The following is a 288,358-nucleotide window of genomic DNA, read 5'->3' as shown; positions in this document are numbered from 1 at the left end:
TGTGGATGAAAGGGGTGAAAGCAAATGTGCCGAATACTGAAGCGCCTACAAAAATCCTGGAAGGTCTGTGAAATAAACTGAGGTCCATTGTCTGAGACTAGGGTGACTGGTGGACCTTCCACAGATAAGATTTTTGCCAGTGCCTGGATTGCAACTTCTGAAGTGGTTGAGGAGCAGCGAACCACATATGGGAATCGGGAATAAGCATCAATGACAATGAGCCAAAAGCCATTGAGAAACGGGCCACAAAATCGATGTGAACACGTTCCCATGCCTGGGTTACAGGTGGCCATGAAGGGAACGCTGACCAGGGAGATGCCGGTTGGCTTGCCCACGGGGAACAGGTGGCCACCAAGTGCTCGATTTCTCTGTCAATACTGGGCCAGTACACATGACCGCAAGTCAAAGTTTTTGTACGGGAAACACCCCAGTGCCCCTCATGTAATAACGTGAAGACTTCCCTTTGCAAACTTGTAGGAAAAACCACGCAACGAGCTGTATCATTGGTAGCCAGAAGGAGAACTCCTTCCAAGACAGAGAGGCAGTCTTGCTGAACAAAATAATTACAAAGAGGGTCCGAGGCCCGGCCTGGAGGTGGGGATGACCACCTCTGCTGAATGAGGTGAACTACTTGCCAGAGAACTGGGTCAGCTGCCGTTACCCCGGCGACTCTAGAACTAGTGATCGGGAAGCCATCAACCGCTTGGCGGGACGCCACATCCAAATGAAAACACATAATCTCCTCTCGATTGAACTTAGGATCCAGGCCCACCGGAAGATGGGGAAGTTCGTCTGCATTGGCGTGCTGTCCAGTAGGGCAAAAATGAATGTCATCATTGTACTTCAAGAGGAACTAGGCCCAGAGCTGTAGTCTGTGGGCTGCCCTATCCAGAATCTGAGAGGCGGGGACAAATAACGATACTAGTGGCTTATGGTCAGTGATTAACTGAAACTTCGTGCCTTGCAAAAAAGGGTGAAACTTGGTAACAGCATAGACAATGGCCAAAGCCTCTTTTTCCACCTGGGAGTAATGGGCCTGCACAGGACTAAGAGTTTTAGACGCACACGCCAGTGGCTGCTCGGAACCATCCGCATTGCGATGGGCCAGGACCACCCCCACACCATATTGCAAAGCATCTGTAGTGAGGACCAATGGCTTATGTGGGTAAGAAGTATCCAAACACGCCACTGACATGAGGAGGCCCTTCAACAAGGTGAACGCTCACTTGCATGCAGGTGACCAACCAAAAGGAACACCCTAGCACAGAATGCAGTACAGGGGGCGGGCTATGGTGGAAGCCCTGGAAATAAACTGGTGCTAATAGGCAATCTTGCCTAAAAAAGCTTGTAACTCCTTCAGCGAAGCGGGCTGCGGAAGGTTGACAATACCTTGGACTAAACTTCCTAGCGGCTGGAAGCTGTGCCAAGAGATGTAGCCCACATACTCAATGGAGAGTTGGAGGAAGTTTGACTTGCGCAAGCCCACGGACCTGAATTTGAGAAATAGGGTGTGAAGGTTGTGCAAGTGTTCTGATGGTTTCCTGACAATAACGAGGGGCAAAGCCCACTCACAAGAAGAAACGGGAAGAACAACCGCGAGGGCTGTCAGCCGTTTGAGCTTTTTTTTAACCTGAGTGCGGAGAGCCAAGGGGATCTGCCTCGTGCGTAGAAAATTCAGGCGAGCCTACGCCTTCAATGTTATGTGAGCTTCAAAGTCTGAAACACAACCCAGGCCCTCCTCAAAGATATCCGGAAAGTCCGAGATCAAAGATTCCAATGATTGATAGGGAACATCTTCGGAGACCAACTGTATGGTGTCAGCGATAGAAAAACCGAAAGCTTGAAAGGCATCCAAGCCAAAATTTTAGCGGAGCTCGCAACACTGACAAAATAAAAGTAACTGAATTGTAAGTCGGTAGTGAATTGACCCAGTAGGGGAATGAGCTGTTTACCATAACCGCGTGGACGCCGGTAAACTGGCGCCAATGGGGGTGACCCAAGGTCGGAGTAAGTCTGTGCATTCAACAAAGAAACTGCCGCCCCCGTATCTACATGCAGTTACAGTCGGCGAGACAGAACCGACACCTCAATAAAGAGTTTGTGTGCCGATGTGACGAGAGCCTGTCCCAATGAAACTTCCTGAATGTCAACGTCCGTGTCCGCTGTACCCGCTTCCTTCGATTCTTTTGCAGCTGAGCGGCAAACTTTAGCAATGTGTCCTTTTTTATTACATCTGCGACAAACGGCCCAACGCTGGGGGCACTCTGACCGATCATGATGTATATAGCACAACGCACAGGACGGTAATGGGCCGGCGGCCGGTTCTTGTGGTTGTTGCTGGTGGTGGTGGTGGTGGTGGTGGTGGTGGTGGTGGTGGTGGTGGTGGCTGTAAAGGAGAAAAATGAAGACTTGGTGTGATGGTGGAATGGAGGCTGAGCAGTGCTGGAATAAGAAGGTATGGATGTGTGAGAAAAGTGAATAACTGAGGTGCAGGCTGGGAGGGTCTTAGGAACATAGAATATGTTGCAGGGAGGGTACCCACCGTCACATTTAGAAAAAGCTGGTGTTTGTGGGCATGATCTGTATGTCTCAGGCAGTGAAGCAGTCATTGGAATGAAGGATGTCCTGTTGGGCAGCCTGCCCAGCAGCAGGGTATAAAATTTTTTTCTTGCCCTGTTTGTAGGATGCCGATTATGTGGACAGAGAGCTTGTTTGTTGTCATGCCAACATAGAATGCAGCACAATGGTTGCATCTTAGCTTATATATCACATGACTGGTATCGCAGGTAGCCATGCCTTTGATGGGATAGCTGGTGAATGGGACCGGACTGGAGCCGTAGGTGGTGGTGGTGGTGGTGGTGGTGGTGGTGGTGGTGGTGGGATGTATGGGACAGGTCTTGCCTCTAGGTCTGTTACATGGATATGAGTGATGGGGTAATGGGTTGAGAATCCTTCCTAAACACTCATCTCGTTCAGGTTCACTGAAGACATCGTTGTGATCCGTATTGAGATTGAAGACACCCTATTCACATCCCACCCAACCTCAACAGCTTCTCCCCCTTTGCTTCACCTGGACCTTCTCAAGCCAACAAGCCATCTTCATAGAAGTTGACATCCACTTCAAAGATGGCTTCTTCACTGCTTCTGTCCATATCAACCTACTAACCACAAGTGATGCCTCCATTTTGACTACTGCCATCATTTCCATTCCAAGAAGTTCCTTCCATACAGCCTATCCACCCACAGTTCTCACATCTACAGTGATTAGCATTACGCCACGAAATATACTGGGGGTCTCAATAAAGCTTACAAAAACAAATCTCCTGTGCCTTATATTTGCAGTTTCCCACAACCCCCAAGTCTCTCTGTCTGGCCACAGGGGAGCATTCCCCTCGTAACTCAGTACCACCCAGAACTGGAACAACTGAATTAGTCGCCACCAAGGTTTTGGCTACCCGTCATTGTGTTCTGAAATTTGACATGCCATGCCTGCTATCCTTCCCACCCCTCCCACAGTGGTTTTGCTCCATCCACCAAACCTACACTATATAATTGTCCATCTGAACACAACTCCTTCTCTCAACACCTTACATCATGGTTCATATCCCTATAGCAGAACTAAATGCAAGACCTGTCCCATACATTCTTCCACCATCACCTACTCCAATCAGGTCACATACATCACCTACCCACCAAAGACAGGGGTTCCTGTGAAACCAGTCATGTGATTTACAAAGTAAACTGCAACCACTGTCCAGCTTTCAGCATGGGACTGACAAATAAGAAGCTGACTGTCTGCAGGATTGACTACTGAAAAACTGTGGCCAGTAAACAATTGGACCACCCTGTTGCTGAGCATGCTGCCCAGCATGACATCATTCATTTCAATGACTGCTTGACAGCCTGTGCCATTATGGATTCTTCTCACCAATACCAGATTTTCTGAACTGCACAAGTGGGAACCCGGCCTGCAGTATATCCTTTGTTCCCATAACCCTCCCGGCCTCAACCTTGCTTAGTCAGTTTCCTCACGCATTCTGAAACTTCCCTGTCTCCATAGAAGAAATGTTTTCACACATGTGGAGATAATGGTTGGTAATAAGTATCAATGATAATGTATGTACATTATCACTGTCCCTTTGTTCATAAAATATTTCCCATTAAGATTTTTGCTACAGTTTGTTCCCAGACCAAGCTGTTTTTGTTTTATTTATTTATTCATTCAGTGTGATCTGATGGTACGCAGTGTGTTGCAGGTGTCAGAAAATGTCAGTTAACATTGTTAAAATATATTATCATGGGCCCATAGTATCCTAATGTATTATATTGCTCAATGTTTTCAATTTAATAGAAATGGCAAGATTACTGTTCTAAGTATTCATTTACAGAGTAAAAACAGTGACAAAATAAATATGACTTCACAGCTTTGCTAAATTTTATTTTGTCCCCGATGGACTTAATATTTGTGGGAAGATTGTTGAACAGTTGGAGGCCCATGTGGAAGGCTCCCTTTTTACACAGTTGGGTGTTTGTACGTATAACATGCAGATTTGCTTTTTTCCCGATGTTGTGTTCATGAACTTCTTTATTTTTTTATGACTCTGGGGTCAGTTGGCACTATGTGGTTTCTGAAAAAGTTTAGAGGCTCGAGAATGTAGAGGCAAGGCAGTGTAAGGATGTCCACCTTTCTGAAGATGGGTCTGCTGGAGTCTCTGGGTTTTGCTCCCAGTAATAATCCTCATTGCTCTCTTCGGGATTCTGAATGTGCTCAGAGCAGTTGGAGATATTCCCCAGAATATTACACCATATTTTAGGGGGGCTTGTATGTAATCGTAGTACACGCTGGTTAATGTTTTCAGGCTCGCACGTTTTCAGTACACTCAATGCATAACAGCCAGTACTAATCCTGACATTTACCTCTCATGTATGTGTATTCCATTTCAGGTTATCTTGAACCCACAGACCCAGGAATTTGAAAACAGTGTTGGTATCTTTTGGCTGATTATTTACAGTGACAAATGACTGAGAGGAATTTGCATTTTGTGTTGTGTGAAATTTCATGGAATCTGTCTTTTTGGTGTTAATAGTTAATATGTTGATTTTAGCCCATATGGTGAGGTGTTTAGTGGCCAAGTTCACAGCTTTTTGCACAGCCTCTGTGTTCTCCCCTTTGAGAAGTACGGTTGTGTCCTCAGCAAATATTATTATTTTGTGTGCATCAACATTCAGGCTCAAGTCATTAATACACATGAGGAAAAGTAAAGGTCCCTATACTGAGCCCTGTGGAACACCTTGCTTTACAGTTTTATTACTTGATAGTATTTCGGTTATTAAGTTGCTTTGTCTGTTAGTGTATTTCATGCTGACTCTCTGCATCCGATTGGTTAGGAATGTAGCAGTCGAGTTGTTTGCAATTCCTCTGATACCACAGTGTTCTATTTTTTCCAGTAATATTTTGTGGTCAACAGTGTCAAAAGCCTTTGACAGATCCAGAAATATGCCTGTTATGGGTTGTTTTCTATCTAACAGTTCTAATAGCGTATTTATGTGATCATATACTGCAGTGTAAGTAGACTTGTTGCTTCAGAACCCTTGTTGAGCCAAACGTAATGAATATACACTCCTGGAAATGGAAAAAAGAACACATTGACACCGGTGCGTCAGACCCACCATACTTGCTCAGGACACTGTGAGAGGGCTGTACAAGCAATGATCACACGCACGGCACAGCGGACACACCAGGAACCGCGGTGTTGGCCGTCGAATGGCGCTAGCTGCGCAGCATTTGTGCACGGCCGCCGTCAGTGTCAGCCAGTTTGCCATGGCATACGGAGCTCCATCGCAGTCTTTAACACTGGTAGCATGCCGCGACAGTGTGGACGTGAACCGTATGTGCAGTTGACGGACTTTGAGCGAGGGCGTATAGTGGGCATGCGGGAGGCCGGGTGGACGTACCGCCGAATTGCTCAACACGTGGGGCGTGAGGTCTCCACAGTACATCGATGTTGTCGCCAGTGGTCGGCGGAAGGTGCACGTGCCCGTCGACCTGGGACCGGACCGCAGCGATGCACGGATGCACGCCAAGACCGTAGGACCCTACGCAGTGCCGTAGGGGACCGCACCGCCACTTCCCAGCAAATTAGGGACACTGTTGCTCCTGGGGTATCGGCGAGGACCATTCGCAACCGTCTCCATGAAGCTGGGCTACGGTCCTGCACACCGTTAGGCCGTCTTCCGCTCACGCCCCAACATCGTGCAGCCCGCCTCCAGTGGTGTCGTGACAGGCGTGAATGGAGGGACGAATGGAGACGTGTCGTCTTCAGCGATGAGAGTCGCTTCTGCCTTGGTGCCAATGATGGTCGTATGTGTGTTTGGCGCCGTGCAGGTGAGCGCCACAATCAGGACTGCATATGACCGAGGCACACAGGGCCAACACCCGGCATCATGGTGTGGGGAGCGATCTCCTACACTGGCCGTACACCACTGGTGATCGTCGAGGGGACACTGAATAGTGCACGGTACATCCAAACCGTCATTGAACCCATCGTTCTACCATTCCTAGACCGGTAAGGGAACTTGCTGTTCCAACAGGACAATGCACGTCCGCATGTATCCCATGCCTCCCAACGTGCTCTAGAAGGTGTAAGTCAACTACCCTGGCCAGCAAGATCTCCGGATCTGTCCCCCATTGAGCATGTTTGGGACTGGATGAAGCGTCGTCTCACGCGGTCTGCACGTCCAGCACGAACGCTGGTCCAACTAAGGCGCCAGGTGGAAATGGCATGGCAAGCCGTTCCACAGGACTACATCCAGCATCTCTACGATCGTCTCCATGGGAGAATAGCAGCCTGCATTGCTGCGAAAGGTGGATATACACTGTACTAGTGCCGACATTGTGCATGCTCTGTTGCCTGTGTCTATGTGCCTGTGGTTCTGTCAGTGTGATCATGTGATGTATCTGACCCCAGGAATGAGTCAATAAAGTTTCCCCTTCCTGGGACAATGAATTCACGGTGTTCTTATTTCAATTTCCAGGAGTGTAGATATTTTTTCAATGAAGTTCGTTTTTTTGCACATTATTTTTTCAAAAACTTTAGAAAAGCAGGATGAGATTGAGATAGGCCTGCAGTTATTCATATCTTTATCATCACCTTTTTTGAAGACAGGAATTACTTTAGAAAGTTTCAGAGCTTCAGGGAAGATACGTGCCTGTAAAGAGCAGTCACAGAGGCGAGTTAATGGTTCAGCAATTGTGTGTTCACAATTTGTGATTACAGCTGCTGGGATACCATCAATTCCAGCCGAATATGAAGATTTTAACTCTCTGAGGGCTTTTGCAACATCATTTTCAGTGACTTTGGTAATGAAAGTTGACTCTGCACATGTGTGATATTTTTGGTTTGCTGGTTGGTAATTTGTGTTAGGATTATTTTCGACCAATTTTTCAGCTATGCTCGTAAAGAAATGGTCGAAAGAGTTCACCACAACTTCGGGATTAGATATAGATTCATTGTTGAGTTTGATTTCTATGTTTGTGTGTGAAGCTTTCATTTCCCCTCTTTCCCTTTTTATGATATTCCACATTGCTTTTACTTTATTGCTGGATTTGACAATGTACTCATCATTTTGCATCTTTTTAGCTTGTCTTATCACTCTATTTAGGATACATGTGTAGTTTTTATAATATTCTGTTAGTTGGGGGAGTCGCTACTTCGTTTACATAACATATGGAGTATTCTTTTATGTTTGCAAGAGAGTTTTATAGCTGGTGTAATCCAACTCTTGTTTCTATTATTATTATTATTATTATTATTATTATTATTATTATTTATTCTTACTGGTTTTTGTGGAAAGGCCTCTTCAAAGTGGTGGATCATTTTGTCAAGAAACATGTTGAAATTCATGTTGACATCATTGGCTGTGTACATATCTGTCCACTTTTCTTTACTAAGGAGGGCATTTAGCTTGTTAAAGTTCTCTTGGGTGAAAAACCTTAAAGTTTTAGGTGCGATTGGGTTTGAGGTATCTTTGCTAACATCGACCTTTAGAATGACAGCTTGGTGGTTGCTGAATCATGCATTGTATACTCGTAGAGTTGGGTTAAGTTTATTTCTATTAGCAAAAATTTAATCTAGAGCTGTCTTGGATGTGGGTGTTATTCTAGTGGGCTCATTTACAAGGTCATGCAGATTAAAAGTTTTTGCACAATTAATCAATGTTTCCGTGTGTCTGTTGTGGGTGAGAAAGTCTATATCAAAGTCACCACACATAATCACAACTTGTTTCCACTGACATATTTTGGATAGAAACAAATCCATTTGTAACAGAAAATCATTAATACTACTGGAAGGGGGATGGTAAATAGTAGCTACAATTAGATTTAGATCTGTTAGCTTTATGGCTGCACATTCAAAGATCTTGTCTGTTCCTATTTCCTTTAGGGTAGAAAGTGGGCTACATTCAATGTGTTGTTTGATGAAGATGGCAAACCCACCATGTCCATCATTTGATCTGGAGTGGTGTTAACCCAATTTGAGTTTGGTAGTGAGATTAACTTAACTACATCAGTGCAGAGCCAGTGCTCTGCTAGGCATACTACTGAGATATCACTGAGTTCACTGGTCAGCAAAATGCTTATGTCATCAGTTTTGTTGCTCAAGGATTAGACATTGTCATAACAGATTTTCAGGTCTGAGTGGGTTTTACTCAGGGGGGCTTGAAGTCGTATTTACTGTGTCACTGACCTTTAGTTTAAATTGTGCTGTATTCTAGGTATGTTGACTTCCGAGCAGCTGTGCTGGTTCTGTTGTTTGTCCTTGGCAGCCGACTCATCTTCCAGGTGGGCCTGAAAAGTGTCCACATGCACTTCACACTGCTGAGGCATCACATTGACATTTTGGAGGGATGTCTTCATAATGTTCACCATCACATTATTGATCCTTTCCAGTTCCTGACCTTTTTGAGGAGTCAAGGGGCTTGTGTTTCATCTCTGTGACTTTATGACCCATTTATCTAGTGTAGTTTGCACAGTATGACCACTATTACTCTTTTTATTTCCCATCTTGTTTGTCTTTATCCAATTGCTTATTAGCATCTGTTTATGGTTTCTGACTTTTGGTTTCTTATTGTCACCCATAGTTGTCAGGAAGGCCAGTCTATTGCAGATAATCTCCTTGCCACATTTGTTTAGGTGTAAACCATGTGTTGTGAAGTGGTTTCTGGCTAGACTCTCTATTTCAAAGTTCATAGCAATTCTTTTTTTGAATGCATGTTTTACTAAATTCCGTGCCTGTATCAGGTGGAGGTTTGCAGTATTAATTTTACTATTTAAATTTTGAACATCATATCTCCAGGGTATAGGCTGGATAATGATATTCATTTTGTGACCTACAGCGAGTTTTAGTGCCAGTGGTTCTACCACATGCTTCAACATTAGATTGAGAAGTTTGTGTATGTCGTTAGAACCTGTAACGTGCGCATGGGGCACACAATACTCATTAAAGCCTGTACTATGGTAAGTGAGCGGGGTTCACCTTACGAGACAGGATTTTCGTGTAGATATTGACCGTGTGTGCCTGAATGGTGGCAAATCAGACTTACACCCACTCTGTAATATCAATGATCCGTCAAGTAAGTTCAAAATGGAATTACACGTCAGTATGGAACAAAAGTAATACTGAAGATGCTACCAATTTGATGATAATACGGTCGCCAGGCTAATTAGGCATTAACTGAGCTTCTTCCCTGTACAAGTTAATGTATATTCATGAAAGCAACACATAGTAACACTGCATAATACAGTAAAATTTTAGAACAAGAAAATCTATTGAACTGATAGGTTCACGTTCTGTACGGACATGGAAAGACCATAAATACATAACACCACACTATAATGTATACTACAAGACTTTATACTGTATATTAATCTGATTAAAATCGGGCATAGGTTACCCTAGAAATAGCACTTTCGAGCCACACACAAAATGTCAATTTTAATAAATAAAAAACACTGATAAATTTAGGCTTTTATATTGACTTTAACTTTTGCTGGTCAAACCAATTTAGAACACTTCAAAATTCAAATGAATAAATTGGAGGTGCGGAAGGGGGGAGTGGGGGGGGGGGGGGGGGGGCATGAAACTGTTTTGATCACTATATTAAAATATTGATTACTGAAATTATAATGCGTTCAAGATTTCCAATATATGAGTTACTACTCTTCTTATCTTATTTGCTTTTCTTTTAAATACCTTTATATCTGTCTCGAAATAATTAAACTTCATTACTATTTCAATATTAAAGTTACCTTTCAACTTCGTTAGACCTTTGTTATTCTTTTACTGGTTCATTAACAAAACAGTTCTTTAAAAACCATTCAGACATAACTAGGTCTGTAAGTAATTATTATTAACACAAAATTTAATTTTTCATTTCGGGACACTCAGATTCCACATTTGGAAAGGACCCTGTCTAGGTTAGTTGTGAGGATAATTACATGAGGAGAAAGTTGTGGTAAAATTTAGGTTATTATTGAATAGTTAACTCTCTGGTCCATACAAATAGAGTACTAAAAGTTTCAGCCTGCTTGTATCAATGAGTCGGTTGGCGGGCGGTGAGATGGCGATGCACAGAGCACACATACAACCACAGCTATGGCTCTTGACGTATTGGCACTTTAATTCTTCTTAGCGTCACAATACTTTTCCATTTAGTGCCTATGGAATTTTTCCATGCTGTGTGGGCATTGGAACAGCATACCCGAGGCTCAGTGAAACTACATCTTCCAGGAGAGCCCCTCACTCCAGAAGGTGTTGCTCAGACCAATGCCAAACTCCAACTACTACTGAGCCCATTGTGCCGTGCAGTGCTCGCGTGCATTTTCCCGCGCTTGACTGCCAACCATCTTTTACCGCTCCCTTACAGACATAGTATTCACCCGAGGATTTGCATTCTACATATCCTAACCCATTGCCTACGTATGGACCAGACACACAGTTACCATTTTAAACATCTTACAACAGTCTCAACATTTGTTACACTTCAATTCTGTCACAATATTGCTTCACATTTGACATAAACATTAATATTCACATTGAAACTCGTTTACAGTTTTCCTAACACAATGACATGAAACAAAAAAGAAATGAAATCAGAACATCAATTACACTAGTTTATTGAAAAATCAGAAGAAAAAAATTACTTATGTACAATAGTACAGCGTTGTTGTTGTTACAATCCCCCTATTACAATCAAAGTATCACGTGTACTGAAGTTTCTTATCAAATTTTCTGTGTTTTTTATCACCTCTTTTAGTGGGGTGCCAGGTTTTACTATGCCTTTCACCTTATATGAGGGCCCTCGTTTGTCTTGCAGTATTTGAGCACAGGCCCATCCATCACTGTCACTTAATATTAGTACTTTCATTTTTTCCGAGATTTTCTTGCTATGTAACGTTCTGGAATTTCTTTCGTTTTTGTCCAGCACATATATTGGTACTTGAGAAATTCTGTTCGTCGGTGGATTACTCATACACTTTGTGGCAGATTGTTCACTTTGGGTTAATTTCTGTGTAAGATAGAGTGTAATATAAATTGACATTGCTAGCATCTGGCACCAGGTGGTTATCAGAAGTTACACTTTTAAAATCACTTTCTGGATCCATTTCACATAGGTCTACCCCCACGTTAGCTTTGTTTTCCGTTGCAGTTTGTTTACATGCAGATTTTATAGAGCTATGATCACACGTGGTGCTAGACGACACACGATTTTTGAGCATTGCATTCTGAGCATGATTTACAGCTTGATTATTTCTTGTAGTATGCTGTCCTGTCAAACGCCAGTTTTTCTTACCGATATGTACATTTGGGGTGCGGATAACGAGTTAATTGTTTGTGGTTTTATTGGTTACTGCCACTTCAAGTTCATTACACTTCACTAATAGTTCATGATACTTCACAAGTAAACTTTTATCCTTGAGGTTGAGGTCCATTGTTTCTTGTTTCAATGACGTAATTATGTGATCCTGCATTTTTAGACTATTGTTTACTTTGGATTCAGTTGCTAGTATGATGCACTGGTGGCATGTCCACTGTTTTTCTCTGTTAAAGTATTTCAGATTAACTTTGACACATTTTTTGTGGTACCAGTAATTACTGCCGAAATATGTTGGAACAGTTTGTATTCCTGCTTCACGCCCCTACAAGAAGTCTGGCAGGTAACCGCCATCAGCCACCTACACTCATGGTCATATGTCCCACCTCTTGTGAATGATCCATGCACAAGGAGAGAAATGTTGCTCAGGTAGCCATAACATTGGTACTTTGTTGCAACACAGAAGGCACATGATAATGTTGTGCAAGTGATGCAGCTTCCTAGTGCAAGCAACATAAAAATAGTTCTTATATGTTCTAAGGTTGTTACTAATATGAGAATCATTCTTTAAGGTGCCAGGTGAGCACTGCCAGTTGGACTGGTGAAGTCCTCGATTCCAATGTTGATGTTGTGCTCAGAGGAAAAGTTGTCTATACAGAAGCAAAAAATATGACAACTGTCATCGTCATGGAGGTGATGGCAGTGCCATCCAGGAGGCACAGACCTGGAAGAATAATACAGGAATCAGGCCACATCATCATTCAAGGAGGATGGTGAGATGGAATGACTCAGAGATAAAGGCTACCCAATGGAACACAAGACACTGGTAATACGTTTCCAGAGACAAAGAAGTAATGAAAATAGCACAAGAAGAGAGATGTTCCTGAGTAGCCAAGGGGAATAGAGTCATTGCAACACATTTTGTGTGTAACAACATGAAACAGGTTTCTAGTGAAGACAAGGTAGAGAATGCCCTGATCCAGTGAAAGATATTTGCTACTATGATAACTATTCTTGAATCTCCAGTTCAGCCCTCAGTCTGTAACAACTGAGAAGCACTGCTGTAGGCACCTTAAGTGTAGGTTCCACTGGCGACACAAATATTCAGGGCTGCTTTCTTATTAAAATAGCCATGGCACTCCGAAGTAGATAGTTAATGTAGAGTTTGTGACTTGGGTTGGCTGGTAAGCCACTGTGCTGTGATCAATGAATTCTGTGCAGTGCAGGAGTACTGGAAAATTGCAGCGTCTGTCATGGGCAAGATGAGCTGCACTGAGTTTGTTCCAAGCCTCTTAACATGACAGCAACAGAGAGCCCTCTGTTGAATTTCACAAGACGGCATTGTAAGGTACCATCCAGATGGTACACCACCCACTTCCACCTCATTCCTATTATGTCTACTGCTCCATCCTGTTGCCATACCCATCAAAGTTCTTCCTGCCTCACCTCTACGAAGGAAGCACCTGAGAAATACCCCACATCATCCGCCATGCATGTACCCATCTCTAAGTGAAGAAAGGAGGGTTGCATTGTATTTGTTTGATGTAGCACTTTGACTGCATGAAAAGCAAAAATGTGGTAAGTGACAACCATTTGTGCTATTACTCTGTGTGGGGTATCCCTGAGAAAAATTGATGATAATTTGAAATTGGGGACGAAGTTTTCTGCATGTAACTAAGTGCTCTCATTGTAAAATACTGGACGAATATAATGTTTGCATATGCCTGGAGTGAGTGAGGCTTCGTATACAGTCATACACATAGTTCCTAACTGTTACACTTGCCACAGTGAGTTAATCCTGTAACATAAAGTTGTATGTTTCAATAAGCACGTTACTACAGGATTGTAAAATTTGTTCAATAATTATGTGAAATGTTGACAGTAAAAATTTATTTGTCCCTGGCAGTCTTCAGATAGCAGCTACCAACTGGAATAAAGTTTTGGCTTTCTGGAACTCGGTTAGTAATTTTCCTTGTTGTACATAATTGAGTAGATAAGATACTCAGTTATTCACTGATCAATAGGCACTCTAAAAGATTGAAATAATTCTGTTCTTTATCATTTCATATTGTAACATTCTTAGTTAATCACATGTTTGTTTTACCTTTGCAGATAAAGTAGTTTTTATATTAACACGCAATTTCTTTTCTTGTCAATCAGGCCTCGTTGAGGAGCAAGGCCCGCCTCCTATTGCTCAGGTGAGTGAAAGTAGAGGGTAGCACCCGTGAGAATGGCAGAGTTCAGGTGAGTTTCACCAGTAGCAAAACAAGTATGGTTTTGTGGCATGTAATAAACCCCACACTGTTTCCTGGCCCTCCTCATCAGCCCAGGGTTTTCAGCCCTTCTGTGGGCTTCCCTTCACAACCCCATTTTAATTAATCAACTTCTTTCTGTGTATCCTATTCATCTCCACTTCATTCTCATTGTTCTTTGCACTGCACTCCACTCCTTCCTGGCCCCCACAACCTTTGCAACTTCATTTACACTGTTAACCGAAATGTTATCTCAAGTCCATTATGACAATATAATTGTCTACTGAACAATCCAGAAAATTTCTCAAACAATATTTACATACTAATGACAGCTCAACTTCATGTTTGTGTCCTGATGTAATGGCAGTTGTCACTGTGCTCGCAGATGTAGAGGCTAGGTACATCAATGAACCAGAATGAGGTAGCATGGAATAAACAACTCAAATCAGCAGGTACGGTGAAGCCTCATAAAGCAACTATTGTTGTCCCAGTCTGTGGAAATTCTTCATACATCTGCAACAGAGTTCATCCACAAGAGAAAAAATTCCTGAAGTGAATAAAAGTGTAAACCCATTATATGAACTATAAGATGTCATTATTGCTGCAGCCATCGTTCATCGGTACTATAGACATTGCGAAATATGTAACTGTAACCAAGTGATAGGTTACACCACAGTAGGTATGATATCTACAGTTGTCTAAAATATTTAGATATTGCAATTACACACCAAGTACCTTTCTGAAATGATAGCAGAGTCACTCTTCCTGCTGTTATCATAGCCAGACAAAGTTAAAAAAATCTTCATAGCATATTTTTGTGGCTGTTAAATGGATATCTTGTGCACTTCATAGAGAGGTCTTCTTGTCTCTGGGTGTCAAGACTTTAACACATGTAGCTTATTAATTCAATAAAACTAACTTCATGTTTGGTATCTCATGTACCACTGATTGTGCTGAGTGAAGTAAAAGTAAGTGTGTAGCTACTTTTGCTTTTTGGGATTTGCTTCCAGTAATATTCAGATAGGTCTCTGATACATGACATGGAGTCAAATGATAAATCTTTGGATGATCATCCAGATCTTGTACTGGCTTCTGTATGCTGATAGGTGTCCCTCGTGCAATGACTATACAATCAACGTGCATGCTGTCTGTCATAAGAATTTGACTGTACAGTGTCTGCCACAAGGAGTGCAACTCTGGGGACAATGGCTCATTCCACATTAACTTATGCTGGTATAGAAATTGCAAAAATATATCAACTGTGATCACAATGGGACTAAGTAATCCAAAAGGGCCAAAAATATTTGACCTATCATACAGTACAGTGTATTTTGTGAAGCTGTAGATATTAGGTGCTGGTTTGAGATTTTTTACAATTTTAAAATGATCATCAGCTGATTGCTAGAATGAACCTGAAGTTCTAATATCCTCATCATTATCAAGCAGTGAAAGTAGTTGTGTTTCTTGCACCACTGAGGGGATATTTTTGAATAGTTTGGCACTGTTGTTGTACCATTCCCATAGTGAAGATCCACTTCTGATCAATATCTTCACAAGATGTTGCTGGAGCTCAATTTCTGCCCTTACTGTATCAAAACCTGAGATACAGTGGTCCATATTGAAATGATTAGTGAGAATGTTTGCTGCCTCGCTCCTGAGGTGGTGCAGACCTATCACTCCTCCTCAATATTCATCAAAAAGTGTGATCTTCACCTACTGCCAGAACTTGTCAATACATATTCTCTGTGTCTATTGTGAATGCAAACCTACCTGTACTCTGGGTTCATGGAACAGGAACACATCATTTCCTGCCAAAGCTACCCTTCTGATACTAATCAATGGGAACAGTAATCTGCACAAATAAGGCTTCACACAGGAATGGCAAAAAAGTAGAAAATGTAAACAAATGGCACCAGTTATTCGCAAAATGAATAAACATTCCTATAAATTTCTGTCATTCAGAATCGAAAACGTCAGCACTTGCTGATACAATAACTCAAGCATACTCATTTACCAAGATTGCTTTTCTTCCCACAGATGTCATCTTACAATTGATCCCCTTCACAGTACTTGCAACAGGGAATACTCTTACAGTTGCATGACATTATGACCTGGAACACAAATTGCAGTTAATAACAATGACTGATGGTCATGCACTCAATCACTCGTAGGAGTGTTAATATAACAGGTTCAGTTCCATATAACACAGATATGACCTTTCTCAAAACAACAAGATAACACTTAACTCCACTCAGTTGTGACGGACCATGTCTTGCAGTATTTCAGCCATGGTATTATTGCGCCCTATCCACAAAGGTGATTATCGAGAAGCCATAAAATTTAAGCTTTTAGAGTAAGTTGGTAACTTGGTAAGCAGGTTGCACAGAACTTCTGTAGGTCTTTGCACAGTTCAATGTTAGAAGTCCTTATGCCAGCTGGCCAAGCTTGACCCGAGTGATTCCACCTTAAGCGGCGTCTCGGAACGTGCACTGGGCAGCCGGAGTACCCCAAAAGGAGGGGACTGCTCTCCAGGCCCCACCACACACACACACACACACACACACACACACACACACACACACACACACACACACACACACAGAGAGAATTAGTTTCACAAATTGCAATGACTACCTTGTAAGGAAACTGGACATTAGGATAATTTGTAGTTTCTAAATGGTGTTTAAATATTGGAACTGGTCTGTGTGCTGAATTTTTATGATGGAGCACACATGTTTTCTCATAGTGGAAGTACACTCCTGGAAATGGAAAAAAGAACACATTGACACCGGTGTGTCAGACCCACCATACTTGCTCCGGACACTGCGAGAGGGCTGTACAAGCAATGATCACACACACGGCACAGCGGACACACCAGGAACCGTGGTGTTGGCCGTCGAATGGCGCTAGCTGCGCAGCATTTGTGCACCGCCGCCGTCAGTGTCAGCCAGTTTGCCGTGGCATACGGAGCTCCATTGCAGTCTTTAACACTGGTAGCATGCCGCGACAGCGTGGACGTGAACCGTATGTGCAGTTGACGGACTTTGAGCGAGGGTGTATAGTGGGCATGCGGGAGGCCGGGTGGACGTACCGCCGAATTGCTCAACACGTGGGGCGTGAGGTCTTCACAGTACATCGATGTTGTCGCCAGTGGTCGGAGGAAGGTGCACATGCCCGTCGACCTGGGACCGGACTGCAGCGACGCACGGATGCACGCCAAGACCGTAGGATCCTACGCAGTGCCGTAGGGGACTGCACCGCCACTTCCCAGCAAATTAGGGACACTGTTGCTCTTAGGGTATCGGCGAGGACCATTGCAACCGTCTCCATGAAGCTGGGCTACGGTCCCGCACGCTGTTAGGCCGTCTTCCGCTCACGCCCCAACATCGTGCAGCCCGCCTCCAGTGGTGTCACGACAGGCGTGAATGGAGGGACGAATGGAGACGTGTCGTCTTCAGCGATGAGAGTCGCTTCTGCCTTGGTGCCAATGATGGTCGTATGCGTGTTTGGCGCCGTGCAGGTGAGCGCCACAACCAGGTGAGGCACACAGGGCCAACACCCGGCATCATGATGTGGGGAGCGATCTCCTACACTGGCCGTACACCACTGGTGATCATCGAGGGGACACTGAATAGTGCACGGTACATCCAAACCGTCATCGAACCCATCGTTCTACCGTTCCTAGACCGGCAAGGGAACTTGCTGTTCCAACAGGACAATGCACGTCCGCATGTATCCCGTGCCACCCAACGTACCCTGGCCAGCAAGATCTCCGGATCTGTCCCTCATTGAGCATGTTTGGGACTGGATGAAGTGTCGTCTCACGCGGTCTGCACGTCCAGCACGAACGCTGGTCCAACTGAGGCACCAGGTGGAAATGGCATGGCAAGCCATTCCACAGGACTACATCCAGCATCTCTATGATTGTCTCCATGGGAGAATAGCAGCCTGCATTGCTGCGAAAGGTGGATATACACTGTACTAGTGCCGACATTGTGCATGCTCTGTTGCCTGTGTCTATGTGCCTGTGGTTCTGTCAGTGTGATCATGTGATGTATCTGACCCCAGGAATGTGTCAATAAAGTTTCCCCTTCGTGGGACAATGAATTCACGGTGTTCTTATTTCAATTTCCAGGAGTGTAGAATAAGGAACAATATGACATCTCATTTGTGTTCGACAAAATGTGTTTTTTGCATGTCTGAAGGCTGGACTACAGTGTTGAACTGTTTCCAGACATCGTTCTTCTCATAATGGAGGAAAAATGCAAGTGTGGACACTGCATCATGTAATATCCACCTTCCATCCTCCACACCCTGACAAAACACAGCTTTGTTAGAGGCCATCTGATCTCAACAATTTGTCATTTGGCAAAGTCAGAGTTACATAACAGTAACAAGACCATGCAATAAGTTCACTTAATGAGTTACAAACATCCTAACATCCCTTTACCCTTCAGTAAGAGCAAATGATTCGATGAGTGGGAAGTAACCATACTGCCACTGGTCACACAGTGAATAAAGTACATGTTTTCCAGGTGGTAGTGCTGGAAGTTGAGCCCCATCCTGTTAGCTACTGATAAGGGCTGACTATACCAAAATCCATTTAGTTCACATTCAGAGCACTAATTCCAGACCACTGCTGTAGCCCCCCAACAAGCTATGGATATTTGTGGACGTACTTGTTAGACGTTTGTACCTATTTCTCCAGTTTTTTTTTCCAATTAAATTTCTTATTTTCTTTGTTGTCAGTGTCATTGTGACCCTAGTCGTAGAGCTGCCCCAATGCAGTTATGCCCCTGCTCATATCACTATTCCCCAAGCATTTCTAATTTGCAATTGCCTCTTTATTGAATATGTTCACATCAGTCGCATTGTGTTGCTGCTATCATAATGTCAGCTTCTATCTCAGTCAGCAATGACCAGAGATGCACCTGGCCAAATTACAAAGAAGCTTAAAAATTGTCCACAGCCACTGCTCTGACAGCTTCCCAATTAAATGCTTGACTGCGCCAAAAATGGGGTACAGATGCATTGTCTATAGTTGTATCAAACTGTACCCTTACTGATTATTTTAAAGCCTTCAGTTTCAACATTTCCTTTCCCCTCCATGTGATGTAAGACTTGCCATTTGCATGTCACAGAATCCAAATTTACATTGCAGTTGGATTTTGTATAAAAGTTTTAATAGTTTCTTGCAAAAGTTATAACAGCAGTACCTGTAAGGATTACCACACTTATTCATGATAGTTTTGCTGGTTACGCTGCATATCCACATTGAAATATGGTTCCTTTAGTTGCTGGATGTAAAATTTTGGATGTGTTGGAACTCCCATGCGAGTATATTGTTTCTTCACACAGTCACTGTTCCTCTCTGAAGTGTTGCTATGAATATGTGTTAAGCTGTCATAGTATTTTTGCTGTATGATGCCATATATCATTGATACCAATGTTATGCAGTCCACTCAAAGACAGCTAACAACCTTCTTTGTAAATTAGATATACATTTCTGCATAGCACCTTAACACCGTCCACAGTGTGAAGTGGCTTCGCCGATTTGTTCGCTATGAAACACACCAGTCTCACTTGTTCTGTGTGTACAGCTACAATTCAGTGAGGCTGAAACACAGTTGCCAGTAGTGACAGACATATTTTTACAGGAGAATGCCATTGATAGCTATTTGGATGCCTACAGTGCTATATTTCAATCATGTTGCAGTCTGATGTAGCCTTGTGAACTGCAGTAGTTATTGACTGTAGTTTTGGGGCTAACTGACTGTATGCTAATCAACACAAAATACATAGATTCAAATAGAGATAAAATGACTATCCAAGCCCTAACCAATAGTGTACCTTGAACAAACTGCCTGCACAGTAAGAAGCTGCCCAACAGGATTGTGTGACTCAGTAAAATTGAAAACTTACATGCTGGCTCTGCATCTTACGTAACTGTCGGCACATGCTCAACATGTTAAATTTCCTTGACTTAACCTCTGGGGCAGCTATTACTGTGTTGGAATCCAAGATATGAACTCTGATGATAAATTATTCTAACACAGCAGTGCTGTGGAACAGGTTAGTACACCCGTAAATCGACAAATCTCGTAAAATCATAGTGTGTGGTTGAGGCCAGTGTCCTCCAGTTTTGTAGGTATGCAGTCATTAAAACAGTTGCAAGAAGTTCAAAGTGCTTCAATCAGCATTCCCACTGATTGTGTGACGTCTACAGCATCCTATCAACATCACAATGCCAATACAGAAGAATGTGAGTGGCAAATGAACTTAAAGTTGTATTCTGCCACAACTTTGCTACACTACATGGCATAGGATTCCTGATTTCTGCCACATGGATCTGTGAACTGCCATGGCTCATTATTTTGGGATCTGTTGGTGATCAGTAACCTGAAAACTTATGGAACACTGTCAGTGTTATACACGACATACTTTCTCCTATCTCCTAACTGTGACAGTCTGTAATTTTATAATGGGCTGTTATTATTTTCCACTTTCATGAGGGGTGTTCATTTCAGAAAATGACGCTGTACTTCTATTTTGGTCACTGGCAGTATCTTTACACCAGTCATCAAACATCTAGCAGCTATGATCCGCATTCTCACCCTGCTAACTTGCATTTTGTGGGTACCTTTGTATTGCTCTGTGACAGTGGTTGTACGTGGCAGCTGGCAGCTCTAGTGAATTCAGACCATTAAGTTCAATTAAAATTCAAATATTTGGTGTTTCTTCACTTGGATCATTATTCAGTTTTTGTCAATCTCACTTTAATATAATTTCACATCTACCTACTTGTCACGCACCTGATTCCTATCTCCATCATTTCAGTTTACCAACTTATTAAAACTGAGATGAACATGTGCAGTGAGATGACATAGCACTGCCATGTTTTAAGGTGTTTGACTTAGATTAAAATTCAGTTGATGTAAAGTTATTCATCTTTTTAAATGTTTTGCAGGGTCCACAGAAGTTACCAATGGAACAGCTACTGGCAGGTGAGTTTTCAGCTTACTTCAGTAGCATAATTACATGTTAAATTTGCAACTTCTCTATTTTCTTATGTGGTAAATAATTTTTCATCTTTCATTTGAGATTAATTCTTCGTTGATGGTGTGATAAAGTATTTCAGTAAAACAGTTTTTTTAAAATTGTTTACTTTAACTTAACACTGGATGTTAATTATCTAGTACTTACATCATACTGAAAATTGGCAATGTTATCATAACTACAAACGATTGGTTACAAATGTGTAGATGCATTTAAAATGTGTAATGTGGTAAATTGTGAATGAAATGTGATCAAAGAGAAAAAGACAAATTTTTAAGAAACAAATTGACATTTCAAAATACGTCACTATAAAGGTAAGCAAACGTTACAAATTTGCTCACTATGGTAAGTAGTAATATTTAACTTAAAATTCCTTTATTCCATAGGCATGGCACAAATTGAAATTGTCATCTTGAGATAAATATATTTAAGTATGCAACGATCACTCTTCATAGTTGAGCCTCTTAGTAAAACTTCCCAATGTTATTGGGAACTGGAACAAGTTAACCACATTCATAGCCAGTGATCTGAAACTTCATGATCATGCCTTGAAATGGGGAATAGTGTCTGTGTAATCCTTCCTCTCTCCCAAGCAGTATTTTGCCGCTTGACTGACATATGAATTAGCCTGGGCCAACTGGGTGCCACAGTTACTCTCAATCCATCACCTGCTACCCAATGACAACATGCTACTGAGTACAAGGTGCCTTACTTGTTGGTAGCTCCACAACCTGTGTACTGCCCTCTCGAGACACACCTCCACTCCTCTCACCCGCTCCACTTCCATACCAGCTTCCCTAATTTAAACATATGGGAGCTCCCCTTACCTCATACTAAAGTTCCACAATCCTCCTTCCCTCAGTACTCAGATCATTCAATAGAGAGCAGGAAAAATGGAAACCTGAGTGCAGAATGTCAGGTGAAATACGTGGGCACAGAATGGCTTCCCAACTCATGCATAGTGCTTCTCGCCAGTCTGGCAGAATGCTGGTTGCTGTTACTGTGGAATAGCATCACTTCACACAGTCTTCCTGGTTGATGTTCTTGGGACTGCATCTGCAAGATGTCTGTTGTTGACAAGAAGTGGCAACAGTGAATGTTACACGTCATGCAAGTAAACTTCCCAATGTTATTGGGAACTGGAACAGGTTAACCACATTCATAGCCAGTGATCTGAAACTTCATGATCATGCCTTGAAATGGGGAATAGTGTCTGTGTAATCCTTCCTCTCTCCCAAAGCAGTATTTTGCCGCTTGACTGACATATGAATTAGCCTGGGCCAACTGGGTGCCACAGTTACTCTCAATCCATCACCTGCTACCCAATGACAACATGCTACTGAGTACAAGGTGCCTTACTTGTTGGTAGCTCCACAACCTGTGTACTGCCCTCTCGAGACACACCTCCACTCCTCTCACCCGCTCCACTTCCATACCAGCTTCCCTAATTTAAACATATGGGAGCTCCCCTTACCTCATACTAAAGTTCCACAATCCTCCTTCCCTCAGTACTCAGATCATTCAATAGAGAGCAGGAAAAATGGAAACCTGAGTGCAGAATGTCAGGTGAAATACGTGGGCACAGAATGGCTTCCCAACTCATGCATAGTGCTTCTCGCCAGTCTGGCAGAATGCTGGTTGCTGTTACTGTGGAATAGCATCACTTCACACAGTCTTCCTGGTTGATGTTCTTGGGACTGCATCTGCAAGATGTCTGTTGTTGACAAGAAGTGGCAACAGTGAATGTTACACGTCATGCAAGTAACTTGTAGTAGACCACATGGCTACTGTTCCATCAGATGCGTAACATTACCTTCTGTGGATGCACACAAGTCTTTCTGTGGGGAGTTGCTGCTTTGTTTGGACGAAAGCATTACTTTCCATTATTCTCCTTACATTAGCATAAAATCAAAATTTCTAGTCACTGGTAATGATACAGGATAGGAATGGTGAGTGGTGTTCACACACTAATCGATGAGAAGCAAATGGGTAATGCACATACAGCCAACCACTGATTTTTCTGATTTGGCTTGTTTTACCCATATGCTTTATTGTAGAACTTTCTCTTTTGTATTTAAATGTTGCACACTGATGGAATGATCACACTTCATCACATTTTCTGGTTCACAAGTGCACTGATTTGGGTCAGAATGGATTAATGCATTTATTTGATCTTCATCCAATGCTGAAAGTCTTCCTGAAAATGGAAGGTCACTAATGTCAAAAAAATCATTGTTTGAGTGAGAAAACCATTTTTTGCCATGCTCTATCCAATGGCATTATCCCCATACATGGTTTCTGGATTCATCTGCCACTGTCTCCCCTCCACTGTACTGAAACTAAAGAATGTGTTGGAAGCGTTCAGATTTCTTGAATTAACACTGCATTTTCTAGTGTCCACAGCTTCACTCATTATTGCCAAATGTCAGAATGACAATATGAAAATCAAATAGCTACTGTGAACTAAAATACAAAATGACAGTTTATAAATAAACCCATAGCAACCAGAATACCAACATGCAGAAAAGCTACTTGAGCTCCAACCTAATATTTTTAATTTTTTTGTGGCTGGGTTTCATAGGGAAAATAAACTTACTTTTAAAGGAATTTTTGCCACTTGCCATTGAAACCACTTATTGTAAGCACCACGGTTCTCATTTTACCCATTTAGCCATTTTAAATTAAAATCTAGCAATGCTTTGTGTCAACATAATATTCATAGATTGACTATTTACCTAAAAGAATGTGTCCACATTAGGTGAGAATGAGGTAATGTACTTCATAAAAATTGTGACAAAGCAGACTGTATTCTTTGTTTCTAGGCATATCAACTTGTCCCAGATCACATGTAATGTCACTAACAACACAAAGCACAAAGATGGCAATGGCTGACTAAAAGCATGCATTGTGCGATCACTGTTACCATTATTGGTATCAGCTGAATAAAGATGTCTCTCTTTTGTGCTCCCAACAATTAATGTACCAACATCATAAAGTATTGATGGGTTCTTTCACTAAGATATGTACAAAACAAATGAAATTTGTGACAAGGCTGAGGATATATCTGTTGGTAGGACATTGCATAGAATTACATAGAACATTGTAGAAGTAACTTTAGATGTGCCCCAAGGAAGTGTATGGGGCCCTTGCTGTTGATGTTGTGTATTAATAACGTTGCAGACATAATTCATCTTCTTTTTTTTTTTGTTTTTGCATTTGGGACATCTAATGATCACATGGTAATTTCAGTGCTTCCTCCTTTGTTCCTCTTTCTTCTTCTTCCTCTTCCTCCAGGTTTCTTTCATCTTCTCACTATCTATCCTTTTTCTCTTCTCAGACCATTATGACCCTGTCCTCTTCATCCTCCTGCCTTGGAATCCTTCCATTCGCAAAACTTTCTTCTTGAAAATCTGTCTTTCTACTGCATATTTTTCTTGTACTTCTTTTGAAATCTTTCCTAACTTCTTGTATCTATGATATTGTTGACACCTTGACCCAAAGATGCTTAACAATCTGTTTGGTTAACCTGTTGCTGTTCATTCTGCATAAGTGTCCAAAAAATAGCAGTCAACTCTCCTGTAGCTATTCAGCTGTGTTTCCTATGTTGCAGTATACTACTTCATTACTTCTTAATATCTATACCTCTGGGTTTCTAAGCAAACTGAGTATTTTTCAAGTGATTCATCATTGTAGGACTTAAAGTTTGTATAATTAGTAGTTCAACATAAAACATTCACCTTCATAGAGACTTTTTTCTCCATTTTTGTTAATCCGAATGCATTCTTCACTGCTCTATTCATTTCTTTGGATAATTCTTCCATTTTCCTGATCTAGCTGTTTTAATTTCTTCTGAAAAATCTTTTACTGTCTCCTTTGTGATGTTAAGCCTGTCTGTGTTACATTCAATGAATTTTTTCTGTGTCTTTTGGTTTTTATTAGGGAGAAGTTTCAGGTTGATTTTCATTACATAATGATCAGCACCAATTTCCCATTTTCTTGTTACTTTCACATTTTTTGATAGAAGTTGACATTAACTGCAACTGAATTGTTCTACTAAGATTAATTATTCTTGACCTACTTCTGGTTTGTTCCTTTATGTACTAGATATTCTCTTAAAATCCTCCAGCATTATTACATTACTTGCTTTTGGAATTTTTTATATTTTGTTTTCCAAAAGTTCCGAGACTGCTTTTGCTTCACTCATAGCTTTCTTATTGTCATCATTAATTGGAACTTGGCAATTAACAATGGTATACTGTTTATTTTTCATGTCACTGTGTGAATCAGTTTGTATTGTCACACACTCTTCTAAATTTTTCTGAATATAGAAAGCAGTACCAGGTAGTCCCATTTTTTCATAATTTTTAATCCTTTTTTTACCCATAAAATGTCTGTGGCTTGTCATTTCTGTAACATTTTTGTCTAAAATTCATATTTCTTGTATTGCAAAAAAAAAAAAATTGTATGTTATGCTTATGTAGTTCCATTGTCTGAGGTGCCTTGCCCCTTGCCACTGTTGGCATGGGTCTCTTAGTGAGCTCCGCTATCTGTAGTTCTTTATATCATTGTTCACATAGAACTAATAGGGATGCAAAAGCAAAGCTGAGACAGAACTGAGCAGTACTGAATGCAAGTTTGAAAGAGAAGAGTAAGATTAGCATTATGTTGCTAACAGCATGCTCTGTTAATGAATGGAACATCTTTGTTTCGAAGCAAGACATTGCAGATTTCATTTATATATTTATAGTTATATTTGCAGTGTTGTGCTGATGTATTCATTACATCTGAAATACTGAATTCTGAGTGATTTTCACCTAGAACTATCAATTATTTGACTAGTACTTTGAAACCTTCACCAGAAACAGCATCAAGAGAACTCATGTCTTTATCTCACATTACAGCACACTTCCATGTTATAGTGTTGTTTATTATTTCCAGTATCCCTGAAAGAGCTGTGACAGTGTGGGTTTCCTTACAGATGGGTTGCTTTAAAGGAGAGTTTCCTGAAACACCATAAAGCAAAGCATTATATGTGCAATACGTACCGACTAGACTTGATGTTTCCATCCACAACCAGTCTAAATTAATTCTACACTTCACTGATTAAACCCCCCCCTTCCCTATTTACTTCCTCAATGTGTATGCACTGGTTTGTACCTTGCTCCTCACTGCACTGGCTGTCTCGAGTTGCAAGATTACTAACACATAAATGAGAAGACATTGATAGATGTAGCCATGCACTATAGACAAGTTGAATGCCTTTGGAGTGAAACATTATCTAGAGCTGATGAATGAAATTTCTGGCTTCTACTTGAATAGGGCAATGAACAATTGAATAGTGGCACATGAAAATTTCTTCAGTATTGAAATTCAAACAGTGTGTTCTCATTTTACACATTTCTTCCCTTCATCTCTCTCTCTCTCTCTCTCTCTCTCTCTCTCTCTCTCTCTCTCTCTCTCTCTCTCTCTCTCTCTCTCTCTCTCTCTCTCTAAATGCCCATTTTCATTCATTTAGTATATGAGAGACAGTCACAATGTTCCCAAGGCTCCTCTTCTGTGTCTCTCAAAATGTATCAGTTATTAAAATAACTGCCCTTTGGGAACCTATAAGATTGCAGGACAGTGTGGTGACCCCCAGAACACCTATTTCCACAGCTGAGCATATAGTTTCTCAACCAACGCTGCTGTGACAGCTGTCCCATGATGTAAGTCACCATACACAAAATGGAAATAAATCTAATGAATGATATTTGTATGTATGCATGCCAGGTTGTTTTGTGTTACTTTTTTCATACTGTATTAGAGACATATTTTTTGAAAATGTCAGTCTTTGTTAAGAGATATCAGTATGTTCATCACTCCTTCAAAGTGGTTCATATAATCACAGTCCATGAAAGTTGTGTCCCAGAGGACACTGTCAAAAATTTTCTTTTTACACGCACCATGTATGTGGCTTGTGTTTCTTAGTAATTCCTTTTGAGATTAGTAGTAGGCTCAGTATGGCACTGTGTATGTTAAAAGATGCATATATGCCAGTTATTGCAGCTATTTCAGAATGGTAGAAGGAGCATTTCACTAAAGCAGTAAATAAGGTTATTAAAAGATGCTTTCCTCTCTGTGTGTACAGCTGCAGCTGCTGAAAGACGGCGGCAGCTCGAGCAAGAGGACAGTGCTGGGGATGCAAAGCGCTTAGTGGGTGAGTAGCAGTGAGAGCCCCCAAGGGGAGGCTTGTGAATCAAATGTATCAGGTCACCTATTAGTGACCATTAAGATGGTGTGTGCGTACATTCTTCTCCTCTATAGTGGCTTGAACTCTTCTGTTAGCACCCAAACCTCTATGAAGGAGTGGCAGCCCATTCTTCATCGAGAGTCGAATCCAAAGAAGGTAGAGATGTTGGACATTGGGTTTGGAGTGAAGTCACCATTATAACTCGTCCCTAAGATGATCCATTGCTTTCTGGTTGGAGCATTGGCAGGCAAGCTCAATGCAGGAATATAACTGTCCATAAAATTTTGCCTCATGATGCTAGTTCATGACAGGTGGCATTGTTGAGCTGATTCAGTCAGTCATTGTGTTTGAACTCTTCCTCTGCTGTAGACAGTACACTGCTGTCAAATACACACTTATCCTTCTGAATTTAGCATTTTCTAAAGTGCAATAAGGAGAGAACAAGTTAAGAGGAAAAATTGCATACTATAACACTGCCTCCTCTGCATGTCATTGTTGGTGCTAATGATGATGGCACGTGAAGTTCAGTGTTCAGCTAACACAAATCCTTCCACCACATTGCCATGGAGTACAGAATGATTTGTCACTTTGTTCCAAATCCCTTGTTTCCAAGCCATGGAGTACAGAATGATTTGTCACTTTGCTCCAAATCCCTTGTTTCCAATTGTCCACTGTCTAGTGGATATTGCTTATTACATGAACTTTAGCATTGCTTAATGTTGAGACCAGGAGTGTGTGGCTTTCAGAATCAGCTCAGCTATTGTAACCAGGACTGCTGAGAGTGAGGTCTGGCCATGGGGCCAGATGTATGACTTGGCCCCACCTACATATGTAGCAACCCAATTTTATTACCAATGTAGTGTATCTGAACTGGCTCTGAAAGTTAGCTTAAGTTAAACCTGTGTGTTGTGCTTGTGTGTGTGTTTGTGTGTTTGTGTGTGTGTTTGTGTGTTTACCACTTGGTGAGTAGATTTTTTCATCGAATTGTATTATATTGTAATAAACTGATTATTTTCATAGTATAATAATACAATTTTATTGTTATTTTACAGAAGGTTTGATATGAAACATAACATAGTCTGGGGAGTATTGATGATATAGGAAAAATACACATTGAGATAAAATCTAAAGTAAATGTAATTTCTTATTAAACACAAAACTTACCTGTACTTTTGCAATTGATGAAGTACATGCAGTGTCACTTCTTGGTCTCTTGATTTATCTCTGGTGCCAGTCCCTTTGCTCATAAATTATTCCCCATTAAGACTTTCACTACAGTCTGTTCATGGACCACTCTGTTTGTCTTCCCGCCTCACCTCCCTACAGGGAGCCCAGCACGGAACTGCCTTGCCCCATCTGACATCCACACTCATGGTAACACATCCAACCTATTGTGGATGATCCCTGCACAAGGAGAGAAATGTGCCCAGGTAGCCAAAACGTTAGAACTTCATTGCAATACAGAAGTCACATGATAGTGTTGGGTAAGTGAACCACCTTCCAATTGCAAGCAACATAAAAATAGTCCTGATATGATGTAAGGTTGAAATTAGTATGAGAATCATTCTTCAAGGTGCAAGTTGAGCACTGCAAGTTGTACTGGTGATGTCCTAGATTCCAATGTTGTTGTTGTTGTGCCCAGAGGAAATGTTGTGACTGTAACAGCAGCCAAAAATATGACAACTGTCATCCCCCAGGAGGCACAGTCATATAGTGGTGGTGGTGGGGGGAGGGGGGTGGTTGGTGGGGTGAGGGAGGGGGGAATACAGGAATCGGGCCAGGACATTGTTAAGGAGGAATGGGGTGGTGGGGTGGTGCAGGCAGAATTACACCAGAGTGAAAGAATGAAGTGGTACAAGACAGAGACAAGATAAAGCAAGTAATAATAAGGCAACGAATCAAAGAACATGCAAGAACAAAAATGTAGAGTCATCTGCAACTCAGAGGAAATGGATACAGTGTTTTTGGTCATGGAGAAAAACCATTCAAAAAGTGTGCAGAAGCACTAGAACACAGAGGTGAAGGCTACCCAGTGGAACAGAAGACCCTGGAAGTAAGTTCCCAGGGACAAAGAAGTAATGAAAAAAAGCACAAGAAGAGAGATGTTTCCGAGTAGCCAAGGGAAATAGAGCTTCATTGCAGCACAGATTGTATGTGACAACACACAGCAAATGAAATGGCTTTCTCGTGAAGGCAAGGTAGAGATTATCCTGATCCACTTAAAGATTGTCCTTAATATGAGTACTATTCTTGAAGCTTCCAGTTCAGCACGCTGTAACAACTGACAAATGTTGCTGTAGGCACTTTTGGTGTATGTTGCACTGGAAATGACAATATTGGGGGCTGCATTCTTAGTAATATAATCACGGCACTCGGAAGTAGATAATTGATGTCAAGTTTAGGACTTCAGTTGGCTGGAAAGTTATCCACTATCATGTGGCCCCTGTACAGAAGCTGTGCAGTGGCTGTCTGGGCAAGATGAACTGCACTCAGTTTTTCAGTTTCAGGCCTCTTAACATGCCAGCAACAGACAGCCCTGCATTGTGTATCAATTGGAACATCACTTACAAAACCAGATTCAGCATCAAAACTGGCAGCATCTCCAACATCCACTGAATCATCAGCTTCAGAAACACCTCCAGCATCCACTGAAACAGCAGCTACAACTAGAGATACAACAAGTATGGTGACACGTCCAGGGGTAAGAAATACAAGGAGCAGGAAACGTGTCATTCTTAAGGATTTTTGGTACCCAGCCTCAGCAAGGAACAGCCGGTAACATTGGGAAACATGAGTACAAACTCCTCTCAATCTAATGTCAATAATTTAAAAATAATGAGCCTTAACATACAATGCATTAAAAATAAAATATTAGAATTTGAGATTGCAGCCAGTGAAGCTAGTATAGATTGAATTTGCATTCAAGAACATTGGTGCATGAGTTATGAACTAGAAAATATTTGCATTTCTCCACACAAATTAGTAAGCCATTTCTGCAGGAAGGAAACAAGACATGGTGGTGTTTGCATTTATGTAAAACCTGGAGTAAAGGTTAAAAATATGACTGTAGCTGAATCCTTGAATGAAGAAAAACATTTTGAGGCTGCAGCAATACAGTTGAATATGCAAAAGAGTAAATTAATAATAATGTCAGTGTACAGATCACCATGTGGTGATCCTGAAATTTTTAGAAATAAGTTAGAGGCATTGCTCAAAATATTACATCATAAAAAATCAACAATAATTATAAGTGCAGATTTTAATGTCAACTTATTGACTGAAGGTGCATCCAAAGATCAGTTCCTGAATGTTTTACATAGCTTCAATTTGTATCCACATATAACTAACCCTACAAGAATAACAAACTCTTCAAAAAGTCTCATAGATAATATCTTCACACATATAGATGCCACAGATATAGATGTAATAAATGTTGACCTAGGAATATCTGATCACAATGCACTTATCCTTAAATTTTCCATAGCCCCTGTGACCAAAAATAGTTCATACCAAATGTACAAAAGAACCTTCTCCACAAATAGTTGCAGTCACTTCATAAATACACTGACTAACCAATCATGGGCAGAAGTACTGTTACAAACTAGCACAAACACTGCATATAATGTTTTTCTTCCCTGTTTATGTTGAATTTTGAAATGTGTTTTCCTAAGAAACTTGTCAAAACAAACACATTTGGGCATACACATGCTAACTCCTGGATCACAACAGGTATTAGAAATTCCTCCAGGACCATGAAAATGCTTAACTATAGACTGAAAAGTTGGACTGACCCCAAGTTTAAAGAATATGTAACAAATTACAAAAAATATATATAGAAAAGTAATTACAAAAGCAAAATTACTAAGCAATGATAAATTAATAAGAAAATCAGGCAATAAATCAAAAAGTATTTGGGAAATTGTGAAAAGGGAAACAGGTAAGGGCCTCAAGGATCAGGAAATAGTACTAAAAAATAGTGAAAATATTGAATTAAAAGATGAAACTCTGGCAAATTACATTAATAATTACTTTTTAAGTGTACCAGTGTCATTAAGTAAAAACTTTACCAAACATGAGAAATTAACAGCCCCAAAAGTAGACAGTAGTATGTTCTTAACTCCCACAAATGATAATGAAATATTAAAGGTGATAAAGAGTCTAAAATCAAAAATGTCTGCAGGTGTGGATGAAGTGCCTGTGTCAATAATAAAAAAAGTTGCCAAACAAATTATAAAGCCCTTGTACATATTGCCAATTTGTCTTTCAGTGAAGGTGTTTTTCCTGAGAGGTTGAAAATCTCTAAGGTTAGACCTCTGTTTAAAAAAGGAGATCCATACAAGGTAGAAAATTATAGACCAATATCCCTTCTCCAATCATTTTCAAAAATTCTAGAGAAATTAATGAAAACCAGACTCATAAATTACTTAGATGCTCACAAACTTCTAAACTGCAATCAACATGGCTTTCGCTCGGGCCACAGCACAGTATCAGCTATCCATGCCTATACCAAAGAGATTGTCAGGAGTCTCGACACTAAAAAAATGTGTAGTAGGAATTAACTTAGATTTATCTAAAGCTTTTGATGCAGTAAATCACAAAATGCTGTTAAACAAGATGGAGGCAATAGGTGTAAGGGGAGTTGTGAAGCAGTGGTTTGAATCTTACCTTCAAGATAGAATCCAGGTAGTAGAAATCATCGCAGAACATAAAAATCAGAAAATCAAGTGGGTCTCAGATGCAAAGAAATTGGAAATAGGTGTCCCACAGGGCAGTGTTCTTGGTCCATTATTATTCTTGCTTTATGTAAATGACATAAAAAATTCTAATATTTCTACCAAAATAATGTTGTTCGCAGATGACACTAGCATAATTATAAGTGATGATAAAAAATCATTAACTACCACAACTGATATAGTCCTGAAACATATTCAACATTGGTTTAATGCTAATGAGTTAACACTTAATCTAAGTAAAACAAATTATATACAGTATGGCAAAGCAACCCAAGATATGGACCTCCAGTTAAAACTAATGGATAAGAAGATAGAGAGTGTACAATCCACAAAGTTTTTGGGAATGCACATTGATCAAAACTTAAGCTGGAAAGACCATCTCAAGTACTTATCCCAAAGGCTCAATTCGGCATGTTTTGCATTGAGGATATTATCTAGAGTATGCAGCACAGACTGTACTAGACTAGTGTATTTTGCTTACTTTCAGTCCATCGTGTCTTACGGCATAGTGTTCTGGGGTAAAACTAAATCAAGCTTAACAGATATCTTCAAATTTCAGAAAAGAGCTATACGAATCATAACACATAACTCTCCAAGAACTCGTTGTAGGCCCCTTTTCAAAGAACTGCAAATACTCACAATACCATCACTGTATATTTTTAAAAGCATTCTGTGTACAAGAGCACATATGAAAAATCTACGTACAAATGAGGACTGCCATAATTATAATACTAGAACTTGTAAGAATTTGTATGTAGAAAGGGTAAGGACAACACAAACCCAAAAGCATGTAAGTTATTTTGGAATAAAAGTCTACAATGCTCTGCCAGTGTACATGAAGGCAATAATAGATGAAGTAAAATTTAAGACCGAGCTTAAAAATTACCTTTTAAGCAAAACTTTCTATGACATAGATGAGTACTTTGATTGTGTGTAAATTTATTGCCAAAAATTTTAATTTATATGTCTAAATTTGTACTTTTAAAAAATGCCATGAAAGTGATATTCCATTATTATGTCTGTAGTACTTGTACTAGTATGATAACTTTGTTGTGACAATTCCTACATCATGTAAATGATATACAGGAAGATCATAAAATGAAATGAAATGAAATGAAATTGTGTGGCATAAGGCAGGATCATGAGGCACCAGTGAGATGCTACACAACCCACTTACACATCATTCTTATTATGTCTCCTACTCCAGCCTGTCACCGTACCCATCAGTTTTTCATCCTACCTCACTGCTACGAAGATAGTACCTTAGAAATATCACAACTCATCTACCATTCATTCTCCTGACTACGTGTACCCAGCTGTAAGTAAAGAAAAGAGGGTTGCATTGTATGTGTTATGATTGACAATTTTACAGCATGAACAGCAAAAAGGTAGTATGTTATAAACAATTTTGCTATTACTTTGTGTTGGGTAACTCTGAGAGAAATTTATGATAATTTGAATGATGGGTGAAGTTTTCTGCAAGTCACTAACTGCTCTCAATGTCAAATACTGGCTGAATATAATTTTTGCATAGGCCTGCAGTTAGTGAGGCTGCATATACAGTCATACACACAGTTCCTAACTTTTACACATGCCACAGTGAGTTAATCCTGTAACATAAAGTTGTATGTTTTAATAAGCAGCTTACTAAAGGATTTTACATATTAAAATTTGGTCAATAATTATGTAAAATGTTGACAGTAAAATTTTATTTGTCCCTGGTAGTCTTCAGATTGACAACCTGCAACTGAAGTAAAGTTCTGGCTTTCTGGAACTAGGTTAGTGATTTTCACTGTTGTACATAATTCAGTAGATTAGATGCTCAGTAATTCACTGATCAATAGGCACTCTAAAAAATTGAAATAATTGATTCTGTTTTTTATCATGTAATGTTGAAACAATCTCTGTGTATCACTGGTTTGTTTTTACTTTTGCATTTAAAGTATTTTTTATATTAACTCAACTTTTTTTTCTGTCAATCACTTTCAGGTGTTCTCTCTCCTATTGCTGAGGAGAGCGAAATTGAAGAGGGGACTCCAGAGAGCAGTGGAACAAGGGTAAGTTTCACCACTAGCAGAAAGTTAATTTTGTGGCATGTAATTAACACCATCCTCATTCCTGGACTCATTCCAGGGCGCTCAAAACTTTCATCAGTTCAGGGCTTTGAGCCATTACAATACTTCCCGCATTTTCATGCTGCCCCACGTGTTACTGACTTAATTAATCAAGTAAACTCCTTTCTACATAGCCTAGTCATCTCCATTCCATTCTCATTACATTACCCATGCTGGTTTGTTTCCTGACCCCACAAACTTTTTAACCTCTTTTGCACTGGTTACTGAAATGTTATCTCAAGTCTAAATTATCTGCTAAATGATCCAAAACATTCCTCAACGACCAGTCACATGCTAGCTCTTAATTTACAATAAGCAACTCTCCTTAATAATTAATGCTGTGTTGTGTGTGACTGGTTAGTAACCAGAATCTTAATGACAGTTCAACTTCATCTTCACTTTCCTGATGTAATTGCAGATTTCACGGTGATCACAGATGTAGGGGGAAGGCATATCACTGAACCAGAAAGAGACAACATGGAATAAAAAGTGGCAGGACTGGACCATGTAAAAATTGGGACTTTGAATGGATGCTGATAACCATGCAATTGAGTGCCCCCCCCTAACCAGATATCTTTATCTTTATCACGGAATAAATCACTCAAACCATCACGTGCTATGAAGAACAATAAAGCAACTATCATTATGATGAATGCTGCATCAATCTGTAAAAGATTTCATGCACAAGATGGAAAGCTTCTAAAGTGAATAAAAGTTTAAATGCACCATTTCATCTAAAAAATGACTTTCTGGTGGTGACCATTGTTCATCGGTACTGTGGACATTACACTGAGAGATCCATAATTTTACCAAAGCGATAGGTTACATCATAGTTGATACTCATTAAACACGACAATTGATCTTCTTAAAAAATGACACATACTGCTTACTGTTGTCTAAAATTTTCTAGAATGATAGGACTCATTCTCGTCAATACGATCATAGCCTGACAAATTTCCTAAAGTCTTCTGAAAATACTTTCTGAGTTGCGAAATAAGTACCATGTGCCCTTCTTCAAGACATCTTCTTGTCTTAGGGGTTATTGTGTTTGACATGTGTTGATTAGTAGTAATTCAATAAAACTACCTCAGTGTACTTCAACAAGTGTATCAGAAATTGTGCAGTTTGATGTAAAAGTAACTGTTTAGCTAACATCATTCTTTGGGGTTTGCTTTTCATAATATTAAGATAGGTGTCTGGTACAGGAAACAGAATCAAATGATAACTCTTCTGATGGTCTTTCAGATCTTGCATTGACTTCTTTGCCAGCTGTCATCACCATGACAAACAGTCCATTATCTAGTAAGTGGTTTCTTTTTTTTTTTATACATCTTGTCCCACAAGACCAATTTCAGGAGAAAATCTCTGAGGTCGTGGAATGTGTAAGAAAAAATAAAATGTTTATGAAACCAAAAGAAAGCCACAAGTTTATGTAAACACAATCAAGAATAGGAGACCCATTCTTGTGGTAGCTGATTGGAAATGGATGCCACAGTATACTGTGCACCTTTCTACAGAAAAGTCCAGGAGGTGCCATCCAAATGCAGATTGCATTCGTGCATAGTGTTAACTGAGTAAATGCTGCTAATTCTTGGGAATAAGCTGATATTGTTCACAAGAAATGACAGCAGAGAATATATATTTATTAACAGGCTAATGTCAGCTTACTCAGACTAATTAACAGTTGTCAGTGAGATGTTCACAAACTTACACCACTTACTGCCTGAACCCCCCATTTCTGAGCCAAAAAAATCCTTTGCAGAATGGAAGAGTTATCCCAAAATATAATACTATATGTCATAAGCAAATGAAAATGAAAAAAGTAGATTACTTTTTTGTGTCAAACTATCATTTACTTCAGATACTGTTCAAATAGTGAAAACACCAGAATTAAGTCTTTGAACAAGATTCTGAATACCCAGAAATTGGAAATGGCTAAATTTCACTAATTGTTAAAATGTCAGCTTCTGTTGGAATTGTGTGTTAGAAATTGTAAAAACTGATTCTTACCGTGATTTTGCATTAGTGTATTCTCTACAAGCCATGAACTTATCTTGAACTGCACTACTTGAAACAGTGCGAGTGTTGAATGCAACATTGTTCACTACCAAGCTAGTCTCATCAGCAAACAGATGGCATTTGTATAAATAAGGAACAGGAGTGGACCCAACAATTTCAAGAACAGATTTATTACAGAATACCCACACCACTCTGTCGAGGTATGTAGGCCTCAGGGAATGTGTACTGTGAAAGCTGAATTTACTGCTAAAGGTACCATGTAAATATATAAACCACAGCCTAAGCTCTGTTCATTAAACATTATACTAGTACAGACAAGATTTTTGCATTGATGATTTATCAGCAGGAGGAGGATATGTGAGAATTTGAGAAGTGCCTCGAGTCTCATCTGCTTATATATTCCTTTCAGTGAATGGAAGCCCAATGGTGCACTGCATTTTCTGACAACACATTGAGAGTACCTGAAACTTCCCAGCAATTACAATAAAATACACACTTTTGAGGTCTTTAATAATGTGTGTTGAGTAGTAGTTGTCTCCCAGGAGTTGAATAAGGTTAGGCTTGAAATCTATTAAGGATCCTCATCTTCAGGACAAGGGGGGGGGGGGGGGTTGTGAACTGATGACTCCTTAATGATACTAGTATCAGTGTAGCTTTAGACTATCTATGGATGCAGACAAAGCAAGCTCCTGGAAACTACTGAAATGCCTCAAGGTTGGCGGCTGAAAAAATGGATCCAGTTTGTCTTCAGAAAAGTGTATTTCATGACCTTCTGTGGAATCTATAAAGAAGGCATCTATAAAGAAGACAGTTTTTCCAAGGTCCTATTTTTATTACAGGGAAAAGTTAGATAAGTTCTAAGAAACCTTGGAAAAAATTTTCTCTTTGTCTCATTAGACTATTGTAGAGGGAGCTGTGTGGGTCAAATACAGGTAAGGCTAAAAGTCTTAAATTTTATGGTCATTGTAATGTGTTAAATAACTTTCTGAAATCAGCAATTTCTCTTGATTTTTTTAATCTTATGAGCCTAAATATCATGCCCCTCTTTTCCTAAGTTCATATTTGCTACTATTCACATACGCTGCAAAGGCTTTCCTATTACTGTCCCCCCCCCCCCCCCCCCCCCCCCCCCCCAATCACACCCATCCAACCCAACTCCCTCCAAGAACCATGGACCTTGCTGTTGCCTCAGCGATACAGATAGCTGTACCCTAGGTGCAACCACAACGGAGGGGTGTCTGTTGAGAGGCCAGACAAATGTGTGGTTCCTGAAGAGGGGCAGCAGCCTTTTCAGTAGTTTCAGGGGCAACAGTCTGGATGATTGACTGATCTGGCCTTGTAACACTAACCAAAACGGCCTTGTTGTGCGGGTACTGCAAATGGATGAAAGCAAGGGGAAACTACAGCCGTAATTTTTACCGAAGGCACGCAGCTTTTCTGTATGGTGAAATGATGATGGCGTCCTCTTGGGTAAAATATTCCGGAGGTAAAATAATCCCCCATTCAGATATCTGGGCGGGGACTACTCAGGAGTGCGTCGTTTCAGGAAAAAGAAAACTGGCATTCTATGGATTGGAGCATCGGATGTCTGATCCCTTAATCGAGCAGATAGGTTAGAAAATTTAAAAAGGGAAATGGATAGGTTAAAGTTAGATATAGTAGGAATTAGTGAAGTCGGTGGCAGGAGGAACAAGACTTTTGGTCAGGCGAATACAGGGTAATAACTACAAAATCAAATAGGGGTAATGCAGGAGTCGGTTTAATAATGTATAATAAATAGGAGTACGGGTAAGCTACTACAAACAGCATAGTGAATGCATTATTGTGACCAAGATAGACACGAAGCCCATGCCTACTACAGTAGTACAAGTTTATGTGCCAACTAGCTCTGCAGATGACGAAAAAATTGAAGAAATGTATGATGAAATAACAGAAATTATTCACATAGTGAAGGGAGACGAAAATTTAATAGTCATGGGCGAATGGAATTCGGTAGTAGGAAAAGGAAGAGAAGGAAACGTAGTAGGTGAATATGGATTGGGGCTAAGAAATGCAAGAGGAAGCCACCTGGTAGAATTTTGCACAGAGCACAACTTAATCATAGCTAACACTTTGTTCAAGAATCACAAAAGAAGGTTGTATACATGGAAGAAGCCTGGAGATACTGACAGGTTTCAGATAGATTATTCCCCCTGCGGGACCGCAGATTAGAATAGGCCTGAGGTATTCCTGCCTGTCGTAAGAGGCAAATAAAAGGAGTCCCTCCCCCTCAAGGGGGTAGTTAGCACCTGCGTTTGGAGACGGACGATTCCATGACCTATATTTGTGGTCATTTTCGTTTTTCACTTCTTCTCGTTTCTTCCTTCCTTTGGTTGGTTTCTTACTTTGTTCTTCCCCATCTCACTGTCTTCCTTACTCTTTCCCTTCCATTCTTCTCCTTGCCTTCTCTGGTCTCCGCCTCGGCATTAGAGACAGTCTGTCCTCTCTCTCCCTCTCTCTCTTCTTTTTCCTCTTCCTCCTTCCTCCCTGTGTGCGCCTGAAGGCCGACCCATGCGTTCGCACACGCAGTTGGTGACGGGGTATTGCGTAATTCCCCACCCTGGGTAGACAAATAAAGCACGAACGTACCCCCTGATAAAGGCCTGGCCCAGGGAGGGGTGATTGCCTGAGCTGATACCTTCTGACCATGCCGATAGGTCCCTCCATCTGTTTCTCGGGAGGTGTGACCTGAGGTGTAAACATTCACCTAAGGCGGGAGCGAACTCTGAGAGGGTTCCCACAAGGAAGGAGCACGCCATCGGAGACGCTGGCAATCATGGGGAATTCCTCCACAATGGATTTCTCTTCTTCTTCTCTCTCGACTTCTGCCCATAAACGAAAACTTGACCAGCCACCAATGACAAAAGTACTACCGCCTGCCCCACAGTTCCTCGTAGTTTCTCAATCTGAGGAAGGCAAGGATTTTTCCTCTGTCAACACTTTCGTTATCTGGAAGGGCATAGATGCCATAGCCGATCTGTCAAGTCATTTACCAGGTTGCGTTATGGTACCTTGTTAGTATAAACTGAGAGCGCCTTTCAGGCACAAAAACTGCTTCGGGCCACACACCTGTACACGTTCCCTGTCCAAGTGGAGGCTCACCGCACTTTGAATTCGTCTCGTGGTGTGGTATATACTCGATCCTTCGACAGATAGACTGACGAGGAGATTCAGTCTTTCCACGCTGAGCAGGGTGTGACGGCTGTCCATAGGGTCATGAAAAAGGTCAACAATGAAGTTGTACTGACCCGGACACTTTTCTTGACCTTTGATAGTGTTCAGCTGCCGTCGCATATCAAAGCAGGCTACGAGGTTATTTCTGTTCGTCCCTATGTCCCGACACCTACGCGCTGCTACCAGTGTCAGCATTTTAATTACACTCGCCAGTCTTGTTCCAATGCAGCTAAATGTGTCACTTGTGGCAGGGATGCCCATGAGGGTGACTGTCCAACTCCGTCTCCTCGTTGTGTGAACTGTTAGGGTGACCATGTAGCGTCCTCCCGCGACTGTCCCATCTACAAGGAAGAACGCTGTATCCAAGAAATTCGGGTCAAAGAGAAAGTGTCCACCTCGGCTGCTCGCAAGCTATTTGCTAGTAGGAAGCCCACGCTGCTCCCAGTGGGAAAATACAGTACTGTCCTCACGTCTCCTCGGACTACCAAGGAGGTGTCGACGCAGACATGCGATCTGACCTTCAGCACCACGGTCGTCCGTTCGGCCAGTGCTAAGATCGCGCTGTCGACGTCTCCTCTTCCTCCCGTCACCCCTCAGACACAAGCACCTTCATCAGCTTCTGCCAAGACGAAGACCCAGAAGTCAGATGCACGGTCCCTTCAAGAAGGAACTGTCCCGTGCAGGCTTCTAACGTATCTCGAACTCCCAGCCATCAACCACTACTTCCACTAAACGACCTTCCAAGAAGGCTCATAGGAAGCACAGTTCTCCTTCTCCGCCACGGCGCATTTCTTCTCCTGCGCCACCCAACGGTTGCCACCCCAGGCCGTCATCAGTTTCGCCTGGCCGCACCACTGGCAGCCGAATATCTGGCCATCCACCAGCGGAGTAAGCTCCTCCTCCCAACCATCTTAACGAGATGGCCGATGAACCTACAGAACCAATGGACGATGACTGTCCGCCTACTTATAGCGGCGGCAGTGCTTGCTCGAAGCCAGGCCCTCAACGGCCTTTGAAGTCACCCCTTCTTTCATCTTCCTTTTCTTCTCCCGATGGCACTTATTCACTGGAATATTTGCAGCATTAACTCCAACCAAGAGGACTTGAAGTTGCTGCTCCGCTTGCACCGTCCGCTCTTCGTAGCCCTCCAGGAAACAAAGCTACGCCCATGCGATCACATTGCCTTGGCACACTACACCTCTGTGCGTTTTGACCTACCCCCTGTGGTAGGTATTCCGGCTCATGGAGAGGTTATGTTGCTGGTCCGGGACGATATTTACTACGATACCATCACATTGCACACTGGCCTGTAGGCAGTTGCCATCCGAATTACTCTCCCCACTTTTCCATTTTCCATTTGTACCGTTTACACTCCATCGTCGTCTGCCGTTACCAGGGCAGACATGATGCAAATTATTGCTCAGCTACCTGCACCATTTTTGTTAACTGGAGACTTCAATGCCCACCATCCCCTTTGGGGCTCTCCAGCATCCTGCCCGAGGGGCTCCCTGTTAGCAGACCTTTTCAACCAGCTCAATCTTGTCGGCCTCAATACTGGCGCCTCTACTTTACTTTCGGACACATCTCACACCTATTCCCATTTAGACCTCTCTATATGTACTCCCCAACTTGCACGCCGGTTTGAGTGGTATGCACTTTTTACAACATAATCGAGCGACCACTTCCCGTGTGTTATCCATCTCCTGCAGCAAACCCCCTCTCCGTGCTCAACTAGTTGGAACATCTCCAAAGCAGACTGGGGGCTTTTCTCTTCCAGGGTGACCTTTCAGGATCCAACTTTCACACGCTACGATAGTCAGGTCGCACACGTCATGGAATTCATTCTCACTGCTGCTGAATATTCCATCCCTCACACTACTACTTCTCCACATCGCATACCGGTCCCCTGGTGGACCGCAGCATGTAGAGATGCTTTACGTGCTCGCCGACGTGCTTTACGCACCTTTAACCGCCACCCTACAGTGGCGAATTGTATCAATTATAAACGATTACGTGCGCAGTGCAGTCGTATTATTAAAGAAAGCAAGAAAGCCAGCTGAGCTGCTTTCACAAGCACCTTCAACAGATTTACTCCTTCTTCTGTTATCTGGGGTATCCTGCGCCGGCTATCTGGCACTAAGGTTCATTCACCAGTTTCTGGCTTGACAGTCGCAGATGACGTCCTTGTGGCCCCTGAGGATGTCTCCAATGCCTTCGGCCGCTTTTTCACAGATGTTTCGAGCTCCGCTCATTACCACCCTGCCTTCCTCCCCCGCAAACAGGCAGATGAGGCTAGGCCACCTAACTTCCGCTCCTAGAATCGTGAAAGTTATAATGCCCCTTTCACCATGCGGGAACTCGAAAATTCACTTGCCCGGTCACGGTCCTCCGCTCCAGGGCCTGATTCTATTCATATTCAGATGCTGAAGAACCTTTCTCCTGCGCGTAGTTTCCTTCTTCATACTTATAATCGCATGTGGATTGAGGAACATGTTCCCGCATGCTGGCGCGAGTCTGTTGTTGTACCGATTCCTAAGCCTGGGAAGGACAAACACTTGCCTTCCAGTTATAGACCCATCTTGCTTACCAGCTGTGTCTGTAAGGTGATGGAGGGAATGGTTAACTCTCGTTTGGTTTGGCTGCTCGAATCTCGACGCCTACTTACCAATGTACAATGTGGATTTCGTAGGCGCCGCTCTGCTGTTGATTATCTGGTTACCTTGTCGACCTTCATTATGAATAACTTCTTGCGGAAGCGCCTGACCGTGGCTGTGTTCTTTGATTTGGAGAAGGCTTAAGACACCTGTCGGAGGGTGGGCATTCTCCACACCATGCATACATGAGGCCTTCGCGGTCGCCTCCCTCTTTCTATTCGTTCCTTTTTAATGGATCAACAGTTCAGGGTAAGTGTGGGTTCTGTCCTATCAGACACCTTTCGCCAGGAGAATGGGGTGCCACAGGGCTCAGTTTTGAGTGTCGCCCTCTTCGCCATAGCGTTCAATCCAATAGTGGATTGCCTCCCAGCTGATGTATCATGCTCCCTTTTTGTGAACGATTTTACCATCTATTGCAGCGTGCAGCGTACATGTTTCCTGGAGCACTGTCTTTAGCGTTCTCTTGACTATCTTAACTCCTGGAGTGTCGCCAATGGCTTCGGTTTTTCTGCCGAGAAGATGGTCTGTATTAACTTCTGGCGCTACAAAGAGTTTCTCCCACCGTCCGTACGACTCGGTCCCGTTGCTCTTCCATTCGTGGAGACAACAAAATTTTTAGGTCTTACATTTGACGGGCAACTTAGCTGGTCTCTTCATGTGTCTTATTTGGCTGCCTGTTGGACCCGTTCTCTAAATGTCCTCCGTGTTCTCAGTGGTATGTTGTGGGGAGCAGATCGAACCGTCCTTCTTCGTCTATATCGATCGATCGTCCGCTCAAAGCTGGGTTATGGGAGCTTCGTATACTCCTCTGCACGGCCGTCCATCTTACGCTGCCTCAACTCCATACAACATCGGGGTTTAAGTCTTGCGATCGGAGCGTTCTATACTAGTCCCGTCGAGAGTCTTCATGCAGAAGCCGGTGAATTGCCACTGACCTCCCAGCGCGATATACGGCTTTGTCGGTATACCTGTCGGATACTGTGAATGCCTGACCACCCATCTTATCATTCCTTTTTTGACAGCTCTCTCGATCATCAATACGGGTTGTATGTCTCTGCCCTGCTACCCCCTGGAGTTCGATTTCGTCGCCTCCTTCAACACCTTGATTTTTCACTCCCTGCAACCTTTAGAGTCAGCGAGAGCCACACGCAACCTTGGCTCCAGGCTCAGGTTCGTGTTCACCTTGACCTCAGCTCGCTCCCAAAGGAGGTTACCCCTGGTTCGGTATACCATTCCCGTTTTGTCGAACTTTGTTCGAAGTTCATTAATATGACCTTCATTTATACAGATGGCTCTAAGACCAATGACGGGGTCGGGTGTTCTTTTATTGTCGGGGCACAAAGTTTCAAATACCGGCTTCATGGCCATTGTTCGGTCTTCACAGCTGAGCTCTTTGCACTCTACCAGGCTGTTCTTTGTATCTGCCACCACCAAAATTCTGCTTATGTCATCTGCTCCGATTCCCTGAGCGCCATCCAGAGCCTCAGTGATCCATATCTGGTTCACCCTTTTGTGCACTGGATCCAACGCTCTCTTCAGCAGCTGATGGACGATGGTTCTCCAATTAGCTTTATGTGGGTTCCTGGCCATGTCGATATCCCTGGGAACGAAGCTGCATATGGCGCGGCCAAGGCTGCGGTCCTCCGGCCTCGGACAGCTTCTTGTTGTGTCCCTTCATCAGATTGTAGCATGGTCATTGCCCTTCTCAGCGGGAGGAGGTGGTTTTGGCCTAGTTACAAATTGGACACTGCCGGTTCAGCCATCGCCATCTGCTGATGGCTGCGCCGGCGCTGTTCTGCCCATGTGGGCAATTGCTGATGGTCCGCCACATTTTAACGTCCTGTCTGGATTTTACTACACTGCGTCTTGATCTTAGCCTGCCATGTACTCTAAATGCCATTTTACCAGCTGACCCAGGAGCAGTTGCTCGCGGTCTTCGTTTTATCAACTTGACAAACCTGTCTAAGGACATTTGTTTGTGCTCTTTTTTTAATGCTATGCCTGTCAATCTTTTCTTGTGTTTTCCCATTTAGTTGCTGTTTTCAACTTGTGCCTCGCGGTGCATTCCTAACGTAGTATGGGCACTAATGACCGTTGAAGTTGTGCGCCCTATAACCACAAAAAAAAAAAAAAAAAAAAAAAAAAAAAAAAAAAAAAGAGAGAGAGATTGATATATATATATATATATATATATATATATATATATATATATATATATATATATATATATATATATATATATATATAATGGTAAGACTGGTAGAAGCCAACCTCGGGGAAGATCAGTTTGGATTCCTTAGAAATGTTGGAACATATGAGGCAATACTGACCCTAAAACTTATCTTAGAAGAAAGATTAAGGAAAGGCAAACCTATGTTTCTCGCATTTGTAGACTTGGAGAAAGCTTTTGACAATATTGACTGGACTCCTCTCTTTCAAATTCTGAAGGTGGCAGGGGTAAAATACAGGAAGTGAAAGGCTATTTACAATTTGTACAGAAACCAGATGGCAGTTATAAGAGTAGAGGGGCACGAAAGGGAAGCAGTGGTTGGGAAGGGAGTGAGACAGGGTTGTAGTCTCTTCCCGATGTTATTCAATCTGTATATTGAGCAAGCAGTAAAGGAAACAAAAGAAAAATTCAGAATAGGTATTAAAATTCATGGAGAAGAAATAAAAACTTTGAGGTTCGTCGATGACATTGTAATTCTGTCAGAGACAGCAAAGGACTTGGAAGAGCAGTTGAACAGAATGGATAATGTTTTGAAAGGAGGATATAAGAGAAACATCATCAAAAGCAAAATGAGGATAATGGAATGTAGTCGAATTAAGTCGGGTGATTTTGAGGGAATTAGATTAGGAAATGAGATTCTTAAAGGGTTAAAGGAGTTTTGCTATTTGGGGAGCAAAATGACTGATGATGGTCGTAGTAGTGAGGATATAAAATGTAGACTGGCAATGACAAGGAATGTGTTTCTGAAGAAGAGAAATTTGTTATGAACGAGTGTAGATTTAAGTGCCAGGAAGTCGTATCTGAAAGTATTTGTATGGAGCATAGCCATGTATGGAAGTGAAACATGGACGATAAGTAGTTTGGACATAAAGAGAATAGATGCTTCCAAAATGTTACGCTGCAGAAGAATGCTGAAGATTAGAAGGCTAGATCATATAAATAATCAGGAGGTATTGAATAGGATTGGGGAGAAGAGAAGTTTGTGGCACAACTTGACTAGAAGAAGGGATCAGTTTGTAGGACATGTTCTGAGGCATCAAGGGATCACCAATTTAGTATTGGAGGGAAGTGGGGAGAGTAAAAATCATAGAGGTAGATCAAGAGATGAATACATTAAACAGATTCAGAAGGATGTAGGTTGCAGTAGATACTGGGAGATGAAGCAGCTTGCACAGGATAGAGTAGCATGGAGAGCTTCATCAAACCAGTTTCAGGACTGAAGACCACAGCAACAACATACTGTGCCCACAATGTTCCTCCTACATAATTCCAAAATAGCACCCTCTCTGGCTTAAAGAATGTTTCTTCCTTCTTGGTGTGCAGGTTTTGGCTGAATCTGCATGCTGCTTCATTCCAGTATGGCACAGGACAGTCCTGGGAAAAATTTGGCACATATTAAAGTGCAAAATTTCTTCTCAACTATAATCTTCTTACATTTCTCACTATTTGACTTTCTCAAATATGCGTATAACTTCTTGGACCTGAAACAGGTTTTTTGAAATACAAAGAAAACAATATAGCAGAGGTGCTGAATCGTGATAGTCACAATAGAAAGATACACACACTCATAGCTTTTGGCCAGTAAGGCCTTAGTCATAATTTGTTACATTCCACCTGGATTTTCCATTGTTTGAAAAAGAAAACAATGCTTGACAAACAAAAACAAGAACATTTGTATAAAGATCATGGATAACTTTTTTCACCTTTGAATAGACCATTTTGGGACCATGATTCAATTTCAGCTACATTTGAAATATTAACTGTATTACAGTGTATTTCAGCATTAATTTGTAATTTCCAACCTTCAGCTGTATTTTGTGCTCTTAATATTTTCGTTGTAACTCTCCTTTCTAATACTACTAATTTATCTAAATTATAGTGTAATGCTAGCCATTCACTTGAATATAAGCATTCTGACTTCATTGCTGTTGTTGTAATGCCTTATCTTTGCCATTTTGGAGAGGCACTTTTTATTCCACAGGTCTTTAGTGATAATCTATGCTCTCCCCAATGTAGTCAAACTTTTTTGTATGGCAGAATTTTGCAAATCACTTTCTTGCGTTATCTCCCCTAGATATTTTAATTTTTCTTACCCTCTCTATTTGGACATCATCTCTTTTCATGGATTTATAGAGTTCTTAACATTTGTTAAATTATTTTTTGCCCTATATAAATCCTTAAGCCAGTTCTACTGGCTATTTCTCACAGGAAATTTGTGTTGTAGTAGATGCCACATTATTTTATGTATAGTTATTTTGTCAACATAATGAAAAGCCTTCATGTTATCCACAAGATAACTACAGTGTCCTTTGAATTAAGTAACTGATGATGAATTACTGACTTTGGATTAAATATTTGTTATGACCATCCCTTCCTAAAACAACCTTGATATTCACCTAAATGGCCATCTAGTGTTATTGTTATTCTGCTTAATACAATTTTGGAAAATACTTAGATGCTATTGACAGTAAAGAGATTACTATGTAGTTGTTTACATCCTGTTTATTATCTTCCCTGTGCAGTGGATGTATCACGGCAAATCTCCATTCTCTGGAATTTTTTTCTGTTTTCCAGATTTCATCAAAGAGTAAATCTAGCCCATTTGCTTTATCTGGCAAAGACCACTTCAAAAGGTCAGCTGTAATAGAATCTTCTCCACAAGCTTTGATATTTTTGAGGGTGTTAATTAATTCTCCAATTTCTTATACAGCTGGTGGTAAAACTTCAGAATCTTCATTAATGTCTCATAATTCAGATGTATGACTTTGTTCAGAACAGTTCAGAAGCTGATGAAAATATTTTGCCAGTATATCATAATTTCCAGTATTGCTCAACCCAGTTTGGCTGTTTCCATTTTAGAAACACATTTGCAATTTGGTATCCATCTCATTTGTTCTTCAAAGTTTGTTAAAAATCACGGGAACTTTTTTTTACAAAGTTTTGTCTATGTGCAAAAGTTTCTCATTTTCAAAGGCTCATTGGTATTTCAGATTAATCTGGCTGTTTTCTTTCTTTGTTGTTTAAATTGATCATAATCTTGAATTTTCTTTGAGTATTTCCATGTTTCTCATCTTTTAGGCCTCTCTGCTATGCTTTGTTTGCATATTTCATTCCACCATATTTTCCTTTAATTTTTTATAGATTGAAATGTTTTTTGTGCAGCATTATTGATCACTGTGGATATCTTTTTGCCACCTGCCATGTTTAGTCAGTTTAATTTCATGCTAATAGCTTTTAACAGATTATTTTGGTATAGTGAGTCTGTCTGCATTGTATTTTAGTGACCTTTGTGTCTCTCTTCGTTCTTTATTAGGTAGGAGTTGGACTTAAAATTCACCATTCCTTACTACTTTCAAATTCATAATTTCCATTGTACTTCTTTGTGATATAAGCACAAGATCTACAGTTTTCTCCTGACATTGTGTTTTGAGATACCCATTTTGAGCTTCCCTTGGGAACTTCGTAAGGTAGGATGACATTAGTTTCAAATGATTGGCCCCAATTGTGTTGGTTCTTCTGTAAGATGAGTGATGCCCTACTTCATTTATAAATTTTTCTTCGTTTTCTTTATTTTCATTACTGTCATGATTTTGGCTTCAAGCCCTTACCAAGTACTTAAAAATATGTGTCAGACAGGTAACAAACTTAATTTCATTGAGACACAGAATAGACAATACAAACATTACATGTGCTGTTTCTCTGAACATATTAACAAATCACTGTGAAGTTTGAGGTCAGTTTGGTTACAACATTACAGTAATCACAAGAAAAGTATCATGGCTCTGATCACTATGCGACTTAACTTCTGAGGTCATCAGTTGCCTAGAACTCAGAACTAATGAAACCTAACTAACCTAAGGAAATCACACACATCCATGCCCGAGGCAGGATTCGAACCTGTGACCATAGCGGTTGCTCGGTTCCAGACTGTAGCACCTAGAACCGCACAGCCACTCCGGCCGGCCGAAAAGTATCTTCCTTTGTCTTTTGGAAAATGCTCATTTGGCTGAGGAGGACCACTAGCAGCTAGTACTCTTTTCTAATTACTTTGTTACATTTTCTGGAAATTCTAAAAGGTCTTGAATTTGTTTGTGTGGTTCATCATTTACAGACCTGCATCAAGGTAGTGTGGCACCCTTGGCAGAAGTGCCAAAGCTTAATCCCCTCCTCTTGTCCAGACCAAGTACTTAAAGTTTTGATACGGTCTATTGCAGTGTCACAAATATAGTATGAAACATTGTGAATTTTAGATAAGCATCTTGTAGCACCTACTTGAAAATATCTAACGGAGAAGCCTTGTCAGTGTTTAATTCTGTGCTTCCAGGGGTCCTGCCAAGTTTTTAACATTTTATGCATAATATTTCGATGACATATTGAGCAAGCCCTTTCAGGTGCTGCATGTCTGGAGTTACATGAACTCATTGCTAGGTATCCAACCTGACAAAGCAGCCTTTTTTGTTGGTCATGTACCAATATCAATAACATAGTTTGATTACTCGTATCCACTATGCCCTTTCATGTAGTTCTGTTGTTTGGAGCCCTCTCCGATATTCTATGGCATGCAAGTATTGTGTGTTTATCTCAGCACTGGTGAATTTGGTTGGCAGTGATAGCTTAATAAATTCAGCACTGCACTCCAGGCCTTGTTAAATCGAAATGCCTGTTTATGTTTATTACATTTCCTGACATATTTATTTCAACACTCCTTAACCCTTGGCGGTTGTGCTGATTTTTGTAATGCAAGCAAGCGTGTGGCGTACTTTATACACATGTAAAGGGTGGCTGTCTTGTTACCAAGGTAAACACTTATGAGCAAAATGACAGTTTAATCTTAATTTAACCAAGCAATGATAAAATAAACCCCTGCTATATCAGCTGAGTCACTGTTTAACTAAACAATAACCAAATAAACTTCATTGTATAACTCTGTTGCCACATAAGAGTGTTTTTGCACTATTATGACCTACTCAGAGTATTAAACAGCACAGTTGCATCAGATCCCTGCCAGACATATAGTTGAGTACTGATTACCTCATAGGCAATTGCCTCATTCAGGGGTTGTGCTGCTAGCTCAGACTCTGTGTCTTTTCTTTGACAGGTTGTAAATTTTTCTCACCTGGTTCACTGCATATTTTATGATATTGCTGCCCACTTGGACATGTAACAACACAGCTTTCCAATGTGTTAGCTAAAGCAATAATGAAGGAAGAGAAGTGGACTCCCAAATGTAAAATAACAATGGAATGATAAAAAAGAATGTTATTTGCAGTTGGTGCACTTTATACACAGGTGCACCCACTAGAGCTTTAATTACTTTGTTTGAGCTATCTGAAGTGTCCAACGTGAAACTGGTCTCACCACATTTCATTTCATGATTATTTTTGGAGCAGACCTCAGTGACATCTGATTTGCTTCTTTGGTTCACTTGGATGTGTTGCTGGTGGTCTATCTAGTTCATCTTTGACATTACAAAGGAGACTTCTTATCCTAGCTGAAAAGAACAAAATAGACAGGATGCTGTGTATCCATAGGAGTCTCCCAATCTTACCATATATTGGGTCAACATAAGTTAAGAAAGCAATTTTTGGATTCTCTTACGCTCTCATTCTCAATTTCTTACTCAGCTGTTGTTGAATTTGTCTGCAACACCCATTCAATTTGATCATGTGGCTACTCATCCTTTGTAACACATTTCTTATGTGATGTAATTCTTTGGCGAGGTTCTCTTTGTCTGAAAGTGTTAGACATCTGTGGACTAGACTGAAATACTAAATTTGTTTGCAACAATATTGTGAAAAGGATAGTTGCTACTCACCATGTAGCCAAGATTCCGAGTCACAGATAGACACAAGAAAGTTAGTCTCGGGAATAGAGCTTTCACATAACAAGGCCTCTGTTAAAACAAGCTATGGGCACCCCATGGCACCATCCTATGCTAACCTATTCATGGGGCATCTAGAGGAATCCTTCCTAAACACCGAGACCCTCAAACTGCTCACCTGGTTCAGATTCCATAATCCCCCCTGCGGGTCCGGGGATTAGAATAGGCCCACGGTATTCCTGCCTGTCGTAAGAGGCGACTAAAAGGAGTCCATCCCCCTCACGGGGGTAGTTAGCGCCTGCGTCCGGAGACGGACGGTTCCACGACCTATCATCGTGGTCCTTTTGGTTTTTTCACTTCTCGTTTCTTCCTTCCTTTTGTTGGTTCCTTTCTTTGCTCTTCTCCACCTCACTGTCTTCCTTACTCTTTCCCTTGCCTTCTCCTTGCCTTCTCATTGCCTTTTTCTCCTTGCCTTCTCATTGCCTTTTTCTCCTTGCCTTCTCATTGCCTTTTTCTCCTTGCCTTCTCATTGCCTTTTTCTCCTTGCCTTCTCATTGCCTTCTTCTCCTTGCCTTCTCATTGCCTTCTTCTCCTTGCCTTCTCATTGCCTTCTTCCCCTTGCTTTCTCATTGCCTTCTTCCCCTTGCTTTCTCATTGCATTCTTCTCCTTGCCTTCTCTGGTCTCCGCCTCGGCGTTTGAGACAGTCTGTCCTCTTTCTCCCTCTCTCTCTTCTTTTTCCTCTTCTTCCTTCCTCCCTGTGCGTGCCTGAAGGCCGACCCACGCGTTCGCACGCGTAGCCGGTGACGGGGTAACGCGTAAGTCCCCGCCCTGGGTAGACATGTAAGGCACGCGCGTACCCCCTGGTAAAGGCCAGGCCCGGGGAGGGGTGATTGCCTGAGCTGATACCTTCTGACCATGCCGATTGGTCCCTCCGTCTGTTTCTCGGGAGGTGTGACCTGAGGTGTAAACATTCACCTAAGGCGGGAGTGCCCTCTGAGAGGGTCCCCACAAGGAAGGAGCGCGCCATCGGAGACGCTGGCAATCATGGGGGATTCCTCCGCAATGGATTCTACTCCATCTCTTTCGACTTCGACCCAAAAACGGAAACGTGACCAGCTAACAGTGACAAAAGTACTACCGCCTGCCCCACAGTTCCTCGTAGTTTCTCGATCTGAGGACGGAAAGGATTTTTCCTCTGTCAACCCTTTCGTTATTCAGAAGGGCGTAGATGCCATAGCCGGATCTGTCAAATCCTGTACCAGGTTGCGTAACGGCACCTTATTACTAGAAACTGAGAGTGCCTTTCAGGCACAAAAACTGCTTCGGGCCACCCTCCTGTACACGTTCCCTGTCCGGGTGGAGGCCCACCGAACTTTGAATTCGTCTCGTGGTGTGGTCTATACTGGCTCCCTCGACGGATTGACTGACGAGGAGCTTCAATCATTCCTCGCTGAGCAGGGCATGACGGCTGTCCATAGGGTCATGAAAAAGGTCAACAATGACCTTGTACCGACCCGGACAATTTTCTTGACCTTCGATAGTGTTAAGCTGCCATCGCGCATCAAGGCGGGCTATGAGGTTATTTCTGTTCGCCCCTATATCCCGACACCTACGCGCTGCTACCAGTGTCAGCGTTTCAATCACACTCGACAGTCTTGTTCCAATGCGGCTAAATGTGTCACCTGTGGCAGGGATGCCCATGAGGGTGACTGTCCACCTCCGTCTCCTCGTTGTGTGAACTGTCAGGGTGACCATGCCGCATCCTCTCGTGACTGTCCTGTCTATAAGGAAGAGCGCTGTATCCAGGAAATTCGGATCAAAGAGAAAGTGTCCACCTCGGCTGCTCGCAAGTTATTGGCTAGTAGGGAGCCCACGCTGCTCCCAGCGGGGAAATACAGTACTGTCCTCGCCTCTCATCAGACTACGCGGGAGGTAGCAACCCAGACATGCGATCTGACCTTCAGCACCACGGTCGTCCGTTCGGCCAGTGCTAAGATCGCGCGGTCGACGTCTCCTCTTCCTCCCATCACCCCACAGACACGAGCACCTTCCTCAACTTCTGCTAAGATGAAGACACCGAAGTCAGATGCACGGGCCTTCAAGAAGGAACCATCCCGTGCAGACTTCCTCCGTACCGCGACCTCCCAGCCTTCGACCGGTACTTCCACTACACGTCCTTCCAAAAAGGCGCATAGGAAGCACAGTTCTCCTTCCCCGCCACGGCGCATTTCTTCTCTTGCGCCACCCAGCGGCTGCGGCCCCAGGCCGTCATCCGTTTCGCATGGCCGCACCGCTGGTCGCCGTACATCTGGCCGTTCACTGGCGGAGGAAGCTCCCCCTCCCGGCCACCTCCCGAGATGGCCGATGACCCTATAGACCCAATGGACGATGACTGTCCGCCTACTGATAGCGGCGGCAGTGCTCGCTCGAAGCCAGGCCCTAAGCGGCCTTCGAGGTGACCACTTCTCTCATCTTTCTTTTCTTACGATGGCACTTATTCACTGGAATATTCGCAGCATTCGCTCCAACCGAGAGGACTTGAAGTTGCTGCTCCGCTTGCACCGTCCGCTTGTCGTAGCCCTCGAGGAAACGAAGATACGCCCATGCGATCAAATTGCCTTGGCACACTACACCTCTGTGCGTTTTGACCTACCCCCTGTGGTAGGTATCCCAGCTCATGGAGGGGTTATGTTGCTGGTCCGGGATGATATTTACTACGATCCCATCACGTTGCACACCGGCCTGCAGGCAGTTGCCATCCGCATTACTCTCCCCACTTTTACGTTTTCCTTTTGTACCGTTTACACTACATCGTCATCTGCCGTTACCAGGGCAGATGTGATGCAAGTTATTGCTCAGCTACCTTCACCATTTTTGTTAACTGGAGACTTCAATGCCCACCATCCCCTTTGGGGCTCTCCAGCATCCTGCCCGAGGGGCTCCTTGTTAACAGACCTTTTCAACCAGCTCGATCTTGTCTGCCTCAATACTGGCGCCCCTACTTTTCTTTCGGACACATCTCACACCTATTCCCATTTAGACCTCTCTATATGTACTCCCCAACTTGCACGCCGGTTTGAGTGGTATGCACTTTCTGATACATATTCGAGCGACCACTTCCCGTGTGTTATCCATCTCCTGCAGCATACCCCCTCTCCGTGCTTCTCTAATTGGACCATCTCCAAGGCAGACTGGGGGCTCTTCTCTTCCAGGGCGACCTTTCAGGATCAAACCTTTACAAGCTGCGATCGTCAGGTCGCACACCTCACGGAAGTCATTCTCGCTGCTGCTGAATATTCCATCCCTCACCCTCCTTCTACTCCACGTCGCGTACCGGTCCCCTGGTGGACCGCAGCATGTAGAGACGCTTTACGTGCTCGTCGACGTGCTTTACGCACCTAAAACGCCACCCTACAGTGGTGAATTGTATCAATTATAAACGATTACGTGCTCAGTGTCGTCGTATTATCAAAGAAAGCAAGAAAGCCAGCTGGGCTGCTTTCACAAGCACCTTCAACAGTTTTACTCCTTCTTCTGTTGTCTGGGGTAGCCTGCGCCAGCTATCTGGCACTAAGGTCCACTCACCAGTTTCTGGCTTGAAGGTCGCGAATGACGTCCTTGTGGCTCCTGAGGCTGTCTCCAATGCCTTCGGCCGCTTTTTCGCAGAGGTTTCGAGCTCCGCTCATTACCACCCTGCCTTCCTCCCCCGCAAACAGGCAGAGGAGGCTAGGCCACCTAACTTCCGCTCCTCGAATTGTGAAAGTTATAATGCCCCATTCACCATGCGGGAACTCGAAAACGCACTTGGCCGATCACGGTCCTCTGCTCCAGGGCCAGATTCTATTCATATTCAGATGCTGAAGAACCTTTCTCCTGCGGGTAAAGGTTTTCTTCTTCGTACATACAATCGCATCTGGATTGAGGGACATGTTCCCGCATGCTGGCGCGAGTCTATTGTTGTCCCGATTCCTAAGCCGGGGAAGGACAAGCACTTGCCTTCCAGTTATCGACCTATCTCGCTTACCAGCTGTGTCTGTAAAGTGATGGAGCGAATGGTTAACTCTCGATTGGTTTGGCTGCTCGAGTCCCGACGCCTACTTACCAATGTACAATGTGGATTTCGTAGGCGCCGCTCTGCTGTTGACCATCTGGTTACCTTGTCGACCTTCATTATGAATAACTTCTTGCGGAAGCGCCCGACCTCGGCTGTGTTCTTTGATTTGGAGAAGGCTTACGACACCTGTTGGAAGGCGGGCATTCTCCGCACCATGCATACATGGGGCCTTCGCGGTCGCCTCCCTCTTTTTATTCGTTCCTTTTTAATGGATCGACAGTTCAGGGTACGTGTGGGTTCTGTCCTGTCCGACACCTTTCGCCAGGAGAATGGGGTGCCACAGGGCTCAGTTTTGAGCGTCGCTCTCTTCGCCATCGCGATCAATCCAATAATGGATTGCCTCCCAGCTGATGTATCAGGCTCCCTTTTCGTGGACGATTTTACCATCTATTGCAGCGCGCAGTGTACACGTGTCCTGGAGCACTGTCTTCAGCGTTCACTTGACCGTCTTTACTCCTGGAGTGTCGCCAATGGCTTCCGTTTTTCTGCCGAGAAGACGGTCTGTATTAACTTCTGGCGATACAAAGAGTTTCTCCCACCGTCCTTAAGACTCGGTCCCGTTGCTCTCCCAATCGTGGAGACAACCAAATTTTTAGGCCTTACATTTGACAGGAAACTTAGCTGGTCTCCACATGTGTCATATTTGGCCGCCCGTTGTACCCGTTCTTTAAATGTCCTCCGTGTTCTCAGTGGTCTGTCGTGGGGAGCGGATCGAACCGTCCTACTTCGTCTATATCGGTCGATCGTCCGCTCCAAGCTGGATTATGGGAGCTTCGTATACTCCTCTGCACGGCCATCCATCTTACGCCGCCTCAACTCCATACAACATCGGGGTTTACGACTTGCTATCGGAGCATTTTATACCAGTCCCGTAGAGAGTATTCATGCTGATGCTGGCGAATTGCCACTCACCTACCGGCGCGATATACTGCTTTGTCGGTATGCCTGTCGGCTACTGTCAATGCCCGACCATCCGTCTTATCGTTCCTTTTTTGACGACTCTCTTGACCGTCAATACGGGTTGTATGTCTCTGCCCTGCTACCCCCTGGAGTTTGCTTTCGTCGCCTCCTTCAACACCTTACTTTTTCCGTCCCTGCAACCTTTCGAGTGGGCGAGAGCCGCACGCCACCTTGGCTCCAGGCTCAGGTCCGCGTTCACCTTGACCTCAGCTCGCTCCCAAAAGAGGTCACCCCCGGTTCGGTCTACCACTCCCGTTTTTTGGAACTTCGTTCGAAGTTCATCGACATGACTTTCATTTATACAGATGGCTCTAAGACCAATGACGGGGTCGGGTGTTCCTTTATTGTCGAGGCACAAAGTTTCAAATACCGGCTCCATGGCCATTGTTCGGTCTTCACAGCTGAGCTCTTTGCCCTCTACCAGGCTGTTCTTTACATCTGCCGCCACCGACATTCTGCTTATGCCATCTGCTCAGATTCCCTGAGCGCCATCCAGAGCCTCAGTGATCCGTACCCGGTTCACCCTTTCGTACACCGGATCCAACGCTCTCTTCAGCAGCTGGTGGACGTCGGTTCTCCAGTTAGCTTTATGTGGGTTCCGGGCCATGTCGGTATCCCTGGGAATGAAGCTGCAGGTGCCGCGGCCAAGGCTGCGGTCCTCCAGCCTCGAACAGCTTCTTGTTGCGTCCCTTCGTCCGATTTTAGCAGGGTGATTTGTCGGCGCATCTTATCTCTGTGGCATGCCGATTGGGCTGCACTTACCGACAACAAGCTTCGGGCCTTAAAACCTCTTCCCGTGGCTTGGACGTCCTCCTCACGCCCTTCTCGGCGGGAGGAGGTCGTTTTAGCCCGGTTAAGAATTGGACACTGCCGGTTCAGCCATCGCCATCTGCTGACGGCTGCGCCGGCGCCGTTCTGCCCATGTGGGCACTTGCTGACGGTTAGACACATTTTAATGTCCTGTCCAGATCTTAACACACTGCGCCTCGATCTTAACCTGCCAAATACTTTCGATGCCATTTTAGCAGATGTCCCACGAGCAGCTGCTCGTGTTCTTCGTTTTATCAATTTGACACACCTCGCTAAGGACATTTGATGATGCTGTTTTTTGATCCTATGCCTGTCAGTCTGTCTTTTATCGTGTTTTCCCTTTTAGTTGTTGTGGTCAACTTGTGCCTCGCGGTGCATTCTTAGAGTAGTCAGGGCGCTAATGACCATTGAAGTTGTGCGCCCTAAAACCAAAAAAAAAAAAAAAAAAAAAGATTCCTTAATGACATCTTTGTGCTCTGGATTGAGGGTGAAGACACCCTATCCACATTCTTCCAGCACCGCAGCACCTTCTCTCTCATTTGCTTCATGTGGTCCTACTCTACCCAACTAGCCCCCTTCCTCAATGTGACCTCCGCCTGAGATATGACTTAATCAGTATGTCTGTCCATATCAAACCTACCAACCACTAGGAATACCTCCTCATAGACACCTGTCACCCATTCCATACCAAGAAACCCCTTCCACACAGCCTTAAAATATAGAATGTGTCATTCATGCCTTTACAGACAGTAATTACCCTCCCAACCTTGTGCCATTTCTTTCCAGTCATCACCAACCTCACAAAGTCCCACTGTTCAGCCACAGAGGAGCATTCACTTGTGACTCAATACCACCCAGAACTGAAGAAAGTGAACTACATTCTCCACCAGAGTTTTGACTACCTTTCATTGTGTCCTGAAATGTAAAATTTCCTACCCACTATGCTTCCCACAACCCCCACAGTGCTATTACAGAGCCCTCATCCATCCCTACTCAATATCTGCTTCCAACTCCCTTTCCTCATGTCTCATACCCTTGTAATAGATCTAGAGGCAGGGCTTGGCCACACATCCTCCCACCATCACCCCCACCTACTGAAGTCCATTCACGAACATCACCTATCCCATTAATGGTGGGCAACCTGGGAAACCAGGCATGTGACCTACAAGCTAGGCTGTAACCACTGTACTGCATTCTACAAGGATGTGACAAACAAGAAATTGCCTGTCTGCATGAATGGCCACTAATAAACTGTGGCCAGGAAATGATTGGACCACCCTGTTACTGAGCACGCCACCAAACACAATGTTATGACCCATATCCCAGCCCCAGGTCAACAGGTAAGGTTTGCACGTAACTTCTGGGACAGGCAAGGCCCAAGGAGTGGTCATTGCCTCAGCTGCTACCTTCCCAAATTACAGATTGGTCCCTCTGTCAGGTGTTCAGGAGGTTTGACTTGAGTTGTGAACAATCACACAAGGCAGATGCACTCCTCGCTGAGAGGGGCCCATGTTGAAGACGTATGCCATTGGAGATGCTGGCGATCACGGGGGATATTCTTAAGATGAGTCAATCATCTTCTTCACAGTAAGCATCTACTAAACATAAACGGAACGGGGCTTAATGATTGGAAACCCTCCCAGCTGCAGCAGGGTGCTTTGTGGATTCTCGAACTGAAGATGATAAGTCCTTTGCTACGGTAAAACCATTCATTATTCAGAATGGTGTTGATGCCATTGCCATCCCTGTGAAATCCTACTCTTATTAACACAATGGCTCTTAACATTTGGAGACTACTTACGATTCTCGGGCACAACAATAATTTGCAGCTTCAGTCCTCCACACCTATCCTTTTCTTGTCGAGCCCCATCGCATGTAGAATTCTTCATGTCGTGTTATTTACACTGGGCTGCTCTATGGTCTGAATGAAGCAGAAATCCAAATGTAGCTCTCTGATCAAGGTGTCGTCACAGTCGATTTCTTGATGAAAAAGTAAATGCATTCCTATTGGGACTGGGTGTTTGTGTTGTCCTCATCATATCATCATCATCATCATCATTCATGACAGTGACCAGATTGTACTGTGTAAAAAAATTGGACTGTGTAAAATTTGGGACTTTATATGGACACTGATGACATTGTAGTTCAGTGCCCCACAAACAAGTCATCATTGTCAGAGGCATTCTTAGAGACCACACACACTCTTTATCTCACTTTTAATAGAGTAGTGCTTCTATCAAAGACCATGGCCTTTTCTCTATCACAAGACATAATAATTTTCATGACTTAAGCTACAGGTACTTTAAGAAAATAATCTAAGAATGAAGCCCATATGCAAAAAGGCCAGAAATTTCGTTTCTCTCTCACTCAATTCCATAACTTGCATAAATGTTGCCCGAAATATCTTAGGCAGACAATACATTCTGAACCCAATGCACTGCTATGAGTGTCATCATTGCAACCACGCTTGTAGGTCTTGTCGACACCCAGCCAACTGTGTAGCCTGTCTGCCTCCTCCTCTCTGCTGCATCCCCCCAGGGGATCCACAACTATTTTGTGAATACGTGCGTAGCGAGCACAGGACCCCGAGCTAATGTGGCCTTCCTTCCTTTCCGGGCTGCATACCTACCCTTTCCGCATCCTTCCACATCCCCCACCTTCCCCCCCCCCCCCCCCCCCCCTGGCTCTTTCCTTCCCTTTCTCCCCCTCTGGGAGTATGGTTTGTGCCTACGTCCAGAGACAGACGCTTGTAAATGTACCGCATCCTTCACCTTCCCCCCTGCGGGTTCGGGGGTTAGAATAGGCCCGCGGTATTCCTGCCTGTCGTAAGAGGCGACTAAAAGGAGTCTCAAACTTTTCGGCCTTATGTGATGGTCCCCTCTCGGGTTTGACCTCCATCTATCTAAATTATTCCGAAGAGCGAGCCAATTGGGGAAGGGCACCTTACATGGTGCACTGTATCCTTCGTGCAATTAGACCTATAGCCGTCTTTCTCGTCGTTTTCGATCTCTTGGGCGATTACCACGCTGCCCTCTGCAGTGTTTCTTTTAACTGTGACGACGACCTTGGCCATTTTTGCACCTAAGATCCAGCACGGTAGCCAGTCCGTTGTGGTGGGGTCGCCATGTACCCTCTTGGTTGTAGCCCCCTGACAACACAGGGATCGCTCTACTGATGCCTGCGCCGTTCACTCCCCACGTATGCCAAGGAGTAGATGCCCATCTCCCTGGGGCATCAGGACTCCCGGCAATGGCCATCCTGCCAGGTGGCCTTTGCTGTGGCTGGGTGGCGCCCGTGGGGAGGGCCCTTGGTCGGAGTAGGTGGCATCAGGGCGGATGACCCGCAATGAAGCGTGGTACATCATCTATCGCTGGTGGGCCTCCACCAGCAGTCTCTAAGTGATCGAGGTCTAACCTCAACGGGAAGAAATTGGATCAGAGATCGTTTCCCTCCCTAGCTACTCCATGGGAGGAACGTCTTGCTAAAGAAGGCAGTGGCGAATATTCACCCCGGTACCTTGTGTGTACGCGGGTTGATGGAGAATCGTTCGTGTCGACCAAGCCCCAGTTTTTTGTGGAGCATTTAGAGGACAAGTTCGGGGAGGTGGAGGGCTTGTCCAAGATGCGCTCTGGCTCTGTGCTCATCAAAACGGCATCCTCTGCCCAGTCACGGAGGTTGCTCAGTTGTGACAAGTTGGGGAATGTTTCAGTTACCACCACGCCGCATAAGAGTCTCAACATGGTCCAGGGTATTATATTCCACAGGGATCTTCTTCTGCAGTCCGACGATGAATTACGCGCCAACCTCGAACGACGAGGTGTTCACTTCGTCCGGCGCGTCCATCGGGGTCCGAGGGATAATCAGGTAGCCACCGGTGCCTTCATCTTGGCCTTTGAGGGTGATGTCTTACCCGAAAGGGTTAAGGTGATGGTTTACCGTTGTGATGTGAAACCATATATCCCTCCTCCGATGCGGTGTTTTAAATGCTGGAAGTTCGGGCACATGTCATCTCGCTGTACTTCCAGCATCACGTGTCGGGATTGCGGACATCCTTCGCATCCTGATACTCCATGTGCTCCGCCTCCCGTCTGTGTTAACTGTGGAGAACACCATTCCCCCTGCTCACCGGACTGTCGGATCTTCCAGAAGGAAAGGAAGATAATGGAATATAAGACCCTGGACCGCCTGACCTACACAGAGGCAAGGCGGAAATATGAGCGGCTACATCCTGTGCTCATGACATCCACCTATGCCGCTGCTGCAACAGCGGTCCGATCCTCTCCCGTGTCGTCACGTACTGTTGCCTCTCAGCTATGTCGAAATGACCCGGCCCCCTTGGTTGTGGGGAGCACTTCGCCCTCTGTTGCTCCATCTACTCCAGGAGCGACACCACCCCAACCATCGGGGACATTCGTCCCCCCTTCCCAGCCGGAGAAGCGTAGGGCTTCTTCGGCTACTCTAGCCAGGAAGGGGTCCCTTGGGGCCCTCCCTTCCCAGGCTTTGCCCAGTGTCAAAGCGGATACCCGCAAAGTTTTGAAGCAACAACCGGTCACTGGTCATAGGGCTTCACGGTCGTCGTCCGTCCCTGAGACTGACCCAGTGGGGCCCTCCCAGCCAGACCCTCCCAAGGCACAGCGTGCGAAGCCGTTGAAGAAAAAGGCTCCCAAGCATCCTGACATTGCGGTGGCACCTGTCCCACCGCAACCTTCAACCTCTGCGTCTGAGGACAAGGTGGAGATCCTGGCGTCCGCTGAGGACCTCGATCTCGCCAGTCCCTCCGACGCCATGGAAAGCACTGGCACAGGTGCTCACTTGGAGGCAGAAGGTGACCCAGTGGCGTAATCTGCCTTCCCCGTCCCGTCACGCCTTTCCCAGCAATGGCCAGTACCATCCTCCAGTGGAACTGCAGCGGTTTCTTCCACCATCTAGCTGAGCTCCGCCACCTTATCAGCCGTCATCCTTTCCTTTGCATTGCTCTGCAGGAAACTTGGTTTCCAGCAATGCGAACCCCCGCCCTCCGTGGCTATCGGGGTTTTTTTAAGAACCGGGCAGCTTATGCAAGGGTGTCTGGTGGCGTCTGCATATATGTCCTGAACTCTCTTCACAGCGAGTTTGTGCCTCTACAAACAGCTTTAGAGGCTGTCGCTGTTCGGGTGTGGACGCCCCAGGCCATTACCGTCTGCAGTATTTACCTTCCACCTGATGGTACTGTCGCGCAGCATGTCCTGGCTGCTCTGATAGCACAACTGCCGCCACCTTTTTTGCTGCTGGGCGATTTCAATGCCCACAACCCTCTATGGGGTGGGACTGTCTCCGATGATCGTGGTCGGGCCGTGGAGCATGTGTTGGCTCAGCTCGACCTTAGCCTCTTGAACACTGGTGCTCCCACGCATTTCAGTGTGGCCCACGGCTCGTTCTCGGCCATCGATCTCTCTATTTGCAGCCCTGGACTTGTCCCATCCCTCCACTGGAGGGTGCATCCTGACCTGTGTGGTAGTGACCATTTTCCCATCTATTTGTCACTGCCACAGGGTCATTCTTCTGGGCGCTTGCCCCGCTGGGCTCTCCACAGGGCTGACTGGCCAGCTTTTACTTCCGCTGTAACCATTGCGTCTCCCCCACAGGGTGACATTGACGAGGTGGTCTGTGTTTTAACCACGTCCATCATTTCAGAGGCCGAGGCTACCATCCCCCGTTCCTCTGGCCTCCCTCGGCGGAAGGCTGTCCCCTGGTGGTCGCCGGAGATTGCTGAGGCTATTCGCGACCGTAGGCGGGCTCTCCAGCGTCATAGGCGGCACCCGTCTCTGGAGACCCTCATCGCCTTTAAGAGGCTCCGTGCCTTCGCCCGTCGACTTATTGCATGGCGTAAGCAGGAGTGCTGGGAGAGGTACGTCTCCTCCCTGGGCTCCCATGTCTCGTCCTCGCACGTGTGGTCCCGGATCCGGCGGATTTATGGCTCCCAGACCCCTGTGGGTGTCCCTGGGCTCTCCTTCGATGGCGCTGTCTGCACGGTCGCTGCCGCCATTGCTGAACGGCTAGCCGCGCACTTTGTTCAGAGCTCTGCGACTGCATCCTATCCACCCGCCTTTCGCTCTCTCAAGGAGCGAGGGAGCGGACGCCGTTCTCATTCCACACGCGTCATTATGAAACATACAATGCTCCTTTCAGCGAGAGGGAACTCCTCGCTGCCCTCGCCGATTGCCCTGATACAGCACCAGGACCGGACTGCATCCACGCGCAGATGCTGAAGCATCTCTCCAGGGACTGCCAGAGACACATCCTCACCATCTTTAACCGCATTTGGAGCGAGGGCGTGTTCCCGTCGCAATGGCGAGAGGGTCTTATTGTCCCCATTGTGAAGCCCGGTGCGGACCCACTGGCGGTGGACAGCTATCGTCCCATTACCCTCACCAACGTTTTGTGCAAATTGCTCGAACGTATGGTGGGGCGGCGTTTGTGTTGGGTCCTTGAGTCGCGCGGTCTCCTCGCTCCATCCCAGGGTGGCTTCCGTCGGGGCCGGTCTGCAGTGGACAATTTGGTGCGGCTGGAATCTGCTGTCCGTATGGCTTTTGCCCGACGTCAGCACCTTGTTGCTGTATTTTTCGATCTGCGGAAGGCGTATGACACCACATGGAGGCATCACATCCTCGCCACGTTGCATGGGTGGGGTCTTCGTGGTCGGCTCCCGGCTTTTCTTCAAAGCTTTTTATTGCGCCGCTCTTTCCGGGTGCAAGTCGGTGCCACCTCTAGTTCCTCTTATATACAGGAAAATGGGGTCCCGCAGGGCTCAGTGTTGAGCGTCTCGTTATTTCTAGTGGCCATTAATGGTCTGGCTGCAGCAGTGGGGTCGTCGGTGTCTCCTTCTTTGTATGCCGACGACTTCTGCATCTCATTTAGCTCCACGACTACGGGAGTCGCCGAACGCAGGTTGCAAGTCGCCGTTCGTAAGGCAGCATCATGGGCTCTGGCTCATGGTTTTCAGTTCTCTGCTGCCAAGACTCGGGTTATGCACTTCTGCAGGCGTCGGACGGTCCACCCTCATCCTGACCTTTACCTCGACGGCCACCTGCTTGAAGTGGTGGACACTTGCCGCTTCTTGGGACTCGTGTTTGATGCCCGGCTCACATGGGTTCCTCATGTTACTCAGCTGAAGCAAAAATGCTGGCGGCACCTCAACGCCCTCCGCTGCCTTAGCCACACGTCTTGGGGTGCAGATCGCTGCACACTACTGCAATTGTACAGAGCCCTTGTGCAGTCCTGGCTTGATTATGGGAGCCTGGCCTATGGGTCTGCGTCACCCTCAGTGTTGACGTTGTTAGACCCCATACATCACTGTGGGGTTCGGCTTGCAACTGGCGCTTTTCGCACCAGCCCCGTGGATAGTCTACTGGTGGAGGCCGGGGTTCCCCCGCTGCGGATTCGCCGCCATCGTCTGCTCGCCGACTATGCTGTCCACGTACATTGCTCGCCAGGCCATCCCAATCGTCGCCTGCTTTTCCCTGCCGTGGTCCACCACCTGCCCGAACGGCGACCTCGGTCTGGGCTTTCCGTAGCTGTCCGTGTCCAGTCCCTGCTGTCAGAACTGGGGTCATTCCCTCTTTTGCCTTCCTTCCGGGTCCGTACACCTACGCCTCCCTGGTGTTTGTCCCGGCCGTCCGTCCATCTGGATTTGGCACAGGGACCTAAGGACTCGGTTCCGCCTGTGGCCCTCCGTCGCCGTTTTCTTGCGCTCCTCGACTCATTTCCGGGCTGTGAGCCTGTCTACACTGATGGTTCCCTGGTTGATGGTCGCACTGCCTACGCCTTTGCTCACTCTGACCATGTTGAGCAACGCTCCTTGCCGGCTGGCTGCAGTATTTTTACTGCAGAGCTGGTGGCCATCTTGCGCGCTCTTGAGCATATGCGTTCCTGCTCAGATGCATCCATCGTCATCTGCAGTGACTCCCTGAGCAGCCTCCAGGCCATCGACCGCTGCTATCCCTCCTCTCCTCTGGTGTCCTCCATTCAGGAGGCTGTTTCCGCCATTGCCCGTTCTGGTGGTTCAGTGGTCCTGGTTTGGACGCCCGGTCATGTTGGCATCCCAGGGAACGAACGTGTAGACAGGCTGGCCAAAGGGGCGATCGACGCCCCGGCTTTGGAGATCGGCCTTACGGCTCGCGACCAGCAGCTGGTGTTGCGCCGTAAGCTGATTGGGATGTGGGCTGCTGAGTGGCGTGGCATGACAGCCCCGAATAAACTGCGGGCTGTCAAGGAGACGACCGATGTGTGGCGTTCCTCCCTGTGGGCTTCTCGCAGGGACTCGGTAGTCCTGTGTCGGCTGCGCATCGGCCATACATACCTGACGCACGGCCATCTGTTGCGTCAGGAGGATCCCCCCTTGTGTCAGTGTGGGTCCCGGCTGACGGTCGGCCACATTTTGCTGGAGTGTCCTCGACTGCGCACACTCCGGCAATCTTTTAATCTCCCGGGCACTTTGGCTTTGGTTTTATCCGACGATGCCTCCATGGCTGATACCGTTTTAAATTTTATCCGTGGTAGTCCGTTTTATGGTTCGATTTAGGGAGGTCCTGCGCCTTTCCCTTTCTGTGTCTATTGTCCTTGTGTCTGTTGCTGCTCTGGTGTGCCGTGAGATGGTTGACTATTTCCCATTTTTGATCTCGTGGTCAGTCGACCAGTCTCCGGCCATCTTCCTTTCTTCTGTTTCTTTCTGTCTGGTGTTCCTCTGTCCTGTTCTTGTCTGTAGTGTTTGTTGCTGCATTTGTGTGCTTTTAGCGCCTGGGGGGACGTCTCCTCCCCCTTTGGTTTTTATCTGCTTCGTAGATTTTCGGCTCGCCTGATTCTGGAATGGGGGACTGATGACCTTCGCTGTTTAGTCCCCCTTAAACATCCAACAACCACCTCCTTCACCTTCCTTGCTTGTATGTCTTCATCCTTCCTTTGTCCTTCTCTTTTCCTTACCTCTTCTCTTTACCCTTTTCTCCGCTGCGGCGTTTGAGACCTCTCTTCTTTCCTTTCCCTTTCTCTTTCCCTTTCTCTTTCTTCCTCCCTGTGCGTGTCTGAAGGCCGACCCAAGCACTTCCATGCGTAGCCGGTGATGGGGTAACGCGTAATTCCCCGCCCCGGGTAGACAGGTAGGACATGTACGTACCCCCTGGTAACGGCCAGGCCCAGGGAGGGGTGATTATCCGAGCTGATACCTTCCGAAAGTGCCGATTGGTCCCTCCATCCGTTTGTCGGGAGGTGTGACCTGAGGTGTGAACAATCACCTAAGGTGGGAGTGCCCTCAGAGAGGGCCCCCACAAGGGAGGAGCGCGTTATCTGAGACGCCGGTAATCATGGGGGATTCTTCTGCAATGGTTTCCTCACCTTCCACTATGTCTGCTCACAAACGTAAGTTCACTGAGTCTCAGCCACAGCCAGTTCTTAAATCATTGCCACAGTTCCTTGTTGTTTCTCGGTCTGACGAAGGTCACGACTTCTCCACGGTCAACCCTTTCATTATTCAGAAAGGTGTCAACGCAATTGCAGGTCCTGTAAAGTCTTGTTCCATATTACGGATTGGCACCCTGTTATTAGAAACAGTCAGTGCCCTCCAGCCACAAAAATTGCTGCGTACCTCACTACTACACACCTTCCCTGTCCGGGTGGAACCGCACCGTTCTTTAAATTCCTTGCGTGGAGTCATTTATACACGCTCCCTCGACGGATTGTCTGACGAAGAAATTCAGCACTACCTGTCTGACCAGGGCGTAACGGCTGTTCATAGAGCTATGAAAAGGGTTGACATGAACATCATTCCAACCCGCACTGTCTTCTTGACATTTGGCAAAGTTCAACTCCCATCGAAAATCAAAGCAGGCTATGAGATAATTTCCTTTCGCCCTTACATCCCAAACCCTACGCGTTGCTATCGGTGTCAGCGGTTCAATCACACCAGCCAGTCCTGTTCCAATCCAGCCAAATGTGTTACGTGTGGCAAGGATGCCCATGAGGGTGCTCGTCCACCTCCATCCCCTCGCTGCATCAACTGTATGGGTGACCACGCTGCTTCCTCTCGAGATTGTCCCGTTTTTAAGGACGAAAAGCTCATCCAGGAAATTAGAGTAAAGGAAAAGGTGTCGACCTTTGCTGCTCGAAAATTATTCGCCAGTCGACAGCCCACCGTGCCTCGGAAAGGAAACTACAGCACTGTCCTTGCTTCTCTTTGGCCAACAAAGGAGGCGGCTACGCAGACTTGCGACCTCACCTTTAGTGCCACGGTCGTCAGATCGGCCAGTGCAAAGATCGCCCGTTCAACCTCACCACTTTCGCCTGCCCACTCTCTGGCTCACCCTTCGTCGAGTTCTGCTAAATCTCGAGCCCACAAGTCAGACACCAAGACTTCGAAAAAAGAGCATACTCGTGAAGAGTTTTTACGTACGACAACTTCCCAACCATTGGTTACTCCTTCCTCTAAACATCATACTTCCAAGAAGGCTACAAAGAAACCCAGTTCCTCTCCTTCTCAGCCAAGGCGTGTCCCATCTACAGCACCACCTGGCGGAAATCGCCCTCGGCCGTCTTCTGTGTCGCCGAGGCGCACTGCTGGTGGCCGATCAACTGGCCGATCGCTGGTGGCAGGAGCTGCTCCTGACCAACCTATGGATCAGGATCTTCTGCCTTCGGCTGACTGCAATTCCATGCTGTCGGTCGCAAGCTCAGAGCAGTCGTTGAATTGACAGCGACCTTGGTCACATTCCTCCATTTTCTGTTCACCCTATGTCCATTATCCACTGGAATGTCCGCGGTATTCGAGCCAATCGGGATGAATTGTCGATCCTCTTACGATCCTACTCGCCGGTCATCTTCTGTCTTCAGGAAACATAGCTGCGTCCCCATGACCGCTTTGTTCTCCCGCATTTTCAGTCTGTCTGATATGATCTCCCCTCTGTTGAAGGCACTCCAGCACATGGAGGACTCATGATTCTTCTCCATGAAACTCTCCATTATCACCCAATCCATTTAAACACTTCCTTACAAGCTGTCGCCATCCGTATTTCCCTTTCCGGATACACGTTCTCTCTTTGTACTGTATACATTCCATCGTCCACACCAATGGCACGAGCTGATCTCCTTCATCTTCTTGATCAGCTTCCACCCCCATATTTGCTGGTTGGGGACTTCAATGCCCACCACCCGCTTTGGGGATCTCCACATCCTTGTCCACGTGGCTCACTATTGCTAGACGTCTTCCACCAAGCAGATCTAGTTTGCCTCAACACTGGGGTCCCTACATTTTTGTCTGCCTCCACGACAAATTTATCTCATTTGGACCTTGCGGTCGGTACTGTTCTGCTAGCTCGGTGCCTCGAATGGTCCGACCTTGATGATACACACTCGAGTGACCACTTTCCACGTGTCCTTAGACTGCAGCCTCAACTGCCCTATATGCGCCCGCGACGCTGGAAGTTTGCCCAAGCCGATTGGACACTTTTTTCGTCTCTAGCAACATTCGATGACCGTCACTTTCCCAGCGTCGACGATGAGGTCACACATATTACCGACGTTATTCTTACAGCTGCGGGACATTCAATACCACGCACCTCCGAATTGCCCCGGCGCCCAACAGTTCCTTGGTGGAACGAGGCATGCCGTGATGCAACACGTGAGCCGCGACGTGCTCTCCGCGTTTTCCGCCACCATCCTACTTTGGCCAACTGTATCCGCTATAAGCAGTTCCGTGCGCGATGCCGTCGTGTCATCCGCGATAGCAAGAAGGCAAGCTGGAAATTCTTTACTAGCTCATTTAACACCTTCACTCCCTCCTCGGAAGTTTGGAGTCGGCTTCGACGGTTCTCAGGCGCGCCTAGTTTCTCCCCGGTCTCTGGGCTCACTGTCGCGCATAACACATTAATGGACCCCGTCGCAATTTCTAACTCGATGGGTCAGCACTTTGCTGAGGTTTTGAGCTCTTCAAATTACCCGCCAGCGTTTCTCCCGAAGAAACGTGCAGCGGAAGTGCGACCTCTTGCTTTCTCCTCTCCAAATCGCGAAAGCTATAATACCGTTTTCTCCTTGCGGGAACTCCAACATGCACTGTCTTCTTCTCGCTCCTCTGCCCCAGGTCCGAATGGTATCCACGTCCAAATGTTGCTGCATTTATCAACCCATAGTCTGCGTTACCTCCTTTGCCTTTATAATCGACTTTCGACCGACAGTAATTTTCCCAGACGATGGCGGGAAGCTATCGTCGTTCCTGTTCCGAAACCTGGAAAGGACAAACATCTCCCCTCTAGCTATCGCCCCATTTCTCTCACGAGTAGTGTCTGTAAGGTTTTGGAGCGTATGGTGAATTACCGTTTAGTGTGGTGGCTGGAATACCGCAGTCTTTTAACACCTGCCCAATGCGGATTCCGAAAGCATCGTTCTGCAGTTGACCATCTTGTTGCACTCTCCACTTATATCATGAACAATTTTCTCCGGAAACGCCAAACATTAGCAATATTTTTTGAACTGGAGAGAGCATACGATACCTGTTGGAGGACAGGCATCCTCTGCACACTGTTCTCTTGGGGCTTTCGAGGTCGGCTGCCCCTTTTTCTTCGCGAATTTATGGCAGAGCGCACATTTAAGATGCGGGTGAACACTACTCTCTCCCGTACTTTCTCCCAAGAAAACGGGGTACCCCAGGGCTCCGTGCTGAGTGTTGTACTGTTTGCCATTGCCATCAATCCAATGATGGATTGTCTCCTTCCTGATGTCCCGGGCTCCCTCTTTGTGGACGATTTTGTGATCTACAACAGCTCTCAACGGACCAGCCTTCTTGAACAACGTCTTCAAGAATGTCTCGATCGCCTCCACTCTTGGAGCATCGAAACTGGCTTTCGTATTTCACCCAGTAAGACTGTTTGTGTTAACTTTTGGCGACGTAAGGAGTTTCTACCGCCCTCCTTACATGTAGGTCCTGTCGACCTTATGTTTTCAAACGTTGCTAAATTCTTGGGTCTTATGTTTGACAGAAAACTGTGCTGGTCCTCCCACATTTCCTATCTTTCGGCTCGCTGTCTTCGATCCCTTAACACCCTCCGTGTCCTGAATGGTACCTCCTGGGGAGCAGACCGAGTGGTCCTTCTCTGCCTCTATCGCGCCTTAGTGTGCTCGAAATTGGACTATGGAAGCATAGTCTACTCCTCTGCTCGGCCGTCTATTCTTCGGCGTCTCGACTCTATCCACCACCGTGGATTACGTTTAGTGTCTGGAGCTTTTTACACCAGCCCTGTGGAAAGCCTTTATGCTGAGACTGCTTAACCTCCGCTGTCCAATCGGCGAGCAGTCCTTCTGAGTCGTTATGCTAGCCGTCTGTCTTCCATGCATGCTAATCCAGCCCATGACATTTTTTTCGACGCCTCCTTTGATGCAGGCCGCCCCTCCTCCCTACTACCACTGGGAGTCCGCTTCCGTCAACTGCTCCATTCTCTTTCCTTCCGCTTTCCTAAAACCTTCTTGACAACTTGGGGTACAGCACCACCTTGGCTCCGTCCCCTGATCTGCCTTCTCCGTGACCTTTGTCGATTTCCCAAGGATGGTACCCCTTCACTTGTTTATCGTCGGGCATTTGCTGCTCTCTGTGCACAAATGACGGACTCCACATTTATTTACACCGACGGCTCGAAAACATCGTTAGGTGTAGGGAGTGCCTATATTGTTGGCGACACCCCAAATCCCTTTCCGCTTCCGGACCAGTGTTCGGTTTATACTGCGGAGATTTACGCTGCTCTCCAGGCTGTCCACTACATCCGCCGCCATCAGCGGATACAGTACGTTATCTGCCCAGATTCTCTCAGCTCTCTCCTCAGTCTCCAAGCTCTTTATCCTGTGCACCCTCTGGTCCACCGGATTCAGGACTGTCGGCGCTTGCTCCACCTGGGGGGGCGTCTCGGTGGCGTTCCTCTGGCTCCCGGGACACATTGGTATCTGTGGAAATGAGGCAGCCGATATTGCAGCCAAGGCTGCAGTCTCTCTTCCTCGGCCAGCTATTCAATCGATTCCCTTCGCCGATTTACGAAGCGTTCTATGTCGACGTGTTGTTCATTTATGGCACACGCATTGGTCGACACTTACCCATAATAAATTGCGGGACATGAAAGCTCTTCCTTGTGGTCGGACCTCTTCCTCCCAAACGCATCGTCGGGAGGAGGTAATTTTAACTAGACTACGGATACGCCACTGTCATTTTAGCCATCGACATCTTGTAAGTGGCGATCCTCCCCCACTCTGTCCCCACTGCTCTCAGCTGTGGACGGTAAGACACCTTTTAATTGAGTGCCCCTATTGTAATCTGTTACACTCCCGTCTACAGCTATCGCCTGATATATCGTCGATTTTAGCAGACGACACGCGCTCAGCCGACCGCGTTCTCAAGTTTATTAGTGCCAGTGAAATGACGTCAGTCATTTGAAGTTTTGTTTAGGGACAACCAACCCCTTTCTGTAGTGGATTTTTAAGCCTTCCTTCTGCTTTTAGTTTCTCCAATTTTATGACTTTCGTTCCCATTGCTGCTGGTATTCAATTTCGGCTTTTTACTGTTTCCTAAGTCTCGGACCGGGCGCTAATGACCATAGAAGTTTCGCGCCCAAAAAAAGAAAAAAAAAAAAAAAAAACCTCTGCTGCATCAGTTTCACTTTCAATAGTGACCACGCCACCTCTTCTGCTTGTTCTCTGCTCTGGACACTGAGGACAGACAGAAGGACAGTGACGACAACTCCGTACAGGAGTATAATCCAGCCTCTGTGCCCTCTAGCAGTGATCCTTCGAAAGCTGCCACTCGATAGCTGCTGAGGTGACACCCCTCCATTTTTTCCTCTCTCCCCTTCCCTAATCATGACACTCTTCCAATGGAATGCTTGTGGCCTTCAATCCAACAAAGAGGACTTACGTCTGCTCTTGGAATCACAACCTCTGCTTGTTCTGTGCCTACACAATACTAAACTGCGTCCTAACGACTGCTCTGAGCTCTCGCATTTCTTTCCAGTCAGCTTTGAGATCCACCCCCATCCCCCAAACACTAATTCTATGTAATGTGGTAGACTGATTCTGCTTATTGAGGATGATGATCATAGTCTCCCTGACACACAGCTTCAAGCTATTCCAGTGCTCATTTTACTGCCGTACCTGAACGTCTCCATTTGTACTGTTTAAATCCCTCAGTCATTCAGTGTCATGGGCAGACTACTTCCAGCTTATTGGGCATCTTCTTCACCTGGTCCTGCTGCTCATTGACTGTAATGCACACCATCCCCTTTAAGGCTCTCCAATAACCTGTCATAGGTGCCGTCTTGGCTGACCTTCTCAATTACTTTAACCTCATTTGCCTTACCATGGGAGCACCCACATTCCTTCCAGACTCCGTGCACTTCTAACCCCATCTACAGCTCTCTGGCACTGCCCAGTTTGCCCATCGTCTCTAATGTTCCATTGTCTCTGATAAGTATTCAAGCAACCATTTTCCATTTGCTGTCCACTTTCTGACTCCTACCCCACCCTCGAGCACACCCAAATGGCAGCTTTTTAAGGATGACTGGAGATTTACTGCTCCCTGGCACCCTTCAAGAAACATCATTTCCCCATCTGTGATGGCCAGGTAGAATATCTTACAAATGTTATCCTTACCGCCACACAGTGTTACGTTCTCACACAATTTTAGTGTGGTGTGTCCCGGTCTCTTGGTGGATTGAAGTGTGTGGTGAGCCAACTCACATACAGAGATATGCTCTTCATGTTTTAACCATTATTCTGCCATGGCAAACTGTCTTCATTATAAACAATTCCATACTTAGTGTTGTCACATCTTATCAGGATAGCAAAAAACTGACTGCATTTTGTTTGCTAGTTTTTTTAACAATTTCACCTAGTTTTCTGTTGTGTAGGTCAACCTCAGTTGGATCTCTGGGACCGAGAACCAGTCTCCAATTTCTGGCCTGACAGACATAGATGAAGTCAAAATGGACCTTATTCCAATCACTGTCTCTATAATTTGTGATTTTATAATGGTCCGTAATTCATTTCTCCTTCTGTGATCCTTTGGACTACTCCACCAGGTAATAGTTGAGGGGAGTTTATTCCAGCAAATTATGCTGTCCTACTGTTTTGGTCACTGGCAGTATCCTTGTTGACTTGAATTTTGTGGGCACCTTTGTCCTGCTCTCTGACGGATGCTGTGTGTGGCAAATGTCAGCTCTAGTGAATTCAAACCGTTAAGCTCAATTAAAATTCAGTTACTTTGTGCTTCTTCACTTACATCATTATGCAGTTTTCATCACTCTCACTTCAATAAAATTTCATAACTATCAACTTGTCACTGCACATGATTCCTAATCTCCATAGACTTACACTTAAATTAAGTTGATGTAAAGATATTCAGCTTTTTTACTTTTTTGCAGGGGGCACAAGAGGTACACCTAAAGGAACAGCCAGCAGGTGAGATTTTCACTTATTTCGGTAGCTTAATTACACATTAAAGTTGCCACTTTAATATTTTCTTATGTGGTACATTATTTTTCCTCTTTTTCTTTGACATTAATTCTTCATTGATGGTATGATAAAGCATTTCAGTCAAATAGTTGTTCAAAATTTTATACTTGAACTTGACACTGGATATTAATTATGTAGTACATAATTCATACTGATAATTTTCAATGTCATCGTAACTATGAAAAATTGGTTACAAATGTGCAGTTGCAATTAAATGTTTACTGATTGTGAGGGAAATGTGATCAAAGAGGAAGAAGACAAATATTTAAGTAGCAAATTGACATTTCAAAATAGGTCATTATAAAGGTAAGCAAACATTACTAATTGTAGTTGTGTTTAGATCACAGTCCCCTTATTCCACAGTCATGGCTCATATTAAAATCATCGTTTTCAGATGAAAATATTTAAGTATACAAGTAACACTCAGCATAGTTGACCTTCTTAAAGAGGAAAATTGCTAATGTTATTGGGGACTGGAACAAGTTAACCACATTCATGGCCAGTGATTTGAAACCTCATCATCATGCTGTGAAATGGAGAATATTGTCTGTGTAATCCTTCCTTTCTCAGAAAGCGGTATTTTGCCACTTGACTGACATGAAATAGCCTGGCCCATCTGGGTGCCACAGTTCCTTTACATCCATGCCAAGAGGGTACTTGACTACCCAATAACAACATGCTACTGAGTACAAGGTGCCCGACTTGTTGGTAGCTCCACAACAGGTGTACTGCATTCTCGAGAGCCATCTCCAGTCCTCTCACCCACGCCACTCCCATACCAGCTTCCCTAATTTAAACATAAGGGATTTCCCCTTAACTTGTTCCACAATCCTCCTCCCTCAGTAGTCGGTAGCCCCTATGCTGCCCTTTCCCATGCATAACTCTATCCCTGTCCCTGTGCCTCCTATATTACAACCTCTGCCACCCCATCCCCTCACTAACATTCTCACTCAATCTGTCCCCCACAACTACTCACGCAGTTAGCCTGCAGGTTTAAGACAATTTATCTGATTGGCAGAGGGATAGAGTGTGGCAAATGTTATTCCAGACCTAGCCTTTTACAGTTTGTTTCCAGATTAACCCTTTCATGACCAATGGATCATTTTAGTCTGATAAAAAAGGCTGTACTGTTTACTATAAGTTAAAAAAACGCAGACTATACATAATGGAGACTTAAGTCATCAAAATAACATAATCTGCTTCACTATTCACTACCATATGCGAATGTTGAGGTAACTTTCTCAATCCACAACTGTAGAAATCGTGTAGTTTTGTAGCAAAGAACTCGTAGAACCACACTCAAAGCGAAAAGGAAATATGTGAAGATCATTGAACAGAGTGCAGAAAATATGAAACCTGAGGGCGCAAGATCAGATGAAAAAGGTGGGTACACAATGACGTCCCAACCCAACTGTTGTACGAGGGCCGTTCAGAAAGTAACCTCCAGTTGATTTAAAAAAATACACCAAGTTAAATAAAAATATTTTAATATATACATCTTACAACTACATCTTTGCACTATTTTTCTACATAGTCTCCATAGCGATTGAGGCACTTATCATATCTCTTCACAAGCTTTGAAATTCCTTCTGCATAAAAATCACCCACTTGTGCCTGGAGCCAGCCTGTGACCGCATCTTTGAGCTCTTCGTCGTCATCAAACTGCTGTGACCCGAGCCATTTCTTCAAATGCATGAAGAGGTGATAATCAATTGGCGCCAGGTCTGGGCTGTAAGGTGGATGGTTGATAACGTCCCACTTGAAGGACTCAAGAAGGGCCGTTGTTCTGCGAGCAGAGTGAGGACGGGCGTTATTGTGCAAAGAACGATACCGGAAGTCAGCATACCACGGCGTTTGTTCTGTATAGCCCGTCGTAAATTTTTTATTGTTTCACAGTACACATCTTGATTAATGGTCGTACCATGTTCCATGAATTCAACCAACAACACCCCTTTGGCATCCCAAAACACCGTTGCCATCAGTTTTCTGGCAGAAAAATCTTGCGAGGCTTTTCTTGGTTTGGTAGGCGAATTTGAATGTGCCCACATCTTTGATTGTTCTTTTGTCTCAGGGTTCACGTACTTAATCCAAGTTTCGTCACCGGTCACGATTCTGTTTAACAATGGTTCTCCTTCGTCCTCATAACGTGACAGAAAGTCTAATGCAGAGGCCATTCTTTGAGTTTTGTGGTGGTCTGTAAGAATTTTGGGCACCCATCGTGCACAGAACTTACGGTAACCCAATCTTGCTGTCACTATCTCGTACAAGAGAGTCTTAGAAATCTGTGGAAAACCAGTAGACAACTCCGACATTGAGAAACGTTGATTTTCACGAACTTTTGCATCAACTGTCTGAACGAGTTCGTCAGTCACCAATGATGGTCTACCACTCCTCTCTTCATCATGAACGTTTTCTTGTCCACTTTTAAATAAACGTACCCATTCATGGACAACTCCTTCACTCATAACTCTTGGTCCGTACACGGCACTAAGCTCATGATGAATAGCTGCTGCAGAATATCCTTTGGCTGTAAAAAACCTTATGACAGCACGCACTTCACATTTGGCGGGGTCTTCTATTGCAGCACACATTTCAAACTGCCACAAAAACTAAACTAGCGCAGGTACGACGTTCACTCGACCACGGCTTGATGCCAACTGACCTGTTTAGTGCGTGAACGCACAGATGGCGTCGCTACTCCCCCCACAACCCGCACTGTGACCAATCGGAGGTTACTTTCTGAACCGCCCAAGTATAATGTTTCTTGACAGTCTAGCAGAATGCAGGTGGCTGTTATTGTGGAATAGCATCACTTCACACAGTCTTCCTGGTTGTTGTTCTGGGACTGCATCTGCAAGATGTCTGTTTTGCAAGGAACTGATAGTACACCACATGGCCACTGTTCGACCAGATGCATAACATTCTCTTATGTGGATGCAAACAAGTCTTTCTGTGTGTCATTGCTGCTTTGTTTGGACTAAAGCATACTTTTCTATTCTTTCCCTTACATTAACATATAGACAAATTCTCTAGTCACCAGTAATGAAACAGGATAGGAATTATCAGTGGTGTTGATGACAAGCAAGTGGATAATGCACATAAGGCCAACCAGTAATTTTTCTGATTTAGCTTGTGGTACTCATAAACTTCATTGTTGAACGTTCTCCATTGCATTCAAATGCTACACAATGATGGAATGAACATGAGGGAACAAACGTGAGGAATTTTTTAGAACAAATTTCCATAAATTGACTTAAGAGTGTGCTTCTGTTTTGCAGAATAATGGCATTATCTTTATAGCCATTCTTGAATTCATGTTGAAATGTTAATATGTCTGTCCTGCTGTGTTGTTCTGTTATTGGAAAAAGGTATTTCTATCTTCATAGGCTAATTTGTGGTTTTCAACTGTGCACAATGACAGCCATTTTACATATCCTCCTCACATACTCGTATCCTGCAGTAGAACACATCATATAAGACCAAGAATATAGTTTTTTGATAACTCACAGACAGGTCAAACGTATCTTAAAATGTCAACATGAGCTTGAGAATGGGTATAAAGCTGAAATCATGACTGTGTAAAACAAATGAACAAATAATAGTCAAATGATGGAAGTTTCTTTAAAAAGAAAGGTAAAGGAGATAGTGGTGGTCAGTGAGACAGTGGTAGTAAAAGAGCAGGAGAGATATGTGTAAGGAAAATGGGAGGAAAAGAGATAGAAGCCAGTGTAGACAAAAAGACAGACTTGTGGACACCATACACCAGTTTTGTGGTATACTTGAACACACAGGTGTGGGGGAGAGAAAATTTTGGTCTGAGGTTTTACACTCTTGGATATAAGGGAAAAAATGAACTTGGATGCCCCAGAATTATTTTTGAGCTGTTAAGGAGTTGTGGGGACAGTGGGAGTAAAGACAAAAGCAAACAGTGTAATTGAGAGAGGTGACATTGTCAGTGGGATATACTGTAAATCAGTTTGGAAAAAATGAGACAGTGGGAGAAAAAAGAGAGAGTGGCAGAGAGCCATATACATACACAGGGACAGTGAGATGGAGATGCTGAATATGAAGGTTTCACTGCAGAGAGAGACCAGGTAAACGATTTTAGATAATTGTGTGTTAAATACAGTGGGAATATGTTCACATAGAAATATTTTTGGTGAGGAAGGCAAAATGTAGACTGGGGCAGCTGTTTCCCCATTATAATGCAAGTATTTTGAAGAGGAATGTGTTCATCTTTCACGTGCTTCAACAGCAGCATTTTGCCAGTGGTTTGCCCTATGGTACTATTTGTTGCATGAGGTACTGATGTACAGAGTAGAGCAAATTAATAGTTGTTTGTGGTGCAGTAGGTTGCAGCAGAGAATGTGGTAGTCTAAAAAAGTGTATTGTCGAGCCACTGTTGACAGAACTACCTCTGGTTGCATGTTGCATGCAGTGTTATCCTGTAATGTGGAACATGTGGACAATGAAGTTCATAATCTTCTCATTGGATAGAGGACAGGGATGCAAGCATTACTAATTAATACTACAGTGTCCGCTAATGCTTCATTTTCTGTACAAGAGATAGTGCTCATCACTCTGATTTTAGATGCTTTCCTTCAGCTGTATTTCTTCCCACAGGGACAAAGAATTACAGAAATTAGTGTTGTGTGTAAAATTTATTTACTTCATTTCAGGCATAAAAATAGTTGAGTGTTTCCCTATGAAAGTATGGAAAGACAAAAGACAAACAATGGAAAATCTGGGATGGAATGTAACAATATTAAGAGAAGGAAAGTTGCTATTCGCCATATAGCAGAGATGCTGAATCACAGATAGGCACAACAAAAAGACACCCACATAAGAGCTTTAGGCTGTTAAGGCCTTCATCAACAATAGTCTTTCTGTTGCGCCTACCTGCAACTCAGCATCTCCGCTATGCGGTGTGCAGCAGCTTTCCTTTCCATAGTATGGAAAGAGAGGAGATCTAATTACAGAACTGACACTGAAAGATAAATTTGCTGCCTCCAATAGGAATTTTTATTTTTATTTTTATTTTTTTTTTATATAAGCACATTTTCTGCATTCACATTTCTGGTACTCTCACACATTTTCAGTCAGAATTAGATTTTGCTATAAACAAATTTAAATAACACTTTAAACTGTTTTTGCAATTTTCGTTGTATTTAATTATGATAATTTCATTGAAAGAAAAGAATAGCATATCCGTATGATGAGTCCTTGCTAAGTTGATGCTCTAAATTTCTCATTTGCTTTGCCATGAAGTACTTCCAGCCCTTTCATTACATCCCAGCATAAGTACAAAAAGAATGCAATAATGTACATTGCATTATTAAGCAAAATGTTTAATTTAATGCCCTCTGTTACATCAGAAAACTAGTAATAGCTATTATGATAGATCTTGTATGATACTTTATTACAATTAAAATTATCTGGAACATAGCAAACAAAAATCTAATCATGAACCATATCTCCAGTTTCCCACTGTGGCTTGGAAAGTGCACAAACACTAGATAAATCATGGCAAGTGAAAAAAAGTACTAGCACCATGATGTCTTCATGGAGAAGGAGACAGAAATAATAGTAACAAATGGGTTTGAAAAGTAGTGATGGAAGACAGTTTTTCAGGCGCCCAAGACCACCAGAGATAGGTAACCGAATGATAGCTCAACCATGAGCTACATGACGAGGTAGAAAACAGATATTACTGCAAAACTTACAAGCTCAGCTTCAGATGCTGCTCTGTAATGAATTATGTAAAATGTATGTATGCTCCATTTCATTTAATTTTTAAAATTACTTTTACTTTCACTCCACTATAAAAACCCCTAAATATTGTACTTATGTGTAAAATGATGAAATGCCTGGTGTGATATGGAGTATTGAGCCCCGTTCTTTCCCCAATGTGCTCACACATTTCAGTAAGCAGTGCACTCTCATGTAAACCGCCATTATTTGTGCAGTGTGTAGCATTTTATAACCTTCTGCCTGTTACACTGGCAATGACACTTAGTGGGCCTTTCCTTCAGGAAATGTTTCATCTAAAGTTTTCACTGTTTCATATTGGCTTTAAAGTTAGATTGTCAATGAGATAAAAATATATATTTATCTTGAATAAATCTGTTCCTGGTTTCATCAAGAAACACCTAGCGAAATTCATGATTGATATTAACTGCACTGGCAACAACCTTAGACCAGGGGGAGTGGGGCCCCAATTTTCATAATAGTATTTTAAGTCACTTATTAAGCTCCAAGTGTCTTACCACAACATCAGTGGCAATATTTTGAGCTTTTAGTAATTCGCTTCTCTAGTCAGTTGATGCCAACAACTTCAGCTAAATAGACAGCATGATTAAACACCTGAATAATCTCACATAATCCTAAATACCCTACACCATAGAATGTGTTTCAGCTGACAAATTTAATGTACTGAGAGTTTAAACAGCAATGGCAAGCTTATCAAAGTTAGCTGCAATTGGTATTGCTGTGCCAACATGAGCATTCCAATGGGCAGCAGACATAGAATATAGAGATCTCCCAGCCCACTGTTTCAGATCTTCCTAGTGTTGTGGACTACTACTGAACAGGTTTTAAAAAAGCCAGATCTCTTCAAATAAAGTATCTGCTTCATGGCAACACTTAGTCACCTAAGGTTAAGCTGAGCACATGGAGAAAATTTTACAATACTATTTCACTGAAGAAAACGTTAGAGTTTCTTTATATGACTCTTTAATATTCTTTTCCCTATCATAACCATGTATGTGTCATTCACTATGAGGAACGGGTGTTTCACAAGTGTTAATCGTAATGAGAGTGTGGAATAGCATTTCTCATTTTCAGATTACAATCTATGAATTCCAAAAACAAGTCACTTGTTTCATATTTATCAGTCTTCTTGTCATACATAGTAAATACAATGCAGGGTGAATGTTGTTTGGGCCAGCCAGTGTGGCCATGCGGTTCTAGGCACTTCACTCTGGAACCGCTTGACCGCTACGGTCACAGGTTTGAATGCTGCCTCTGGCATCGATGTGTGTGATGTCCTTAGGTTAGTTAGGTTTAAGTAGTTCTAAATTCTAGGGGACTGATGACCACAGATGGTAAGTCCTATAGTGCTCAGAGCCATTTGAACCATTTTTTTAATGTTGTTTGTTTGGTATGATTTGAAGTGGGAGTTGCAGCAACAATAATTGAGTAATGCTTCTCAGTTTCTCTCTGTTCCAATATGGCACCATTGACATAACAACTAGAAAAAATTTCATTCTGAGTATCACATGACAGATAATGCATGTGTAAATACATTCCAGAGTCTTGTTGGTCTCTGACCTTGCTTATGTATTGTATTGTTCTAGACAGAAGAGTTCTAATATTCACAGGAAATTTTCATTAGTTGGACCTGCAATTTTCTGAGCTGAGCCTCTGAATGCCAAGCCTCTTTGACCAAGAAATAATATCACATCAAGTAACATGAGAGCACCAATGCGAGTTGTTACTTTTTTGCTTCTGAGCATCAGCATACCACTTTAATGTCGTTTCATTTCTTCTCTTTATGAGTCTCCTGCGAAATATTTTTACAAATATAAGTGTTTCATCTGGTGCTGTTCTTGAATGAAAAATAAGTTCTATATAGATGTTTTTCGTGTTAATCACCTTGAGATATAATCAGAAATGTGTTACTTCTGAATGTTGTTGGCAAGCCTACCAAATCATAATGTTGTTTCACAGCTGCCAATGTGTACATTTGTTGGGGAAATGTTTTGATAGGATTTACAACAATATTTGAAGAAAGCACTTTTTTCACTCCATCAAAATGTAGATTTAGTGCACAATATCTAAAGAAGAAATAGAATAGTATACCAGTGAATACAATCAACTTTGCCAAAATAACACTGTTCTCCAAAGAAAACTTCTTTTCTATTTCTGAAAAAATACATTGTGATCCTATTTGTGCTCAGAGTGCTGAATTCAAAACTTGTTTTAGTTTTTTATGTCAGGGATTGGTTATGAGTCATTACAATATTATTTCTCTTTTCTGTTTCTGATATAGTGCAGCAAACTTGAGGTGAAATTCAAAAAACAAATTCACGTTTTTATGATGTCATAAATTCATTACATTAATGTATGGTGAGATCTAACATGTAACCCAGTAATGTTTGTGGATATGCTTTGTGGCATTTATTCGATATGACAGTGATGAGCATTCCTCCTTGAAATATAGTGGAACAACTGAATTACATTCTCTGCCAAGGGTTTGACTATCTATCATTGTGCTCTGAAATTAGAAATGCTGTGCCTGCTGTCATTCCCACCCCTCCCACAGTGGTATTCCTCTGTCCACCAAACCTACATTGTATAATTATCCATCCGAACACAACCCCTGCTCACATCCCTACAACAGAACTAAATGCAAGACTAGTCCCATACATCCTACCACCACTACCTACTCCAGTCAGGTCACAAACATCACCTATTCCCACCAAAGGCAGGGTTTCCTGTGAAACCAGTCATGTGATATACAAGCTAAACAGCAAACACTGTGCTGCTATCTGCATGGGACTGAAAAGCAACAAGCTGTCTGTCTGCAGGAATGATCACTGACAAACTGTGGCCAGTAAACAAGTGGACCACCCTGTTGCTGTGCATGCTGTTCAACATGACATCCTTCATTTCAATGACTGCTTTACAGCCTGTGCCATTATGGATCCTTCTCACCAACACCAGCTTTTCTGAACTGCACAAGTGGGAATCCTCCCTGCAGTATATCCTTTGTTCCCATAACCCTCCTGGCCTCCACCTTGATTAGTCAGTTTTCTCAGCCATTCAGTCCCTACCCTGTCTCCATAGAAGAAATGTTTTCACACATGTGGAGGGAATGGCTGATAAGTGTCCAAAGATAATGTATGTACAGTATCACTCTCCCTTTGTTCGTAAAATTTTTCCCAATAAGATTTTCGATACAGTCTGTTCCCAGACCAATCTGTTTGTATTCATGCCTCATCTCTGTACAGGGAGTTCAGCAGGGAACTGCCATCTACCACCCACACTCATCGTCATATGTCACACCTATTTTGGACGATTAATGCACAAGGAGAGAAATGTGCTCAGGTGGCCATAACTTTAGAAATTCGTTGCAACACAGAAGACAAGTGATAATGTTGTGCAAGAGAAACAGCTTCCTAGTGCAAGCAACATAAAAATAGTTCTGATATGCTCTAAGGTTGTCACCAATATGGGAATCATTCTTTAAGGTGTTAGGCGAGCACTGCAAGTTGCACTGGTGGTGTCCTAGATTCTAATGTTGCTGTTGTTGTGCTCAGAGGAAAAGTAGTTTGTAACAACAGCAAAAAATATGACAACTGTCATCCTCATGGGGGTGATGGCCATCCAGGAGGCACATACCTGGAAGAATAATACAGGAATCGGGCCACATCATCATTGAAGGAGAATGGTGAGATGGAATGACACAGAGATGAAGGCTATCCAATGGAACACAAGACACTGGTAATAAGTTTTCAGAGACAAAGACCTAATGAAAATAGCACAAGAAGAGAGATGTTCCTGAGTAGCCAAGGGGAGTAGAGCTTCATTGCAACACACTGTGTGTAACAACATGCAGCTAATGAAACAGATTTCTAGTGAAGGCAAGGTAGAGAATGCCCTGATCCACTGAAAGATATTTGCTACTATGAGAACTATTCTTGAATCTCCAGTTCAGCACTCTGTCTGTAAGAACTGAGAAGCACTGCTGTAGGCACCTAAAGTGTAGGTTGCACTGGCGATGCCAATATTGAGGGCTGCATTCTTATTAATTTAGTCATGGCACTCCGAAGTAGATAGCTGATGTAGAGTTTGTGACTTGGGTTGGCTGGTGTGCCATTGTGCAGTGATCTATGAGGGCTGTGCAGTGCAGGAGTACTGGAAAATTGTCCAGTGTTTTGGGCCCCTGTACAGAAACTATGCAGTGGCTGACATGGGTAAGATGAGCTGCACTGAGTTTGTTTCAGGACTCTTAACATGCCAGCAACAGCGAGCTCTCTGTTGAATTTCACAAGACGACATTGTAAGGTACCATCCAGATGGTACACCACCCACTTCCACCTCATTGCTATCATGTCTCCTACTCCATCCTGTTGCCATACCCATCAAAGTTCTTCCCTCCTGAGCTCTACGAAGAAAGCACCTGAGAAATACCCCACATCATCTGCTATGCCTTCTTGTGGCTGTATGTACCCATCTGTAAGTAAAGAAAGGAGGGTTGAATTTTATTTGTTTGATGTGGCAATTTGACTGCACAAACAGCAATAATGTGGTAAGTGATAAACATATTTGCTATTACTTTGTATGGGGTATCTCTGAGAAAAATTCATTATAATTTGAAATGGGGGTGAAGTTCCCTGCAAGTCACTAAGTGCTCTCATTGACGAATACTTGATGAATATAATGTTTGCTTATACCTGCAGTGAGTGAAGCTGCATCAACAGTCATACACACAGTTCCAAACTGTTAAACTTGCCACAGTGAGTTAATCCTGTTACATAAATTTGTATGTTTCAATAAGCACGTTACTACAGGATTGTAAAATTTGGTCAAACATTATGTGAAATATTGACAGTAAAAATGTATTTGCCCCTGGCAGTCTTCAGATAGCAGCCACCAATTGGAATAAAGTTTTGGATTTCTGGAACTCGGTTAGTAATGTTCACTGTTGTACAAAATTGAGTAGATCAGATGCTCAGTTATTCACTGGTCAGTGGGCTCTCTAAAAGATTGAAATAATTCTGTTCTTTATCATGTCATATTGTAACATTCTTAGTTAATCACCTGTTTGTTTTACCTTTGCAGATAAAATAGTTTTTATATTAACACACAATTTCTTTTCTTGTCATCAATCAGGCCCTGTCGGGGAGCAAGGCCCGCCTCCTATTGCTCAGGTGAGTGAAAGTAGAGGGTAGCACCACTGAGACTGGCAGATCATGGGTGAGTTTCACCAGTAGCAAAACAAGTTTGGTTTTGTGGCATGTAATGAACCCCACAGTTTCCTGGCCTCCTCCTAGGGTGCTCAAGAACATCATCAGCCCAGGCTTTCATCCCTTGTGTGTGCTGACCTTCACAACCTTATTTTAATTGATCAACTCATTTCCATGTATCCTATTCATCTCCACTTCATTCTCATTTTTTGTTTCACTCCACTCCTTCCTGGACCCACAACCTTTGCAACTTCGTCTACACTGGTGACCGAAATATTATATCAAATCCATTACCACAATAAAATTGTCTACTGAAGAATTCAAAAATTTGTCTGACAATATTTACATTCTAATGACAGCTCAACTTCATGTTTTTGTCCTGATGTAATGACAGTTTTCACCATGCTCACAGTTCTGGGGGCTGGGCATATCACTGAACCAGAATGAGGTAGCATGGAATAAACCACTAAAATCAGCAGGTACACTGAAGCCTCATAATGCAGCTATTTTTTGTCACACTCTGTGGAAATTCTTCATACATCTGCAACAGAGTTCATCCACAAGAGAAAAAATTCCTGAAGTGAATAAAAGTTTAAACCCACTATTTGAACTAAAATATGACTTCATCGGTTCTATAGACATTGCGAAATATGTAACTTTACCCAAGTGATAGGTTACACCACAGTAGATATGATACCTAAGTTGTCTAAAATATAGAGATATTGGAATTACACGTAAAGTACCTTTCTAAATTGATAGCAGAGTCACTCGTCTTGCTATTATCATAGCCAGACAAACTTCAATAAATCTTCTTAGAATATTTTCATGGCTGTTTAATATATATATTGTGCACTTCATAGTGAGGTCGTCTTGTCTCTGGGTGTCATAAGTATAAATACTTGTAGCTTAGTAATTCAATAAAACTAACTTTGTGTATGGTAACTGATGTATCACAGATTGTGCTGAGTGAAGTAGAAGTAAGTGTGTAGTTTCTTTTGCTTTTTGGGATTTACCTCCAGTAATATTCAGATAGGTGTCTGTTACATGAAATAGAATTAAATGATCAATCTTTTGATGATGATCTAGATCTTGTACTAACTTCTGTTTGCTGATAGGTGTTCCTGCTGCAATGACTATACGATCATTGTGCATGCTGTCTGTCATAAGAATTCGACTGTACAGTGTCTGCCACAAGGAGTGGAACTCTGAGGGCAAGGGCTTATGCCACATTAATGTATGCTGCCATAGACATTGCAAAAATATCTCAAATGTGATCACAATGTGACTAATTAATCCTAAAGGATAAAAAATGTTTGATGTGTCACACAGTAGTGTGTGTTTTGTGAAGCTGTAGATATTAGCTGCTGGTTTGACATTGTTTACAATTTTAAAATGATCATCAGCTGATTGCTAGAATAAACCTGTAGTTCTAATATCCTCATCATTATCATGCAGTAAAAGTAGTTGTGTTTCTTGCATCACTGAGCGGATATTTTTGAATAGTTTAGCACTGTTGTTGTACCATTTTCATAGTGAACATCCACTTCTGATCAATATCTTCAAGAGATATTGTTGGAGCTCAATGTCAGCCCTTACTGCATCACTACATGAGATACAGTGGTCCATACTGAAATGATCAGTGAGAAAGTCTGCTGCCTCACTCTGCTCACTCTCTTCGTGAGCTAATCGTGACAGTCACAGTGCTGCAAGGGAGGGGGCACAAATCATTGTGTATGTGATTCTCTTTCATTGGTATTCCTGAAGTGGTGCAGATCTGTCACTCATCCACAATATTCATCGGAAAGTGTGACCTTCATCTACTACCAGAATTTCTTGACACAATTTCTCCATGTCTACTGTGATGGCAATGTGACACGTGTGGAAGTATACTCATATGGGGTACAAATAATATTTCATGGTTGGTCCTACCATTGTAAGACTGTTTAGTGACAAATTCGTATTCCATTTGGCAAGACAGTCAAACACTACTCTTGATTTAGTTGTTGAGTTTGCTTTTCTAAGGACAGCTGATGTGGCATGCAATATTAAATGGCTTATGTCATAACTATTATTACCATTTCTTCCATCATTTAGACATTGATACCTCACAACTAGGGTTGGAACAGCTTTAAGGAAAAGAAATGGAATGTGGACTCGAATATTTTGTCACTTGTTATTTTATGTGATACACGTTATTACTTACCAACATTATTATTACTTCTTTTCTTTCTCAGACATTATGTATGGTTTAAAATGGAAAGTGACACGCACCTTGATGAAGAAAGACTTCCTTTTATCTGTACGGTATATGTTACATTGTATTTAGTAAATTTCGGGTAATTGAACATGTGTCAATAATTAGAGATTTCTGTAGTTGTATGTATATGTTTGGATGTAGCTGTATTGTGTTGATGTACTGGTGAATATTGTGTGGTATGACTCCTGTAGTTGATAGTATAATTGGTATAATGTCAACTTTATCCTGATGCCACATGTCCTTGACTTCCACAGCCAGTTGGATGTATTTTTAAGTTTTTTCTCATGTTTTCTTTTGTATATTTGTTATATTTGGTATGGATATTTCGATTAGTTGTGTTAATTTCTTCTTTTTATTGGTGAGTATGATGTCAGGTTTGTTATGTGGCGTTGTTTTATCTGTTATAATGGTTCTGTTCCAGTATAATTTGTATTCATCATTCTCCTGTACATTTTGTGGTGCATACTTGTATGTAGGAACGTGTTGTTTTATAAGTTTATGTTGTAAGGCAAGCTGTTGATGAATTATTTTTGCAACATTGTCATGTCTTCTGGGGTATTCTGTATTTGCTAGTATTGTACATCCGCGTGTGATGTGATCAACTGTTTCTAATTGTTGTTTGCAAAGTCTGCATTTATCTGTTGTGGTATTGGGATCTTTAATAATATGCTTGCTGTAATACCTGGTGTTTATTGTTTGATGCTGTATTGCAATCATGAATCCTTCCATCTCGTTGAATATATTACCTTTTCTTAGCCATGTGTTGGATGCATCTTGATTGATGGCTTTGTTAGATGATACTGGTGCTTCCCATGTAGTGTTTCCTTTTTCCAATTTACTTTCTTCGTATCTGTTGATGTTATGTGATCTAAAGGGTTGTATAAGTGGTTATGAAATTGCAATGGTGTAGCCGATGTATTTATATGAGTGATTGCTTTGTGTATTTTGCTAGTTTCTGCTCGTTCTATAAAGAATTTTCTTAAATTGTCTACCTGTCCATAATGTAGGTTTTTTATGTCGATAAATCCCCTTCCTCCTTCCTCTCTGCTTAATGTGAATCTTTCTGTTGCTGAATGTATGTGATGTATTCTAAATTTGTGGCATTGTGATCGTGTAAGTGCATTGAGTGCTTCTAGGTCTGTGTTACTCCATTTCACTACTCCAAATGAGTAGGTCAATATTGGTATAGCATAGGTATTTATAGCTTTTGTCTTGTTTCTTGCTGTCAATTCTGTTTTCAGTATTTTTGTTAGTCTTTGTCTATATTTTTCTTTTAGTTCTTCTTTAATGTTTGTATTATCTATTTCAATTTTTTGTCTGTATCCTAGATGTTTATAGGCATCTGTTTTTTCCATTGCTTCTATGCAGTCGCTGTGGTTATCCAATATGTAATCTTCTTGTTTAGTGTGTTTTCCCTTGACTATGCTATTTTTCTTACATTTGTCTGTTCCAAAAGCCATACTTTGTAAATTGTACCATTACATAGAGGGCATGAAATTGGAAGTACACAGGTCACAAAACAAAGAAAGGTCACACCAATTGGGAAGGTTCAACAAAAAATTCTATCTGTCAAATGAACTACAATGACAGACATTAAATGCACTAACAACTTGCAGCTTTTGTAACTGTTACACAATTGAATACAATGCCGTAAGATTCGCAAGTCACACCACTGATTGTAGCTGTTGGAAGGCCGCTTAGTAGTGTATAACACTTAAGAAAAAGAAAGAAAACCCTTTACATAGTAACACATGCATTGCAAACAAACATGAGAAATGTCCTTTAATAAATATATGATCGTCCAAAATTCATAGCAAGCTGAAAGCTACAGCAGAGAGCTAACACATTCAACAAGAAACCAGCAGCCAAATTTCCCAAGTGGAGTTAATTAATGACTATGCACCAGGGTAACGTTTGACAGTTTATACTTTTAACTAGCAGGGTATAAACTTAACGTCTTGAGAATTAGTAGTAAGAGATCAAATTTTAAGCAAGTAGTCAAAGGTATAATGAGGAGGAACCTCAGGCTTGGTAAATGTGCCTTAATCTCCCAATTTCAATAAATTCACCTAAAAGAGCAGATTTTTGGTTCTTGCCCAGAGATGAAACTCCACCACTGCGCATGTCAAATTAGCAACTTCACTTCCCTCGAGCCACCACGTTGTGACTGCTAAGGGCAGCAGACTGACAGTCAATATGGGTACCACGTGACAACGGACGTGCCGCCATGGCAAAATGCAAACATACCTCTACTCTGGGCCCAGGAAACTGGAACACACCATTTCCTGCTAACACACATCAATGGGAACAGTAATCTGCAAAATTAAAGCTTCACACAATAAGGGCCAGGAAGTAGAAAATGTGAATGACTGGCACAACTGATTAGAGATACAAATTAATACTCTTTAAAATTATTCAGAAGCAAAAGTTTCAGCACCTGCTAATATATTAGCTCAAGTGTACACATGTGCCGACATTGCTTTGCCTCCGACACAGATCGTGTTAGAGTAGATTCCCTTCATGAGACTTAAAACACTGAATACTCTTACACTTGCATGACACATGACCCAGAAAACAAAGTGCAATTAATGACATTGACTGATGATCATGCACTGAATCATTCATAGGTGCATTAATGTTACAGATACAATTCCAGAGAACACAGAAATGACCTTACTCAAACATAACAAAACAACTCAAAAATCGACTCCAGTGTGAGGAGCGGTGCCTTACAGGGTTACAACAAGGATATTATTGCATCCTACCCCCACATGTGATCATCAGGCTTTTAGAATAAGCCAGTTAATTGCCAATCAGGTTGCACGCAATATCTGTATGTCTTCACGCAGGTCACCGCTATCCGTCCTCATGTGATCCGGCCCAGTGTTCCCTCTCCGATTCGACCTTCAGCGGCACCTCAGGACCTGCACCGGACAGCAGAAGTCCCCCCCAAAAGCAACAGCTTGCCAGCCACATGCCTTCAGCCAAATGTTTTCCAGGCTCCACCAAACTGGCACACATGCACGATCGCACTTGTGCATCGATCAAAGATATTAACTTGGAACATGCGATCCAATCAATATCGGCAACCTAAGTAGTTAGTGATGCCAGTGGAATGCTGTGCACTGAGGTTAGAGATACTGTGGCTCAGAAATGATTTGATCCTTCTGTCCTTCACAGTTTCTTCAAGAAAGTCAGTGTAAGTTTTCACAGAGCATAACACGAATGGCTACCTTGACAAACTTCTGCTCCCAGCAACATATCAATCTTGCCAGTTGACCAATATTCTGGATCGACAAGTTTGATACTCATCAAATCCAGCACATTTGGATTGAGACAAGATGTTGGTTATCTTCAGCAACATTAAACAAACAGAAAGTAAAATGAAGACGTATATACAGGAGTCGACTTGAACAGTGATGCACTGTTTTGTTTCTGGAATGATTCCATCTGTTTCTTGAATGGTTGCTCTACTCTGCCATTTGTGAAGTCTGAGGCACTGTGCACATGCTTCATATATAAATCATGACTGTGAGTCAGAAACTGAGAGAGCATAAGTGTTTCATGTGCCACTGCTATCATTTAACCATATTGTCAGTGTTGTAAGCAGCACTTGTTTTTGCCAGGGATGACTTAAGTGAGCAATAACACAATGTGATTGATGGATGTATACCATTTTGTTTGTGTTTTATGTTACTAGGACAGTCATACCTTGTTCCATTTTGTGTGTTTTATTTCTGTGTGGTGTCTTTTTTGACAAGCATGACAGCATACAGATGTGCAACTAGAAGCCCTACGAACAACCTTCAGGCAATTGGGCAGACAATCTGTTGGGCATCAAAATAGGTTTGTGTTCACTACACATGGCTTGCCTGAATTTTCTGCACTTCTGCAAAGTATGAGGCAAGTGGCACATGACAAATGCAGCACTAGCAGGGACTAGATTCATCTCAAATGCCCAAAGTGCTTGGCGTTGTAGGCGGTCTGCTGTTTGTTCACATATGTGCTGTGCCATGTTGGTCTGTAGCCTTCATGATTTCAGAATGCATTTATTTGAGAGAAAAGACTCTCTCTCTCCTAATGTCAGAAAGCTTTTGAAACTCCGATGGGATTTACATTCTGTTCTCACAGACTGGTCAACATTTTCTACAAATAGCTGAGATATAGTTATGTCTTGCAAGGATACATTTGCTAGTAATGTCATCAGCACATGAACATTGCTTGAAGTAGTCCATGAAATTCATTTGCACCTTACCCAGTGACTAAAGGGAGCACCAACAGGTTTTTAAGGTGTGCTGACACAATCAATGTAGGGTTGTTGTATGTGTTGGAAACCGTATCAAAAGCTGCATTAAAATTAGTGCTAGTCACCGGAAGATGGGTGATCATATTGTGAGCAGCACATATTACTGAACTAAGCAAATGTTTATTTAGCAGTGTCCTATAATTCCTTATTATTTACCACAAGATTCACAAATGTCACAAAAATGCCTGAACTGCTTTACATAACCTCTGAATAATGGCAGTTTTATAATAGGTAACTTGATGGTACATTCTAATGCACTCAAGTCAGATCCCTGTCTAGGGTCTCACAGTTGTTTTGTGAGTTCACACATGGTGCACATGGGGCAATGCAGCCAGTTCTTCTTTACTGACTGCATTTGTCACCCTGCTGTCCTTCTCTATCCTTGCTCATTCTCCGTTGCTCACTCCTCCCCCATTCTCAGAGTTCTGATTTAAATCAACATGGCTATCCACTTGCTTTCCTGTATTGTTTGCAGTTTTGTTTCTTGTGCCTGTTCATTCATCCTTTTTTGTGTTTAGGTCCCCACTTGAGGTTTGTCCTCCACTTTAAAATTTCCTGTATTTTAGTGTGAGCCTATTGGGGAACAACTCCCTCCCTGGTGTCTGTGGTGCGGACTCCTCTAAGCCATTCCTTCCCTCGCCCTTCCCCCCTGTAGCCCCTTTCCACCCTGCTAAGCCACCAAGATGGTGGGGCTGTTACGTACCCATATGGCCGGACCCCCTAACAGCACAGGGATCACACTCCTGATTCCAGAGTTGTTCACGCCCCATGTATAGCAAGGAGTGGTTGCTTGTCTTGTCGGAGCATCAGAACTCCCAGCAGTGGCTGCCGTGCCAGACAGCCATTGCTGTGGCTGGGTGGTGTCCTTGTGGAGAGCCCCTTTGTCAGAGTGGCTGGTATTGGGGGATGCTTGATGCACGAAGGGTATTGAGCTGCAAAATTCTGGCCGATATCAAATGGCCGTTTCTGTGAATGGTGAACAAGCATTGAATGCTATTTCATATTACCCAGCAACTTTCCCTTCCCTGGCTACACCGTGGGAGGATGTCGAGGCTTGCCTTCTTTTTTTCACGTTTGATACAGTGATGCGTCTGTCAAAGATCAGTAAGGCAACACATTCTGAACACAATGCACTGCTACCAGTATCATCATTATGACCACACTCGAATGTCCTGGTGACACCCAGCCAATTGTGTAACCTGTCTGTCTCCTCCTCCCTCCTGCAAAAGTTGTAAAGGTGATCATGCCACCTCTGCCTGAGATTGTCTCAAGTACCTCAATGATGGGGGATCCAGGAAATCTGGGTCAAGGAAAAAGATTACTTGCAAATTGTTGCCTTGTCAGTAACCCTGTGTTCCACCATCAGGCAGTTACAGTACTGTACTTGCTACATCTCAGTTCATGAAGGACGTGGACATCTAGACATATGATGTGAAATACAGCACTGTGGTTGTAAAATCACCCAGAGTCAGAGTAGCAGCCCCTCCTCCTCCTCCTCCTCCTCCTCCTCCTCTCCAGCTGTGCAAACAAGCCACAAACTTTTGCCTCACAGGAGAAAGTCATATGCTACTCAACTGACAGGCCAGGAAAGATAGAAGAAACACTCCCATGAAAACTTTCCCTGTTCCTCCAGCCAACAAATATCTGAGTCTTCCTCTGCCAACCAGAAAGGCTTCAAGAAATCAAAGAAAGGCAAACGATCTGCTTCTTTATCGGCTCAGAGATCCTCCTCAATTGGGTCAGCACATGATACCCTTGGCTGGCTGACCACCTTGTTGCCGGTATTCACCTCCAGCCATTTTTGTGCTCTGGATTCCAAGGACGGGCATAACGGGAATGCTGAAACCTCTGTAGATCTCATAGAGGCAGATTCTCCAGCCACTTTGTCCTGTAGCAGTGAGCTACCACTCGATAGCCACTGAGGTGACACCCCTCCATTTCTTCCCTTCTCCCCTTTCCTAATCGTGGCACTCTTCCAGTGGAATGATTGTGGCCTTTGATCCAACAAAGAGGATTTATGGCTGCTCTTGGAATCAAATCCTCTACTTGTTCCCTGCTTTCAGGAAACAAAATTGCATGCTCACAACATGCTTTGAACTCTCACATTTATTTCCAGTCTGCTTTGACATCCCCCCAACCTCACAGCATCACCCAGGGACAGATTCCATGACATGCAGTGGAGTCATGCTGTTTAATAAGGATGAAATTCATAATCTTCTGGACTACCCAGCTTCAAGCAATTCCTGTCTGCCTTTTACTTCCGCACCTCGACTTTTCCATTTCTACTGTTTACATCCCTAAGTCGCAGTATAGTCTGCTTCCAGCTTAAAGGCCAACTCCCTCGCCCCTTTCTGCTGCTCCCCTTGGGGCTTTCCCAGAACCTGTCAGAGAAGTGCCCTCTTCGCTGACCTCCTGTCACCTTAACCTCATTTGGCTTACTGTGGTAGTACCCACATTTCTTTCATGTTCTATGAATTCCTATCCCCATCTGGACCTCACCTGCACTGCCAGATTTGCTCATCATCATCTATGGTACAAAATCAAGCGAGCATTTCCCATTTGCAATCCATTTTCTGACTCCTACCCCGCCTACGTGCACACCCAAATAGCAGCATTCTAAGGATGACTAGAGATTTAATGCTCCCTGGTACCCTCTGTGAAATATTATTTCCCCAGTTGTGATGCCCAGGTAGAATATCTTACAAATGTAATCATTACTGCCACACAATTTTCCATTTTTGCACTTCATCTTTACTGTGCCATGTCAGTCACTCGACTGCCTGACACATGATGTGACTCAAATCACATGGAGTGATGTGCTCTCCATGTTATTAACCATCATTCTATGATGGAAAACTGCATTCATTGTAAACAGTTGCACAAACCTTGCTGGATATAATTTAATAGTTTCGCTCCCTCTTCTGTTGTGTGGGTGAACCTCTCTCTCTGGGACCAAGATCCATTCACAAATTCCTGTCCCAATAGCAGCAGATGTAGCCATGATGGACCCTATCACTATCTCTATGATCTGTGATTTTATAGTGGTCTGTTATTCGTAACCCCTTCCATTATCCCCTGGACTACTACACCAGATCATTGTTGAGGGGTGTTAGATCCAGAAAACTATGCTGTACTACTATTTTGGTCACTGGCAGTATCCTTAAACCAGCCTTCATCCATCCAGCAGCTATTGTCTGCATTCCCACCCTGCTGACTTGTATTTTGTGGACACCTTTGTCCTACTCTGCGACAGTGGCTTTATGTGGCAGCTGGAAGTTCTAGGGAATCCAGACCATTAAGCTCAATTAAAATTCAAATATTTTGTGATTCTTAACTTGGATCATTATGCAGTTTTCATCAGTCTCACATTAATAGAATTTCATATCTATCTACTTGTCACTGCACCTGATTCCTAATCGTATCAATATTTAATTTACCAACTTATTAACACTTAATTGAGCAGGTGCAGTGAGATGACATACCACTGCCACATTTCGAGGTGTTTGATTTACACTTAAATTAAGTTGATGTAAAGTTATTCAGCCTTTTAATTTTTTTGCAGGATCCACAAGAGGTGCAGGCAGAGGAGGTAGTAGCAGGTGAGATTTTCACTTTCTTCAGTAGCTTAATTACATGTTAAAATTATCACTTAAATGTTTTCTTGTGTGGCACATTTTTTTTCATCTTTTTCTTTGACATTAATTCTTCATTTATTGTGTGCTAAAGTATATCAGTGAAACAGTTGTCCAGAATTTTATACTAGAACCTGACACTGGATATTAATTACGTAGTACATAATTCACACTGAAAATTGGCACTGCCTTTGTAACTACAAGAGATTGGTCACAAATGTGCAGTTGTGTTTCAAATGCGTACTGTGGTAGTTTGTGAGGGAAATGTGATCAAAGAGGAAGAAGACAAATATTTAAGTAGCAAGTTGACATTTAAAAATAAGTGATTGTAAAGGTAAGCTCACATTACTAATTGCCACACTACAATATGTAGTAATGTTTAGATCACAGTCCCCTTATTCCATAGTCATGGCTCATATTAAACTCATCATCTTGAGATGAATATTTTTAAGTATACAACTATTGCTCAGCATAGTTGGGCTTCTTAAAGAGGAAAATTGCCAATGTTATTGGGGACTGGAACAAGTTAACCTCATTCATGGCCAGTGATTTGAAACCTCATCATCATGCCTTGAAATGAAGACTATTGTCTCTGTAATCCTTCTTCTTTCCCAAAGCAGTATTTTGCCACCTGACTGATGTGTGAAATAGCCTGACACATCTGGGTGCCGCAGTTATCCATCACCTGCCAAGGGGCTAATTGACTACCGAATGACAACATGCTACAGAGTAGAAGGTGCCTGACTTGTTGGTAGCTCCACAACAAGTGTACTGCATTCTCAAGACCCATCTCCAGTCCTCTCACCTGCTGCACTCCCATACCAGCTTTCCTAATTAGAACATATGGTATTTCCTCTTAACTCATCCTTAACTTACACAATACTCCTTCAAACTGGTACTCGCTACCCCTATGCTGCCGTGCAGTAGCATGAGGAGAATAGTGAAGTGTCTGTGCAAATGCAGAATGAGGGCTGAGCAGTGCTGCAGTGCTGGAATAGGAAGATATGGATGGATGAGAAAAGTGACTAACCAAGGTGAAGGCCAGGAGGGTCACAGGAACATAGAATATGTTGCAGGGAGGGTTCCCACCTTCACATTTCGGAAAAGCTGGTGTTTGTGGGCATGATCTGTATGGCTCAGGGTGTGAAGCAGTCATTGAAATGAAGGATGTTGTGTTGGGCAGCCTGCCCAGCAGCAGGGTATAAACTTGTTTCTTGCCCTGTTTGTAGGTGGCCATTTATGTGGACAGACAGCTTGTTTGTTGTCATGCCAACATAGAATGCAGCACAATGGTTGCATCTTAGCTTATATATCACATGACTGGTATCGCAGGTAGAACTGCCTTTGATGGAATAGGTGGTGAATGTGACCAGACTGGAGAAGTAGGTGGTGGTGGTAGGATGTATGGGTCAGGTCTTGCATCTAGGTCTGTTACATGGGTATGAGTGATGGGGTAATGGGTTGCAAATCCTTTCTAAACACTCAGAATCCTAAACCCCTCCTCTCATTTAGGTTCACTGAAGACATTTTTGTGATCTGGATTGAGATTGAAGACACCCTATCCACATCCCACAGAACCTCAACAACTTCTCCCCCATGGCTTCACCTGGACCTTCTCAAGCCAACAAGCCACCTTCATAGATATTGACATCCACTTCAAAGATGGCTAGATCACTGCTTCTGTCCATATCAAATCTACTAACCACAAGTTATGCCTCCATTTTGACAACTGCCACCCATTCCATACCTAGAAGTTCCTTCAATACAGCCTGTCCATCCACAGTTGTCACATCTACTGTGATGAGCATTCCTCCTCAAAATATACTGCTGGTCTCAATAAAGCATACAAAAACAGATCTGCTGTGCCTTATCTTTGCAGTCTCCCACAACCCCAGAGTCTCTCCATCTGGCCACAGAGGAGCATTCACCTCGTAACTCAGTACCACACCGAACTGGAACACCTGAATTACATACTCTGCCAATATTTTTACCCCTCATTTGTTCTGAAATTTGAAATGCCATGCTTACTATCCTTCCCATCCCTCCCACTGTGGTATTGCTGCGTCCACCAAACATACACAATATAATTAGCCATCCCATTACAACAATGGCCCATACCCCTATAGCAGAACTAAATGCAAGACATGTCCCATACATCTTTCCACCGTCACCTACTCGTCAGGCCACATACATCACCTACCCACCAAAGGGAGGGCTTCCTGTGAAACCAGTCATGTGATTTACAAACTAAACTGCAAACACTGTGCTGCTTTCTATATGGGACTGACAAGCAACAAGATGTCTGTCTGCAGGAATGACCACTGAGAAACTGTGGCCAGTAAAAAAGTGGACCACCCTGTTGCTGAGCATGCCGCCCAATATGTCATCATCGATTGCAGTGACTGCTTGACAGCCTGTGCCATTATGACCCTTCTCACCAACCCCAGATTTTCTGAACTGCACAAATGGGAACCCTCCCTGCAGTATACCCATTGTTCCCATAACCCTCACCGAGCGAGGTGGCGCAGTGGTTAGACACTGGACTCGCATTTGGGAGGACGACGGTTCAATCCTGCGTCCGGCCATCCAGATTTAGGTTTTCTGTGACTTCCCTAAATCACTCCAGGCAAATGCTGGGATGGTTCCTCTGAAAGGGCACGGCCGACTTCCTTCCCAACCCTTTCCTAATCTGATGAGACCGATGACCACGCTGTCTGGTCTCCTTCCCCAAAACCAACCAACCCATAACCCTCCTGACCTCCACGTTGATTAGTCAATTTTCTCACCAATTCCTGCCCTTCCCTGTCTTCATAGAGGAAATGTTTCACACATGTGGAGAGAATGGCTGATAATAAGTATCCAACGATAATGTATGTACAGTATCACTGTCCCTTTGTTCATAAATTATTTCCCATTAAGATTTTCAATACAGTCTGTTCCCAGACCAATCTGTTTGTATTCATGCCTCACCTCAATACAGGGAATCCAGCAGGGAACTGCCATTTTCCTCCCCCACTCATGGTCATATGTCCCACCTATTGTGGACGATCAATGCACAAAGAGAATGTGCTCTGGCAGCCATAACGTTAGGAATTCATTGCAACACAGAAGGCACATGATAATGTTGTGTCAGTGAAACAGCTTCCTAGTGCAAGCAACATAAAAATAGTTCTGATATGCTCTAAGGTTGTCACTAATATGGGAATCAATCTTTAAGGTGTTACGTGAGCACTGCAAGTTGCACTGGTGGAGTCCTAGATTCCAATATTGTTGTTGTGCTCAGAGGAAAAGTTGTCTATAACAGCACCAAAAATGTGACATCTGACATCCTCATGGAGGCAATGGCAGTGCTATCCAGGAGGCACAGACCTGGAATAAAAATACAGGAATCGGGCCACATCATTATTGAAGGAGAATGGTGAGATGGAATGACACAGAGATGAAGGCTATCCAATGGAACACAAAACACTGGTAATAAGTTTCCAGAGACAAGGAAGTAACGAAAATAGCACAAGAAGAGAGATGTTCCTGAGTAGCCAAGGGGAGCAGAGCTTCATTGCAACACACTGTGTGTAACAACATGCAGCTAATGAAACAGATTTCTAGTGAAGGCAAGGTAGAGAATGCCCTGATCCACTGAAAGATATTTGCTACTACGAGAATTATTCTTGAGTCTCCAGTTCAGCACTCTGTCTGTAAGAACTGAGAAGCACTGCTGTAGGCACCTAAAGTGTAGGTTGCACTGGCGATGCCAATATTGAGGACTGAATTCTTATTAATATAGTCATGGCACTCCGAAGTAGATAGTTGATGTAGAGTTTGTGACTTGGGTTGACTGGTGTGCCACTGTGCAGTGATCTATGAGGGCTGTGCAGTGCAGGAGTACTGGAAAATTGTCCAGTGTTATGGGCCCCTGTACAGAAACTATGCAGTGGCTGACATGGGTAAGATGAGCTGCACTGAGTTTATTTTAGGGCTCCTAACATGCCAGCAACAGCGAGCCCTCTGTTGAATTTCACAATACGGCATTGTAAGGTACCATCCAGATGGTACACCACCCAGTTCCACCTCATTCCTATTATGTCTCCTACTCCATCCTGTTGCCATACCCATCAAAGTTCTTACCCCCTCCGCTCTATGAAGAAAGCACCTGAGAAATACCCCACATCATCTGCCATGCCTTCTTGTGGCTGTATGTACCCATCTGTAAGTAAAGAAAGGAGGGTTGAATTTTATTTGTTTGATGTGGCATTTTGACTGCACAAACAGCAAAAACGTGGTAAGTGATAAACATATTTGCTATTACTTTGTGTGGGGTATCCCGGAGAAAAATTCATGATAATTTGAAATTGGGGGTGAAGATTTCTGCAAGTGCTCTCATTGAAAAATACTTGTTGAATAAAATGTTTGCATATGCCTGCAATGACTGAGACTTCATATACAGTCATACACACAGTTCCTAACTGTCACACTTGCTATGTTAGTGAATCCTGTTACATAATGTTGTATGTTTCAAAAGCATGTTACTACTGGATTGGAAAATTTGGTCAAACATTGTGTGAAAAGTTGACAGATAAAATTTATTTGCCCCTGGCAGTCTTCAGATGGCAGCCACCAACTGGAATAAAGTTTTGGCTTTCTGGAACTCGGTTAGTAATGTTCACTGTTGTACATAATTGATTAGATCAGATGCTCAGTTATTCAATGATCAGCAGGCACTCTAAAAGATTGAAATAATTCTGTTCTTTATCATGTCAGAATGTAACATTCTTAGTTAATCACCTGTTTGTTTTACCTTTGCAGATAAAGTAGTTTTTATATTAACACACAATTTCTTTTCTTGTCAATCAGGCCCTGTCGGGGAGCACGGCCTGCCTCCTATTGCTCAGGTGAGTGAAGGTAGAGGGTAGCACCCGTGAGACTGGCAGATGATGGGTGAGTTTCACCAGTAGCAAAACAAGTTTGGTTTTGTGGCATGTCATGAACTTCATACAGTTTCCTGGCCTCCTCCTAGGGTGCTCACTAATATCATCAGCCCAGGGTTTTCATCCCTTGTGTGTGCTGCCCTTCACAACCTCATTTTAATTGATCAACTCCTTTCTGTCTATCCTATTGATCTCCACTTCATTCTCATTGTTTTTTGCACTCAACTCCTTCCTGGCCCCACAACCTTTCCAACTTCATTTACACTGTTAACTGAAATGTTATCTCAAGTCCATTATCACAATAAAATTGTCTACTGAACAATCCAAAAATTTTCTCAACAATACTTTCATACAGGCTAATGACAGCTCAACTTCATGTTTGTCCTGATATAATGACAGTTGTCACTGTGCTCACAGACCTATGAGCTAGGCACATCACTGAACAAGAATGAGGTACCATGGAATAAACCACTAAAATCAGCAGGTACAGTGAAGCCTCATAATGCAACTATCATTGTCCCACTCTGTAGAAAATCTTCATAAATTTGCAACAAAGTTCATCCACAAGAGAAATAAAATCCTGAAGTGAATAAAAGTTTAAACCCACTGTTTTAACTAAAATATGACTTTATGGCTGCAGCCATCGTTCATATGTACCATAGACACTGCGAAATATGTAACTTTACCCAAGTGATAGGTTACACCACAGTAGATATAATACCTCATTTGTCTAAAATATTTAGTTATTGCAACTACACAACAAGTACCTTCCCACAATGATAGCATAGTCACTCTTCTTGCTATTTTCATAGCCAGACAAACTTCAATAAATCTTCTTAAAATATTTTCGTGGCTGTTTAGTAGATATCTTGTGCACTTCATAGAGAGGTCTTCTTGTCTCTGGGTGTCAAGACTTTAACACATGTAGCTTATTAATTCAATAAAACTAACTTCATGTTTGGTATCTCATGTACCACAGATTGTGCTGAGTGAAGTAAAAGTAAGTGTGTAGCTACTTTTGCTTTTTGGGATTTGCTTCCAGTAATATTCAGATAGGTCTCTGATACACGAAATAGAATCAAATGATAAATATTTGGATGATCATCCAAATCTTGTACTGGTTTCTGTTTGTTGATAGGTGTCCCTCCTGCAATGACTATGCAATCAACACGCATGCTGCCTGTCATATGAATTCAACTGTACAGTGTCTGCCACAAGGAGTGAACTTCTGAGGGCTAGGGCTCATGCCACATTCACTTATGCTGACATAGACATCGTAAAAATATCTGAAATGTGACCACAATGGGTCTAATTAATCCGAAAGGATAAAAAATGTTTGATGTGTCACACAGTAGTGTGTGTTTTGTGAAGCTGTAGATATTAGGTGCAGGTTTGACATTGTTTAGAATTTTAAAATGATCATTGACTTGTTGCTAGAATAAACCTGGGGTTATAATATCCTCATCATTATCAAGCAGTGAAAGTAGTTGTGTTTCTTGCACCACTGAGGGGATATTTTTGAATAGTTTGGCACTGTTGTTGTACCATTTCCATAGTGAAGATCCAGAACTTGTCGATACGTATTTTCCTTGTCTACTGTGAAGACAATGCGATGCGTGTGGAAGTGTAATCATGCTGGGTACAAATAATATTTCATGGTTGGTCCTACCATTGGAAGACTGTTTAGTGACAAATTTGTATTCCATTTAGCAAGACAGTCAAACACTACTCGTGCTTTAGTAGTTGAGTTGGATTTTTAAGGACAGATAGTGTGGCATGTAATACTAAATGGCATCTGTCATGACTACTATTACCATATGTCTTAAATTTTCATACTTCCTCATAAACTCTGTGTAGCTTTCCACAAACTTTGATTGTATTGCTAGTTTCTGTTTAGTTTAAGAGAATCATTTTTCTGCATTGTGGAAAGAATTCCATAACAAACTCGGCTCTTCCTGAAATGGAAGACGAACAATGAAGCTATCTGTTGAATCTTCAGTCGTGTGTTCCAGGAAGTGTAAGTCACATCACTGCTCATCTTCCATCATTTAGATATTAATACCTCACAACTAGGGTTGGAACAGCTTTAAGGAAAATAAATGGAATGTGGACTCGCATATTTTGCCACTTGTTATTTTATGTAATACACTCTATTACTTACCAACATCATTGTTATTGTTATTATTATTATTATTATTATTATTATTATTATTAAAAATTAATAACTTACTTAGTCATGATATTCACAGTCGAAACTTGAACAGGCTTAATTAATTAGACGCCATATTTTGTCAATTGTACAATTGCATGCAGGGAATGAAATCTGAAGTACACAGGTCACAAAACAAGGAAAGGTCACAGCAATTGGGCGGGTTCAACAAAAATATTATCATTAAAATGACTTACATTGAAAGACGTTCAATGTGCTAATAACTTGCAGCGTTTGTAACTGTTACACAATTGAATAACATTCATCCAAATACAGGAAGATTCACAAGTCACACCACTGGTTGTAGCTGTTGGAAGGCCACTTAGTAATGTATAACACTTAACAAAAAGAAAGCAAAACCCTTAAGCTGTAACCCGTGCATTGCAAACTAACATGAAAAAATGACCTTTAATACATACACATTCATCCAAAATTCAGAGTAAGCTGAGAACTACAGCAGAGAGCTACCACAGTCAACAAGGAACAAGCAGCCAAATTCCCCAAGTGGAGTTAGCTAATGACTATTCACTGAGGTGACAACTGACACCCCCCAACCTAACACGATCGCCCAGGGACAGATTCTGTCATGCAGTGGAGTCCTGCTGCTCATTAAGGATGCTTAAAGCTATTCCTGTATGCCTTTTACTTCCTCACCTGGACTTCTCCATTTGTACTGTTTACATCCCTAAGTCACTGGACAGTCCGCTTCCAGCTTACTGCCCAACTCCCTCACCCCTTTCTGCTGCTCCCTTTGGGGCTCTCCCAGAACCTGTCGGAGAGGTGCCCTCTTGGCTGACCACATCAGTCACCTTTACCTTATTTGCCTTACCATGGGAGTACCCATATTTCTTTCACACCCCTACCCCTACCCCTATTTGGACCCCTCCCACAATGCCAAATTAGCCCATCATCTTATCATTATCCATGGTAAGAAATCAAGCGACCATTTCTCATTTGCTATCATCAGACTGCAAGAATAATATAACAATTCCAGATGACAAATGTGAAAATTACTGAACTATCAGTTTAATAAGTCATGCTGGAAAATACTAATGTGAATTCTTTACAGACAAATGGAAAATCTGGTAGAAACGGACCTCGGGGAAGATCAGTTTGGATTCCGTAGAAATATTGGAACACGTGAGGTAATACTGACCCTACGACTTACCTTAGAAGCTAGATTAAGAAACCTACATTTCTAACATTTGTAGACTTAGAGAAAGCTTTTGACAATGTTGACTGAAATACTCTCTTTCAAATTCTCAAGGTGGCAGGCGTAAAATACAGGGAGTGAACGGCTATTTACAATTTTTACTGAAACCAAATGGCAGTTATGAGAGTTGGGGGACATGAAAGGGAAGCAGTGGTTGGGAATGGATTGAGACAGGGTTGTTAGCCTCTCTGCAATGTTATTCAACCTGTATTTTGAGCAAGCAGTAAAGGAAACAAAAGAAAAGTTCTGAGTAGGTATTAAAATCCATGGAGAAGAAATAAAAACTTTGAGGTTCACCAATGACATTGTAGTTCTGTCAGAGACAGCAAAGTACTTGGAAGATCAGTTGAACGGAATGGATAATGTCTTGAAAGGAGGATATAAGAGGAACATCATCAAAAGCAAAATAAAGATAATGGGATGTTGTCGAATTAAGTCAGGTGATGCTGAGGGAATTAGATTAGGACATGAGACACGTGAAGTAGTAAAGGAGCTTTCCCTTTTGGGGAGCAAAATAACTGATGATGGTCAAAGTAGAGAGGATATAAAATGTAGACTGACAATGGCAAGGAAAGAGTTTCTGAAGAAGAGAAATTTGTTACGTCAAGTATAGATTTAAGTGTCAGGAACTCATTTCTTAAAGTATTTGTATTCAGTGCAGCCATGAATGGAAGTGAAACATGGATGATAGATAGTTCAGACAAGAAGAGAATAGGAGCTTTTCAGATGTGATGCTACAGAAGAATGCTGAAGATTAGATGGGTAGATCACATAAGTATTGAGAAGGTATTGAATAAAACTGGGGAGAAGAGTAGATTATGGCACAACTTGACTAGAGGAAGGGATCGGTTGGTAGGCATGCTTTGAGGCATCAAGGGATCACCAATTTAGTATTGGAGGGCAGTGTGGAGGGTAAAAACCATAGAGGGAGACTAAGAGGTGAATACACTAAGCTGATTCTGTATGTACTGGGAGATGAAGCAGCTTGCCCAGGATAGAAGAGCATGGAGAGCTGCATCGAAACAGTCTAAGGACTGAAGACCACAACAACAACAACAACATCATCCATTTTCTGACTCCTACCCCACCTATGTGCACACCCACAAGGCAGCTTTCTAAGGATGACTAGAAATTTAATGCTCCCTGGCGCCCTTCGAGAAACAATATTTCCCCAGTTGTGATGCCCAGGTAGAATATCTTACAAATGTAATAATTACTGCCACACAATTTTCCATTTTTGCACTTCATTTTTACTGTGCCATGTCAGTCACTCGAATGCCTGACACATGTTGTGACTCAAATCACATGCGGTGATGTGCTCTCCATGTTATTAACCATCATTCTATGATGGCAAACTGCATTCATTGTAAACAGTTGCACACACAGTGTCGTTGCACTCTTCAGAATAGCAAAAACCTTGCTGGATATAATTTAATAGTTCTTTTAATAGTTTCGCTCCCTCTTCTGTTGTGTGGGTGAACCTCTCTCTCTGGGACAAAGATCCATTCACAAATTCCTGGCCCAATAGCAGCAGGTGTAGTCTTGAAGGACCCTATCACTATCTCTATGATCTGTGATTTTATAATGGTCTGTTATACATTTCCCCTTCCATTATCCTTTGGACTACTACACCAGGTCATTGTTGAGGCAGTTTTCATCAGTCTCACATTAACAAAATTCCATATCTATCTACTTGTCACTGCACCTGATTCCTAATCGTATCAATATTTAATTTACCAACTTATTAACACTTAATTGAGCAGGTGCAGTGAGATGACATACCACTGCCACATTTCGAGGTGTTTGATTTACACTTAAATTAAGTTGATGTAAAGTTATTCAGCCTTTTAATTTTTTTGCAGGATCCACAAGAGGTGCAGGCAGAGGAGGTAGTAGCAGGTGAGATTTTCACTTTCTTCAGTAGCTTAATTACATGTTAAAATTATCACTTAAATGTTTTCTTGTGTGGCACATTTTTTTTCATCTTTTTCTTTGACATTAATTCTTCATTTATTGTGTGCTAAAGTATATCAGTGAAACAGTTGTCCAGAATTTTATACTAGAACCTGACACTGGATATTAATTACGTAGTACATAATTCACACTGAAAATTGGCACTGCCTTTGTAACTACAAGAGATTGGTCACAAATGTGCAGTTGTGTTTCAAATGCGTACTGTGGTAGTTTGTGAGGGAAATGTGATCAAAGAGGAAGAAGACAAATATTTAAGTAGCAAGTTGACATTTAAAAATAAGTGATTGTAAAGGTAAGCTCACATTACTAATTGCCACACTACAATATGTAGTAATGTTTAGATCACAGTCCCCTTATTCCATAGTCATGGCTCATATTAAACTCATCATCTTGAGATGAATATTTTTAAGTATACAACTATTGCTCAGCATAGTTGGGCTTCTTAAAGAGGAAAATTGCCAATGTTATTGGGGACTGGAACAAGTTAACCTCATTCATGGCCAGTGATTTGAAACCTCATCATCATGCCTTGAAATGAAGACTATTGTCTCTGTAATCCTTCTTCTTTCCCAAAGCAGTATTTTGCCACCTGACTGATGTGTGAAATAGCCTGACACATCTGGGTGCCGCAGTTATCCATCACCTGCCAAGGGGCTAATTGACTACCGAATGACAACATGCTACAGAGTAGAAGGTGCCTGACTTGTTGGTAGCTCCACAACAAGTGTACTGCATTCTCAAGACCCATCTCCAGTCCTCTCACCTGCTGCACTCCCATACCAGCTTTCCTAATTAGAACATATGGTATTTCCTCTTAACTCATCCTTAACTTACACAATACTCCTTCAAACTGGTACTCGCTACCCCTATGCTGCCGTGCAGTAGCATGAGGAGAATAGTGAAGTGTCTGTGCAAATGCAGAATGAGGGCTGAGCAGTGCTGCAGTGCTGGAATAGGAAGATATGGATGGATGAGAAAAGTGACTAACCAAGGTGAAGGCCAGGAGGGTCACAGGAACATAGAATATGTTGCAGGGAGGGTTCCCACCTTCACATTTCGGAAAAGCTGGTGTTTGTGGGCATGATCTGTATGGCTCAGGGTGTGAAGCAGTCATTGAAATGAAGGATGTTGTGTTGGGCAGCCTGCCCAGCAGCAGGGTATAAACTTGTTTCTTGCCCTGTTTGTAGGTGGCCATTTATGTGGACAGACAGCTTGTTTGTTGTCATGCCAACATAGAATGCAGCACAATGGTTGCATCTTAGCTTATATATCACATGACTGGTATCGCAGGTAGAACTGCCTTTGATGGAATAGGTGGTGAATGTGACCAGACTGGAGAAGTAGGTGGTGGTGGTAGGATGTATGGGTCAGGTCTTGCATCTAGGTCTGTTACATGGGTATGAGTGATGGGGTAATGGGTTGCAAATCCTTTCTAAACACTCAGAATCCTAAACCCCTCCTCTCATTTAGGTTCACTGAAGACATTTTTGTGATCTGGATTGAGATTGAAGACACCCTATCCACATCCCACAGAACCTCAACAACTTCTCCCCCATGGCTTCACCTGGACCTTCTCAAGCCAACAAGCCACCTTCATAGATATTGACATCCACTTCAAAGATGGCTAGATCACTGCTTCTGTCCATATCAAATCTACTAACCACAAGTTATGCCTCCATTTTGACAACTGCCACCCATTCCATACCTAGAAGTTCCTTCAATACAGCCTGTCCATCCACAGTTGTCACATCTACTGTGATGAGCATTCCTCCTCAAAATATACTGCTGGTCTCAATAAAGCATACAAAAACAGATCTGCTGTGCCTTATCTTTGCAGTCTCCCACAACCCCAGAGTCTCTCCATCTGGCCACAGAGGAGCATTCACCTCGTAACTCAGTACCACACCGAACTGGAACACCTGAATTACATACTCTGCCAATATTTTTACCCCTCATTTGTTCTGAAATTTGAAATGCCATGCTTACTATCCTTCCCATCCCTCCCACTGTGGTATTGCTGCGTCCACCAAACATACACAATATAATTAGCCATCCCATTACAACAATGGCCCATACCCCTATAGCAGAACTAAATGCAAGACATGTCCCATACATCTTTCCACCGTCACCTACTCGTCAGGCCACATACATCACCTACCCACCAAAGGGAGGGCTTCCTGTGAAACCAGTCATGTGATTTACAAACTAAACTGCAAACACTGTGCTGCTTTCTATATGGGACTGACAAGCAACAAGATGTCTGTCTGCAGGAATGACCACTGAGAAACTGTGGCCAGTAAAAAAGTGGACCACCCTGTTGCTGAGCATGCCGCCCAATATGTCATCATCGATTGCAGTGACTGCTTGACAGCCTGTGCCATTATGACCCTTCTCACCAACCCCAGATTTTCTGAACTGCACAAATGGGAACCCTCCCTGCAGTATACCCATTGTTCCCATAACCCTCACCGAGCAAGGTGGCGCAGTGGTTAGACACTGGACTCGCATTTGGGAGGACGACGGTTCAATCCTGCGTCCGGCCATCCAGATTTAGGTTTTCTGTGACTTCCCTAAATCACTCCAGGCAAATGCTGGGATGGTTCCTCTGAAAGGGCACGGCCGACTTCCTTCCCAACCCTTTCCTAATCTGATGAGACCGATGACCACGCTGTCTGGTCTCCTTCCCCAAAACCAACCAACCCATAACCCTCCTGACCTCCACGTTGATTAGTCAATTTTCTCACCAATTCCTGCCCTTCCCTGTCTTCATAGAGGAAATGTTTCACACATGTGGAGAGAATGGCTGATAATAAGTATCCAACGATAATGTATGTACAGTATCACTGTCCCTTTGTTCATAAATTATTTCCCATTAAGATTTTCAATACAGTCTGTTCCCAGACCAATCTGTTTGTATTCATGCCTCACCTCAATACAGGGAATCCAGCAGGGAACTGCCATTTTCCTCCCCCACTCATGGTCATATGTCCCACCTATTGTGGACGATCAATGCACAAAGAGAATGTGCTCTGGCAGCCATAACGTTAGGAATTCATTGCAACACAGAAGGCACATGATAATGTTGTGTCAGTGAAACAGCTTCCTAGTGCAAGCAACATAAAAATAGTTCTGATATGCTCTAAGGTTGTCACTAATATGGGAATCAATCTTTAAGGTGTTACGTGAGCACTGCAAGTTGCACTGGTGGAGTCCTAGATTCCAATATTGTTGTTGTGCTCAGAGGAAAAGTTGTCTATAACAGCACCAAAAATGTGACATCTGACATCCTCATGGAGGCAATGGCAGTGCTATCCAGGAGGCACAGACCTGGAATAAAAATACAGGAATCGGGCCACATCATTATTGAAGGAGAATGGTGAGATGGAATGACACAGAGATGAAGGCTATCCAATGGAACACAAAACACTGGTAATAAGTTTCCAGAGACAAGGAAGTAACGAAAATAGCACAAGAAGAGAGATGTTCCTGAGTAGCCAAGGGGAGCAGAGCTTCATTGCAACACACTGTGTGTAACAACATGCAGCTAATGAAACAGATTTCTAGTGAAGGCAAGGTAGAGAATGCCCTGATCCACTGAAAGATATTTGCTACTACGAGAATTATTCTTGAGTCTCCAGTTCAGCACTCTGTCTGTAAGAACTGAGAAGCACTGCTGTAGGCACCTAAAGTGTAGGTTGCACTGGCGATGCCAATATTGAGGACTGAATTCTTATTAATATAGTCATGGCACTCCGAAGTAGATAGTTGATGTAGAGTTTGTGACTTGGGTTGACTGGTGTGCCACTGTGCAGTGATCTATGAGGGCTGTGCAGTGCAGGAGTACTGGAAAATTGTCCAGTGTTATGGGCCCCTGTACAGAAACTATGCAGTGGCTGACATGGGTAAGATGAGCTGCACTGAGTTTATTTTAGGGCTCCTAACATGCCAGCAACAGCGAGCCCTCTGTTGAATTTCACAATACGGCATTGTAAGGTACCATCCAGATGGTACACCACCCAGTTCCACCTCATTCCTATTATGTCTCCTACTCCATCCTGTTGCCATACCCATCAAAGTTCTTACCCCCTCCGCTCTATGAAGAAAGCACCTGAGAAATACCCCACATCATCTGCCATGCCTTCTTGTGGCTGTATGTACCCATCTGTAAGTAAAGAAAGGAGGGTTGAATTTTATTTGTTTGATGTGGCATTTTGACTGCACAAACAGCAAAAACGTGGTAAGTGATAAACATATTTGCTATTACTTTGTGTGGGGTATCCCGGAGAAAAATTCATGATAATTTGAAATTGGGGGTGAAGATTTCTGCAAGTGCTCTCATTGAAAAATACTTGTTGAATAAAATGTTTGCATATGCCTGCAATGACTGAGACTTCATATACAGTCATACACACAGTTCCTAACTGTCACACTTGCTATGTTAGTGAATCCTGTTACATAATGTTGTATGTTTCAAAAGCATGTTACTACTGGATTGGAAAATTTGGTCAAACATTGTGTGAAAAGTTGACAGATAAAATTTATTTGCCCCTGGCAGTCTTCAGATGGCAGCCACCAACTGGAATAAAGTTTTGGCTTTCTGGAACTCGGTTAGTAATGTTCACTGTTGTACATAATTGATTAGATCAGATGCTCAGTTATTCAATGATCAGCAGGCACTCTAAAAGATTGAAATAATTCTGTTCTTTATCATGTCAGAATGTAACATTCTTAGTTAATCACCTGTTTGTTTTACCTTTGCAGATAAAGTAGTTTTTATATTAACACACAATTTCTTTTCTTGTCAATCAGGCCCTGTCGGGGAGCACGGCCTGCCTCCTATTGCTCAGGTGAGTGAAGGTAGAGGGTAGCACCCGTGAGACTGGCAGATGATGGGTGAGTTTCACCAGTAGCAAAACAAGTTTGGTTTTGTGGCATGTCATGAACTTCATACAGTTTCCTGGCCTCCTCCTAGGGTGCTCACTAATATCATCAGCCCAGGGTTTTCATCCCTTGTGTGTGCTGCCCTTCACAACCTCATTTTAATTGATCAACTCCTTTCTGTCTATCCTATTGATCTCCACTTCATTCTCATTGTTTTTTGCACTCAACTCCTTCCTGGCCCCACAACCTTTCCAACTTCATTTACACTGTTAACTGAAATGTTATCTCAAGTCCATTATCACAATAAAATTGTCTACTGAACAATCCAAAAATTTTCTCAACAATACTTTCATACAGGCTAATGACAGCTCAACTTCATGTTTGTCCTGATATAATGACAGTTGTCACTGTGCTCACAGACCTATGAGCTAGGCACATCACTGAACAAGAATGAGGTACCATGGAATAAACCACTAAAATCAGCAGGTACAGTGAAGCCTCATAATGCAACTATCATTGTCCCACTCTGTAGAAAATCTTCATAAATTTGCAACAAAGTTCATCCACAAGAGAAATAAAATCCTGAAGTGAATAAAAGTTTAAACCCACTGTTTTAACTAAAATATGACTTTATGGCTGCAGCCATCGTTCATATGTACCATAGACACTGCGAAATATGTAACTTTACCCAAGTGATAGGTTACACCACAGTAGATATAATACCTCATTTGTCTAAAATATTTAGTTATTGCAACTACACAACAAGTACCTTCCCACAATGATAGCATAGTCACTCTTCTTGCTATTTTCATAGCCAGACAAACTTCAATAAATCTTCTTAAAATATTTTCGTGGCTGTTTAGTAGATATCTTGTGCACTTCATAGAGAGGTCTTCTTGTCTCTGGGTGTCAAGACTTTAACACATGTAGCTTATTAATTCAATAAAACTAACTTCATGTTTGGTATCTCATGTACCACAGATTGTGCTGAGTGAAGTAAAAGTAAGTGTGTAGCTACTTTTGCTTTTTGGGATTTGCTTCCAGTAATATTCAGATAGGTCTCTGATACACGAAATAGAATCAAATGATAAATATTTGGATGATCATCCAAATCTTGTACTGGTTTCTGTTTGTTGATAGGTGTCCCTCCTGCAATGACTATGCAATCAACACGCATGCTGCCTGTCATATGAATTCAACTGTACAGTGTCTGCCACAAGGAGTGAACCTCTGAGGGCTAGGGCTCATGCCACATTCACTTATGCTGACATAGACATCGTAAAAATATCTGAAATGTGACCACAATGGGTCTAATTAATCCGAAAGGATAAAAAATGTTTGATGTGTCACACAGTAGTGTGTGTTTTGTGAAGCTGTAGATATTAGGTGCAGGTTTGACATTGTTTAGAATTTTAAAATGATCATTGACTTGTTGCTAGAATAAACCTGGGGTTATAATATCCTCATCATTATCAAGCAGTGAAAGTAGTTGTGTTTCTTGCACCACTGAGGGGATATTTTTGAATAGTTTGGCACTGTTGTTGTACCATTTCCATAGTGAAGATCCAGAACTTGTCGATACGTATTTTCCTTGTCTACTGTGAAGACAATGCGATGCGTGTGGAAGTGTAATCATGCTGGGTACAAATAATATTTCATGGTTGGTCCTACCATTGGAAGACTGTTTAGTGACAAATTTGTATTCCATTTAGCAAGACAGTCAAACACTACTCGTGCTTTAGTAGTTGAGTTGGATTTTTAAGGACAGATAGTGTGGCATGTAATACTAAATGGCATCTGTCATGACTACTATTACCATATGTCTTAAATTTTCATACTTCCTCATAAACTCTGTGTAGCTTTCCACAAACTTTGATTGTATTGCTAGTTTCTGTTTAGTTTAAGAGAATTATTTTTCTGCATTGTGGAAAGAATTCCATAACAAACTCGGCTCTTCCTGAAATGGAAGACGAACAATGAAGCTATCTGTTGAATCTTCAGTCGTGTGTTCCAGGAAGTGTAAGTCACATCACTGCTCATCTTCCATCATTTAGATATTAATACCTCACAACTAGGGTTGGAACAGCTTTAAGGAAAATAAATGGAATGTGGACTCGCATATTTTGCCACTTGTTATTTTATGTAATACACTCTATTACTTACCAACATCATTGTTATTGTTATTATTATTATTATTATTATTATTATTATTATTAAAAATTAATAACTTACTTAGTCATGACATTCACAGTCGAAACTTGAACAGGCTTAATTAATTAGACGCCATATTTTGTCAATTGTACAATTGCATGCAGGGAATGAAATCTGAAGTACACAGGTCACAAAACAAGGAAAGGTCACAGCAATTGGGCGGGTTCAACAAAAATATTATCATTAAAATGACTTACATTGAAAGACGTTCAATGTGCTAATAACTTGCAGCGTTTGTAACTGTTACACAATTGAATAACATTCATCCAAATACAGGAAGATTCACAAGTCACACCACTGGTTGTAGCTGTTGGAAGGCCACTTAGTAATGTATAACACTTAACAAAAAGAAAGCAAAACCCTTAAGCTGTAACCCGTGCATTGCAAACTAACATGAAAAATGACCTTTAATACATATACATTCATCCAAAATTCAGAGTAAGCTGAGAACTACAGCAGAGAGCTACCACAGTCAACAAGGAACAAGCAGCCAAATTCCCCAAGTGGAGTTAGCTAATGACTATTCACTGAGGTGACAACTGACACTCCCCAACCTCACACGATCGCCCAGGGACAGATTCTGTCATGCAGTGGAGTCCTGCTGCTCATTAAGGATGCTTAAAGCTATTCCTGTATGCCTTTTACTTCCTCACCTGGACTTCTCCATTTGTACTGTTTACATCCCTAAGTCACTGGACAGTCCGCTTCCAGCTTACTGCCCAACTCCCTCACCCCTTTCTGCTGCTCCCTTTGGGGCTCTCCCAGAACCTGTCGGAGAGGTGCCCTCTTGGCTGACCACATCAGTCACCTTTACCTTATTTGCCTTACCATGGGAGTACCCATATTTCTTTCACACCCCTACCCCTACCCCTATTTGGACCCCTCCCACAATGCCAAATTAGCCCATCATCTTATCATTATCCATGGTAAGAAATCAAGCGACCATTTCTCATTTGCTATCATCAGACTGCAAGAATAATATAACAATTCCAGATGACAAATGTGAAAATTACTGAACTATCAGTTTAATAAGTCATGCTGGAAAATACTAATGTGAATTCTTTACAGACAAATGGAAAATCTGGTAGAAACGGACCTCGGGGAAGATCAGTTTGGATTCCGTAGAAATATTGGAACACGTGAGGTAATACTGACCCTACGACTTACCTTAGAAGCTAGATTAAGAAACCTACATTTCTAACATTTGTAGACTTAGAGAAAGCTTTTGACAATGTTGACTGAAATACTCTCTTTCAAATTCTCAAGGTGGCAGGCGTAAAATACAGGGAGTGAACGGCTATTTACAATTTTTACTGAAACCAAATGGCAGTTATGAGAGTTGGGGGACATGAAAGGGAAGCAGTGGTTGGGAATGGATTGAGACAGGGTTGTTAGCCTCTCTGCAATGTTATTCAACCTGTATTTTGAGCAAGCAGTAAAGGAAACAAAAGAAAAGTTCTGAGTAGGTATTAAAATCCATGGAGAAGAAATAAAAACTTTGAGGTTCACCAATGACATTGTAGTTCTGTCAGAGACAGCAAAGTACTTGGAAGATCAGTTGAACGGAATGGATAATGTCTTGAAAGGAGGATATAAGAGGAACATCATCAAAAGCAAAATAAAGATAATGGGATGTTGTCGAATTAAGTCAGGTGATGCTGAGGGAATTAGATTAGGACATGAGACACGTAAAGTAGTAAAGGAGCTTTCCCTTTTGGGGAGCAAAATAACTGATGATGGTCAAAGTAGAGAGGATATAAAATGTAGACTGACAATGGCAAGGAAAGAGTTTCTGAAGAAGAGAAATTTGTTACGTCAAGTATAGATTTAAGTGTCAGGAACTCATTTCTTAAAGTATTTGTATTCAGTGCAGCCATGAATGGAAGTGAAACATGGATGATAGATAGTTCAGACAAGAAGAGAATAGGAGCTTTTCAGATGTGGTGCTACAGAAGAATGCTGAAGATTAGATGGGTAGATCACATAAGTATTGAGAAGGTATTGAATAAAACTGGGGAGAAGAGTAGATTATGGCACAACTTGACTAGAGGAAGGGATCGGTTGGTAGGCATGCTTTGAGGCATCAAGGGATCACCAATTTAGTATTGGAGGGCAGTGTGGAGGGTAAAAACCATAGAGGGAGACTAAGAGGTGAATACGCTAAGCTGATTCTGTATGTACTGGGAGATGAAGCAGCTTGCCCAGGATAGAAGAGCATGGAGAGCTGCATCGAAACAGTCTAAGGACTGAAGACCACAACAACAACAACAACATCATCCATTTTCTGACTCCTACCCCACCTATGTGCACACCCACAAGGCAGCTTTCTAAGGATGACTAGAAATTTAATGCTCCCTGGCGCCCTTCGAGAAACAATATTTCCCCAGTTGTGATGCCCAGGTAGAATATCTTACAAATGTAATAATTACTGCCACACAATTTTCCATTTTTGCACTTCATTTTTACTGTGCCATGTCAGTCACTCGACTGCCTGACACATGTTGTGACTCAAATCACATGCGGTGATGTGCTCTCCATGTTATTAACCATCATTCTATGATGGCAAACTGCATTCATTGTAAACAGTTGCACACACAGTGTCGTTGCACTCTTCAGAATAGCAAAAACCTTGCTGGATATAATTTAATAGTTCTTTTAATAGTTTCGCTCCCTCTTCTGTTGTGTGGGTGAACCTCTCTCTCTGGGACAAAGATCCATTCACAAATTCCTGGCCCAATAGCAGCAGGTGTAGTCTTGAAGGACCCTATCACTATCTCTATGATCTGTGATTTTATAATGGTCTGTTATACATTTCCCCTTCCATTATCCTTTGGACTACTACACCAGGTCATTGTTGAGGCAGTTTTCATCAGTCTCACATTAACAAAATTCCATATCTATCTACTTGTCACTGCACCTGATTCCTAATTGCTATCAATATTTAATTTACCAACTTATTAACACTTAATTGAGCAGGTGCAGTGAGATGACATACCACTGCCACATTTCGAGGTGTTTGATTTACACTTAAATTAAGTTGATGTAAAGTTATTCAGCCTTTTAATTTTTTTGCAGGATCCACAAGAGGTGCAGGCAGAGGAGGTAGTAGCAGGTGAGATTTTCACTTTCTTCAGTAGCTTAATTACATGTTAAAATTATCACTTAAATGTTTTCTTGTGTGGCACATTTTTTTTCATCTTTTTCTTTGACATTAATTCTTCATTTATTGTGTGCTAAAGTATATCAGTGAAACAGTTGTCCAGAATTTTATACTAGAACCTGACACTGGATATTAATTACGTAGTACATAATTCACACTGAAAATTGGCACTGCCTTTGTAACTACAAGAGATTGGTCACAAATGTGCAGTTGTGTTTCAAATGCGTACTGTGGTAGTTTGTGAGGGAAATGTGATCAAAGAGGAAGAAGACAAATATTTAAGTAGCAAGTTGACATTTAAAAATAAGTGATTGTAAAGGTAAGCTCACATTACTAATTGCCACACTACAATATGTAGTAATGTTTAGATCACAGTCCCCTTATTCCATAGTCATGGCTCATATTAAACTCATCATCTTGAGATGAATATTTTTAAGTATACAACTATTGCTCAGCATAGTTGGGCTTCTTAAAGAGGAAAATTGCCAATGTTATTGGGGACTGGAACAAGTTAACCTCATTCATGGCCAGTGATTTGAAACCTCATCATCATGCCTTGAAATGAAGACTATTGTCTCTGTAATCCTTCTTCTTTCCCAAAGCAGTATTTTGCCACCTGACTGATGTGTGAAATAGCCTGACACATCTGGGTGCCGCAGTTATCCATCACCTGCCAAGGGGCTAATTGACTACCGAATGACAACATGCTACAGAGTAGAAGGTGCCTGACTTGTTGGTAGCTCCACAACAAGTGTACTGCATTCTCAAGACCCATCTCCAGTCCTCTCACCTGCTGCACTCCCATACCAGCTTTCCTAATTAGAACATATGGTATTTCCTCTTAACTCATCCTTAACTTACACAATACTCCTTCAAACTGGTACTCGCTACCCCTATGCTGCCGTGCAGTAGCATGAGGAGAATAGTGAAGTGTCTGTGCAAATGCAGAATGAGGGCTGAGCAGTGCTGCAGTGCTGGAATAGGAAGATATGGATGGATGAGAAAAGTGACTAACCAAGGTGAAGGCCAGGAGGGTCACAGGAACATAGAATATGTTGCAGGGAGGGTTCCCACCTTCACATTTCGGAAAAGCTGGTGTTTGTGGGCATGATCTGTATGGCTCAGGGTGTGAAGCAGTCATTGAAATGAAGGATGTTGTGTTGGGCAGCCTGCCCAGCAGCAGGGTATAAACTTGTTTCTTGCCCTGTTTGTAGGTGGCCATTTATGTGGACAGACAGCTTGTTTGTTGTCATGCCAACATAGAATGCAGCACAATGGTTGCATCTTAGCTTATATATCACATGACTGGTATCGCAGGTAGAACTGCCTTTGATGGAATAGGTGGTGAATGTGACCAGACTGGAGAAGTAGGTGGTGGTGGTAGGATGTATGGGTCAGGTCTTGCATCTAGGTCTGTTACATGGGTATGAGTGATGGGGTAATGGGTTGCAAATCCTTTCTAAACACTCAGAATCCTAAACCCCTCCTCTCATTTAGGTTCACTGAAGACATTTTTGTGATCTGGATTGAGATTGAAGACACCCTATCCACATCCCACAGAACCTCAACAACTTCTCCCCCATGGCTTCACCTGGACCTTCTCAAGCCAACAAGCCACCTTCATAGATATTGACATCCACTTCAAAGATGGCTAGATCACTGCTTCTGTCCATATCAAATCTACTAACCACAAGTTATGCCTCCATTTTGACATCTGCCACCCATTCCATACCTAGAAGTTCCTTCAATACAGCCTGTCCATCCACAGTTGTCACATCTACTGTGATGAGCATTCCTCCTCAAAATATACTGCTGGTCTCAATAAAGCATACAAAAACAGATCTGCTGTGCCTTATCTTTGCAGTCTCCCACAACCCCAGAGTCTCTCCATCTGGCCACAGAGGAGCATTCACCTCGTAACTCAGTACCACACCGAACTGGAACACCTGAATTACATACTCTGCCAATATTTTTACCCCTCATTTGTTCTGAAATTTGAAATGCCATGCTTACTATCCTTCCCATCCCTCCCACTGTGGTATTGCTGCGTCCACCAAACATACACAATATAATTAGCCATCCCATTACAACAATGGCCCATACCCCTATAGCAGAACTAAATGCAAGACATGTCCCATACATCTTTCCACCGTCACCTACTCGTCAGGCCACATACATCACCTACCCACCAAAGGGAGGGCTTCCTGTGAAACCAGTCATGTGATTTACAAGCTAAACTGCAAACACTGTGCTGCTTTCTATATGGGACTGACAAGCAACAAGATGTCTGTCTGCAGGAATGACCACTGAGAAACTGTGGCCAGTAAAAAAGTGGACCACCCTGTTGCTGAGCATGCCGCCCAATATGTCATCATCGATTGCAGTGACTGCTTGACAGCCTGTGCCATTATGACCCTTCTCACCAACCCCAGATTTTCTGAACTGCACAAATGGGAACCCTCCCTGCAGTATACCCATTGTTCCCATAACCCTCACCGAGCGAGGTGGCGCAGTGGTTAGACACTGGACTCGCATTTGGGAGGACGACGGTTCAATCCTGCGTCCGGCCATCCAGATTTAGGTTTTCTGTGACTTCCCTAAATCACTCCAGGCAAATGCTGGGATGGTTCCTCTGAAAGGGCACGGCCGACTTCCTTCCCAACCCTTTCCTAATCTGATGAGACCGATGACCACGCTGTCTGGTCTCCTTCCCCAAAACCAACCAACCCATAACCCTCCTGACCTCCACGTTGATTAGTCAATTTTCTCACCAATTCCTGCCCTTCCCTGTCTTCATAGAGGAAATGTTTCACACATGTGGAGAGAATGGCTGATAATAAGTATCCAACGATAATGTATGTACAGTATCACTGTCCCTTTGTTCATAAATTATTTCCCATTAAGATTTTCAATACAGTCTGTTCCCAGACCAATCTGTTTGTATTCATGCCTCACCTCAATACAGGGAATCCAGCAGGGAACTGCCATTTTCCTCCCCCACTCATGGTCATATGTCCCACCTATTGTGGACGATCAATGCACAAAGAGAATGTGCTCTGGCAGCCATAACGTTAGGAATTCATTGCAACACAGAAGGCACATGATAATGTTGTGTCAGTGAAACAGCTTCCTAGTGCAAGCAACATAAAAATAGTTCTGATATGCTCTAAGGTTGTCACTAATATGGGAATCAATCTTTAAGGTGTTACGTGAGCACTGCAAGTTGCACTGGTGGAGTCCTAGATTCCAATATTGTTGTTGTGCTCAGAGGAAAAGTTGTCTATAACAGCACCAAAAATGTGACATCTGACATCCTCATGGAGGCAATGGCAGTGCTATCCAGGAGGCACAGACCTGGAATAAAAATACAGGAATCGGGCCACATCATTATTGAAGGAGAATGGTGAGATGGAATGACACAGAGATGAAGGCTATCCAATGGAACACAAAACACTGGTAATAAGTTTCCAGAGACAAGGAAGTAACGAAAATAGCACAAGAAGAGAGATGTTCCTGAGTAGCCAAGGGGAGCAGAGCTTCATTGCAACACACTGTGTGTAACAACATGCAGCTAATGAAACAGATTTCTAGTGAAGGCAAGGTAGAGAATGCCCTGATCCACTGAAAGATATTTGCTACTACGAGAATTATTCTTGAGTCTCCAGTTCAGCACTCTGTCTGTAAGAACTGAGAAGCACTGCTGTAGGCACCTAAAGTGTAGGTTGCACTGGCGATGCCAATATTGAGGACTGAATTCTTATTAATATAGTCATGGCACTCCGAAGTAGATAGTTGATGTAGAGTTTGTGACTTGGGTTGACTGGTGTGCCACTGTGCAGTGATCTATGAGGGCTGTGCAGTGCAGGAGTACTGGAAAATTGTCCAGTGTTATGGGCCCCTGTACAGAAACTATGCAGTGGCTGACATGGGTAAGATGAGCTGCACTGAGTTTATTTTAGGGCTCCTAACATGCCAGCAACAGCGAGCCCTCTGTTGAATTTCACAATACGGCATTGTAAGGTACCATCCAGATGGTACACCACCCAGTTCCACCTCATTCCTATTATGTCTCCTACTCCATCCTGTTGCCATACCCATCAAAGTTCTTACCCCCTCCGCTCTATGAAGAAAGCACCTGAGAAATACCCCACATCATCTGCCATGCCTTCTTGTGGCTGTATGTACCCATCTGTAAGTAAAGAAAGGAGGGTTGAATTTTATTTGTTTGATGTGGCATTTTGACTGCACAAACAGCAAAAACGTGGTAAGTGATAAACATATTTGCTATTACTTTGTGTGGGGTATCCCTGAAAAAATTCAGGATAATTTGAAATTGGGGGTGAAGTTTTTTGCAAAGACACTAGGTGTTCTCATTGTAAAATACTTGATGAATATAACGCTTGCATACGCCTGCAGTGAATGAGGCTGCGTATACAGTCATACACGCAGTTCCTAACTGTTACACTTCCCATAGTTAGTTAATCCTGTTACATAAATTTGTAAGTTTCAATAAGCACATTACTACAGGATTGTAAAATTTGGTCAATAATTATGTGAAATGTTGACAGTAAAAATTTGTTTGCCCCTGTGCAGTCTTCAGATAGTAGCCTCCAACTGGTATAAAGATTTGGGTTTCTGGAACTTGGTTAGTAATGTTCACTGATGTACATAATTGAATAGATGAGATGCTCAGTTATTCACTGAACAGTAGGAACTCCCAAAATTGAAATAATTCTGTTCTTTATCATGTCATAATGTAACATTCTTAGTTAATCACCTGTTTGTTTTAACTTTGCAGATAAAGTAGTTTTTATATTAACACACAATTTCTTCTCTTGTCAATCAGGCCCTGTTGAGGAGCAAGGCCCACCTCCTATTGCTCAGGTGAGTGAAAGTAGAGGGTAGCACCACTGAGACTGGCAGATCAAGGGTGAGTTTCACCGGTAGCAAAACAAGTTTGGTTTTGTGGCATGTAACAAACCCCACACAGTTTCCTGGCCTCCTCCTAGGGTGCTCACTAATATCATCAGCCCAGGGTTTTCATCCCTTGTGTGCGCTGCCCTTCACAACCTTATTTTAATCAATCAACTCCGTTCTATGTATCCTATTCATCCTCACTTCATTCACATTGTTTTTTGTACTCTACTCATTCCAGGCCCCACAACCCTTGCAACTTCGTTTACACTGGTAACCGAAATGTTATCTCAAGTCCTTTATATGAAACACTTCCTCCACTACCTGATCTGTGGGATGATAGATGGGGACACATTCTTTGCGAGAATGCCATTGTTTTTGTGGAATATATTCAGCACAAATGTGTTGATCAAAGCAACTTCTGCCACCTATTTGGCAGCTGTTTGCGCCTTTGATCATCTTTGCAATGTTCCAGTGCCTATTACGACTTACCAACCTCTTAATATGGTGCAGGGAATGATTTTTCATAGGGATCTCATCCTGCAAACTGATGAGGAACTTTGGGCTAATTTGGATTGTTGTGGAATTCTTTCTGTTTGAAGTGTTCTGAAGGGCCACAAAGACAACCATCCGATAGTGGTGTCTTCATTCTGGCTTTTAGGGGGATATCCTCCCAGAAAAGGTCAAGGTTTTGTCCTACAGATGTGACATTAGCCATTCATCCATACTCCTATGCGGTCCTTTCCGTGGTTGATATGAGGATATGTCATTCCACTGTACAGCGGACCCTGTAGTGACTGAGAACACAGAGTTCATGATGAAAGCCCATGTGTCCTAACACCTGTGTGTGATAAATGAACTGAAAGACACACCCCCACTTTCCAGATTAGCCCAGTGTCCAAGAGAGAACATCAAAGTATACAAGTCTCTGGTTCACCTGCATTTTGCTGAGGATGGCCATAATTATGAGACACTATATCCACTGTTACTGTCTTCAACTTTCTTATCTGTTACTTCATTTGCTCCTTTATCCTATTCTTTGCACAGCCCCGGCCTCCCCATTCCCTCCCCGGCCTCCCCATTCCCTCCCCGGCCTCCCCATTCCCTCCACGGCCACCCCATTCATTCCCCGGCCTCCCCGTTCCCTCCCCGGCCTCCCCGTTCCCTCCCCGGCCTCCCCGTTCCCTCCCCGGCCTCCCCGTTCCCTCCCCGGCCTCCCCGTTCCCTCCCCGGCCTCCCCATTCCGACCCCGGCCTCTCCTCCGTTCCCTCCCCGGCCTCTCCTCCGTTCCCTCCCCGGCCTCTCCTCCGTTCCCTCCCCGGCCTCTCCTCCGTTCCCTCCCCGGCCTCTCCTCCGTTCCCTCCCCGGCCTCTCCTCCGTTCCCTCCCCGGCCTCTCCTCCGTTCCCTCCCCGGCCTCTCCTCCGTTCCCTCCCCGGCCTCTCCTCCGTTCCCTCCCCGGCCTCTCCTCCGTTCCCTCCCCGGCCTCTCCTCCGTTCCCTCCCCGGCCTCTCCTCCGTTCCCTCCCCGGCCTCTCCTCCGTTCCCTCCCCGGCCTCTCCTCCGTTCCCTCCCCGGCCTCTCCTCCGTTCCCTCCCCGGCCTCTCCTCCGTTCCCTCCCCGGCCTCTCCTCCGTTCCCTCCCCGGCCTCTCCTCCGTTCCCTCCCCGGCCTCGCCTCCGTTCCCTCCCCGGCCTCGCCTCCGTTCCCTCCCCGGCCTCTCCTCCGTTCCCTCCCCGGCCTCTCCTCCGTTCCCTCCCCGGCCTCTCCTCCGTTCCCTCCCCGGCCTCGCCTCCGTTCCCTCCCCGGCCTCTCCTCCGTTCCCTCCCCGGCCTCTCCTCCGTTCCCTCCCCGGCCTCTCCTCCGTTCCCTCCCCGGCCTCTCCTCCGTTCCCTCCCCGGCCTCTCCTCCGTTCCCTCCCCGGCCTCTCCTCCGTTCCCTCCCCGGCCTCTCCTCCGTTCCCTCCCCGGCCTCTCCTCCGTTCCCTCCCCGGCCTCTCCTCCGTTCCCTCCCCGGGCTCTCCTCCGTTCCCTCCCCGGCCTCTCCTCCGTTCCCTCCCCGGCCTCTCCTCCGTTCCCTCCCCGGCCTCTCCTCCGTTCCCTCCCCGGCCTCTCCTCCGTTCCCTCCCCGGCCTCTCCTCCGTTCCCTCCCCGGCCTCTCCTCCGTTCCCTCCCCGCCCTCTCCTCCGTTCCCTCCCCGGGCCCTCCTCCGTTCCCTCCCCGGGCCCTCCTCCGTTCCCTCCCCGGGCCCTCCTCCGTTCCCTCCCCGGGCCCTCCTCCGTTCCCTCCCCGGGCCCTCCTCCGTTCCCTCCCCGGGCCCTTTGGCCCCGTTCCCCCCCCCCCCCCCCGGGCCCTTTGGCCCCGTTCCCCCCCCCCCCGGGCCCTTTGGCCCCGTTCCCCCCCCCCCCCCCCCGGGCCCTTTGGCCCCGTTCCCCCCCCCCCCCCGGGCCCTTTGGCCCCGTTCCCCCCCCCCCCCCCCGGGCCCTTTGGCCCCGTTCCCCCCCCCCCGGGCCCTTTGGCCCCGTTCCCTCCCCCGGGCCCTTTGGCCCCGTTCCCTCCCCCGGCCCTCCCTGCTTGTCTCGCGGCCTGCCTGCCTGTCTCTCGCGGCCTGCCTGCCTGTCTCTCGCGGCCTGCCTGCCTGTCTCTCGCGGCCTGCCTGCCTGTCTCTCGCGGCCTGCCTGCCTGTCTCTCGCGGCCTGCCTGCCTGTCTCTCGCGGCCTGCCTGCCTGTCTCTCGCGGCCTGCCTGCCTGTCTCTCGCGGCCTGCCTGCCTGTCTCTCGCGGCCTGCCTGCCTGTCTCTCGCGGCCTGCCTGCCTGTCTCTCGCGGCCTGCCTGCCTGTCTCTCGCGGCCTGCCTGCCTGTCTCTCGCGGCCTGCCTGCCTGTCTCTCGCGGCCTGCCTGCCTGTCTCTCGCGGCCTGCCTGCCTGTCTCTCGCGGCCTGCCTGCCTGTCTCTCGCGGCCTGCCTGCCTGTCTCTCGCGGCCTGCCTGCCTGTCTCTCGCGGCCTGCCTGCCTGTCTCTCGCGGCCTGCCTGCCTGCCTGCCTGCCTGTCTCTCGCGGCCTGCCTGCCTGCCTGCCTGCCTGTCTCTCGCGGCCTGCCTGCCTGCCTGCCTGCCTGCCTGCCTGCCTGTCTCTCGCGGCCTGCCTGCCTGCCTGCCTGTCTCTCGCGGCCTGCCTGCCTGCCTGTCTCTCGCGGCCTGCCTGCCTGCCTGCCTGTCTCTCGCGGCCTGCCTGCCTGCCTGCCTGTCTCTCGCGGCCTGCCTGCCTGCCTGCCTGTCTGCCTGCCTGTCTCTCGCGGCCTGCCTGCCTGCCTGCCTGCCTGCCTGTCTCTCGCGGCCTGCCTGCCTGCCTGCCTGCCTGCCTGTCTCTCGCGGCCTGCCTGCCTGCCTGCCTGTCTCTCGCGGCCTGCCTGCCTGCCTGCCTGTCTCTCGCGGCCTGCCTGCCTGCCTGCCTGCCTGCCTGCCTGTCTCTCGCGGCCTGCCTGCCTGCCTGCCTGCCTGCCTGTCTCTCGCGGCCTGCCTGCCTGCCTGCCTGCCTGTCTCTCGCGGCCTGCCTGCCTGCCTGCCTGCCTGTCTCTCGCGGCCTGCCTGCCTGCCTGCCTGCCTGTCTCTCGCGGCCTGCCTGCCTGCCTGCCTGCCTGTCTCTCGCGGCCTGCCTGCCTGCCTGCCTGCCTGTCTCTCGCGGCCTGCCTGCCTGCCTGCCTGCCTGTCTCTCGCGGCCTGCCTGCCTGCCTGCCTGCCTGTCTCTCGCGGCCTGCCTGCCTGTCTCTCGCGGCCTGCCTGCCTGCCTGCCTGCCTGTCTCTCGCGGCCTGCCTGCCTGCCTGCCTGCCTGTCTCTCGCGGCCTGCCTGCCTGTCTCTCGCGGCCTGCCTGCCTGCCTGCCTGCCTGTCTCTCGCGGCCTGCCTGCCTGCCTGCCTGTCTCTCGCGGCCTGCCTGCCTGCCTGCCTGCCTGTCTCTCGCGGCCTGCCTGCCTGCCTGCCTGTCTCTCGCGGCCTGCCTGCCTGCCTGCCTGCCTGCCTGCCTGTCTCTCGCGGCCTGCCTGCCTGCCTGCCTGTCTCTCGCGGCCTGCCTGCCTGCCTGCCTGCCTGCCTGTCTCTCGCGGCCTGCCTGCCTGCCTGCCTGCCTGCCTGCCTGCCTGTCTCTCGCGGCCTGCCTGCCTGCCTGCCTGCCTGCCTGTCTCTCGCGGCCTGCCTGCCTGCCTGCCTGCCTGCCTGTCTCTCGCGGCCGGCCTGCCTGCCTGCCTGCCTGCCTGTCTCTCGCGGCCTGCCTGCCTGCCTGCCTGCCTGCCTGCTTGTCTCTCGCGGCCTGCCTGCCTGCCTGCCTGCCTGCCTGCCTGCCTGCCTGCCTGCCTGTCTCTCGCGGCCTGCCTGCCTGCCTGCCTGCCTGCCTGTCTCTCGCGGCCTGCCTGCCTGCCTGCCTGTCTCTCGCGGCCTGCCTGCCTGCCTGCCTCTCGCGGCCTGCCTGCCTGCCTGCCTGCCTGCCTGCCTGCCTGTCTCTCGCGGCCTGCCTGCCTGCCTGCCTGTCTCTCGCGGATTGCCTGCCTGCCTGCCTGCCTGCCTGTCTCTCGCGGCCTGCCTGCCTGCCTGCCTGCCTGCCTGCCTGCCTGTCTCTCGCGGCCTGCCTGCCTGCCTGCCTGCCTGCCTGTCTCTCGCGGCCTGCCTGCCTGCCTGCCTGCCTGCCTGTCTCTCGCGGCCTGCCTGCCTGCCTGCCTGCCTGCCTGTCTCTCGCGGCCTGCCTGCCTGCCGGCCTGCCTGCCTGTCTCTCGCGGCCTGCCTGCCTGCCTGCCTGCCTGCCTGTCTCTCGCGGCCTGCCTGCCTGCCTGCCTGCCTGCCTGTCTCTCGCGGCCTGCCTGCCTGCCTGCCTGCCTGTCTCTCGCGGCCTGCCTGCCTGCCTGCCTGCCTGCCTGTCTCTCGCGGCCTGCCTGCCTGCCTGCCTGCCTGTCTCTCGCGGCCTGCCTGCCTGCCTGCCTGCCTGCCTGTCTCTCGCGGCCTGCCTGCCTGCCTGCCTGCCTGCCTGTCTCTCGCGGCCTGCCTGCCTGCCTGCCTGCCTGCCTGTCTCTCGCGGCCTGCCTGCCTGCCTGCCTGCCTGTCTCTCGCGGCCTGCCTGCCTGCCTGCCTGCCTGCCTGTCTCTCGCGGCCTGCCTGCCTGCCTGCCTGCCTGTCTCTCGCGGCCTGCCTGCCTGCCTGCCTGTCTCTCGCGGCCTGCCTGCCTGCCTGCCTGCCTGCCTGTCTCTCGCGGCCTGCCTGCCTGCCTGCCTGTCTCTCGCGGCCTGCCTGCCTGCCTGCCTGCCTGCCTGCCTGCCTGTCTCTCGCGGCCTGCCTGCCTGCCTGCCTGTCTCTCGCGGCCTGCCTGCCTGCCTGCCTGTCTCTCGCGGCCTGCCTGCCTGCCTGCCTGTCTCTCGCGGCCTGCCTGCCTGCCTGCCTGTCTCTCGCGGCCTGCCTGCCTGCCTGCCTGTCTCGCGCGGCCTGCCTGCCTGCCTGCCTGTCTCGCGCGGCCTGCCTGCCTGCCTGTCTCGCGCGGCCTGCCTGCCTGCCTGTCTCGCGCGGCCTGCCTGCCTGCCTGTCTCGCGCGGCCTGCCTGCCTGCCTGTCTCGCGCGGCCTGCCTGCCTGCCTGTCTCGCGCGGCCTGCCTGCCTGCCTGTCTCGCGCGGCCTGCCTGTCTGCCTGTCTCGCGCGGCCTGCCTGCCTGCCTGTCTCGCGCGGCCTGCCTGCCTGCCTGTCTCGCGCGGCCTGCCTGTCTGCCTGTCTCGCGCGGCCTGCCTGCCTGCCTGTCTCGCGCGGCCTGCCTGCCTGCCTGTCTCGCGCGGCCTGCCTGCCTGCCTGTCTCGCGCGGCCTGCCTGCCTGCCTGTCTCGCGCGGCCTGCCTGCCTGCCTGTCTCGCGCGGCCTGCCTGCCTGTCTCGCGCGGCCTGCCTGCCTGTCTCGCGCGGCCTGCCTGCCTGGCTCGCGCGGCCTGCCTGCCTGGCTCGCGCGGCCTGCCTGCCTGCCTGGCTCGCGCGGCCTGCCTGCCTGCCTGGCTCGCGCGGCCTGCCTGCCTGCCTGGCTCGCGCGGCCTGCCTGCCTGCCTGGCTCGCGCGGCCTGCCTGCCTGCCTGGCTCGCGCGGCCTGCCTGCCTGCCTGTCTCGCGCGGCCGGCCTGCCTGCCTGCCTGCCTGTCTCGCGCGGCCGGCCTGCCTGCCTGCCTGTCTCGCGCGGCCGGCCTGCCTGCCTGCCTGTCTCGCGCGGCCGGCCTGCCTGCCTGCCTGTCTCGCGCGGCCGGCCTGCCTGCCTGCCTGTCTCGCGCGGCCGGCCTGCCTGCCTGCCTGTCTCGCGCGGCCGGCCTGCCTGCCTGCCTGTCTCGCGCGGCCGGCCTGCCTGCCTGCCTGTCTCGCGCGGCCGGCCTGCCTGCCTGCCTGTCTCGCGCGGCCGGCCTGCCTGCCTGCCTGTCTCGCGCGGCCGGCCTGCCTGCCTGCCTGTCTCGCGCGGCCGGCCTGCCTGCCTGCCTGTCTCGCGCGGCCGGCCTGCCTGCCTGCCTGTCTCGCGCGGCCGGCCTGCCTGCCTGCCTGTCTCGCGCGGCCGGCCTGCCTGCCTGCCTGTCTCGCGCGGCCGGCCTGCCTGCCTGCCTGTCTCGCGCGGCCGGCCTGCCTGCCTGCCTGTCTCGCGCGGCCGGCCTGCCTGCCTGCCTGTCTCGCGCGGCCGGCCTGCCTGCCTGCCTGTCTCGCGCGGCCGGCCTGCCTGCCTGCCTGTCTCGCGCGGCCGGCCTGCCTGCCTGCCTGTCTCGCGCGGCCGGCCTGCCTGCCTGCCTGTCTCGCGCGGCCGGCCTGCCTGCCTGCCTGTCTCGCGCGGCCGGCCTGCCTGCCTGCCTGTCTCGCGCGGCCGGCCTGCCTGCCTGCCTGTCTCGCGCGGCCGGCCTGCCTGCCTGCCTGTCTCGCGCGGCCGGCCTGCCTGCCTGCCTGTCTCGCGCGGCCGGCCTGCCTGCCTGCCTGTCTCGCGCGGCCGGCCTGCCTGCCTGCCTGTCTCGCGCGGCCGGCCTGCCTGCCTGCCTGTCTCGCGCGGCCGGCCTGCCTGCCTGCCTGTCTCGCGCGGCCGGCCTGCCTGCCTGCCTGTCTCGCGCGGCCGGCCTGCCTGCCTGCCTGTCTCGCGCGGCCGGCCTGCCTGCCTGCCTGTCTCGCGCGGCCGGCCTGCCTGCCTGCCTGTCTCGCGCGGCCGGCCTGCCTGCCTGCCTGTCTCGCGCGGCCGGCCTGCCTGCCTGCCTGTCTCGCGCGGCCGGCCTGCCTGCCTGCCTGTCTCGCGCGGCCTGCCTGCCTGCCTGCCTGTCTCGCGCGGCCGGCCTGCCTGCCTGCCTGTCTCGCGCGGCCGGCCTGCCTGCCTGCCTGTCTCGCGCGGCCGGCCTGCCTGCCTGCCTGTCTCGCGCGGCCGGCCTGCCTGCCTGCCTGTCTCGCGCGGCCGGCCTGCCTGCCTGCCTGTCTCGCGCGGCCGGCCTGCCTGCCTGCCTGTCTCGCGCGGCCGGCCTGCCTGCCTGCCTGTCTCGCGCGGCCGGCCTGCCTGCCTGCCTGTCTCGCGCGGCCGGCCTGCCTGCCTGCCTGGCTCGCGCGGCCTGCCTGCCTGCCTGCCTGGCTCGCGCGGCCTGCCTGCCTGCCTGCCTGGCTCGCGCGGCCTGCCTGCCTGCCTGGCTCGCGCGGCCTGCCTGCCTGCCTGGCTCGCGCGGCCTGCCTGCCTGCCTGGCTCGCGCGGCCTGCCTGCCTGCCTGGCTCGCGCGGCCTGCCTGCCTGCCTGGCTCGCGCGGCCTGCCTGCCTGCCTGGCTCGCGCGGCCTGCCTGCCTGCCTGGCTCGCGCGGCCTGCCTGCCTGCCTGGCTCGCGCGGCCTGCCTGCCTGCCTGGCTCGCGCGGCCTGCCTGCCTGGCTCCTCCGCCCTCCCCACCCTTCCGCCAGCAGTTCCCACAATCTTCCATCCGGTCGTGCTGCCATTCCCCAGCCCAAGAAGTGCCCACTTTGTTTGACACCTGCCAGTGACAGGGGTCCCTCCCAGAATCCCATTTCGCAGCATCTCTCAACTTGAAGAATTCTACCATCACTGGATGGTGCATCTGTCCAACATAAGGTTACCCACTAATAATAATAATTTTAATAATAATAATCCTAAATTGATACAGTTCTTAGACACAGCAATGAAATATTGGAAAACCACACTTAATATCCAAACAAATTCAAACAATATCACATCACAGCCAATTCAGATTGAGCGTGGAATATACCAAGGAGACTCATTAAGTCCTTTCTGGTACTGCCTTGCCCTTAACCCACTATCCAGCATGCTAAATAATACAAATTATGGATACAATTTTACTGGAACATACCCACACAAAATCACACATTTGCTATACATGGGTGATCGAAAACTACTGGCAGCAACAAATCAACAACTCAACCAATTACTAAAGATAACAGAAGTATTCAGCAATGATATAAATATGGCTTTTGGAGCAGACAAATGTCAGAAAAAAAGTATAGTCAAGGGAAAACACACTAAACAAGAAGATTACGTATTGGATAACCATAGTGACTGCATACAAGCAATGGAAAAAACATATGCCTATAAATATCTAGGATACAGACAAAAAATAGGAAGAGATAATACAAGTATTAAAGAAGAACTAAAAGAAAAATATAGACAAAGACTAACAAAAATACTGAAAACAGAATTGACAGCAAGAAACAAGACAAAAACTATAAATACTTATGCTATACCTATATTGACCTACTCATTTGGAGTAGTGAAATGGAGTAACACAGAGCTAGAAGCACTCAATACACTTACACGATCACAATGCCACAAATATAGAATACATCACACACATTCAGCAACAGAAAGATTCACATTAACCAGAAAGGAAGGAGGAAGGGGATTTATCGACATAAAAAAACCGACATTATGGACAGGTAGACAATTTAAGAAAATTCTTTCTAGAACGAGCAGAAACAAGCAAAATACACAAAGCAATCACTCATATAAATACATTGGCTACACCATTGCAATTTCCTAACCACTTCTACAACCCTTTAGATCACATAACATCAACAGACACGAAGAAAATAAATTGGAAAAAGAAAACACTACAAGGCAAGCACCCGTATCATTTAACACAGCCACACATCGATCAAGACACATCCAACATATGGCTAAGAAAAGGCAATATATACAGTGAGACAGAAGGATTCATGATTGCAATACAGGATCAAACAATAAACACCAGATATTACAGCAAGCATATTATCAAAGATCCCAATACCACAACAGATAAATGCAGACTTTGCAAACAACAATTAGAAACAGTTGATCACATCACACGCGGATGTACAATACTAGCAAATACAGAATACCCCAGAAGACATGACAATGTAGCAAAAATAATACATCAACAGCTTGCCTTACATCATAAACTTATAAAACAACATGTTCCCACATACAAGTATGCACCACAAAGTGTACTGGAGAATGATGAATTCAAATTATACTGGAACAGAACCATTGTAACATATAAAACAACGCCACATAACAAACCTGACATCATACTCACCAATAAAAAGAAGAAATTAACACAACTAATCGAAATATCCATACCCAATACAACAAATATACAAAAGAAAACAGGAGAAAAAATTGAAAAATACATCCAACTGGCAGAGGAAGTCAAGGACATGTGGCATCAGGATAAAGTTGACATTATACCAATTATATTATCAACTACAGGAGGGATACCACACAATATCCACCAGTACATCAATGCAATATAGCTACATCCAAACTTATATATACAACTACAAAAATCAGTAATTATTGATACATGTTCAATTACCCGAAAGTTCCTAAATGCAATATAACACATACCATACAGTTAAAAGGAAGTGACGCTTGATCAAGGTCCGCGTCACTTTCCATTTTTAACCAGACTTAACGTCTGAGAAAGTAAAGAATAATAATAATAATAATAATAATAATAATAAAGCAATACAGCTACATCCAAACATATATATATACAACTACAGAAATCCGTAATTATTGATACATGTTCAATTACCCGAAAGTTCCTAAATGCAATATAACACATACCGTACAGTTAAAAGGAGGTGACGCTTCATCAAGGTCCCCACGTCGCTCCATTTTTAACCGGACTTAACGTCTGAGAAAGTGAAGGAAATAATAATAATAATAATAATAATAACAGAACATGAGGTGTCGATTAACTTCATCTGACCATCTCATCCTCTGTCTTTGTTTTCCTTCTAGGGTGCTTGCAGGAAGCATATCCTGCAAAACACCTCTATTTGGATTTAAATCATTTTCCAGTTGGCTAGCAGTGTCATTAACATTGTGGGCGGGCATAGGGTTCAAGCGTCTTCCCCGACCATGACGGCGCTTGTCCGAGGCTTCTTTAGTTCTGTCCTGAACCAAGTAATCACACTAAATGGTGGTGGTGGGGGGTTAGCCCTATTAGTGGTTTGTTCTTTTCGTCACCTTTTACGACTGGCAGAACGTACCGGAGGCCTATTCTTTTCCTAGGAACCAACACAACTGGATACAGATCACAAGTATACACAACATTTATTACCAGATACCCAGAATTAAAATTTTTAATAGAATGACGACTAGCTGATCAGATCGGTATAGTAATAAAAAATAACAGGATACCCCAGTCAGAATTAGAAAACATCAAACAACAAGTACAACAAATACTGGAACAAAATAATGTGCAATCAGAAGAAGAAGAAAATACAGTAATGGACTCAAACATCCCAGAGCAAACAAACAAAGACCAACAAGCATCAATTGAACAACCAGAGGAAAACGAAATCTTAAGACAGCCACCAGAACAAGCACATATAGAACACGAAGAGACACACGTGTTAGATATAGAAGAGAAATTTCAGCTGACATATATAGAATACAAAGACACAAATACAGACATCAGACCATTCTTGCATAGACTGCCAAATAACCCACAAGTCGAAACAACAATAAAAACTATCAACACAATCATAAACAACAAAATAAATGAAAATACAACTATGGAAGAGTTACAACTACTGGTTTATACAGGAGCACTCACTACACTAAATATACACACTAGGCAGAGATCAGAACCAACCAACACACTGAAGAAACCCACAAAACCAGCATGGCAACACAGGCTACAGATCAAAATAGAAAAACTGAGAAAAGACATCGGACAGCCAACACAATTTATAAGAAATGAAATCTCGGAAAAAAAACGAAAAAGGTTAGGTAAAATCTCACAACAAGAAGCGACAGAGCAATTAGACGAAAAGAAGCAGAAATTACAAGCATTAGCCAAACGACTCAGAAGATACAGAAAAAGTGAAAATAGAGGGAAACAAAACCAAACATTCAACACAAACCAAAAGAAATTTTACCAGACAGTAGATAACACACACATTAAAATAGACAATCTACCAAACATAACAGACATGGAACACTTCTGGAGCAACATATGGTCAAACCCAGTACAACATAACAGGCATGCACGGTGGATACAAGCAGAAACATACACATACAAGATAATACCACAAATGCCTGAAGTGATAATTTTGCAACATGAAGTCACCCGAGCAATTAATTCTACTCACAATTGGAAAGCCCCTGGAAATGATAAAATAGCAAATTTCTGGTTAAAGAAGTTCACCTCAACACGTTCACATCTAACTAAATTATTTAACATTAATGATATGAATATAATAGAGGGAAACATTCCACGTGGGAAAAATATATCTAAAAAGAGAGATGATGAAACTTACCAAACAAAAGCGCTGGCAGGTCGATAGACACACAAACAAACACAAACATACACACAAAATTCTAGCTTTCGCAACCAATGGTTGCCTCGTCAGGAAAGAGGGAAGGAGAAGGAAAGACAAAAGGATATGGGTTTTAAGGGAGAGGGTAAGGAGTCATTCCAATCCCGGGAGCGGAAAGACTTACCTTAGGGGGAAAAAAGGACAGGTATACACTCGCACACACACACATATCCATCCACACATACACAGACACAGACACATACACAGACAGATGTCTGCTTGTGTCTGTGTATGTGTGGATGGATATGTGTGTGTGTGCGAGTGTATACCTGTCCTTTTTTCCCCCTAAGGTAAGTCTTTCCGCTCCCGGGATTGGAATGACTCCTTACCCTCTCCCTTAAAACCCATATCCTTTTGTCTTTCCTTCTCCTTCCCTCTTTCCTGACGAGGCAACCATTGGTTGCGAAAGCTAGAATTTTGTGTGTATGTTTGTGTTTGTTTGTGTGTCTATTGACCTGCCAGCGCTTTTGTTTGGTAAGTTTCATCATCTTTCTTTTTAGATATAAATTATTTAACAGTTACATTGCAGACCCATACACATTCCCTGATACACTTACACACAGAATAACATATCTGAAACCTAAAGATCAAGCAGACACAGTGAACCCAGCTAAATATCGCCCCATAACATGCCTACCAACAATATACAAAATATTAACTTCAGTCATTAAACAGAGATTAATGACACATACAACACACAACAAAATTATAAATGAAGAACAAAAAGGCTGTTGCAAAGGAGCACGAGGATGTAAAGAGCAACTGATAATAGATGTAGAGGTGACATATCAAGCTAAAACTAAACAAAGGTCGCTACACTATGCATACATTGATCACCAAAAAGCTTTTGATAGTGTACCCCACTTATGGTTACTACAAATATTGGAAATATACAAAGTAGATCCTAAATTGATACAGTTCCTAAACATAGTAATGAAAAATTGGAAAACGACACTTAATATCCAAACAAATTCAAGTAATATCACATCACAGCCACTGCAGATTAAGCGTGGAATGTACCAAGGAGACTCATTAAGTCTTTTCTGGTTCAGCCTTGCTCTGAACCCACTATCCAACATGCTACATAATACAAATTATGGACACAATATTACTGGAACATACCCACACAAAATCACACATTTGCTATACATGGATGATGTAAAACTCTTGGCAGCAACAAATCAACAACTCAACCAATTACTAAAGATAACAGAAGGATTCGGCAATGATATAAGTATGGCTTTTGGAACAGACAAATGTAAGAAAAATAGCATAGTCAAGGGAAAACACACTAAACAAGAAGTTTACATATTGGATAACCACAGCAACTGCATAGAAGCGATGGAAAAAACATATGCCTATAAATATCTAGGATACAGACAAAAAATAGGAATAGATAATACAAATATTAAAGAAGAACTAAAAGAAAAATATAGACAAAGTTTAACAAAAATACTGAAAACAGAATTGACAGCAAGAAACAAGACAAAAGCTATAAATACTTACGCCATACCAATATTCACCTACTCATTTGGAGTAGTGAAATGGAGTAACACAGACCAAGAAGCACTCAATACACTTACACGATCACAATGCCACAAATACAGAATACATCACATACATTCAGCAACAGAAAGATTCACATTAAGCAGAAAGGAAGGAGGAAGGGGATTTATCGACATAAAAAAACCGACATTATGGACAGGTAGACAATTTAAGAAAATTCTTTATAGAACGAGCAGAAACTAGTAAAATACACAAGGCAATCACTCATATAAATACATCAGCTACACCACTGCAATTTCATAACCACTTCTACAACCCTTTAGATCACATGACATCAACAGGTATGAAGAAAGTAAATTGGAAAAAGAAAACACTTCATGGCAAGCACCCATATCATCTAACACAGCCAGACATCGATCAAGACGCATCCAACACATGGATAAGAAAAGGCAATATATACAGTGAGACAGAAGGATTCATGATTGCAATACAGGATCAAACAATAAACACCAGGTAATACAGCAAGCATATTATTAAAGATCCCAATACCACAACAGATAAATGCAGACTTTGTAAACAACAAATAGAAACAGTACATCACATCACAAGCGGATGTACAATACTAGCAAATACAGAATAGACCAGAAGACATGACACTGTCGCAAAAATAATACATCAACAGCTTGCCTTACAACATTAACTTTTAAAACAACACGTTCCTACATACAAGTATACACCACAAAATGTACTGGAGAGTGATGAATACAAATTATACTGGAACAGAACCATTATAACAGATAAAACAATGCCACATAACAAACCTGACATCATACTCACCAATAAAAAGAAGAAATTAACACAACTAATCGAAATATCCATACCCAATACAACAAATATACAAAAGAAAACAGGAGAAAAAATTGAAAAATACATCCAACTGGCTGAGGAAGTCAAAGACATGTGGCATCAGGATAAAGTTGACATCATACCAATTATACTATCAACTACACGAGTCATACCACACAATATCCACCAGTACATCAATGCAATACAGCTACATCCAAACATATATATACAACTACAGAAATCCGTAATTATTGATACATGTTCAATTACCCGAAAGTTCCTAAATGCAATATAACACATACCGTACAGTTAAAAGGAGGTGACGCTTGATCAAGGTCCGCGTCACTCCATTTTTAACCAGACTTAACGTCTGAGAAAGTGAAGATAATAATAATAATGAGGAGGAGGAGGAGGAGGAGGAGGAGGAGGAGGAGGAACATAAATCCCAAGACAAAGTTTTCCTCCCTCGCAACCTGCATCTGTCATCTTATTTACGTATATCACCTCATCCATGTCGGTGACGACTATTGACTGCGTGGTTTTGTGTGTGTGTGTCCTACCTGGATTTTGGCCCCACAATCATCCAGAGGAATTGCCATGGATACTATCATCACCTACCAGAAGTGCAACCTTCTGTTAGAACTGTACTGGCCCCAGGGCATCATCTGGTGGGGTCTTCACTTTAATTCACTCCAATGTCGTTAGTGGCCAGATCCCCCTATTTGTCAACCTGGAAGCAACCTCTGGGAATCACCATTTGCAGTGTCCACTTCCCTCCAGGTAAGATAATTCCTTATGTTGCACTGTACCTTAATCCAGCAATTCCTGCCCCCGTTTCTCCTCCTTGCAGACCTGAATGCCCACCACCCACTGTGGGAGAGTATCACTTCAACGGGTAGGGGTCTCCTAAATGACCAGCTTATTACAGACCTGAATTTGTGTCTCCTCAATGATGGTTCCCCTACTCACTTCAGTGCTCATCATGACACCTTTACTGCTGTTGATCTCATGATCTCCTCCCTTGCCTTTGTGGCTTCCCTACATTTGTCATCCCATGATGACTCTTTGTGATAGTGACCACTTTACAGTGATTCTATTGTTTCCCTGCTGCTGCCAGGCAGACAGGTCCCCAAGCTATCCATTCTGCAGGGCCAATTTTCCTTTATATACGTCTGCCATGCATTTGTACACTTCCCTGTTGAATTCCATTGATGTAGTCAGTCGAGGTATATCTGCAGCTCTTCTTCATGCTGCTGGTACTGCTGTCCCCTCTATCCACAGGTCCTCAATTGTCAACTGATACTGTGGTGGGCCAAGCGCATCACAGTCACTGTCCACGACCACTGATGGGCACTGCAGCAATTTAAACAATACCTTTCAGAGACCAACCTCTTTGCATTTAAGTGTGTCTATGATAAGGCTCATTACCTTATTAGGTAGCATAAAAAGGAATTCTGGGAGCACTATATGTCCTCTCTGGGGACATACGCATCTTCATCGCAGGTTTGGTCCATGCTCTGCAACGTTCTGGGCTGCGAATGACATACAGTTGTCTGGGGACTTAACCGTGAATGTGATCTGTGCACTGATCCATTGGTCCTCACAGAGCATCTTGCTACACACTTTGTGATGGCATTGACATCATCTATCCTTCCTGCTATCTTTCTGCAGCAGAAGTGCAGTGTTGACTAGATCCCCCCCTTTGTTTCATCCCACACCACACCGAGCCCTGTACCGAACCCCTCACTGAGTGGAAATTGTTGCAGACTCTTACCTCTTCGCGGGACATGGCACATGGCCAAGATTCCATCCACAACCAGATTGTCTTGGATCTTAAACTGTTTTTGGTTCACAGCTGCTTTCCGGTCACAATGGCAAGACAGTATAGTTATTCCTTTCCTCACGACCAGGAAGAACCCAACAGCTCTTGACAGCTACCACCAGCGGCTCTTTCAGGTTCAAGTTGGCACTTCACTCAGCACCCCTTGCATTCTAGAGAATGATATCCCACTGGGTTCTGTGGTAAGTGTTCCACTCTTCCTCCTTGCAATCAATGGGCTTGTGACCTCTGTTGAGCCTCTGGTTACCCTGCCATTGTACACTGATGATTTTTGCATGTGATGTAGCTCCACGTAAATAGCATCTGGTGAGCACCGGCTCCAAGATGCCATCCATCGGGGCTCTGCATGAGCCACCTCCTACGCCTTCTAGAACTCTCTCTCCAAAACATGGGTTATGCATTTTTATCATAGACTCACAGTACACCCCAATTCAGAAGTTTATTTAGGTGACCAGCTCCTCGATGTTGCACCACAGTCCTGTTTCTTGGGCCTTATCTTTGGTGACAAGCTGACATGGCTGCCCTACATTTGCCACCTAAAGACTGTATGTATGTGGGAGCTTAATGCTCTCTGCATGCTGGTCCTTGTATCTTGGGGTGCAGACTGTATCACTCTTTTCCATCTTTACCGTGATCTGGCCTTGTCCAAACTAGATTGTGCTTGTCAGGTTTATGGCTCAGCAGCTCCTTCCACTTCGAAACTCTTTGACCCTCTTCACCATTGTGGGGTGCCTTTCACACTAGTTCCATTGATAGTCCTCAAAGAAGTGGGGCTTCCCCCTCCACACATACAACAGAGCCAACTACCTCTTTCTTACGCAGTCTTCATTTGCATGTTCCCTGACCATCCAATGTATCTGGTGCTGTTCACCAATATGGGAAGTCTCGCTCCTGAGACCCTCTCTTGTGTGGGATTGCCGGTTGGCATGCGTCACACTTCCCTGTGTCGGGATCCCCATCTCCACTCACTGTAATGCACCTCGTGTCTTTCCTTCCATACCCCCCCCCCCCCCCCACGCCCAGCCTCGATTGTAACTAGACCGTGGATTAGGACTGATCTATTACATGGTCCTAAGATCTCTGTGTTGCCCCTATGGTTCTCCACCATTTTGTATATGCCATCCTTAGAGAGTTCCAGGGTGCCACAATCTTGTACACTGATAGTTCTAAGGCAGACAGTAAGGTGGGATACACTGGGATACACTTTCATGTCTCCTACTGTCTTAGAAAACCATTTACTGCTGGGATCATTTAGTGTGTTCACAGCAGAGATTCTAGCAATTCAGAGCCCTCCACATTTGTTTCTCAGGCCCCCCTCCAAGTGTTTTAACTTTTCAGACTCAATGAGCAGCAGGCATGCTATCGACCAATGGTAATCTCATCATCCTCGGTCTCTGCTATCCATGCCCTTCTCTCTGCCCTTGAGTGTGCCACCTGTTCAGTTGTCTTTCTCTGGGTCCCAAGTCATGTGGGCATCCCTGGGAATGAACTGGCTAACCATTTGACTAGAGAAGCAGATACTTACTGCCATTTCCTTCCATGACTCCAGGTGTGGATATGCGGATCTATGTCAAATCTCTCTTCACCCAAAAATGGAATGACATCTTGTGTGCTACTGCTCATAGTAATTAACTCCCCACAATCAGGTAGTCTACTCCTCTCAGAGGGAGTCCAACATTTTAGGCTGTCAGTGCATTGGTCCTACCAGACTCAACCATTGTTTTCTCCTATGTAATGCCCCCCCACCCCCAATGTGGTTGTTGAGCCAAACTGATGGTATCCTGTAAATGTTTCCTCTTTTTTTTCCCCAGTATAAAATTATTTGGATTTTCTTAAGAAAACAAATCAAGTTTCACACTTCTCATGGAATTCTAAGTGTGTTTTTTATTGCTGCAAAGTTTATGCACTGCATAAATGGTTGTAGCAACTTGGTGTGTAACCTCTGACGGCAGTGCTCGCTGGCTGCAAGCAGGGTATCTTTGTAGAATTAGACAGTGTTTTGTTTTCCAATGTTGTATTGCTTTCTCTGTGACAAGTGACTGTTCATATCTGTAAACATAAATGCTATGCCATATGTGTTGACTTGTGGAGTTTGCTTTGTGTTGTTTAGCTGTTCAATTTTGCATATTTGATGAATTTTGCTCATACCTGTTTTACGTATTTTGTTTGTGGATATCAATATGCCCTGCTTCAGCAATTGAGTGTTTAAGAAAAGGCACAATGAGAGGAAGAAGAAATCTTTGTTTGTTTCAAAGGGAGATGCTGCTCAGACTGCTTCACCAACTACTCCAAATGAATGTGATAGAACTTTTTCCAGCAAGAACCTTTGTGACAGCAAAGAAAAATTTGAAAACTATGAAAGTGACAGTAATGATGTGAATGAAATAACTAACATTTCCTTGCTCTCTAATATTTTGAAACATAACATATTATGCCAAGTTTGCAAAGAAAGAGGACTGTAATTGAAAATAACGTAAAACATTAATGGGCATGTAAAAGTTATTGAAGTGTAACAAATGTGTTGCAGAAGTTTCATTTTCTAACAGTATTCCTCATAGTGGTAATAGTGGAATGAAAGTGTATGATATAACTGTTTGGCTAATATATGGCTTGCGTTGCATTGGCAAGGGCAGTGCTGCAGGGAAAATGTTATGTGGAATTATGAACTTGCCAAAACCACCAACAAAGTTTGAATTTTATAATGAATTGGTGGGATCTTCTGCTGAAGATATTGCTCAAGCAACAATGAAGAAAGCAGTTTCAGAATCTGTGACAGATAATGGGAATTGTAGAAATATAACTGTTGCTTTAGATGGATAATGGCAATGTAGAGGTCACAAATCTCTAAATGGTGTTGTGACAGCTAGGAGTAGAAACAGTTGCAAAGTAACTGATGATGTAAGGGTAATACCAAGGACGAATTGTAGTGAAAGTTGTGAAGCAAATTTTCATGGCCTGAGTGGAGTGATGGAAGTAAAGGGAATGAAAGCAATTTTTTCCAGATCACAGGAATGGTATGATGTACGATACGCTAACTGTCTAGGAGATAGTGATTCTAAGGGATATAAAGCTGTAGAGGAACTCGAACCTTATGGCAATGAAATTCACATTAAAAAACAGGAGTGCATTAGACATGTGCAGAAGCGCATGGTGGCTCACTTGCACAAACTAAAGCAGATATTAGGATCCCAGAAGTTTGGTGATGGTAAGACGCTTGGAGGAAGAGGAAGATTGACAGACAAAGTAATTAATAGATTGCAGAGGTATTATGGGTGTGCAATTAGCCAAAATACAAGAAGCATTGTTCATATGAGGAGAGTGGTATGGGCATTATTGTTTCATACTGCATCAACAAATGAACATCCACAACATGCACTGTGCCCCACAGGTGATGACTCATGGTGTAAGTACCTATCAAGAAAGGAATATGCCCATAAAAACAGTTTTACAAATGCTGTAATTGATTTAACTAAGCCCATATTCAGAGATTTATCACAGCCACATTTATTGGAAAAGTGTTTACATGGGAAAACTCAAAAACCAAATGAAAGTGTAAATAATTTAATTAGGATTATGATTCTCAAAAGAGTGTTTGTACAGATAAAAACATTGCATTTTGAAGTGTATGATGCAGTGGCAACATACAATGAAGGAAACATTATCAAATGTGATGTGCTGAAACGTTTAGGTTTCCAACCAGGACACACCACCATTTCCACAAAGTGCCTAATTGATAAAGAAAGACTAAGAGGTGCAGGAAGAAGAGACAAAAGCCTACAACATGCATCAAAATGAAAGAAAAGACCAGTGAAAAGGAAACTAACACCGGTAAAAGAAGAGGATGCTGATAATCCATCATATGGGGTACCAATGTATTAAAAAACTTTGGAAGCCATTTCCCGTAACTTCAAAATTTTCATCTTTGAGGAACATTTTCACAAAAACTGCTAACAGTATATCAATGAAATTTATACACAATATTGTTTACTTCTTTGCCTTCATTTTTATAACAAATTGTAAAAAAAATACTGTATATATCAAGAATTATAGAAGGAAAAGTGCAAAATCTTAGAGAAATAATAAGCATCTGTTTAAAAAGGAAAAACCAATAAATATTACTTAACATGGCATTACAAGTTTGTAGAGAAGTACTCACTGAACATGTAGTCGAAATTTCAGAGCAATATGTTTAATGATTTTAGATAAAATGTTCCTTCTATTTGCTAAAATTAACATGGAGGAGATGGATCATTCCAGCTCCCCTTAAATTTAATATTACCAGATGAATCTTAGATGGTTGAACAGGTCCTCAGTTTCCTCTGTGAAAGTGGTTTTTATTTCCAGATATAATTTTCTACTTCAATAGTCTTAGAGCAGGGGTTGGGACCTCTTTTACAGACTTTTCGGTGTGGGACCCCATGAACACTCCCCCATGGAAAGACCACTGCACATTTTCTGCTTTTTTCCTTTCTTTTTCCAGTTTTTAGATTTGGTCTAACCTTTTGTGCCTTTTACTGTGTGTGTTTAATCTTCATTATTTTATTATTTGACTCCCCTGACTGGGTCCATACACTTTCAGTGGACTCTTTCTTCTGTGTCTAACTTTGGAATCGTGGGACTGATGACCTTGCTGTTCGGTCGCATAACCCCTCTCAATGAATCAATCAGTCAAGTCAGATTGATCATGTAATGAAATCCAGTCACCTGCATTGGCATGATCTGTTATTTTGAAACTTCAAAGAGCATGTTTCTGAAGGTTTCCCTGTGACCTGACTGTCTGTCTATGTCTTAAACAATTCCATCTGTGGCTGTGCATCTTCATATTTATCCACTATATGGGAGCTGTTCCAGCCTGACAGTAGCACCCAAAGTGTTGAAAATCCCCTTTATGCCAAATTCATTTGCAAACTTTGGCAAACATGTGAGCCATGCTTTCACCATTGAGGTTCTAATAACAAGTTCCTTTCTTAAAAATTCATCCATCTTGGAAGGTTAGCAGTAGCATGTATAAGCAGACACAGCACTCAGAATGAGTGGGAATTTACAGGAAGCAGAATAAACAGACCAGGTACTTAGCTTGTAATGTGGCTTCATCCCCATGCTGCTCCATTGAAGCTCACTGCATTTTCACCCACAGGTGGCTGCCCTGCTTGCTATTTCATCGAATCCATCACAGTCAAGCCCATATGGACCAAAATGTTAGTGTCCACAGACAGGAATTTAAATCGTCCATTGTTTCTGAGGACCAGAAATTTAATGGATGTATAATGGTTCAGATCCATTCAGATGGCAGTGAATGAGGGTGTGTGTAGAGAATCACTTATAATTAACACTTGACACACACAAAAGAAAATACACACATTCACCCTTTAGTGTAAGAGGTCAATTATGCAGTGACCTATGACAGATGCCAGAAAAGTACTCTTTCACAACTGTTCCCCCCTCTTGCTGTGGCAAGTGCCCTGTTAGCCACACTAGGAGTGGTGGCATCTTGGCCAATGTCCCTCAGATAGAAATGACTTGAGAGAGGGCAGTGCTCTCCATTGACTCGGTCAAGTGTAGCAACTGAACAACCACCTACTCCAGTCCGTTCGCAAGCATCACGTATCCCATCAAAGACAAGGCTACCTGTGAAAGCAATCATGTACTCTAAAAGTTTAGCTGTGATCACTGTGCCATGTTCTATTGGATGAGACAACCAACAAGCCGTAGGTTCACGTTAATGGTCACAGACAAACTGTGACAGAGAGATAACTGGACCACCCAGTTGTCAAACATTCTGCCCAACAGGACATTCTTCACTTTAATGACTGCTTCACAGCCTGCACCATCTGTATCCTTCTTTCCCACACTAGCTTCTGTGAACTGCATAAATGCGAATGCCCCCCTCCCCATTGCAATATATCGTATGTTCCTGGAGACCACCCCTCACCCCCCCCCCCCCCACTCCACCACCCGCCCACCAGCATCAAACTTTATTAGTCCCTGTCCTCCAAATGCAGCACTACACAGCCTTCTATTCCAGCAGTACATGCAGAGTCTTTCTTTCCCCCTCCTCTAATACTCTCCTTTTCCTATCTCCTTCCCCCCCCCCCCCCCCTTTTCCCCATCACTCTTCATTGTCCCAAATTCTGATTGCACATAATTCCCCTGCCCTGTTCCTACCACGCTACCACATCACTGTATGCATCCACAACCAGCACTTCAGTCACCTACCCCACCCTGCTATCACCCCCCTTCCTGACCCAGCCTCATCTCTGCCCTCACCACCTAGACCACTTTTCCCATAATGTGCAGTTGCCTGCAGTCCCACCTTGGTGGTCAGAGAGAGTGGTTATTTGCATGTGAGTTGTTTGCCACAAGTTCACATGTTTGGTAGTTTTCTTGTTGTGCCTGTATACATTGCATCTCCACTCTATGGCAAATGCAATCTACTATTTTCATATTATTACTATCATCAATATTCAGTCCTGGTTTTCTTCATTGTTCAAATATTTATGTATGAATGTACTGACATGTCTTGCTGTTTACAAAAATTTTTCATCTATTTGCGTTGTGATGCTGTAGTAAATTGAGATACTGTAAAAATATATTTCTGGAAAATGTCATTGGAGTACTGTAACCAATGAAATGCGTAACTTCATCATTCTTAAATTTTTCAGCCAGTGTTACATAAGCTGAAATGAAATGCCTACTCTTCCACTTGAATTTCTGCTCACAAATTCTTACCCATCTCATCCTCCATTTGGCTTTCAGTTTGGTCTCTCATCATTCTGGCCGTGTTTATGGATTATGCTTCTGCTTCTTTCACTATGTTCACTTGTACATAAAAACTACAACTTAAATTGTAGAGAGACTGCTGTTATATTACTGAGAACTGTCTCCTCTGTATGGGACATAAAATGTGTGTGTAAAGTTGTTGAATATCAATGGTTCACCTCTGGATCCCACTGTCTTATGCTGAGGGTCATGTAAAGTATGAGACACTCCATCGAGTGTCACTACATCTACATCTACACCTATATCTACATGCATACTCTGCAAATCACATTCAAGTCCCTAGCAGATGGTTCATAGAACCACCTTCACAATTCTCTATTATTCACATCTCATATGTTGGTGTAGTGGTTGTTGTCGTCTTTAGTCCAGAGACCGGTTTTATGCAGCTCTCCATGCTACTCTATCCAGTGCAAGCTTCATCATCTCCCAGTATCTACTGACCTACATCCTTCTGAATCAGTTTAGTGTATTCATCTCTTGGTTTCCCTCTATGACTTTTTCCCTCCGTTTTGCCCTCCAGTACTAAATTGGTGATCCCTTGATGCCTCAGAACATGTCCTACCAACCAGTCCCTTCTTCTAGTCAAGTTGTGCCACAAACTCTTCTCCCCAATTCTATTCAATACCTCCTCATTAGTTGTGTGATATACCCATCTAATCTTCAGCATTGTTATGTAGCACCGCATTTCGAAATCTTCTATTCTCTTCTTGTCTAAGCTATTTATCGTCCACGTTTCACTTCCATACATGGCTACACTCCATACAAATTCTTTCGGAAATGACTTCCTGACACTTAAATCTAACTTGATGTTAGTAAATTTCTCTTCTTCAGAAACCCTTTGCTTGACATTGCTAGTCTACATTTTATATCCTCTCTACTTTGACCATGATCAGTTATTTTGCTCCCCAAATAGCAAAACTCCTATACTACTTTAAGTGTCTCATTCCCTAATCTAATTCCCTCAGCATCACAATATTTAACTCGACAACATTCCGTTGTCCTCATTTTGCTTTGTTGATATTCATCTTATATCCTCCTTTCAAGACACTGTCCATTCTGTTCAACTGCTCTTCCAAGTTCTTTGCTGTCTCTGACAAAATTAAAATTTTTCCCCAGGGCATGCAGCTTTACTGTATGGTTAAATGATGATGTCGTCCTCTTGGGTAAAATATTCCGGAGGTAAAATAGTCACCCATTCTGATCTACGGGCAGGGGACTACTCAAGAGGACATTGTTATCAGAGGAAAGAAAAGTGGCATTCTATGGATCATAGCGTAGAATGTCAGATCCCTTAATTGGGCAGGTAGGATAGAAAATTTAAAAAGGGAAATGGATACATTACAGTTAGATATAGTGGGAATTAGTGAAGTTCAGTGGCAGGAGGAACAAGACTTTTGGTCAGGTGAATACAGGTTTATAAATACAAAATCAAACAGGGGTAATGCAGGAGTAGGTTTCATAATGAATAAAAAAAAATAGGAGTGCCGGTAAGCTACTACAAACACCATAGTGAATGCATTATTGTGGCCAAGATAGACATGAAGCCCACGCCTACTACAGTAGTATAAGATTATATGCCAACTAGCTCTGCAGATGAAGAAATTGATGAAATGTATGATGAGATAAAAGAAATTAGTTAGGTAGTGAAGGGAGACGAAAATTTAATAGTCATGGGTGACTGGAATTCAATAGTAGGAAAACAGAGAGAAGGAAACCAAGTAGGTGAATATGGATTGGGGGATAAGAAATGCAAGAGGAAGCCACCTGGTAGAATTTTGCACAGAGCATAACTTCATCATAGCCAACACTTGATTCAAGAATCATAAAAGAAGGTTGTATACTTGGAAGAATCCTCGAGATACTAGATGGTATCAGACAGATTACATAATGGTAAGACAGAGATTTAGGAACCAGGTTTTAAACTGTAAGACATTTCCAGGGGAAGATGTGGACTCCGGCCACATTCTATTGGTTATGAATTGTAGATTAAAACTGAAGAAACTGCAAAAAATGTGAATTTGAGGAGATGGGACCTGGATAAACTGAATAAACCAGCAGTTGTACAGAATTTCAGGGAGAGTGTAAAAGAAAAAGTGACAGGAATGGGGGAAAGAAATACAGTAGAAAAAGAATGGGTTGCTCTGAGGGATGAAGAAATGAAGGCAGCAGAGGATCAAGTAGGTAAAGAGACAAGGGCTGGTAGAAATCCTTGGGTAACAGAAGAAATATTGAATTTAATTGATGAAAGGAGAAAATATAAAAATACAGTAAATGAATCAGGGAAAAAGGAATACAAATGTCTCAAAAATGAGATTGACAGGAAGTGCAAAATGGCTAAGCAGGCATGCCTAGAGGACAAATGTAAGGATGTAGAGGCTTATCTCACTAGGGACAAAATGAATACTGCCTACAGGAAAATTAAAGAGAACAACTTGTATGAATATCAAGAGCTCAGATGGAAGCCTAATTTTAAGCAAAGAAGAGAAAGCAGAAAGGTGGAAGGAGTATATAGAGCGTCTATACAAGGGCAATGTACTTGAGGACAATATTATGGAAATGGAAGAGGAGGTAGATGAAAATGATATGGGAGATACAATACTGTGTGAAGAGTTAAACACAGCACTGAAAGACCTAAGTCAAAACAAGGCCCCGGGATTAGACAACATTCCATTAGAACTACTGACAGTCTTGGGGGAGCCAGTCCTGACAAAACTCTACCATCTGATTAGCAAGATTTATGAGACAGGCGAAATACCCTCAGACTTCAAGAAGAATATAATAATTCCAATACCAAAGAAAGCAGGTGTTGACAGATGTGAAAATTACCAAACTATCAGTTTAATAAGTCACAGCTGCAAAATACTAATACGAATTCTTTACAGACGAATGGAGAAACTGGTAAAAGCAGTCCTTGGGGAAGATCAGTTTAAATTCCATAGAAATACTGGAACTTGTGAGGCAATACTGACCTTATGACTTATCTTAGAATAAAGATTAAGGAGAGGCAAACCCATGTTTCTAGCATTTGTAGACTAAAATAAAACTTTTGACATTGTTGATTGGAATACTCTCTTTCGAATTCTATAGCATGCAGGGGTCAAATACAGGGAGTGTAACGCTATTTACAATTTGTACTGGGACCTGATGGCAGTTATAATAGTCGAGGGTCATGAAAGGGAAGCAGTGGTTGGGAAGGGAGTAAGACAGGGTTGTAGCTTATCCCCAATGTTACACAATCTGTATAATGAGCAAGCAGTAAAGGAAACAAAAGAAAAATTTGGAGTAGATATTAAAATCCATCGAGAAGAAATGAAAACTTTGAGGTTCGCCAATGACATTGTAATTCTTTCAGAGACAGCAAAGGACTTGGATGAACAGATGAACAGAATGGACAGTGTGCTGAAAGTAGGGTGTAAGATGGATATCAACAAAAGCAAAATGAGGATTATGGAATGTAGTCGAATTAAGTTGGATGATGCTGAGGGAATTTGATTAAGAAATGGGACAATTAAAGTAGTAAAGGAGTTTTGCTATTTGGGGAGCAAAATAACTGATGATGGTTGATGTAGAGAGGATGTGAAATGTAGACTGACAATGGCAAGGAAAGCGTTTCTGAAGAAGAGAAATTTGTTAAAATCGAGTATATTTAAGCGTCAGGGAGTCGTTTCTGAAAGTATTTGTATCCATTGTAGATATGTATGGAAGTGAAACATGGACGATTAATAGTTTGGACAAGAAGAGAATAGAAGCTTTTGAAATGTGGTGCTACAGAAGAATGCTGAAGATTAGATGGGTAGATCACATAACTAATGAGGAGTTATTGAATAGAACTTGGGAGAAGAGGAGACTGTGGCACAACTTGACTAGAAGAAGGGATCAGTTGGTAGGCATCTTCTGAGGCATCAAGGGATCACCAATTTTGTATTGGATGGCAGCGTGGAGGGTAAAAATCATAGAGGGAGACCAAGAGATGAATGCACTAAGCAGATTCTTAAGGATTTAGGCTGCAGTGCGTACTGGGAGATGATGAAGCTTGCTCTGGATAGAGTAGCATAGAGAGCTGCATTGAACCAGTCTCTGGACTGAAAACAACAACAACAACAACAACAATAACAAAGATAAGTCATAGGGTTAGTATTGCCTCTCGTGTTCCAACATTTCTATGGAATCCAAAGTGATCTTCTCCGAGGTCGGCTTCTACCGTTTTTCCATTCGTCTGTAAAGAATTCATGTTAGTATTTTGCTGCTGTGATTTACTAAACTGATAGTTTGGTAATTTTCACACACGTCAGCACCTGCTTTCTTTGGGATTGGAATTATTATATTCTTCTTGAAGTCTGAGGGCATTTCACCTGTCTCATGTATCTTGCTCACGATATGGTAGATTTTTATCAGGGCTGGCTCTCCCGAGGCTATCAGTAGTTCTAATGGAATGCTGTCTACTACTACTGGAGCCTTGTTTCGGCTTAGGCCTTTCAGTGCTCTGTCAAACCCTGCACACGGTAACATATCTCCTATTTCATCTTCATCCACATTCTCTTTCATTTCCATAATATTGTTCTCAAGAACGTCGCCCATTGTTAGACCCTCTGTATACTCCTCCTACCTTTCTTCTTTCCCTTCTTTCCTTAGAACTGGGTTTCCATCTGAGCTCTTGAAATTCATGCAAGTGGTTCTCTTTTCTCCAAAGGTCTCTTTAATTTTCCCGTAGGCAGTATCTATCTTACCCCTAGTGATATACACCTCTACATCCATAAATTTGTCCTCTAGCCATTGCAGCTTAAGCATTTTGCACTTATTGTTGTTCTCATTTTTGAAATGTTTGTATTCCTTTTTGCCTTCTTCATTTACTGCATTTTTGTATTTTCTCACTTCATGAATTAAATTCAGTATCTTTTCTGTTACCCAAAGATTTCTATTGGCCCTCATCTTTTTACCTACTTGATCCTCTGCTGCCACTGAAATTCTCTTCAACGTCTGAGTAGATTGTGGTCAGAGTGCACATCTGCCTCCGGTAATGTCTTACAATTTAAAATCTGGTTCCTAAATCTCTGTTGTACCATTATATAATCTACCTGAAACCTTTTAGTATCTCCAGAGTTCTTCCATGTATACAACCTTCTTTTATGATTCTTGAACCAAGTGTTAGCTATGATTAAGTTATGCTCTGCACAAAATTCTACCAGGCGGCTTCCTCTTTCATTACTTAGCCCCAATCTCATGTAAAAAACACTTACATCTTTCCATATGAGCTCTGGTTTCCCTTATTTTATTGTGGTGATTGTTCCTACCTATGTAGGTCAGTGTCAACAAAATATTTTCGCATTCAGAGGAGAAAGATGGTGATTCAAATTTTGTGAGAAGATTCTGTCGCAACAAAAAACAGCCTTCTTTTAATGATTTCAACCCTAAATCCTGTATCATTTCTTTCACAATCTCTCCCATATTTCTCAATAATACAAAATGTGCTGCCTTTGTTTCAACTTTTTGATGTATTCCGTCAATCCTATCTGGTAAGGATCCCACACTTCACAGTAGTATTCAAGAAGAGGATGAACAAGTGTAGTGTAGGCAGTCTCATTAATAGGTCTGTTACATTTTCTAACTGATCTGCCAATAAAATTCAGTCTTTGGTTAGCCTTCCCCACCACATTTTCTATGTGTTCCTTCCCATTTAAGTTGTTTATTATTGTAATACCTAGGTATTTAGTCGAAATTATGGCTTTTAGATTAGACTAAACGAGTTCCTTTTATCATTCACGTGGATGACTACACACATTTCATTATGTATGGTTAACTGCCACTTTTTGCACCATTCAGATATCTTTTCTAAACTATTTTTCAGTTTGTTTTATTCTTATGATGATTTTATTAGTCAATAAATGACAGCGTCATTTGCAAACAACAGAAGATGGCTGCTCAGATTGTCTCCAAAATGATTTGTATAGATATGGAACAGCAAAGGGCTCATAACACTACCTTGGGGAATGCCAGAAATCACTTCTGTTTTACTCGTTGACTTTCCATCAATTATTACAAACTGTGACCTCTCTGGCAGGAAACCCATATCCAGTCATATAACTGAGATGATATTCCATAAGAACACAATTTCAGTACCAGCCACTTGCGTGGTACAGTGTCAAAAGCCTTCCAGAAATCCCTTGTCAATAAAACTTAACACTTCATGTGAAAAAAAAGCTAGTTGTGTTTCACAGGAATGATGTTTTCTGAACCCTTGTTGATTGTGCATCAATAGATCATTTTCTTTGAGGTAATTCATAATGTTTGAACACAATGTATGTTCTACAATCCTGCTGCATATTGACATTAATAATTTGGGCCTGTAATTTAGTGGGTTACTCCTACTACCTTTCTTGAATATTGGTGTGACCTGTGCAACTTTCCAGTCTTTGGGTAAAGATCTTTCATTTAGCGATCGGTTGCATATGGTCATTAAGTATGGAGCTAATGCATCAGCAAACTCTGAAAGGAACCTAATTGGTATACAGTCTGTACCAGAAGACTTGCTTTTATTAAATTATTTAAGTTGCTTCATTACTCTGAGGATATTTACTTTTATGTTACTCATTTTGGCAGCTCTCCACAATTCGAATTCTGGAATATTTACCCCATCATCTTTTGTGAAGACATTCTGGAAGGCTGATTTTAGTAACTCTGCTTTGGCAGCACTGTCTTCAGTAGTATCTCCATTGCAATCATGTAGAGAAAGCATTGATTGTTTCTTGCCGCTAACATACTTCACATACAGCCAGAATCACTTTGGATTTTCTGCCAGGTTTCAAGACAGTTTCATTGTGGAAACTGTTTTAGTTTCCAATGATTTTAACTTGTTTACTGTGAATAATTTATTATGAGTGAATGTGGCATAAAGAAGTAAGTTTCCAGTTTCAAAAGAAACCCACAGCTCACAATTCTGAAAGTATGAGTGAGATGTGGAAGGTTGCAGCTTGCACTGAATCTTCTGCTAGTATATGCTTGAGGCACTAGTGATGTATTTCAGCTATGAAATAACCGCATGAAAAATGTGAAGAAATCGGAAAAGAAATTGTGGTCAGAAGGACTAAATCAGTATGTAGGAAAGTCAAAACAATGTTTGCTGAAATTAAAAGTCAGGGTGGTAACATTAAGAATGCAATGGGAATTCCACTGATAAATTCAGGGAAGTGAGTAAATAGGTGGAAAAGTACTTCAAAGGCCTCCATGAAGGGATAGATTTGCAAGCTGTGGTAGAAGAAGATTGGGAATCCAGTATTAGAATCAGAATTTAAGAGCTTTGGAACCCTTAAGATGAAATAGGGCACAGTGGGTAGATAACACCCTATCAGAATATCTAAAATCATTGGGGGAAGTGGCAACAAAACAATAATTCACGTTAGTGTGTAGAATGTATGAGTTTGGCAATATACCATCTGACATTCAGAAGAATATCATCCAGGCAATTTCAAAGACTGCAAGAGCTGACAAGTGTGAGAATTATCACACAATCAGCTTAACAGGTCATACATCAAAGTTATTGACAAGAATAAGAACCATAAAGAAAATTGAGGATGTATTACATGATGATCAGTTTGTCTTCAGGAAAGGTAAATGCGTGAGAGAGACATTTCTGATGTTGTAGTTCATAATGGAAGCAAGACTAAAGAAAAATAAAGACATGTTTGTAAGATATGTCGACCAGGAAAAAGTGTCCAACAATGTAAAATGGTGCAAGATATTTGAAATTCTGAGGAAAATAGGGGTAAGCTATAGGAATAGATGGGTAATATACAATATTTACAATAGCTAAGATGAATAAATAAGTGAATGACTAAGAACAAATTGGTTGGATTAAAAATGGTGTAACAATGGGATGTAATCTTTTGCCCCTACTGTTCAATCTGTACAGCATAGGAGCAATGATGAAAAATCAGTAATGGGATTAAAATTGAAGGTGAAAGTATATCAGTGGTACAGTTCACTGATTACATTGCTAGAGTGCAGAAGAATTAAGTGATCTGCTGAATGGAGCGAACAATCTAATGAGTACAGAATTTGAATTGAAAGTAAATTAAATGAAAGATGAAAGTAATGAAAAGTAGCAGAAATGAAAAGAGTGAGACACTTGACATTGGAAATGATGGTGATGAGGTTGTGATGTTAAGGAATTCTACTACCTAGGCAGCAAAACAACCAATGATGGATGGGGCAAGGAGGACATCAGAAGGATACTAGATCTGGGAAAATTGTGTTCCTGGCCAGGAGTAGTCAACTGGTATCAAACATAGCCCTTAATTTGAGGAAGAAATTTCTGCGAATGTACATTTGGAGCACAACTTTTTGTGATAGTGAAACATGGACTGCAAAAAAACCAGAAGAAAAGAGAATCAAAGCATTTGAGATTATGTGCTCCAGGTGAACATTGAAAATAATGTGGGCCAATAAGCTAAGGAATGAGGAAGATTTGCCCAGAATTGAAGAGGAAAGGAATATGTGGAAAACACTGATATTGGTGAGGGACAGGTTGATAGGACATGGGTCAAGACATCAGGGAATGACTTCTGTGTTACTAGAGAGAGCTGTAGAGGGCAACAATTATAGCGGAAGGTAGAATACATCCAGTAAATAATTGAAACATAGGTTGCGAGTGCTACTCTGAAATTAAGAGGTTGGAACAGCAGAAGAATTCATGGTGAGCCACATCAAACCAGTCAGATAACTGATGACAAAAAAACAGTTCCGTAAAGGATAGACTGATGCTCATGGTAAACATAACACATGGTCAAGAGCAAAGTGGAGCACAGTGCGCAACATGCAGATGAACATAACCTACCAAATTTCAGTTGCTGCTTCACAGCCCAGGCCATCTGGTTTGTACCCACCACCACCACCACCACACCACCACCACAAGCTTTTCCAAACTGTGAAGCTGGGAGTTATCCTTACAACACATTCACTGCTCCAGAAATCATCCTGGCCTCAACCTATGGTAACCTATTGTAACCTATTGTCCCTACATCCTTCACCCAACATTTCACACAGCATGCATGATCTGATTCTTTGTTGATTTGCATCTAGTATGTAATCCTGTTCAAATATTGATTTCAGAATACGTTCAGAGATTCTGCAATTCATGGACGTCAATGAGATAGTATGGTAGTTCTGTCAAATACTTCTAATACCCTTTTTGTAGGTAGGTATGTCCTGTTCTTCCTTCCAATCACTGGTTACAGTTCGTTAGCTCAAGGTATTTATGGTGTAATGTATTAGAGTGAAAACAGGAGCTATCTCAGCTGGAAATTGTATATAGGGCACGACAAGGATTTCTTCAGGCTCCTAATTCTTGTTCAATGTCAGTGATTTTAGCTGTTTCTGAATTCCAGTGACACTAATATCTACATCAGTCATCTTTGCAGTGGTGTAAAAGGAAACTGAAGCAATTCTTCTGTATCTTCCTTTGTAATGGAAAGATATATGTAGTGAGAACTAGTAAAATACTGTGGAAGAAAGAATAGGATATCTGGTCAACACAAAGTCAAGTGGCAGTAATCATGGAATAGGTTTAATAATGAATGAGAAGGAAGAGGAGGAGGGGGAGGAGGAGAAGAAGAAGAAGAAGAAGAAGAAGAAGAAGAAGAAGAAGAAGAAGAAATGCAAGCTACGATAATAAAATGGTTGTATATTTGGGAAATATCTGGGAACACTGGAAGGTTTCTAATTGATCTAATGGTGAGATAGATATTTTGACACCAAATTTTAAACTGACATTTCCAGGGGGAGATGTGATTGCTGACCAAAATGTATTATGAAGTGTAGATTGGAATTGCAAAGTCATATGCAGTCAATAAACAGATAGAACATTATCTCTAGAAAGGTTAGATTTTGTTCTGCAGAAATGTCAATACTGACGTTAGTATTTGCCTATCAAAATAGCTTGAAGAAGGGTAACACATATTTATATCATTTATAGATACAGTGGAAGATGAATTAAGCAGTTATTCTCTCTAAAAAATCTATACATGAATGGAATATGAAAAAAGCCCCAACAGTGGTACAATGGGAAGTACCCTCTACCATGCACTACACTGCAGTTTGCAGAGAGTGTAACTGTAGATGTAAATGTATACTTAATAACATTGGGGATAGGCTATAATTCTGTCTCCCTCTCTCCTCAACTACAATACCCATTTTTATCTGTTTTTTTCTCTTACAATTACAGCTGGTTTCTGAAGTTGCAAATAATTTTTTGCTCACTGTATTTCATCCTTGCCACCCTCAAGATTTCAGAGTGTCTAGTCCAACCCATATTGTTTCAAGATTCATGCAGGTAGATGGTGAGGAGAGGGTAGGACAGCGAGGTGCAATGGGGAGTTCACATGGTGTGTTGGAGGGGAATGGGGGGAAGGAGGGAAGGAAGAAGACTGAGTGCTCTTGTGGAATAAAAGGTTGTGTGATGCTGGACTGGGAACAAGCAAGCAGTTAAGCAGGTGAAGTACAGACCAGGAGGTTTATGGGAATGGGGGAATTCACCCTGCAATATATCCTATCTGTGCAGTTCTAAAAAGTTGAAGTTCGTAGGTAGCACATTGGTGGATGCAGTCATTACAACACAGTGTTGGACAGTGTTCTCAACAACTGGGTGGTCCAGTTGTTTCTTCAAGATACTTTGTTCATGGCCATTCATGCAGACAGACAGCTTATCTGTTGTTTTGCCCGAGTAGAATGCAGCACAGTGATTGCAGCTTAGCTCGTACATCACACGACTTGTTTCACAAGTAGCCCGGGATTTTATGGGATAGTTAATGCTTCTGATGGGACTGTAGTAGGTGGTGGTGGTGTATGGGAAACCTTGGTCTGTTATAGGGATATGAGCCATCAGACAAGGGTTTGGGAATAGGGGTTGTGTAGCGATGGAGGAAGTTATTGTGTAGTTTTCGTGGGTGTCAGAATACCACTATGGGGTGGGTGGGAGAGTTAGTGGGTAGGACATTGGTCATTTCAGGCCACGGCGATAGATCCTAGTAGGGAATGTGACTCAGTTACTCCACTGCTGGGTGGTACTGAGTCACGAGGAGAAGGCTCCTTTGTGGCCGGATGGTGGGGCTTACTGGGGGTGATGGGATGACTGGAGAGATGAGGCCTGCAATGTCTCCAGTCACTCACCATCTCCCAAAGTCCCACTGTCCAGCCACAGAGGAGTATTACCCTCATGACTCATTATGACCCAGGACTGGAGCAAATGAATCACATACTCTCCTAGGGTTTCAACTGCCACTCATTGTGGCCTGGAATGAAGAATGTCCTACCCACTATCCTTCCCACTTCTCAACCTGTGGTATGCTGCTGTCCACCAAACCTACACAATATCTTCACCCATCCCTACACATCCCCCGCTCCTAGTCCCATGTCTGTTGGCCCATATCTCTGTAATAGACCTTGATGCAAGGCCTGGCCCGTACTTCCTCCCACCACCACCTACTCCAGTCCGGTCACAAAATCACCTACCTCATCAAGAGGCAGGGATACCTATGCAACAAGTCACATGATGTACAAGCTAAGCTGCAATCACTGTGCTGCATTCTACATGGGCACGGCAACCGGCAAGCTGTATTTCCATATGAATGGCCACTGACATACTGTTGCTGAGAGACAGCTAGACCACCCAGTTGGCGGGCATGTTGCCTGACATGTCCTTCCGTTCAAAGACTGCTTCACAGCCTGTGTCTTCTGCATTCTTCCTACCAACATCAGCTTTTCTGAACTGCACAGTAGCAAACTCTCCCTAGAATGTACCCTACATTTCTGTAACTCTCCTGGCCTCAACCTTTGTTCGTTAGTCATTTTCCTTCACTTGCCTACACCCTTCTCAGATCAGAACCAACAATGCTAGCAGCCAGCAAATGGATTGCAGTTACAGTGTCTGCTGACAGGGCATGACTTAATCACATATGTTGGAAAAGCCTCTGGTTAATGAGGCATAAAGGGAAGGGAAGGTAACCACTGACTTGATGGTGTTGGTAGGGTGGTTGCTTAACAGTCGGGCCTGCTGATATTCTACCACTCATAAATGTGGCCTGTTTCCTCTCTTGATGTATTATGCTCACTTTTATGGCTAGTGCTGAATTGGTTCAGTTATTCGAAAGTTCGAATTCTTGCTGTTCACAACTTGGTATAGGCTGGATAGGGTGTGATGTCATCACCCCCCACTCCCGTTTGTGACCTAGCGTATCTGAACGAGTACCCTGGGAGTGAGTTGTAAAAGTGGTGACAATTGAGGCTCATGCAGCCATCGATTCAATCACATCATCTCAGGCAGCCACTTATAGATCTATGTCTGCGGCAACGGCAGCAGCAGGAGCAACTATAGTAACAACATGCTGAAATGTTCACCTTCTGCAAGTGTTGTCATTTTGAGAGAAACTATAGAAACACATGTCACTGACACTAGGCACCTTTCCCGTTTCCCTAACCCATCCAACTTTGTAGATGTTTTATGTATGTACGAAGTGGAAGAATTGCCTGTACTGGATGTGAGTGCAGACTTCAGTCCTTCTAGTTCCTTTCTTTATAATTTGGTGTGAACCTACTTACTGAAATCTGATGGTTAGTGTACAGCAATAACTGCAAATGTTGAATGTAAATTGCAAGTTGTGGCAATGCAGCTTAAGGTAAATTGGTGATAGATGTGTGCTAAAAAATTGGATGCAGAGTGGATAGCAGAATTGCAGGGTATGCCTAGAAATTGTACGTTTGAATGTCATCAGTGTGGCATATCTTATGTAGATGCCATTATCTGTGATATAATTGGGAGGTTAGTTTTCGATCAGTTGTTGAAAGTGAAGTCTTCAGTTGACTGATCTATCTTTAGATGACATAGCACAGTTGATATGGTCATACAAGCTGTCTGGACAGACCTGGGAAGCATTTGTTGACAAGTACCATATAGCGTAAGATGATTGTAGCTGTTCCTGTAGTACAGTGTCAATGACACAATCGGGTCTCATTCCTTGGGACTGATCTGCATGTGCCACCATTAGTTGTCAAAAAGAAGTCTTGCTGCAGCTCTGTTAAGCAACTTAATAAGACAGACAGTAGGAATAGGCTTTCCCCATTAGTGGACATGTCTTCATATGATAGGTGCAGTGGTATCACAATTCGTGGTCCAGTACAGGAGAAGATACTGGCCACCTCCTTGGCACTGGTAAGGAGGGCATGCCTCAGTTGCCACACTCAACATAAGTGCTGGAAATGTCTGCATGCAAAGAAAGGTGGTGTCAGGTGCTACCACAGTAGCCACATCACTGATGTCTATGCTGTGGAATGTAGTGTTTACAATGCGGATTAGTTGTCAATTAACACATTTTCCATGCCTAGCTCACAAATCGGGTAAACAGCTCACAATCTCATGATGCAGTTGTCCATTTTTGGATGGTCAGTTGTGTTTCAGCTCTATATTGGCACTGTGGCCTTGTTGGTAAATGTGCCATACATATCACGAGCTGTGTAGCATTTAACAAAGAAAGTGTCTCCTATAGTTACCAAAGAGCTCCATTAAGAGGTTGACTGGTTGTGGCAGCAGAGTATGAGAATTTGGAGCACCGAGCAACATTCTTGGTGGTCGATCCCTCTTTGGCAACATTTGTTTTGATTAGTTGCTTTCACAACATTTGTTTTGATTAGTTGCTTTCACAACATTTTGATTTCAAAGTTGTTGATTGTATTAATTTAGTGTCACCAGTCATTTCCTTTTGTGACATTGAATCATTTTCACAGTTGCATAAACAGTCTTTTAAGCAAATACTGAGTAAAGCAAGTGATTTGCTGGCCCACATTTAGCTAGCGTGACCTGTGAACCCGAAGTTTTCCTGTGGTGGCACTTTGCCATTTGCTATGAGTTTTGTAGTTGACACTTAATTAGCCAAACTACAGGAATTAAGGGCTATTTTGCCTGCAGCATTGAGTCAGTAGGCAATACCGTTAATGTTGATTAAAAAAACCCAGTGCAAGAATTGGATCGTGTGGCAGGTTTAAAGCCACAATTAAAACACAGAGTGAGGTGGAAGTTGATCTGATCCCTGGCACCAAGGAGATATTAATGAGGGTGGCTGGTGAACATTATTTTTCAAACACTGATTAGAGATACACGTAACGGCAGTTGCCCATTACTAATATGACATTCGACTTCTATAAGTTTACCAGATTGCCTTTTGGTGTTCTTACAGTTTGAGAATTTCATCAAACAGAGAGCTCACCATAACATGAAGTGTGCATCTTATCTGGATGATCTACTTTTCAGAGGTGCTACCAGTGTTTTCAGTACTTACAGGTGGCGGTTCAGGTGTGGAGGAAAGTGGTCTCCTTTGTAGGTTGGGAAATTGTACATTTTTGTGTGCCAAGTATTAACGCCATGCCTTAAATGACTGCTTTGTACCAATTGATTAGCTGCCTGTACATCAGAACTTGAAGGAGCTGTTGTTGTTCCTTGCCAAGGGGAACTATTATAACAAATCCAAATCAAAAGCATCTGTGGTCTCTCACTCTCTCAATCAGCTCCTTAAGAAAGATGCAAAATTTGTTTTGTCAGACACTTGTCAGAATGTCTTTTTGTGGTTAAAACATTGTTGATGTTCATTGCCTTACTACCTTTGATTCCAAGAAAACCTTAGTATTGGCTACTGATGCATCACAGCAGACCTAAGACTCTTCCACCAACCGAAATGAATTACTCCCTGACAGAGGTGGTGTTAAAAAGCTTTAAGTTTCCCTGTATGGCTCCAAATCTCAGTTGGTCACGGATCATAAACAGGAAGTACCATTGTTTAAACCTAAGGCCAGACTTCCTGACAAGATGGCTCACACTACACCATTGAGGAATATTTCTCAACAATTATTTTGATGATAACCATTTTTGGCCCAACACTGAGTATGCTAATGCCATTGCATTGTCCCAGTTGCCTGTGGGCCCTGATATGGAGTTCGGTGGGGTAGAAACAATTTGTTTTTTTAGTTACAATATTTTATCCATGACTTCCAAAACTACTGACAATATTAACTAAAGGTCCACAAATTGTTATGTAATCTGAAAACAAGCTTAATTAGTTCCTGGAAACCAATATCAGTATGGGCAGATCTCCACAGGATTTTACCAAGTTATGGGGAAATTACAGTTATATCGCTCATTGTGCTGCTCATTTGGTGTGACCGTAGCCAAACAATCTTATTGAACACTCAGGTGCAAGCTGTTGCAGTCCTCATTTTCCTTCTTTATTTCCCCTTTTCTCTTTGCAAGGTCTGTCCCTCCATCATTAGCTGTCACAATTGCAGCTTAATGGTCAGCTCCCTCACCCCTTTTTCCTGCTCAATGACTTTAATGTCCACCATCCTGTTTGTGGCTCTTTGAAAACCTGTCAGATAGGTTCCGTCTTGACTGACCTTCTCAACTGAATCAACCGTATCTGCCTTAACACTGCAGCACCCAAGTTCCTTTCAAACACCATACACACCTATTCCCATTTGGACGTCTCGTTCTGCACTGCCCAGCTTGCCCCCGTCATCTTCAGTAGTCATTTCTCTGACACAAACTCTAGCAACCATTTACTGTGCACTATCCATTTGCTGACTCATGCCTCCATCTATGTGTAAACCCAATTAGCAGCTTCTCAAGGCCGACTGGAGGCTTTGTTGCCCCTGACTACCTTCAACGGACATCATCTGCCAGTTAAGATGACCATATACAGTACCTTATAAACATTATCTTTACTGCTGCAGGATGTTGCATACCACACAGTTCTTTACCACACTGTGTCCTGCTCAGCTGGTGGTCTGAGACATGTTGTGATGCAATTTACCTGCAGAGAAGTGCTCTCCCCCTTATTAACTGTCATCCCATGATGGCAAAATGTATTAATTAAAAACTGTTGCATGTTCAGTGCCATTGCATTCTTTGGGGTAGCAGGAAAGCTAAATGAATTTCTTTTACTAATTCTTTCAACAGTTCCACCCCCATCTTCTGCCACATGGTGCACCTTGCAACGTCTGTCTGTGACAGAGGTCTATTGACGGATGACCAGTCTGACTGTAGCAGATGATGTCATTGTAGACCCTACACCTGTCTCAAACAGTGTGGGCCACTATTTTTTGTAGATTTAGAGATACACTCACTGTCAACCCAACTTCCTCCTTTTGAAATGAGTGGAGGCAGCTCGGATGATATACTTCTCCTCTCAGAATTATGAATACTACAATGTAGCCTTTATGTGCTCTCACCTCATCCCAATCCTCCACCCCAGGGCCAGACACTGTTTGCCCACAAGAGAATGCAATCACTTTCTCCTTCATAGTAACACACTCTTTTGGGCAAATGTCATGTTTTCCGACACTGGCAGAAGCCACTGTCGTACCTATCTGTATGCCTGGTAAGGACAAATACCTTTCTTCTAGCTGCCACTCCATTGCCCTCACCAGCCATATTTGCAGGATGATGGAGTGTATGATTCATGGCCAGCTGGTGTGGAGCCTGGAGTCTCACAATCTACTAACCACTGCACAGTGTGGCCTTCAAGTATGTTGCTCTGAAGCTGACCATCTCATCACTTTGTCATCCCACGTCATGAATGGCTTCCTGCAGAAATAAGATTGTTATCAGGCTTTTTGATTTATAGAAAGCGTGTGACACCTGCTGGAGGACTGGTACCCTTTGTACTCTATACACGTGGGGCTTCCCATGCTGCTTGCCCATATTGTGTACAAATTTCCAAGGTACATGTCAGTTCACCCTGAGCGTATACCTTTATCCAGAAGCACAGGGTGCCCCGAGGCTCTGTCCTAAGCGCCACAAACCCTGCTAAGGCGTTTTCCACCAGGTATCTCTGACTTCCTTTTCAGTTGACGACTTACCAATCTATTGCAGTTCTCCATGGACTCATCTCCTTGAGCTACATCTTTGGTGGTGTCTTGATTCTCTTTATTTGTGCAGCATCAAAAATGGCTTTTGCTTTTCCATTGAAGAAAAATCATTTTGTACAAATTTCTAGTGGTGCAGTGGGTTCCTTCCACCATCGTTACATCTTGGACCCGTTTCTCTTTGTTTCACTGAAACTACAAAATTCCTGGAAGTTGCACTTGTTAGGAAACTTTTTTGGCCCTCCCACACATCTTACTTGGCCACACACTGCATCAAGTCCATCAGTGTCCTACATGTCCAAAGCAGTATTTCCTGGGGTGCAAATCAGATCACCCTCCTCCATTTTTACTGATCTCTTGTCTATTTGAAACTAGACTACATGTGTCTGATTTATTAATCTACACATCCATCCACTGTATGTGGATGTAACCCAATCCACCAGAGTGGAATAGGTTAGGCCACTGGCAACCTTTACATAGTCCCATTCAGAGCCTCTATGCAGAAGCTGCCTAACTACAGCTGCATCACTGGCATGATCTTCTCCTCAGCAGATATGAATGTCATTTGTTGTGTGTGCCCATCCACCCATCCTATGCCCTGTATTTTGATGCCTCCCTCAATTGCCTGTAAGGGCCACACCATTCTTCTGTTACCTCCCAGAGTTTGCTTTTGGCTACTGCTCCAACACCTCATTTTTACGCAATCTTCCAAGTTCCTGCTGGGCGTGAGCCCTTCACCACCTTCACTTTGTGCAGCTGCCCATGTTCATCTTGGACTTCATTTGCTTCCCAAGGAAAATACTTTGGATTCGTCAACCTTTGCACACAATTTAGTAGAAGCATCTGATGACTCAAAGACAGCCCGTGGTGTTGGATGTGCCTTGGTGACTGGCACTGGCCATTTTTGTTATGAGCTTCCTGTAAACTGCTGGATTTTTACAGCAGACCTATTTGCTCCGTCAGACCACCTAGTACACCCAATTACATATACTTTTTTAACTGTGTTGTATGCTCCAATTGTCTCAGTAGCATTCAGGTCCTCATTGTGCTTGGTGCAACAAGTCCAAGAAAGCTTACACTTGCTTGCTTTTGAGGGAGCCACCACGATTTTCTTGTGGGTTCCTTGTCACGTTGGTCTGATGAGAAATGAGGCTGCTGCCGAGGCTGCATTCCTACCTCGATCTGCTAGCTCTTCCGTTGCTTCGGATGATCTCCTTGTTGCTGTCTGTTGGTAGATGGTGCCACTTTGGAGTCACTGCTTGTCTTCTCTTCACAGAAACAAGCTCCAGGGAATTGAACCTCTCCCAATGGTTTGGCTGGCCACCTCTTGGCCCTCTCATCACAAGATGATCACTTTAGCTAGGCCTTGTATTGGGCACTGTCTATTTAGCCATCACCATTTGGTAAGCAGTGATACTTCACCAATTTGTGCTTGTCATAATAATGACTTGGTGGTTTGCCATTTCTTGACCCAATATCCTTTTCTGAACTGCTTATGTTTCACTGTATGTTTGCCGCCTGAATTATTGGCCATTTTAGCATACAACATGCAGGCTGTTTTAGAAGTGATAGCAATTTTTGCAAAGGACACTTAACCCTTCATTTCTTGCATGGATGACACTCGTCATCCACATGACTTTCTCGCTCAGTTTTCTCTGACAGGGCTGGATTCAGTTCGCACCATTTTCAGTACCTTTCTGTTAACTCTCTGGCTGTTAGCTCCAATCATTGTTGTCTCTCAGTTACAAAAGATACATTGTTTATGAAACATTATTATAGTCTGGAGGACAGCTCTGCTTCCACAGTCTCAAACAAAGCGGGTCTGTATTACTTTATTACTTTTCTAGATTCAGTCAATCTTTCATGTTCGTAAATTTAGATGTATTGAAACTCATTGCAGTTACCTTCCATGTTGCCTAGTATTCTCTTTATTTTTAAATTGTGGAAGAAATGTCAAAGGCAAAAAATCTCAGACAGAGTTCAGTAGGGATCCTAATGTATGGGTGGAATGGTTCAATAAGCTGAGTGATGAAGATGCTAATAGTGATATCACTGACTCAGTGACTGGGGATTCTGTTCATGAAAGCAGTCATGATTCAGGAACAGAACAAAAAGTGTCAGAAAATGATGAATGTGAATCAAAGGAAGAAGTAAGTCAAGAGGATGCATTTTTTTAGCGAAAGATGGAATAACTAAACGGAGGAAAAATAAATATCCTACCAGTGTTAGAAGCAGATGTTGTAATTGTATTACGCATTTGCCTAGACCAAAAAAAGCAAACTCATATAAAAAAGACAGGAATAGAAATTCTGAATTTGTTCTTGGATGAAAACATTATAAGCATTATCGCAACATGCACTAATATATACATCAATGAAGTTCGTGGTGACTTCTCTAGGGAAAGGGATGCTAAAGAAACAGATGTGGTAGAGATCAGAGCTTTCATTGGTTTGTTATATCTATGTGGATGTTTGAGATCTTCTAGGAAGAGTATATCAAAATTGTGGGATAACTCAAAGGGAAACGGACATGATTCATGTTATTTATGCATAACTGAAAACTGATTCAGACTTCTGTTGATATGTCCGAGGTTCGATAATATCTGTGATAGACGTGTTCGCAGAGAGATTGACAAGTTGGCTGCTATCAGAGCTCTCAGAGAGGTACTTGAACTATTCATGAACAATTGCCAAAAATATTTTTCGCCTATTGAATGTCTTACTGTTGACAAACAGCTTTTGGCATTTAGAAGAACCTGCCCATTAAGGCAATATATTCCTAGCAAACCAGCAAAGTATGGGTTAAAAGTGTTTGCTTTGGTTGATGTAAAAACAGCTTACACTTTGGGTTTAGAACCATACGTTGGTAAGGAACAAGAGGAACTACGTTATGCCAGTAATTCAGCAGAAGATATTGTTCTTCGAATGGTCAAACTCTTGCAAACTTCAGAATATTTTATACTGTGTACAAATATTAAATATATTATATTTAGATTTAATAAAAAATCATAAAACCAGTCATAAAGACCATTCAAAGTGTACAAATAGATCACTGCTTTATGGATGACACCAGTCAACCACGCGAGTGACGATGTCATGAATTTTCGTGTGAGTAACGGAGGGTTAATATTTGGTTAGGGACCTCTACTGTCACTATGGCAAATTTTAGGGACCTTTCTTCAAGAGGAAGTCCTTGTTTTTAGCTGTTTCCTTCTGTTTATTGGGCTTAGCATATAGTTGCTCTCAATGACTTTCACATATTTGTGTTGTAAGTTTATGACATGGGCACTTACGACCTAACGCAAAAAAATAAGGCAGGTACGAAAGTTAGTTCTACCTTCCAGCAAGGAAATCGTGATATGATCCTCATTACATTGTATAGTGATGACAAGACAAGCAATGTTAAAAGACCTTCAGTCTTTTCAGAGATGACATTTATCTGTAATGAAGAGCTGCATAAAAATAATCAGGTGTCGATAGGTTTCCGAACCGATGCAGTGATTGGCAAATTGCTTCAAATGTGACATAGTATAATCTTATTTAATTTTTGTGAATTTGCTTGTTTGTTGTTATAGACCTTACACAGAACCAATTTATTTCAGGAACAGGAAATACAGCTGGTCGATTGGTGCCCTATACTGGAAGCTGGCAGTCTCCACTTTGAGGGATTGAGGTATTTATCATTTTTTAAAATTAACTTTTCCCCTTAGATACAGGTGTGTCTTTACAAATGTTTGCTGTTTTCTTCCCTCCAGCCCATTTTCCTTATTAGTTCCACTGTTCCAGAAGATCACAAGTCACTGTGATTCTGTGTAGACCAAAGTACAATTGACTTGATCACAGTCTTAATCTCTCTTCAAAAGGAGCCTCACAGGATGCTAGGGTTCTATGATGAATACAGATGCCACTAATTAAAATAATAATTTGTGTATCAGAATGAAAATGTTAGGAAAATTAGTTACAGATTTGCTGGAAAAAAGTAAAAATATTTCTAATTTTCCTCAGCATTGTGGCTTTTTCGAAAACTTCTCTACATTGAGGGCAAGATTCTGTTGCTCTGGAATTCCACTGAACCCAGTAACATGTTTGGATTTAAACTAATAATAAAAGTAGAGGTCTGATTTGAGATTTTACAGTAACTGATGCCACTCGACTTCAATGGTGAACAATCATTAGTTCATCACTGAAACAGAACACATGGACATGATGATGATGATGATGATGATGATGATGATGATGATGATGATGATGCAAGTGCTGAAGTAGACATTGGTTCTCTTGCATGTGGAACTTTCCAAATCTACATTATTTGTGTGCAATACCATTGCCTATTAATACGGTGCATAGATATGTCACTGTTTCCATTTTGGAGGCTAACAGAGTAGTCACTCCATTACTGAACAAAATGTTTTTTTTTTTTTTTTTTGAGCAGCATTTTCGTCCTCTCTCTCTGTCTCTCTCTCTCTCTCTCTCTCTCTCTCTCACACACACACACACACACACACACACACACACACACACACACACACACACACACACACACACACGTGGTATTAATTCAGTACGAACCTGTGAGCTATGTAATTGTGAAATGATCAGTATTAGATTCTTGTTTCTCTTATGATCTAGATTACAAAATGCAGAATATTACAACATTTGATGCTCATTACTACTGTTACGAAATGTTGTGTGTGATAGGTGTGATAGTGAGTCACAATCTCCATGCTGAACTGAAGAACACTTCAATTGCAGCACAATTTCACAATGAAGTTTTGTTTGGACAGCCAGTGATGTATCATATGTGAATGCTTGAGAGTAGAAGAAACTAAGTCTACTGCCATAATACAAATTTGGAGGGTAGCCTCATCCTGAGACTCTATTAGAAGAGGTGTCCACAGGGTGTGAAGGTGATCAGGTGATGGTTGTGGTGGGGGGGGGGGGGGGGGGTTAGATAAGAGGAGGGGGGTGGGGCAGCACACTGTTTAGTATACCATGATGCAGTGCAGTGTCAGTGTGGTGTAGAATGGAGCATCTGTGCTGGTCTTGGCTAGTTGAGATTGGTGGCTATGAGATTTAGCCAACACCTGGAGTGGAACTCAGTAATCAATTGAATGTACATTACCACATCATGTGCAGATGGAATGTGTTTCCTTGATAGCACTGCCCTCTCTTTCCTGATGAGTGCACTGTGCAGAAATGTGGCTAGTGCCCCCTGGTGGCATATGTAACTATTTGCGTATCAACAAACTGTTTGTATACTGCATCGTGTTCGCAACATGGATGTCCTTGTGGTATTCGTAAGTACACACTAGTGGAGAGAGACATCTGTGGGCTGAGGGTAGGCAAACCGTCAGCGTGAAGCCATTGTGCTGGTAGCATAACAGTCACCTTGCAGTCTGTACACAATTATCGTAAAGGAGGTGATGAAATATGTACACATCCCTTAATGCATTCATAAATCAAACATATTTTAAAATTGTAACTAAGCCTACGCAAGACTTAAGTGGCATTGGATACCATTGTAAACTATTGTTTGAGGTCATCAGTCTTAGATAAAAATAAAAACCATAGGTTGAGCACTTCTGTATAGTGTGTTTTTCATGTAAATCAATGATTCAAGTCAACTAGTAGTGATCCCTTCATAAATGAGTTGTATTACATGTATTTAGTGAAATATTGTCAGGTGCTTGTTTATAATTGGATGTGAAAGATTGAGACAAATTTCAAAACAGATTTGAGTGTTTATACTAATTAGTAGAAGTATTTCTATTAATTAGTACACAGTTTTAAAAATTTGATAGAAGATAAAGAGAAGTAAAAACAGTTTTCTCTGAAGCAAAGTCATTAAAAGGGGTATACCCTCTGTAATATCTCCTTGGACTGCTGTACCATTCATAGCTCTGTAGCACAGCATGTTAACAGTGGTTGTAAAAATATCCTAACTGAAAGAGACTTGACGTATGAGTCACACCTTGTCAGTGACATTTTATTTCAAACTTGACATGAATTTCTGTACTTAGTGAATGACATGCCACATATGGGCAGTTTTTTTTAACCCAACACTGGGACACAATTTCTGTAGAGCTCAAAAGGTCTCTGGTGACTTCTGTATTTTGCTGCTGTAGTTTCCATAGTGGTTTGGCTGCTTCCATTATTAAACATACTTTATTGAGTTTAGTGAGACATGAGCTTTGGACTTCTCTAGGGTGGTATCGTTATATAAAGACTGGACAGGTATTGTGCAAAGATTTAGTCCCTTCATTTAACCATCTAAGCATCTTAACACCAAAAAGTCCTTAAGTGTGAAAGAGTGACATGTGAGTCACTGCTATAAGTAGTGGCATATTGTCAGAGGTGGATATTCAGTTAAGATAAGAAGTAAGGGAGGGAGAAAGGAATGAAAGAAGACTAGGGTTGAATATCCTGTCACCAGTGGGGTCATTTGAAATGGAACTCTATCTTGGACTGAGAGAGGATGGGCAAGACAGTCAGTCTTGTACTTGCCTCGAGTGATTTAGTGGAAGTTAGAGAACACTTATGTGTGGATAGCCAGGCAGACAGAAAACTGCTGTCATCTCAACTGAGTGTCCAGTATGTTAAGCACAGCACCACATTCCTCAGTTTGAAGATCATTATCAGATTGTATATTCTTACTGGTATTTGTATTTATATTCCTAGCTATGAAAACATGCCCTCATGCACGTAATGGCGTTCGCACGGTATTTCTAAATGCTATTTAGTGCTTGACTTTTCAATGATGTAATATTACCTTTATGGCAGTTTGTGTGTTTTTTATGTTACTCTAAAAATTAATGTTCTTTGCTAAATGTAGCTGTTGGTATAATATAGGCACCTTTTCAATAAGGTGCGTAATGATTATGGATCAATTTGTGAGTTTGGTCACAAGTAGGGATAAAGTGCTTGATGATGCTCTCTCACAGCTGTGGGTTAGGCAGGAGAGAGTAGAGGACAAGTATTTGTGTACATCGTGCAAAGTTAGTAATCATGTAGCTAGAATTGGAAGGCTGACAAAAGAAAACATAATATGAACTGGGAAAGAGTAAGAAGTAAAAAGGAAAATGAAAAAAACATAGAAATCAGATCAGAAATTCAGGTTAACAAACAGTTTGGCTTATTGCCTGGAATAAGTGGCTATGAACTTTGTTTAAATGGGATGCAGCAGACTCATTGGAATATCATTAATGTTAGTCATAAATGTTAGAAAATAGAAAGAAAAGAATCTAGCTGCTCGATAACAGTCACTGAAGACGTGTAAGACACACAGTAGGGAAAAAAAAAGTGTGGAGTACCATATATGTAATTGTCATGAAATAAAGTGTCACACTTAGCCAGGTTTCAGAGAAATAACATGCGTTGTGCAATTTCTCTAATGGAATGTTCAGGTGCTTAAAGGAGGAGGAACAGTGTGTTTTAGCTAACAAATTAATCACAGCTTTAAAAATGACGTGAATGGATTGTAGTATGCAACAGCTCACACTAGTCTGTGTTTCATTGGGATTTAGCAGCACAATGACCTGTTGTGTTGCCTTTGTAGGTTAGACTAATATCTGTGATGCACCTCTTGCTTCAATTATTAAATGAGGTTTCTTATAATTCCACTGGAAGTAAAATGGATCAATCAGAGTGATTATAAACACACCCAGAGAAGTCGCTAGACACAGCAGAGGATGGCATGTAGTGATAAATGTGTCAGCACCAGGTCAAGTGGCTAAAAACCAACAGCAGATGAAAGGGCTGCAAAAGTCAACTTCAGCTCCTCTTGTATGTACTTGCTGAACAGTGTTACGTAGTGTCTGGAGGACATATTTATGTTGAGCTTAGAAAATTTAGCTGTTCATGAACACTGATTTGGACTCTGTTTTCCCCAGCCATTGCTGTTTGGGTTGCATGTGGAAATGTCTGTTTTCCGAATGTGGGGCAGCCCTCATCCTCTGTTCAACTGCATGTAGTGCCTACTGTGAGTGCACTCTCAGCTTTGTGTGCATGGAATGTGTGTTCCATATTAGAGGATTCGTAGCCTGAGAAAGTTAGTGTTCTCCAGCACTAATGTTAGAGTTATTGGTAAATTTTGAGAGTGCTTCTACTTCCAAGATGTATCTGCCTCTAGGAAAGCTGGTTTATGTTTGGTTTAAGAAGAGCAGTGATCTGTTATTTTCTGTGACTTATTTGTACTTAACTGATGTTAAATAAATCCATTTATGTTGAAACAGCAAACCTACAATAAGGCTATACTAACCATGGTGTACAGTTAAGATGGATTGTGAATGATGCACTAGAAGAGCTTCTTGGAGGATGTGTAACAGAGACAGACAAGCACACAAAAATAGTTCTCTGTAGAGTCAAAGGACATATACAGTTACACCACCACCACCACCACCACCACCACCACCACCACCACCACCACCACCACCACCGCCGCTGCTGCCGCTTCCCTCTGCTCCTAAACTAGTGTTCCCTTGATGCCTCATAATGTGCTCTACCAACCTCTCTCTTCTTTAACTCAAGTTGTAACAAAAATTTCTTCTTCCGCCAATTCTGTTCAGTACATCCTCATTACGTTGACAATCTACCCATCTGAATCTTCACCATTCTTCAGTAGCACCACATTTCAAAAGCTTCTACTCTGTTACTGTCCATGTTTCCACCATACATTACTACACTCAAGACAAATACCTACATTAGAGACTTCCTAATGCTTAACTCTAAATTCAGTGTTAACAAATACCTCTTCTTCATAAACACTTTTTTTGCCTTTGCCAGTATACATTTTATATCCTCAGTACTTCTGACATTTTGCTGCCCAAGTAGCAAAACTCACCTACTACTTACTGTAAGTGTCTCATTTCGTAATCTAATCCCTTATCCCTCAGCATTGGGTGGTAAAATGAGAGTACTTTCTATTAACGTTGTTTCACTTTTGTTGATTTTCATCTTTCACCCTCCTTACAAGACTGTCCATCCCATTCAACTTCACTTTCAGTCCTTTTCTGTCTCTGACAGAATTATATCATCATTAACCACTGACAGACCTCAATGTTTTTATTTCTTCTCCTGAATTGAATTCCTACTCAAAATATCTATGGGATGTCCTTAACTGCTTGCTCAATGTATAGGTTGAATAACATTGGGGACAGGCTATGAGGCATCAAAGATGGGTGACTCTAGGATGATGCAAGATGACTTGAACATAATTTCTAGTTGGTGTGATGAGTGGCAGCTGATTCTAAAAATGTAACTTACTGCAGATGACTAGGAAAAACAAACCTCTAATGTTTGGATAGAGCATTAGTAGTGTCTTGCTTGTCACAGTCACACCATTTCAATATCTGTGCATAATGTTGGAAAGCATTATGAAATGGAAGAAATGCAAGGGTTGAAATAGTGAAGACAAGTGTTTGGCTTTATTATAAGAAGGAAAGTTGCCACTCACCATATAGCAGAGATTCTGAGTTGCAGATAGGCACAACAAAAACACCCTCACAATTAACTGCACTCTCAGGCAACTGCAAACACACTGTGAGAAACAGCACCAGTGTATGATGGGAGTGTTTGAGTGGTTGAGGCTAAAGAGGAGGCTGGAGCAGGGAGGGGGATGGATGTACGGTAGGGATGGCGGGCAGTGAAATTCTGCAGGTTAGGCAGATTGCTGGGTGGGGGGCTCATAGTGGAAGAGGCAAGAAAAAGAGAGAGATGTGTGTAGTGCTGGAATTGGAGCAGGGGAGGGGCTGGATGGCTGAGAACAGCAACTAATAAAGGTCCCCCTCCCCACCCCAGCCTCCTCCATACCACCACCGAGTCACCCGTGAGTTCTGTTCGTGTGTGAGTGCGAGTGTGTGCGAGTGTGAGTACGCAAGAGTGCGAGTTGTACTCACTTGTGAGGATGAATGTGTATATTTTATTTCTCTGACAAAGGCTTAAGCTGATACGTAATGTGTAAGTGTGTTTTTGTTGTACCCATCTGCAAGGTAATGTGTCATCTTTATGGTAAGTAGCAACTTATCTTTTCCTTGCTATCCTTTCCTTGCTGTCCTTTCCTTGCTGTCCTTTCCTTGCTGTCCTTTCCTTGCTGTCCTTTCCTTGCTGTCCTTTCCTTGCTGTCCTTTCCTTGCTGTCCTTTCCTTGCTGTCCTTTCCTTGCTGTCCTTTCCTTGCTGTCCTTTCCTTGCTGTCCTTTCCTTGCTGTCCTTTCCTTGCTGTCCTTTCCTTGCTGTCCTTTCCTTGCTGTCCTTTCCTTTCCTTGCTGTCCTTTCCTTTCCTTGCTGTCCTTTCCTTTCATTGCTGTCCTTTCCTTTCCTTGCTGTCCTTTCCTTTCCTTGCTGTCCTCTCCTTTCCTTGCTGTCCTCTCCTTTCCTTGCTGTCCTCTCCTTTCCTCGCTGTCCTGTCCTCTCCTTTCCTCGCTGTCCTGTCCTCTCCTTTCCTCGCTGTCCTGTCCTCTCCTTTCCTCGCTGTCCTGTCCTCTCCTTTCCTCGCTGTCCTGTCCTCTCCTTTCCTCGCTGTCCTGTCCTCTCCTTTCCTCGCTGTCCTGTCCTCTCCTTTCCTCGCTGTCCTGTCTGCTCCTGTCCTCGCTGTCCGCTCCTCTCCTCGCTGTCCGCTCCTTGCTATCCAACCTGGGGTTTCCATTGGTTGAAAGTTATTGTATAAAAATAGACGATAGGGGCAAAGGAAAAATGTACCAATAGTCCTGCAAAGTATTTGGAGACTACACTCATGATCTGGCCCAGTATGACATAGGTGCATTTGCAATACACTGGCAAACATAGTACGTGGAAAACATCAAGTCAGTATTATTTCAATGAAGTGATCGAAGACATTACTTCTAATTATACCACCATATGAAGGAGAAGAAAGAATGCATCAAGCATAGGAATTGCATGTCCAGAGCATGGCTTGGTGCAACATGAATGCACATATGGCAGATAAACAGAACATCAGCTGACAAGAGAGATGTGATGTGGGTGTAGGTTGGGGAGATACTGCATTTCATGTTGCTGAAAGTGTGTTGGTGACCCCAACACGGCTAGCAGAATGGGGATACAACTGGCAGTAACAGACCCAAGTTCAACATGAGGGGAAGTGGGAGTGAACGTAGGCTCTGTGTGGTGTGGTTTGCAGTGTGAGAGAAGAGGAGGAGGTGAGGGGAAGTGACACCAACAGAGTGCCAGGCACATGTCTTGCAGCTATTGGCAATAACAGGAATTTGACTGGTGAATCAGTTAGCAACATTGTTTACCAATCCAGAAATATTGCACACTATTTCTAATTGGTTGACTTGACTAAAAATTGGTATCAGGAATATTGTTACGGGTTAAACTTCTAAGTAATAACAGGAATGCTGTCGACCTGTCTTTCAGGGAGGACTAGGTTTGACTGTACCATCTTCAGGTTAACTTATATATGGTTGATAAGTGATATTTGCCCAATGGCAAGGCATAACTGGAAGTCAATGATAAAAAAGAATGTGCCGCATGTTGCTTCACTAGTAATAAACACCAGAGTGTCGCCCCCTGTGGGTTTGAGGTTAGAATAGGCCTGAGGTATTCCTGACTGTCGTAAGAGGCGACAAAAAGGAGTCTCACATGTTTCAGCCTTTGTGATGGTCCCCTGTATGGTTTGACCTGCATTCTTCAAAATTTTCCTGAAGAGCGACCCAATTGGGGAAAGGCACCTTGCATGGTGCATCATGTACATCGTGCATTAAGATCTTCAGCTGACTTTCTCGTCACATTTCAGTCCCATTCGTTCTCCATTTCTTGGGTGAGGACACCTTCCTGGGTGCATTTTTCACCATGCACTATGCAGTGTCGCTTCCTGCGTTGAAGATGATTGTGGAGTTCTTTGCACCTGATATCCCACATGGTAGCCAGTCCGTTGTGGTTGGGCCTCGATGTACCCTGTTGTTTGTAGCACCCAGACCACACAGGGACCGCTCTGCTGATGCCTGCTCCTTTAACTCCACATGTATGACAAGAGGTAGATGCCCATCCTCCTGGGGAATCAGGACTCCCGGCAATGGCCATCCTGCCAGGTGGCCTTTTTTGTGGCTGGGTGCCACCTGTGAGGAGGGCCCCTGGTCAGAATGGGTGGCATCAGGGTAGATGATATGCGATGATGCTTGCTGGAGGTGAAACACCAGCTGTCTCTAAGCACTCACTAGCTCACTTCAGTGCACGGAAGTATGGCCCCAAATCCTTCCGCTCCCTGGCCACACCTTGGGAGGAATGTCAGGCTAAGGATGGCAGCAGATCTTATTCACCATGGTCCCTTGTATGTTCGAGAGCTGATAGGGAATCTTTCATGGTGATGAAGCCTCAGTTTGTTGTTGAGCATTTAGAGGAAAAGTTTGGGGAGGTGGAGGGCGGGTCCGAAAGGAGATCTGGATCAGTCTTGATAGAGCAGCATTCTCTGCACAGTCATGGACGTTACTCACTTGTGACAAGCTGACGGATGTTTCTGTAACCATCACACCCCATAGGAGCTTAAATATTGTCCAGGGTATCATATTTCCCAGGGACCTACTTTTGCAGTCTGACAATGAGCTGTGTGCCAATTTAGAGCTGCGAGGTGTACATTTTGTCCGGCATGTCCACTGGGTTCCGAGTGATAATCAGGTTGCCACCGGTGCCTTCATTTTGGCCTGCGAGGGTGATACATTGCCCGAGAAGTTCATGGTGATGGGCTACTGCTGTGATGTAAATCCCTATATCCCCCGCCCGATACAGTCCTTCAAGTGCTGGAAGTTTGGTCATATATCTTTCTAATGCACTTCCAGCATCACTTGCCGAAATTTCAGATGCCCATCACATCCCAATACTCCATGTGCGCCACCCCCCATCTGTGTGAACTGTGGACAGCACCATACACCTTGCTCTCCAAACTGCAGGATTCTCCAGAAAGAAAGGAAAATCGTGGAGTAGAAGACCCTGAACTGACTGATCTGCACTGAGGCTAAGAGAAAATTTGAACGCCTGCATCCTGTACGTGCGACATCGGCATATGCCGCCACCACAGCAGTTCAGGCCCATCAGCTCCACCAACCCCAGTCACCTCAGAACACTACACCTGCCCCATTGATGGTGGGGAGGATTTTCCTCCCTGTTGCTCCTGCACCACCTACTTCGGGAGCAGCACCCCCAAGCCATTGGGGACGTTCATCCCCACTTCTAAGCCAGAGAAGCGTAAGTCTTCTTTGTCTTCTCTCACTAGGAAGGAGTCCCCTTGGTCACTCCCTTCCCCTGTTTCTGCTAGTGGGAACGATGACACCTGCCAGGGGCTGAAGAGCCCAAAATCAGCAGGTTGTAGGTCTTCACACTCATCCTCAGTCCCGGAGACTGAGTCAGTGAAGTCATCCTAGCCAGGGAAATCCAAGGAGCAGTGAGAGAAATCCAAAAAGTAAACCCTAAAGACCAAGGAAATTAAGGTGGTATCTGCACCACTGCTACCTACAAGCTCTGTGTCTGAAGATGCGGTGGAGATTCTGGTGTCCCCTGAGGACCTAGATATTGCCACACCTTCAGACACAATGGGTATAGACTGTTCAGGCAATAAGTCATTGACAGCAGCTGACCCTGAGATGTAAACTGCCTCAACGAATGTTCCATGCCTTCCCAGTCTCACAACAATGTAATCCTCCAGTGGAATTGTGGCGGTTTTTTCCACCACCAGGCTGAGCTACGGCAGCTGTTAAGCTGCGATCTGCATTGCTCTCCAGAAAACCTGGTTCCTGGCAATGTGGACTGATGCCCTCTGCAGCTATAAGTGGTATTACAGGAACCATAGTGACTATAAGTGTCAGGTGGAGTTCACGTTTATGTCCTAAACTCGGTCTATAGTGAAACTGCACCCCTTAAACCCCTCTTGAAGCTGTGGCTGTTAGAATAAGGATGACACAGAAAATAACTGTCTGCAATTTATATCTTCCTCCAGATGGCACAGTATCTGTGATTGTATTAGCTGCACTGATTGATCAACTCTTTATCAAAAGACGGAAACAGGAATGTTGCGAGAGATAAGTCTTGACCATAGGGTGCCGTATGTCACCTTCCCAAGTCTGGGCAAAACTCAAACGCCTTTTCAGGTACCAGACCCCAACAGGTGTTCCCGGTGTTACCATAAGTGTCGTGTTGTCTACCGATGCAAACACAATTGCCAAGCACTATGTTGAGCACTTTTCTCCAGCATCTGCATCACAGAATTAATCCAGCCTTTTGCACTTTCAAACGGAGGCTGGAAGGGAAAGTCTTCTCATTCACTAACCACCACAGTGAATCCTATAACACGCCATTTAGAGAGTGGGAGCTTCTCAGTGCCCTTGAATATTGCCCCAACACAGCTCCTGGGCCTGACTGAATCCACAGCCAGGTGATTAAACATCTCTCATCTGACTACAAGCGACATATCCTCATCGTCTTCAACTGCATCTGGTACGATGGCTCTTTCCATTTCAATGGCAGGAGAGCACCACAATTTTGGTGCTCAAAGCCAGTAAAAACTCAGTTCATGTGGATAGCTACCGGCCCATCAACTTCATCATGTTCTTCATAAGCTGCTGTAACATACGGTGTGGCTGCGCTTGGGTTGGGTCCTGGAGTCAAGCGGCCTACTGGCTCCATGCAAGGGCAGCTTCCGCCAGGGTCGCTCTATCACTGACAAATTTGTGCCCCTCAAGTCTGCCATCCAAACAGCCTTGTCCAAGTGCCAACACCCGGTTGCTGTCTTTTTTGATTTACATAAAGCATATGACTTGACCTGGCGACATCGTATCATTGCCACGTTGTATGAGTGGGGTATCTGCGGCCCGCTCCCAATTTTTATCCAAAGCTTCCTGTCGTTCCTTACTTTCCATATCCTAGTTGGTGCCTGCCACAGTCTCCCCATATCAAGGAGAAAGGGGTCCTGCAGGGCTCTGTATTAAGTCTCTCTCTCTTTTTAGTGGCCATTAACTGTCTAGCAGCAGATGTGGGGACATTCGTCTCACCCTCTTTGTATACAGACGACTTCTGCATTTCATACTGCTCCACCGGTATTGGTGTTGGTGAGCATCACCTACAGGGAGCCATCCACAAGGTGCAGTCATGGGCTATAGCCCATGGCTTTCAGTTTTCCACCATGAGGACATGTATCTTGCATTTCTGTTGCTGTCGTATCATTCATCTGGAACCAGCATTTTACCTTAATGATGGTCCACTCACTTTAGAGGAGACATAATGATTCTTAGGTCTGGTTTTTGACACTCATTTGAATTAGCTTCCTCATCTTCATCAGCACGTGTTGGCAGCACCCCAATGCCCTCTGATGCCTGAGCACCACCAGCTGGGGTGCAGATCACCCATGCTGTTTCAGCTCTACAGAGCCCATGTTCAGTCCTGCCTTGACTATGGGAGTGTGATTTATGGTTCAGCAGTGCCCTCAGCGTTGTGTTTGCTTGACCCATTGCACCATTGCAGAGTTAGACTAGTGAGAGGAGCTTTTAGGATGAATCTGGTGGCAAGTCCCTTCATTGAAGATCAGACGTGCACAACTGCTCACCAGTTATGTTGCACACATACATAGCTTTCCTGAACATCCTAATTAGTCTTCATTTCCCAACCATAGTGGTTCACCTCATGCATAGGCAGCCAAGGTCAGTGCTAATGACTGCGCTTCGCATGCGATCTCTTCTGTCTGAACTGGAGTCCTTCCCTTCACCACCTCTCCTCGAGGTCCATTCACGTACACCTCCATGGTGTAGCTGTAGACCAAAGCTTCACTTGGACCTTTTGCTTGGCTGTAAGGACTCCGTTAACCCTGTGGCTCTCTGCTGTCACTGCTTGATTCTGCCATTTATCAAACCAACTAGATATTTTGTCCAGTGCATCTTGGATTCTCCTACACTTGATGAGACTTTCCCATACCCCACAACATAATCAATGAACAGCCTCAGATTGGTGTTCACCATGTCAAATAGGTAATGTATGTATAGAGAAAATAATAATGGCCCTATCATACTTCTTGTGCTGCTCATGACTATACAGTCATCTCTGGCAAACACTCATCTTCCAGGACAGTTTTCAGGGCTCTATTATTTAAGAAGTCTTTGTGCCACCTGCATATCTGGAAACATTCTCCATATGTCCCTTCCTGTGTTAACAGTCTGCAGTGGAACATCACGTCAAATACTTGACAGAAATCTAGGAATATGGAATCTTCCTGTTACGCTTCATCCACAGTTCACATGACATTATGTGAAAAACAGAGGAAGCTTAATTTCACGTGAGTGAAGCTTTGTAGAACCGTGCTCATTAATGGACAGAATCTCTTCCATCACAAAGAAATTTATGTCAATATTATGATAAGGATAGTTACTGCATACCAGATAGCATAGCTAGGCACATCAAAAGTGGGTGTGTAGAATATACACTCCTGGAAATTGAAATAAGAACACCGTGAATTCATTGTCCCAGGAAGGGGAAACTTTATTGACACATTCCTGGGGTCAGATACATCACATGATCACACTGACAGAACCACAGGCACATAGACACAGGCAACAGAGCATGCACAATGTTGGCACTAGTACAGTGTATATCCACCTTTCGCAGCAATGCAGGCTGCTGTTCTCCCATGGAGACGATCGTAGAGATGCTGGATGTAGTCCTGTGGAACGGCTTGCCATGCCATTTCCACCTGGTGCCTCAGTTGGACCAGCGTTCGTGCTGGACGTGCAGACCGCGTGAGACGACGCTTCATCCAGTCCCAAACATGCTCAATGAGGGACAGATCCGGAGATCTTGCTGGCCAGGGTAGTTGACTTACACCTTCTAGAGCACGTTGGGTGGCACGGGATACATGCGGACATGCATTGTCCTGTTGGAACAGCAAGTTCCCTTGCCGGTCTAGGAATGGTAGAACGATGGGTTCGATGACGGTTTGGATGTACCGTGCACTATTCAGTGTCCCCTCGACGATCACCAGTGGTGTACGGCCAGTGTAGGAGATCGCTCCCCACACCAAGATGCTGGGTGTTGGCCCTGTGTGCCTCGGTCGTATGCAGTCCTGATTGTGGCGCTCACCTGCACGGCGCCAAACACACATACGACCATCATTGGCACCAAGGCAGAAGCGACTCTCATCACTGAAGACGACACGTCTCCATTCGTCCCTCCATTCACGCCTCTCGCGACACCACTGGAGGCGGGCTGCACGATGTTGGGGCGTGAGCGGAAGACGGCCTAACGGTGTGCGGGACCGTAGCCCAGCTTCATGGAGACGGTTGCGAATGGTCCTTGCCGATACTCCAGGAGCAACAGTGTCCCTAATTTGCTGGGAAGTGGCGGTGCGGTCCCCTTCGGCACTGCGTAGGATCCTACGGTCTTGGAGTGCATGCGTGCGTCGCTGCGGTCCGGTCCCAGGTCGACGGGCACGTGCACCTTCCGCTGACCACTGGCGACAACATCGATGTACTGTGGAGACCTCACGCCCCACGTGTTGAGCAATTCGGCGGTACATCCACCCGGCCTCCCGCATGCCCACTATACGCCCTCGCTCAAAGTCCGTCAACTGCACATGCGGTTCACGTCCACGCTCTTGCGGCATGCTACCAGTGTTAAAGACTGCGATGGAGCTCCGTATGCCACGGCAAACTGGCTGGCACTGACGGCGGCGGTGCACAAATGCTGCGCAGCTAGCGCCATTCGACGGCCAACACCGCGGTTCCTGGTGTGTCCGCTGTGCCGTGCGTGTGATCATTGCTTGTACAGCCCTCTCGCAGTGTCCGGAGCAAGTATGGTGGGTCTGACACACCGGTGTCAATGTGTTCTTTTTTCCATTTCCAGGAGTATATATATATATATATATATGTATGTGTGTGTGTGTGTGTGTGTGTGTGTGTGTGTGTGTGTGTGTGTGTGTGTGTTTTTTAGCCTGTCTGGGACTCAGCATCTCCGTTACATAGTGGCTTTTACATGATATTGTCATTATTGCATCCTGGATATTCCATTCCATTGTTCACATAAATTTGTTATATTCTACCTTAGAATATGTTAAAGAATTCTGTATCAAAGCGATGTTGTGGATACTGACTTTTAACTTTACAGGTCTATTCTTCTGCCTTTCTTACATGCGAAAGTCAACAGTGTATTTTTTTTGGTTATTTGGGAGTTTGTGTTTGGCAAGAGATTTGCAATAAATGCAAGCTAAGTATGTGATCAGTACCATAGAGTACTTATTGTAAAACCGAATAGAGCTGCCCTCCAGTCATGCCGATTTACTGGTTTTCAACCCATTCAGTTGTTTCTCTATACCAGGGTGCCTATTATGATGCGTTCCATATGTGAGTCTGTGTGATGGCCCAGCAACAGTACTGCAGATGCTGTCTTCAGTGTGGTACCAAGTATAATATGCTGTCAGCACGAAAGACGCAACACTTAGTAAATGAGTAATTATTGTGTAATAATATATTTAATCTAAGTGAAGCACTTCAACCAATTTTTTTAGACAGAGTACATTATTGGCAATGATTTGTGAACACTGAATGAAATGTTTATTGTTTGTTGCACTAACCTCAATTGTTGTATCCTGCAGAACATGGAAAACACATTACTGAATGTGAGCGAATAATTTTTTCCCGCTCTTGTGGTGCTTATTGTTGTACTCTTAATTCTTCCCCTATCAATCACTTGTTTGTAGGACCTTTCTTTGAATGCCATAGTCAGCTTTGTGGAGTAAACATGCCATTAAGTCCTGAACAAGCTGCAAAAGCTGTTGCTTCAGTGGAAGATTGCCACAGCATCCATTATGTTACAGAAGTTTTGAGGACTACACCTTCCATGATTTCTGGAATTGTATGAAGGTACAGGGAAACAGGGGGCTTTGCAAGGAGACTAGGTATAGGCCCGAGAAGAGCAACATCAGAGAGAGAGATGACCATTTCTAACAACTTCAAGTTCTCTGCAACCATCACACCACTCCTATTGAAGCATGAAATAGACTTCACCAGTTTCAAGGGTCAAAGTTAGTCAGAGAACCATTTGAAGAAGACTGGAAGAAGCCAATATTAGGTCTAAAAGACCTGCCTACAGGTCCAGAGATTGCACAGCTCAATTATGTTTTGCAAGGGAACTTCTCGACTGGACAGTATGACAATGGGATCGAGTGGTGTTCACCGATAAATCAAGATTTGGTTTCTGATCACCAGATGGAAGAGAGGAGGTCTCAAGAAGGTAGGGTAAAGGTACACCCTAGAACATTCTCATTCAGGCTGCCTTTTCAGGATGGCTCTGTGATGGTTGGGACAGAAATCAAATAGTTGCAAGGATGGATTTGGTCTTTGTGGAGCATGGAAGCCTTACTGTACATCAGTATGTGGAGGAAATCCTTCTAGAGCATGTTGTTCCTTTTGCTCCATTTACTGGTGATGATTTTACACTAATTTATGACAGTTGCATGCCCACATGTTTGGAGAATTGTGAAAGAATTCTTGGATGAGCAGGTATTCTTGCTACGGGTTAGCCTGCTCGAAGCACTGACTTGAAACCTGTTGAGCACGTTTGTGACTGGCTGGGGGAAGGAGCCCATCAGCACTAACCAGAGACCCTACAGGACCTACAGAGTACCCTTCTGGAAGAAAGGGATACGATTCATCAACATTATATTACCTCGTTTATCAGGAGCATGCCTGAAAGGTAAGAGGTGGCAATACATGCTTTCGAAGGTGCAAACAGAGGTCTCCTCAATAGTCTCAAAGGTCTGTGAAGTAAAGTGTGAAGTGTACATCATCAGAATAGATATGCATTAATGCTCACTTAACAACAGAAGATAATACTCATTTAATAAACAGAAAATATCTTCAGTATGCAGGCTGAGGCAGGTAAGTCATAACACCCCTTGTATCTCCCCAGCTGCATAGATACGAAGATGCCATTTGGGCAGTGAATTGCAGGGACAGGAGCTACTTCAATTCATCACATTTCATGTTTGTGCTATTTTTTATTACAGTGATATGAGGCCATCTTTGGTTTTTTTAAATGGAACCGTATGCTAAATTTTAGCGTAACCTGATGGGCTTAAAAAGATGGTTCCAAATATTTGTACACCATAATATTTAGGCGAATAGTTTTTGAGACACAGATGTATTCCTAAGTTGTATTCATCCTTGGACCTTTCCTGTTGACCACTGAGGAACTTAATAGGGAAGGCATTGTTTTCCTGCTCCTCGATAATGCCATAAGGTGACGCACAAGGTAGCTGGAGAGAAGGATATAAATGTGCTGCTGGGGTAATGTCACATCACATTTATGTCAGTTTCTTGGAGCAGACATGTACACCAATGACGAAATGTTAGATATGCTTCTAGTGTATGGTGAAAGCAGAAGAAATTCTGTTTGGGCAATAAAGCAATATGGAGAGATGTATCCTGATTGTGAGCATCCTACACTCAAGCTCCTTGCACATATTTGCAAGAAACTACATGAATCTGGGTCATGGAACACCATACAGAGGACAAAGCAGAAAATTGCAACTGGCAAGGTACATGAAGAGGGCATTATAGCATAGGCGCATAATGATACTACTGTTTTGTCATGACGTATCGCCTTGGAATGTGGAGAAGTGTTCTACGCATATCGCACTGGCATAGATTTCACCCATTTCATCTGTCATTACATCAAGCACCCTCCAGTGTGGATTTGAATGGCACTAGGAATTTTGCCAGTTTGCTCTGCAGCACCTGCAAGATGGTCTAACATTTTTTCAACGAGTGCCTTTTACAGATGAAGTGACTTCAACCAATCGTGGTAATGTGAATTTTGATGTATGCATTACTGGTCAATAGAGAACCCTCGTTGGCTTCAAAAGGTATAGCATCAGCAAGAAGGGAGCATTAACGTGTGGTGCGGCATCATCAGAAATATCATTTTGGGGCCATACATCATTCCGGGTATACAAAAATGGCAATAATTATGCACAATTCCTGCGAAACATTCTGCCCATTTTGCTGGAAGAGGTACCATTAACTACTCATCAGTGCTTGTGGTTCCTAAATGATGGCTGTGCTGCTCACACTTCCTGTGTGGCTACAGCGCTGTTAAATGAAAAGTTCACAGATTGTTGGATAGGATGACGTGCTGAAGTGAAATGGCCAGCCCAGTCTCCTAATTTGACCCCTCTTGAGTTTTTTCATTGGTAAGCAGTCAAACATAAAGTGTGTGCTCAAATACCAACTATGCCAGATGATACGAAGCAACATATCTGATATGTGACACCCTCACAACCATTCACAAATCATTCAAACCGTGACTACAAATGTGCACTGCAACACAGGGGAAGCATTTTGAGAATGTAAAATGAATGGATGAAAATGGGGAAGAAATGGTTTTAAATATTTTGTTATTTACTCTTTCAGTACAAACTTTGTTGCAGAACCCCTTTTTTTACGTGTGGTAATAAAAATTCATTTAGGCAGAATTAAGCACATTTAAAATCATGCTGATAAATTCAAACTAACTGATTAATAACATTTCTGACTTTTAAAATTAATTAAATTAAATTTTTTGTATTTCGGCCTTGGCACACATTTTGTAAATGCAGTGGGTTTTTAAATATTTACTGAATTCATTACCAGCATCAGCAATGTAACACAAGACTGTCTCTGTTAACATAAAATGGTTAAATATTGCCAAGCTGACCTGAACATTTAATTATCATTGACAAAACACACTTCACTATGCGTTCAAGTTATTTGGTTTAGAAATTGAAAGAACCAACAGATTAACAACTTCAACATTAGTTATCTGCCTATGAATGCACAAATGTAAAACCAGTAATAAATTTAGTAAGCCTCAGGATCGCTGTAAAAGAAAAATATTTCATAATTCACTGCTAATTTTACCTGCTTCTGATTTACGGGTTTGGTTAATTTTATAGCCGAACAATTTTTTAAATGTGCTGCTGCTGCAAATTGTTCGGTCGCGGCACAGCCCAGCAACACCAATGATAGTCACTAAAAGTGCTGAAAACTCTTTAAAGAAATATTATAGATGACATGGGCATGCTAATTTACATTAGTATTACACAATTTTGATAAATTATAATGTATTTAGACCACAACAATAATTAAAATTACACACCCTTATAATTTCTCCTCTAATGGTGACTAAAGACAGATACAGACAAAAGAAGTCTACTCATGCATATAATGCTACGTCACAGATTCCTCTCTCTCTCAGCTAACGAGGAAGACGACAAAGAACGCACATTACGTAGTGCTATTTATACTATTGCTGATTATTAATATCTCTTTGTAATCTTACATCATCATTTTCCTCTGTGGCTATATTTTACATTTTTTTCATTGCAGATATTAACATATTTTGTAATTATATTACGAGTATAGAAATATTACAATCATAAATACATCGAGAATATTATTACAGAAATATTACAATAATAACCAATGTCCTTTATACAAAATTAAATAATATATTTTTTTAAACAATCACAGTACATACGAATTGCTCCATAGCAGCATACATAGTACAATTAAACGTCATTTCAGTTTATTAACAATGTGTGTGCTGCCAAGGAACGTTACAATGCTTCAATAAAGTTTTGTACCATGTACAGTATGTTTTCTGCATCTTGTTGTTTATATGCTTTGTATTGTGATCAACAGTAAATATTTCCAAATAAAAATCAGATACGTACTACTTAATTGTGACCAATAAGGGTCTACTCATTTACATTTGTATTTCTGTTACATAAAATGTATTAATATCTTGTAGTATTTTAATACTGTATGTTGTCTACTACTTTGGTATCATAGTTGTCAAATAACTGAATAATATTTGCACAACATCATCAGTTAATTTTTGTGCTAAATATTGCAGTATGTATTACTATTGTTGGGTAAATGGGCATGTTTGTGTAAGGAAGGAATCATGATGATTGCCATGTACTCTAAACAACAGGAAAGGTTGCATTTGACATCTCCACTTCGAAGGATGAACACCATATTAGAACATATCTGTGACTCAAAAACTATTTGACTAAATATTATTATATACACATATTTGAAACCAGATTTTTTAGTCCATCATACTACGCTAAAATTTAACATAGGGCTCCATTAATAAAAACAACCCGAAGATGACTTCATATCTCTGTAATAAAAAATAGCACAAACATGAAATGCGATGTATTCAAGTAGTTCCTGTCCCTGCAATTCACTGTCTAAGTAACATCTTTGTGTCTATTACAATACACTTGAGAGAATTTGGTTGGAAATGCTGGGGAGAGAGAGATGAGTGGGAAATGTTGAGGAGGCATATCTGCCTGTAAACTAAAAACTGAAAAGTGCTTCTGCTGGAAGATGTCGTGTTTTTCTGAAGAACATTACAGCTACCAGTGTAGAACAGCGGGCAGAGTTTCGTTTAGATTCTGCCAATATGTGGGTCATTCATTAGCATTATTAGTAGCTTAATCTGCAGTCCATGCAGTATTAACACAGTTGCAGAAAATAAACACTTCCCAATCATATGTGTGCAGTTGCTTCTTGTGATGTAGTCAGATAGAATGGGCAGAAATTGTGCTCAGCCTCGACTTTGCAGAGCTACAAAGGAGGAAGTGTAAGAACACTATCTGGCTACCTACTTTCTGTTGTTCTTTTACCTGACACCTCTCCCCTCCTTTCACCCTGTTAACTTTGTGAGACACAGTTTGCCACACAATATGGCTCTACTCCACTTAGACATGCTAGATACATTAAATCTTTGTTTTAACTTGATTAATTGAAAGGTAAACATAAATTTCGCACTAGCCGAATTTTTAACAAATTTCTATTTGTTTGTCCCCGCAATGAATAAAGTATCAGTACCAGAGAAAAAACAATTAGGAACTATTCTTGTAAAAAATTTAATTCCATTTTTTACAGGGAAACATTTTCAATAGAAGTCACAGTTTTCAGATTATTCAAGCACAACTTAAAAAATGAACTTAATGCCCCACACCACAAAGATCTCACCATATCAGTCAGGTGTTTTAGTATATTTTGTATCATTCCCTCCTATGGCTGTACAAAAATTTGTAACTTCATAATTTTGCCCCCAATTCCTGTAACAGTGTGATGGCAGTGGCAAATGCACATCCAGTTCCGGCCACTGGCACATTTTGCGCATGCTGGAACCATCGTAGTGACTAGAGTGGTGTGCGTGCCACACAAGTACGGAATGTGGAAGCTGCATGTATCAGCTACGAGTAGTGGTGGAAAGTTGCTGCGTGCCACACAACTACGGAATGTGGAAGCTGCATGTATCAGCTACGAGTAGTGGTGGAAAGTTGCTGCCGAGGTTAGGGCGGCAGGTGGATGGTGTGGGGTGGTGCAGCTACAGGTGCACCACGCTGCCGGACCGCAGTGACCGACGTGCCCCGTGGCACTAGCAGCTCGGCTGACTGGCTCAGCTTCTGTGCCATGTGGCCATGGCTGTGCTCTCGGACAGGAAGGCAGGTGATCGCCAGGTGGGTGACTGGCAAATTGTCAATACCAACTCCGGTCAGCGACAGCTATAGGTGAGCTGTGCCGATCTCGGTGCCCTTGTCAAGATCACGAGAGTTGCGTTGATGCGGTCCAAATTTCTGGAAGCCGTGTGCAGTCAGATGCACCCAGCATGATGAGAGATGGCACACCTCATGCTCAAGGGTGCACTATGGACTCTGTTCCTAGTGTAAAGGAATGTGTAGGAGGAGCAAGTCTCCAATCGTGTGGTGAGGCACAGTTGGTGCTCTCAACTAGGGGACGGTAATAACTTGTAACTGCCTCCTTTCAGATGGAAAGGTGAGTTATATTCAGAGTTCTGATAACTATTTTCTATCACATGCTAGGAGCGAAGAGCTGCACATGTGACTGGCCTCTCGTACTCATTATTAGCTTAACTGATTGCGTGGATTTGGCTGCAACATCTTCCAATGGCTAAAGGCTTCATTCAGTTCTGGAAGGCAGGCAACTTATGTCAGGTAGGCACTTCTGATTGGGATGTTTGAATTAATTGTTATAAACTAAATTTGTAAGTATTCCCAGACTGGATGGCCAACTTGTACTTTGCAGATTTATGCAGTATGTAGCACAGTTATCAGCTGTTTGTTTTGTACAGCCGGCAGTCTATTGGTCACAGTTGAGCTATACTCCACCTGCCACATGTGACACACCAGGAGGTTAGGAGATTAAATATTTTAGCCTTTTTTGTGTGTTGTCACAGTTTAATTTTTAAATAGCTTCTTATATTTTACTGGAGAGCTGTATTGTCAAGTTTCAGTAACTGTACGTTCACACATTCCTTAGCACAGTTGTCATTTCTTTTGAGATGATACCTACAGAGCTCAGTAAGGCAACAACATCCTTTACTGAGGCAAGAGTTATATATGTACCTTTCTCTGTCTGCTTTCATTGTTAATTCTTAAGTTAGTAGTACTAGAACACAGAAAACATGCGTGTTGTGTGCAGGCATGAGATCTTGCTGCAGTTAACAAACAGCTGAAGACACTTGTGGCTATGCCCAGCCACCTTTGACATACTACCTGAGTGTGTGTGTCAGTGGCAGAGGCTCTGGCACATTGTAACAGACACCTCTGGTGTCACTTGTTTCGCTGACAGGCACTGCTGCTGAGGCACATCTGCCACCACTTGTCACTGCAGAATGGACAGGACGTGGTAAAACGTTCACATCACTTGAAGTGAAGAGTCAGTGTGTCTGGCCTTGCCCATTTACTCTGTGATTTGACAACTGACCACTCTTCCAGAACCCTCCAGGGGGCTTGCACACTCTCTTGCTTGGGTGCCACGGGGCCCCAGCATTTGCAGCACTTTCCCTTCTGTGTTACATGTCTATCCTCTTGCTATTCTTTTTCCCCTCCCTTGGGGAACATGTCCGGGGTATTATTGGGAATGTTCTGGATTCTATCACTGACCTGTAAACAGACTTAACTTTATTTTTGTATCCTGTTTTTCCTTTTTTTGTTTCCCTTCTTCTCTCGTTCCTCTGCTTCGATGTTTTAGGATCCTCTTTTTCTTCTTCCTGCCTGTCTGCTCCTGAAAGCCGGCCCACATATCTGACACACAAATGTTGACTAGGTAATATATAATTCCCAGACCCTGGTGAACAGGTAGGGTTTGCACGTAACCCCCCCCCCTACAGACCAGGACCAGGGAGGGATGATTGTCTGAGCTGTAATCTTCACAGATTGCCAATTAGTCCATCTGTCCACTATGAGGGAGCTAGATCGTGCTCTCAGTTCATCCTGGTCCTCCACCCCAGGGTCAGATGCTATCCACATTCAGACGTTGCAGCACCTCTCTCTTAACACATACAACCACATCTGGGCTGAGGGCACATTTCCTGGACGCTGGCGTAAAGCCACAATCATACCCATACCTATGACAATAAGGACAAAAACATTCCTTCCAGTAGCTGCCCCATCTCTCTTAACAGCTGCGTTTTCAAGGTGATGGAATGTATGATTCATGACCAGCTGGTGTTGTGGCTCGAATCTCACCATTTACTCACAAATGCACACGGTGGATATCGAGCACAGTGTTCTGTAGTTGACCATCTCGTTACTTTGTCCACCCATGTCGTGAATGGTTTTCTGTCAAAATCCCAGACTGTGGCAGTGTTTTTCGATTTGGAAAAGGCCTGTGACACGTGCTGGAGAACTGGTAATCCCTGTTCTCTTCATACTTGGGGCTTCCGGGGGCACTTGCCCTGTTTTCTTCGGGCATTTTTACAAGACTGAGTTATCAAGGTGCGTGTGGGTTCTGCTTTGTCGGACACCTTATTGCAGGAAAATGGTGTGCCTCGGGGTTCCGTCCTGAGCGTCATCCTCTTTGCTATCGCCATTAACCCTGTCACGGCCTGTCTTCCGCCGAGTATCTCAGGCTCCCTTTTTGTTGATGATTTTGCCATCTATTGCCGTTCTCTACGGACCTGTCTCACTGAGCAGCGTCTTCAGTGCTGTCTTGACTGTCTTCACTCCTAGAGCATCTTCAATGGCTTTCACTTTTCCAATGACAAAACTGTCTGTATGAATTTCTGGAAGTGCTAATGGTTTCTCCCACCATCTCTACATCTCGGGCCTGTTGCCCTTCCATTCACTGAGACTACAAAATTCCTGGGTCTCACATTCAATAGGAAAATCTCTTGGTCCTCCCATGTATCTTACCTGGCAGCCCGCTGTACACAGTCCCTCAATGTACTCTGTGTCCTCAATAGTACTTCTTGGAGTGCCGATCGAACCACCCTCCTCCATTTGTACCGGTCCCTTGTCTGTGCAAAATGCAACCACGGGTGCTTTGTTTATACATCTGCACGCCCATCCCTTTTATGCTGTCTCAACACTATCCACTGTTGTGGCATCCGTTTGGCCATGGGTGCATTTTACACTGGCTCGACTGAGTGTCTTTATGCTGAAGCTGCTGAACTTCCACCATCCTACTGCCATGACTTTCTCCTCAGCAGGTATGCATGCTGTTCGTCTGCCATGTGTGGCCACCATTCCTATGCCTCTGTCTTTGGTCATTCCTTAGATCATCAGTATGGGGCTCGTCCCTCTTCCCTGTTATTTCCTGACGTCTGCTTTAGCCACTTGCTCCAGTGACATAACTTCATGCCACCTGCAACTTTCCCTGTGGGTGTGAACCCTTCACCACCTTGGCTTCGTGAAGCCGCCCATGTTAACCTTGGCCTTCATTCGCTTCATAAGGACACTACTCCAGCGTTGGTCTATTACCTCCGGGTTCACAACCTTTGCACGGATCTTAGCGATAGTAACTTCGTATACACTGATGTCTCTCGGACTGACTGTGGGGTTGGGTGTGCAATTGTCATTGGCACCCTTGTCTTTCGATGTTGGCTTCCGGCCCACTCCTCAGCATTTATAGCCAAGTTTTTCACCTTCTGTCAGGTCATGGAGTACATCTGGTGACACAGCCTTCCCAATTGTGCCTTCTGCTCAGACTCACTCAGTGCCTCCAAACTCTCTGTGCACTGTACACTGCTCATCCCTTAGTGCAGCGGGTCCCAGAAAACCAACATTTGCTCACCCTTGGTGGAGCCAATGTCATGTTTCTGTGGGTACCTGGTCATGTCGGTCTGCCAGGAAATGAGGCTGCTGACGCTGATGCCTAGGCTGCAGACCTAGTACCTCATCCTATGAGTACCTCTATTCCCTCTGATGATCTCTGCATTGCTGTCTGTCAGGAGGTAGTGTCCCTTTGGCATTGCCAATGGTCCTCCCTCCATGAGAATAAGCTTCGGCTTCTTAAGACCCTCCCGGTGCCTTGGACAACCTCCTTGGGCCCTACTGCCTGGAGGAGATTATTTTAACTCGGCTACATGTTGGGCACTGCCTTTTTTAGCCATTGTCATTTTCTCAATGGCGCTGCCCCACCACTTTGTACACATTGCTCCCAGATTTTAACTGTCCGCCACTAACTGCTGGAATGCCCTTTTTTTAGCAATTTAAGTTCCATCTTGGGTTTGTCATCTGATTTATCAGCTGTTTTAGCAAATGACATGCGGGCTATAGCCCGCATTTTACTTTTTATCCACCGAAGCAATACGGTGAAGGCCATTTAATTTTTGGTGATTTTTAGCCCTTTTCCCATGTGTCTTGTTTAGATGTCTCCTATTCTTTCCACTGATACAGACACACAGTCCTTTCCCTTGTCTCTGTGTCTGAGATCTATAGCTTTGACTTGGGCATGTATGACCTCAGTCGTTTTTCTCCGCCCTAAAACAAAACAAACTAACTCTTCCAGCAGGGTATGGGCAGTCAGATGGTGGTAGGGGCTGGAATGAAATTGAATGTGCACTTAGTACATCTGTAGGATGACTCTTGTCAGTGATATGGAGGCGGCCTTTAGTGCAGTTATCGAGCACATTTGGGGTGCTGTAGCCTGCAAGTTGTAGTTCGGTTTGTATCAGTGACTGCCAGAGGTGGGAAAGACTTCTGGCTTCGCTTTTGGTATGCAAGCAGACCTCACAATTAGCAGCATTGTTGGCAGATTTGATCGGGGTCTTTCAGTTTTGAGCTGAGTAGAATATCTGTGCCAAAGGCTCTGTCAATTCTGTGACATTTTTTGGTTTTGTTTTAGGGCTTAATAACAGCTGAGTTACTAAGCACCCCTGTTGTAACCTTAGAACATTAAAAACAAAAAGAAATTACAAATGAAACACGCTAAGCCTGATCGATGAGAGGGAAGAGCTAAAGATGAGGAGTTCACGTAGAAGAAAGGTCCACAAAATATGCCGTAGAGGCAACAGAGGTCTCAAACCGAAGATTAACTGTCCTTCGCTATAGTGTGATGAAAGGTAAAAAGTAAAATGCAGTCGACAGGCCACGGTTTGTTTGCTAAAATGGCTGGTAACACAGACGGCACACACATGCTAGAACATTAGCGGTTAAAAAAAGGCATTCCATCAGAAAATGGCAAACCGTCAAAGGTTAATGAGACTGAGCACAGAGTTTTGTGGGATCACCACTTAGTAAATGGTGATGGCTGAAAAGGCAGTGCCCAAAATGCAACCCAGCTAAAATGATCATGTTGCAATGAGAGGGCCAGGAGCAGGTCTGCCAAACTGTTGGGAGAGGTTTAACTCCCCAGAGCTTGTTCCCGTGATGATAAGCCCAGTGTTGATGTCAAAGTGACAATGAGATCATCCAAAGGAATGGAAGAGCTTTAAGGCTGAGGTAGGAGGACTGCAGCCTTGGCAGCAGCTTCAGCAGCATCGATTCACATCAAAGCAACATGACTGGGAACCCACACAAACAGCACTGCCTCAACAGTGAGCAAGTGGAAGCTTTCTAGGACTCGTTGCACTATGGGTTGGCCTGTGTACATCACTCAGAGGCTCAGAAGGGCACTGAGAGAATCACAGCATATGAAAGAATTAAAAAGCCAGTTTCTCTGCATGTACTGGGCAGCTTGATAGAGCGCAGAGAGATCTACTGTAAATACTGAGCAGTATTCCAGAAGCCAACACTGAAAGTAGTCAGTGCCAATGGCAAAGGGACTCTAGATGTCACGGTCAGTCTTGGAGCCACCAGCATACGTGACGGAGGTGTCACTAAGTTGCATGCAAAGGTTAAGGACCTTACAGCGATAGCTTGAATCAAGAGTAGTTTTCCTGGGAAGCAACACAAGCTGCCACATGAAGCCAGGGTGGTGACGGGTTCGTGCCCACTGGTAACATGGCAGATAGCATGAAATAAAGGTGCTAGAGCATTACATCTACATATATATGATCGCTATTCACAAAGTGCCTGGCATAGGGGTCAATGAATCACCTTCAGGTTGTCTCTCTACCGTTCCACTCTCGAACGGCACATGGGGAAAAATTTATCTGTGTGAGCCTTGATTTCCCTTATTTTATCTTTTTGATCATTTCTCCCTATGCAGGTGGGTGCCAACAGAATGTTTGCGCAATCAGAGGAAAAAACTGGTGATTGAAATTTCATGAGAAAATCTCGTCATAATGAGAAGCACCTTTGTTTCCCACTCCAATTCACGTATCGTCTGTGACACTATCTCCCCTATTTCACGATAATACAAGATGAACTGCCCTTCTTTGAACTTTTTTTATGTCTTCCGTCAGTCCCATCTGATACGAATCCCACACCACACAGTAATACTTCAGAATAGGGTGGAAAAGTGTGGTGTAAGCAGTCTCTTCAGTAGACCTTTTGCACCTTCTAAGTCTTCTGCCAATGAATCACAGTCTTTGATTTGCTCTACACACAACATTATGTATGTGATTGTTCCAATTTAGGTTATTTGTAATTGTTATCCCTAAGTATTTCTTTGAATTTGCAACCTTCAGATTTGTGTGACTTCATGCATGATCGATATTTAGTGAATTTGTTTTAGTACTTGTGTGAATGACTTCACACTTTTCTTTATTTAGGGTCAATTGCCATTTCACACCACACAGATATCTTATCTAAATCATTTTGCAGTTTGGTTTGGTCATTTGATGACTTTACAAGATAGTAAATGACAGCATCATCTGCAAACAATCTAAGACAGCTACTAATATTGCTTCCTATATCGTTAATATATATCAGGAACAATAGAGTACCTATAACACTTCCTTCGGGAACAGCAGATATTACTTCTGTCTTATTCAATGAGTTTCTGTCTGTTACTACGAACTGTGACCTTTCTGACAGGAAATCATGAATCCAGTCGCACAACCGAGACGATATTCCATAGGCACACAGTTTGGTTAGTAGATGCTTGTGAGGAATGGTGTTGCAAGCCTTCTGGAAATCAAAAATATGGAATCAATTTGACATCCCTTGTCAATAGTGCTCATTTACTTGGAGTATAAAGAGCTAATTGTGTTTCACATGAACGATATTTTATGAATCTGTGCTGACTGTGTCAATAAATAGTTTTCCTTGAGGTACTTCACAATGTTCAAATACAGTATATGTTCCACAACCCTACTGCAAATAGACGTCAGTGAAATGGGCCTGTAATTCAGCAGATTACTCCTACTTCCCATTTTGGGTATTGGTGCCACTTGAGCAATTTTACCATCTTTAGGTACAGATCTTTCTGTGAGTGAGTGATTTTGTACAGTTGCTAAATATGGACCCATTGTATCAGCATACTCTGAAAGAACCTGACTGATACACAATGTGGACTGTAGGCCTTGCCTTTATTACGAGATTTAAGCTGCTGTGTTACACCAAGGGTATCTACTCTTATGTTTCTCATCTTGGAAGTTGTTCTTGATTGGAATTCAGGAATATTTACTATGTCTTCTTTGGTGTAGGAGTTTCGGAAAACTGTGTTTAATAATTCTGCTTTAGTGGCTCTGTCATCAGTGACTTCACCATTGTTATTGCGCAGTGAAGTTATTGATTGCATCTTGCCACTGGTGTGCTTTATGTAAGACCAGAATCTACGGGTTTTCTTCCAGATTTCGAGACAGAATTTGGTTGTGGAAATTATTAAAAGCATGTTACTGAATTTTGAACTTCTGCAAAACTTTGCCAGTTATGGGGATATTATGTACTTTTAAATTTGGGATGCTTTTTTCGCTACTTCTGCAACAGCAATCTGACCTATTTCGTGTACCATGGGTGTCAGTACTCTCACTTATTAATATATGTGGTATAAATCTATCAATTTCTGTTGATACTATGTCTTTGAAATCATTCCACATCTTTTCTATACTTACCTGATCAGATCAGGAGTAGTGGAGACTCTCTTAAAAAGGCATTAGGAGCATTTTTAGCATTTATTATTATTATTTTTTTTTAATAGATGTATTTTGCGTTTCTTCTCGATGTCTGTAGGTGTTACAGTATTCAGCCTATCAGCAACTGCCTTGTGGTCGCTAATCCCTGTATTCATCATGGTACTCACCATTTGCCCAGGATTACTTGTTGCTAAGAGATTAAGTATGCTTTCGCAGCCATTTACGCTTCGATCGGGCTCATGAACTAATTGTCAAAAATAATTTTCTGAGAAAGCATTCAGCACAATTTCAGATGATGTTTTATGCCTGCCACCAGCTTTAAACATATAATTCTTCCAGCATATTGAGGATAGATTAAAGTTGCCACCAACTATAATTGTATGAGTGGGATACCTCTTTGAAATTAAATTAATTTTTTTTTTTTTTTTTAATTGTTTAGCAACTAGATCTTCTGAATCAGGGGGCCTGTAAAATGATACAATTAATAGTTTAGTCCAGTTGTTATGTATAACCTCTACCTATACTATTTCACAGGAACTAACTGCATCAATTTCAATATAAGGCAAACTGCTTCTGACGACAATAAATACTCCTCCACCAATTTTATTTAATCTATCCTTTCTGAAGATTGTTAGATTGTTTGAAAAAATTTCAGCTGAACCTATTTCTGGCTTTAGCCAGCTTTCTGTACCTATAATTATTTGAGCTTCAGTGCTTTGTATTAGGGCTTGGGGTTAAGGTTCTTTCCCAACACAGCTACAACAGTTTACGGCTACAATACCAATTGTTTCCACAACTACACTACTGTGTTTAACCTGCCCTCTTTAAGATGGATGCCATTTCTGTGGTTCCCTGAGACTCAAAAGTGAACTCCCGGAGGTACCAGAGAGGAAGGGCGTGATCCATACAGGTGATCAAGGGAGTCACCAAAAAAGAGCATAGGATGGGTGGTGGGGCATGGCAGACAAACGGTATTCGTATCTGCTGAGGATATCATCATGCTGGTAGGACAGTGGTAGTTCAGCATATTCTGCATAGAGACTCTCAACTGTGCTAATGTGAATAGTGACAGTGGTCAAACATGATCCACGATGGTGGATTGTATTAAGACAGTGTAAGCTGGACACATGTGCAGGGGGAAAAAATGAAGCACCTGCAGTCTAGTTTTGAACAGACAAGGGGTCTTTATAAATGGAGAACAGTTGTCTGATCCACTCCCCAAGAATTACTTTTGAAGACATGTAGGACACTGAGGGACTGGGAACGTAACACATTTGAGAGGACCAAGAAAGTTTTCTATCAAGCATGAGCCCCATGAATTTCATAGTTTCAGTGAAAGGAAGAGCAACAGGCCTGAGTTGTAATGATCAGAAATTGATGCAAATGGTTTTGACAGTGGAAAAGCTAAAGCCAGTGTCGGTGCTTCACGAGTAAAGATGGTGGAGATATTGTTGAAGATGCTGCTCAAGGTAACAAGCCTGTGGAGAACTGCAATAGACTGCAAAGTCATTGACAAAAAAGGAGCCGGAGATGCCTGGTGGGAAACATGCCATAATAGGGTTTATGGCTGTAGCAAAGAATATGAGGCACAGGTCAGATCATTGAGGCACCCCAGTCTCCTGGGTAAAGGTGCCTGACAAGGCCAAGCCCACACATACCTTGAAAACAGTCTTTTAAAAGTTGCTGAAGGAAGAAGGGTATGCAGCCTTAATTTCCAAACTGTATAGAGTATGGGAGTAACAGTCTACCAGCAGGTGTCTTAGACTTTCTCCAAATCAAGAAACATGGTCACACTCTGGTGTTTTGAAAGAAAACCATATGTGACAAGGATCGACAAAGTGTTGAGTAGTGAACTGCAGAGCACACTCTAAATTGACTTTGTGCAGTGGTTAGTAGATTGCAAGATTGGAGCCACCATACCAGCTGGCCGTGAATCATACATTCCATCACCTTGCAAACACAGCTGGTGAGGGAAGTAGCTAGAAGGAAGGTGTTTGTCATAACCATGCTTAGGTATGGGTAGAACAGTGACTGGAAAAATGTTCCATCCATCCAAATGCGATTGTACGGATGAACGATAAAGTGTGTGTCAACAAGATGAAGGTGCTGCAACATCTGAATATAAATATCATCTTGCCCTGGGGTGGAAGACCTGTATAAAATGAGGGCATAGTCTAGCTCCTTCATATTAAAGGTGGCACTGTAGCTTCCAGGATTCTGACAGGAGAAGGATATCGCCCGAGCCACCTCCCACTACTTTCTGAGGGAGTATGGCAGGGTGATAGTGGTTGGAGCTCGAAATCTAACAGCCCAATGCAATGGAGATACCAATAAGGTTCACAATAACATCATTTGCTATGGTCAGGCTGGCAATTGAGAAATTGGCATTGGTCCCAGTGAGCCAACAGAGACTGCCTCCATATAATGGAAGAGGTAGTGGAACTGTTGAAATAACTAGAAAATGAAATCCAGCTAGAGAAATCTAAAACACTGTGAATGCAACTGTTTATAACAAATACAGTTCGCCATTGTGGGAATGTGGCTAAAAATGTAGAGACCCTGTCTCCATGTGTGAATCATGTCACAACATGCATCAAGTACATCGGACATGGCATGGTAAAGATGAAGTGCAAGTGATGGAATGTTCTGCAGCAGTAAGGATAACTTAAATGATAATTAAATGGACACCCTAGCCGCAAACAGGCGTTGATGTACTTCATTGGATACATGTTGAAAACGTGTGCCCCAACCGGGATTCGAGTCCCGGTCGGGCACACATTTTCAACATGTCCCCAATGAAGTACATCAACGCCTGTTTGCAGCTAGGGTGTCCATTTAATTATCATTTCATTTCTAGCAAAACTGCATATGGTCATCCACGGTAACTGTTCTTTAGGGAACAGATACTACCATCACATATAAGTAAGGACAACGTTCGTGAGGTACTCTACCTGGTCATCACAGCTGGGAAAATGTTGTTTTCGAAGGTCGACATGGAGGTGAAAAGCCTCCATTTGGGCTGAGAAATCTGCCAATTGGATTTACGTGCAGGTGGGGTAGAAGACAGCAGATGGGTAGTACATGGGAAATAGTCACTCCAGTACATATTGGAGAGTACAATAGATAACACTAAATGGTTTGTTATCTGTTACAACTGTATTGTATGTCACAATGATACATCTTTCCTCTCCAAGCATCATGAAAGAAACACTCCATCTTTTCATTGTGAAATGCTTGTACGTCTAACACCAATTCTGTGGAGTTCATCATGAAATGTGGTAGAACATTTTCTTTTTCCACCATCGTTTGTGCTAACACATTTAGCAGGCAATAATTGGATAAAAATTCATGCAGAATTAAAACTTATACTGATGTTTTCAGAGAAAAGTGACCAGTGGCTTCAAATAAAGTCATCACATCAGTAGGACTCTAATTCAGAGATTCATTGAGCTGCATTCTTAAACTCTTCAATCTTTGACATACATCCATCATCTTTAGCACCTCCATAATACGAAATAGGAAATCTTGCATACATGTTGTATAATTGACTGTAAATATTTTGCTTATAATTGTTTTGAAGGTTATCATATGGATACCAAGCATTGTTCAAAAACACCTTTGCATTTGTTAACTTGCAGTGGTCAATTTCACTAGAATTAGTTGCAGGATTCAATTCATGGCTTGTCTGGAGTGTATGATATATCAAGGTGATTAAAGTTGTAGCACAGTTTCTGAAGTTGATGTATGTCTCGAAGATGGCGTTAGTGATGGATATTTAAGGAAGTCCCTTGAAATAAAGCTTAAGGGTAGTCCAACATATCTATTGACAATGTTTAATAATTTCACCAGTTCTTGATAATTTACTCAAATGGGTTATACCAACTATATTAGTTTGTAAATACAAGCTTAATTGTTCATCAGAGCCTTGGATGTAAAATTTACTGTCTCTAGCATTTTCTGTGAAAATCTCTTGTTTCCTGTCAAGAAGTAGTTTTAGCTGATCTTTGATGTATCCCATCAAAATATTCAGCAATATGCAAATACATATGGGTTTTAATTCAGGCATAGATCTGTACTGCATTTTGGCTGTAACTGATCCAGTGTTTGCAGCACAGTAAAGTTGGAGATGGATGCTGAAACATAGATCTCGAGAGATGTCACACTCAATTGAAAAAAATTGTCTATCTTGACCCCATTTAGTTCATACTTCATTTCTTAAAATAATAATAATAATAATAATAATAATAACAAACAAAGAACAAGACGCATCAATTAAAAAATCAGAGGAAAACGAAATCTTAAGACAGCCACCAGAACAAGCACAAATAGAACACGAAGAGACACACGTGTTAGATATAGAAGAGAAATTTCAGCTGACATATATAGAATACAAAGACAGAAATACAGACATTAGAACATTCTTGCAAAGACCGCCAAATAACCCACAAATCGAAACAACAATAAAAAATATCAACACAATCATACACAACAAAATAAATGAAAACACAACTATGGAAGAGTTACAACTACTGGTTTATATAGGAGCACTCACTACACTAAATATACACACTAGGCAGAGATCAGAACCAACCAACACACAGAAGAAACCCACAAAACCAGCATGGCAACACAGGCTGCAGATCAGAATAGAAAAACTGAGAAAAGACATCGGACAGCTAACACAATTTATAAGAAATGAAATCTCGGAAAAAAAAACGAAAAAGGTTAGGCAAAATCTCACAACAAGAAGCGACAGAGCAATTAGACGAAAAGAAGCAGAAATTACAAGCATTGGCCAAACGACTTAGAAGATACAAAAAAAGTGAAAATGGAAGGAAACAAAACCAAACATTCAACACAAACCAAAAGAAATTTTACCAGACAATAGATAACACACACATTAAAATAGACACTCCACCAAACATAACAGACATGGAACACTTCTGGAGCAACATATGGTCAAACCCGGTACAACATAACAGGCATGCACGGTGGATAGAATCAGAAAAAGACACATACAAGATGATACCACAAATGCCTGAAGTGATAATTTTGCAACATGAAGTCACCCAAGCAATTAATTCTACTCACAATTGGAAAGCCCCTGGAAAAGATAAAATAGCAAATTTCTGGCTAAAGAAGTTCACCTCAACACATTCACATCTAACTAAATTATTTAACAGTTACATTGCAGACCCATACACATTCCCTGATACACTTACACATGGAATAACTTATCTGAAACCTAAAGATCAAGCAGACACAGTGAACCCAGCTAAATATCGCCCCATAACATGCCTACCAACAATATACAAAATATTAACTTCAGTCATTACACAGAAATTAATGACACATACAACACAGAACAAAATTATAAATGAAGAACAAAAAGGCTGTTGCAAAGGAGCACGAGGATGTAAAGAGCAACTGATAATAGATGCAGAGGTGACATATCATGCTAAAACCAAACAAAGGTCACTACACTATGCATACATTGATTACCAAAAAGCTTTTGATAATGTACCCCACTCATGGTTACTACAAATATTGGAAATATACAAAGTAGATTCTAAATTGATACAGTTCCTAAACATAGTAATTAAAAATTGGAAAACCACACTTAATATCCAAACATATTCAAATAATATCACATCACAGCCATTGCAGATTAAGCGTGGAATATACCAAGGAGGCTCATTAAGTCCTTTCTGGTTCTGCCTTGCCCTGAACCCACTATCCAACATGCTAAATAATACAAAATATGGATACAATATTACTGGAACATAACCACATAAAATTACACATTTGCTATACATGGATGATCTAAAACTACTGGCAGCAACAAATCAACAACTCAGCCAATTGTTAAAGATAACAGAAGTATTCAGCAATGATAGAAATATGTCTTTTAGAACAGACAAATGTAAGAAGAAAAGCATAGTCAAGGGAAAACACACCAAACAAGAAGATTACATATTGGATAACCACAGCGACTGCATAGAAACGGTGGAAAGAACAGATGCCTAGAAATATCTAGGATACAGACAAATAATAGGATTAGGTAATACAAATTTTAAAGAAGTACTAAAAGAAAAATATAGACAAAGACTAACAAAAATACTGAAAACAGAATTGACAGCAAGAAACAAGACAAAAGCTATAAATACCTATGCTATACCAATATTGACCTACTCTTTTGGAGTAGTGAAATGGAGTGACACAGACGTACAAGCACTCAATACACTTACACGATCACAATGCCATAAATATAAAATACATCACATTAAGCAGAAAGGAAGGAGGAAGTGGATCTATCGACATAAAAAACCTATATTATGGACGGGTAGACAATTTAAGAAAATTCTTTATAGAATGAGCAGAAACTATAAAATACACAAAGCAATTACTCATATAAATACATCAGCCACACCATTGCAATTTCATAACCACTTCTATGACCCTTTAGATCACATAACATCAACAGATATGAAGAAAGTAAATTGGGAAAAGAAAACACTACATGGCAACCACCCGTATCATCTAATACAGCCACACATCGATCAAGATGCATCGAACACATGGCTAAGAAAAGGTAATATATTCAACGAGATGAAAGGATTCATGATTGCAATACAGGATCAAACAATAAACACCAGATATTACAGCAAGCATATTATGAAAGATCCCAATACCACAACAGATAAATGCAGACTTTGCAATTAACAAATAGAAACAGTAGATGACATCACAAGTGGATGTACAATACTAGCAAATACAGAATACCCCAGAAGACATGACAATGTAGCAAAAATAATACATCAACAGCTTGCCTTACAACATAAACTTATAAAACAACACGTTCCCACATACAAGTATGCACCACAAAATGTACTGGAGGAAGATGAATACAAATTATACTGGAACAGAACCGTTACAACAGATAAAACAACACCACATAACAAACCTGACATCATACTCACCAATAAAAAGAAGAAATTAACACAACTAATCGAAATATCCATACTCAATACAACAAATATACACTCCTGGAAATGGAAAAAAGAACACATTGACACCGGTGTGTCAGACCCACCATACTTGCTCCGGACACTGCGAGAGGGCTGTACAAGCAATGATCACACGCACGGCACAGCGGACACACCAGGAACCGCGGTGTTGGCCGTCGAATGGCGCTAGCTGCGCAGCATTTGTGCACCGCCGCCGTCAGTGTCAGCCAGTTTGCCGTGACATACGGAGCTCCATCGCAGTCTTTAACACTGGTAGCATGCCGCGACAGCGTGGACGTGAACCGTATGTGCAGTTGAAGGACTTTGAGCGAGGGCGTATAGTGGGCATGCGGGAGGCCGGGTGGACGTACCGCCGAATTGCTCAACACGTGGGGCGTGAGGTCTCCACAGTACATTGATGTTGTCGCCAGTGGTCGGCGGAAGGTGCACGTGCCCGTCGACCTGGGACCGGACCGCAGCGACGCACGGATGCACGCCAAGACCGTAGGATCCTACGCAGTGCCGTAGGGGACCGCACCGCCACTTCCCAGCAAATTAGGGACACTGTTGCTCCTGGGGTATCGGCGAGGACCATTCGCAACCGTCTCCATGAAGCTGGGCTACGGTCCCGCACACCGTTAGGCCGTCTTCCGCTCACGCCCCAACATCGTGCAGCCCGCCTCCAGTGGTGTCGCGACAGGCGTGAATGGAGGGACGAATGGAGACGTGTTGTCTTCAGCGATGAGAGTCGCTTCTGCCTTGGTGCCAATGATGGTCGTATGCGTGTTTGGCGCCGTGCAGGTGAGCGCCACAATCAGGACTGCATACGACCGAGGCACACAGGGCCAACACCCGGCATCATGGTGTGGGGAGCGGTCTCCTACACTGGCCGTACACCACTGGTGATCGTCGAGGGGACACTGAATAGTGCACGGTACATCCAAACCGTCATCGAACCCATTGTTCTACCATTCCTAGACCGGCAAGGGAACTTGCTGTTCCAACAGGACAATGCACGTCCGCATGTATCCCGTGCCACCCAACGTGCTCTAGAAGGTGTAAGTCAACAACCCTGGCCAGCAAGATCTCCGGATCTGTCCCCCATTGAGCATGTTTGGGACTGGATGAAGCGTCGTCTCACGCGGTCTGCACGTCCAGCACGAACGCTGCTCCAACTGAGGCGCCAGGTGGAAATGGCATGGCAAGCCGTTCCACAGGACTACATCCAGCATCTCTACGATCGTCTCCATGGGAGAATAGCAGCCTGCATTGCTGCGAAAGGTGGATATACACTGTACTAGTGCCGACATTGTGCATGCTCTGTTGCCTGTGTCTATGGGCCTGTGGTTCTGTCAGTGTGATCATGTGATGTATCTGACCCCAGGAATGTGTCAATAAAGTTTCCCCTTCCTGGGACAATGAATTCACGGTGTTCTTATTTCAATTTCCAGGAGTGTACAAAAGAAAATAGGAGAAAAAATTGAAAAATACATCCAACTGGCTGAGGAAGTCAAGGACATGTGGCATAAGAATGAAGTTGACATTATACCAATTATACTATCAACTACAGGAGTCATACCACACAATATCCACCAGTACATCAATACAATACAGCTACATCCAAACTTATATATACAATTACAGAAATCCGTAATTTTTGATACATGTTCAATTACCCAAAAGTTCCTAAATGCAATATAACATATACCGTAAAGTTAAAAGGAAATGACGCTTGATCAAGGTCCATATCAAGTCCCATTTTTAACCAGACTTAACGTCTGAGAAAGTAAAGAAATAATAATAATAACAATAACAATACAGAAGCATTACGCATTAGATGTGACATGTTTGTCTCGATTACATTCATATGTATAGGTTTCCCTTGAATGTATAAATAACTGCTGTTTGAAGGAATAATATCTTGATGCTGGACTGTTATTCTGATCTCATCAGAATTATCAACATTGTTAGTATAGAAGTTTTGTGTGAAACATATTCATACCATGTAACTTATTCATTATATTCTACAGACAGTGTTATAGCAAATGATATCATTGCACAGTTTGTGACAAAATTATTTAAGGTAGTCATAGTTTGCTTGTGCAAACACAATGAGTGTGTTCTTTTTATTGTTGCTCTGTTGGATTTGTATACCACCTTTATATTGTACCCCCCATTATCTTTCTTAGATGTGATCATATATTTATTTCTTGTCCATGGAAGTTAACTTGTTAATTTGGCTGTCTTTGTGAATGACGTTCAGCTCAAGTTTATCCAATGTTTGAATGGTTACTGGTGGATACACTGGTGTCCAAAATTAAAGCAATAAGCATCTATTTCCCCATCCTGGTCTAACTCATGATATAATCACACAAACTCATTTGGATCATGTTCTGCACAGAAGATGGCATTCCAATCAATGGACAACCACACTGTCAGTGATGTCAGGGCCGCTATCAAGTGGGGTATTATTTGCAGAGCTGGGCAACATCCACAATCACCGTGTACACAGTCATGGATGGTGCAGTATGGCACAGAGCAGATGCCTACAGACACGATGCTGTAGAGGTCCATAGGAAGAGTGGAAATAAGATTGTTGCAACCTGATGTGGCCCAGTGGCTTACTGTGAATCGTTCTGTTGTCTCTTGAATGATGCGATAGTTTATAGAGACCAAAACTGTATCCTGGTGGTGAGGGCAAGGCTGACTGTGTGTGACATCAGAAAGAGTGGACCACTATTTGGTTGCAAGGGCATGACAGTACCATCTTAGTACTGCACTGCAACTGGCATGTGACCTTGCAGCGTCACATTCATGTGTTGTATCGAGGCAAATGGTGTACAGAAGGCTCCAGCAAAGTGACCTTTATTGTTGGAGACCTGCTGTCTGTTTACCTCTGGCATGTCATCACACAAGGGTACATCGGGAATGGAACCATCAACATGCCACGTGGATGGTCGAACGATGGGCCAATCGTCTTTTCACAGATGAATCCCAATTTGGTCTGAAGATGGATTTTTCAATGGATTCGCATCTGGAGGGCATGTGGAACATGATTTAAGGATCCAAACATTGTGGGAAGAGACAGATATTGAGGAGGATCCATAATGGTGTGGGCAGGGATTTTGCTGACCCCTTGAACACCTCTTCATGAAATTGTATGGGTGAATTGGCAACATATTACTTATGTCAGCTACCGTGAGGTCATGTTGGGATCTTGTTTGTGGTTGTTGTTTGGTGCTGTGGGCCCAGATTTTGTGTTGTAGGATGATAATGCTCAACCTTGTACGGTACAGGTGGTTGATGTTGTTTTTTTTTTTTTTTTTTTTTTTTTTTTTTTTTTTTTTTTTTTTTTTTTGGAAATAGAAGGTATTGTATGCATGGAATGGCCTGCTTGCTTTTCTGATTTGAATCCCATAGCACATGTGTGGGATGCATTATTGAGATGGGTTGCATCTTGCCAGCACCCACCAACCATTCTCAAAGTCTTGTAAGCAGCTCTGGGTGTTATTGTCTCAATGTGATGATGATATCATTCACAGCATCTCCCATCATTTTCAGGCCTCTGTTGGTGTCAGATGTGGTCACACCCCCTACTGAATACATTAACCAGTTATCAAAATGTGTGTGCAAAACCGTCAAGTTGGAAAAAATGAACATTTTTGTCTAACGTTATGCATGTTGCAGTGGATTACATTCTGCATCCTTTCAATTGCTTCTACTCTGTTGTCACCAGTTAGTGCTGTTTTGTGGCAAAATATACACAATCTTGCAAAATTTCCATTTGTTGCTTTATAACACCAAATGTAATTACTAATAATTTGTACTCAAGATCTACTGCAAAGAACAAATTTTCATTTAAATACATATTTCTTGCTACATTGCATTCAATGTGAAGTGTGTTAGGCAGTTATATATCTATAGGCAGATCAGACTTGTACACCTTTTCAGCACTCACAGCTAGATGTTTTCACTTTGAAAAAACTTCCTATCAAACCATCATTTGTAAAGTTGGTACTACGCATAGATGTTCATATCTCAGCTTTAAATTAATTGGTGTTAGCACATAATCGGAAAACCTTTGTTTTCTGTTTCAAGTATGTGCTTATATCATCAGTATCTTATGTACCACGTGGAATCTGAATAATATCATCCCTTGTTAAATTTAGATTACAGTTGGTGATGTGACAGCTGGAATATGGTTGTGGTTGTGACTGTTGTTGTTGATGTCGTTGTTTTTAGTTTTTGTTGTTTTGGTTGTTTGTGGTTGTTTTGTTTTGTTGTTTTTTGTTTTTGTTGTTGTTTTTTTGTTTTTATTTTGTTTTTGTTGTTTTTTGTTTTTGTTGTTTTTTGTTTTTGTTGTTTTTTTGTTTTTATTTTGTTTTTGTTGTTTTTTGTTTTTGTTGTGTTTTTTGTTTTTGTTGTGTTTTTTGTTTTTGTTGTGTTTTTTGTTTTTGTCGTGTTTTTTTGTTTTTGTCGTGTTTTTTTGTTTTTGTCGTGTTTTTTGTTTTTGTCGTGTTTTTTGTTTTTGTCGTGTTTTTTGTTTTTGTCGTTTTTTTTGTTTTTGTCGTGTTTTTTGTTTTTGTCGTGTTTTTTGTTTTTGTCGTGTTTTTTGTTTTTGTCGTGTTTTTTGTTTTTGTTGTTATGTTTGTTTTTGTTGTTATGTTTGGTTTTGTTGTTATGTTTGGTTTTGTTTTTTTTTTTGTTGTTGTTGTTTTTTTGTTGTTGTTATGGCCTTCAGTCCAGAGACTGGTTTGCTGCAGCTCTCCATGCTACTCTATCCCATGGAAGCTTCTTCATCTCAAAGTAATGGCTGCAACTTACATCCTTCAGAATCTGCTTAGTGTATCCATGTGTTGGTCTCCCTCTATGATTTTTACCCTCCACACTTCCCTCAATACTAAATTGGTGATCTCTTGACTCCTCAAAATGTGTCTTACCATTCGAACCCTTTTTCTAGTCAAGTTGTGCCACAAATTTCTCTTCTTCCCAATTCTATTCAGTACCTTCTCATTAGTTGCGTGATCTACCCATCTAATCTTCAGCATTCTTCTGTAGCACCACATTTTGAGGGCTTCTATTCTCTTCTTGCCTAAAACAGTTATCATCCATGTTTCACATCTGTACATGGCTACACTTCATACAAATACTTTCAGAAACGGCTTGCTGACACTTAAATCTGTACTTGATGTTAACAAATTTCCCTTCTGAAGAAACATTTTCCTTGCCATTGCCAATCTACATTTTATATTCTCTCTACGTCAACAGTCATCAGTTATTTTGCTCCCCATAAAGCAAAACTCATCTACTGCTTTAAGTGTCTCATTTCCTGATCTAATTCTCTCGGCATCACCTGATTTAATTCGACTACTTCCCATTATCCTCATATTGTTTTTGTTAATATTCATCTTATATCATTCTTTCAAGACACTGCCCATTCTGTTCAGCTGTTCTTGAAAGTTCTTTACTGTCTCTGACAGAATTATAATATCACTGGCAAACCTCAAAATTTTTGTTTCTTCTTGATGGATTTTAATTCCTATTCTAGATGTTTGTTTTGTTTCCTTTACTGCTTGCTCAATATAGAGATTAAATAACATTGGTGATAGGATACAACCCTGTGTCACTCCTTTCTCGACCACTGCTTCCCTTTCATGCCCCTCAACTCTTCTGTACAATTTGTAAACATCCTTCTGCTCCCTATATTTTACCCCCACCACCTTCAGAATTTGAAAGAGAGTAGTCCAATCGACATTGTCAAAAGCGTTCTCCAACTCTACAAATGCTAGAAATGTGGGTTTGCTGCTACTTATCTTGTATTCTAAGGTAATACAGTTATGTGCCTGAAAAGCTGTCAGTAAAATACTGAACGTTTCTTTGCTCAGTTCTAATAGAGGAAAATAGTTCACATTTAGGCTTGATGGTACTCCCTTTAATGTCAATGTGGAAGACATTCTACTGTGGTGGAAGTTGAATTGATGTGTACATGCACAGTACAACTACATAGTGTTGTACATGTAATTTTTCTTTGCATGCATTATGAGGAACATAATGCGTAGATGTCCACAAGATGTTCTGAGTCATTGAAAATTATAAAACACTTTACTGTCAACAAAATGGTGAAGTAATTCTTAAGGAGTTTAAAGATCATCAAAAGAGTCTAAGTAACAAATATTATTTACATTTTTCTTAACATATGTCGTGCTGTGAATTCCATGACCTCGGTCATCTCTTAGATTTATTATACCTTTACTATACCTAGTCGGCTTTGGGAGGCTGTGTAGAAACTTTCTTTGAATGATTTTAAAACAGTCATTGTGGAACTGGGTGTCCAGTGAAACATCAGTAATTAACTTGAACCCACCTAATCATTTTATTCGTGTCCCGTTAACTTCACAAAATGAAATGATGGAAAGAGCCCCACCTCCCAACAGTCTCCCTGCTCCACAACCTCCTAGCATCTGTTATTTATCAAGTCAATCCAGCTATCACATGATGACCAGAGCCTGAGCCACTGAACCAGTATTCTATTTCATACTCCTATAACAACATGCTCAATGAGAAACACATCTGATTTGTTTATTTTCTGTATTTTCTCCATGTAGAAACATCCTCGCTATTTCATCACCCCATTCATTTCTTAATAGAAGCCTGTGGGTTTGTTCACAGTAATTTATAGTTTCTAAATACCTCAGTTGACAACTTTGGAAAATATTGTTTCATTTTGACATCCAGATGAAATCACTGACATTAAATCTCTGTTTGTGTGGATCAACCATTTTAGTGCGACTATATACTGTACTTGGAAGCTCATTATCATAAGTATAAAATGATTTCACATGCACCATATGATGTATCGTGTTGTTCAACCATAGAAATATCTGAGGAGGTGTAAGAGTCCATTTATACAATCCACATAGCTTTTTATTGTTCTGTTCAGTTGCTCCATGATGGATCCTTTCCCCCTCCGGCTGTGCAAGACGCCACCAAACACTCTCCTCAAGGGGAACAGTCACCAGCTACTCAACTGGCAGGTCAGAAAAAGACAGAAGGAATAGTCCTGCAAAGACTTCCTATGACTCTGGAGCCAACCGACATGGGTCTTCATCTGCCAACTGAAAAGGCTAGAAGAAGTCAGAGGCAAAATGATTTTCTCACCTGACCAATCTCCATGTCATCAGTGCACAACACCAACTGCTAGTCTGCCCTGGACTCTGCAGGAAGACAGCACAAAAATGCCAATGCTTCTGTAGAGCCTCGTGGAGCAGGATCCTCCTGCTTCTGTGCACTGTAACAGTGAGTCTTCGAAGGCTTGGGCTCAGCAGACACTGAGGTTGCATCCGTTTATTTTTTCCTTGTGATGACTCTCCTCCAGTGGAATGTTCGTGGTCTCCAGAAATGGAGCATCCACTTAATATCTGCCTCCAGGAAAGAAAATTGCATCCTCACAATGTCTTTGAGCTCCCACATTTATTTCCGGTTCATTTTGATGACCCCCCCAGATTGGCATTCCATCTCGAGGGAGAGTCGTGCTGTTCATATGAGATGATATCCGTAGTCAACCCACCTCCCTGACTACCTGCCTTCAAGCTGTTGCAGTTAGACTTTTCCTTCCTCAATTGACCTTTTCTCTTTGTGCCATTTACATGCTTTTGTCATTATGTCACCAGGCAGACATCCTGCAGCTTACTGGGCAGATACCTCAACCCTTTCTGCTGCTCAGTGACTTTAATAGGCACTATCACCTTGGGGGTCTCACGGATCCTGTCCGAGAAGTGCCCTCTTGGCTGATTTTCTTAATCAACTTAACCCCTTCTGCCTTAGTGCAGGAGTACCCACATTCCTTTCAGCCTCCACAGCCACCTATTCCCATTTGGACCTCTTCTCCTGCAACAACCAGCTTGCCCATTGTCTCGAGTGGCCTGTTCTCTCTGATTTATACTCAAGTGACCATTTCCCGTGTGTAGCCCATTAGCTGACTCCTACCCCACCTTCATGCACACCCAAATGGCAGCTTACTGAGGCTGATTGGAGGCTTTACTGCTCCCTGGTGACATTGGACAAACAAAATTTCCCCAGTTGTGATGACCAAGTGGAATTTCTTACAAATGTTATCCTTACCACTGCAGAACATTCCATTTCCCACATTTCATTTATACTACTCCATATCCTGTCCCTTCATTGATTGAGGTGTGCTATGATACAATTTTCATGCAGAGCTGTGCCCTCCACATTTTAACCATCATCCCAAGATGGCAAAATGCATTCATTATAAACATATGCATGCACAGTGTTGTCCCATTCTTCGGGACAGCAAAAAACCTAGCTACATTTGTTTCACTAGTTCTTTTAACAGTTCCACTCCCTCTTCTGTCATATAAGCCAACATCAGACAGCTCTCTGATACCGAGATCCATTACCCAAATTCCTTCCTGACAGTAGCAGATGATGTCGTCATAGACCCTATTGCTCTGTCCAGCACCTTACGCCATCATTTTGTGGAAATTTCGAGCTCCTTCCACTGTCATCCTGCTTTCCTCCATTGGAAACAAGCAGAATAGGTGCGAGTAATATCTTTCTCTTGTGGAATCGTGAGTGCTCCAATACCACCTTTACTATCAGGGAGCTAGATCCTGCTTTCACTTTGCACCTATCCTCCACCTCTTGGCCAGATGCTATTCACATTCAGGTGTTTCAGAACCTTTCTCTTGCAGTCAAGCACTTTCTGCTTAACACGTACAATTGCATCTGGGCAGAGGGCACAATCCCCAGAATCTGATCAGAATCCGCTGTCATGCCCATAACTAAGTCTTGTAAGAACAAACACCTTCCTTCTTGCTACTGCCCCATTTCTCTCACAAGCTGTGTCTGCAAAGTGATGGGACATACGACTTGTGCCTCCCTGTCATGGCGGTTCAAGTCTTGCAATTTGCTAACCACTGCAGAGTTTGGATTTCCAGCATGTCGTTCTGCAGTTGACCATCTCGCAACTTTGTTCGTCCATGTTGTGAAAGGCTTCCTGTGAAAATCCCAGACTGTAGTCATGTTCTACACTTTGGAAAAATTCTACAACAGCTGCTAGAGGACTGGTATCCTCCGTACACTCTACACGTGATGTTTATGGCCACCTGCCCCATTTATATCAGGGATTTTTAAAAGATCGAGTTGTCAAGATACATGTAGGTTCTGCCTTGTTTGACATCTTTATCAAGGAAAACGGTGTACCTCAGCATTCTGTCCTGAGTGTTCTCCTCTTTGCTATCACCATTAACCCTATAGTGGCCTGACTCCCACCGAGCATCTCTGGCTCCCTTTTTATTGACGATTTTGCCATTTAACACAGTTATAATCGATTTGTCATTGAGCAGCATCTTCAGCGATATCTCAGTCATCTTTGCTCATGGTGCATTGACAGTGGCTTCCGTTTTTCCACTGACAAAACCGTTGGTATGTCTTTCTGATGGCTCTGTTGGTTTCTTCCACCATCATTACACCTTGGGCCTGTTGCTCTTCCGATCATTGCAACTACGAAATTCCTGGGGTTAATGCTTGAGAGGAAACTCTCTTGGTCTTCCCACATGTCTTAACTGCAGCCCACTGTGTGTGATCCCTCAATGCCCTATGTGTCTTCTATGTTACTTCCTAGGGTGCAGATTGAACCAATCTCCTCCGTTTCTACTGATCCCCCGTCTGTTTGAACCTGTGTTATGGGTGTTTCGTTTATGCATCTGCACATGCATCTCTCTTATGCCATCTCAATACTATCCACCACTGTGGCATCCATTTTGTGCTGGTGCCTTTTACAGTAGCCCAGTTGAGAGTTTGTACTCAGAGGGTGGTGATCTATTACTGTCCTAATGCCGTGACATTCTCCTCAGCAGATATGCATGCCATTTGTCTGCCATTCATGGCAAACTATTGTGTGCCTCATTCTTTGGTGTCACCTTTGATCACCATTATGGGGTGTGTACCTCTTCTCTGTTATCTACTGAAGTTTGCTTTCGCCTCTTGTTCTGGCCGATTAGCTTCCCACTATAAACAACTTTCCCAGTGGTTGTGAACCCTTCAACACCTCGACTTTGTGTGGTGGCCCATATTCACCTTGGGCCTGCATTCACTTAATGACAGTACTCCAGCCTGACACTATTGCCTTCAGTTTCACAAACTGTGCATGGATTTTGTGATAGTACCTTTGTGTACACTGGTGGCTCTCGGACTGACTGTGGTGTCGGGTGTCCCTTTGTCATCAGTGCTGTCGTTCTTCGGTATTGGCAACTGGAACATTGCTCAGTATTTACAGCAGAGCTGTTTGCCCTGTGTTGGGCTGTGCATCACATCCACAGTCACAGGTTTTTCAACTGCATTATCTTCCCAGACTCTCTCAATGACCATCAAATCCTCTGTGTGCTGCACACCATCCATCCCTTAGTGCAACGGGCCCAGAAAAGTTGTCACCGGCTCGCCCTTGATGGAGCCACTGTGATGTTTATGTGGGTTCCTGGTCATACCAGTCTGATAGGAAACTAGGCCACTGACACTGCTGATAAGGCAGCAATTGTTGTTTCTCAGCCTGCTAGTCCTTACACACCCTCCAAAGATCTCTGTGTTGCCATCTCTCAGCAGGTAGTGCCACTTTGGCATCACCACTGGCCTTCCCTTCATGGGAACACGCTGTGTGTTATAAATCTTCTCCCAGGGGTTCAGACGACTCCATCTCAGCCCTCTCACCATGAGTAAATCATTTTAACTTGGTTGAGTATTGAGCACTGTCTTTTTAGCCATCACCATTGTCAAGTGGTGCTTTCCCACCACTTTGAGCACATTGTGTTCAGCATTTGGTGGTCTGCCTTTTTCTAATGAAATGCCCTTTTTTTAACCACTTGCAATCTCATTTATGTTTGCCATCAGGTTTAACAGCCATTTTAGCAAACGATTAGTGGGCTGTTGGCTACATCTCTTTTTTTTTATCTGTCTTAGCAATATGCCATTTAATTTTTAGTTCTAGACCTCCATTTCTCTGTCTGTGGTGTATTTTATAGACCTTTCTCCATATGTGTGTTTTTAACTGTCTTCTCTAATGTGAATTGGGATTGATGTGCAGTCATTTTTTAACTCCTCTCTTTGTTTTTGTGTCCGTGAGCTTTGACATGGATGCATATAACTTTAGTTGTTTTTTGCACCACCAAACAAAACAAAACAAAACAAAACAAAACGTCATCAGTTAGTGGTACTGCTGCATCATCACTATATCCTTCAGTTGTCACTCCTTCAGTTCCTGTTGCTGTTTCTTATAGTAGCTGGTATATAGAGTGGGAAAAGTGTTTGCACAATATATATTTCACTTCAAATCAAAGCCCATCTCAGTGAGTTGAGCACGTCTTTAGGAAATTTATTTTTGTACAGTCTGACAGCCATAATATGACTGAGCATGTATTATTAGGTAGAAAGGGACCATTTATATTCTTATTCTTTTTCCCAGTATTATCCAGCGATCAGTCATTCTGTGAACTGGATGCAAGAATAATTTTCATTTACACATGACAGATTCAATTAAGGTATTATTACTTGTGACACCATACTGTTTTGTATTAATTAATTAATTGAATAACATGTACAGAATGCTGCAAAATTTCAAGTAAGTTACACAATAATTAAGATAACTGCACATTCATGCCGGAGCTCCAATGAGGAAACTTCAGGCACCAGAGCTTAGAAATAGCTTGCAACATCACATGCCCTTGGGCACTTAGGCTACTAATCTATGCTCCAACAGCCGACAAAGACCAAGAAGAAATAGGAAAATTTTATGAAGAATTAACACAAGCAATAGGAACCTCAAAAAGCAGAGACATTATTATCATCATGGGAGATTTTAATGCCAAAATAGGTGAAGGAAGTGAAGGTGATCTTATTGGACTTTTTGGTTTAGGAACAAGAAATGAAAGAGGAGATTTGCTGTCACAATTTTGCCAGGAAAACAATCTGTCTATTACAAACACATTTTTTAAACTCCCTAAACAAAGACTTTATACTTGGAAATCACCAAGAGACTGTAATGAAGAAGTTTGCAGAAATCAAATCGATTTCATACTTATAAACAAGAGGTACAAAAATTCTATTCATGGTGTGAAAACATATCCAGGAGCTGATATATTTTCTGATCATAACCTTTTAGTAGCAAAGTTCCATGTGAAACTGAAAGCCATACAAAAGAAACAAAAGAAGGACTATATAAATACAACTATTCTAAGAGACCCCTTGACTAAACAAAAGACTTCTGAAGAGATTAATAAGGAATTAGTTAGGATAAAGAATAATCAAACAGAAGACATTGATGGCAAATGGGAACTTATAAAAGACACATTAAATAATGCATGTAAAAACACAATGGCGACCAAACACGACAACATGAAAAAGAAGTGGATGACAGAGAAGATATTACAATTGATGGAACAAAGAAGAATACTTAAAAATAGAGATGAAAGTGAGTATAAAAGATTACATGCAGAAATACGAAAAGAAACACGGCGAGCAAAAGAAGAATGGTACAAGGAACAATGCTCTGAAATTGAGAGTTATGAAACAAGACATGATAGTTTCAACTTACACAAAAAAGCTAAAGATTTAGCTGGACTTAATAAAAAGAAAAGTACAAGTTTATTGTTAGATAAAAATGACAAAATAATTCCTGATGTTAAAGGTAAACTGGACAGGTGGACAGAATATGTCAAAGAACTATTTGAAGATACAAGAAAAGATCAAAAATTTTATGATAACATGATCGGAGAACGAGGACCAAGCATATCAAAAGAAGAAATATTACATGTTATCAACAAATCAAAGGCAGGAAAAGCCCCTGGACCGGATAAGATACCAAATGACATCCTGAAACTCATAGGAATAGACCATATAGATTTATTTGTACAATTGTTTAATGATATTTATAATTCGGGAATTATTCCTAGGGATTGGTTGACATCTACCTTTGTTACATTACCCAAAAAGGCTAATGCCAAAACTTGTAATGATCACCGTACAATAAGCTTAATGAGTCACACCTAAAAGATATTTCTAAAAGTTATACACCAACGAATATACAAAAAAGTAGAAGAAGGTATAAGTGAAACACAATTCGGTTTTAGAAGTTCCCTCAGTACAAGAGAAGCATTGTTTGCTTTTAACATATTAGCGCAACGATGTATGGAGGTTAACCAGCCACTATATGTGTGCTTCCTGGATTATAATAAAGCATTTGACAAAGTTCGTCATGATCATCTCATAGAATTGTTAGAAAAGAAAACACATGATAAGAAAGACATCCGCATTATATATAACCTCTACTACAATCAAACCGCAACCGTGAAGGTAGAAAATGAGTTATCGAATGATATAGAAATAAAGAGGGGTGTGAGACAAGGTTGCGTTCTCTCACCCTTATTGTTTAATATGTATTCAGAAGACATATTCCAGGCAGCTCTATCAGATGAAATAGCTGGCATTAAAGTGAATGGGCTAAACATTAACAATGTTAGGTTTGCTGATGACACTGCACTACTAGCTGGAAACCTCAAAGATCTACAATTACTACTTGACAAACTCGCAGAAAAAAGTGAAGAATTTGGCTTGACTCTTAACGTAAGCAAGACTAAGTTCATGGTGATATCTAAAACACACCAACAAGAAAATCTTACAATCAAAAGGGAAAGAGTCGATCAAGTACGTAAATTTAAATATCTCGGAACAATTGTAAATGAGGAGATTGAAAGCTCAGAAGAAATTAAATCGAGAATAGGACAGGCCAGAAGTATCTTTAATAAGATGAAAAATGCATTCTGTTCGAGAGACATTTGTTTAAACACAAAAATGAGGTTGCTAAGATGCTATGTATTCTCAAAATTATTGTACGGAATGGAAGTGTGGACATTGAAAAAGAAGGACATGAACAGTTTAGAAGCTTTTGAAATGTGGGCATATAGAAGAATACTTAGAATTAGTTGGGTGTCGAGGATTACTAATCAAGATGTCCTAAGAAGAATGGGAAAGGAAAAAGAATTAATTAAAAATATTAAAGTAAGGAAGCTACAATATTTAGGCCATGTTATTAGGGGAGTAAATTACAAAATATTGCAAATAATACTAGAAGGGAAAATTTGTGGGAAGAGAACGAGGGGTAGAAGACGGACATCCTGGATTGACAATTTAAAAAATTGGTACAACTGTTCAACGTCAGAACTCCTTAGATCAGCCAAATCAAGATCAGAAATTGCCATGATGACAGCCAACCTTCTTAGAGGAGACGGCACATGAAGAAGAAGAATGGCTGCAAGGAACTGGTACATTTACAAGTATGAGGGTAATGAGTCTACATGGACATGCCTCACTCCTGACTTGGAAGAGAATGCCCTTCATCATTCAGAAGAAAACCCAATGAAAAGTATTCAAAACATTGTATGGGCATTGGGGTCCTACTTGCCCCATTGGTCTGAGGTAATTGTTTCTACTGTTTGTGTACCCTAAAGCAGGAGATTTGAAAGTGCTACAGTCCTCAAACCGAGTTTTGTAACTATTAAGTTTTAGTGAAATTTTCTTAAATAATATTTTTATTGCATGCAGTTTAATGTAAAGTAATACACAGTTCTAATTCATTTTTTATGTTCATTAGGTACTTCCAAGGCAATGTAATGAGATATGTGACTGCAGCCGTGAAGGCTAGAGTTGGCCAGGGCCAGAGCTGCAGTTACGTCAGGCTCTCTGATGGCAACACTTGCCATCTCCTCGGCGAGTTGCGGGATGATAATAATCGTAAGTATTTGAAAGGTTAAATATATCACCGGTCAACTGTGTTTGACTTCTGATGAATTAAAAAAATTACAGGGGAGAAATTTGGAAAGCTGAATAAGCAGAATGATAACAAGGTATTTGCATGTTCTGTAATAAATACACCTTCACAGCAGTAGCATCCTGCAAGCGGGTCAGGATCAGAGCTGACTGATTTTAAGTTGCAGTTGTGTGGCGGGCTCATCCATTTCCTAGTGTGAAATTAGAGGGTTGGAAGCTTCCAGGCTAGGAAAGGTGTTCAAAAATGATGAGGAAACTCTGTCCAATACCTGAGATGAGACAAAAGTGTAGGATAAGAAATTGGGATTAATCCCATGAGGCAGCAACATACTGACTATGTACAAGAGGTGATCAAAAAGTTATGGGAAATTTTTAATTTCGCAGGTGTTATATATTGTATTTTCAATTTTTGTACCTCTTACGTATGTATGTTTCTAGTTTTAGTTGTTTTGAATATTTAGTTTCTTGTTGACAATTGAAATGGTTATACATCTTTTTCAGTGCCTGACAAATTTTTACTTTATAGAAAGATGAATCAAGGAATTTCCATTAAAATTTGCTTAAAAATGGAATTAAGTGCAGCACCACATTGAAAATGTTGTCTGTGGGTTTTGGTTAATGTACTAAGAGCAAGGAAAGAATTCACAACTTTCCAGAATGAGATTTTCACTCTGCAGTAGTGTGTGTGTGCTGATATGAAGCTTCCTGGCATATTAAAACTGTGTGCCAGACCAAGACTTGAACTCGACACATGCCTTTTGCAAGCAACTGCTCTACTGCAGATAATGAAGACAATGACCACTGTGGATGCCCTAGCACAATAATTACAGTAGACATTGTGGAAGAAGTGAAGAAAAAAATGATTCTGGAGAATTTGAGGGGCTGCTGATGACCTTTGGATATCCTTTGGCTCATGGCAAGCAATTTTTTTTTATATATTAGGCGTGAAACCTGGAGCAGCAAAATTTTTTCCAACATTGTGGAATTTTGGCTAAAAAAGACATTGCATACACATTGTTCATGAACTGCTGAATGAAGTCAACAATTATCCACCACTTTCAAAGGAGGGTGTAACATGTTACAAAATGTGGGTATATGGGTATGAAATTGAAACAGAGGACAAATTGTTCCCATGGAAACTGTCTGAAGAACCAAGACTGAAAGAATTCTAAAAGTTTGAGCTCATGTGAAGGTTCTCCTCATTGTTTTCTTAGATCATGATGGGATAGTTGATGATGATTTCCTGCCTTATGGTCATATGGTCAGTAAGGCACTACCTGGCAGTTAAGCACCATTTTTGTAGAGCAATCTGAAGAAAATGACGAGTATTGCGGCAAAAATACTTGTGAAAATAGCATCGTGATAATGTTCCCACTTGCATCTCATTGCTTGTCTGCGATTTTTGGGCAAAAGACAAAACTGTTATAGTGCCTCAGCCATCATATTGTCCAGATGTGGCTGCCTGTGACATCTTCCTATTCCTGAGGGTACAGAGAACCATGAAAGAATGTTGTGTTGCCACTATGAGATAAAAACGTAATTGCTGAAGGAGCTGAACACCATAGCAGAAAGTGAGTTATGTAAGTGCTTCCGAGATGGGAAAAAGTGCTTGCACAAATGTATTACATGTGAGGGGGATTACTTTGAAGGAGACAAATTTGTTGTTGATCAATAAATAAATATTCTTTAATAAAAGCAAATATTCCCATTACTTTAATGCCTCATATGTTGCAGATTCAGCATCTGGAGCAAGCTGTCATTGGAATCCCTCATGAGGTCTGTTGCACGATTTATACGAGCCCCCAAACGAGCAACACCCGCGCATCATATGCTGCCCGTACTGCTTGGGCTCTTCGCATCTCAGCATCTCAGTTTCTTGCCATGTAGACACACTATCCCCAGTTAAAGAATAACTCCTCAGCATCCTTGCTGTACATAAAGTTCCACTTCTGCATGTTCACATTGTGCATTATTATTATTATTATTATTATTATTATTATTATTATTAGTAGTAGTAGTAGTAGTAGTAGTAGTAGTAGTATTCTTTGATACTACTGAAGAAACCTAATGTGAGTTATTTACAATACTTCCCCCTTGAGGGAAAATTTTGTACTCTGTCCTCAGGCTACAAGAAGTATTTCTGTCAGTTTTGGGTGATGTTATGTTTCTCTTAAGTTTATGTTCTTCATTTATAGTTTTCTTACACACACACATACATACATTTATTTCCATTACATAATTAAATTTTTCCTTTAACTTCTCCATAAACCCTTCAACATGGCCATTAACCTGTCTGTGTAATTAATTCATCTCTTGCAGTTAATCATAAATGTTGCATTGTCATAAATTTACCACTATGCATAATGAATTCATCCCTTTCAGTTAACCATAGTCATTCAATACACACAACTACATAAAAAGCAAACTTTTATTTTGAACATAAAAAATAATCCTGCTTCTGCATCTGTACTCCGAAAACCACTGTGAGGTTCATGACAGTGGTTACTTCATATTGTACCAGTTATTAGGGTTTCTTCCTGTTCCATTCAGGTATGGAATGTGCAAAAAATGATGGTTGAAATACCTCAGTGCATGCAGTAATTATTATAATCTTATCCATATGATCCCTATGAGAGTGATACATAAGGGTTTTAGTATATTTCTAGAGTAATCATTTAAAGCCAGTTCTTGAAACTTCATTAATAGACCGTCTCAAGATAGTTTAGGTCTATCTTAGTCATCCGCTTCAGTTCCTTTAGTATCTTTGTGCCACTCTGTCACAGATTAAACAAACCTGTGACCATTCATGCTGCCCTTCTCTTTATACATTAAATATTGTTTGTTAGTCGTATCTGGTGTGGACCACACACCCTTCAGCAATATTCTAGAATCGGTCGATTTGTAAGTAATCTCCTTAAGAGACTGTTTTCACTTCCCCAGTATACAGTATATAAGCAAAGTCCACCATCTGCTTTCCTCACAACTGAACCTACGTCATCATTCCATTCCATTTCATATCACTACAAAGCATTACACCCAGGTATTTGTATGAGTGTGCTGATTCCAAAAGTGGGCTATTGATATTATGGTCATAGGATACTACACTTTTTTCTTTTTGTAAAGTGCAAAATTTTAAATTTCTGGGCATTTAGAACAAGTTACAATCTCTGCACCATGTTGAAATCTTATCAAGATGAGACTGAATATTTATGCAACTACTTTGATAGTATTTCATGATAGATAACAGCATCATCTGCAAAAAGGCTGATTTTTACCATTCATGTTGTCTGCATGGTCATCTATTCATTTTGTTTTATGGCCTACATTGGACCATTTCAGTCAATATTATGATTAGGTACTTCTGCTTTTTTTGTTGGCCCAGTACCTTTTCATTCTTTCAGATCTTGGCCTATTCTCCTTTTCTGAAATCACCCTCCCATTCTCTGTTTGTTAATTTTTATTTGTAGTGTGATATGTTTGTCCTGAAAAGTATCTTGAGCATGTCTGTGTAGCCCTTTAGATCCTGCATCATAATCTGTAATTTCATCATTCTCTCCTTGATTTCTGCAATCCATCTAATGCTGTACTTGCTATTCCATAACTTCTCAATTACTCTCCTGTTTAGTCTACTTTTTGTTGTCCTCATCAGATGTCCTAGGAAAGAGATCTGTTGCTTTTTCGTTGTACTTGTCACTTGTTCTATTTATTTGTAAACTGTTTCATTTGAAGCTGTTCTCAAGACTCCCTCGTTTTAGTGTTTTTTATTTATACATGTTCTGAATATACATCTTACTAATTTGAGTAATCTGTTGACTGCTACTGTGTTGGTCATTTAAATATAGCGTATGTAGCATATATTACTTGGGGCTGAGTGACTTTCTTATAGTGTTTCAGTTCTGTGGCTACTGAGAGGCATTTTTTGTTACGTGTTTTCTTGGTAACATGATGTGTTTCAATCAATTTGTTTATCCTTCTGTGTCACGATGGTTTCTCATTCATGTTGTGTGTTATTATTTCTCCCAATTTAAACTTTTCAACAATTTTTTATGTCATGTTCTCCAATTCTAATTTTGTTTGCCAGTGATGGTTCTGGTTCGCATTATTTCTACTTTTTCGAAAGATATTTTAAGGCCAATACTCTGGCCTATTTCCTCTATTTTATTTCTTGTTTAGTTTCTTTAATGTTGTTGGTGAGCAGAGAAGTTGTCAGCAAATTCTATAACATTCAAATTTGCCATCTTTTTGTGTTCCAAAACTAATGTTCTTTGAGTTGTCTGCGAACTGTTCCCTCATTAAGTATTTGAGGGCACAATTAAAAAGGAGTGGAGACAAGGCGTCTCCCTGCTTTAAACCAGTTTTTACCAGAAATGATCCAGAAACTTCCACTCTGAACTTAATTTTCGAATCTGTATTTCTTAAGGTAATTTCTATCTAAAATACCTCTTTGAAGATGTTACACCATGTATATTATTAGTTTATTGTCTATTTTTAGTATTGTTATATATAGTGTAAAAACTGACAAGTCACCTATGTCACAATCTTTGATTGCATAAGGCATGTTATGTGATAATAAAAATTGAATTGAATTGAATTGAATTGAAAAAAAAGTTTAATTTTTTGTGAGGTCTGCAATATTTCAAAAATTTTAGCATTGAAGGTCTGTGGATAGAATCATATGCTTTCTTAACATCTACAAACATAATTGAGACAGGCTTGTTTCATTTTCAGTAATAAGACATGATTAATTTCAGGGTAATTATTTGTTTGGCACAGCTTCTCCAAGGTCTGAAGCCTCCTTGGTATTCGCCTAGTTCGTTATCCAGTTGTTCTGTGACTCTATTGTGTTAAATCCTTGAGAAATCTTTTAGGTACAGTCAAACAGTGGGATTCATCTATAGTTTTCTGGATTACTTTTGTCTCTTATGATGTGAAGTGAGTTAATTACAGCTGTGGTCCATTCTTGTCAGAATTTGTGAATAGTAATATGTAAAGATGTCAAAGTTGTTTTACCAGCATATTTCCCCAAAAATTTGATTTTCATTACATGCTTTGTAGTTGCTCACTTCTTTAAGTGCAGTTTCTGTTTCTTGTACTGTTGTTGGTTTTACATTGCTGGTATTGTTTCTACAGGAGTGCCTTTACATATTGTTAACAACTTTTCAGGTTCATCACAGTTAAAGAGCTTTTCAATTGCTCTTGCCATGATTTCTGTGATTTCCTTGTTATTGGAAGCTATTTTTCAATCTTTATTTCTCAGAATTATTGTCGAGGGTTGTAATTATCCAATTCTTTACCAAAGGCTTCGAAATGCATTCTGGATTTGGTTTTGTAGTAGTTTTGTTCACTGTAACTCAATAGATCCTTTTGATATTGCCACTTTATTTTTCTGATAATCTGAGAGAATTTTTTTCTCATCTTTTTGCTCGTGTCTTGAGGTCAGCTGCATTTTCTTCTATTTTATGAGTTTGAAATTTCATCCAAGCTTGATGTTCAACCCATTCCATAGTCCACCATGCATTATTCTTATGTTGGTTTTTGTGTCTGAGTCTTCAGCATGTTTTTTAAATTGGTATTAGTTCCTCAATATTATCCATTAGTATTGCATTTTGTGTGTTTTTTTAGAGCTCTCATTTTTGATTAATTTATTTGGGTAATACTTTCCTTTATCTCCTACTGCTTTCTATTCTTTTTTCCCTAATGGGATGAATTTGGCTTTTTGACCAAATAATGATCCAAACCTTTGTCTGTTCCTCTCAGTACTTTCATTTCAAATTTATTTATGAAAGAATTTAACAATGCAGACATGGTCCAGCTGGCACCTTTCTTTTAAAATGTGTAGATTTAGAGATGAGCCCATGTATTCTGCAAATTTGTGTCTTTGTCAGTTTCTTTAGTTTTTGTATGTGGAACTCATTTTCTGATATCACTCAACTACTTTTGCTTTCCCAGTTGGGCATTAAAATCCCCTACTAAGATCTTTATGTTGTTTTTACTGACTTGATTTATTTCCTGATCATAAACACCCCAGAAGTTTTCTATTTCTACCATAGTTCTTGTTGGAAAGTTTGTCTCATTGATGATGTTTATGTTTTTCACACTTTAAATTGCAATTCATTGAGAAACAGCTTTAAAATCAGTTTTCATATTTTCTGTAAACCCTGTTTTGGATTGTGAACACTGTTTCATAACTGTCCTTTTCTTTCATTGGAAATTCTATACCCATGAGGTTCAAATCAATCTTTTGTTATATTTCTCATTTCTTGGAATCATGCTATTATGATGTTTTGTCTGCCAGTTCATTTGTGATGTTTTTTAGCTTTCCAGTTTTCATTAGTGTGTTAATGTGTTGCAATGCAATTAATGTGTTTGTTGTATTTTGGCATTGTGCACTTGATGAGAGCTAGGTGACATGAAATGCTCAGATTCATTTGAGTCTCCTAGTTGGCTATCCACTGAATTTGATGTTGCCTACTCCTTCCTTACTGAATTGGAGAGTGTAAACTTTTATCTAGAAGACCATTTCATATTTGATTGTCAGAGGCTATCAACTTTGCGTGGAGCAAGCTTTGTGTAGCAAATATGGTTGTCAACCACTGAGGATATTAATCATCCGCCACTAACATGTAGAACAGTAGCTGTTGGGTACTGCCACTGACATATGGAAACATCGTGCTCTTGGTGCTAGTTTTGGTCTGCCCCTGGTATTTAATTTCCCTGATATCCACAATACCTGGTGAGCATCCCCCCTATTCGCCACCTGCAGAGAGGCTCACGAGGACTAGCAACTCCTCCGATAGGTTGTTAATATATAACATGAACAGAAGGGGTCCCAGCACACTTCCATGGGGCACACCTGACATTAAACCTACACCTACATTTACATGTAATCTTCTTAAATACATTCTTTTAAAAGATAAATTTCTTATCAAGAATAAGACAAGATATGTGTATAGTATACAGTTACGTGCACAGGCTTTTGTTGTTTATATTATGAATATACTCCCATCTATTTGTCTCTTCTCTGTTCTTAACATTAACATTAGAGGTTATACTCTCTATATATCCTCCAAATATAGCCTTGGGACACAGTTTACTTCAGATGTTGTATCACCACCACTTCTTATTTCATATCTGATGAGTATTCTTTCAAACACTACTACATTATTCTCTCTGAAGTATTTTCAGCAGATTTACATCTCATATTTTCTCTTATAGGATAGTGATTCACTATTGCACCTTATCACAGTATTTATGAACCACAGCTCTAAACAGGAAATAAAAAGAATCTTGACACATTTTCAGTGTTGACAGATAATGACAAATGCACTTACAATCACTACACTTGAACCTATAAAACTCCAAAAGGGGATACAGCTTTGTGAAAGGATGTTAAAAGCAGTCATTTACTGATACACTAAAATATTCATTTACTAATACAAGATTTTATTTTCTAGCTCATAAAGCTGATGCACTGTGATAGTTAAATCATCTAATTGCTGAACTTGGTTGATAAGACAATACTCTATATCCATTTTCAGCTCTGACACTGTATCTGTTATATTGCTTTGAATAATCCACTCTGACACTAGCATTGTTTGACCACCATATCCTTTATGTTTGCAAAGAAGATTCAGTTTGCCTGCAAGCCAAATAAGAATGTCAATGTGTTTGTTATCACTTCAAAACATGGTAAGTCCTTCAATCTCTAGTGCCACAATCAACAACTCATCACTCTGTATCAGTGTCTAAACACTTTCATTTATTAGAGTATATTTTGAGTACAATCTTTAGGTCTCTCTCTGTAACAGGCTATGATGTTCTTACTTCGAATATATCATGGCCACATGTGGAAAAAAGAACAAATGTCTGCTTGCATATGATGACTCTGATCATTTTGAAATGATTATGCTCTCCACTACAGCGATGAATACACTATCAAAAACAGTGCTGCCGGACCTAAGTTACTAAACACACCATTCCAAAATTCCTTCACCAAAGAAGACCAAGTAAATATTCCAGAATTTGAACCAAGAACAGCTGCCAACATGAGTAACACAGAAACAGGTATCCTCAGAGTAGTGAAGAAACTTATACAATCTTGACCAGAAGACTTGCTTTTGTTCAGCAGTTTATCAGTTAGGTTGCATTATGTTTATGCTGATACATTAGCTCTATACTTAACAATTGTACAACCGTTCGCTTGACAAAATAACCATATCCAAACACTGAAAAGTTAAACAGATCACACCAATATTCAAGCAAGGTAGTAGAAGCAATCCATTAAATTACAGACCCATATTATATGCAACAGGATTTTGGAAAACATATTGCATTTGAACATTATGCACTATCTTGAAGAAAGTGATGTTTTCTAAATCCGTGCTGCCTGTGTATGAATAGAGCATTCTTGCAAAACACAACTAGCTGTTTATTCACATGAAGTGTTGAGTGCTATTGACAAAAGATTTCAAATTGATTTTGTATTTCTGGATTTCTGGAAGGCTTTTGACATTGTACCACACAAGTGGTTTGTAGTGAAATTGCATGCTTCTGGAATATTGTCTCAGTTGCATGACTGGATTCATGATTTTTTGTCAGAGAGGTCACAGTTCATGGTAGTTGACAGAAAGACATTGAGTAAAACAGAAGTAATTTCTGGCATTGCCCGAGATAGTGTTATAGGCTTTTTGCTGTTGCTTATCTATATAAATGATTTGGGAGGTAATCTGAGTAGCTCTCTTAGGTCGTTTGCAGATGACACTGCCATTTATCAACTAGTAAAGCGATCAGAAAATTAAAACAAATTGCAAAACAATTTAGAAAAGGTATCTGTGTGGTGCAAAAATTGGCAGTTGACCCTAAGTAATGAAAAGTGATAGGACACCCACGTAAGTTCCAAAAGGAATCCATTTAACTCTGATTACATGATAAGTCAGTCAAATCTTAATACTGTAAATTTGACTAAATATATTGGAAATACAATTACAAACAACTTAAATTGGAAGGAAGACGTAGAAAATGTTGTGGGGAAGGGTAACTGAAGACACTGTTTTATTGTCAGGACAGGGGTAACAGATCTACTAAAGAGACTGGCTACACTAAGCTTGTCTGTCCAGTTTTATAATACTGCTGTGCAATGTGGGGTCCTTACCAGATAGGATTAATGGAGTACAGAGTGAAAGTTCAAAGAAAGGCAGCACCTTTTTGTAATGCTGTAAAATAGAGGAGAGAGAGAGAGAGACACTGAAATGATACAGGATTTGGGGTGGACATCACTAAAACAAAGAGGTTTTTTATTGCAGTGGAATCTTTACATGAAATTTCAATCACCAACTTTCTCTTCCAAATGTGAAAATATTTTGTTGATGCTGTCCAACATAGGGAGAAATGATCACTGCGGTAAAATAAGAAAAACCAAGGCTTGCACGGAGAGATATAGGTGTTCATTTTTTCCGCTCACTATACGGGATTGGAATGACAGACAATTGTGAAGGTGACTCTATGAACACTCTGCTAGGCACTTAACCCTTTAACTGCTCTGGACATGTTAACATGCACTCTTTTGTACCTGTAGCGGTGTGCTCTGAATGTGCCCGTCACCAGTACTTCTACCTGGTACTCTGAATGTAGAAGGTAGAAGGACTGGAGGTGCATAAACACATTCAGAGCACACAGGGACATGTACAAAGGCAAGCACGTTAACATGTCTAGAGCAGTTAAAGGATTAAATGTGATTTGCAGAGTATCCATGTAGATGCAGAAGTAGATGTAGATCATGTAAGGATGCGTGCTAAATTTTGTATATTGTTCTTCGCCACCATGTATTAACATCATTTACTTTTCTTCTGTTATATAAGTATAACAAATTGCTGTTTCTTAGCACCTGCTTCAATAGAAAGTGATAAAATTTTGTGTAAATGAAACACACCCTTGTCTATCACAGAAATATTTAATACATAGTTTAGAACATTGCAACCAGTTAATATGAAAAGATCAATTTTTATTGGCAACAGGTAACCATTGTCCCCTGCAAGTTCTATTAGAAATGCTTTGTCCCAAATGTCATCCTTTATCACGTTGATGTATTTAGCTACTGGAACGTGATTAATTCAATGCGGTTCTAAAATAGCCTTTGGGCATTTACAGTCGCTGTAATTAGTAGGTCATTTTCGTTTTCTGGAGTACTTAAATGGGTGTCACCTGAATCAACTACACTTCAGTGGTTATCAGTATAACAGCTGTTGGCAGGATTTGATCAGTGCTGGTTTTTGAATTGTATTATATGCTGAGTGAGCCTTTTCAGCCCCTGCCTAACAATCTGTTCACTTCTTTCTATAAAGATAGCTGTATAATTGACATGTGTTAATTTGGCTCTTGCTGTCATTATATGTTGCCTGGTTAACCTCAACTGGAACACCTATGACAGCATGTCCTACTAATATGGTGCAAAATGCTTAATAATAGGATTTTTCTGGTGCTCATACTTTGTGGTCTCTTGGCGACAGAAAGGCAAGGGTAAAGTGTTTTGGATAGCCCTTGGACTGGGGACCATTTTTTATCCAATAGAATAATCCTCTTACTGTAACTATCCTATAGTACATGATCAATTTTTGAATATTACACACATACTCCAGCTGGAACACATAGGTGGGTTCTTTATGTGTTAAATATGGTCTACAGTGGTTGTCTTATAAAAAGAGCAAAGGAGACAATGATAGTATGAGAGAAGTAGAGGGACAAAGTGACAGTGGAACACATTTGACAGTGACAGAATATTTCTAGAAAAAGAGTGGAAGAGACAGTGCCAGTGAGAGTGGAATAATGAGGACAATAAATTAGTATGAGTGAGAGCTAGTGATAATGACAGTTTAGAAAATGACAGTGATGAAGAGAGTTAATGACAGTGAGAAGACAGCAGCAGAGGGAAGGAAGGAATGAAACAGTAGCAGTAAGAGAGCAAAAGGGAGACACTGACAGTGAGAGGGTGAGTGTAAGCAATTACAGTTAGGAGATCTTGTGGGAGTGAGAGGAGAGATGCATGTTGGAATGACATCAATATGTTCACATGCCAATTTTTTTAAATATGGTGAAAACGGTGAATGAGCCTGCTGATATCCAAGTTTTTAATCTGTCTGTTAAACAGGGGCTTATTTGACTTTTTGTCCTCTATAAGAGCATTTTTCTGCTGCTAACTGATTTTGTTCCTCTTCATATACCTCAATCTTGGCTTTAAATTAAGATACATCATCTTCACCTAGGATTCCATGGATATGTGTCCCTCCAAGGAAATTCACTGGCCCCTGATTTCTTAATTTTTGGCACATTTCGGTTCAATAGTATAAATAGATTTGAAGACTTTGTCTCTTTTCCCCAGTGCTGTTACAAGGTATGTTGTACATGAGTACACCCAAAGACACCCATGTTAAGTGCAATGGTTCTTGTGTCAAGATTCTACAGCTCTCTTGGCAAGTATCCCTGTGGTTTCAAACATACTCCTTCATTCCATTAAATTAATATATCATGCTATTTACACTGACTCCCATAATCGTGGGGATGAATGGACCTCAGTTAGTTGCAGATCTGAATGATACTCCACTATTTGGATAAAAAAATCCTTAAATCTATTATGAAACAACATTATGAAAAGGAAAGTCATGCAGCAGCAGTGGTGCATGATGGGAGGGGCAAGTGGGTGGGCATAAGCAGGAGGCTGGGGTGGGGAGGGTGAGGGGGAGGGATAGCAGTGTACGTGTCGGGGACAGAAGTGCTGCTGGTGGGCATGTGAGGATGAGGTGGAGAGAGGGTAGGGCAGCTAGCTGCATTTGGAGGAGATTTGATGTTGGGCAGGGGGAGCATGGGGAAGGTGGGGGGAGGGGGTGCTAGCAGAAAAGGAAAGAAGTAAAAAGAATTGGTGCTTTGGTGGAATGAGGACTGTGTAGCACTGGAACAGAAACAGGAAAGGGGCTGTATGGGTGAGAAAAATGACTAACGAAGGTGGACACCAGGAGGGTTATGGGAAAGTAGGATGTATTGCAGGGAGAGTTCTCACCCACCCAATTCAGAAAAGCTGGTGTTGCTGGGAAGAATCAAAGTGGTTGTGAGAGGAAATATGGGAAACTCATTGCATCTAGGTCTATTACAGGGATAGGAGCCATGAGGTAAGGGATTGGGAGCAGGGATTATGTAGGAATGGATAAGGATATTGTGTAGATTCAATGGGCAGTGGAATACCACTGTTGGACGGGTAGCAAGGATAGTGGGTCGGACATATTTCATTTCAGCGCACTATGAGAGGTAGTCTAAACCCTGCCAGAGAATGTAATTCAGTTGCTCCAGTCCTGGGTGGTACTGAGTTATGAGGGGAATTCTCCTCTCTGGCCAGACAGTGAGACAATGGGGAGTTGTGGGAGACTGGAAAGGTGAGACACGGGAGATGTGGTTTTGTGCATGTGTGGGAGGTTAATTAAGGTCTGTGATGGTCTCAGTGAGACCCTCAGTATATTTCAAGAGGGACCATCAACACTGCATGTGGCACAAGCATGGTAGGCTAGGCTGTATGGAAGGGACTGGTGTGGAGGGGGTGGGGTGGCATCTGTCGAATTCGAGGTATTTCATTCGGTTAGTAGATTTGATATGTACAGAGGTACTGATATAGCCATCTTTGAGGTGATGTTCAATATCTAGGAAGATGGTTTGTTTCATTGAGTAGGACTAGGTGAAGCAAATGGGAGAGAAGCTGTTGAGGTTCTGGAGGAATGTGGATAGGGCATCTTCACCCTCAATCCAGATTGCAAAGATGTTGTCAATGAATCTGAACCAGGTGAGGAGTTAATGATTCTGGTTGTTCAGGAAGGATTCCTCAAGATGTTCAATGGAAAGGTTGTCATAGGATAGTGCCATGTGGGTGCCCATAGTAATAGCCCGGATTTTTTTGTAGGTAATACCTTCAAAGGAGAAGTAATTGTGAGTGATGGTATAATTCGTCATGGCGACTAGGAAGGAGGTTTGGAGTCCATCAGGCATTGGGAAAGATAATGTTCAATTGTGTTAAGGCCATGGGCATTAGGGATGTTAGTATAAAGAGACTTGTAATCAGTGGTGAGAAGCAAGGAACCATGTGATACAGGGACAGGAACTGTGGAGTCAGTGGAAGAAATGGTTGGGACCCCTTACGTAGAACAGTAGGTTCTGTGTAATATGCCTCCAGGAACCAGAGCAAAATGCACAGCGCCACCTCAGAAAACTCTCCAAACTGCTTACTTTCTATTCCCACCTTGGAGCACCACTATCCACTCTGTCTACAACCACCTCCAAACCTCCTCCATGTTGACAAACCCTGTCTTGTAGAGCTTCTACATTTACCACACTCTCCAAAACTCACTCCCACAACCACACTGAATCCAGTAGCTAAACTGACCCAAAACACAGTAATGAACCTTCCCTCCAGATGCCTTAGCCCCACAGAAATATCAGTCCTTTCCAAAGGCCTCACAAATCTCCTGCACCTTGTCTTTCCAATCTCCCACAACCCATCAAAGTTTCACTGTCTGGGTGCAGAGCAGCATTCCCCTTGGTACTCCATGCAGTACTGGAACAACTGAATTATATTCTCCAGCAGGGTTTTGACTACCTTTAATCATGCCCTGAAATGAGAAATGTCCTTCCCACCTCTCCCACAGTGGTATTCTGCTGTCCACCTAACCTACACGATACTCTTGTCCATCTCTACACAACCCCTGCTCCCAACCCCTTACCTCATGGCACATACCCCTGTAACAGACCTAGATGCAAGACCTGTCCCATACATCCTCCCACCACCACCACCTACTCCAGTCCGGTCACAAACATCACCTACCCCATCAAAGGCAGCGCTACCTGTAAAATCAGTCATGTGGTATACAAGCTAAATTGCAACCACTGTGCTGCATTCTATGTAGGCAGGAAAACCAACAAACTGTCTCTCTGTTTGATTGGCCACCAAAAAATTGTGGCCAAGAAAACGTTGACTAAACTGTTGCTTAGCACCCTGCCCAACACATCCTTCACTCCAGTGACAGCTTCACAGCCTGTGCCATATGGATCCTTCCCACCAACACAAGCTTTTCTGAACTGCATTCCCTACATTCCCGTTAACCCTCCTGGTGTCAACTTTCATTGGTCATTTTTCTCACCCATCCAGCCCCTTCCCTGTTTCTATGTTTCTGTTTTAGCACTACACAGCCCTCATTCCACCAATGCACGCATTCTTTTTACTTCTTTCCTTTTCTGCTACACTCCCCCCACTCCCCCCACCCTCCCCTCCCCTCCCCGTCTCATCCTTACACCCACCAAGTTGCCCCTCCCATAATGCACTGCTCCTGCAGCTTGCAGTGTTGCTTTGGCTGTCAGAGGCTGAAGTAATTTTTTTTTTTTTTTTTTTTTTGTGCATATCTGGGTCTCAGCATCTCAGCTATATGGTGTGTAGCAACTTTGCTTTTGATAATATTGTTATGTGACTTCCTGGATTTCCCATTGTTTAATTCTGATAATCTTATCCTGACTACCAAATGTGGCTACATCATTCTATAATGACAAGAACTCTTTCAGGTGATCCATGTGTCCCGTGTGTTATATATTCACTCTTAATGGAATCACTACATTGGGTATTAAATATGTTTCTCAGTATGTGTAATCGCCTTGCCTCCGACTGATTTCTTTGACCCCCCCATGTCATACACTCTCATCAAATGAAAGAGCTTTTTGTCAAGTTCTGATACTGTATATCATAGCAAGATGTGTATCACTGACAACTCTCACTTGTGTTTTCATCTGCCAGTTGCTGTCTTTAGCTTGTGATGCTGTTGCATGGTACCAACTGTAGCTTGAAACCTCATTCTGCAGACAACACAACTTTTGGATACTGGAGCAACTGCAGTGGGGCAGGAGAAGATTGTTAGTGGGACTTGCCCAGGGCTACATAGGTTATGTGTAAAGGGCATGAAGAGCACAGATCAAAAGACAAAGATTTATTCCACTTAAGCTCAGATTGAATTAGAGCTATTAGGGGAAAAACAGAATGAAGAAAGGAGAGAGGGATTAGTTTGGTTACTTCCATTACTGTTGAGCTAAAGAATGAATACAGCCTGTCACCTGCTCAAGTGGATAGGTGTTATTCAGCTCTAGAAGTAAGTAGGGTGCAGCATGTTATTAAATTCTTATTTGGAGGATTGTCAGAAATGAGGTGAGTAGAAAAAACTAGATATTGTTACTTGGTAGTAACTGTGAGAGGGGTACTGCTGGAGAAAAAGACTGCGGTTGGGTACCCAGACTACAAACCTAGTGCTAGCATCATCTACATCTACATCTACATTGATACTCCGCAAGCCACCCAACGGTGTGTGGCGGAGGGCACTTTACGTGCCACTGTCATTACCTCCCTTTCCTGTTCCAGTCGCGTATGGTTCGCGGGAAGAACGACTGTCTGAAAGCCTCCGTGTGCGCTCTAATCTCTCTAATTTTACATTCGTGATCTCCTCGGGAAGTATAAGTAGGGGGAAGCAATATATTCGATACCTCATCCAGAAACGCACCCTCTCGAAATCTGGCGAGCAAGCTACACCGCGATGCAGAGCGCCTCTCTTGCAGAGTCTGCCACTTGAGTTTATTAAACATCTCCATAACGCTATCACGGTTACCAAATAACCCAGTGACGAAACGCGCCGCTCTTCTTTGGATCTTCTCTATCTCCTCCGTCAACCCGACCTGGTACGGATCCCACACTGATGAGCAATACTCAAGTATAGGTCGAACGAGTGTTTTGTAAGCCACCTCATTTGTTGATGGACTACATTTTCTAAGCACTCTCCCAATGAATCTCAACCTGGTACCCGCCTTACCAACAATTAGTTTTATATGATCATTCCACTTCAGATCGTTCCGTACGCATACTCCCAGATATTTTACAGAAGTAACTGCTACCAGTGTTTGTTCCGCTATCATATAATCATACAATAAAGGATCCTTCTTTCTATGTATTCGCAATACATTACATTTGTCTATGTTAAGGGTCAGTTGCCACTCCCTGCACCAAGTGCCTATCCGCTGCAGATCTTCCTGTATTTCGCTACAATTTTCTAATGCAGCAACTTCTCTGTATACTACAGCATCATCCGCGAAAAGCCGCATGGAACTTCCGACACTATCTACTAAGTCATTTATATATATTGTGAAAAGCAATGGTCCCATAACACTCCCCTGTGGCACGCCAGAGATTACTTTAACGTCTGTAGACGTCTCTCCATTGATAACAACATGCTGTGTTCTGTTTGCTAAAAACTCTTCAATCCAGCCACACAGCTGGTCTGATATTCCGTAGGCTCTTACTTTGTTTATCAGGCGACAGTGCGGAACTGTATCGAACGCCTTCCGGAAGTCAAGAAAAATAGCATCTACCTGGGAGCCTGTATCTAATATTTTCTGGGTCTCATGAACAAATAAGGCGAGTTGGGTCTCACACGATCGCTGTTTCCGGAATCCATGTTGATTCCTACATGTTGATTCCTGGGTTTCCAGAAATGACATGATACGCGAGCAAAAAACATGTTCTAAAATTCTACGAGAGATCGACGTAAGAGATATAGGTCTATAGTTTTGCACATCTGCTCGACGACCCTTCTTGAAGACTGGGACTATCTGTGCTCTTTTCCAATCATTTGGAACCCTCCGTCCTTTAGAGACTTGCGGTACACGGCTGTTAGAAGGGGGGCAAGTTCTTTCGCGTACTCTGTGTAGAATCGAATTGGTATCCCGTCAGGTCCAGTGGACCTTCCCCTATTGAGCGATTCCAGTTGCTTTTCTATTCCTTGGACACCTATTTCGATGTCAGCCATTTTTCCGTTTGTGCGAGGATTTAGAGAAGGAACTGCAGTGCGGTCTTCCTCTGTGAAACAGCTTTGGAAAAAGGTGTTTAGTATTTCAGCTTTACGCGTGTCATCCTCTGTTTCAATGCCATCATCATCCCGTAGTGTCTGGATATGCTGTTTCGAGCCACTCACCGATTTAACGTACGACCAGAACTTCCTAGGATTTTCTGTCAAGTCGGTACATAGAATTTTACTTTCGAATTCAATGAACGCTTCACGCATAGCCCTCCTTACGCTAACTTTGACATCGTTTAGCTTCTGTTTGTCTGAGAGGTTTTGGCTGCGTTTAAACTTGGAGTGGAGCTCTCTTTGCTTTCGCAGTAGTTTCCCAACATTGCTGTTGTACCACGGTGGGTTATTCCCGTCCCTCACAGTTTTACTCGGCACGTACCTGTCTAAAACGCATTTTACGATTGCCTTGAACTTTTTCCATAAACACTCAACATTGTCAGTGTCGGAACAGAAATTTTCGTTTTGATCTGTTAGGTAGTCTGAAATCTGCCTTCTATTACTCTTGCTAAACAGATAAACCTTCCTCCCTTTTTTTATATTCCTATTAACTTCCATATTCAGGGATGCTGCAACGGCCTTGTGATCACTGATTCCCTGTTCTGTACATACAGATTCGAAAAGTTCGGGTCTGTTTGTTATCAGTAGGTCCAATATGTTATCTCCACGAGTCGGTTCTCTGTTTAATTGCTCGAGGTAATTTTCGGATAGTGCACTCAGTATAATGTCACTCGATGCTCTGTCCCTACCACCCGTCCTAAACATCTGAGTGTCCCAGTCTATATCTGGTAAATTGAAATCTCCACCTAAGACTATAACATGCTGAGAAAATTTATGTGAAATGTATTCCAAATTTTCTCTCAGTTGTTCTGCCACTAATGCTGCTGAGTCGGGAGGTCGGTAAAAGGAGCCAATTATTAACCTAGTTCGGTTGTTTAGTGTAACCTCCACCCATAATAATTCACAGGAACTATCCACTTCTACTTCACTACAGGATAAACTACTACTAACAGCGATGAACACTCCACCACCGGTTGCATGCAATCTATCCTTTCTAAACACCGTCTGTACCTTTGTAAAAATTTCGGCAGAATTTATCTCTGGCTTAAGCCAGCTTTCTGTACCTATAACAATTTCAGCTTCGGTGCTTTCTATCAGCGCTTGAAGTTCCGGTACTTTACCAACGCAGCTTCAACAGTTGACAATTACAATACCGATTGCTGCTTGGTCCCCGCATGTCCTGACTTTGCCCCGCACCCGTTGAGGCTGTTACCCTTTCTGTACTTGCCCAAGGCCATCTAACCTAAAAAACCGCCCAGCCCACGCCACACAACCCCTGCTACCCGTGTAGCCGCTTGTTGCGTGTAGTGGACTCCTGACCTATCCAGCGGAACCCGAAACCCCACCACCCTATGGCGCAAGTCGAGGAATCTGCAGCCCACACGGTCGCAGAACCGTCTCAGCCTCTGATTCAGACCCTCCACTCGGCTCTGTACCAAAGGTCCGCAGTCAGTCCTGTCGACGATGCTGCAGATGGTGAGCTCTGCTTTCATCCCGCTAGCGAGACTGGCAGTCTTCACCAAATCAGATAGCCGCCGGAAGCCAGAGAGGATTTCCTCCGATCCATAGCGACACACATCATTGGTGCCGACATGAGCGACCACCTGCAGATGGGTGCACCCTGTACCCTTCATGGCATCCGGAAGGACCCTTTCCACATCTGGAATGACTCCCCCCGGTATGCACACGGAGTGCACATTGGTTTTCTTCCCCTCTCTTGCTGCCATTTCCCTAAGGGGCCCCATTACGCGCCTGACGTTGGAGCTCCCAACTACCAGTAAGCCCACCCTCATTCAGGAAACAGAGGATATTGAGGCATTAACTAGGGATGTGAATGAAGTTGCCTAGGATAGATAGTTGGGGGCTGGTAGAAAACATCCTGGCCAAGGGAGAGAATGTATAAACTGCAGCCATGTGGCTAAGCTAGGTGTAGCAAAATCAGAAACAAAATGAGAGTTCTGCAGAGATTATCTTGGCGCAATTGATTCTAGATGAAAGAACCTCCAGGGAATTAACAGGGAACTGATTGAGTTGCTGCTGATTCGGCTGGGGCTCAAATTTCAGCTGTACTACTTGCTGCTGCTAGCAAATAGGGGTAGAAAAGTCACAGCCTGCACCTCAACAGAAGGGAGAAAGATAGCTTAGTTGAACTGAGAGCTAAAAATATAATAGGATGCACTGTCATCAGCTGTAGAATGCCTGTGAATACATGTGTGTGTGTGTGTGTGTGTGTGTGTGTGTGTGTGTGTGTGTGAGAGAGAGAGAGAGAGAGAGAGAGAGAGAGAGAGAGAGAGAGAGAGAGAGAGAGAGAGAGAGATGATAACATGTATGCCTAAGGTAATGGCATACAGATAACTTTCCCTTATTGGTTCCAACACAGCATTTTAAATTTCTCTCATTCCTCACATATGTGCACATTGTACGTGTCACTGTACTTCAAACAACATACACAAGCCACTGGTAGTCAACATCGTTCCAGCAACACTGAGGCATTGCCATTGACGAAAGGACAAATATCTGTCACTTAATTGTATGGGGTAGGCACATGTTGAGGTGGCCCCACACACACTCCAACACTTTCTGCATATCTCACAAATAGAATATGGATGATGTTATAACTTCAAGTTGAACAAATATATTTCAAGGAAGATGCCATACATGAAAGTTACAGATCAAGTAAACAAAGTATGACATGTGTACACTTTAACAATGAAATCATAACTGAGTTGGAGTCTAGCAGCCACTGGCTGGCTGGCCACTTAGGTGGCGCAGCTGCTCCATGGTTCGCAGACAATGCCGCATGTAGAGGATGCACATAGCTGTGTGGCAGCGCTTTGAAAGATCAGCGAGTCACAACACTTGTCCCCCCTTTGATGTTTTTGCACTGGTCTTGATGGAGGTGGCTTGTAGATTGCTAACATCCATAGCTGTTGTTTGACTGGCCGTAAAGTCTCGAGGAGGCAGCTTCCCGAATGGACGGTAGTGTCCCCAATGATAACGGGTCGAGATGACAGGAGATGTGGGGCTTGAATCTTGTGGGGCCCCGTGTACCAATCTGCCCATTGCAGCAAGTCCGATTGTTATAACAGGAGACACGGGTGATGTGTCCGCATCCGTAGGAGAAGGAGGCGAGTAGAGTTGCTCCGACAGATGATGATCATCTGTTTCCTGCATGGGCATGTCTCCTGGTGGCGTCAGTTTGTGTGCTCGCACCGATATGATGGTGAGAGGGCTGTGTTGTGAGTAATGAGAGATTCCAGTATCCCGAGCGTCAGACAGAGCCGAAGGTGGTGTAGCGGAATCCGGAACAGGTGTTGCTGGCACACGAGGCCGAAGCTGGTCCAAATGACTCACTGCAACATCTGTGTCCATCTGGATTACATACAGGCGTTGGCCACGGTGCCATAAGGTGCGGCCAGGACTTCATTTTGGCTGCCTGTAATATCCCCATACCCATACAAGGTCGTCGTTGGTGAACCGGCCAAGTGAAGGCACCCACGGCTGTAAGGTGGAAGGCAGCAGAAGATGAAGTAGTGTGTGGGGCTGTTGGCCTTTGAAGAGCTCAGCTGGGCTGTGTTCGCCCATGAGGGTGAAACGGTAAGAAGCCAGAAATTGGAGAAGCACATCATCAGCAGCAGAAGAAGTCAGCAGTTTCCTCATCTGAGCCTTAAATGTACGGACCAGTTGTTCAGCCTCACTGTTTGACTGTGGATGCAATGGAGGGGCTGTGACATGCATGGTGCCGTGACAGGTATAAAAATCCGCAAAACCGGAAGAGGCAAATTGCGGACGATTATCAGTAACAAGAGGAGAGGGAACGCCTTCCAAAGAGAAAATGCAAGCTAGAGCATTGGTGGTTGCCACGGTGGTAGGTGATGTGCAATGGATAATGAAAGGAAAGGTAGAGTAGGCATCAGTAACGAGAAGCCAATAAGTACCTAAAAAAAGTCCTGCAAAGTCAGAATGAATACTCTCCCAGGGCTTCTCAGGCATAGGCCACGGCAACAAAGATGACTTCGGAGCGGCAGCCTGTGACACACAAGGGCCGCAGGCAGTGACAATGCCGGTCCATTAAACATGACAGTGTGCCAGAGATTTTGTTTGAGACACCCCAGTGCCCTTGGTGAAGGAGGCGTAAGACCGAAGCACACAAAGACGCAGGTACCACAACATGCATTGAAGCATTTTTGGTGGATAGGAGGATAACACCATCCCTAGCCGTGAGGCGGCAATGCAAAGCATCGTAGTTCTGCAACAGATCAGAAGTCTTAGCAGATGGATGACCTGGCCAACCCTTCTAAATACAGCGTAAGACCCGGGAGAGTGTAGGGTCAGAACCCGTAGCAGCCACCAGATGGTCCCCGGTGATGGGGAACCCATCCACAAACCGCTGCTCGGCAACATCCAGGTGGAAACACAAAAGTTCGTCCCTATCAAATGCCAGATTAGGACCCATGGGAAGGCGAGACAGTGGATCAGTATTCGCATGTTGAGCCGTTGTCTGGAAATGAATCTCATAATTGAAACAAGACAAGTGAGGAGCCCAACACTGGAGGCGGTGCGCAGCCTTGTCGGGAATTGATGTTGATGGATAAAACAAGGAAACAAGTGGTTTGTGATCCGCAACAAGATGAAATTTGGATCCATAGAGAAAAACACCAAACATATGAAGAGCATAAATAATGGCCAAACTTCTTTTTCAATTTGAGAACAGTTTTGTTGGGCATCCGTGAGCATTTTGGAGGCATAAGCAATGGGTTTTTCAGAGCTGTCAGAAAAACGGTGTGCAAGGACTGCACCGACCCCGTATTGAGAGGCGTCCATGGCAAGAGCAAGATGTTGGCCAGGTCAATAAGTAGCCAGGCACGGGGCCTGTTTCAGCAAAGTCTTCAATTTTTGGAAAGCCACATTGCATGACGCGGACCAGTGAAAAGGCACGTTTTTATGCAACAGGCGATGCAACGGCAATGCCACCGAAGCAGCAGATGGTAAAAACTTGTGATAGTATGCTATTTTCCCCAAGAAGGCCTGCAGTTCCTTAACAGATGTAGGGTGAAGAAGGGCATCGATTACAGCGACAGTCTGCTGAAGTGGACAAATACCATCCTAAGAGAGTTGAAACCCCAAGTACGTGATAGATGCCTGAAAAAATTTTGATTTCTGAAGATTACACGTACGACCGGTAGTCTGTAAGACATAAAGTGAGCGGAGATTTTGAAGATGTTAGTCAGTGGTGGAACCAGTGACAACAATGTCGTCCTGGTAGTTTATACATGCAGGGACAGTGAGCAATAATTGTTCCAAGAGAGCAGGGGTGCTGGTAACCCCGAATGGCAATCGTTGGTATTAATAGAGGCCGAAAGGCGTGTTAAGGACCAGAAACTGCCAGGAAGCAGCATCGAGAGGAAGTTGATGATAAGTTTCTGACAGGTCAAGTTTAGAAAAACACGGGCCTCTAGCAAGTTTAGTGAACAATTCTTCAGGTCGATGCATAGGGTAAGTGTCGATAAGGCATTGAGCATTTACAGTGGCTTTGAAATCGCCACAGAGACGAATATCACCATTTGGATTAGCAACGACAACGATAGGAGAGGACCACTCACTGAAAGTGATAGCAAGCAAGACCCCTGAAGCAGAGAGATGATCCAGCTCCCATTTGACCTGATGAAGAAGGGCCACAGGAAAGGGCCAAGCCCGAAAAAACTTAGGCCAAGCAGTGGATTTGAGCATGATATGAGCTTCAAAGTCGTTTGCATGGCCTAACCCAGGAGAAAAAAAGGGACGAAAATGTTGTTGACAAGGAATCCAATTGAGCATAAGGAACAACATCAGAGACAATATTGACAGAGTCATCTATGTAGAACCCAAAAATGCGAAAGGCATCAAAACCAAAAAGATGCTCCGTGTTACTATGGTCAACAACAAATATGGGAACAGAGCGAATGACAGATTTGTAAGATACCTCAGCATCAAATTGTGCCACGAGAGAAATCTTCTGCTTATTGTAAGTCCGTCATTTCCTAGTGACAGGTGACAGGATTGGAGAACCCAACTGTAGATACATCTGAGAATTGATGATAGTGGCAACAGAACCAGTATCCACCTGCATGCAAACATCACGACCAAGTATTTGGACAGTGAGGAATAACTTTCCTGAAAGGGAAGAAGTACAATTGACACACAACACAGAATCAGAATCAGTGTCATGTTCATGAACATCATGTATGCGGTTGGATTTGCAAACGGATGACACATGACACTTTTTTTTTTTTTTTTTTTTTTTTTTTTTTTTTTTTTTTTCACACGGCCAAACCATGTGGAACAACATGCAGCAGAATTTAACATGTTTCATTATGTGCCTGCTTTATCACCTGGGCCATCTGGATCATTCCTTCCACCACCAGCTTTCCTGAACTGTACAGATGGTAGTTATCCTCTAAGCACTTGCACCACTCTCAAAATTATCTTTTCCTCAGTCTACTACAACCTGTTGTTCACACACAATCTACCCAACAGTTTCAGATTCTTCTGTCCCACATGACCTCCGCTCACTTTCGTTGTGTGCTGCTCTCTTCCAATGCACCCACAGGTCTTTCTCCCCCTGTCTGCTCCTCTCCTTCCCCATTCCCATTTTCTCCCCAATCCTTTTGCACTTGCTCCCCCACAGCTTCCAGATACTGTGCCTGGCAGCATTGCCCTGCTGCCAAGTAGAACCTGCCTGCTCTGTCACAGTGCTGTTCCCTTGCCACATCTGTATCCTCTAGATCAACCTTTTTTTGTGCCCCATTCTGGATTGCTACTTTCAATCAATGTGACTGTTGCTGGAGCTTCATGAGACAGTGGTGATGTGTGGAAGATGTGTGCTTGTTTGTGAGAATGTGTGTTTCCTTTTCTGAAGAATGCTTTGGCCAAACCCAAAGTGAGTAACACTCTTCATTGTGCTGGGCTACAACTCAATATGTCATCTTCATGGTAGGTAGAAAATACAATGCCTTTGTTTTCCATTATCTTATCCTCTGGAAAGATCGATTCACCCCTAAAAGTATCACTATCTTAATTTCTTGATTTGGAACCTACTCTCTGTACTTAGAGAAATGAGCTCCAGTGCTTAAAAAAGAAAACAGATTTAGAGGAAGAAGAAAAATGAGTAATACAAATAAGAAATGGAGGGGGAGGGGGAGAAACATTAGATAGGAAAAGGGAGCGTAGGCTGAAAATAAGAAGGTTAGAACAGTGAAGGAAATAATGAGATGCAATAGGTATGATAATTATTACTATTATTACTTCTTTCCTTTCTCAGACGTTATGTCTTGTTAAAAATGTAAAGTGACATGGACCTTGATCAAGCGTGACTTCCTTTTAACTGTACGGTATATGTTACATTGCATTTAGGAACTTTCAGGTAATTGAAAATGTATCAATAATTACATATTTCTGTAGTTGTATGTATATGTTTGGATGTAGCTGTATTGTATTGATGTACTGGTGGATACTGTGTGGTATTACTCTTGTAGTTGATAGTATAATTGATATAATGTCAACTTTATCCTGATGCCACATGTCCTTGACTTCCTCAGCCAGTTGGATGTATTTTTCAATTTTTTCTACTGTTTTCTTCTGTATATTTGTTGTATTGGGTATGGAAATTTCGATTAGTTGTGTTAATTTCTTCTTTTTATTGGTGGGTACGATGTCAGGTTTGTTATGTGGTGGTGTTTCATCTGTTATAATGGTTCTGTTCCAGTATAATTTGTATTCATCATTCTCCAGTACATTTTGTGGCGCATACTTGTATGTGGTAATGTGTTGTTTTATTAGTTTATGTTGTATGGCAAGTTGTTGATGTATTATTTTTGCTAAATTGTCATGTCTTCTGGGGTATTCTGTATTTACTAGTACTGTACATCCGCTTGTGATGTGATCTACTGTTTCTATTTGTTGTTTACAAAGTCTGCATTTATCTGTTGTGGTATTGGGGTCTTTAATAATATGCTTGCTGTAATTTTCTTAAATTGTCTACCTGTCCATAATGTAGGTTTTTTGTTGATAAAGCCCCTTACTTTCTGCTTAATGTGAATCTTTCTGTTGCTGAATGTATGTGATGTATTCTATATTTGTGGCATTGTGATCGTGTAAGTTTATTGAGTGCTTCTAGGTCTGTGTTACTCCATTTAACTACTCCAAATGAGTAGGTCAATATTGGTATAGCATAGGTATTTATAGCTTTTGTCTTGTTTCTTGCTGTCAATTCTGTTTTCAGTATTTTTGTTAGTCTTTGTCTATATTTTTCTTTTAGTACTTCTTTAAAATTTGTATTACCTAATCCTATTATTTGTCTGTATCCTAGATATTTCTAGGCATCTGTTCTTTCCACCGTTTCTATGCAGTCGCTGTGGTTATCCAATATGTAATCTTCTTGTTTGGTGTGTTTTCCCTTGACTATGCTTTTCTTCTTACATTTGTCTGTTCTAAAAGACATATTTCTATCATTGCTGAATACTTCTGTTATCCTTAGTAATTGGTTGAGTTGTTGATTTGTTGCTGCCAGTAGTTTTAGATCATCCATGTATAGCAAATGTGTGATTTTGTGTGGGTATGTTCCAGTAACATTATATCCATAATTTGTACTATTTAGCATGTTGGATAGTGGGTTCAGAGCAAGGCAGAACCAGAAAGGACTTAATGAGTCTCCTTGGTACATTCCACGCTTAATCTGTATTGGCTGTGATGTGATATTATTTGAATTTGTTTGGATATTAAGTGTGGTTTTCCAATTTTTCATCACTATGTTTAGGAACTGTATCAATTTAGGATCTACTTTGTATATTTCCAATATTTGTAGTAACCATGAGTGGGGTACACTATCAAAAGCTTTTTGGTAATCAATGTATGCATAGTGTAGTGACCTTTGCTTAGTTTTAGCTTGATGTGTCACCTCTGTATCTATTATCAGTTGCTCTTTACATCCTCGTGCTCCTTTGCAGCAGCCTTTTTGTTCTTCATTTACAATTTGGTTCTGTGTTGTATGTGTCATTAATTTCTGTGTAATGACTGAAGTTAATATTTTGTATATTGTTGGTAGGCATGTTATGGGGCGATATTTAGCTGGGTTCACTGTGTCTGCTTGATCTTTAGGTTTCAGATAAGTTATTCCATGTGTAAGTGTATCAGGGAATGTGTATGGGTCTGCAATGTAACTGTTAAATAATTTAGTTAGATGTGAATGTGTTGAGGTGAACTTCTTTAGCCAGAAATTTGCTATTTTATCTTTTCCAGGGGCTTTCCAATTGTGAGTAGAATTAATTGCTTGGGTGACTTCATGTTGCAAAATTATCACTTCAGGCATTTGTGGTATCATCCTGTATGTGTCTGTTTCTGCTTGTATCCACCGTGCATGCCTGTTATGTTGTACCGGGTTTGACCATATGCTGCTCCAGAAGTGTTCCGTGTCTGTTATGTTTGGTGGATTGTCTATTTTAATGTGTTTGTTATCTATTGTCTGGTAAAATTTCGTTTGGTTTGTGTTAAATGTTTGGTTTTGTTTCCTTCCATTTTCACTTTTTTTGTATCTTCTAAGTCGTTTGGCCAATGCTTGTAATTTCTGTTTCTTTTCATCTAATTGCTCTGTCGCTTCTTGTTGTGAGATTTTACCTAACCTTTTTCGTTTTTTTTTCTGACTTTTCATTTCTTATATATTGTGTTAGCTGTCCGATGTCCTTTCTCAGTTTTTCTGTTCTGATCTGTAGCCTGTGTTGCCATGCTGGTTTTGTGGGTTTCTTCTGTGTGTTGGTTGGTTCTGATCTCTGCCTAGTGTGTATATTTAGTGTAGTGAGTGCTCCTATATAAACCAGTAGTTGTAACTCTTCCATAGTTGTGTTTTCATTTATTTTGTTGTGTATCATTGTGTTGATAGTTTTTACTGTTGTTTCGACTTGTGGGTTATTTGGCGGTCTTTGCAAGAATGGTCTAATGTCTGTATTTGTGTCTTTGAATTCTGTATATGTCAGCTGAAATTTTTCTTCTATATCTAACATGTGTGTCACTTCGTGTTCTATTTGTGCTTGTTCTGGTAGCTGTCTTAAGATTTCGTTTTCCTCTGATTGTTTAATTGATGCGTCTTGTTCTTTGTTTGTTTGCTCTGGGGTGTTTGAGTCCATTACTGTATTTTCTTCTTTTTCTGATTGCACATTATTCTGTTCCAGTATTTGTTGTACTTGTTGTTTGATGTTTTCTGATTCTGACTGGGGTATCCTGTTGTTTTTGATTATTACACAGATCTGATCAGCTAGTCGTTGTTCTGATAAACATTTTAATTCTGGGTATCTGGTAATAAATGTTGTGTATACTTGTGATCTGTATCCAGTTGTGTTGGTTCCTAGGTTTGTTGCTTGGTAATAACAGAACATGAGGTGTCAATTAACTTCATCTGACCATCTCATCCTCTATCTTTGTTTTCCTTCAAGGGTGGTTGCAGGAAGCATATCCTGCAAAACACCTCTATTTGGATTTAAATTATTTTGCAGTTGGCTAGCAGTGTCATTACCATTGTGGGCGGGCATATGGTTCAAGCGTCGTCCCCGACCATGACGGCGCTTGTCCAAGGCTTCTTTAGTTCTGTCCTGAACCAACTAATCACACTAAAAGGGGGGTTAGCCCTATTAGTGGTTTGTTCTTTTTGTCGCCTTTTACGACTGGCAGAACATACCGGAGGCCTATTCTTTTCCCGGGCCTCCACGGGGTTTATTATTATTATTATTATTATTATTTCTTTCTTTCTCTTCTCAGACGTTATGTCTGGTCAAAAATGGAAAGTGATGCAGACCTTGATCAAGCGTGACTTCCTTTTAACTATATGGTATATGTTATATTGCATTTAGGAACTTTTGGGTAATTGAACATGTATCAATAATTACGGATTTCTGTAGTTGTATATATACATGTGGATGTAGCTGTATTGCGTTGATGTACTGGTGGATATTGTGTGGTATGACTCCTGTAGCTGATAGTATAATTGGTATAATGTCAACTTTATCCTGATGCCACATGTCCTTGACTTCCTCAGCCAGTTGGATGTATTTTTCAATTTTTTCTCCTGCTTTCTTTCGTATATTAGTTGTATTGGGTATGGATATTTCGATTAGTTGTGTTGATTTCTTCTTTTTATTGGTGAATATGAAGGCAGGTTTGTTATGTTGTGTTGTTTTATATGTTATAATGGTTCTGTTCCAGTATAATTTGTATTCATCAAGCTCCAGTACATTTTGTGGTGCATACTTGTATGTGGGAACGTGTTGTTTTATAAGTTTATGTTGTAAGGCAGGCTGTTGATGTATTATTTTTGCTACATTGTCATGTCTTCTGGGGTATTCTGTTTTTGCTAGTATTGTACACCCGCTTGTGATGTGATCTACTGCTTCTATTTGTTGTTTGCAATGTCTGAATTTATCTGTTGTGGTATTGGGATCTTGAATAATATGCTTGCTGTAATATGTGGTGTTTATTGTTTGATCCTGTATTGCAATCATGAATCCTTCCATCTCACTGTATATATTGCCTTTTCTTAGCCATGTGGTGGATGCGTCTTGATCGATGTGTGGTTATTATTATTATTATTATTATTATTATTGTGAAAAAGGGGCGGTGTTAATGGAAGCTAAGCTCGTAAGGTTGTTGGGATGCAGAGAGGTGGGTGTGTGTGTGTGTGTGTGTGTGTGTGTGTGTGTGTGTGTGTGTGTGTGTGTGTGTGTGTGTGTGTGTGTGTGTGTATTAAGTCTCATTATTTTCTTTATTATGTCTCATTATTTTCTTTATTATGTCTCATTATTTTCTTTATTATGTCTCATTATTTTCTTTGTTGCTTTCATTTTCTTTGCCTTTGTTCGTCTCTCTCCTCACCCTCTGTCCCTCTTTTTCTCCTCATTTGTAAGTGCACTGCTCCGTCTCTCCCACATATCCATTATTTCTTCTCACCCTGTCATTGTCTCTATAGTGGATCAGGCACATTGGTTACTAATGTACTACCTGTGATGTACTCTCTCTGACAACATCCCCCTTTCGTTTCCTATCCTCTTCATCTTTTTGTCTCCTCATTCTCACAAAAGGATATCCTCATTTCATTAACCCACATTTCCAACCTTCCCAACCTGTGCAGGCCCATCAATGAGGAATGACATAACAGTTCTGAAAGCTAGGATGGTAATATGCGTGCATTACCAGTACTAATATTTCCACACCTTAATTTAAGAACTATTCTATTTTATCATATTTTTGTAATAGTCTTGTCAGTGATATATACTACATAGGAAAAGGGGGGTGGGGGTGGGTATGTGTTGTAGGTGCTTTCTCAAAGTGGTTGAGAACAGTCTCTTCAGATGCAGTGTCCCATCACGTTTGAGGTCTTCCAGCATCACCACGATATCCTGCTAATGAGCGTGATTCGCCAATTCAATGGTGAATTGCTGTAAACGTTTGCAAGTGTGGGTGACATATTGCTGGGTACCGTTCCTCATACAACTATCAAGCTTCATGTGCATTACCATCAGCTAGTCCATGAACAAAATCCGTGTCTCATCATCCTTCAAACAAATACTGTGCTACCACGCTCACTGTATGAACATCTTGTAGATGATGTGTGTGCTCCAAAACAAAGGTTACATGTGAATGCCACTTATGTGAGATGGAGACAAACATTGAGACCTACTCGACACATGTTCGTATTGCGTTGGGGCAGTGACAGCGCGAGGGACGTTTGTCTATGTGAACCGACGGCCGTAGCACTGCATGTCAACTGACGAACAGCAACAAGTCAATTCCATGGCCAATTAGTGTGCGTAGCACCAAGTTTACATAGTTTAAAAATGGTGTGTTGTCAACATACTCTATGTTAGTAATTTTGGTTCCTACTGGCATAGCTATCCAGGGTTAAAATTTTGTGACACAATTTTTCTCCACCTGTAAAAAGGAGCATTGTTGGGAAAACATCAGTTATTAAATAGTATCCTGTGTGATATTGTGTAACACTTCTCCCTCTCCCACTAATGTACCTTCAGATACTTAAAATTCGGCAATTTATTGCCACCAAATGGAAGTAGTAGAAGCTGTTTTGTTTAAGGTCCAGCTTATCACAATCTAACTGAACATACTGCAATGAAGTACAGGTGGGACAAGAGCTGGGTATGTTTGGAGATTGAAAAATGTTCCCCAAGTTGCCTCACACTGTTCTGTGCCCTCGGCGAAATACAATCTGCAATGACCTACAGTTTTTAGTGAGTATGTGAGCAGTCCTGAGCCGTCATAGAGCTGTCTTCAAAGGATTCTCAGTCCAGGCAGCAGTGTTTCTAAATCTCAGCCCCAAGGGTCAGCATGACCAGTTTGCATGATAATCACAATTTGGAAAAACTATCAAGTCTGTATTGTCATTTGACGGTCGGTGTGTCTGCCTGTCTTTGTGTTACCTGTACCACAAAAGGTGACGTTCCATCTGATATGTGTTTCTGATACACTTGCATGCTACCATTGTGTGTTTAACAGGTACCACTATACTGTTAACAATCTTACACAACTAGAGCTGACAACACAAAAATTGTCCAAATGTGCTGTGCCTACTGTAATGCACCTCTTTCTCCAGGGGACAAATATTAATTATTATCATCATGGCTGTCGATATCCTTTCCTAAAATGATACCTTTCAAACAATTTTCTTCAGAAAAATTGTGCCTGTATGGGAATTGGTTTGAGTGTGATGGAACTTGTTTTTGACTTTTAAGTTTTTAGCATGTCCTCGAAACTGGTATCTACAGAGTGTTGCTTGCTGGTGTATGTTGTAGGACCTAAGGAATGTGCAGAAGCATTGTTTTTCCAATTCCCTAAAATAAAAGGCGAGTCATGTCATGGTTCTAAATAATACTTTAGCTGAAAGCAGTTAAGATTGGTTAGAAACATGCGTGGCTTCAAATGAAGATTGTGCAATAAGTTCCTCAATGGTAGGCCATGTGGGACACTTTTGTAGTGATTTATCATGGTCCCACTTAGATTGTGGCTGTTTTTTCCATGATTTGGAGCGATCAATTTACCTGAAGATATATATTATAAGAGCTTAAGGGTGACAATTAAGACTTACAGAAAGACATTCATTCTTGGCCTGTCTTCTCAAAACAACAGAAGCAGTCCATGTTGAAGCACAAACAAGACTCACTGTGTTTGCAGATGGTGTATGTGTTAGTATACTGTGGTCATAGGGGCTCACTTCAAAGCAGGACTCATCACTGAAGACAATTCTACTAAAGTCAGTAAGATTCCAGGCAGAAGGCATTTCATGAAGTGGTACAGGCAGCAGTGAGATATCAACCTTACTGTCACTAGCCTTTTAGCCTGATAACCAGTAGTGATGTGTGCTATTTCTATTTGTAGCAATATTCTATAGGTTGTCATCCACGGCATCCTTACAGTACGGAGGTACACGACAACATTCTGTGCCTCATTTTGTTGCCATTCACTGAAAGCCATTTTGGGCTCACATTTCATCGTGATAATGTCTGCTCATACATGGCGAGAGTTTCAACTGCTCGTATTCATGCTCGACTAATGTTACCTCTATCAGCAGCATCACTGGATCTCTTCTGACTAGTGTGTGGTTGGAGCATTATGAACACAGCACTCCAACTCTTGGGATTTTGATGACCAAACACACCACTTGGCCAGATTTGGCATTGGATCATTCAGGAGGATATTCACCATCTCTAAGAGCCAATAACAAGCTGAAAACTGTTCCCATAAGGGCCAGAGTTGGACCAATGCATTACTGATTTGCTCAGTTTGTGAAGCTCTTTTTTTCTAGGATAAACCTTCCAATTTTTCTAAAATTGTAATAATTTGTTTATCTGTATATGTACACAAAATCCAGATTTCTATCCCATTCAGATAATTCCTTTGTGGTGGTTCATTTTATTTGCCTCGGGTTGTATAAGTCAGAAAAGCTGCTGTTATAGAGGGGCAATTTTCCTTAGGTACTCATCAGACGTGGGAATTTTTTCTTTACCTGACAGCTAGTCAACCTCCTTTCATCACTGAATACACCTGTGCTGTGTTGTGCTGCTCTGTTCAGAGGCAAACCACCTTGAATACTGGTGGCGTATGAAATGTTCACTGCTAGTATTCGGCTACCATGGAGAATAGGAGTGGTGGCACAAGTATCCTGATCAATCAATGTCCCACCTCCTCTCTGTGTGTTACAACATGAGGACTGACTATATTGTTGATAGTGATCCATCTGTCAGATGAGGACTTGAAGCTTCGTGGCCCTGTGAGTAGTTTGCCATGAAGCGGTGCCATGTTTCATCCTCTTCCTTCTTCTCTGCTCTTCATCAAATAAATCTCCTTCTCTCTCTCCCTTTCTCTCTCTCTCTCTCTCCCTCCCTCCCTCTTGGAGAACCAGTCACAACTATGTCATGGTGCTTTAGGATTACTTGGCACATAGTAATCAGTGTAATAGGAATGTACAATTTCATAACTTTTGTGGGATGAATGTAATCATCCAAAATCTTCTTCTGAGACATCCCCTGAATTTTATCTTCTCCTGGTCAAAACAACACTGACTGGAGACCAAGTTTAAATTTACAATTAAGTATAGATGCTAGCAAGTGTAACAAAGAAGGGATCTTTATTCAAACCAATAAGGAAACAAAATGTGGTCAAAAAGTAAATATTAAAAAATCTTTTTCTTATAATGTGGATTATTATTATTATTATTATTATATAAAATCTGGGTTCATTGCTGCCCTACAGTGTCAGTGATGTCGAGGATTCATCTTCATTCCTTGTTTGGCATGTGTCACTATTGCTTTGTTGTTTCTGGTGAGGAGTTATTTCAGAGGGTAACTTTTTAAATGAAAAGATTTGACACGAGATGACTTATTACTGCTTTATTTATGTTTTAGAGATTACTTGCACCCGTACTGCTATTAACAAATGTTCATAAATGTTGGATCAGCTGATTAGAAAGTCCTGCAGTGCTTTCCTTGCACGGAGTTCTGGTTGACGTAATTCGTGTGTAATATTCTCTGCAACGCCTCACTTTTTTTTGTTAAATGAAGCAAACTCTGTATCTAAAGCATTTGTCACCTTTTGTTCATTTTTGTCTCTGTGTGCTGTAAAGCAGAACTTCTTTTTACATTTTAGATAAGATCCGAGTGTCGATTATGGTTATTGATACATCTTTATTTATAATTTCAGGAGTGCCTGATGAGATAAAGAGGAGGTTTCTTAAGGGTGTACCTCGTCGTTGGAGGCAGTACTGTTCAGAGTGGACAAAGAATGAAGGTACTTAATTTCATTTGTTGTTTTTGGTGAAGCTATTTTATTTACAGTTCACAATGAACTCACCATTGGCAAAATATTCTGGGTTAGTCCCTCATTTCAATCTACCTAAGGGAACTAACTATGAGAAAAAGATGCAATAACCAATTTATTTAAGGCATATGTTAACAGATTTTCAATCAAATGATACATATACAAACTATTACATTTCAACACAGCTCTCAAATGTAATATGACACAAATGCCAGTAGGTGTAATTTCAGATGGTTACTTTTTAAATGAAAAGATTTGACACAAGATGACATATTACTTCTTTATTTATGCTTTACAAATTACTCACACCTGTAGCTCTATTATGTAGTTCATCATACTAATCATCACTGTCAGAAATTCTTCAAAACGACCCTTGTAGGCGCTTGTGGGACATGTTTATAACACGTGAGCTACTATCTGCGATCGCACACCACAGTCCCAAGATGGTAATGAAGATTTGCCTCACTTGTGGAGCGTGTTCACACATATTCTGTGCACCATTCAAATCCACAAATTTCTCAAGGCTTGGCAAGTCCGTGGATTTTCTCGTGGGTGCAAGACAGTTTCAGGCATGGCAGAGAACACTTTTGTTGGTGACTGCATTTCTGTTTATCGGTGGCATTGAATTAATTTTCAGGAATAAACCCAGCCATGATGAGAATTCTGATATGTGTGTAGTAGCGCACTTTTTCACCTTATGTAATGATGTGGAATGTGACCTGAGATAGGTAACCAATGTGTGGAAATATATTGTACAGACCTACTGACAGTGGATGCGGATCAGTTAAGATGTACATATATCTTTTTCACATATGTACTATTCCACTAAATGGGCACACAGTGGATGTACTGTGCTATTGACTGAAGAGTGTTTGCTTACACTGCCCGACTAGACCACAGAGCTTGTGCAGAATATTGTATGTGCTTTTGAGCTTTCCAGGTGTTGGTGTTAAGTGCTACTTAAAAGAAAGTGTCTGTCCCAAGGTATTTTGGGTGCATGTTATGATACTCTCTCTCTCTCTCTCTCTCTCTCTCAAAATAGGCATCAAGGGCTCTGTGTGCCAGTCTGTTTGACAGGTGAAAACGTGCAACTTAAGTTTTGCTTACATTATGTTGTAGCCTACTTTTTGGGAAGTATTGGCTGAATATGGCTAGATCAGAAGATGTTGACCAGTCATCTGCATAGCCAAAATATGCGGGCTGTATTGGAGAAATATCAGAGCATAAGGCAACAATTGACAGGAATGGGGGAAAGAAATACAATAGAAGAAGAATGGGTAGTTTTGAGGGTTGAAATAGTGAAGGCAGCAGAGGACCAAATAGGTAAAAAGATGAGAGCTAGTAGAAACCCTTGGGTAACAGAAGAAATATTGAATTTAATTGATTAAAGGAGAAAATATAAAAATGCAGTAAATGAAGCAGGCAAAAAAGAATACAAACGTCTCAAAAATGAGATCGACAGAAAGTGCAAAATGGCTAAGCAGGGATGGCTAGAGGACAAATGTAAGGATGTAGAGACTTATCTCACTAGGGGGTAAAATAGACACTGCCTACAGGAAAAGTAAAGAGGCCTTTGGAGAAAGGAGAACCACTTGCATGAATATCAAGAGCTCAGATGGAACCCAGTTCTAAGCAAAGAAGGGAAAGCAGAAAGGTGGAAGGAGTATATAGAGGGTCTATACAAGGGCGATGTAGTAGAAGACAATATTATGGAAATGGAAGAGGATGTATATGAAGATGAAATGGAGATACGATACTGAGTGAAGAGTTTGACAGAGCACTGAAAGACCTAAGTCGAAACAAGGCCCCCAGAGTAGACATTATTCCATTAGAACTACTGACAGTCTTGGGAGAAGGAAGGAGCACGCCATCTGAGACGCCAGTAATCATGGGGGATACTTTTGTAATGGTTTCCTCATCATCTACTATGTCTGCTCACAAGCGTAAGTTCAATGAGTCTCAGCCACAGACAGTCCTTCCATCGTTGCCACAGTTTCTTGTTGTTTCTCGGTCTGACGAAGGTCACGACTTCTCCACGGTCAACCCTTTTATTATTCAGAAAGGTGTCAATGCAATTGCAGGTCCTGTAAAGTCTTGTTCCAGAATACGAAATGGCACCTTGTTGTTAGAAACAGTCAGTGCCCTCCAGGCACTAAAATTGCTGCGTACTTCACTGCTACACACCTTCCCTGTCCGGGTGGAAGCGCACCGCACTTTAAATTCCTCATGTGGCTTCGTTAATACATGCTCCCTTGATTGTCCGATGAGGAAATTCATCACTACCTGTCTGACCAGGGCATAACGGCTGTTCATAGGGTTATGAAAACGGTTGACACGAACATCATTCCAACCCGCAATGTCTTCTTGACATTTGACAAAGTTCAACTCCCATCAAAAATCAAAGCAGGCTATGAGATAATTTCTGTTCGCCCTTACGTCCCAAACCCTACGTGTTGCTATCGGTGTCAGCGGTTCAATCACACCAGCCAGTCCTGCTCCAATCTGGCCAAATGTGTTACGTGTGGCAAGGATGCCCATGAGGGTGCTCGTCCACCCCCCTCCCCTTTGTTGCATCAACTGTATTGGTGACGACTCTGCTTCCTCTAGAGATTGCCCCATTTTTAAAGACGAAAAGCTCATTCAGGAAATCAGAGTGAAGGAAAAATTGTCGACCTTTGCTGCTTGAAAATTATTCTCCAGTCGAAAGCCTACTGTGCCTCAGACAGGAAAATACTGCACTGTCCTAGCCTCTCCTCGGCCAACAAAGGAGGCAGCTATGCAGACTTGTGATCTCACCTTCAGTGCCATGGTCAGCAGATCAGCTAGCGCAAAGATCGCCCGTTCAACCTCCCCACTTTCGCCGGCTCACTCTAAGCCTCACCCTTCATCAGGTTCTGCTAAATCTTGAGCCCAAAAGTCAGACACCCGGACTTCCAAAAAAGAGCGTACTCATGAAGATTTTTACGTACCCCAACTTCACAACCATCAGTTCCTCCTCCATCTAAACACCATTTTTCCAAGAAGGCTAATAAGAAACACTTCTTCACCAAGGCGTGTCTCATCTACAACACCACCTGGCCGTAACCGTACTCGGCCGTGTTCTGTGTCGCCAAGGTTCGCTGCAGGCGGCCGATCAACCGGCTGATCGCTGGTGGCAGGTGCTGCTCCTGAACAACCTATGGATCAGGATCTTCAGCCTATGGCTGAATGCCGTTCCACGCTGTTGGTTGCAAGCTGTGAGCAGTCGTTGAGTTGACAGCAACCTTGGTCACATTCCTCCATTTTCTGTTTACCCTACGTCCTTTATCCACTAGAATATCTATGGCATTTGAGCGAATCGGGATGAATTGTCAATCCTCTAACGATCTACTCACCGGTCATTTTCTGTCTTCAGCAAACTAAGCTGCATCCCCATGACCGCTTTGTTCTCCCCCATTTTCAGTCAGTCCGAATTTATCTCCCCTCTGTTGAAGGCACTCCAGCACATGGAGGATTCATGATTCTTCTCCATGATACTTTCCACTATTACCCAGTCCCCTTAAACACTTCATTCCAAGCTGTCACTGTCCATCTTTCTCTTTCTGGATACACCTTCTCTCTTTGTACTGTATACATTCCATCGTCCACACCAATGGCACAAGCTGATCTCCTTCATCTTCTTGGTCAGCTTCCACCCCCCTATTTGCTGGTTGGGGACTTCAATGCCCACCACCCACTTTGGGGACCTCCACATCCTTATCCGCGTGGCTCACTATTGATAGACATCTTCCACCAAGCGGATCTTGTTTGCCTCAACATTGGGGACCCTACATTTTTGTCTGCCTCCACGACAAATTTCTCTCATTTGGACCTTTTGGTCGGTACTGTTCCACTAGCTCAGCACTTTGAATGGTTCGCCCTTGTTGATACACACTCGAGTGGCCACTTTCCATGTGTCCTTAGACTACAGCCTCAACTGCCATTTATGCGCCCGTGTTGCTGGAAGTTTGCACAAGCCGATTGGACACTTTTTTTGTCTCTAGCGACATTCGATGACCATCACTTTCCTAGCATCGACGATGAGGTCACACATATTACAGACGTTATTCTTACAGCTGTGGAATGTTCAATACCATGCACCTCCGAATTGCCCCGGCACCCCCCAGTTCCTTGGTGGAACGAGGCATGCCATGACGCAATACGTGAGCGGCGACGCGCTCTTCGCATTTTCCACCAACATCCTTCTTTGGCCAACTGTATCCGCTATAAGCAGTTCCATGCGCGATGCCGTCGTGTCATCCGCGATAGCGAGAAGGCAATCTGGAACTTCTTCACTAGCTCATTTAACACCTTCACTCCCTCCTCGGAAGTTTGGAGTCAGATTCGACGGTTATCTGGCGTGCCTATTTTCTCCCTGGTCTTTGGGCTCACTGTCGCGCATGATACATGTGGACCCCGTTGCAATTTCTAACTCATTGGGTCAACACTTTGCTGAGATTTCGAGCTCTTCAAATTACCCACCAGCGTTTCTCCCAAAGAAACATGCAGCGGAACTGCAACCTATTGCTTTCTCCTCTCAAAATTGCGAAAGCTATAATAATGTTTTCTCCATGTGGGAACCCCAACATGCAGTCTCTTCTTCTCGCTCCTACGCCCCAGGACCAAATGGTAACCACATCCAAATGTTGCTGCATTTATCATACCATAGTCTGTGCCACCTCCTTCACCTTTATGATCGAATTTGGACCGACAGTACTTTTCCCAGACAATGGCGGGAAGCTATGGTTGTTCCTGTTCCAAAACCTGTAAAGAACAAACATCTCCCCTCTAGCTATCGCCCCATTTCTCTCACGAGTAGTGTATGTAAGGTTTTGGAGCATATGGTGAATTGCCGTTTAGCTTGGTGGCTGGAGTCCTGCAGTCTTCTAACACCTGCCCAATGCGGTTTCCGAAAGCATCGTTCTGCAGTTGACCATCTTGTTGCTCTCTCCACTTATATCATGAACAATTTTCTCCGGAAACGCCAAACAGTAGCAATATTTTCTGATCTGGAGAGAGCATATGGTACCTGTGGGAGGTCAGGCATCCTCCGCACACTGTTCTCTTGGGGCTTTCGAGGTTGGCTGCCCCTTTTTCTTTGCGAATTTATGGCAGAGTGCCCATTTAGAGTGCGTACTTTCTCCCAAGAAAACGGGGTACCCCAGGGCTCCATGCTAAGTGTTGTACTGTTCGTCATTGCCATAAATCCAATTATGGACTGTCTCCTTCCCGATGTCTCGGGCTCCCTCATTGTGGACGATTTAATGATCTACTACAGCTCTCAACGGACCAGCCTTCTTGAACGACGTCTTCAAGGATGTCCCAATTGCCTCTACTCTTGAAGCTTCGCAACAGGTTTTAGATTTTCTCCCAGTAAGACTGTTTGTGTTTATTTTGGCGTTGTGCGGAGTTTCTTCCACCTTCCTTACATCTAGGACCTGTCAACCTTCCATTTTCGGACGTCGCTAAATTCTTGGGTCTTATGTTTGACAGAAAACTCTGCTGGTCCTCCCACGTTTCCTCAACACCCTCTGTGTCCTGTATGACACCTCCTAGGGAGCGGACAGAGTGGTCCTTCTCCGCCTCCATCCCGCCTTAGTGCGCTCGAAATTGGACTATGGAAGCATAGTTTACTCCTCTGCTCGGCCATCTATTCTTCGGCGTGTCAACTCTATCCACCACCGTGGATTACGTTTGGTGTCTGGAGCTTTTTACACCAGCCCTGTGGAAAGCCTTTGTGCTGTGACTGCTGAACCTCCGCTGTCCAGTCGGCGAGCAGTCCTTCTGAGTCGTTATGCTAGCCATCTGTCTTCCATGCCTGCTAATCCGGCCCATGACATTTTTTTCGACACCTCCTTGGATTTAGGCTATGCAGGCCACCCTTCCTCCCTACTACCACCGGGAGTCCGCTTCCGTCAACTCCTCCATTCTCTTTCCTTCCACTTTCCTAAAGCCTTCATGACAAGTTGGGGTACAGCACCACGTTGGCTCCATCCCTGGACCTGCCTGCTCCGTGATCTTTGTCAATTTCCCAACGACGGTACACCTTCACTTGTTTATCGTCGGGCATTTGCTACTCTATGTGAACAAATGAAGGAAGCCACATTTATTTACACTGATGGCTCTAAAACATCGTTAGGTGTAGGGAGTGCCTGTATTCTTGGCATCACCCAAAATCAATTTCGGCTTCCCGACCAGTGTTCGGTTTATACTGCGGAGCTTTACACTGTTCTCCAGGCTGCCCAATACATCCGTTGCCATCTGCGGATACAGTATGTTATCTGTTCAGATTCTCTCAGCTCTCTCCTCGGTCTCCAAGCTCTGTACCCTGTCCACCCTCCAGTCCACTGGATTCAGGACTGCCTCCACTTGCTCCACTTGGGGGGGCGTCTCTGTAACATTCCTCTGGATCCCAGGACATGTCGGTATCTGTGGAAATGAGGCGGCCGATATAGCGGCCAAGGCTGCAGTCTCTCTTCTTCAGCCAGCTGTTCGCACGGTTCCCTTCACCGATCTACGGAGTGTTTTATGTCATCGTGTTACTCTTTTATAGCATGCACATTGGTCGACACTTCCCAATAATAAATTGCGGGATGTGAAAGCACTTCCCTGTGCTTGGACCTCTTCCTCCCGAACGCGTCGTCAAGAGGAGGCACTTTTAACTAGACTCTGGATAGGGCACAGTCTTTTTAGCCATCGACATCTTTTAAGTGGTGATCCTCTACCACTCTGTCCCCACTGCTCTCAGCTGTGGACAGTAAGACACCTCTTACTTGAGTGCCCCTATTTCACTCAGTTACGCGTCCGTCTACAGCTGTCGCCTGATATACGCTCCATTTTAGCAGATGACACGCGCTCAGCCGATCACGTTCTCGAGTTTATTAGTGCCAGTGAGATAACATTAGTCATTTGAAGCTCTATTTGGGGACAACCAACCCCCTTCTACAGTGGTTTTTTAAGCTTCCCTTCAATTTTTAGTTTCTCCAATTTCTTGAGTGTCTTTAACATTTCTACCTTTTCCTAAGTCACAGACTGGGCGCTAATGACCGTAGCAGTTTTAACCCCCAAAAAAAATAAACAAAAAAAAAAGCCTTGGGAGAGCCAGTCCTGACAAAACTCTACCGTCTGGTGAGAAAGTTGTATGAGACAGGCGAAATACCCTCAGACTTCAAGAAGAATATAATAATTCCAATCCCAAAGAAAGCAGGTGTTGATAGATGTGAAAATTACCGAACTATCAGTTTAATAAGTCACAGCTGCAAAATACTAACGTGAATTCTTTACAGACGAATGGAATAACTGATAGAAGCCAACCTTGGGGAAGATCAGTTTGGATTCCGTAGAAATGTTGGAATACATGAGGCAATACTGACCCTACGACTTATCTTAGAAGAAAGATTAAGGAAAGGCAAACCTACTTTTCTAGCATTTGTAGACTTAGAGAAAGCTTTTGACAATGTTGATTGGAATAATCTCTTTCAAATTCTGAAAGTGGCAGGGGTAAAATACAGGGAGCGAAAGGCTATTTACAATTCGTACAGAAAGCAGACGGCAGTTACAAGAGTCAAGGGACATGAAAGGGAAGCAGTGGTTGGGAAGGGAGTAAGACATGGTTGTAGCCTATCCCCATTGTTATTCAATCTGTATATTGAGCAAGCAGTAAAGGAAACAAAAGAAAAGTTCGGAGTAGGTATTAAAATCCATGGTGAAGAAATAAAAACTTTGAGGTTCACCGATGACATTGTAATTCTGTCAGAGACAGCAAAGGACTTGGAAGAGCAGTTGAACGGAATGGACAGTGTCTTGAAAGGGGGGTATAAGATGAACATCAACAAAAGCAAAACGAGGATAATGGAATGTAGTCGAATTAAGTCGGGTGATGCTGAGGGAATTAGATTAGGAAATGAGACATGTAAAGTAGTAAAGGAGTTTTGCTATTTGGGGAACAAAATAACTGATGATGGTCAAAGTAGAGAGGGTATAAAATGTAGACTGGAAATGGCAAGGAAAGTGTTTCTGAATAAGAAAAATTTGTTAACATCGAGTATTGATTTAAATGTCAGGAAGTCGTTTCAGAAAGTATTTGTATGGAGTGTAGCCATGTATGGAAGTGAAACATGGACGATAAATAGTTTGGACAAGAAGAGAATAGAAGATTTCGAAATGTGGTGCTACAGAAGAATGCTGAAGATTAGATGGGTAGATCACATAACTAATGAGGAGGTATTGAATAGAATTCGGGAGAAGTGGAGCTTGTGGCACAACTTGACTAGAAGAAGGGATCAGTTGTTAGGACATGTTCTGAGACATCAAGGGATCACCAATTTGGTATTGGAGGGCAGCGTGGAGGGTAAAATTCGTAGAGGGAGACCAAGAGATAAATACACTAAGCAGATTGAGAAGGATGTAGGCTGCAGTAGGTACTGGGAATTGAAGAAGCTTGCACAGGATAGAGTAGCATGGAGAGCTGCATCAAACCAGTCTCAGGATTGAAGACCACAACAACAAAAACAAACAAGAGAGAAGTGAGGACTATCTGTGTGGTAAGCCATTATGCAAAACTTCAGTTCAGATGCTGTCATTCCTTGTAGTCATAGCAAATATCTTTCCAACTAATATGTTGTGAAATAGTTTCAGTGTCCATTTTCATGGAATAAGTTGTAAAAATTCATGGCAGAAATCTAAAGCCAAGAAGCAGAGGCAGTCAGATAATCCCAAAGATTCCCTGGCTAAAATGAAATGAGTCACTGTATATTCTAATCCCACAAGAGGTGGGACAGACACAATCAACTTTATTAAGCCTAGACACAGCTTGTTACAATAGATACACTAGCAATGGAGAGGTGCACAATAACAGTGAGGTAACACACACATCAAGGCAAATGTGACTGAGTTAGAGCTGGCCAGTCCTGTCTCCAAAAGCTGTCAGCTGGCCAGTAGAGTGCACAGATGAGAGGCTCTGTGAGCATCCATGAGTGTCAGCCTCTGGCTGTTGTTGAACTTCTAGCTGTATCTACTGACTTGTGTGATGCACATTACAACTGCTTACCCAGATTTTAGGTGTGGATCTGTGCAGGTAAATACAGTGGGCAGTTCAGTAATAAGATTATGATCATCAGAATTGACAGGGGAAAAAACCACTATTGGTTCAGGTATATCTCCCAATGTCACAATCTGATAAAGAGAGTGAAAGTACATGACAAAATGTTTATGAAAGGAAGATGGAAATCTAATACCCGAGAGTTATTGGAATGCTGTAGTAGGCGATGTAATAGAAGACAGAATTGTAGAACAGTATGAACTTGGCAGTGTGAGTGACAAAGTAAAAAACACAGATTCAATTGTTCTACAAGTTTATTATTAATTATGAATACACTATTCAAAAATTAATAGAGGAGGAGGTATATTTCAAAAATTCCTAGAGTTGTGAGAAGATTCTAGCTGGATTACATCATTTTGAGACCTTTTCCAAAATCTGTTATTGGATTGCAAGGTGTACCCAGGAGCAGATATAGAGTCATATCACAATGTAGTAATGATGTTAGTAATGATGAAGAATAGACTGAAACTTATAAGAATAGTCCGGAACTATTGGTGGTGAAGGAAGTGGGGTACTTGGAAGAATTATGTGTGTGTTTGAAGTTCTCTGAAGCAGTAAATATCGTGGTAATGAATACTGCAATAGGCAGGTCATTTGAAGAGGAATGGATTTATCTGAAAAGGATAATCGCAGAAATTCAACAGGCCAATGTAAGTATGCACAAGGTGACTGTAAAGAAACATTGTGTTACAGGGGAAATACTGAAATTGATTTGTTAAGTAAGGAAATACTAAAATGTACAGTAAGAGATAGAAATAAATCATTATAAGTCATTTAAGTGTAAAATAAATAGGAAATCAGAAAAGCCAAAGTGAAATGACTGAGAAAAAATGTGAAGAAAACAAAAGTGAAATAGTCATTGGTAGGACTATTGAGCATATAACAAAGTCAAAGCAATCTTTGGTGAAATTAAACCAAAGAAACAAACATTAAGAGTGCAAAAGTAGTTCCACTGTTGAACTAAGAGTATTGAGCTGATAGGTGGAAAGTGTATATTAAGGCATCTACATGGGGTACAATTTGTCTGATGACACGATAGAAGAGGAGTTAGAAGGCATTGGTTATCCAATGAAGATTAAGAGTTAAACAAAGTACTGGGAGACGTGCAATCAAATATTGTTGGAGGCACAGTTAACATTTCTTCATAAGTCATAAAAGACTGGGGGGCGTGGGGGTCAGGGTGGGGGAGCATTGTAAATTTAGAAGGACCACATAATTGTGTAGATGTCAATTAAGTATTGTGGGAAAACCAGAAAAGGACAGAATCAAAGTGTTAGAGATGTGTTTCTGCATAGGAATGTTGAAAATCAGTGGCCCAAATTATAAGAAATGAAGAGTTTAACCACAGAAACAATGACAAGAAGGGACAAAATGACAGGCCACATGTTAAGAGAGCAAAGAGTATCTTCCATCATACCTGGGGAGCTACAGAGAAAACTACTTCAGGCGAAGGGAGAGATTAGAGTAGTCCCGAAAATAATTGAGTGTGTTACACTGCGAGGTGAAGTAGTTGGGATAGGAGAGTAGTTCAGGATGGGCCACAACAAACCAGTCAGAAGACTGATGAGCTCTTCTGGATCATGTACAACAAATTTGATAAGAGAAAACTTGTACTGTATATCTTTAGATAAAATACCTAACTCCTTAGTCAGTTTAAACCAAGGGAGAATACCACATATTATTTTTATGGCATCCTGTTATACAATAATGTCTTGCTTCATGTGTCTAATTCCATGATCTAATTCACTCAGAATCACTTGATTTAATTAGACTACTTTCCAATACATTTGTTTTGCTTTTGTTGTTCATCTTACAATCCCTTTAAAGTGATTTATTTAACTGCTCTCCCAAGTGATTTTCAATCTCTCATGGAATTAAAATTCATTCAAAAACCTCAATGTTTCCCTTTCATCTTCTTTTTTAAACTTATTGTTCATTGTACAGACCGAATAGCATTGTGGCTCTCTCTCTCTCCTCCCAAACACTGTTCCCCTTCTGTGCTTTTCAACACTTGTATCTGCGGTGTGGCATCTGTACAATTTTCAAATAACATTTTTCTCCAGGTACAGAGTGTCAAATTGAACAGTTGTTAGCCATCTAAATTGCCAAATTGTTATTTTACAGAGAATACTGTTTTGGTGATATATTGTGCCATCTTCAGCCCCTGTGCACAATCTGTTGGAATATTCCCGCGTCTGATCCAGTCAGAACAAAGGCCAATATTCAATGACTGGCACCTGTAGATTTTTAATACAGTGATCACTTGAAACATCACCTGCTGGCTGTTCAATTGTAGAGATTGGACAGTCCATACTGAAAAGCCAAGGCCCACAAACATCTGTGAGAAGATGGATGTATAGAATCTTCCACTCCATGTGTTTTGTAGAGTTCAAATGCTCCATTTGTGTGTTTGTATGTGACATTCTGTATGTGGCTAATTTTTGTGCATTAAAACTAAAGGCCTACTCATTGTTCTTCACTACAGTATGTCCATTTGCCCTATTCTCTGAGTAGTGAGTCATGTTTCTTTGTTAGTAAATATATCCATTTAAAATTGGACCTCTCCCTCCCACCCACCTGTAGCTCTGTAAAATATTCTGCATGCTTCCATTATTGTGGTCAAGGCCTTAGAGATGAGCACCTTAAACTAGATTCACTCAAGTACTCCACACATAGTACTTGTATCATATTCTGAAGCTGCTGTAAGTCTGGCCAACGTTTTGCAGTATATGCTTCTGTGAGTTAAAAGTATACACACCTTTTCCTCATTTCTGTATAATTAACCTAGTGTTTAATTAGTCTGATACAGAAAATGGAACATTCACATGAATGCCACCAATCCTTGTTTTCTAAAGAGTTAATCTATCTTGTTACTTTCACCTACCTTCACTTTGCAAATGGAGCTGTTATTATTTTATTTTTTTGTTTCATGCAGTTTGTCTGATGTCCTGGACTTAACATTGACTTTTCTAAATTTTTAGAATTCATGATATTACTGGCCTGAGAGTTTGATTATAAGCTTACATGGATGTCATACTTATGACTTGAATCATGATTCCTTATGTAATACATATTTTAAAGTAGGTTTATTAATTTAGACTGTGGGGAACAGACCACGCTTTCTTGTCTGTTCCAATTCCACATAACTAGCTCTGCAGACCCAGCTTTGTTATGTATGCATACTTAATGTATCTGCTATACCCCTGAACCATAATTAATTTTATACTCTACACAAGGAGAGAATCAAATGGACCATGAAATAAGGTCATTTTGTATGGAAGACACCTGATGAATGAACTACTTGTCAAGGAAAATTATTCGGGATAGGAATTTCGCTGTTGAGTCTGATACTTTCTGAAGGTAGGCTCGTCCTGTCTATTAATGTCTGGACACGAGGAATAACTTTTTTACTCAACTCTTCAATTCATCCCCCAGACACAATGTCAGTTTGTGTCCTTCAAACAGATCTGGTAGCCCCTATCTCACTCCAGCTGGCTTACAACCAATGTTTAGATTTCTGTGGGTGCATAATGACCACTAAACTTCACATTAGAATAAGTGTCTGGTGCATCTATTGTTTGATTTCAATGTGTACAACATCTAAGAACCACAACTGTAAAACAACTTTCTCTACAGCATGAGATTTGTCACCTAAATCTCTTCTTGGTTTCCTCCACTTCCATGAGATTCCCACTCCATGACATCCTTCAACTGCCCTGCATCCCCTCTGCCTCTTTATCACATGTGTTTCATGTTGGGAAAAGTCTCTTCTAGTTCTATGTTATAATTATTTGTTCCCCATTTGGTATCTTGATGTATCTTTTTTCTGATGACTCTTTGCACTTTTCTGTATATTGACAAGACACTCTACTGGGGTGGAATTCCTGCAGGGCACATTTTACATGGTTCATTCACTGATATGTTCATTAGTGAGGCATAGTGGACTACTCAGCATTTTTTTTTTCTCTCTTTAGTTTTGTTAGATTGTGGGCTGCTTAATCAGAAAGTATTTGAAGCTGGTGCTTTTGGTCTCTTCTTGAGCAACTAAGGAGGGATGACAGTTTAAAGTTCAGTAGGCATGTCTGTTGTGACTGAAATCTGACAGTTGCCTTTCCAGCCCCCCACCTCCACACCATCCTCCTCCCCTTCACCACCCCATTACCAAACACAAGCACACAATAGAACAGAAAGTCTTAGTAATTATTAATACAGGCAACTTTCTAAAATTAAAACAGTGAATACTAGCAAATAGTGACACATGACATGTTCTTTATCTCAAGTGTACTTTTAAGGTTTTATTATTTAAAATGTAATTACATTTGAATCACATTTCAGTTACCTATTTGGTTTTTTTACACATCAGCTGTGTTACAGGTGCATTACTTTTATTTTTTCAGAATTGTTTGTTATACATGTGAATTAATTTACATTTTTTATTTTTATCATAAATAAACTCATAACTAAGTAACAGTACACTACTAAAAAGAACATTTATGCAGAATGTGCCTTTGTCTTATAGCAAATGCCAGCAGTGTTACGGACGAGGCGACATTGCAAGCGGCTGGCATCAGAACGAGCAAACGTGGCCGTCCGCAGATCAGGTGCCTGAAACACTGGCTAGGTAGTAACATTATACTAATTTACATCTCTTTGTTAATTGTAAACAACTCTGACAGATATTCAGAGTTATGTCATAGGTTTTACAAAAATTACTCCTCAGATTCAAATTTTTGTTGACTTGTGGTAAGTGTTCAATACCTGTGGCTTAGGATGCTATGATAAATGTCCCCATAGTGAATATTTCACTCTCCAGTAGTGTGTGCTGTGATATGAAAATTGCTGGCAGATTACAACTGTGTGGAGCTCTCCAACTTGCACTGTGAACCTTTGCCTTTAGCTTGCATATGCTCTGTTGACTGAGCTACCCAAGTAAAAGTCGTTTCTCCCAATAAATTTCTTTCAGAAATGTTCTCATCTGTTTCTGTCCACATTTTAGCTATTCTACATACATCTGTTCTTATACATAATGTTCTTTGTGCAGGTGAGGACAGTGCGACGTATATAGAGAAGAGGGTCAAGAGGTTGAGACAATCAGAGGAGCAGAACGTTCCATAGAGGTATGAAGTAGATTATTAAAATATCCTTAAAATAATGCAAAATAATTTGGCCAAAATTTGTTGTTTAAAGCAGAGGTTCTCATTAATCTGTCCAACTCTCAAAGCTCTCTTTCTCCTGGTTTACTTTCAGGACGGTAACTTGATTTTAGGATCTGTTCAATATCATAAACATGCAGGAACTTTTTACATTTTACACTAGTAAAGTTTTGTCCATTATCAGAAATGATTACTTCTTGATTCCCAACATGTGGAGTGTAATTTTTAATTGCCTGTCATATTGTCACTGCACTAGTGGCACTTTTCAAGATATATACAAGTTGACATATTTGGAAGATAGCTCTCATATTCCAACAATGTGTTTAACACGTGGACAGCACCAGGAAAGGGTACCACCTTAAGTGAATGGCAAGTATTTACAGGGATATCTTGGTAATGATTAGGTGTAGCTCACCTTTAGAACCATGGTTCAAAGGTTCAACATTTTGACAGACTAGGCATTTCTGGATAATCCATTACATGCTGCTTTGGAGGAAAGGAAAATAGCAATAGTTATTGATTTTCTCAGCACATTTAGCCACTCCAGGATCCCCAGTGTTCTATGGGTGCACAAGCTTAGCTTTTACCAGTTATCATACCTCATGCGACAGCAATAATGTAATACATTATTGTGAAGCATGCAGTATGTAACTAGTGCCTCAGGTGGGTTAAGGGTAAATTGTATTCAGATTTCTGTCCACCTGGGATCTCTGTCACAGAGATGAGACACGTAACTAAAGATATTTAATGCAGATGAGAAATGTTATCTTGCATCAGTAAGACTTTATATTTAGTACTTTATCCCTCAGATCCCAAGTTACTACATCATTCTCTCCCTTTACGTAAACTATTTCAAAACCGTATTGTTGAACTGAACCAGTGTTGCATGCAGTAATTTTCAATTGAGAAGGAAGCTTAAAGGCTGGTTATCACAGTATACTTTGGTGTGATTACCAACAAAACAGTGATGGAATTTCCCAAAAGTGCATATAATTGTGAGAACTTCTAACCCAGTGGCCGTGTAGTCTCACTAGCAAAGAGTATGGCACAGACAGTTCATGTACTGTCAATGCCTCTGATTTGGAGGAGACAAGCTCCCAACCTGGTACATATCCAGATGGTACAATTATTATGAATTAGCTAGTGCATTTTTGATTTTACTGAAAGCAGATTGGCATACTTCTGACCAAATCTATGATATCTGTTTGTGTAGAAAGTTCAGTAATAGTTCTGCATTTAATAATTGGTCTGGAATGAAGTTACACTAGAAGTTGGATAAATCTAAAGGTACTTTTAATTGCCTCTTTGTCTGGGATACTGGAAAGTAATGAAATGGTTGTATTTTTGTAGTCAGTTAGGACACTTTAAGGCATAATAATGTGCTCCAAGAAATTCATTTTCACACCACTAAATTTCATTTTTTGAAATTGCCTGTAACATCATGTTGCTGAAATTGATATAAAACTTTCTCTACCATTTCCTCATGCTCTTCCCAAGTTAGTGTGGCAGTCAACAAATCATCCACAAATAAAGTATTTCTTTTTAGTAATTGCAGGCCTAATAAATAATCCATTGGTGCTTTAATCAAACCACCACTCACATTGAGAGTAAATGACATCATTCCAAACTGGTAGGTATGACCTGTAAAGATCAAAGCATGGTCTTTCTAGAAGTATCTGCGAGTATGACACACTCAAATTAATTGAAATAAAGTACCTGATCCCTTGGATCCACTGGATTTGTTGATTTAAAATTTTCTGGTCAGATTCACACAGGATTACCATTTTATTAATTTCCCTCATGGGCAATACCGGCTTAATACTTCTCCCAGCCTTAGCTGCAGCTAACAAGAGGTTAGAGAGTAGGCTGTTTTATGGCCCAATTGCTTCCCAGTATATCATCATGTGTACCTCTTTCACTACAGCTGTCCGTTTCAAACAAGGAATGGGCAGAAAGGTAGACAGAATGGTACATGTGCTAAAATATTCATATAACACTATTTTTTCTTCAAATATCTCAGCTCATTTCCCTGAAATATTAACTAAACCTTTTCTCTGAATTTTAGTTAAACACTGAGATTCTCACAACTTCAATTTTATTTTCTGTTCAGTATTCAGTTGAGTGAGTATTTCGGTATGCTGGTGTCAAGATTTGTTATTTTCTATGTCGACGAACTGTGATTGGTCACCTGGCAATTTTCATCCCAATGAGATGAGACTGTGCTTTACATTTGTGAACATAATATAAAATTTCCTTCATGTAGGTATCTACTATAGCCTTCTTCTCACAAGACAAATGAACATCTATTAGGCAGTCCATGATTAATGCCTTTATTATGAGCAAAATGCCTATAATTGCTACTTTCCCTATCACCAGCAGAAAACAGGGCTGCCATTTATCTGAGATTGTGTGCTATGCTATAGCTACTAAAATCCTGCCATAAATTAGGCAGGTTAATCTGGTGACACTATTTTTCAAACAGGCCTCAGGAAATAACATTTGCTGCGTCACCCGTGTCTATTGTCACTATCGTTAAGTATGCCTCCTACCACAGCATGTATGGCAGCCTGAAACACAGTTTGGATAGTCTGACAGTTTATGTTGCTGTTAGATAGGTAAAAAATCTACTCAGCGGGGCAGGAGGGGTCACACACGTACACACACTTTTGGAGCCACTGGTTCTGTCCTCAAAGAAGGGTTGAAAGAGAAGGAAGAGGGATGAAGGGAAAGGAACTGGAGAAGTTTAGAAAAAGGGATTGAGTTTGGAAAAGTCACCTAGAACCTTGGGTTAGGGAAGACTTACCAGTCAGGATGAGAAGGGAAGACTGATTGTTTGGGACTGTACTGGACGAGATTCAAAAACCTGAGAACTTTGAGGTGGAACACAGAGTAATCGGCAAGAAAGAGGTTAGTGCTAAAACATTGCACATGAGTTAATAAGAGCAAAAAACTGAGTGCATTGTATATAACAATAACAGAGATGGGACAAGGATGGGGACAGTGGAAAATAGGCAGGTCAGAAAATGAAAAATGTAGAAAACTAAAACGGAGTGAGGAAAGTAGTAGTTAGCGTGAAGAAATGCTGAGATGCGAGACATTGATGTGCACTCACGAACTGTGTGTAACTTTCCTGGCTGTGGCCTGTTCAGTAGCGTATACTGTGATCATGTAGTTGTTGGAGTTGTCAGCTAAGCAGCAGCAGCAGCAGCAGTGACTGAAAACTGCAAGTTATGACAACTTGCCTTTGTCTCCCTTTACTGTGAGGCAGCCAATTTTAGCCTTATTCACCTTTTTCCATCTACACTTCTAGTATTTTAATGTATCTATTTGTCTTGGTAGATACAATTTCATTGGTAGCAACAGGACATAAGGAGGCCATAGACATCTGTTGTTGTTGTTCTTGTTCTTGTTGTTCTTGTTGTTGTTGTTCTTGTTGTTGTTGTTCTTGTTGTTCTTGTTCTTGTTGTTGTTGTTATTTTTGTTATTGTTATTTTTGTTATTGTTCTTTTTGTTGTTGTTGTTGTTGTTGTTGTTCTTTTAGTTGTTGTTGTTGTTCTTTTTGTTGTTGTTGTTGTTGTTGTTGTTCTTTTTGTTGTTGTTGTTCTTTTTGTTGTTCTTTTTGTTGTTGTTGTTGTTCTTTTTTTTTTTTGTTGTTGTTGTTCTTTTTGTTGTTCTTTTTGTTGTTGTTGTTGTTGTTCTTTTTTGTTGTTGTTGTTGTTGTTGTTGTTCTTTTTGTTGTTGTTGTTGTTGTTGTTGTTGTTGTTCTTTTGTTGTTGTTGTTGTTCTTTTGTTGTTGTTGTTGTTCTTTTGTTGTTCTTTTTGTTGTTGTTCTTTTGTTGTTCTTTTTGTTGTTGTTCTTGTTGTTGTTGTTCTTGTTGTTGTTGTTGTGGTCTTTAGTCCTGGACTGGTTTGATGCAGCCCTCCACACCATTCTATCCTGTCCAAGCTTCATCATCTCCCAATACTTACTGCAACCTTCATCCTTCTGAATCTGCTTAATGTATGCATCTCTTGATCTCCCTCTACAATTTTTACCCTCCACACTGCCTCCAATGCTAAATTTGTGATCCCATGATGCCTCAGAACATGTCCTACCAAACGGTCCCTTCTTCTTCTCCTCAAGTTGTGCCACAAACTTTTCTTCTCCCCAATTCTATTCAATACCTCCTCATTAGTTATGTGATCTACCCATCTAATCTTCAGCATTCTTCTGTAGCACCACATTTCAAAAGCTTCTATTCTCTTCTTGTCCATACTATTTATCTTCCACGTTTCACTTCCATACATGGCTACACTCCATAGAAATACTTTCAGAAACGACTTCCTGATACTTAAATCTATACTCGATGTTAACAAATTTCTCTTCTTCAGAAACACTTTCATTGCCATTGTCAGTCTACATTTTATATCCTCTCTACTTCGACCATCATCAGTTATTTTGCTCCCCAAATAGCAAAACTCCTTTACTACTTTAAGTCTCATTTCCTAATCTAATTTCCTCAGCATCACCCGACTTAATTCGACTACATTCCATTACCCTCGTTTTGCTTTTGTTGATGTTCATCTTATACCCTCCTTTCAAGACACTGCCCATTCCGTTCAACTACTCTCCCAAGTCTCTGACAGAATTACAATGTCATCGGTGAACCTCAAAGTTTTTATTTCTTCTCCATGGAATTTAATACTACTCCAAACTTTTCTTTTGTTTCCTTTACTGATTGCTCAATATACAGACGGAATAACATCAGGGAGAGGCTACAACCATGTCTCAATCCCTTCTCAATCACTGCTTCCCTTTCGTGCCCCTCAACTCTTATAATTGCCATCTGGTTTCTGTACAAATTGTAAATAGCCTTTCGCTCTCTGTATTTTACCCCTGCCACCTTTATAATTTGAAAGAGAGACATCTAACTCTTCATTAAACTGTGCTTGTTCAGTCGTGTCTGCCATACATGACTGAAGTTGAAATTATTGATGCTTATGGGGCTTCTACTTGTGGGGTATAAGTTTCAGGTAACTATTTATTTCTCAATATGATTATAAACATATCATCTATTGGACTTGACAGCTTCTTTGGATTCTGTGATTTAGGAATACTTTTTACTGGTTTGTTCTTTCGTTTGTAAGGGATTTATTACTAACCCGAGTGCAGAATTGTGAGTTGCGTTGAGGTGTGGCTCCATCCACACCAGTTACCCTGTGTTATTCCCCATTCTGCTGAGATGATATCTGTTATGTAGTTAGTTTGATTATCGTAGTAGGCTGTAGATTGTGTTTGTTAAGAAGTTCACTAGTCTGTGCTTGTGCAGTTCCTTCTTTAACTTTGTCAAAATTTTCTCATTATGTGTGTGAGTGTACCACTTTAGTAACTTTTGGAAAAACAATTGCCTTCTTCATCCCCTTCATGACTCCTTGTGGGCCATCTTTCTGGTTTTGACTAGTGATTCTTTTAAAGTTCTGCCAAAGGTCTGCTGAGTTTCTAGGATTGACACTTTGGAATTTGTTGCTTGGAGTCCTTCTGTTGCCTGGTCTTTGAAAAAGCAATGGAATCAGAGTCGGATTGAGAGTTGTTTTATACTGTGTATCGATATGTGTTTTTTTGTTCAATGATCGCCAAAATGTTTCTAGGGATTAGAGCTGCACCTTTTCTTACTTCTTTAATGCAAGCACTGAAGATCATTGTGGTACTTATTGTGTTTGTGATTTAGGTATTTTGTTTCTCTAGAACATTTACGTTATGTGCTTTTTCAGTTATAGGCTTATCGTATGTAACGGATGAAGTTTTTTTGTGGCGTCTTAGGTTTTGAGGACAAATTATGCTAAGTTGTGATGTTGTTAGGAAGATTGGGAGATGTTGTCTGACAGTGCTCATAGTGCGTATTTATGTGTTGGTGTATTGATGTGCCTGTGTTATATGTGATAATTTGTCTTCACTGAATTGCCTACAAATATTGGTTTACTGAATTTAGTCTTGTGGCAGACATTTATTCCAGCCGGTTCTTCTGTCTCTAAAATTATGGGTCTAGCATTGAACTCGTGGAAGGTAATGCACTCATAAACTGATGAAATTACTTTAAGAATTATAGCTACCAGCTGCTTAATATGTATTTTTATTTATACCAATCCGTGTTTGACTTTCGACTATTTTAATTTGATGGAACACACATTAAGCTTCAGTTAGCACAGTGTTAAAAACAACAACTATTCTGTATGTTATGCATCACTTTTAATTGTGGAAAATGGGAGTAACAACACATTTTCTTCACTCTGTTGCCAACTGATATGTTTGTTAACATTGGAAAATTATGTTCACAGTCAGTTACACTTTGTGTACAGGTTCTGAAGACATTGCTGAAGTCAGTTCTGTGTATGCATTAAATATTTTATTTTAATATTAAATGTATAAATTGTGGGGAAAATAAGTATATGAATTTTATAATGGACAAAGGCAGAGGTAAGTGACATAATGCAAAGCTACAATTATGTTGGATTGGCTCACATTAAATATGGCATCAGAGGTATGTAATTTTTTATTTACTAGTTGTATTATGTTTCTTCAGGACTATATTTGGTCTGTATTTTTTTAAGTGAATTACAGAAGCTTCTTGGAAAACTTTGTTTACTACATCTCCTTGGTCATTTAGAAATTCATTTGAGGATGCACATTTGTGAGAATATATTTCAGTTTCTCAAAATAGGTACATTCTTTTATTCTTGTTGGCCAGGTGAATTTTTTGTAGGTTGTGTGCTATGGCACTTGATATTTATCTTGAGCTACATGTAAGGCAAATGTGGTCTTTGCTTAAGTTTTTGGGTGAGGCTTCAGACTGTCATCTGTGCTGCTACCTCGAGCTATATGTCAGTATCTCCTGCTGCAATTGATTGTGAAAAGCAAGATGGTGGAGCAGATGATCTGTATGGCTAATAACAACAATGCTTTAGTTGAAATGATTGCAGAAATAAATATTATGTTTTGACATAGTATTTTCGTAACAGTATTCATTGTGTGTACCTGTGTTCTGGAAAAATTCAGTTTCACTGCACGAACACGTAATTGGTTTAACACACACTTTTACAAATAATACACTCCTGCAGATATGGTCTGACTATGCAAGTAAGTAAGACAGTTTTTATTTTCTGTTTAGTAATGAAATGTAGTGTATTGTACAGGCAACTGATAATACTTAGTAAACAAAAGGAAGAAAGTGCATATTGCATAAAAATAAACAGCCTTTCATTTAGTTGTGATGGTGGATCGCATCTTCAAGAAAAAAATAATAAAGTAGTGACTAAGGAATGCCAGACTATTTAAAAATAAACATGACACCACCGTTTTCAAAACAAGGGATTACGTCTCAGTTTGATCACAGTTACAATACGTTTAATGAAACGTATAAACATCTCTGGATTTTTATTCTGTCTTCTGTGATGCTTGTACACATATCACTAACATTATAAATGTACGACTGTAAATCACAAAAATTTAAATGAACTGAAATGGCCAGAAAACACAGTAGTTGCTGGAAGGATGTGTTCTTTCATAACTCTAAGCAGCACTTGCTTCATACACCTCAGAAGAATGTTAAAAATACACTTCTTGGTTCCAGTTGTACTGTAAATACCCATTTTCCTTTTACATTATTTCCTCTGCCAAATTTGCTTCTCCCAAGGCTCACTTCACCAATTGCAACAAAACTGTCACCAAGTGGCTCGCTGCTCTTTGGCTGGTTCGTGCTTGGCTAACGTGGGCCTGTAGTCTTTGCAGCATAGTTCCCCTTCCATGCTGCATGTCTTTCCTCTTGATATTCTTTTTCCCCTCCATTGGGGGACATGTCTGGAATGTTTCTGGAAATGTGCTCTGCATTTTCAGTGGACAATTTTGGAGCATTCTCTCCACTGTTTTGTGTTCCTTTTTTCCTTTCTTCATTTGCCTTCTCCTGTGCTTCCACCACTTCAGTGTTTGAGGTTCCTCTTTTCTCTTCTTCCTTTGTGTGCACTCCTGAAGGGCAGCCCACACGTCTGATGCATAGCAGCTCCCAGCCTTGGGTTGACAGGTAGGGTTTGCACATACACCCTGTTACAGGCTAGACCCAGGGAGGGGTGATTGTCTGAGCTGCTACCTTCACAAATTCCCAATTGGCCCCTCTGTCAGGTGTTCGGGAGGTGTGACGTGAAGTGCAAAAATTCACCTAAGACTGATGTGCCCCCAAGTGAAGTGTACACCATGGGAGACACTGGCATTCGTGGGGATGACCAATCATCTTCTTCACAATCAAAATCTACTAAATGTCAACTGAATGAGGATAATGAATCAAAGACCCTCCCAGCTGCACCCTGCTGCTCATGTGGGACTACCCACCTTAAAGTTGTTGCAGTTAACACTATCCTTTCTCATTTGACCTTTTTTCTTTGTTCCGTTTACATACCTACATCCCTCCACCACTCGATGGCACCAGGGCAAGACTTCCTCTGGCTTATTGGGAAGCTCTATCGCACATTTCTGCTGCTCGGTGTCTCTAATACACATCATCCACTTTGAAGTTCTCCCAGGACCTGTCAGAGAGTTGCCCTCTTAGCTGACCTTCTCAATTAACTTAATCTCCCCTGCTTTAACACAGAAACACCTATGTTCCTTTCAAACTCCACACACACACACACATATTCCCATTTCAACCTATCCCTCTGCACTGACCAGCTTGTCCATTGCCTAGAGTGGTCTATTCTCTCTGATGCATACTCGAATGACCATTTCCCATGTGCTATCTGACTTCTGACTCCTACCTCACCTACAAGCACACCCAAATGGCAGCTTTCTAAGCCCAACTGGAGGCTTTCTCCTCCATGGCAACTTTCGATGAACATTTTCCCAGTTGCGGCCAGCAGACAGAATATCTCACAAAAATTAACTTTACTGCTTCAGAATGTTCCATTCGTCACACTTCCTCTTTACCATGCCATGTTGCATACCCATGGTGGACTAAGGCATTCCAGGATGCAATTCACGCATGGAGATGTGCTCTCTGCATTTTTAACCATCATCCTGTGATGTCAAACTGTGTTCATTATAATTTGCATGCGCAGTGTTGCCATGTTCTTCAGGATATCAAAAAAAACTAGCTAGATTTCATTCACATGGTCTTCTACAGTTCTGCTCCTTCTTCCATTGTGTGGGGAAACCTCTGATGGCTCTCTGGGACCAATACCCATTCCCCAATTTGTGGCCTCACAGGAGCAGATGATGTCGTCATGGACCCTACTGCTATCTCCAATACCTTGTGCACCATTTTGCAGAGATTTCAAGCTCCTCCCATTATCACCCTGCCTTCCCCCATTAAAATGAAGTGGAGGAGGCTTGGATGATACCCCTCCTCTTTTCAGAATCATGAGTGCTACAATGCCACTTCTGCTATGAGGACCTACATCGTGCTCTCACTTTGTGACCCTTCCAGGCCATACAGTGTTCACATTCAGATGTTGCAGCAGCTTTCTCGGATGGGCAAGCACTTTCTGCTTCATACATGAAACCACATCTGGGGAGCTTGCACATTTCCCAGACACTTGTGTGAAGCCACCAATACACAAAGTAAGGACAAACACCTTCCTTCTGCTTATTGCCCCATTTCCCTCAACAGCTGTGTTTATGAGGTGATGTAACATACGATTCATACCTAGATGGTATGGTGGCTCAAGTCTCACAATTTACCGATCGTTGCAACATGTGGATTTAGAGTGCACCATTCTGTAGTTGACCATCTTGTCACTTTGTCCACCAATGTCACAAATGGTTTTCTGTGGAAATCCCATACCCTGGCTGCATTTTGTGATTTGGAGAAAGCGTAAGACACCTGCTGGGGGACTGGTATCTTCTGTACTCCCTACATGTGTGGCTTCCGTGGCCACCTGCACTGTTTCCTTCAGGAATGATTAAAAGGCAGAGTTTACAAGGTAAGTGTGACTTGTCCGACACCTTTATTCTTGGAAATAGTGTGCCTCAGGGTTCCTTCCTCAGTGTTATTCTCCTTGCTATTGCCATTAACCCTACAATGGCCAGTCTGCTGCCAGGTATCTCTGGCTTCATTCTCGTTGACGATTTTGTAGTCTGTTACAGTTCTCCACTGATCCATCTCATTGAGTGGAATCTTCAGTGATGTGATGTCGTGATCATCTTTACTAGGGGAACATTGACAATGGCTTTTGTTTGTCCACCGACAAAATCATTTGTACGACTTTCTGGTGGTGCAATTGGTTTTTTCCACTGTCTTTACATCTTGAGCCTCTTGCTCTTCTGTTCATTGAAACTACTAAATTCCTGAGGCTCAGGCTCGATAGGAAACTTTCTCAGTCCTACCTCTTGTCTCACCTGGCAGCCTGCTATATGTGGTCCCTCAGTGTCCCAGGTGTCGTCTTTGGTACTTCCTGGGGAGCAGATCGGAGACTAGACAGTGGGTGTTTCATTTATGAATCTCCGCATCTGTCCCTCTTACACCATCTCAGTACTGTCCACCATTGTGGCATCCATTTGACCACTGGCGCCTTTTATACTACCCCAGTTGAGTCTGTATGGAGAAACTGACTAACTACTGCTGTCCTACCGCCACGACTTTCACCTTAGCTGATGAGCATGCTGTTTGTCTGTAAATGTGGCCACCCATCTTATGCCGCCTCCTTCAGTGACTCATTTGATCACCAGTATGGGGTGTGTCCATCTTCTGTTACCTCCTGGAGACTGCTTTTGTCCTGTTCTCTGGGGGTTGAACTTCACTTTACCTGAAACTTTCCCAGTGGGTGTAAACCCTTCACTACCTCGGCTTCGTAAGGCAGTCCACATTCACCTCAGCCTTCAGTCACTTCTTAAGGACACTACTGCAGTCTTACTCTTACTCCTTCAGTTTCATGACTTCACGGAACTTCACAATAGTACTGTTGTGTACACTGATGGCTCTCAGACTGACTCCGGTGTCGGGTGTGCCTTTGTCATTGGCACTGACTTTTCTCAGTGTCAGCTTGTGGAACACTGCTCAGTATTTACAGAAGAGCTTTTCACCCTGTATCAGACCATGTAGTACATTCAGAGTCACAGGCTTTTCAACGGTATCATCTGCCCAGACGCTCTCAATGACCTTCAAAGCCTCTGTGTGCTGCACACCATCCATCCCTTAGTGCTACAGTTCCAGGAAATCTGTCACCTGTTCACTCTTCACAGAGCCCCTGAAACATTTATGTGGGTTCCCAGTCACGTCGGTCTGACAGGAAACGAGACCACCGATGCTGTGCCGAGGCTGCAGTCTTCGCCTCGGCCCACTAGTTCCTCCATTCCCTCTGATGACCTCTGTGTTGCCATCTGTCAGCAGGTGGTGTCACTTTGGTATCACCACTGGTCCTCCCTTCATGGGAACAAGTTTCGGGTTTATTAAGCCTCTCCCAGCTCCTCGGCTGACCACGTCTCGGCCCTCTCACTGTGAGGAGATCATTTTAGCTAGGCTGCCTTTTTAGCCATCACCATTGATTAAGTGGTGCTGCCCCACCACTTTGTACTCATAGGGCACAACCTCTGATGGTCCACCATTTCCTGGCCGAATGCCCTTTTTTAACCACTTACATTTTCGTTCATGTTTGCTATCTGAGTTACCGGCCATTTCAGTGAATGATGTACAGTCTGTCGACTGTGTTTTACTTTTTATTATTGTAGCAGTATGGCAAAAGCCCTATAATTTTTAATTCAAGATCTCCATTTCTCTAAGGTGTATTTTATAGACCTTACTCAGTGTCCCTGTTCCTTAGCTGTCTTCCCTTCCATTGATTGGAATTAAAGTGTAGTTGTTTTTAACTCCTTTCTTTGTCTTCATGTTCTACAGTTCTGATACAGGTACATAGGGCCCTAGTTGATTTTGTGCCCTAAAACAAAACAAAACGATATAGTGTTCTTCAATTTGTATCAAACACATTTTTATACACTTAACAGTAAACTCTTTTTTGCTCTACTGCTGTTTTCTAGGTTACATGCAGTCAAGCTGTGATAAAGTTGCTAGACCTTTTTACCTCAGATATGTTACCTGCAATTCCTTTTACAAGACTCAACTTGGTTTCTGAAAAAAAAAACTTTTATGAGTAGTGCAACTCCTTCAATGGTCATCATTTGTGGAGCTACACTGCACCTCATCTGCACCTGTCTTATGAGCAATTGGAGACATTATCCAATCTTATTTCCCACATTCTCTAGCACTAGTTATAAATCGTGTGACATAAACAACTTCACTTCTTCACTCTTGTAATCAGTAAAGACAAGATCACAGATGAAGTTGTTCACATACCGTAGTTGGCTCGTAATTGAAGGAAGTCTGTTGTTCTGCTCAAAATAGAGTGCTTTCTCAGGCTAATGTAATCTGTTTTGTATATCTTATTGGGTATTTACTGAAACACAAATTGCATTATTAACAAGTGTAGTTGCCTACTAAGGTATTCAGAGACAGAGAAAATTGAAAGATAATGTTCTAAAATGTGAACTCCTTTACTAAAACTTCTCTTTGGTTTGTGGTACATGACTCCCATAATCCCTATTTGGATCTGCTCCATTCAGAGCACTCTATGCAGCACATGAGAAGGGTATTGTGCGAGCTTAAATTACTACCTATGTCCTTCAGCCAATAATTAGCAGATCGGGAGATGTTAGTTACCTCAGGCTACAGTACGGGTTCAAATAGAAATTGCAGCATTCTGCAGCCACAGAAAATGGAAGAAAAGACCATTCACTGAAAATGATAATTTGTTAGTCTGTCGCCAATACCAAAATTAAATATTTTATACATATTTCATCATCATAATAATCATCATCATCGCCACCACTCAAGACTGATTATGCCTTTCAGCATTCAGTCTGGAGCACAGTCTCCCTTATAAAATTCCTCCATGATCCCCTATTCACTGGTAACATTGGTGCATCTTCTGATGTTAAGCCTATTACTTCAAAATCATTCTTAACCAATTCCAGGTACCTTCCCCTTGGTGTACCCCGACTCCTCCTACCCTCTGCTGCTGAACCCAAGAGTCTCTTGGATAACCTTGCTTCTCCAAAGCGTGTAACATGACCCCACCATCTAAGCCTGTTCACCCTGACTGCTGCATCTATAGAGTTCATTCCCAGTTTTTCTTTGATTTCCTCATTGTGGACACCCTCCTGCCATTGTTCCCATCTACTAGTACCTGCAATCATCCTAGCTACTTTCATATCTGTAACCCCAACCTTATTCATAAGGTAACCTGAATCCACCCAGCTTTTGCTCCCATACAACAAAGTTAGTCAAAAGATTGCACGGTGCACAGATAACTTCGTCTTGGTACTGACTTCCTTCTTGCAGAAGAGAGTAGATCGTAGCTGAGTGCTCACTGCAATAGCTTTGCTACACCTCGCTTCCAGTTCTTTCACTATGTTACCATCCTGTTAGAATATGCATCCTAAGTACTTTTTGGAGATGCTAATCTCCGTACCATAGTCCTTACATTTCTGATCTAGCTCTGAAATATTACTTTGCAAACTTTCAATCAAATCTGCCATCACAACTAAGTCATCCGCATATGCGAGACTGCTTATTTTGTGTTCACATATCTTAATCTCACCCAGCCAGTCTATTGTTTTCAACATATGATCCATAAATAATACGAAGACAGTGGAGACAGGTTGCAGCCTTGTCTTACCCCTGAAACTGCTCTGAACCATGAACTCAATTTACCATCAACTCTAACTGCTGCCTGACTATCTATGTAAAGACCTTTAATTGCTTGCAAAAGTTTGCCTCCTATTCCATAATCTTGTAGAACAGACAATAACTTCCTCCTAGGAACCCGGTCATATGCCTTTTCTAGATCTATAAAGCATAGATACAGTTCCCTGTTCCACTCATAACACTTCTCCGTTATTTGCCGTAAGCTAAAGATCTGGTCCTGACAACCTCTAAGAGGCATAAACCCACACTGATTTTCATCCAATTGGTCCTCTACTAATACTCGCACTTTCCTTTCAACAATACCTGAGAAGATTTTCCCACAATACTGATTAAAGAGATACCTCTGTAGTTGTTACAATCTTTTCTGTTTCCATGTTTAAAGATTGGTGTGATTACTGCTTTCCTCCAGTCTGATGGAACTTGTCCTGACTCCCACGCCATTTCAATTATCCTGTGTAGCCATTTAAGACCTGACATTCCACTGTATTTGATGAGTTTCGACTTAATTTCATCCACCCCAGCCGCTGTATTACACTGCAGTCTATTAACCATTTTCTCCACTTCCTCAAATGTGATCCTATTTCTATCATCATTCCTATCCCATTGTACACTGAAATCTGAAACATTACTGATCATATTTTCACCTACATTGAGCAACTCTTCAAAATATTCCCTCCATCTGCCCAAGGCTTCAGCAGGATTCACCAGCAGTTTTCATGACCCGTCAAAAAATACTTGTAATTTCCTTCTTACCTCCCTTTCGAAGACTGCTAATTACACTCCCGAATGGTTTTCCAGCAGTTTGACCCTAAGTCTCCAACTTGATTCCAAAGTCTTCCCAAGATTTCTTCTTGGATTCTGCAATTATCTGTTTGGCTTTGTTTCTTTCTTCAACATAACTTTCTCTGTCTACCTGAGTTCTAGTATGTAGCCATTTCTGATACGCCTTCTTTTTCCTTTTACAGGCTGCTTTGACTGTGCCATTCCACCAAGCTGTTTGCTTCATCCTACCTTTACACACTACTGTTCCAAGACATTCTTTAGCCACTTCTAGTGCTGTGTCCCTGTACCTTGCCCATTCCTTTTCCAGTGACTGTAATTGACTACATCCAACTAACTGGTACCTTTCTGAGATCACTGTTATGTACTTGTGCCTGATTTCCTTATCCTGCAGTTTCTCCACTCTTATCCTCCTACATATTGACCTCACAATACCAATTTCACTGCAGATTAAACAGTGATCAGTTTCCTCAAAGAATCACCTGAATACAAGTGTGTCCCTCACAGCCTTTCTGAATTCCTGATCTGTTATTATTATATAGTCAATGACAGATCTGGTTCCCCTACCTACCCAAGTATAAAGGTGAATGTTCTTATGTTTGAAAAAGGAGTTTGTGATTACTAAGACCATACTGGCACGGAAATCCAAGAGTTGTTTCCTGTTCCTGTTGGCCTCCATATCCTCTCCAAATTTACCCATAACCTTTTCATAGCCTTCTGTTCGATTTCCAATCCTGGCATTAAAATCACCCACGAGCAGAACACTATCCTTGTCCTTTACTCTAACAACTACATCACCAAGTGTGTCATAAAAACTATCCATCTTATCTTGATCTGTCCCTTCAAAATGCAAATATTTTGACACAATCCTAATTTTCTTGATAGACACAGTCAAATCTATCCACATCAGTCATTTGTTTACTTACCTTATTGCAACTATTCTGGGTTCAATTTCTTTCCTGATGTAAAGCACTACACCCCATTGTGCTATTCCTGCTTTGACTCCTGACAGGTAGACCTTGTATTCTCCCACTTCCTCTTCTTTTTCACCCCTTACCCGAATGTCACTAACAGCTAAAACGTCCAGCCCCATCTTACTTGCAGCCTCTGCCAGCTCTACCTTCTTCCCACAGTAGCCCCCATTGATATTAATAGCTCCCCATCTCATTACCATTTGTTTGACAAGTCATATCTTAGGAGTCCCTGGTTGTCAGTTAGAGGTGGGACTCCGTCACCTCCAAAGGTCCAAGGCATTTTGCTCTGATTGTTGCCAGCAACATATTTAAAGTACCAGGGAAGCAGGTTGTTAGCCTTACTTGCCCCGGGTCCCATTGTGTTTTACCCCTAACAGTTGGGGGACTAACCGGTGGATTTGGTAGTCTTTGCCATCCGAGCACAAAGGTGACCATGACTCAGAATATGACCGAGATGCCCAGCCTTATTCCAAAGTAACTGGTATCCTGACTGTCAGGACCACTTAGTTGGCCACTCATACGTTGCCCATGGTTCATGAACTAGGACATGACAACAAGAAACCACACCACGAACCACTTATAGAAAAAATTATCATCTAATCCATTAGCTTTGCAAAAGTACAAAAAATTTTCATGGACTACTTAAAGGCTGTCTAGAATGTACAATATCAGTTCATTTAACAGGTAATCAGTTATTCTAAGTCTACCTGATTTCTCAGTAGATATAAGAATTAGTAAAGTGTGTAGGTGTTGATGTATCAGCATTTCAGGAGAGGGTAAAAGTGTTTGCTTACAGTAGACACAGGCTGCACAAAATGCAAGCAGAACTAATACAGAACTAGAAGTTGTGAAAATTAGTCAATATGTTATGCTGTTTGCTCTTGCAATGTTGTTGCACATGTTGACACATTTGTTCTGCCATGATAAGTTGTTTGTGTGATGCTTTGACTTCACCTAACTGGTTTTAGGGTCTTTCTTAGAAAAGTTAGATTCTGTGTTGGCAACACATCTAGTTGTGTTTCTGGCTAATGCAATGTAGGTTGTCTGATATATGTAAGTGGTACCCATGATGGTAGCTGCGAGACAGTATGTTGTGCCCTCTGTGTTGTGGGTCATACTGTTGGCATTCTGCTGGTTCTTATTTCCATCCTTGTCATGCCCTTTGATTTCCTTGCTTGTAACAGTTTACTATTAGTAACTCCAGAGGAAATACTGGTAAACTCAGTGTATGCCCACTTTCTGAAATAAGTGCCTGGTGCACATCTGGCTGCTTCTGTCTGACTGAGGAACAGTTGTACTTCACATGCCTGTGCACTATTCTACACCATCCTTGACAGGCCAACCATAAAACTGTATCCGTGTCATCATCATAATTCTTCCAGTGCTTGTAACACATCCTGTGCCTTCACTTGGACCAATTTTTCTATAACTGTTCACTTAACTGCATAGGTTGTGTCATGGAGCATTGGTAGTGTGCATCTACACTTGCTCCTAGGTGTCACAGCAACACGTGTAGCTAACACAGGTAGGGCGAGATTACAATTTTCCACATGTGGTACAATAGTGGCAAACGTTCTTTCTTCAGCTCTCCTATGTGCTGTAACTCTGGTGTTGAGCCTTATCATGGTTTTTGTAGTCTGGCTAGGAACTGTTGAAGCTTTAGGGATGCAGGACTTAATTTCCATGTATTGCTTTATGAGCTGCTGTTTGTGTCATTTCCACTTCAATGCTCACATCACTAAAACTGTCCATTAACAAGCTTAGTAATCTGACTACAGCCATTCTTTCATCCAACAAGTTCAACACAATTTGGACCCAAGCCAAGCAGTTATTCACTATGCCATAAGCTTCTCCTATGTACCGTATATGACTAATAAGTTTGTTTACATTAGAAAAATGTGTTTACAGTCAAAGTTACATTTTGCTTAGAGATTATGGAAGTACCAAAGTAGTCAGCTGGATGTACACATTAACTATTTTTAATTTTAATATTAAATTTATAGAATGTAGGTAAAATACGTGACACATCAGAGTCACATGTAGAATGAATAAAACCAAAACAACTAACTGACATGATGCAAAGCTACAGTGTATGGTGAATGGGCTCAAATGAAGTATAACAACAGAAACTTACAGTCTATTATTTATTATTGGTATTACTTGTTTTCAGGACTCTGTATGGTCTGTGATTGTATACATAAAGTATGGAAGTTTCTGATAAAAATTTTCTTTGGTAACTCCATCAGGTCATTTTGAATGTAATATGAAATGTATCCTCACAAATGTGAATCCTTAAATTTCTCCAAATAAATTCATTCTTTTACCTTTGTTAGCCAGATGAACATCAAGTGACATAGCATTCAACCTACAAATACTTCACCTTCAGCTGCAAATGTGGATTTGCTTAAGTTTCTTGGTAACATTTTACAGTAACATCCATTCTCTTCCCTTAAACTGTATATTGGTAACACCTGCTGCAAGTGATTCATGGAAACATGAGATGACAGTGTAGCTGCTTTTTATAGCCACAAACAATGATTTTTTAGTTTTGTTGGTGGGAAAGAGAAATATTGTGTGTAAGATGCCGTCCGTTAGCATAGCAAGTACCACTGTGTGTAAGTGTGTTATTCTGTGAAAAGTCTGTTTCACCACACTAACATGTAATAAATGATTTACAACAGAGTTTTACCATTATTATATTCCTGCAGATTTGGTCTGTTTATGCAACTAAATATGTCACTTTGTTTTTATGCTACATGTTTCATTTCTCTTTATTAACAAAATGTAATTTATCATACAGGATGCTGATAATGCTTTTTAAATAAAAGGAATGCAGATCTGTACAGCATAGTAACAAACATTTTTGTGTACTGACTAGTTCTGTGAAGAGATCATCTTATGGCCAATCAGATGCCTCAAATACTATTTGTACGTGGATCTGTTTTTGGGGTACTTCAATGCCACTTTGAATGATCAACAATTTTAACATGTGACTGAGTCAAAAAAACTTAAATGAACTGAAATGCACACAAATCACAAAAATCACACGGTTCCTCTTTCTACTTCTATGATTATCCATGTTTCTTTTACTTAATTTTCTGTGCCAAATTTTCTTCTGCCAAATGTTGCTTTGTGTATTTTAATAGTGACAATGTGGTCATCAGGTGTTTCACTTTGTTTCAGACATATTTCTATACATGCTTGTCTGCAAAAGCTCTTCTGGTCCACTGCAGTCTTCTCTGTTACATGCACTTCACACGTGATAAAGTTCCTACAGCATTTACTCAGAGATACATTAATTATATCATGCTTACAAGGCCCTTTTAGCTGCCTACAAATAAAGAGCTTTTATGAATGCTGCAAGTCATTGTACAGTCACCCTTTTTGCAGATCCACTGCACCTCATCTGTAGCTTTCCTACGAATGATGAGGATAAAAACTCGACCTCATTTGCATTTTCCAGCACTAGCTATATATCAGTGTGATATTCACCGCATAATTTCACCCTCATAATCTACAAGGATTAAGTCACAGAAATGAAGTCATTTTCATGCTGTAGCATCACAGTGGAAAGAAGTATTATCCACTCAAAATAGAGAACTTCCTCAGACTGTTGTCACCTGTTTTACTATTTCTCATTTGCTACTTTGAAGAACACCAGGTGCAGCATTAACAAGTATGGCTGCCTCCTAAGATGTTTAAAGACTGAGAAATATAACTCAGAAAATTGAAAGATGATAATATCTAAAAATATAAATATTTTTGCTAAAATTTTCTTTGGGTTAGCGATATATGACCCCTATGACATCCCTGTGGGGCTGCTCCATCCAGATCAATCTGTGTAGCACATGTGAAAGCTATTGGTGATTCTTAAATTACTGCCTACTTATCACAGCCAGTACTTCAAGTTGGGAGATGTTACAGTTACATAGACCTTTGGCTGCAGTACAGATCAAAACAGAAATGCCCGTACAGTGCAATAGCAGAAAATGAAGAAAGGGCCATCCAGTCAGCATGACAATGTGTGAGACTCTGTCATCAATACCATAAATCTGCATTTTATACTTATTTTCCAGAAACATTTCTCTTCTAAACCATTACTTGTACAGTAGTAAAATTGTTAAGCATTCTAGAATTCACTATCTCACTCACTTCTCCTTGATTAACAGGTAATCCAATTCAACTAATTCCTTACTTCCTCTGGTAAATCAGTCAGCGGAGAGAGAGAGAGAGAGAGAGAGAGAGAGAGAGAGAGAGAGAGAGAGAGAGAGAGAGAGAGAGAGGGGGGGGGGGGAGATCTCTCATTATGAATTGAAAAAAGTTAGAATTATTGGAATTAATGTTGTGGCAGGGGTACATTAAAATATAACTGAAAAGGGTCAGTCAAATGTAAAATTTCACCTCCATAATAAATCAAAACATGCACAACATGGTTGTTATCATTTTATATTTTCTTGCCAATGTACAGTTAGTGCACTGGCATCACATACACAATATTTGCACGAAGGAAAGCTTCTGGTAAAAGAGGGCACTAGTAGTATGCACAAGATGAGTGCACAGTAGTGAATGAAACTTTATCTTCCTTTCCTTGCTTCAAAAATTAAAATTGACATTAAATACCAGAACATTTGCAACTCAAAAATAGAAATTTTATAGATATTTTCAGACCCATAATTTTGTTAAGGTAATAGAGAAATGACTGAATTTTCCATATGACTATAGGATATGTCTCTTTGTCATTTGTTAATGCAAGTGTTATCATGTAACACATATTTCTAGAGAGTTGATTTTCAGAGTTTCTCAGGTGTGTTGCCTTTTAGAGTTACACATGTTTTACCCCCCCCCCCCCCCCCTTACACTACCGCCACTTTCCTGCATCTCTCTGTCCCTCTCCCCCCAGTTCCTTCCCTCTTGTTGTGTTTTCCCTCTCCCTCTCCCTCTCCCTCTCCCTCTCCCTCTCCCTCTCCCTCTCCCTCTCCCTCTCCCTCTCCCTCTCCCTCTCCCTCTCCCTCTCCCTCTCCCTCTCCCTCTCCCTCTCCCTCTCCCTCTCCCTCTCCCTCTCCCTCTCCCTCTCCCTCTCCCTCTCCCTCTCCCTCTCCCTCTCCCTCTCCCTCTCCCTCTCCCTCTCCCTCTCCCTCTCCCTCTCCCTCTCCCTCTCCCTCTCCCTCTCCCTCTCCCTCTCCCTCTCCCTCTCCCTCTCCGTCTCCGTCTCCGTCTCCGTCTCCGTCTCCGTCTCCGTCTCCGTCTCCCTCTCCGTCTCCCTCTCCGTCTCCCTCTCCGTCTCCCTCTCCGTCTCCCTCTCCGTCTCCCTCTCCCTCTCCGTCTCCCTCTCCGTCTCCCTCTCCCTCTCCGTCTCCCTCTCCGTCTCCCTCTCCCTCTCCCTCTCCCTCTCCCTCTCCCTCTCCCTCTCCCTCTCCCTCTCCCTCTCCCTCTCCCTCTCCCTCTCCCTCTCCCTCTCCCTCTCCCTCTCCCTCTCCCTCTCCCTCTCCTTCTGCCACTCCCTGTCATGTCCTGTCCTGGTTCTCTTTGCTATTGCATCTATTTGCACTATTCACAACTTCATGGTTTTTGTTTTTACCACAATGAACTATTTAGATAGTAACTTAATATTTGGTGCCATTTTTTAAAATGTTGAATATGCACACAGCTAAATGTGATATGATTTTTAATGTAATAATTTTAATTTTAACATCTGAAACATGTTTAGCGCGATACGTTTCATTCACTATTGCGCACCCTCGTTGCATGTACTAATAGTCCTCTCTCTTGCCAGAAGCTTTCCTTAGTGCAAGCATCACATATGTTATGGTAGTGCACTAGCTGTGTGCATTGGTTAGAAAGTACAAAATGAGAAAGACCATTTTTGTGATTGTTTTAATTTATTATGGAAGCGAAATTTTATTTTTTACTGGTGCCTTCAGTTATATTTTAATGTACCTTTGCCACAATGCTTAACCCAGTAAGTCTGAATAGGTTTTTGTGTTTGTAATGAGATATGATTATGTGTGATATGTAAATGTTTTGTCTGTTAAATTGTTTAGGTTGTGAGTATTTTCTTCTGCAGAAGGCACTTTTACAAATGTTGAAACTACATTTGCAATTGATTGGCAGTTTACTGGTTCTACAATATGATTTCATTCTGTGGTTCCTACTCCAGCCACGTACAAAATTTTAAGATTGCTGTGACACTTACATTAATGGTGTTAATGGCACTCACTTTAACAGTATTGTTAGAAGTGTTGAAGCACTTGTTCGGCTGTGATCTGTCACTTTTGTGATGCTACACATATCATATAAGGGATGTAGGTCTATTTTTAGAGTCTAAATTAGGATGGTAAGTTTCTGGGTTGACAATGCACTAGCAGATTTTTTGGCCAAATTGATGTAGGTTATCAAATTTACATCAGATGGTCCTGTGACAGTAGCTGGGTGATGGAGTATCATGCCTCCCATGTCAAAAGTCATACCATTAATTAGCATCTCACTATCTCATAATTCCATCCTTGTCAACCCTTTGGCTTTTCTTGCCATTAGTGACTTACTGTTTGTACGTTTGGGGGAAATGCTGAGTAAACCTGATGCGCCCACATTCTGAATGTGTGGGTGTGGTGACAAAACTTTCCTCTCGTATTTGGCTGCTTTTGCATTGCCCAGTTACAGTTATACCTCACGTACCTGAACACTCGTTAGAACCGTCCTTGTCATGCAAACACTCTCCCTCTGTCATCTTCGTAACTTTTCCACAGAGACCATAATACAGCATACCTTCCATTCCAATCTCAGTAACACTTGAACTGTTTTAAACTCTACCAGTTTTCCCATAGCTTTTCACTTCACTGCATAGGATGAACCACATATTAGTGGTATTTTGCATGTATACTCACCACTCAAAAACTGTGCTGATATGTGGAATTAATGCAGATAAGCAAATTTACAACTGTTTAACATGGTAGTATAGAAACAAATGTTGTTCCTTTGGCTCCCATATGTGCTGTAAGTCAACTGTTGAGCATTGCTGTGGTGTTCTTCACCTGGGTAAGAGCCGATGTGATGGTAACAATGTAGGACTCAAATGTATATGAACGGGATGGTTATAATTCAATTGGGCCACTTCAATGAGTTTAGCTGGGAAAACTATTTACCATACAAGCATCCAATTTTGTAGGATTAATGTTCAGACTGTGCAATGCAGGATTTGAATTGTTAGAAGTGTTGGTGTCATAACTTGCCATTAGACAGTGATACCAGTATGGTGGTTAGGGTTGAAATAAATGCATCATTGTACATTACAGTCACAGATGGTTCATGTGGGGTCTGGGCAAGGTGAGTGAGGCTTTACTCACAAAGCTGTTACACTGACACAGCATCAGTAGTGCTGCTGCTCATTAAGAGTATTGATGCATTAAAGGAATAGGGAAAGGTCCTCTTTCTGCATCAGTATTGAAATGTGTGATTTGGAACATTGAATTAACTGACAATTTTGGAATTGCTTGGGTACGGCCAAAGGCCAATTGTGCCATAAATTGCTAAATTACTGTTGCCTTGGCTGAGGATTCTGGACAGAGTATGTGATTTACAAGGATTCCATGAGCTGTGTCACAACAGCCAAATTTTCCACAGTCCACTAGCTGAAAAGTGCTGCAAACAATTGTGAATTGATATCTCTGCTCTGATTTCGGGCTGCTGTGAATGCAAATGGTCATCACACTGAGCAAAATTTATAACCTGAAAGTTACACATGGTATGTAAGGAACAGATGTTACAGTCTTCAGTTGAAATTAAAACGTGTTTCTTTCAGTGGTGTCATTATTTCTCTTCTGCATGTCCTTGCAAGTGTTTCTACAAAGTTTGATTACCCTACAGTCGTTTTGATGAGGTTGCTCTGAAGTATTGAAATATAAATTATAGCCATCCTTTATTACATGATGATTTACTGCTTGGAATGGTACTACTACAACGCTCGCATCGATAAAACTTCCTACAGGCAAGAGTAGTAATTCTTCTTTCATGCAGAAAATTTAGTCTAGTTTGCCCCCATGATATCTAAAAGTACAGACCTTGCTTTTGGAAATTTATAAGAGTGATTGCCTGTGATTCTACACCATCACAGATTTAGCGTTACTGAGTGCAATCGGAATTTTTTTGATTGTTTTTTCTTTCTTCCTTTCTTTTTTTTAAAGTTATGTTTATACACCTAAAGGGAAGAGAATTTTTGATTTTGAAAATTTATGTCTGTTTCTAGACTTGTGGGAGTAATAATTTGGCTTTTCTGCTATGCAATTTCAGAATAGTGGCATTCATATGAACTGTAACATTTATCCTGGGACAGATGTGGACTGTGGCCACAATTCATTGGTTATGGACTGTAGACTAAAACTAGTAACTTGCAAAAAGGTAGGCAATTAAGGAGATGAACCATGGGCAAGTTGAGGTGAGCAGAGATACCTGAGAGCTTGAAAAGAAACAATAGGCTATGGTTGACTGAAACCATAATACAGAAGGAGACAAATGGGTAGCTTTCAGAGATGAAATAGTAAAGTCAGCAGAGGATGAAAAAGGTAAGGAGACGCGGCCTTTTAGAAATGATTGTATATAACTGGAGATGTTCAGTTTAACTGATGAAAGGAGAAAGTATAAAAATGTCGTGAATGAAGCAAACAAAGGGGAATAAAAATCTAAAAAGTGACATTCATAGGATGTGTAAAATGACTTGGAATGGCTAGAGGACAAATGTAAGTCTTTAGAAACTAGGGAGAAGATGGGTTCTGCATGTAGGGAAATTAAGAATCCTTTGGAGAGAAGAAGAGAGCTGTATGAATGTCAGGAGCTCAGATGGCAAGCTGATACTAAGGAAGGATGGGAAAACAGAAATTCAAGTGTGATATGTGGTGAGGCTATATAAAAGAAATGAATTTGAAGGCTATATTATAGAATGGGGAGAGGAAGAGATAGGAGTCAAGATGATGGGAGAAGAATTGAACACAATACTGAATGATTTTAGTAGAAACAAGGCTCCTGGAATAGAAGAAATTCTAGCAGAACTGCTGATATTCTAGTGTGTAAGATGTATGAGACAGATGGAATACCTTCAGAATTCAAGAACAACATAATAATTCCAAAGAAAGCAGCTGCTGACATACGTGAATATTACTGAATTTCCAATTAAATAAGTTATGGTTGTGGAAGATTGGCTCAACTTCTGACGTTTTGGATGACTTGAAGTGGTGAAGTATGTGTGAAAACTTCAATTTCTTTAACGATACGACTTATTTGAGATGGTTGTCTGACCTTCCTAGCTGGTTAGCCTGCTGCTGCAAACTCCGTTTCTCTTCTTCTCTGCAATATATTGCTGGGAACAGGAATTTCTCGACTTTCTGCCAATAGAAATAAGTAGACATACACAGTTTCTTTTGCTTCACTTAACATCGTATATTTAAACTTCAGACTTTTAAAAGTCTCACTGTCCACATGAATAAATACTGTTAGGTAAGTCTCCTTGAATGTCCAATTGTTAGAAATGCAGCTACATTTATGACAGAGTTGGCTTTCTAACCACTACTATTATACAGAAATCATACACCTGTCTTGCCTCTAGCAAGTTAAAGTTAAAAGTTACTCAAAATCTTTTTTCAGCTCAAATGTTTTTTTGTCACTAACAATAGTCACAGATATAAAACAGCACAGAATAACACAAAAGTTCATTGGTTCTGCCGTGCTCTTTCATTACAACTTAGGTGGCATGATTGATGAGTACTTGACGGTGCTGTTCGACCACTGTATCTACAGTCCCCTCACGTTAAACTTCTGACCTTCACACACAGACAGGTGACACGCAGTAGATAGGGTTCCTTTCTCCCCACTCATATCTAAAATATTGTGTGTTCAAGACGGTGGAAGGCCTAGTGGTTCTAGAATTAACGCTGAAATTCTCGAAGCACTACAAACTTACTTGCTGAAGGATAGAAAAGTGAGGCATATCAGTTCAGGTTCTAAAGAAATGTAGGAACTTGAGTCAATACTGACCTTATGGCTAAGTTTAGAAGATACATGAAGGAAAGGCAAACAGATGTTTATAGCATTTGTAGACTTGAAGAAAGTTATTGATTGTTTCTGAATACAGTTCACATAAAAACTGAATGTCAGCTGAAGGGCATAAAATGGAAGCAATGGGTGACTAATGCAGGGGACAGGTGACAACCCTGACTCACTCCCTTCTCAGTCTGCACATATGTATCTGGGGAGTAAAATAAATGATGTTGGAAGGAGACAGGTTAAAAAATGAAGATTGGCAATGGCAAGAAAAGCATTGCCGAAGAAGACATACTTGTGAAATTCAAACATAAATTTAAGTGCTAAGAAGTATTTCCTGAAGGTATTTATGTGAAAAATAATTGTAGACAATAAGCAGTTCAGACAAGTTAGACTGAGGCTTTTGAAATGTGGTCTGCAAAAGAATACTGGAGTTCAGATGGACAGACTGCATAACTAAGGAGTTAATGATTTGAAATGGATTGAACTGAAATTTGTGGCACAACATACCTAAAACAAACGATTAGTTCATAGAACTTATTCTCAGACATCAATAAATAGTTATTTCAGTAACCGTTGGAAGTGTGTTGGAAAGAACTGAAGGCATAAATACTATCAGCAGATTGATATGGATGTAGATTGCAGTAGTTATCAAGCTACAGAGATCTGCACAAAATTTTAAGATTTTTCCGCCCCTTCTAAAATAGTTTTCTCTCGATGCCTGTGCTTTACTCCCAATACTATCCTTCATATTTCACACCAACTCCATATTCAATTCCTGAACTACCTTGGTATTATTCAATGTATTGTGTTACAAATTTATCAGTTGTGTAGTATGCCAGTCCACCATTGCCCTATTTGCATCCACTATTGCTTGTACATGCCTGAGCATGCTGTTAACTCCAGAATATCGGTGCAGCATGGTTTGTCACAGCTTTATATTTTCTTCCCCACAGGTAACAGTAGAAGTACATAATACACTAGATGATGGCTGGCAGCACCTTCTCTGTTGTCGAATAATTCTGTACTGCATTATTTAACTGCCTCGGTGCATATGCCACCAGTTGTTCCTTGGCATCCATATTCTGGCTGAGAATGCATCCGATCACCAAATTGGTGATATCTCATGATAAAATTATCTCTCAAAGTTTGGAAACACCAATATCAAAACTATTGTTAATGTTCATTTTAAATTTCCAAACACAGTCTGACATTTAGTACACCATTGAATTTTCACCCTCTTTCCTTAACAGAGGGTTTAAAGATCCAGTAACTTACACAAAATATGTCACAAATTATATATAGTAGTTACAAAGTGCTAGAAATATTTGATGTACCTTTCCTGTCTGTTGTTGCTAGAAATAATACACAGCATAAATCAATTGCACTGTGGTTTTCACCCCTCTTAATGAATTAAATAACCCATATATTGCACTCGTGTTGCTGCAAAGTGACATTTATCAACACTCTCTGTTAAACATGCTTAACACACCCTTTCGTATATCTTCTCCAAGCATTATACATGCTCTTCCATGTCTTTGGAAAGGAAAATTATGTCACTAATATGAACCATGCATTGTTTCAGTTTTAGTCATTTGAGCACTCCATGTAACATTGCTGGAACATCCTTGAGTCCAAACAATACTGATAGCACACTCTTCGGACTGAATGCAGTTTTTTCCCAGTCTGCTGGAACTACTTAAAACTTGTAATAACTTCTTTTAAATTCATCATCATAAAGCCTTTATACTGTCCCAAACTGTCCAGATTCTCTCTTATAACTGGTTTAGGATATGCATTGGTTTGAGTTACTGCACTAAGATACCTGTAGTGACACCAAAACATATACTGTGTTGTACCATCTGATGATGACTTTTTGGTGAAGAATCCAAACAGATGCCCACCCCCCTGACTGACACTATGTTTAATAATGCCATCAGGTAACAGCTGGTGGAGGAACTCTTCCATTACTGGTTGTAGGTGTTGGACCCTGTATGGTTTTTTGTAAACTGGAGTGTTATGACTTGTTTATTATATTTTTGGTGTTGCTGGTAATATTCCACCAGTAGTACATAAATCTGTAAATCATATGAATAAAGTCTTACACCATTGTTAGTTCTTCCCATTAGTGATAAAGGTTTTCACATCCCGATGCATTGACGGTTTGCTTATGGCATATATCTCCACTTGATATACCTAACCCATTCTGCTCTGAAAT

General features: G+C 42.4%; 1 protein-coding gene across 1 annotated transcript; it reads right to left on the bottom strand.

The window, feature by feature from the left end:
• Positions 1-168,969: 168,969 nt before the first annotated feature.
• Positions 168,970-183,413, bottom strand: LOC124605863 (translation initiation factor IF-2-like). Its single transcript, XM_047137809.1, has 2 exons — positions 183,364-183,413; positions 168,970-169,579 (listed from the first exon to the last, which is right to left on the bottom strand). Exons 1-2 carry the CDS (start codon positions 183,411-183,413, stop codon positions 168,970-168,972), a joined length of 660 nt encoding a protein of 219 aa, XP_046993765.1.
• Positions 183,414-288,358: the final 104,945 nt, after the last annotated feature.

This window comes from Schistocerca americana, chromosome 3, assembly GCF_021461395.2.
Source record: "Schistocerca americana isolate TAMUIC-IGC-003095 chromosome 3, iqSchAmer2.1, whole genome shotgun sequence".
Classification (NCBI taxonomy): Eukaryota; Metazoa; Arthropoda; class Insecta; order Orthoptera; family Acrididae; genus Schistocerca; species Schistocerca americana.
Note: the sequence above shows the minus strand (reverse complement) of the source record. Positions and strands in the feature narration are given on the sequence as shown.

Bases quoted from the DNA above. Each gene is read 5' to 3' on its own strand.
- LOC124605863 (XM_047137809.1), bottom strand. From the start codon at position 183,413: ATGGCACAGAAGCTGAGCCAGTCAGCCGAGCTGCTAGTGCCACGGGGC. The intron at 169,580-183,363 runs GTCGGTCACTGC...TGGAAACCCCAG, and splicing joins CTGCTAGTGCCACGGGGCAC to GTTGGATAGCAAGGAGCGGA.